Consider the following 244,818-nt stretch of genomic DNA (forward strand, 5'->3'; position numbering starts at 1 on the left):
CTTGGATCACTGTCTGCGCAGAATCAACACATTCTCCCCGTGTCTGCGTGGGTTTCCTCCCACAGTCTGAAAGATGTGCTGGTTAGGGCACATCGGCCGTGCTAAATTTTCCCTCAGTGTACCCGAACAGGCGCCAGAGTGTGGCGGCTAGGGGGATTTTCACAGTTAACTTCATTGCGGTGTTAATGTAAGCCTACTTGTGACACTAACAAATAAAAACTTTACACTTTACATCCCGAGTTAGTTTCAAATGTGCAAATCTGGTACAGCACGGGGTTAGATACAGAGTAAAGCTCCCTCTACACTGTCCCCCATCAAACACTCCCAGGACAGGGACAGCACGGGGTTAGATACAGAGTAAAGCTCCCTCTACACTGTCCCCCCATCAAACACTCCCAGGACAGGTACAGCACGGGGTTAGATACAGAGTAAAGCTCCCTCTACACTGTCCCCCATCAAACACTCCCAGGACAGGGACAGCACGGGGTTAGATACAGAGTAAAGCTCCCTCTACACTGTCCCCCATCAAACACTCCCAGGACAGGTACAGCACGAGGTTAGATACAGAGTAAAACTCCCTCTACACTGTCCTCCATTAAGCATTCTAGATTTTCTGTACTTTGTGTCCCACACTATTCCTTCCTGCTCCTCCTACTCAGATCATTTGAACAAGAAAACTTGATTTTTTTTGCTGCTGGGATGAGATTAGCTAAAGCAATGAGATTGGTGCAAGGTTTGTTTAACTGAGAGGTCGAAACCTTATTTCAACAGCAGTTGCCCAACCCATTGTAAAGGTCACAGAATGATTGTGGAGAAAAAAAAAAGAATCAGCAAGATTAAAGACAGCGCGAGTGTGTGTGTGAGAGAGAGAGAGAGAGAGAGAGAGAGAGACAGAGAGCGCGAGCCATACCTGGTGTACAAACACATCCTCTTTGGTATCGTTTCTGAGAGAGAGAGAGAAAAGGGAGAGAAGTGGGAGGATTAGAGAGGCAAGAAATATCAGCACAGCCATTCTCTCCAAACCCCCTCTTCTCACCCCCCCGCTTACCACACACACAACCCTTCATTTCCCCCCCGCAATACACCCCCCTTCACCACACACACCCCCCTTCATTCCCTCTCCCCCCATTCCCTCTCTCCCCCCCCAACACACACACCCCCCCCATTCCCAACCTACCCTCACACACACACCCCCCTCATTCATTCCCAACCTACCCTCACACACACACCCCCCTCATTCATTCCCAACCTACCCTCACACACACACACCCCCCTCATTCATTCCCAACCTACCCTCACACACACACCCCCCTCATTCATTCCCAACCTACCCTCACACACACACACCCCCCTCATTCATTCCCAACCTACCCTCACACACACACACCCCCCTCATTCATTCCCAACCTACCCTCACACACACACATCCCCCTCATTCATTCCCAACCTACCCTCACACACACCGCCCCCCCCCCCCTCATTCCCAACCTACCCTCACACACACACCCCCCCATTCCCAACCTACCCTCACACACACACCCCCCCATTCCCAACCTACCCTCACACACACACCCCCCCATTCCCAACCTACCCTCACACACACACCCCCCCATTCCCAAACACACACACACACACACACACACACACACACACACACAGCACCACCCCCCCCTCCCCACGTCATCCACAACCTCTTTACATGGCGGCCATATTGCCCACAGTAAGTTCCCACAAACCAGAGTGACGAATCCTGCTTTTTATTTTATATCTGCCCCACGAGCGTTCTTGGGCGAGGGACAAATATTGCTTCAGGATGCGACGGGGCTGCCTCCTGTGAAAGGGGCGGCCCTGGAATTCTCCGCATCCTGCCAGTGGCGTGAAAGGCCAACAGGGGCCTAGCTCCGGGTTGGAGCCTGCACAGGCCCGAGTGATCAGTGCAGGGGGAGAACAGGCAAAAATGGAGACTGCTCTGTGTGGTTGACATCATGCCCACCTCATTCTTTCAGCATTTGTTGGTAAAATGGGAAGTGCGTCCTGCATTCTCCCCACCCCACCGCCCCCCCAACTTTCCCTGGTGGTGCACCTCCCACATTCTCCCCCTGCTCTCCCCGGGGGAGCATGGCCCGCATTTCCTCTCCCCTCCCCCTCATGGGGAGCGCATCCCACATTCCACACACTCACCCCCCCACCTCCAAAACAGCTCTCCCCAGGGGAGCACGTCCCATGTTCTCCCCCTCCTGCATTCCTGCATGTCCTGCATTCTCCAAACCGCGACCCCCACCCCCCTCTTTCTGGTGGAGCGACTCCCACATTCTTCCCCGTGGGAGCCAGTCCTCTTTTGTCTCAAGTCAGCTTACATTAACAACGCAATGAAGTTACTGTGACAACTCCCGCAGTCGCCACCCTCCGGCGCCTGATCGGGTAACACCGAGGGAGAATTTAGCGCGGCCAATGCACCCCCCCCGCTAACCAGCACGTCTTTCGGACTGTGGGAGGAAACTGGAGCACCCGGAGGAAACCCACGCAGACACGGGGAGAACGTGCAGTCTCCACGACAGACAGTGACCCCAGCCGGGAGTCGAACCCGAGTCCCTGGCGCTGCGAGACAGCGGTGCTAACCCGCTGTGCCACCCTGAGGGTTTCAAGACTGCCGCGTGGGTTTGTACTCCGTGGTTACCGGCTAAAACGGCAGGTTATCACAGGCAAATGGCTCAGGAGTTTAATCGCCAAGGAAATGCCAGCAGATTCTGCCAAGTTGCCTGGGGCAGTGTCTTTTACGTGTCGAGCCATGCCCCTGTTTTACAGTGTGGGCATTGAGAACAGAGTGGCAACGCAGAACGCCAAAAACCGATTGACGACGAGAGGTTTTAGCTGTCTGGAAGGAAAGACTGAGTGGGATGTAGACCCTCCCTTTCCCTCACACATAGATAGGAGGCCATTTGGCCCTCGCTGACCATCCAACTCAACAGCCTAACCCTGCTTTCTCCCCCATAACCTTTGACCCCATTCACCCCAAGTGCTATATCCAGCCGCCTTTCAAATACATTTGGCATCAACTACTTCCTGTGGGAATGGATTCCAGACTCACCGGGTGAAGGAATGTCTCCTCACCTCCGTCCCCAAATGGTCTACCCCCGAATCCTCAGACCTGGTTCTGGGCCCCTGTCTAGAATTTTATAAGTCTCTGAGATTTCCCTCCCCCAAACTCCAGGGAAAACAATCCTAACCGAGTCAATCTCTCCTCAGACATCAGTCCCACCCAGTGGCACAGCGGGTTAGCACTGCTGCCTCACAGCGCCAGGGAGCTGGGTTCGATTCCCGGCTCGGGTCACTGTCTGTACATTCTCCCTGTGTCTGCGTGGGTTTCCTCCCGCAGTCCAAAAGACGTGCTGGTTAGGATGCATCGGCCGTGCTAAATTCTCCCTCGGTGTTACCCGAACAGGCGCCGGGAGTGTGACGACTAGGGGAGTTTCACAGTAACTTCATCGCAGTGTTAATGTCAGCCGGCTTCTGACAGTAATAAGTGAGCTCGGAGAAAGTTTAAGCTTCAAAAGCTGACGCGACATTATAGTCAGGTTTCAATAGGGGCGACAGAAGGGATGGTGGGGAGGGGGGTTGGCGGGGGGGGAAAGAGGAGACCAAAACTTGGGGGCATCGATAATCGGACAATCACCAATAAATCAAAATGGGGAATTCAAGAGAAACGGGTTCCTGCCGAGAGTGGACGCAGGAAGTGGGAATGGGCTCCCGTCGGCAGCGAGGGTGATGGGTGGAGGGGGCGTGTAGACAATGCGGGGCTCGCTCCCACCCGCGGCGAGCTGGAGGGGGCGTGTAGACAACGCGGGGCTCGCTCCCACAGCGATCAGTCGAGGTGAATAGTATGGAGACAGTTAAAAGGGGGTTCGGGGTGAAGATGGATACACACGGAGGGAGAAAAGAAAGTTCTGCTGATAGGAGAGCGGGTGGGAGGAGGTTCGTGCGGGACCAGAGTCGCCAGCACGGAGAAGACAAGAACATAAGAACATAAGAAATAGGAGCAGGAGTAGGCCATCTGGCCCTTCGAGCCTGCCCCGCCATTCAATAAGATCATGGCTGATCTGTCGTGGCTCAGTTCCACTTTCCCACCCTCTCCCCATAACCCTTAATCCCCTCGCTTATCAAAAACCCATCAACCCGCTTCTTAAAAATATTTAGCGAGGCAGCCTCCACCACTTCAACGGGCAGAGAATTCCAGAGATTCACCACCCTTTGAGCGAAGAAGTTCCTCCTCAACTCCGATCTAAACCGCCCCCCCTTTATCTTGAGGCTGTGCCCCCTAGTCCTACTGTCTTTTTTGAGCGGGAAGAGTCTCTCCACCTCTATCCTATCCATCCCATTCATCATCTTATACGTCTCAATGAGATCTCCCCTCATTCTTCTAAACTCTAACGAGTACAAGCCTAGTTTATTCAGCCTCTCATAGCTCAACCCCCTCAACTCCGGTATCAGCCTAGTAAACCTCCTCTGCACTCCCTCCAAGGCCAAAATATCTTTGCGCAGGTGCGGCGCCCAAAACTGCACACAGTACTCCAGCTGCGGCCTCACCAATGCCCTATACAGCCGCAGCAAGACCTCCCTACTTTTATATTCAATCCCCCTCGCTATGAAGGCCAGCATCCCATTCGCCTTCCTGACCACCTGCTGCACCTGCAAGCTGGGTTTTTGCGACTCATGCACAAGGACCCCGAGGTCCCTCTGCACCGTCGCCTACTGCAGTTTTTTGCCCCGTAAGTAATAGTCCTACCTACCATTCTTCCTACCAAAGTGGACCACCTCACACTTGCCAACATTAAATTCCATTTGCCATTTCCCGGCCCATTCGCCCAGCCTATCTAGATCCTTCTGCAGACTCTCCACACCCTCCGCACAATTTGCCGTTCCCCCAATCTTGGTGTCATCAGCAAATTTCGACACCCTACACTCGGTTCCCTCCTCCAGATCATCTATATAAATGGTAAATAGCTGAGGCCCCAGCACCGACCCCTGGGGCACTCCACTAGTCACCATCCGCCAATCCGAATAGCACCCGTTGACCCCCCACTCTCTGCCTCCTATTTGACAGCCAATGGGCCGAACAGCCTGTTCCTGTGCTGGAAACATAGGCAGTTGTGTGTATCTGGGCAGCACTGCCCAAAAGGGGATGGAACGGGTGCCTCGGGAATGGGACGTACAGGGAGAGTCCAGCACTCGGCTGCAGGGGTCAGGAAGCAAGCTATACCAGCCCGAGGCCATTTGGCCCCTTGCAGCCTGTTCCGCTACCCAATAAGATGAACTTCAACTTCCATAAGGATCTAGATAGGCTGGGCGAATGGGCCAGGAAATGGCAAATGGAATTTAATGTTGGCAAGTGTGAGGTGGTCCACTTTGGTAGGAAGAATGGTAGGAAGGACTATTACTTACGGGGCGAAAAACTGCAGCAGGCGACGGTGCAGAGGGACCTCGTGGTCCTTGTGCATGAGTCGCAAAAACCCAGCTTGCAGGTGCAGCAGGTGGTCAGGAAGGCGAATGGGATGCTGGCCTTCATAGCGAGGGGGATTGAATATAAAAGTAGGGAGGTCTTGCTGCAGCTGTATAGGGCATTGGTAAGGCCGCAGCTGGAGTACTGTGTGCAGTTTTGGGCGCCGCACCTGCGCAAGGATATTTTGGCCTTGGAGGGAGTGCAGAGGAGGTTTACTAGGCTGATACCGGAGTTGACGGGATTGAGCTATGAGGAGAGGCTGAATAAACTAGGCTTGTACTCGTTAGAGTTTAGAAGGATGAGGGGAGATCTCATTGAGACGTATAAGATGATGAATGGGATGGATAGGATAGAGGTGGAGAGACTCTTCCCGCTCAGAAAGGACAGTAGGACTAGGGGGCACAGCCTCAAGATAAAGGGGGGGCAGTTTAGAACGGAGTTGAGGAGGAACTTCTTCACTCAAAGGGTGGTGAATCTCTGGAATTCTCTGCCCGTTGAAGTGGTGGAGGCTGCCTCGCTAAATATTTTTAAGAAGCGGGTTGATGGGTTTTTGATAAGAGAGGGGATTAAGGGTTATGGAGAAAGCAGGAAAGTGGAACTGAGCAGCGACAGATCAGCCATGATCTTATTGAATGGCGGGGCAGGCTCGAAGGGCTAGATGGCCGACTCCTGCTCCTATTTCTTATGTTCTTATGTTCAAGTGTTCCCCAATTTCACCCACCCGATAGGTCTGGCTCTAACCCTTAAGAGATTGTGTTGGGTGGTACGGTGGCACAGTGGTTAGCACTGCTGCCTCGCAGTGCCAGGGACCCAGGTTCGATTCCCGGGCTCGGGTCACTGTTTGTGGGGAGTCTGCACATTCTCCCCGTGTCTGCGTGGGTTTCCTCCCACAGTCTGAAAAAGACGCGCTGGTTAGGGTGCATTGGCCGTGCTAAATTCCCCCAGACAGACGCTGGAGTGTGGCAACCAGGAGATAAGAACATAAGAAATAGGAGCAGGAGTAGGCCATCCAGCCCTTCGAGCCTGCCCCGCCATTCAATAAGATCATGGCTGATCTGTCGCTGCTCAGTTCCACATTCCCGCCCTCTCCCCATAACCCTTAATCCCCTCTCCTATCAAAAACCCATCAACCCGCGTCTTAAAAATATTTAGCGAGGCAGCCTCCACCACTTCAACGGGCAGAGAATTCCAGAGATTCACCACCCTTTGAGTAAAGTAGTTCCTCCTCAACTCCGTTCTAAACCGCCCCATGAGATATTCGCAGTAACTTCATTGCAGTGTTAATGTAAGCCAACTTGTGACACCAATAAATAAACTTTAAACTTCCTTTCGTCCTGAGCTCACCGACTTGTGGGAGTGCTCTCCCTCACGCAGTTCCTCTTAATATCTTGGAATATGAATAGATGAAAAGTTGATTCATTAGCGTCACGAGGAAGGCTTACATTAACACTGCAATTAAGTTACTGTGAAATTCCCCTCGTCGCCACACTACGGCACTTGTTCAGGTCAGTGCATCCCAACGACTTTCAGACAGCGGGAGAAAACCCACGCCGACATGGGGAGAACGTGCAAACTCCACACAGACAGTGACCTGAGCCGGGAATCGAGCCCAGGTCCCTGATGCTGTGAGGCAGCAGTGCTAACCCTTTGTGCCACCGTAATTCTGACCCAGTCTTCAGGAGGATGAGGATGAGGATGAGGATGAGGATGAGGATGAGGATGAGGATGAGGATGAGGATGAGGATGAGGATGAGGATGAGGATGAGGATGAGGATGAGGATGAGGATGAGGATGAGGATGAGGATGAAAAAGTACCTGTTAATGAATCCATAGCCGTTACGAACATTAAACCACTTCACCGTACCCAGAACACTTGTAGCTATAAAACGAGAGAAAAGAGAGAGTGTGTGAGAATTGCCAAGACTTCAACACCATTCCCAAAGCGCATACCAAAACCTTATTTCCAGCAACACAAACTAGGGCAGGACTTACACAGTTAATGGCAGGGCCTGGAGAGTGTTATCGGACAGAGAGAGAGAGAGACGCTAGGGGTGCAGGTACACAGTTCCTTGAAAGTGGCGTCACAAGTAGACAGGGTGGTGAAGCAGACATTTGACACACTTGCCTCCAGAATCTCGAGTACAGGAGTTGGGACTTTGAGGGCAGTACAGTGGGACACCGAGTTTAAGGATCAGCAAGTCACGTTGCAGCTTTATAGAACCTTAGTTGGAATATAGAGTTCAATTCTGGTCGCCCACACTACCAGAAGGATGCGGAGGCTTTGGAGAGGGTTACAGAAAAGATTTACCAGGATGTTGCCCTGGTCTGGAGGGCATTAGCTATGGAGGAGAGGTTGGAGAAACTTGGTTTGTTCTCACTGGAGTGACAGACGTGGAGGTTGAGAGGTGTACAAGATTATGAAGGGCAGAGTGGACAGTCAGAAGCTTTTTCCCCAGGGTGAAAGAGTCAATTACTGGGGGGGGGGGGGCACGGGTTTAAGGTGCGAGGAGATATACGAGGCAAGTTTTTTTTTAAAAACACAGAGGGTGGTGGGTGCCTGGAACTCGCTGCCGGGGGGGAAGTAGTGGAAGCAGATACGATAGTGACTTTTGCAGGTACAGCAGGTGGTCAGGAAGGCGAATGGGATGCTGGCCTTCATAGCGAGGGGGATTGAATATAAAAGTAGGGAGGTCTTGCTGCAGCTGTATAGGGCATTGGTGAGGCCGCAGCTGGAGTACTGTGTGCAGTTTTGGGCGCCGTACTTACGCAAGGATATTTTGGCCTTGGAGGGAGTGCAGAGGAGGTTTACTAGGCTGATGCCGGAGTTGAGGGGGTTGAGCTATGAGGAGAGGCTGAATAGACTAGGCTTGTACTCGTTAGAGTTTAGAAGAATGAGGGGAGATCTCATTGAGACGTATAAGATGATGAATGGGATGGATAGCATAGAGGTGGAGAGGCTCTTCCCGCTCAGAAAGGACAGTAGGACTAGGGGGCACAGCCTCAAGATAAAGGGGGGGCGGTTTAGAACGGAGTTGAGGAGGAACTTCTCCACTCAAAGGGTGGTGAATCTCTGGAATTCTCTGCCCGTTGAAGTGGTGGAGGCTACCTCGCTAAATATATTTAAGACGCAGGTTGATGGGTTTTTGATAAGAGAGGGGATTAAGGGTTATGGGGAGAGGGCAGGAATGTGGAACTGAGCCACGACAGATCAGCCATGATCTTATTGAATGGCGGGGCAGGCTCGAAGGGCTAGATGGCCTACTCCTGCTCCTATTTCTTATGTTCTTATGTTTAAAGGGGTGTCTTGACAAATACATGAATAGGATGGGGATAGAGGGATATGGTCCCTGGAAGAGTAGGGGGTTTTAGTTCAGTTGGGCAACATGGTTAGTGCAGGCTTGGAGGGCCAAAAGGCCTGTTCCTGTGCTGTAATTTTCTTTGTTCACTGCTACCTCACAGCGCCAGGGACCTGGGTTCAATCCCAGCCTCCGATCACCGTGCAGACGACAGACAGACAGACAGACAGACAGACATTCTCCCCCGTGTCTGCGTGGGTTTCCTCCCACAGTCCAAAGATGTGCAGGTTAGGTGGATTGGCCATGCTAAATTGCCCCTTAGTGTCCAAAGATGTGCAGGTTAGGTGGATTGGCCATGCTAAATTGCCCCTTAGCAACAGGGGGATTAGCAGGGTAAGTGTGTGGGGTTAGGGGAATAGGGCTGGCGTGGGATTATGGGCAGTACAGACTCAATGGGCCAAATGGCCACCTTCTGCACCGTAGGGATTCCATCTACAATGACTAACTGTACACGACATTGATAAGGCCATATCTGGAGCACTGCGTACAATTTTGATCACCCTGTTATAGGAAGGCTGTAAAAAAGAAAGATTTCCAAGGATGTTGCCGGGTCTGGAAGCTTTGAATTACAAGGAGAGGCTGGATAGACGAGTGGTGGAATTTTACCATCCACCCTGCCCCAGGAATCATAGCCGGCAAGGCATGGACAACGCAAAAGGTCCACTGATCTCAGGCAGGATTTTCCAGTCTTGGGGCAAGCGTGACTGGAAACTCCCACCCTGGGGCTGGTTTCCCTGGAGCATAAGATGAGGGGGCGACCTCATAGCAGTTTATAAAAATCACGAGGGGCAGAGATAAGGCGAATAGCCAAGGTCTTTTCCCCCCAGGCTAGGGGAGTCCAATGCCAGAGAAGGGGAGGTTTAAAGGTGAGAGAGAGGCAACTTTTCCCCCCCACACAGAGGGTGGTGCGTGTATGGAATGAACTGCCAGAGGCAGGTACAATAGCAGCATTTCCAGTGGCACAGCAGGTTAGCACTGCTGCCTCACGGCGCCAGGGACCCCGGGTTCGATTCCCGGCTTGGGACACTGTCTGTGCAGAGTTTGCATGTTGTCCCCGTGTCTGCGTGGGTTTCCTCTGGGCACTCCAGTTTCCTCCCACAGTCCAAAAGACATGCTGGTTGGGTGGATTGGCCCTGCTAAACTGCGCCTTAGCGTCAGGGGGACTAGCAGGGTAAATGTGTAGGGTTAGAGGAGTGGGTTTCCACTGCGCACTCAATATATTAGTCTAACAAGCCAAGAAGGGTGGCACGGTAGCACAGTGGTTAGCACTGCTGCTTCACAGCTCCAGGGACATGGGTTCGATTCCTGGCTCGGGTCCCTGTCTGTGTGGAGTTTGCACATTCTCCTCGTGTCTGCGTGGGTTTCCTCCGGGTGCTCCCACAGTCCAAAGATGTGCGGGTTAGGTTGATTGGCCATGCTAAAATTGCCCCTTAGTATCCTGGGATGCGTAGGTTAGAGGGATTAAGGCTAAATGTGTAGAGATATGGGGGTAGGGCCTGTGGTCAGTGCAGACTCGATGGGCCTTTTTCTGCATTGCAGGGTTCTGTGATTGAATACTGCAGGAAATAGTTTCTCCTACTTCCCTGTAGGAAACTTGTGTTTCAACAACGCTTTCAAATTTTCCCTCAACTGCTTCCACTTAAAGCAGAATCCCAACTTCTCCTGTCTCTCCACATTACCGAAATCCCTTATCTCTGGAATCATAGTAAATATTCCCGGGTGCTCCGGTTTCCTCCCACAGTCTGAAAGACGTGCGGGTTAGGGTGCATTGGCCGTGCTAAATTCTCCCTCACGTGTTACCCGAACAGGCGCCTGAGTGTGACAACTAGGGGATTTTCACAGTAACTTCATTGCGGTGTTAATGTAAGCTTATTCAGAGCATAGAAAAACTACAGCACAAACAGGCCCTTCGGCCCACAAGTTGTGCCGATCGTATTGCTACCTACTAGGCTTACTTATAACCCTCAATCCTATTAAGTCCCACGTACTCATCCCATTATTTGTTAGTCACAAGTAAGGCTTACATTAACACCGCAATGAAGTGACTGAAATTTCCCCTAGTCGCCACACTCTGGCGCCTGTCCGGGTCAATGTTTAGCACAGGCCAATCCACCCAACCAGCATGTCTTTTGGACTGTGGGAGGAAACCCACGCAGACACGGGGAGAACATGCAGACTCCGCACAGACAGTGGCCCAAGCATGGGAATCGAACCGGGTCCCTGGTGCCGTGAAGCAGCAGTGCTAACCACTGTGCCGCCCACGTTTAAAAAGACATTGGACAGCTACATGGATAGGGAAGGTTCAGGGGGACAGAGGCCAAACACAGGCAAACGCGACTAGTTCAGTTTAAGAATTCTGATTGGTATGAATAAGTTGGGCCAAAAGGGCCTGTTTCCATGCTGCATATTTGATTTATTATTGTCACATGTATTAACAGTGAAAAGTACTATTTCTTGTACACCATACAAAGCATATCGTTCGTAAAGAAGGAAAGGAGAGAGTGCAGAATGTAGTGTTACAGTCATAGCTAGGGTGTAGAGAAAGATCAACTTAATGCAAGGTAGGTCCATTCAAAAGTCTGACAGCAGCAGGGAAGAAGCTGTTCTTGAGTCGGTCGGTACGTGACCTCAGATTTTGTGTCTTTTTCCCGATGGAAGGAGGTGGAAGAGAGAATGTCCGGGGTGTGTGGGGTCCTTGATTACGCTGGCTGCTTTTTCCCCCCCGAGGCAGCGGGGAGTGTAGACAGAGTCAACGGATGGGAGGCTGGTTTGCGTGATGGATTGGGCTACATTCACGACCTTTTTGTAGTTCTTTACAGTCTTGGGCAGAGCAGGAGCCCATACCAAGCTGTGGTACAACCCAGAAAGAATGTTTTCTATGGTGCATCTGTAAAAGTTGGCGAGAGTCGTAGCAGACATGCCAAATTTCCTATCTGTATGATTCTAGCTCCTTCCAACTGCCCAAACCCTAATTCCCTCTCAGGGAGGGTAGCAGAGGATGTGTCCACGATGATATTGGCACGAGTGACCACCGTACAGTCCTTGCAGAGACAAGAAATCTCGTCCTCACTTGGTCCAACATGTTGCGTGGCAGCATCATCGAACTAATCTAGCAATGGAAGACCGGGCATCCATAAGGCGCTGTGTGCCACCTGAGCAGCACTGTACAATCTGCAACCTCATGGCACAGCACACCCCCCCCTCCACTCTACCATCAAGCCAGTGGGTCAACCCTGGAGAGTGCGGGAAGGCGTGCCAAGGGCCACACCAAATGAGGTGTCAACCCGGTAGAGCTACCAGACAGGACTCCCTGCAGCAAGCGATAAACAATAAGCAACCCCAGCTCTGCAGTCCTGCCACATCCAGTTGTGATGGACAATTAAACTCCACAAATAGCCCCACCCTCAGTGCAGGAGGAGCCCAGCACAAGACTGAGGCATTCGCAACAAATCTTCAGCCGGAGTGGGGGATCCCTCGCGACTTCCTCCAATGGTTCCCCAGCATCTCGGATGCCCGTCTCCAGCCAATTCCATTCACTCCGCGCGATATCGAGGAAAGGGCGGAGGCACTGGATACTGCAAAGGCAATGAGCCCCGATAACCTTCCGGCAATAGCACTGAAGACTTGTGCTCCAGAACTCACCGCTCCCCTTGCCAAGCTCTTCCAGTACAGTTACAACATCTACCCTACAAATGGGGAAAAATTGCCCGGGTACACAAATCCAACCCAGCCAACTTCCACCCAATTTACTCGCGATCATCAGTAAAGTGATGGAAGGGGGGTCATCGACAGTGCTATCGAGAGGCATCTACTCAGCAATAACCTGCTCAGTGACGCCCAGTTTGGGTTTCGCCAGGGTCACTCAGCTCCTGACCTCGTTACAGCCTCGTGGACAAAACAACTGATTCCCAGGAGGTGAGGCGAGAGCGACAGCCCTTGACATCCAGGTCGCATTTGGCATCAAGGAGCCCGAGCGAAACTGGAATCAGCAGACATCAGGGGTCAAACACTCTGCTGGCTGGAGTCATACCTGGTCCTCGTTGAAAGTCAACCCAAATAAACAAACTCATAAGAACATAAGAAATAGGAGCAGGAGTAGGCCATCTAGCCCTTCGAGCCTGCCCCGCCATTCAATAAGATCATGGCTGATCTGTCGTGGCTCAGTTCCACATTCCCGCCCTCTCCCCATAACCCTTAATCCCGTCGCTTATCAAAAACCCATCAACCTGCGTCTTAAAAATATTTAGCGAGGCAGCCTCCACCACTTCAACGGGTAGAGAATTCTAGAGATTCACCACCCTTTGAGTGAAGAAGTTCCTCCTCAACTCCGTTCTAAACCACCCCCCCTTTATCTTGAGGCTGTGCCCCCTAGTCCTACTGTCCTTTCTGTGCGGGAAGAGTCTCTCCACCTCTATCCTATCCATCCCATTCATCATCTTATATGTCTCAATGAGATCTCCCCTCATTCTTCTAAACTCTAACAAGTACAAGCCTAGTTCATTCAGCCTCTCCTCATAGCTCAACCCCCTCAACTCCAGTATCAGCCTAGTAAACCTCCTCTGCACTCCCTCCAAGGCCAAAATATCCTTGCGTAAGTGCGGCGACCAAAACTGCACACAGTACTCCAGCTGCGGCCTCACCAATGCCCTATACAGCCGCAGCAAGACCTCCCTACTTTTATATTCAATCTCCCTTGCTATGAAGTCCAGCATCCCATTTGCCTTCCTGACCACCTGCTGCACCTGCAGGCTGGGTTTTTGCGACTCATGCACAAGGACCCTGAGGTCCCTCTGCACCGTCGCCTGCTGCTTTGCCACAAGTCATCCCGGCTCCAGGAGTCCCTCAGAGAGTGTCCTAGGCCCAACACTCTTCAGCTGCTTCATCAATGACCTTCCTTCCAACATCAGGACAGAAGTGGGGACGTCGGCGCAATGTTCAGCATCATTCGCGACTCCACAGATACTGAAACAGTTCCCGTTCAAATGCAGCAAGACCTGGACAATATCCAGGCTTGGGCTGGCAAGTAACACAAATGCCAGACAACGTCCATCTCCAACAAGAGAGAAAGACTCTAACCATCACCCCTTGGCATTACCATCACTGAATACCCCACGATGGGTGGCACAGTGGGTTAGCACTGCTGCTTCACAGCTCCAGGGTCCTGGGTTCGATTCCCGGCTCGGGTCACCGTCTGCGTGGAGTTTGCACATTCTCCCCGTGTCTGCGTGGGTTTCCTCCGGGTGCTCCGGTTTCCTCCCACAGTCCAAATACGTGCAGGTTTGGTTGATCAGCCGTGATAAAATTGCCCCTTAGTGTCCTGAGATGTGTAGGTTCGAGGGATTAGTGGGTAAAATATGTAGGGATATGGGGGGGGTAGGGCCTGGGTGGGATTGTGGGCTGAAGGGCCTGTTTCTGCACTGTAGGGTTCTATGATCTATGACTATCAGCATCCTGAGGGTTACCGTTGACCAGAAACTGTGTGGAGTTTGCACGTTCTCCTCGTGTCTGCGTGGGTTTCCTCCCACAGTCCAAAGATGTGCAGGTTAGGTTGATTGGCCTTGCTAAGAAATTGCCCCTTAGTGTCCAGGGATGCGTAGGTTAGAGGGATTAGTGGGTATAATATGTAGGGATATGGGGGTAGAGCCCGGGTGGGATAGTGTTCGGTGCAGACTCGATGGGCCGAAGGGCCTCTTTCTGCACAGTAGGGTTCTACGAGTTCTAGAAACTAAACTGGGAGCCAGCCATATAATACTGTGGCTACAAGAGGTCAGGGGCTGGAAATCCTGGGGGCGGTGTAACACACCTCCTGACTCCCGACCCCTCCCTCCTCCTCCTTCCCCCCCCCCCGGCCCCAACAAAGTCTGTCCACCAACAATAATCTCTCCCTCAATATCAACACAACAAAAGGAGATTCTCATTGATTTCAGAAAGCATGAAAGCAAATTTGCCCTTGTCTACATCAATGGGGACAAAGTCGAAAGCTTCAGGTTTTTAGGTGTCCAGACCAACAATCTGTCCCAGTCCTCCCCCGTGCCAGCACTATAGTTAAAAAAGCCCCACCAACACCTCTACTTTCCTCAGAAGACTAAGGAAATTTGGCACGTCCGCTACGACTCACCAACTTCTACAGATGTACCATAGAAAGCATTCTTTCTGGTTGTATCACAGCTCGGTACGGGCTCCTGCTCTGCCCAAGACTGCAAGGAGCTACAAAAGGTCGTGAATGTAGCCCAATCCATCACACAAACCAGCCTCCCATCCATTGACTCTGTCTACACTTCCCGCTGCCTCGGGGAAAAGCAGCCAGCATAATTGAGGGCCCCCACACACTCTCTCTTCCACCTTCTTCCTTCTGGAAAAAGATATAAAAGTCTGAGATCACGTACCAACTGACTCAAGAACAGCTTCTTCCCTGCTGCCATCAGGCTTTTGAATGAACCTACCTTGCATTAAGTTGATCTTTCTCTACACCCTAGCTATGACCGTAACACTACATTCGGCACTCTCTTTATGAGCAGTATGTCTTAATCATAATAGTGCACAAGAAACAATACTTTTCACTGTATCCCAATACATGTGACAATAATAAATCAAATCCTTCTCCACTATGTACTCTATGAACGGTATGCTTTGTCTGTGTAGCATGTAAGAAACAATACTTTTCACTGTATGTTAATAAATGTGACAATAATAAAATCAAACCAAACCAACCATCTACAAGACAAAAGTCAGGAGTGTGATGGGATACTCCCCACTTGCCTGGATGGGCGTAGCTCCAACAACACTCAGAGCTCAACCCCATCCAGGACAAAGCAGCCCCGCTCGATCGACACCCCATCCACTCCCTCCATCACTGACGCACAGTGGCAGCAACGCGTACCTTACGATTTTTTGGTTTAAATTGACATTTACAATTCAATTTGTAATGCTTCCTGCCGAGGGGAGGGACCAGAATGTTGGGGCCTAATTAAGTAGGCCCGGCAGCCATCTTAGAAAAGGATAACGGGAATAGTCACATGACTGGGTCTTTAGGAAAAGGCACAACGGAGGAATTTGGACAAAACTTTCTAAGATGCTTCAAGCAGCAGAGGCGGCCTGGACACACATAATCTGTGTAAAGTAGAAAAAAAAAAGCTGGAAATGATGCCAGCAGGCCGGAAACACTCACTCACTAATGGAAATTAAGAAACAAAGCAAAATAAATTAAGGTGTAACTCAAGATTGCAATCAGCTGACTAATTTCAGAAAAATTCCAGAGTTCGCTACTGAGATTCCACTTCCAATCAATCTCACACAGCAAGACCCAAATCGTACTCACTCCCTCCCTCAATTCGAGATCCCGGCCTCCAGCTCACTCCCTCGATTCGATTCTGAGGGGGCTGGACAACTACTCCAAACCCCTCGATTAGATTCCAGTCTGTAACTCGCTCCCGGGTATCTGTTATTCTATATATAAACCACCCCGAACCACTCGATTAGATTCCAGTCTGTAACTCACTCCCGGGTATCTGTTATTCTATATATAAACCACCCTGAACCCCTCGATTAGATTCCAGTCTGTAACTCACTCCCGGGTATCTGTTATTCTATATATAAACCACCCCGAACCCCTCGATTAGATTCCAGTCTGTAACTCACTCCCGGGTATCTGTTATTCTGTATATAAACCACCCCGAACCCCTCGATCGGATTCCATTCTGTAACTCACTCCCGGGTATCTGTTATTCTATATATAAACCACCCCGAACCCCTCGATTAGATTCCAGTCTGTAACTCACTCCCGGGTATCTGTTATTCTATATATAAACCACCCCGAACCCCTCGATTAGATTCCAGTCTGTAACTCACTCCCGGGTATCTGTTATTCTATATATAAACCACGCCGAACCCCTCGATTAGATTCCAGTCTGTAACTCACTCCCGGGTATCTGTTATTCTATATATAAACCACCCCGAACCCCTCGATTAGATTCCAGTCTGTAACTCACTCCCGGGTATCTGTTATTCTATATATAAACCACCCCGAACCCCTCGATTAGATTCCAGTCTGTAACTCACTCCCGGGTATCTGTTATTCTATATATAAACCACGCCGAACCCCTCGATTAGATTCCAGTCTGTAACTCACTCCCGGGTATCTGTTATTCTATATATAAACCACGCCGAACCCCTCGATTAGATTCCAGTCTGTAACTCACTCCCGGGTATCTGTTATTCTATATATAAACCACCCCGAACCCCTCGATCAGATTCCAGTCTGTAACTCACTCCCGGGTCTCTGTTATTCTATATAATAACCACCCCGAACCCCTCGATTAGATTCCAGTCTGTAACTCGCTCCCGGGTATCTATTATGCGAGATATAAACCACCCCGAACCCCTCGATTAGATTCCAGTCTGTAACTCGCTCCCGGGTATCTATTATTCGAGACATAAACCACCCCGAACCCCTCGATTAGATTCCAGTCTGTAACTCACTCCCGGGTATCTGTTATTCTGTATATAAACCATCCCGAACCCCTCGATTAGATTCCAGTCTGTAACTCGCTCCCGGGTATCTGTTATTCTGTATATAAACCACCCCAAACCCCTCGATTAGATTCCAGTCTGTAACTCGCTCCCGGGTATCTGTTATTCTATATATAAACCACCCCGAACCCCTCGATTAGATTCCAGTCTGTAACTCACTCCTAAATTACATAACCAAGTAAGGTAGCTGTTATCCTACACAGAAGCTACGCCATTCCCTCTGTCAAACTGAATTCTGTAACTCTGTTCAACATCTACTGGATGACGTCTGAAGCACAGGAAACTGAATTTAATTGGAATCAGAGTGTAACCCTGCTCCAAACCACTTGACCAGGGATGGATCACTGTCACCTCAGAGGGGACAAGGTACCAATGAGATTATTGCATCCCCCCTTCAAAAAAAAAAGGCCACAATCTGGTTCCTCACTTTAAAATGAGAGAGATCAAAAGGCTGAGGATAAAAGGATGGAGGGGCAAAGTAGAGACACAAATTAAAAAGCTTCTCTCTCAACCCTCAGTGCCACAGTGGTCAGCACTGCTGCCTCCCAGGGCTACGGACCCGGGTTCGATTCCCAGCTTGGGTCACTGTCTGTGCAGACTCTGCACATTCTCACTGTGTCCGTGTGGGTTTCCTCCCCCCCCCCCAGTCCAAAAGGCCCACCCTTCGACATTCAGTGGTGTTACCAACACTGAGTCGTCCCCCCCCACCACCACAGTCAACTTCCTAGGGGCTACCATTGACCAGAAACTCAACTGGACCCGCCACATAAACACACAGGCTACGAGAGCAGGTTAGAGGCTAGGAATACTGCAGTAACTCCCACTCCCTCCAAAGCCTGTCCACCATCCACAAGGCACACGTCAGGAGCATGACGGAATGCTCCCCACTGGCCTGGATGGGTGCAGCTCCAACACAAGAAGTTTGACACCATCCAGCCTGCTTACTTGGCACCACGTCCACAAAACATTCAGTCCCTCCACCACCGCTCAGTAGCAGCCGTATGTACCATCTACAAGATGCACTGCAGCAACTCACCAAAGATCCATAACAACACCTACCAAACCCACGACCACTTCCATCTAGAAAGGACAAAGGCAGCAGATACATGGGAACACCACCACTGCAAGTTCCTCTCCGAGCCACTCACCATCCTGACTTGGAAATATATCGGCCTTTCCTCTGTAGTCACTGAATCAAAATCCTGGAATTCCTTCCCTAACGGCACTGTGGGTCAAACCCACAGCACGGGCAGTGTTTCAAGAAAGCAGCTCACCACCACCTTCTCAAGGTGAAGTACGGATGGGCAATAAGTGCTGGCCTAGCCAGCGAGTCATGTCCCACAAATGAATTAAAATAAAAAGTGCATTGGCCATACCAAATTGTTCCTTAGTATCCAAAGATATGCAGATTAGGTGGGTTGGCCATGCTAAATTGTCCCTTAGTATCCAAAGATGTGTAGGTTAGGTGGATTGGCCATGCTAAATTGTCCCTTAGTAGCCAAAGATGTGCAGGTTAGGTGGATTGGCCACACTAAATTGTCCCTTAGTATCCAAAGAAGCGCAGGTTAGGGGGATTAGCTGTGCTTGAAAATATTGCCCCATGTTAGGGGATTAACAGGGTAAAGAAGCAGACATATGGAGATAGGGTTCGGGTGTTATCATCAGTGCAGGCTTGATGGGCCAAATGGCCTCCTGTACTGTAGGGATTCTATGATACATGTGATTCCAGATCCACAGCCACATTGTAGACCTTCAGAATACCCAAACAGCTGGTCATCAAATTCCTACAGTCCAGGAAGAGGCCATTTGGGCCTATCTAGCCTGTACCAACCACCATCCCTATCCCCATAACCCCCACGTAAACACCAAGTAGCAACTTAGCACAGGCAATTGGGTGGGGTGGGGTTCACAGTAACTTCACTGCAGTGTCAATGTAAACCTACTTGTGACACTAATGAATAAGCTTTAAAAAAATTAATGCTGCCACCGACCCCCCCCCCCCCCAAAACCCTCATCATCTGTATTTGCAACACCCAGAGAGCTTCCCTCCCCTCAAACAACGGGTCACTTTAAAAATGAGTGCACAATCGGGTGTACGGTCACTTTAAGAGCAGGAGGAGGTGGTGGGGGGGGCTGTACAAGCGTGGCAGCAAATCAAAGTTCACATTTATTAAAACAGTCAGAACTCAGAAGCAGCATAGCCCCTAACGCAATGCTGTTTGCAAGATTAAAAACCGATAACCTAACAGAAGTGAACAAAAACTTAATAAAAAGTCTTTCCAAAACAAAAAGTACTGTTTTTTTTTCCTCTCTGCCCAATAAGTGCTGGAAACTTTTGCTCTTAAAACAGAAACAAGCGTTTAAAACTTTTAGACATTTCTCTTTTCCCCCCTACTCTAAGCAACATTAGGTAACTTTAAACTCTTGTGGGCTTTTTAAAAAATTTCTCATTGCCTTCCCCACCCACCAGCCCCCACCCCCCACCTCCCACCTCCCACCTCCCTCCTCCTCCTTTCCACTGTTTTTTTTAAACACCCCCCTCCCTCCTTACCAAGTATTTTCTTTTCCGCAGTACTGGGAGGGGTTTTTTCGGGCTGTATCTCCGCCTCACTCATTCCTGGAGATGGTCCTGGCCGCCTGCTCGCAATGGGGTGCCTCTTCCTTGGTTCCGCTTGGCCTCCTGCAGCCAAAGTTCCTGGACAAACTTGTCAAACTTTTCTGAAAGTTTTTCTGAAGTCCGCGGCCAGGCGAGGGCGGGGCCAGCCAGCCTAGCTGCTCGCCCATTGGCCGGCCTGAAATTAACATGCTGCCTCCCATTGGCTACAACCCACCGGCTGGGGGGGGGGGGGACTTTTTTTTGAATGAAAATTGAAATTGACACACACACACTCCCGCGGGAAAAAAAAGTTTCTACAACACAGAACTTCTTGGGGGTGTGGTACATGGGCAGCACTTATGGTCCATCCCTAACTGCGCCCTGGGCAGAGTCGACCACCTTCGCTGTGGCTCTGGAGTCACACTTCATCGAATCACAGGATTCCCCACAGTGTAGCAGGAGGAGGCCACTCAGCCCATCCAGTCTGCCCCTCCTCCCACACCACAATCCCGCCCAGGCCCCTATCCCCGTAACCCCAATCATTTACCCCAGCTGGTCCCCCTGATACCAAGGGGCAATCCCGCCCAGGCCCCAATCCCCGTAATCCCAATCATTTACCCCAGCTGGTCCCCCTGATACTAAGGGGCAACCCCGCCCAAGCCCCAATCCCCGTAATCTCGTTCAATCAGCCCAGCTAGTCCCCCTGACAGTAAGGGGCAATCCCACCCAGGCCCCCATCCCTGTAACCCCATTCATTTACCCCAGCTAGTCCCCCTGACACTAAGGGGCAATCTCGCCCAAGCCCCAATCCCCGTAATCTCATTCAATCACCCCAGCTAGTCCCCCTGACAGTAAGGGGCAATCCCACCCAGGCCCCCATCCCTGTAACCCCCTTCATTTACCCCAGCTAGTCCCCCGATACTTAGGGGCAATCCCGCCCAGGCCCCCATCCCTGTATCCCCATTCATTTACCCCAGCTCGTCCCCCTAAGACTGAGGGGCAATCCTGCCCAGGCCCTATCCCCGTAACCCCATTCATTTACCCCAGCTAGCTCCTCCCGATACTTAGGGGCAATCCCACCCAAACCCCTATCCCCATAACCCCATTCATTTACCCCAGCTAGTTCCCCCCGACACTAAGGGGCAATCCCGCCCAGGCCCCCATCCCTGTAATCCCATTCATTTACCCCAGCTAGTCCCCCTGAGACTGAGGGGCAATCCCGCCCAGGCCCCATCCCCATAACCCCATTCATTTACCCCAGCTCGTCCCCCTGACACTAAGAGGCAATCCTGCCCCGGCCTTATCCCCGTAACCCCAATCATTTACCCCCAGCTAGTCCCCCTGACACTGAGGGGCAATCCTGCCCTGACCCTATCCCCGTAACCCCAGGGTAAAGACTCGGAGGTGTGAAGATAGGGTCTGTGTGGGATTGTCGGTGCAGGCTCGTTGGGCCAAATGGCCTCCTGCACTGTCGGGATTCTATGATACACTTCACTCCAGGCCCACAGCAACACTGTAGACCTTCAGAATACCTGAACAGCTGGTCATAGAGTCATAGAATCCCTTTAGTGTAGAAGGAGGCCATTTGGCCCATCAAGCCTACACCGACCACAATCCCTCCCAGGCCCTATCCCCGTGACCCCTACATAGGCACTAAGGGAAGCAATGTGGCCAATCAGGTGTGGAGGCAAGATTTTAACAGTAACTTCACTGCAGTGTCAATGTAAGCCCACACGTGACACTACTAAATTTCTCCGTAACCCCATTCATTTCCCTAGCTAGTCCACCTGATCTGATATGATTTGTTTTAGGCACAGTGACACAGTGGTTAGCGCAGCTGCCTCACAGCGCCAGGGACCCGGATTTGAATCTCGGCATGGGTCACTGTCTGTGCAGAGTCTGCACATTCTCCCCCGTGTCCGTGTGGATTTCCTCCGGGTGCTCCGATTTCCTCCCACAGTCCGAAAGACGTCCGGGTTAGGTGGATTGGCTGTGCTAAATTGACCCTTAGTGTCGGGGGTCTAGCTAGGGTAAATACATGGGGTTGTGGGGATAGGGCCTGGGTGGGATTGTGGTTGGTGCAGACTCAATGGGCCAAATGGCCTCCTTCTGCACTGTAGGGATTCTATGATTATTGTCACATGTATTGGGATACAGTGAAAAGTATTGTTTCTTGTGCACTATACAGACAAAGCATACCGTTCATAGAGTCCATAAGGGAGAAGGATTTGATTTATTATTGTCACATGTACTGGGATACAGTGAGAAGTGTTGTTTTTTGTGCACTATACAGACAAAGCATACCGCTCATAGGGAAGGAATGGAGGGAGTGCAAAATGTAGTGTTACAGTCATAGCTAGGGTGCAGAGAACGATGAACTTAATGCGAGGTAGGTCCATTCAAAAGTCTGACAGCAGCAGGGAAGAAGCTGTTCTTGAGTCGGTTGGTACATGACACTGAGGGGCAATTTAACATGGCCAATTTCCCTAACCCTGACACCAAGGATCACTAACAACCTGTCCTGGTCCCCCCCCATGCCGAAACTATGGTTAAGAAAGCCCCACCAACGCCTCTACTTTCTCAGAAGACTAAGGAAATTTGGCATGTCCGCTACGACTCTCACCAACTTTTACGGATGCCCCATAGAAAGCATTCTTTCTGGTTGTATCACAGCTTGGTATGGGCTCCTGCTCTGCCCAAGACTGCAAAGAGCTACAAAAGGTCGTGAATGTAGCCCAATCCATCACGCAAACCAGCCTCCCATCGACTGATTCTGTCTACACTTCCCGCTGCCTCAGCAAAGCAGTCATGATGTGGGTATGCCGGCGTTGGACTGGCGTAAACACAGTAAAAAGTCTGACAACACCAGGTTTTAGTCCAACCTGGTGTTGTCAGACTTTTTACTCAGCAAAGCAGCCCAGGATATTCAAGGACCCCACGCACCCCGGACATTCTCTCTTCCACCTTCTGTCGGGAAAAAGATACAAAAGTCTGAGGTCACGTACCGACCGACTCAAGGACAGCTTCTTCCCTGCCGCTGTCAGACTTTTGAATGGACCTACTTCGCATTAAGTTGATCTTTCTCTACACCCTAGCTATGACTGTAACACTACATTCTGCACCCTCTCCTTTTCTATGTATAGCGCACAAGAAACAATATTTTTCACTGTATCCCAATACATGTGACATTAATAAATCAAATCAAATCAATTTATCGCAGCCAATCCACTGAACCTGCACATCTTTGGACTGTGGGAGGAAACCGGAGCACCCGGAGGAAACCCACACAGACACGGAGAGAATGTGCAAACTCCAGATAGACAGTGACCCAAGCCAGGAATCGAAACTGCGCCACTGTGCCACCAATCATTTGATTTAATTTGATTTATTATTGTCACATGTATTAGTATATAGTATTGTTTCTTGCACGCTATACAGGGAAAGCATACTGTTTATAGAGAAGGAAACGAGAAAGAGTGCAGAACGTATTATTACACTCTTGGCCAGGGTGTCAAGAACGATCAACTTAATGCAAGTTGGTCCATTCAATGTAGGCCAGACCAGGTAAGGACAGCAGATTTCCTTCCCTGAAGGAACCAGATGGGTTTTTCCGACAATGGGTCATCAGTAGACTCTTAATTCCAGATTCCTTTTATTGAATTCAAATTCCACCATCTGCCGTGGTGGGATTCGAACCTGGGTCCCCAAAGCAAAAGCTGAGTTTCTGGATTAATGGTCAAACGATAATACCACTATGCCATCACCTCCCCTAAACGTGCTTTAATTATTCCCCTATGTCTCCCAATTTGGTTGTTGTTTTATTAAAGTGCATTAAAGTTGTTCCTACCTCCTTACTAACTACTATTTACAAACTTCTGTTTCCCGTTTAAGACCTGTTTCTTGAAATGGATTAATAATACATTTTCTGATTTGGGGATGCCAGCATGGGACTGGGGTAAGCACCATAAGAAATCTCACAACACCAGGTTAAAGTCCGACAGGTTTACTTGGAATCACAAGCTTTTGGAGCGCTGCCCCTTCATTCGTTTCCTCCGAGTGCTCTTGTCCCGCTGGTTAGGGTGCATTGGCCGTGCTAAATTCTCCCTAGTGTCACACGATCAGGCGTCAGAGTGGGGCGACGGGGGGGATTTTCACAGTAACTTCATTGCAGTGTTAATGTAAGCCTACGTGGGGCATGAATAAATAAACCTTAAACTTTAACTCTGTCTCTTTCTCTCTGCCTTGCTCTCTTTGCCTCGCTCTCTCTCTCTCTGCCTCTTTCTTTGCCTCCCTCTCTCTCTCTGCACCTCTATCTCTCTGCCTCTCTCTCTGCCCCTCTCCCTGCCTCACTTTATCTCTCTGCTTTGTTTCTCTCTGCCTCGCTCTCTCTCTCTCTGCCTGTCTCCCTCTCTTTCTCTCAGCCTCTCTCTCTTTCTGCCTGTCTTTGTTTCTCTCTGCCTCTCTCTGTGCCATGCTCTCTCTGCCTCTTTCTCTCTCTGCCTCTCTGTCTACCTCTTTCTCTCTCTGCCTCTCTGTCTACCTCTGTGCCTTGCTCTCTCTCTGCCTCTGCCTCTTTCTCTGCCTGAGTCTCTCTCTCTGCCTCTCCTTGTGCGTTGCTCTCTGTGCCCCTCTCTTTCTCTGCCTCTTTCTCTGCTTCGCTCTCTCTCTGTCTCTGCTCTGGTTTTCTCCCACAGTAAGAAGTCTGACAACACCAGGTTTAAGTCCAACCAATTTATTTGATATTAAAAATTCATTCCTTCCATAGTCCAGGAGACGTGCTGTTTAGGTGCAATGGCCACGCCAAATTCTCCCTCAGTGTTACCTGAACAGGCGCCGGAGTGTGGCAACTAGGAGATTTTAGCAGTAACTTCACTGCAGTGTCAATGGACAAATAAACTTAAACTGGACTAATAAGGAATTGGATTGTAATCAATTTGACAAAGGCAAGAGAGTTGATCATGTTATAATTCTTTAATATTTAATGGTAGCAAAGTGGTTCACACTGCTGCCTCACAGCACCAAGGACCTGGGTTCAATTCCAGCCTAGGGTCACTGTCTGCGCAGAGTCTGCACATTCTCCCCATGTCAGCGTGGGTTTCCTCCCAGTCTGAAAGACGGGCTGATCAGGTGGACTGGTCATGCTAAGTTGATCCTTCGAGCAATGAGATGGCAAGTGGCACAGTGATTAGCACAGCTGCCTCGCTGCGCCAGTATCACTGTGTCGAGTTTGCACATTCTCCCCGTGTCTGCGTGGGTTTCCTCCGGGTGTTCTGGTTCCCTCCCACAGTCCAAAGGTGTGCAGGTTAGGTGGATTGTCCATGCTAAATTGCTCCTTGGCGTTCAAAGATGCGCAGATTAGGTGGATTAGCCATGCTAAATTGCCCCTTAATGTCATAAGATGCACAGGTTAGGTGGATTGGCCATGCTACATTGCCCCTTAGTGTCCAAAGATGCACAGATTAGGTGGATTAACCATGCTAAATTGCCCCTTACTGTCCAAAGATGTGCAGGTTAGGTGGATTAGCCATGCTAAATTGCCCCTTATTGTCCAAAGATGTGTGGGTTAGGTGGATTAACCATGCTAAATTGCCCCTTACTGTCCAAAGATGTGCAGGTTAGGTGGATTGGCCATGCTAAATTGCCCCTTATTGTCCAAAGATGTGTGGGTTAGGTGGATTGGCCATGCTAAATTCCCCTTAGTGTCCAATATGTTCAGGTTAGGTGGATTGCTCATGCTAAATTGCCCCTTAGTGTCCAAAGATGTGCAGGTTAGGTGGATTGGCCATGCTAAATTGCCCCTTATTGTCCAAAGATGTGTGGGTTAGGTGGATTGGCCATGCTAAATTCCCCTTAGTGTCCAATATGTTCAGGTTAGGTGGATTGCTCATGCTAAATTGCCCCTTAGTGTCCAAAGATGTGCAGGTTAGGTGGATTGGCCATGCTAAATTACCGGTTACTGTCCAAAGATGTGCGGGTTAGGTGGATTGGTCATGCTAAATTGCCGGTTACTGTCCAAAGATGTGCGGGTTAGGTGGTTTGGCCATGCTAAATTGCCCCTTAGTGTCTAAAGACGTACAGGTTAGGTGGATTGGCCCTGCTAAATTGTCCCTTGGTACCATTGGGTATTGGTAACGTAAATACACGGGGTCACGGGGATAGGTCCTGGGTTGGATTGTCGTCAGTGCAGGCTTGAAGAGCCGAATAGCCTCTTTCTACACTGTGGGGATTCAATGATTCTATGTTACAATCCTTTAATGTTTAACAGTGGCACAGTGGTTAGCACTGCTGCCTCACAGCGCCAGGGTCCCGGGTTCGATTCCCAGCCTTGGGTCATTGACTGTGCGGAGAACCAAGAGTCTGCGTGGGTTTCCTCCGGGTGCTCTGGTTTCCTCCCACAGTCCAAAAGACGTGCTGGTTAGAGGCCATTGACCGTGCTAAATTCTCCCTCAGTGTTACCCAAACAGGCGCCGGAGCGTGGCGACTAGGGGATTTTCACAGTAACTTCATTGCAGTGTTCATGTAAGCCTAATTGTGACACTAATAAATAAACTTAAACTTACTTCTTGTGACAGCAATGAAAATGAACAATCTTTAGATGATTAAAACAAAATTACTGCGATTTTTGGAATCTGAAACAGAAACAGAAAATGCTGGAAAATCTCAGCAGGTCTGACAGCATCTGTGGAGAGAGAATAGAGCCAACGTTTCGAGTCTGGATTACCCTTCGTCAACACTGAGAATTTCCAGCATTTTCTGTTTTTGACCCCATCAGCATCTATCTGTAAGAACATAAGAAATAGGAGCAGGAGTAGGCCACCTAGCCCTTCGAGCCTGCCCCGCTATTCAATAAGATCATGGCTGATCTGAAGTGGATCAGTTCCACTTTCCCGCCCTCTCCCCATAACCCTTAATTCCCTTGTCTATCAATTCCCTTATCTACCCGTGACTTAGCGAGGTAGCCTCCACCACTTCAACGGGCAGAGAATTCCAGAGACTCACCACCCTTTGAGTGAAGAAGTTCCCCCTCAACCCCCATCTAAACTGCCCCCCCCAACCCCCATCTTGAGGCTGTGCCCTCTAGTCCTGCTATCCTTTCTAAGCGGGGAAGAATCTCTCTACCTCTACCCTATCTATCCCCTTCATTATCTTATACGTCTCTATAAGATCCCCCCTCATCATTCTAAACTCCAACGAGTACAGACCCAGTCTATTTAGTAAGGGCTATTTGCCCTTACTTACAGGCGAGTCATGGGGCTATTTAGTAAGCCCCATGACTTGCCTGGGCTTGCAACATCTCACTTACTATCCTGTCTGGAGACAATGCACACCTCTTTAGCCTGTGCTTAATGCTATCTCCACTCACATTGTCTGCACCTTTAGGACTCGATTAGCTGTAAAGACTCACATTCTAATCAGTATTCTGTAAACTGAGCGTGTGCCTTTATATGCCCTGTTTGTGATCAGAACTCCCCGCTCACCTGACGAAGGAGCAGCCCTCCGAGAGCTGGTGGCGTTTGCTACCAAATAAACCTGCTGGACTTTAACCTGGCGTTGAGAGACTTCTCATTCTGTCATCAAGCCAATTTTGTATCCATTTAGCTACCTTACCTTGGATCCCGTGAGATTTAACCTTATGAAACAAACCTACCATGTGGTACCTTGCCACATGGTACCTTATTTAGTCTCTCTTGCTAGGACAACACTCTCATTCCAGAATTAGCCTAGTGAATCTCCTTTGGACTGCCTCCAATGTAAGTTTCAGTGGTGCAAGGAACAGGGCCCAGCCTCTTGGAAAGTCAGCCGGACTAGCAGCTAGGGTGGGTGCTGGTAATCTACACAGAGTGTCACCAACTTGCGTACAATCAAGACTATTTTTTTTAATTCATTCATGAGGCATGGGTGTCGCTGGCTGGGCCAGCATTTATTCCCCATCTCTAGTTGCCCCTTGGAGGGCAGTTGAGAGTCAACCACATCGCTGTGGCTCTGGACTCACACGGAGGCCAGACCGGGGTAAGGACAGCAGATTTCCTTCCTCAAAGGACACTCTGGCACCAAGGACACTATGACACCAAGAATACACAAGAAGCTTTATTTCTTGTGTGCAAGAAGAACACACATGCAGTGGGATGCACTGCTAGGTGTTTTTCTCGAATCGTAGAGTTAAAGCTCATTACAGCAAATGAAAAACAAGCAACATTTTAATCCTTAATTTACACACATAGTCCACCAGTCATAGCATAGATTTTTGTCCTTTCTTATCCAGTAGAAAACCATCTCCTTCCACTCCATCATTATTCATAGAATCCCTACAGAGTAGAAGTAGTCCATTCAGCCCATCGAGTCTGCACCAACCACCCAGGCCCTATCCCCATGCATTTACCCTAGTATTCCCCCTCACACTAAGGGGCAATTTAGCATGGCCAAGCCATCTAACCCGCACATCTTTGGACACTAAACGACAATTTAGCATGGCCAATCCACCTAACCCACACATCTCTGGACACTAAATGACAATTTAGCATGGCCAATCCACCTAACCCACACATCTCTGGACACTAAATGACAATTTAGCGTGGCCAATCCACTTAACCCGCATGTGTTTGGACATTAAGAGACAAATTTAGCATGGCCAATCACCTAACCCACACATCTTTGGACACTAAACGACAATTTAGCATGGCCAATCCACCTAACCCACACATCTTTGGACACTAAACAACAATTTAGCACGGCCAATCCACCTAACCCGCGCGTCTTTGGACACTAAGGGGCAATTTAGCATGGCCAATCCACTTAACCTGCACATCTTTGGACACTAAACGACAATTTAGCATGGCCAATCCACCCAACCCACACATCTTTGAACACTAAAGGGCAATTTAGCATGGCCAATCCACTTAACTTGCACATCTTTGGAGACTGGGAGGAAACTGGAGCACCCTGAGGAAACCCACACAGACACGGGGAGAATGTGCAAACTCCACACAGAAAGTGACCCAAACGGGAACCAAACTTGGGTCCCTGGCGCTGTGAGGCAGCAGTGCTAACCACTAGCATAATATGTCGCCATTTCTTATTTTTGGTATGAGTTCTTGTACTTTTTGGTTCATCCCCTGGTAACAGCCATGGCCGGAACACAGTGTTTAAGAAAGGTTAGATTAGTTACTCGTCTGAATGTGCAACCGCTGACCTCGCCAAGGCCTTGCCTGCACATAAGCACTTTCCATTCTTGCTGACAGAGCTCTGTGCCACAGTTGTTGTAACTTAATTTCCACAGAAGTGAGAGGAAAGTAACGTAGAGGATTCATAGTAGGCGTCGGAAAGATAAAAAGGACCAAGGGCCAATATCTACATAGATCTAGAGGCCCAACCTCAATATCTCAGAGCACGACCAGTCCCTTATGTCCTATGTGCTAAAGTAGAGGCAGAGTTGGAACAGTTAAAGCAACTGGGGGTAGGGTGGCATGGTGGCACAGTGATTAGCACTGCTGCCTCACTGCGCCAGGGACCCGGTTCAATTCTGGCCTTGGCTGAAAGTCTGTGCGGAGTCTGCACGTTCTCCCCATGTCTGCGTGGGTTTCCTCCGGGTGCTCCAGTTTCAAAGCAAAGAACAAAGAACAGTACAGCACAGGAACAGGCCCTTCGGCCCTCCAAGCCTGCACCCACCATGCTGCCCGTCTAAACTAAAACCCTTCCAGGGACCATATCCCTCTATTCCCATCCTACTTGTCAAGACGCCCCTTAAAAGTCACTGTCGTATCTGCTTCCACTACCTCCCACCGGCAGCGAGTTCCAGGCGCTCACCACCCTCTGTGTAAAAGAATGTGCCCCGTACATCTCCTTTAAAACTTGCCCCTCGCACCTTAAGCCTATGCCTCTTAGTAACTGACTCTTTAAGTTGAGGTTTATTTATTAGTGTCACAAGTAGGCTAACGTCAACGCTGCAATGAAGTTACTGCAAAAATCCCCGAGTCACCACACTCCGGCGTCTGTTCGGGAGGTTCACTGAGGGAGAATTTAGCAAGGCCAAACCGGCACACCTTTCGGACTGCGGGAGGAAACCGGAGCACCCGGAGGAAACCAGCGCAGACACGGGGAGAACGTGCAAACTCCCCACAGACAGTGACCCGAGCCCGGGAGTAGAACCCGGGTCCCTGGCGCTGTGAGACAGCAGTGCTAACCCGCTGTGCCACCAACCCACACTGGGAAAGAGCATCTGACTGTCCACTCTGTCCGTGCCCCTCATGAACGTGTAGACTTCTGTCAGTCCAAAGATGTGCTGGTTAGATTGATTGGCTATGCTAAATTGATACGTAGGGCGGGATGTTTTGGCCACGGTCGCCCCCGCCCCCCACGCCCCCAGAAGTCCCACTGGAGGTCAACAGACCTTTGCATGGTCCCCCCCTTCCCCCACCTCAACCCACTACGATTCCCGCGGCAGGTGGGATTGGAAAAATCTGGTGTTAGTGTTAGGGAACGAGCAGGGTTAAGGTGGGGCCTGGGTGGGACTGTTGTCAGTGAAGGCTCAATAGCCTCTTCCTGCAGTGTAAGGATTCTAACTTGACATGCTACACCCCATACGATTCGCTACGTGGGTCACACCAGTCGTCCCAGTTTTACGACCCGATCTCCATCTCTGTGGGGGCGTCGATAAATTGAATAGGCTGACTCAATTGGACAGATACCCAATGCCACACAGAGAAGACTTGTAGGCAAAATTGGTTGGGGGGGGGGGGGTGGGTGGTCTTATATTCTCCAAATTGGATATGAGCTAAGCCTACCTCCAACTGAAAGCTTGAGACATTCTCCTGGAAATGCATGACTGTTAGTATCCCCCAAAGATCATAAGACCATCAGACATAGGAACAGAATTAGGCCACTCGGCCCATCAAGTCTGCCCCGCCATTCAATCATGGCTAATACTTTTCTCATCCCCATTCTCCTGTCTTCTTCCCATAACCCCTGATCCCCTTATTAATCAAAAACCTATTTATCTCTGCCTTAAAGACACTCAATGACCTGCCTCCACAATCTTCTGCGGCAAAGATTTCCACAGATTCACCACTCTCTGGCTGAAGAAATTCCTCCTCATCCCTGTTTTAAAGGATCGTCCCTTTAGCCTGAAGTTGTGCCCCTCTGGTTCGAGTTTTTCCTCTTCGTGGACACATCCTCTCCGCGTCCACTCTATCCAGGCCTCGCAGCGTTTTGTAAATTTCAATAAGATCTCCCCCACTTATTCTTCTAAACTCCAATGAGTACAGACTCAGAGTCCTCAACCATTCCTCATACAACAAGCTCTTCATTCCAGGGATCATTCTTGTGAACCTCCTCTGGACCCTTTCCAAGGCCAGCACATCCTTCGTTAGATACGGGGCCCAAAACTGCTCACAATCCTCCAAATGGGGTCTGACCAGAGCCTTATACAGCCTCAGAAGTACATCCCTGCTCTTGTATTCTAGCCCTCTCGACATGAATGCTAACATTGCATTTACCTGCCTAACTGCTGACAGAATCTGCGCATTAACCCTTAAGAGAATCTTGAACAATGATTCCTTTTGTGTTCCTGATTTCCTAAGCGTTTTTCCATTTAGAAAATAGTCTATGCCTCCATTCCTCCTTCTAAAGTGCATAACCTCACACTTTTCCACAAAGGACTGTACGAGTACACTGTCTTGTCTTTTGGGGTGTCTTCAGCTGGCGCTGTTTTCCAAAGGGTAATGGTGAACACCCTTCAAGGAGTACCCAGAATTGTGGTCTGACTGGATGGTGTGTTAATTGCAGGAGCCACTTGTGAAGGAACATTTGGAAAGTTTGGACAAAGTTTTAGGGGGTTTCTCTGAGGCTGGGGTCAGGCTAAAAATGGAAAAGTGTGTGTTCCAGGTAAACTAAGTAATGTATCTTGGATACAGTGTCAATAAGGATGGACTACACCCCATTGAGGAGAAGGTGAAGGCCATAAAAGCCCATAGGAGCAGAATTAGACCATTCAGCCCATCGAGTCTGCTCCGGCATTCAATGTTTCTCAAATCCATTCTCCCTCTTTTCTCCCCCCCGTAACCCTTAATCCACTTACCAATCAAGAACCTGTCGATCTCAGTCTGAAATACACTCAATGAGCCTGTGACCATGTATTCCACCATGTATTTCACCCTCTGGCTGAAGAAATTCCTCCTTATCTCAGTTCTAAAGGGTTGTCCCTTCACTCTGAGGCTGTTCCTCGGGTCCCAGTCTCTCCGACTACTGGAAACATCTTCCCTACATCTAATCTATCCAGGCCTTTCAGTGTTCTGTCGGTTTCAATGAGATCCCCCTCCATCACACTAACCAGCCTCCCATCCAGTGACTGTCTACACTTCCTGCTGCCTTGGGAAAAGCAGCCAGCATAATTAAGGACGCCACGCACCCCGGACATTCTCTCTTCCACCTTCTTCTGTCGGGAAGAAGATACAAAAGTCTGAGGTCACATCCCAACCAACTCAAGAACAGCTTCTTCCCTGCTGCCATCAGACTTCTGAATGGACCTATCCTGCATTAAGATAATCTTTCTCTATAACCTAGCTATGACTGTAACACCACATTTTGCATTCTTTCCTTTTCCACTCTATGAACAGTATGCTTTATCTGTATAGTGCGCAAGAAACAATACTTTTCACTGCATCCCAATACATGCGACAATAATAAATCAAGTCAAATCCTTCTCCCTGTGTACTCTATGAACGGTATGCTTTATTTGCATAGCGCACAAGAAACAATACTTTTCACCACATCCCAATACATGTGACAAGAATAAATCAAGTCAAATCCTTCTCCCCACGTACTCTATGAACGGTATGCTTTGTCTGTACAGCGCACAAGAAACAATACTTTTCACTGTATCCCAATAGATGTGACAAGAATAAATCAAATCAAATCCTTCTCCCCTGTGTACCCAATGAAAGTTATGCTTTGTCTGTATAGCGTGCAAGAAACAATACTTTTCACTGTATCCCAATAGATGTGACAAGAATAAATCAAATCAAATCCTTCTCCCCTGTGTACCCAATGAAAGTTATGCTTTGTCTGTATAGCGTGCAAGAAACAATACTTTTCGCTGTATCCCAATAGATTTGACAATAATAAATCAAATAAAATCAAAATCCTTCTAAAGTCCATCGAGTACAGATCCAGAATCCTCAAATGTTCCTCACATGTCAAGCTTTTCAATTGTGGGATCATTCTCGTGAACTTCAAAGAACAAAGAAAATTACAGCACAGGAACAGGCCCTTCAGCCCTCCGAGCCTGCACCGACCATGCTGCCCGACTGAACTAAAACCCCCTACCCTTCCGGGGACCATATCCCTCTATTCCCATCCTATTCATGTATTTGTCCAGCCGCCCCTTAAAAGAAACAATTGTATCCGCTTCCACTACCTCCCCCCGGTAGTGAGTTCCAGGCATCCACCACCCTCTATGTAAAAAACTTGCCTCATACATCTCCTTTAAACTTTGCCCCTCACTCTTTAAACTATGCCCCTTAGTAACTGACTCTTCCACCCTGGGGAAAAAGCTTCTGACTATCCACTCTGTCCATGCCTCTCATAATCTTGTAGACTTCTATCAGGTCACCCCTCTGTCGTTCCAGTGAGAACAAACCAAGTTTCTCCAACCTCTCCTCATAGCTAATGCCATCCATACCAGGCAACATCCTGGCAACCAGAACTGAACACTATATTCCAAGGACGGCACGGTAGCACAGTGGTTAGCACTGCTGCTTCACAGTGCCAGGGACCTGCGTTTGATTCCCGGCTTGGGTCACTGTCAGTGTGGAGTCTGCACATTCTCCTCGTGTCCGCGTGGGTTTCCTCCGGGTGCTCCGGTTTTCTCCCACAGTCCAAAGATGTGCAGGTTAGGTGGATTGGCCATGCTAAATTACCCCTTAGTGCCCAAAGATGTGCAGGTTAGGTGGACTGGCCACGCTAAATTGCCCCTTAGTGTCCAAAGATGTGTAGGTTAGGTGGATTGGCCATGCTAAATTGCTCCTTCGTGTCCAAAGATGTGTAGGTTAGGTGGATTGGCCATGCTAAATTGCCCCTTAGTGTCCAAAGATGTGTAGGTTAGGTGGATTGGCCATGCTGAATTGCCCCTTAGTGCCCAAAGATGTGTAGGTTAGGTGGATTGGCCATGCTAAATTGCTCCTTCGTGTCCAAAGATGTGTAGGTTAGGTGGATTGGCCATGCTAAATTGCTCCTTAGTGTCCAAAGATGTGTAGGTTAGGTGGATTGGCCATGCTAAATTGCTCCTTCGTGTCCAAAGATGTGTAGGTTAGGTGGATTGGCCATGCTGAATTGCCCCTTATAACCCTAAGATGTGCGGGTTAGGTGGATCGGACATGTTAAATTGCCCCTTATTGCCCCAAGATGCGCAGGTTAGGTGGATTGGCCATGTTAAATTGCCCCTTATTGCCCCAAGATGTGCAGGTTAGGTGGATTGGCTGTGCTAAACTGCCCCTTAGAACCCCAAGATGTGCGGGTTTGATGGATTGGCCATGCTAGATTGCCCCTCAGTGTCAGAGGGGATTCGCAGGATAATTACATGGGGTCATGGGGATAGGGCCTGGATTGGATTGTTGCCAGTGCAGGATGCTCGATGGGCTGAAAGGCCTCCTTCTGCACTGTTGGGATCCTACGAATCTATGATACAACCAGGAGGTCCCACCAGCAGCCTCATTACATCCCTGGGAATGGCCGGGGAGACCTTGGGGGTGAGTACAGGCAGGGGCACTTATGGGTTCTCTGTTCCGAATACTGACCGATATGGGTTGACCACTGATAACACCGGGTGACCTCTGCAACCTCTCTTAACGCCACAGGAAAGTTACGGTAGTCTTTCAGCACACTCACGGTATATCAGAGATCCTTATATCAGATAATGAGTCACTGTTTACTAGTGGGGGGTCCTAAACCTTCATAACCACACCACAAACAGAGTGAGGCATGTCCGCAAGGCGCCAGTCTTCAAACAGCCTGGCTGAACGAGCAGGCCAGATCTTTAAGTCTTAGTTTAGCTACTAGTGTCATGAGTCGGCTTACATTAACTGAAGTTACTGTGAAAATCCACCCCCCACCCCAAGTCGCCACACTCCGGCGCCTGTTCGGGTAACACTGAGGGAGAATTTAGCATATTAAAAACAGAAACTAACTAGGGGATCCTGAAGCTGGCTCGTTTCCCTTTCGATGCAGAAACTAGAAGCAGGAGTAGGCCACTCGGCTCTTCGAGCCTGCTCCGCCATTCATTTTGATCAGGGCTGATCATCCAATTCAATACCCTGATCCCCTCCTTCCCCCCAGATCCCTCGATCCCTTTAGCCCCAAGAGCTCTATCTAATTTCTTCTTGAAATCACACAACGTTTTAACATAGAACATAACAGCGCAGAACAGGCCCTTCGGCCCACGATGTTGCACCGACCAATTGAAAAAGCAATGACCCTCTAACCTAAACCAATCCCTTTCCATCCATAAACCTATCCACGGATCTCTTAAACGCCCCCAAACTAGGCGCATCTACAACTGCAGCAGGCAGGGCATTCCAATCCCTCACCACCCTCTGGGTAAAGAACCTACCCCTGACATCCGTCCTATATCTACCACCCCTTAATTTAGAGCTCTGCCCCCTCGTGCTAGCTTTCTCCATCCGAGGAAAAAGGCTATCACTATCCACCCTATCTAAACCTCTAATCATCTTATATGCTTCAATAAGGTCCCCTCTTAGCTGCCTTCTTTCTAACAAAAACAACCTCAAATCCCTCAGTCTCTCCTCGTAGGACCTCCCCTCCATACCAGGCAACATCTTGGTAAACCTCCTCTGCACCCTCTCCAAAGCCTCCACATCCTTTCTATAATGTGGGGACCAGAACTGCACACAGTACTCCAAGTGCGGCCGCACCAGAGTCTCGTACAGTTGCAACATGACGCTGCGGCTCCTAAATTCAATCCCCCTACCAATAAACGCCAAGACAATATGTTTCAATAAGGTCGCCTCTTAGCTGCCTTCTTTCTAACGAAAACAAGCCCAAATCCCTCAGTCTCTCCAACTTTTGGCCCCAACTACTTTCTGTGGGAGTGAATTCCACACATTCACCACCCTCTGGGTGAAGAAATTCCTCCACACCTCAGCCCTAAAAGGTTTACCCCTTATCCTCAAACTAGACCCCTAGTTCTGGACTCCCCCACCATCGAGTACATTCTTTCTGAATCTACCCTGTTCGAACCGTGTTAGAATTTTATAAGTTTCTACGTGATCCCCTCTCAGTCTTCTAAACTCCAGTGAATACAATCCTAACTGAATTAGTCCCTCCTCATATGACAGACCTGCCATCCCAGGAATCAGCCTGGAAAACTTTCATTGTAAGAACATAAGAACATAAGAAATAGGAGCAGGAGTAGGCCATCTGGCCCTTCGAGCCTGCCCCGCCATTCAATAAGATCATGGCTGATCTGTCGTGGCTCAGTTCCACTTTCCGGCCCTCTCCCCATAACCCTTAATCCCCTCTCTTATCAAAAACCCATCAACCCGCTTCTTGAAAATATTTAGCGAGGCAGCCTCCACCACTTCAACGGGTAGAGAATTCCAGAGATTCACCACCCTTTGAGTGAAGAAGTTCCTCCTCAACTCCGTTCTAAAACGCCCCCCCTTTATCTTGAGGCTGTGCCCCCTAGTCCTAGTGTCTTTTTTGAGCGGGAAGAGTCTCTCCACCTCTATCCTATCCATCCCATTCATCATCTTATACGTCTCAATGAGATCTCCCCTCATTCTTCTAAACTCCAACGAGTACAAGCCTAGTTTATTCAGCCTCTCCTCATAGCTCAACTCCCTCAACTCCGGTATCAGCCTAGTAAACCTCCTCTGCACTCCCTCCAAGGCCAAAATATCTTTGCGCAGGTGCGGCGCCCAAAACTGCACACAGTACTCCAGCTGCGGCCTCACCAATGCCCTATACAGCTGCAGCAAGACCTCCCTACTTTTATATTCAATCCCCCTCGCTATGAAGGCCAGCATCCCATTCGCCTTCCTGACCACCTGCTGCACCTGCAAGCTGGGTTTTTGCGACTCATGCACAAGGACCCCGAGGTCCCTCTGCACCGTCACCTGCTGCAGTTTTTCGCCACGTAAGTAATAGTCCTTCCTATCATTCTTCCTACCAAAGTGGACCACCTCACACTTGCCAACATTAAATTCCATTTGCCATTTCCTGGCCCATTCGCCCAGCCTATCTAGATCCTTCTGCAGACTCTCCACACCCTCCGCACAATTTGCCGTTCCCCCAATCTTGGTGTCATCCGCAAATTTCGACACCCTACACTCGGTTCCCTCCTCCAGATCATCTATGTAAATGGTAAAAAGCTGAGGCCCCAGCACCGACCCCTGGGGCACTCCACTAGTCACCATCCGCCAATCCGAATAGCACCCGTTGACCCCCACTCTCTGCCTCCTATTTGACAACCAATCCTCTATCCACGCTAACACCCTACCCCCAACTCCAAGTCCCCTGACCTTCTGCAATAACCTCTTATGAGGTTGTACTCCCTCTTGTACTCCCTCTATAGCAAGGACATCAGATAAGGAGACCAAAACTGTACACAATACTCCAGGTGTGGCCTCACCAACGCCCTGTACAACTGCAGCAAAACATCCCTATCCCGATACTCAAATCCTCTCGCCAAGGAGGCCTTTTTTACTGCCTGCTGTAGCAGCGCTCTTACATCCAGTGACTGATGCACAACAGGGTAGATTCAGAAAGAACGTTCCTGATGGTGGGGGAAGTCCAGAACCAGGGGGTCATAGTTTGAGGATAAAGGGGTAAACCTTTTAGGGCTGAGGTGAGGAGGAATTTTTTCACCCAGAGGGTGGTGAATTCACTCCCACAGAAAGTAGCTGAGGCCAAAACGTTGTGCGATTTTGAGAAGAAATTAGATATCGCTCTTGGGGCTAAAGGGATTAAGGGATATGGGGGGGGATCAGGATATTGAATTCGACGATCGTAATGAATGGCAGAGCAGACTCAAGGGGCCGAATGGCCTACTCCTGCTTCTCGTTTCTGTGTTTCCACCGCGGTCTCGCTGGGTATCCACCTCTCTCAATTTACACCCACATCGGACAACACCACACACGACAACGGGGGGGGGGGGGGGGGTATGGCCTCAGCGGAACTATTGATGGCCCTCTGAGCAGACGTGGCCTCCTCACTCTCCCCCAGGCTGAGTGGGAAAATCCAGAAAAAAAAAACAAGAAGCCCCCAGGAAGGGGCCATGGTGGACATCAGGGTTTTTAAACTGGGAGACATTGTCCAGGTACCAAATTTCAGAGGCGGCGCCCCATGGACTCCAGGAGCCAAAAACTGGACCAGATCTCTGAGGGCGTCAAAAATGGAGACCGTGTCGGCGGAGACACAGTCATAAGTTGTAGGAGCAGAATTAGGCCATGTGGCCCATCGAGCCCGTTCCACCATTCGATCACGGCTAATATACTCCTCGTCCCCATTTTCCCGCCTTCTCCCCATAACCCTTCAACCCATTCCCAATCAAAAAATGTCTAAATCCTCCTGAAATTTACTCACTGTCCCAGCATCCGTTGGGACGGCAAATTCCACAGATTCACAACCCTTTGGGAGAAGTAGTTTCTCCTCAACTCTCTTTCAAATTTGCTACCCCTTATCCTAAGGCTATGACCGCCCTCTTCCTAGTAAGTCCCACAAGAGGATGCATCCGCTCCACGTCCACTTTATCCATACCTTTCATCATCTTGTATACCTCAATTTGATCCCCCCTCCATTCTTCTACATTCCAGAGAGCGTAGGCCCAAACTGTTCAATCTCTCTTCACACAACAAACCCCCTCATCTCCGGAATCAATTTCGTGAACCTCTTCTGAACTGCCTCCAATACATCTTATCTCAAATAAGGGGACCAAAACTGTACGCAGTATTCCAGGCGAGGCCTCACCAATGCCTTGTGTAGTTGCAACAATGCTTCCCTACCTTTATGTTCTATTCCTTTAGCTATCAATGCCAACATTGCATAGGCTTTCTTTATTATCTTCTGTAGCTGCATGTGACTCATGAACAAGGTCACCCAGGTCCCTCTGCACCGTAGCACCCCGAAGTCTCTCCCCATTTAGATAATAAGGCGCCTTATTATGACCTCACACTTATCCACGTTAAACTCCATCTGCCACATTTTGGCCCACTCTCCTGACCTATCTATACCTATTTGTAAGAGGTTGCCATCAAGGTTGAACCACCTCCAGCGACATCCTGACGGATGTTCCTCACACAAGGGACGCTCGCCCAGTTGGTATACACTCCCCTGAGCAGACTGCACACACAACAGAAAGAAGATCGCGGGTCACAGGGCAAAGATGACCCCAACACCATCAGAGCGAGGGGGAACCCTCAGGCGCAGAGGCCTGGTAAACCCCATGAGCTCCACGGGGATTTCCCTGCGGGGCTCGCTGAATACAAGTTCCCGCAGTAACAGGGCGGCACAGTGGTTAGCTCTGCTGCCTCACAGCTCCAGGGACCCGCCTTCGGTCACTGTCTGTGTGGAGTTTGCACCTTCTCCTCCGTATCTGTGTGGGTTTCAAAGATGTGGGTATGCCGGCGTTGGACTGGCGTAAACACAGTAAAAAGTCTGACAACACCAGGTTTTAGTCCAACCTATTTATTTGATAATATACTCACAAGCTTTCGGGGTTAGCCCCTTCGTCAGGTGAATGGAGCTCTGTCTGAGGCCAGAACTCTCCATTCACCTGACGAAGGGGCTAACCCCGAAAGCTTGTGAGTATATTATCAAATAAATAGGTTGGACTAAAACCTGGTGTTGTCAGACTTCTTACTGGGTTTCAAAGAACATAGAACATAGAACACTACAGCACAAACAGGCCCTTCGGCCCACAAGTTACGCCAATCATATCCATACCTATCAGGCCATAGAACTATCTGTAACTCCCAATCCCATTAAATCCCATGTACTCATCCAGAAGTCTTTTAAAAATCCCCAGCAAATTTGCCTCTACCACCACCGACGGCAGCCGATTCCACTCACTCACCACCCTCTGAGTGATAAACTTACCCCTAACATCTCCTCTGTACCTGTACTCTGCAGGTACAGAGGAGTTTTAAACCTGTGTCCTCTCGTAGCGACCGTTTCAGCCCTGGGAAATAGCCTCCAAGAATCCACCCTGTCTATTCCTCTCAACATTTTATAAACCTCTAATCAGGTCGCCTCTCAACCTTCGTCTCTCCAGGGAGAAGAGACCGAGCTCCCTCAACCTATCTTCTCCCAATCCAGGCAACATCCTTGTAAATCTCCTCTGCACCCTCTCAATAGTTCCAGGTGCTCCAGTTTCCTCCCACAGCCCAAAGATGTGCGGGTTAGGATTATTGGCCATGCTAAGTTGACCCTTAGTGATCTAAAATGCGTAGGTTAGAGGGATTAGCAGGGTAAGTACGTGGGGTTACGGGGACAGGGCCTGGGTGGCATTGTAGTTGGTGCAGACTCAATGGGCCGAATGGCCTCCTTCTGCACTGTAGGGAATCCTACGATAATTCCCCTGACACTAAGGGGGTAACCTAGCATGACCAGTGGATCACTGTTCCTTCAGAAACCCAGGCAGACGTGGGGGGAATGTGCAAACTTCACACAGATGGTCACCCGAGGCTGGGATTGAGCCCGGGTCCCTGGCGCAGTGCTAACCCACTGTGCCATCCAACATTGTCAGGGACATTTCCAAATATCTCACAACGGTTGATATTTCAGCCGCCATTCTGTGCCCACCCACAGAAACGAGATAACAATTTTGGCCAAACACTCCAAGGAATTTTGTGAAGATAGCCTACACCCTAAGTTTTACATCCTAGTTTGGGATTGGTAAGTATAATGTGTTTCACCCCATATATAATTCAAGTGACTCACTAGGAAGCTTTTATCGAACAAAGTTTAGTTCGGAACATAGCTAAAATATAGCTTAAACATGGCCCCTTACTATATCCCCTTATACACCTTTGACTCTGCAGCCACATTCCCCTCCAACCCGATTTTCAAGTTTGCTGATGACACCACCGTAGCGGGTCGGATCTCCAACAAGGGTGAGCTGGAGTACAGGAATGAGATAGAGAATCTGGTGAACTGATAATCTCTCCCTCAACGTCAACAAAACAAAGGAGATTGTCATCGACTTCAGGAAGCGTAGTGGAGAACGTGCCCCTGTCTACATCAACGGGGATGAGGTGGGAAAGGTCTAGGTGTCCGGATCACCAACAACCTGTCCTGGTCCCTCCATGTCCACACTGTAGTTAAGAAAGCCCACCAACACCAGAAAAATGAAGTTAAGGCCACAGAGAGGTCAATGAGGAGCAGGATCAATGGACCGAATGGCCTACTGGTGCTATTATTTTATTTATTGGTGTCACGTGTAGACCTATAGGTGGCAGAGTGGTTAGCGCTGCTGCCTCACAGTGCTAGGGACCTGGGTTCGATTCCCGGCTTGGGTCACTGTCTGTGTGGAATCTGCACGTGCTCTCTGCTCCCCTGTGACTGTGCGGGTTTCCTTCGGGTGCTCTGGTTTCCTCCCACAGTCCAAAAGATGTGCTGGCTAAGTGGATTGGGTGTGGTAAATTATCTGTCACTGTTACCTGAACAGGTACCAGAGTGTGCCAACTCAGGGATTTTCACAATAACCTCATTGCAGTGTTAATATAAGTTTACTTGTGACACAACTAATTAACACTGCAGATGCACTACTTTTAAGAAATGTATTTTCATCATGTTAGGATGTTTTGTCGGCACCATGTTGTCTGCAGCCAGTGTCCTTTATTGTTACTGCAGCAGTATAATTGATATGTTGATTTTAATCTGAACTAATGCAGTGTTCTGCGGTTTTAATGTTCCCCTGGGATTGGAGTTTGATTGGGGGAATGATTGACAGGTCATGTCATGTGACTGAAGGACAGTAATTTTTCACAAAGCATTCTAGTTTTTATTTTTAAGAAGCAGCATGAAGCTAAGAGAAACAGCAGTGTTTGTTTCCCCTCTCTGGAGTGTGAAGACTAGAAGTCACCAGAAATTAAGTTTACCTCTCTGAAGTTTGGTCATTTTGCGGTTTTATCCTCTGCAAACAGCAGGCTTGAAGCTGAAGAGCCAGCATCAAGTGGGCATACTTGCTTTCTATGCTAAGTCAAGCCAAGGGTGTATGTCTGTGGGGTGGTATTTAACTTGGAACAAGAGAGATAGCTAGCTGTTAGGAGTTCTACTCTACCATGTTTAAGTCTCTTAATTGGTAACAGTTATGCTAATACTTTTTGTTATATTTTAACTATGTGCCCAACTAAATTTTGTTTGATAAAACCAAAAGAGAAAACGCTGGAAAATCTCAGCAGATCTGGCAGCATCCGTAAGGAGAGAAAAGGGCTGACATTTCGCGTCCAGATGACCCTCTGTCAAAGCTAAAAGTGGGAGATACTTATACTACAAAGTGAGGGAATGAAAGATGAGTCGCAGCCACAGAAACCAGGGGAAAAGACTGCTAATAGCTGTCCACAGAGAGAATAAAGGGCGTGAATGGCCAAATGGCAGAGGAGCTGTAAGCTGTGGCAGATGAAGATGTTGGGTGGGAGGGGAGGAGATGGGATAGAGGTAGAATGTAGAAAAGGGGAAATGGGGGGGGGGGGGGGAGAGGAAAGAAAAATGAAGGAAGACAATCAAGAAATAAAAGGTAGAGAACAGTTAAAAAAAATTAAAATAGAATGAAAATGAAGGGAGCCGAGGTGGGGTAATCATCTGAAGTTGCTGAATGTTTGATAAAAGCTTCCTCCTAGTGGGTCACTTAAATTATTCATGGGGTGAAACACCTCATGCTGACCAATCCCAAAATCAAATGTAAAACTTAGGGTCCTTGGAGTTTTTGGCCTGGGTCTTAACAATATTATTATTCAACCAAAATTGTTATCTCATGACTGTGGGTGGTCGCAGAATGATGGCTGAAACATCAACCACAGCGGAACATTTGGAAATGTCCCTGACAATGTTGGAAGGCACGGTGGCACAGTGGTTAGCACTGCTGCCTCACAGCGCCAGAGACCCGGGTTCGATTCCAGTCTCAGCTGACCATCTGCGTGGAGTCTGCCCATTCTCCCCGTGTCTGCGTAGGTTTCCTCCGGGTGCTCCGAAGGTGATCCACTGGTCATGCTGGGTTGCCCCTTAGTGTCTGGAGAATTATCATGGAATCGTAGGATCCTGACAGTCCATAAGGAGGCCATTCAGCCCATCGAGCCCGCACCAACAACAATACCACCCAGGCCCCATCCCCAATTTAGCATGGCCAGTCCACTTAACCCCATGTATCTACCTTGCTAATCCTCCTGACACTGAGCGACAATTTAGCATGGCCAACCTACGTAACCTGCACATCTTTGGACATTAAGGGGCAATTTAGCATCGGCAGTCCACCTAATCTATACATCTTTGGACACTAAAGGACAATTTAACATGGCCAATCCGCCTAACCTACATATCTCTGGACAGTAAGGGGGAACCTAACATGGCCAATCCATCTAATCTGCACATCTTTGGACACTAAGGGGCAATTTAGCGTGGCCAATCCACCTAACCTGTACATCTTTGGACACTAAAGGACAATTTAACATGGCCAATTCACCTAACGTACACATCTCTGGACAGTAAGGGGGAATCTAACATGGCCAATCCATCTAATCTACACTTCTTTGGACACTAAGGGGCAATTTTGCATGGCCAATCCTCCTAACCTGTACATCTTTGGACACTAAGGGGCAATTTAGAACAGCCAATGCACTTAACCCACATGTCGTTCGGACTGTGGGCAGAAACTACAGCACCCAGAGGAAACCCATGCAGATATGGGGGAAACGTGCAGACTCCGCACAGATAGTGATCCAAGCCAGGAATCAAACCCAGGTTTTTAGGTAATCACTGTATGGACCAGCTAGGGTAAATACATGGGTGTGAGAGCCTTAATGGGATTGTTGCAAGTACGAGCTAAATGGGCTGAAAGGCCTCCCTGTGCACTGTGGGGGATGCTGTGATTTAGATCTCGGATCCCAACAAAGAGGAGGGAGGTCTGACACTCCCTTTCCATCTCAGACTGTTTGACTAAATGCAGCTGACTCACCCTGTAGCTGGTCATGTTGGCTGCTGGGCAATGAGTGATCTTCAGCAGGGGCGCGGTCCCTTTAAGAGCGGCCTCGCCCACTCCCCTCCCCCCAACAGCCAGAGAGGGCAGAATGTTGCGCCTGCGCTGTGGCACTAGGCACAGGGGACGCAGTGCGCAACGGTGCGGCTCGGGGCCCGGGGAGAGAGAGCCGGAGGGAGGGGAAGGACATGCGCAGGCGCAGTATGGGATGGAGACCAAGGCGGGGGTAGGGGACGGGAAAGTCGGCGCGCAGGCGCAGTAAGAAAAGGCAGGCTGAGAGGGGAGGAAAAGCTCACGCGCAGGCGCACTCTGCAATGGTGTCAGAGTGGAGAGGGGAAACCCGCACGCAAGCGCACTGAGGAAAGCTATTCCCACCCCGTCTTTCTCCTCCTCCTCCTCCCTCCCAAAAGCACCAAAGAGGAGAGAGGTGAGCCGGTGTCGGGGAGGGGGGGGACAGACGGGACGCAGGGCGCAAAGGGAAGGGGAAAGCATAGGAAGCGCGCAGCCGCAATGCGCAATGAGGCTGGGGAGAAGGAAAGGGGAGCTGGTGCACTGAGCAAGCCCCTCGCTCCCACCGCCAAGCGCAGGCGCAGTGCGACATGATCGGGGTGGGGGAAGGGAGGAGAACGCGCGCAGGCGTCGTGCGCATTGGTGACGGTTGGGGACGATCGGGCAGCAGGCACGCAGGCGCACTCGAAAGGTGGGGGAAATTGGGACGGAGACGCGCAGGCGCAGTCGAAAGGTGTTGGAGGACGGGACGGAAGTGCGCAGGCGCAAAGTCTCGGTGAGAGAAGGGAGGAGGCGGGCGCACGCGCACTGAGGTAAGTCTGTGTCCTCCCTCCGAAGCCCGCGGACGGGGGGCGGGGGGAGAGAGGCAGGGAGGAGCGCAGGCGCAATGCGGCGGCAGCGGCAGCGGGCCTGCGTCATGGGACGGGGGCGGGGAGAAAGGGGGAGGGCGGCCGCGCATGCGGGGTGGTGGGTGATCAGGTGGACGAGCGCATGCGCAGCACCGCCCTTTCCTGCCAGGCTTCTCGGACGGTGAGTGGCGTCCATGTGGCGACGGCGGCGGCGCTGGAGCGGCTCGGGGCGGTGGGAAGCAGGGGTGAGGGGAGGCAGGCTGGCTGGGTGGGGGCCAGGCAGAGGCACGGGGGAAGACGGGGAAGAGAGAGGGCCAAGAGGGGGTGGAGGCCTGAGGCCTGGGCCTGGGGGGTGGGAACTGGGCCTGGGTAGGCCGCAGGAGGCAGTGAGGCTGAGAGAGAGGAGGCCCAGAGAGAGATGAAGACCAGAGGGAGAGACAGAGAAATAAAACCCCAGAGAGAGAGAGAGACAGAAAAATAAAACCCCAGAGAGAGAGGGAGAGACAAGAAATAAAACCCCAGAGAGAGAGAGAGAGAGAGACAGAAAAATAAAACCCCAGAGAGAGAGAGACAGAGAAATAAAACCCCAGAGAGAGAGAGACAGAGAAATAAAACCCCAGAGAGAGAGAGAGAGAGACAGAGAAATAAAACCCCAGAGAGAGAGAGAGACAGAGAAATAAAACCCCAGAGAGAGACAGAGAAATAAAACCCCAGAGAGAGACAGAGAAATAAAACCCCAGAGAGAGAGAGAAATAGAACCCCAGAGAGAGAGAGACAGAGAAATAGAACCCCAGAGAGAGAGAGAGACAGAGAAATAGAACCCCAGAGAGAGAGAGAGACAGAGAAATAGAACCCCAGAGAGAGAGAGAGACAGAGAAATAAAACCCCAGAGAGAGAGAGAGACAGAGAAATAAAACCCCAGAGAGAGAGAGAGACAGAGAAATAAAACCCCAGAGAGAGAGAGAGACAGAGAAATAAAACCCCAGAGAGAGAGAGAGACAGAGAAATAAAACCCCAGAGAGAGAGAGAGACAGAGAAATAAAACCCCAGAGAGAGAGAGAGACAGAGAAATAAAACCCCAGAGAGAGGCAGAGAAATAAAACCCCAGAGAGAGAGAGAGAGACAGAGAAATAAAACCCCAGAGAGAGAGAGACAGAAAAATAAAACCCCAGAGAGAGGGAGAGACAAGAAATAAAACCCCAGAGAGAGAGAGAGAGAGACAGAAAAATAAAACCCGAGAGAGAGAGAGAGACAGAGAAATAAAACCCCAGAGAGAGAGAGAGAGACAGAGAAATAAAACCCCAGAGAGAGCGACAGAGAAATAAAACCCCAGAGAGAGAGAGAGACAGAGAAATAAAACCCCAGAGAGAGGGACAGAGAAATAAAACCCCAGAGAGAGGGACAGAGAAATAAAACCCCAGAGAGAGAGACAGAGAAATAAAACCCCAGAGAGAGAGACAGAGAAATAAAACCCCAGAGAGAGAGAGAGAGACAGAGAAATAAAACCCCAGAGAGAGAGAGAGAGACAGAGAAATAAAACCCCAGAGAGAGAGACAGAGACAGAGAAATAAAACCCCAGAGAGAGAGAGACAGAAATAAAACCCCAGAGAGAGAGAGAGACAGAGAAATAAAACCCCAGAGAGAGAGAGAGACAGAGAAATAAAACCCCAGAGAGAGAGAGACAGAGAAATAAAACCCCAGAGAGAGAGAGACAGAGAAATAAAACCCCAGAGAGAGAGAGACAGAGAAATAAAACCCCAGAGAGAGAGAGACAGAAATAAAACCCCAGAGAGACAGAAATAAAACCCCAAAGAGAGAGAGAAATAGAACCCCAGAGAGAGATAGAAATAAAACCCCAGAGAGAGAGAGACAGAGAAATAAAACCCCAGAGAGAGAGAGACAGAGAAATAAAACCCCAGAGAGAGAGACAGAGAAATAAAACCCCAGAGAGAGAGACAGAGAAATAAAACCCCAGAGAGAGAGAGACAGAGAAATAAAACCCCAGAGAGAGAGAGAGACAGAGAAATAAAACCCCAGAGAGAGAGAGAGACAGAGAAATAAAACCCCAGAGAGAGAGAGAGAGACAGAGAAATAAAACCCCAGAGAGAGAGACAGACAGAGAAATAAAACCCCAGAGAGAGAGAGACAGAGAAATAAAACCCCAGAGAGAGAGAGACAGAGAAATAAAACCCCAGAGAGAGAGAGACAGAAATAAAACCCCAGAGAGAGACAGAGAAATAAAACCCCAGAGAGAGACAGAGAAATAAAACCCCAGAGAGAGACAGAGAAATAAAACCCCAGAGAGAGACAGAGAAATAAAACCCCAGAGAGAGACAGAGAAATAAAACCCCAGAGAGAGACAGAGAAATAAAACCCCAGAGAGAGAGAGAGAAATAAAACCCCAGAGAGAGAGAGAGACAGAAATAAAACCCCAGAGAGAGAGAGACAGAAATAAAACCCCAGAGAGAGAGACAGAAATAAAACCCCAAAGAGAGAGAGAAATAGAACCCCAGAGAGAGATAGAAATAAAACCCCAGAGAGAGAGAGAGACAGAAATAAAACCCCAGAGAGAGAGAGACAGAGAAATAAAACCCCAGAGAGAGAGAGACAGAGAAATAAAACCCCAGAGAGAGAGAGAGACAGAGAAATAAAACCCCAGAGAGAGAGAGAGACAGAGAAATAAAACCCCAGAGAGAGAGAGACAGAGAAATAAAACCCCAGAGAGAGAGAGAGACAGAGAAATAAAACCCCAGAGAGAGAGAGACAGAGAAATAAAACCCCAGAGAGAGAGAGACAGAGAAATAAAACCCCAGAGAGAGAGAGAGACAGAGAAATAAAACCCCAGAGAGAGAGACAGAAATAAAACCCCAGAGAGAGAGACAGAAATAAAACCCCAGAGAGAGAGACAGAAATAAAACCCCAGAGAGAGAGAGAGACAGAGAAATAAAACCCCAGAGAGAGAGAGACAGAGAAATAAAACCCCAGAGAGAGAGAGACAGAGAAATAAAACCCCAGAGAGAGAGAGACAGAGAAATAAAACCCCAGAGAGAGATAGAAATAAAACCCCAGAGAGAGAGAGAGAGAGACAGAAATAAAACCCCAGAGAGAGAGGGAGGCAGAGAAATAAAACCTCAGAGAGAGGTGGTTGGGGGGGTGGTGCAGAGACAGAGAAATGAACCCCCAGAGGGAGGGAGAGACAGAGAAATAAAACTCCAGGGAGAGACAGAAATAAAACCCCAGGGAGAGACGCAGAGAAATGAACCCCCAGAGAGGTGGTTGGGGGGTGGTGCTGAGTGAGACAAATGAACCCCCAGAAATAGATGGAGGGCGACAGACAAATAAAACCCCAGAGAGTGAGAGAGGCAGAGAAGCAAAACCCCAGGGTGGGAGGCGGAGAAGCAGAACCCCAGGGGGAGAGGCGGATGGGGGGTGGTGCAGGGAGAGACAAATAAACCCCCAGATAGTGATGGAGGGAGACAGAAATAAAACCCCAGAGAGAGAGACAGAAATAAAACCCCAGAGAGAGAGACAGAAATAAAACCCCAGAGAGAGAGAGACAGAGAAATAAAACCCCAGAGAGAGAGAGACAGAGAAATAAAACCCCAGAGAGAGAGAGACAGAGAAATAAAACCCCAGAGAGAGAGAGACAGAGAAATAAAACCCCAGAGAGAGAGAGACAGAGAAATAAAACCCCAGAGAGAGAGAGACAGAGAAATAAAACCCCAGAGAGAGAGCGACAGAGAAATAAAACCCCAGAGAGAGACAGAGAAATAAAACCCCAGAGAGAGACAGAGAAATAAAACCCCAGAGAGAGACAGAGAAATAAAACCCCAGAGAGAGACAGAGAAATAAAACCCCAGAGAGAGAGAGAGACAGAGAAATAAAACCCCAGAGGGAGACAGAGAAATAAAACCCCAGAGAGAGAGACAGAGAAATAAAACCCCAGAGAGAGAGACAGAGAAATAAAACCCCAGAGAGAGAGACAGAGAAATAAAACCCCAGAGAGAGAGACAGAGAAATAAAACCCCAGAGAGAGAGACAGAGAAATAAAACCCCAGGGAGAGAGACAGAGAAATAAAACCCCAGGGAGAGAGACAGAGAAATAAAACCCCAGAGAGAGAGACAGAGAAATAAAACCCCAGAGAGAGAGACAGAGAAATGAGACCCCAGAGAGACAGACAGACAGAGAAATGAGACCCCAGAGAGACAGACAGACAGAGAAATGAGACCCCAGAGAGACAGACAGACAGAGAAATGAGACCCCAGAGAGACAGACAGACAGAGAAATGAGACCCCAGAGAGACAGACAGACAGAGAAATGAGACCCCAGAGAGAGAGAGAGACAGACAGACAGAGAAATGAGACCCCAGAGAGAGAGAGAGACAGACAGAGAAATGAGACCCCAGAGAGAGAGAGAGACAGACAGAGAAATGAGACCCCAGAGAGAGAGTGACTGACAGAGACAGAGAAATGAGACCCCAGAGAGAGAGTGACTGACAGAGACAGAGAAATGAGACCCCAAAGAGAGAGAGAGACAGACAGACAGAGAAATGAGACCCCAGAGAGAGACAGACAGACAGAGAAATGAGACCCCAGAGAGAGACAGACAGACAGAGAAATGAGACCCCAGAGAGAGACAGACAGACAGAGAAATGAGACCCCAGAGAGAGAGAGACAGACAGAGAAATGAGACCCCAGAGAGAGAGACAGAGAAATAAAACCCCAGAGAGAGAGACAGACAGACAGAGAAATGAGACCCCAGAGAGAGAGAGACAGACAGACAGACAGAAATGAGACCCCAGAGAGAGAGAGAGAGAGACAGACAGACAGAGAAATGAGACCCCAGAGAGAGAGACAGACAGAGAAATGAGACCCCAGAGAGAGAGAGAGAGAGACAGACAGACAGAGAAATGAGACCCCAGAGAGAGAGAGAGACAGACAGAGAAATGAGACCCCAGAGAGAGAGAGACAGACAGACAGAGAAATGAGACCCCAGAGAGAGAGAGACAGACACAGAGAAATGAGACCCCAGAGAGAGAGAGAGACAGACAGACAGAGAAATGAGACCCCAGAGAGAGAGAGTGACTGACAGAGAAATGAGACACCAAAGAGAGAGAGAGAGACAGACAGACAGAGAAATGAGACCCCAGAGAGAGAGAGAGACAGACAGACAGAGAAATGAGACCCCAGAGAGAGAGAGAGAGACAGACAGAAATGAGACCCCAGAGTGAGGTGGTTTGGGGGGTGGCGCAGAGAGAGAAATGAACTCCCACAGTGAGTGGAAGATAGGAATGAACCCCCCAGAGGGGGAGAGAAATGAATCCTGAGGGAGAAGTGAACCCCCAAAGAGATGGAGAAATGAGCTTGCAGAGTGAAATCAGTGATTGGGGCTGTTTTGGATTGATGGCAGGCGGTGTTAGTTACTGGGTCTCTCTCTGCCATGATTGACCAGGGGAGCGGGTTTAGTGATTGGGGCTTGTTTATCGGGGGGGAGTGGGGGGAGGGGTGGATGGGTTTAGTGATTGGCGGTGGTTTACGGTGACGGGGGCCGTGGGTTTAGCGATGGGGGCTGGTTTACGGTGATGGGGGCTGGGTTTAGCGATGGCTGGTTTACGGTGACGGGGTGGTGGGTTTAGCGATGGGGGCTGGTTTACGGTGACGGGGGGTGGGGGCGGTGCGTTTAGTGTTTGGGGCTGGTTTAGTGATTGGGGCTGGTTTAGCAATGGGGGCTGGTTTACGGTGACGGGGAGGCGGGTTTAGTGATTGGGGCTGGTTTAGCAATGGGGGCTGGTTTACGGTGACGGGGAGGCGGGTTTAGTGATTGGGGCTGGTTTACGGTGACGGGGGGGTGTGGGTTTAGCGATGGGGGCTGGTTTACGGTGACGTGGACCTCACTCTGCCCTTGCCTGCTCTCTTCCAGCTCCATAAGACCCACGTTGAAAGATGGCAGATCCCGCAGATGTAGATTTTGAGACTGGCCATTCTGGGGCTTCCACCACCTATCCCATGCAATGCTCTGCTCTGCGCAAGAACGGCTTCGTGGTCCTGAAAGGGCGTCCGTGCAAGATTGTGGACATGTCAACTTCCAAGACTGGCAAGCATGGCCATGCCAAGGTAAGGATTGGCGCTGTGGTTCCAAACTCCCTCTGTAAACGCCTGCAAGTCCAGCCTACCTCCCAGGCAGCCTATGGTTGACCTTGGCTTCTGGTCCAGCAACAATGGTGAATGGTTTTGTTCCAAATTCCCTCCCCGCACATGTACAGGCATAGGGATCTGGGCGTACAGGTCCACAGATACCCTGAAAGCGGCAACACCGTCGGATGAGGTGATCAAGAAGCCATACAGCATTGCTTGCCTTCATGGGCCAGGGCATAGAGTATAAAAGTTGGCAAGTTATATTACGGCTCTATAAAACTCTAGTTAGGCTGCATTTGACATATCGCATGCGTGGGGCATGGGTGTCGCTGTCTGGGCCAGCATTTATTGCCCATCCCTAGTTGCCCCTTGGAGGGGCAGTTGGGAGTCAACCACATTGGCTGTGGCTCTGGAGTCACATGTAGGCCAGACCAGGTAAGGACGGCAGATTTCCTTCCCTAAAGGAACCAGGTGGATTTTTCCAGCGGGCCATCAGTAGATTCTTAATTCCAGATTTTTTTAATCGAATTCACGTTCCGCTATCTGCTGTGGCGGGATTCGGACCTGGGTCCCCAGAACTTTAGCTGGCTGAGTTTTCTGGATTAATTGTCTGCTTCGTGCCTGCTTCTCCTCTTCCTCCTCCTCTGCCAGTGCGTCCCAGGCACCCACCACCCTCTGTGTGAAGAAGACTTTCCCCCTCACATCTTCCCTAAATTTATCCCCTTTTACCTTTAAGTCTGTGCACTCTTGTAGTCAAATCTTCTCTGGGGGCAGAAGTCTCTGACTCCCCACCCTATCTAAGTCTCCCTCAATTTTGACAAACTCTTATTAAGTCTCCCCCACCCTCCGCCTTTCCTGTGAAAAGAATCCAAGTTTATCCAATCTCTCATCATACCTGAAACCCTCCAGACCAGGCAACACCTTGGTGAACCACCTTTGCACTCTCTCCAAAGCCCCCATGTTCTTCTGACGGTGCGGTGACCAGAACTGCTGTCACTGTCCTTTAGGGAAGGAAATCTGCTGTCCTTACCCAGTTGGGCCTACAGGCGATTCCAGAGCCACAGCAATGTGGTTGACTCAAATGCCCTCCAAGGGCAATTAGGGAACGGCAATAAATGCTGGCCCAGACAGTGACACCCATGTCCCACAAATGAATTCTTTCTTAAAAATTCCAGTAATCGGTCCACCGTTGGTGGCCATGTCATCAACTGCATGGGCTCCTCAACTCCTGGATTTCCTCCCTATCAACCCGTGTCTCTGCATCCCTTTCTCTCCTCCTCCTGTTCCTCTTTCTTGGCCCACAGTCTGATCCTTAATACGTCCCACTTGACCACATTTGTGGTCATCCATTTCACCCTGATGTGGTTCAGGCTTCCCTAAAGTGCCTCGGGCTAACAGCACTGCAGAAACTACAAGTTAAAAGCAAATTACTGCGGATGCTGGAATCTGAAACCAAAAGAGAGGAACTGCTGGAAAATCTCAGCAGGCCTGGCAGCGTCTGTAAGGAGAGAAAAGAGCTGGCGTTTCGAGTCCAGATGACCCTTTGTCAAAGCTTTGACTCCGAAATGTCAGCCCTCCGTTCAGATGCTGCCAGACCTGCGGAGACTTTCCAGCATTTTCTCTTTAGGTTTCAGGAACTGCAGTGGTGTTTTGCAGCGCTGAGGTGGTCGCTATCCCATAACATTCTGATGTGGAAGGGTGGCACAGTGGGTTAGCACTGTGGCCTCACTGCGTTAGGGACTCGGGTTCAATTCCCAGTTTGGGTTACTGTTTGTGCGGAATCTGCACATTCTCCCCATGTCTGCGTGGGTTTCCTCCCACATTCCGAAAGATGTGCAGGTTAGATGGGCTTAATGGTCTCTTCTGCATCAGGGATTCTACGATGCTGTCTGGTTAGTTTTTAAAACGCGTAGTTAAATTTCTGTGTGGCCACACCCTATCATTATCCGCCTTCTCTCGTTAGGCGAGCCAATGTCCTAGTGGTATTATCGCTAGATTGTTAATCCAGAAACCCGGCTAATGTTCTGGGGGACCCCGGTTCGAATCCCGCCACGGCAGATGGTGGAATTTGAATTCAATTAAATCAATCTGGGATTAAGAATCTACTGATGACCCGTCTGGATCATTTAGGGAAGGAAATCTGCCGTCCTTACCCCGGTCTGGCCTACCTGTGACTCCAGAGCTACACAGCAATGTAGTTGACTCTCAACTGCCCTCCAAGGGGCAACTAGGGATGGGCAATAAATTTTGGCCCAGCCAGCGACACCCATGTCCCACCAATGAATGAAAAAAGTTCCATTTATCAAAATCTTTCGATCGTCACTCGTTCTCGTGTGGAATGCACAAACCCAGTTTCTTTGCTCAGTCCCTGTGGTTGTGGTACCCTGGTGCCCTGTCCCAGTGGATATTTTGGAAACCTGTACCTTGAGAATGTCACAGGGTTTGTCGCCCTTGAACCTCGTTCCGTGTGGCCATGCCAACCCCTTGATCACCGCGTGCGTGTGTGTGTGTGGACATGGGGTTAGACATGTGGGTCTAATTATTGCTCCATTCCTTGCTGTTGTGTCCTCCCAGAAAACAAAGAAAGTTACAGCACAGGATCAGACCCTTCGGCCCTCCACTGACTGTGCTGCCTGTCTGAATTAAAATCCCTAACCTTCCGGGGACTATATCCCTCTATTCCCATCCTATTTGTGTATTTGTGCAGACACCCCCTTAGAGTCACTATCGTATCCGCTTCCACTACCTCCCCCCGGCAGAGAGTTACAGCCATCCACCACCCTCTGTGTAAAAAAAAAAACAACTTGCCTCATACATTTCCTTTAAACCTCGCTTATTTAAAGCTTCTGACTATCCACTCTGTCCGTACTACTCATAATCTTGTAGACTTTTATCAGGTCTCCCCTCAACCTCCGTCATTCCAGTGAGAAAAAAGAGTTTCTCCAACCTCTCCTCATAGCTAATGCCCTCCAGACCAGGCAACATCTTGGTGATCAGAATTGAACACTATATTCCAAGTGCCTTGGATTCCTCTGGACCTTCTTCACGTCCTTCCTTAGGTACGGGGCCCAAAATAGCTCACAGTGGGTGGGACTTTCACCATCATGCCTGCCCCGAGTCAGGACTTCTATCAGGTCGCCCCTTAACATTCATTGCTCCAGAGAGAACAAACCAAGTTTCTCTAACCTCTCCTCATATGTGGTTAGCACCATTGCCTGATAGCTTCAGGAACCCGGGTTTGACTGTGCGGTTTAGGTGCATTGGCCTTGCTAAGTTGCCCCTTGGTGGTGTCCTACGATGTGTAGTTTAGAGGGATTAGCGGGGCAAATTTGTAGGATTATGGGAAGTGGGGTTGTATTTGGTGCAGCTCAATGGGCTGAATGGCCACCTCTTGCACTGTAGGGTGGGTTTCTTACTGCTGACATTGTTTTCTCCCTGTCCAGCCCAAACCTCTAGTCTCTCCCATGCTATCCGCTCTCTGATTAGCAAGAGAGGGGGAAATTAATGGCAGTCGAGACTAAATCTCTGCCCCTTCCTCTCGAGCCCAGTGCCTCCCGTCAGCAGTAGAGCTGACCTGTGGTTTGCGATTCTCCGCTCAGTTTGAAAATGTCTTTCTCCTTGAAGTGCTTGCCATGTCCCTAAGAGTTGAGTAATGAGCTTTGACTTTTAGTTTTACTCCCAGCTGTTAACTGATGCCAGTTGTGGGGTACTGCAGCAGTGTGTGCGTGCGAGGGGGAGGTGGCATCGCCTGATCCCTGTTGGAGATGGTGCAGAGAGTTGGCTTCTACCTTTCTCCTTTATTCTCTTTATCTACCCCTCCCTCTCGCCATTTCCTTCCCTCATATTGAAGGGGAACCCCTTCACTCCAGTGTGTGTCTAGCATTAAGATTCTTCATTGGTACACCCAGTAGTTATCACTGCTGCCTCATAGTGCCAGGGACCCAGGTTCGATTCCTGCCTTGGGCCACTGTCTGTGTGGAGTTTGCACGTTCTCCCCGTGTCTGCATGGGTTTCCTCCCACAGTCCGAAAGACGTGCGGGTTGGGTGCATCAGTGTTACCCGAACAGGTGCTGGAGAGAGGCGACTGGGGGATTTTCACTAACTTCATCGCAGTGTTAATGCGAGCTGACACAAATAAATAAACTTTTAAACTTCAAGTGGGCCAAGGTTCTTCCTCAAAACCGGAGCACCTGGAGGGAACCCCACTCAGACACGGGGGAAGAACGTGCAAACTCTGCACAGACAGTGACTCAAGCCAGTAATTGAACCCGGGCTCCTGATTTATTTATGGATTGGCCGTGCTAAATTCTCCCTCAGCGTTACCCAAACAGGCGCTGGGAGTGTGGCGACAGTGGGGATTTTCACAGTAACTTCATTGCGGTGTTGATGTAAGCTGACTTGCAATACCGATAAATAATTTGGTAACTTCACCGTGCTGATCTTCTGCGTTTATAATGGAAAGTGTAAAGGTTACCCTGTTTGATTTGTAGGTTCACCTGGTGGGTATTGACCTATTCACTGGCAAAAAGTATGAGGATATCTGCCCCTCCACCCATAACATGGACGTGCCTAACATCAGAAGATCTGACTATCAGGTACGTGCTTCAGAGGTCAGGGGTTGAGGGGTTACAGTAGGGGGTGTGGGACTGACGGGCCGTGCTAACACAACTGGCAGGCCGGGCCTTACGAGCCTGGTTGAGTTCTTTGAAAATGTGACTTAATGCATTGACAAAGGAAGAGCGGTGGATGTGGTTTATGTGGACTTCGGCAAGGTGTTTGATAAGGTCCCCCATGCAAGACTTGAGAAAGTGAGAGCATGGGATCCAAGGGGCTGTTGCTTTGTGGATCCAGAACTGGCTTGCCTGCAGAAGGCGGAGAGTGGTTGAGGATGGGTCTTTTTCTGCATGGAGGTCAGTCACCAGTGGAGTGCCCCAGGGATCTGTTCTAGGACCTTTGCTGTTTGTCATTTCCATAACTGACCTGGATGAGGAAGTGGAGGGATGGGTTGATAAGTTTGCCAACGACACGAAGGTTGGTGGTGTTGTGGATAGTCTGGAGGGATGTCAGAAGTTGCAGTCTGACATAGAATACAAGACTGGGCGGAGAAGTGGCAGATGGACTTCAACGCAGATAAATGTGTAGTGGTCCGTTTTGGCAGGTCCAATGGGATGAAGAAGTATAATATCAAAGGTAAGACTCTTAGCAGTGTTGAGGATCAGAAGGACCTTGGGGTCTGGGTCCATAGGACTCTTAAGTCGGCCTCACAGGTGGAGGATGTGGTCAAGAAGGCGTATGGTGTACTAGCCTTCATTATTCGAGGGTTTGAGTTTAGGAGTCGGGAGATAATGCTGCAGCTTTATAAGACCCTAGTCAGCCCCCACTTGGAGTACTGTGTGCAGTTCTGGTCACCTCATTATGAGAAAGATGTGGAAGCTATTGAGAGGGTGCAGAGGAGATTTACAAGGATGTTGCCTGGATTGGGTGGCATGCCTTATGAGGATAGGTTGAGGGAGATCGGTCTTCCTGGAGAGACGAAGGATGAGAGGTGACCTGATAGAGGTTTTATAAGATGTTGAGAGGTATAGGTCAGGTGGATCCTGAAGCTATTTCCCAAGGCTGAAATGGTCACTATGAGAGAACAGAGGTTTAAGGTGCTGGGGAGTAGGTACAGAGGAGATGTCAGGGGTAAGTTTTTCACTCAGGGTGGTGGGTGAGTGGAATTGGCTGCCATCAATGGTGGTGGAGGCGAACTTGTTGGGGCCTTTAAAGAGACTTCTGGATGAGTACGAGATTTAATAGGAATGAGGGTTATAGGTAGGCCTAGTAGGTAGGGATATGATCAGCGCAATTTGTGGGCCGAAGGGCCTGTTTGTGCTGTAGTTTTTCTGTTTTATATTCTAACTTGCTCTGTGCTGCTTCCTTCCTAGCTGATTGGCATTCTGGATGGTTACCTGTCTCTCCTGGGTGACAGCGGGGAGGTGCGTGACGACCTGAAGCTTCCTGATTCAGAGCTGGGCAAGGACATTGAGCAGCGTTACAATGCCGGCGAAGAGACAGTGGTGCGTATCCCTGGTGAAATGCAAACCCCAGCCCCCCCCCCGCCTTTCCTCCTGCCTGTCTTTATTCCTGTCCAGACAGCAGGAAGGAGAACAAGGCGGAGCGGAGAAATGTCTGGGCAGAGAGATTTTTAATTAAAACCAGAACTAGTGATCCGATTTATTATTGTCACATGTATCGGGATACGTTGAGATCTAATATAGATAGGAAATATACAATAAATGGCAGAACCCTTAAGAGTATTGATTGGCAGAGGGATCTGGGTGTACAGGTACGCAGGTCACTGAAAGTAGCAATACATGTGGAGAAGGTAGTCAAGAAGGCATACGGCATGCTTGCCTTAATCGGCCGGGGCACTGAGTTTAAAAATTGGGCAACTCGTGTTGCAGCTTTGTAGACTCTTAGGCTGCACTTGGAGTATAGTGTTCAATTCTGGTCGCCGCACAACCAGAAGGATGTGGAGGCTTTGGAGAGGGTACAGAAAAGATTTACCGGGATGTTGCCTGGTCTGGAGGGCGTTTGCGATGAGGAGAGGTTGGAGAAACTCGGTTTGTTCTCACTGGAGCGACGGAGGTTGAGGGGAGACCTGATAGCAGTCTACAAGATTATAAGAACATAAGAAATAGGAGCAGGAGTAGGCCATCTAGCCCTTCGAGCCTGCCCCGCCATTCAATAAGATCATGGCTGATCTGTCGCTGCTCAGTTCCACTTTCCCGCCCTCTCCCCATAACCCTTAATCCCCTCTCCTATCAAAAACCCATCAACCCGCGTCTTAAAAATATTTAGCGAGGCAGCCTCCACCACTTCAACGGGCAGAGAATTCCAGAGATTCACCACCCTTTGAGTGAAGAAGTTCCTCCTCAACTCCGTTCTAAACCGCCCCCCTTTTACCTTGAGGCTGTGCCCCCTAGTCCTACTGTCTTTTTTGAGCGGGAAGAGTCTCTCCACCTCAATCTTATCCATCCCATTCATCATCATATACGTCTCAATGAGATCTCCCCTCATTCTTCTAAAGTCTAACGAGTACAAGCCCAGTTTATTCAGCCTCTCCTCATAGCTCAACCCCCTCAACTCCGGTATCAGCCTAGTAAACCTCCTCTGCACTCCCTCCAAGGCCAAAATATCTTTGCGCAGGTGCGGTGCCCAAAACTGCACACAGTACTCCAGCTGTGGCCTCACCAATGCCCTATACAGCTGCAGTAAGACCTCCCTACTTTTATATTCAATCCCCCTCGCTATGAAGGCCAGCATCCCATTCGCCTCCCTGACCACCTGCTGCACCTGCAAGCTGGGTTTTTGCGACTCATGCACAAGGACCCCCAGGTCCCTCTGCACCGTCGCCTGCTGCAGTTTTTCGCCCCGTAAGTAATAGTCCTTCCTACCATTATTCCTACCAAAGTGGACCACCTCACACTTGACGAGATTATGACGGGCGTGAACAGAGTGGATAGTCAGGGGCTTTTTCCCCAGGGTGGAAGAGTCAATTACTGGGGGGGGGGGGGGGCACAGATTTAAGGGGCAAGGCTTAAAGGAAATGTATGAGGCAAGTATTTTACACAGGATGGTGGGTGTCTGGAACTTGCTATCAGGGGAGGTAGTGGAAGCAAATACAGTAGTGACTTTTAAGGGGCAACCTTGACGACTATAATGGGGGTAGTCATGGGTGAGAATGATGTACCCAGGTTAGGAAAGAGCCAGTGACCTGTTCCTGGTGATTATAATCCGGAATATGTTGCTAGAAAGTAACTTGATTGCAGTGTTCCCCTGACAATGTCGGGTGGCATTGCAAAGCGCTGTGTGGCGAGAGGGGAGCGATATAAGTTTGGCAGCAGGAACGCCATGTACCCCATGTGCTCCTGCCCATGCTGTAGGATGGATAAAACACTTGGCAGCTGCTTCCTCACGCAGTTGAATAGCTTGTGGCGCTTGGTGCGAATGGTTACTGTGTTGAGGAGCAACAGCTTGTCTGGGCTGCAGCCCAGCAGGTTCCTGTGGAATCACCCTGAATCACAATATAAAGAACCCTCATTCCTCCTGCCGCCCTTAAATGCCGGTCAGCGAGTGGCACTCTGCTGAAGTTCCTCCCCAGAGTGGTTAAGATCAAGGCAGAGGACCCTCATAGCGTGCTGTCGGAGAGTCAGTACTGAGGGGAGTTGTTAGGTGGGGGTGGTGAAAACTGGAGGTGTGAGAGGTGGTGCTGTGGAGAGGAGATACCACTCATGGCACGTGGGTTTGCTGCCATCAGAGATCCCAAGATTCTGCTGTCTGAGCTGATATATCTTTCGAGTGAGATTGGCCGTGCTAAATTGTCCCTTAGTGTCCAAAGATGTGCAGGTTAGGTGGATTGGCCATGCTAAATTGCCCCTTAGTGTCCAAAGATGTGCGGGTTTGGTGGATTGGCCATGCTAAATTGCCCCTTAGTGTCCAAAGATGTGCAGGTTAGGGGGATTGGCCATGCTACATTGCCCCTTAGTGTCCAAAGATGTGCAGGTTAGGTGGGCTGGCCATGCTAAAATGCCCCCTTGGGGATTTAACAGGGTAAATACATAGGGTTACTGGGGTGAGACCTGGGTAAGATTGTTGTCAGTGCAGGCTTGATGAGCCAAATGGCCACCTGCACTGTAGGGATTCTATATTGTAGAAATATAGGGGCTAAAATGGATGCATCTGAATGTAGTTACTGGTTGGAGACTTGAGCAGAGAAGTGGCAGGAGGAGTTTAATCCAGACAAATGTGAGGTAAAGCATTTTGCAATGTATGTAGGAATTATACAGTGAATGGTAGAACCCTTAGGGATCTGGGCGTACATGTCCAGCGACCACAAAGAGGCAACGCAGGTGGATAAGTTGGTTAAGAAGGCGTACGGCATGCTTGCCCTCATCGGTCGGAGCATTGAGTATAAAAATTGGCGAGTCACGCTGCGGCTGTACAGAACCTTGGTTAGGCTGCACTTGGAACGTAGCGTTCAATTCTGGTCGCCACACTGCCAGAAGGATGTGGAGGCTTCGGAGAGGGTTACAGAAGAGGTTTACCAGGATGTTGCCTAGTATGGGTGGGGGGGGGGGTGGCATTAGCTATGAGGGGAGGTTGGAGAAACTCTGTTTGTTCTAGGTGGAGCGACGGAGGTTGAGGGGGCGACCTGATAGAAGACTACAAGATTGAGGGGCAGAGTGGATAGTCAGATGCTCTTTCCTAGGATAGAAAAGTCAAATACCAGGGGACACAGGTTCAAGGTGCGTGGGGGGAAAATTTAAAGATGATGTGCGGGGCGAGTTTTTTTTACACAGCGTGGTGAATGTCTGGAACACACTGCCCGGGAAGGTGATGGGAGCAGATGTGATAGCGGCATTTAAGGGGATTTGAGATGAATAGGATGGGAATGGAAGGATGCGGACTCTTAGTGCGTATGGATTTAGTTTAGGTAGGCAGGCATCGTGATCAGTGCAGGCTTGGAGGGCCTGATCCTGTGCTGTACTGTTCTTTGCTCTCTCGTATCATCCTTATCACTCCAGCTTTTGGACTCCTTCCAGCTGAGGTAGGTTTGCAGCTACCTTGGGCAGTGTAAATACGTCCATTTCCTGCTTTTAACTGGCGTAGGACTGAACGATTTGGGAGGTGTTTAGTGTTTTGCATTATTGAACTGTCTGTGTGTTTGTGTGCTTTTAACTTCCCCTCACTGCTGTTTTTCCCCAGATCACTGTCCTCAGTGCTATGAATGAAGAATCTGCTATTGCTGCTAAGGTCATGAGCAAGTAACTGCACCATAGGTCAGTACCGGGGATGGGGTGGGGGGGGCGGTGTATATCTTACTCTGCAGGCTGCAAAGCCCTCACTTTTCATGTCCCCACTTGGTGTGCACCTTGGATGTGGGATTAACCACTGAGGAAGGGCTTGTTTGGGAGTGGGGAGGGGTGCGGTGGAGAGAGAATGTGGGAATCGCTCCGAATCCCAGGGCAACACGGTAGCACAGAGTGGTTAGCACTACTGCTTCGCAGCTCCAGGGCCCTGGGTTCGATTCCCAGCCCAGGTCACACTCTGTGTGGAGTTAGCACGTTGTCCTCGTGTCTGCGTGGGTTTCCTCCGAGCGCTCCGGTTTCCTCCCACAGTCCAAAGATGTGCGGGTTAGGTTGATTGGCCGTGCTAAGAAATTGCCCCTTAGTGTCCAGGGATGTGTGGGTTAGAGGGGATTAGTGGGTACAATATGTAGGGATATGGGGGTAGGGCCTGGGTGGGATTGTGGTCAGTGCAGATTCGATGGGCCGAAGGGTCTCTTTCTGCACTGTAGGGTTCTATGATTCTAATCCTCCTCGCTTTTGTTAACCCCTAGATAGGGCGCGATGAGGGTTTCCCTCCTGGTGTCAATGTTCACCCCCTCACCCAGCATTGTATTAAGAACGACCCACGTCATTTTGCATAGTCTGTGGGCTCTTAGTGTGCCAGTTAACAGTAAAGATCACTTCGTTGGCACTAAAGTGTTTTGGATGTCCTATAGCTGTGAAAGGTGCAATCGAGATGTAAATCAATGGTAAAGGATGATGGGGAAAGAATGGGGATCATTCAGGAGCAAGTAGGGACCAAGGGGACAATCTGTGGATGCAGCCAGAGGATATTGGTAGAGTGTTAACTCATACTTCACATCATGTTTTCACCCCAAGAGAATGAGGGTGAAGGTGTGGAACTCAGGGAGAGAGAGATTACAAGGTTGTTGAGGAAATTGACCCAAGGAAGGATGGATGAGGATTTGGCAGCCTTGAACAGTGGACAAATCTCCCAGGTACAGATGAATTGTGTCCCACGCGGCTGTGGGAGGCAAGGGAGGAGATACAGGGGCTGTAACCTAAATTTTCAGTTCCCCTCTGGCCACTGGGGAGTTCATGATGTGGAGATGCTGGTGTTGGACTGGGGTAAAAACAGAAAGAAGTCTCTCAACACCAGCTTAAAGTCCAACAGGTTTATTTGTAGCAAATGCCACAAGCTTTTGGAACACGCTGTTCCTTCGTCGGGTGGCTGGGAGTTCTGGTCACAAACAGGGCACAAAGACACAAACTCAATTTACGTGAATAATGATTGGAATGCGAGTCTTTACAGCTAATCAAGTCTTAAGAGGTACAGACAGTGTGAGTGGAGAGAGCATTAAGCTACGGGGAGGTGCCAGATGACTGGAGAACGGCTAATGTGGTCCCACTATTTAAGAAGGGTTGTAGAGACAAGCCAGGGAACAACGGACCTGCGAGCGGCAGGGAAGCTGTTAGAGAAACTTCTGAAGGAGGCAATCGATCTCTCCTCGGGAGAGGCAAGTCTTGATCAGGGACAGACAGCACGGCTTTGTCAAAAGCCTATCAAATTTGATTGAATTTTTTTTTTGAGGGGGTGACCGGGTGGTGTAGATGAGGGTAGTGCAGTTGATGTAGTTTATCTGGATTTCAGCAAAGCCTTTGACAAGGTCCCACGTGGGAGATGTGTAAATTCACACAGGATAGAAGGCAGTTTGATAAAGCGGATTCAAAATTGGCTCAGTTGTGGGAAGCAAGGCTGATTTAGTGACTGGAAACCAGTGGCGTACCACAGGGATCTGTGTGCCCCCTAATATGTTTATTATATAAATGACATTGGTGACTACTTGGGGGTTAAGATTGGTAAGTTTGCCGATGACACGGAGATTGGGTGGTTGTGTGAGGCGGAGTGTCTTGGGCTACAAGATGGAGACAGAATAGGCAGGTGGAATTTAAGCCTGAAACCCTGAGAGGTGATGCACTTTGGAAGCAATAACTTGACGAAGTATTCAATGAATGACAGGACACCAAGAGGTTCTGTGGAACAAAAGGGACCTCGGCGTGTTTGCCCACAGATCTCTGAAGGTGGAAAGGTGGGTTAATAGGGTGATGAAAAAGGGCACGTGGTCACTTGCCTTTATCAATCAGGGTATAGATTACAAACATACTGAAGTTATGATGTTGTACAGAACTTTGGTGAGGCTGGAGTACTGTGTGGTCGCCACCTTATAGGAAGGACGTGATCGCAGTGGAGGGGGTGCAGAGGAGATTCGCCAGGATGCTGCCTGGGATGGAACGTTTTAAGTTATGGAGACAGGGTTGGGTAAGGCTTGGGTTGTCTTCTCTGGAGCAGAGAAGATTTGGGGGGGGGTGACCCGATCGAGGGGTACAAGATTATGGGGGACACGGACAGAGTGGATAAGGAGGAGCTGTTCCCCTTAGTTGAAGGGCCAGTCACGAGGGGGACATAGGTTCAAGGTGGGGGGGGTGGAAGTGTGAGGAAAGGCTTTTTTTACCCAGAGGATCTGGAATGCGCTGCCTGAAGTGGGTGGTAGAGCTGGGATACCTCAATCCTTTTAAAAAGTACCTGGATGAGTACTTGGCACATCACAACATTCAGAGCTATGGTCCGAGTGTTGGCAAGTGGGGTAAGGTGGGAGTTTGGTTGTTTCTCGTGTGTCGGTGCTGACTCGAAGGGCCCCCTTCTGCACTGCGATTCTAAATAGTTCCCCCGGTGAATCATTACAAAGACCTCTTTTCCCCCCTCCCACCCCACGTAAAACTATTTGGGGCAAACCCCAAAAGCTAGTGGCGTTTACTGCCAAATAAACCTGTTGGACTTTAACCTGGTGTTGTGAGACTTCTTACCGTGATAAAACTATCCAGCAGCAGGAAACCTTGAATGCCCTTGGTTTTATTGATGGTGTTTCCCTATGTTTTAACACTGACGGGTGCGTCTTGTGTATTTTTTTTTCAGGATACAGCTTCTGGTTTAAAACGAAAGCCCAGGCCTGTGAGCTGAAGTGCGCTTTGGGATTGAGAGACATTTTATTTCGATGAGCAAACGACAAAAAGTATAATTTAATCAAAAACCAAAAAAAAACCACAAAAAAAATTGCAAGCCAACACTAACTTTATTTCAGAAATCCTGGCAAAAATAAACAAAAGCTCCCCCCCCCACTCCCCCCACCACCACAAGCAAAGGGGTTTTTATTTCCCCTTTTGGATCCCAGACCTTTTCCCCGCCGCTCCTGATAAGATGCGCCGAGATCAGAAGGGCAACAAATTCAGTGATGAACTCTTCCCCCCCCTCACCTCCCCACTGCTCCTCCTCCTGCCCCTCCACCCTTGCTCCACATCCCACCCAGTCACCACCATACCTGAAACCAGGGCGAAACTGCCTTTTGCTTTTCTGTTTTTGTTTCGGGGTTGTCTTTTTTTTTTCCTTTTTGCTTCCTGGTCTAAGCTCTGCCTTTCAGTTCCGTACTGTAGCGTGTGCGTGGCTACGGGAGTTAGTTACCCTTATTTTTCTTTGTGTGTGTGTAAGGATTGTACAAAAGAACGATCCCAGCTCTCACGCTCTTGTCTGTCTGTGTTGTGTGTGTGTGTGTGTGTGTGTCTTTGGCAGGGAGGGACATGGGTCCGTAGAGAACTCTGCTGCCACTGTGCTGCCTGCACCTTCTGATTCATTTTGTCTGGGTGTGTGTGGGGGGGGGGGGTGGTTTAAATTGTAATTGGGCAACAGTGTGGCTGAAATAAAGTTTCTGTTGCTCCTGTGCTATGGAATTCTTGTCTACCTTTTGCCTGAAGCCAGAGGAGAGGTGGGGGGAATAATGGGGGGGGGGAGGGGGAGAGAGAGAGAGAATGTGTGCTAGTGTAGGGGATTGCAGAGTTTCGAAGCTGGATTCCCATCCTTCAGATGGGAGGAGACGGCATAAGAGCAAAACAAAAATAATGTGTGTTCTTACAGGGCACTGCCGCTTCCGAGCACAGCTTAAAAGGTGCTTCTCTCTCTCTCTGTCTCTGGTTGTCCAGCACTGATTTATTTGTACCACTTTTTTTTTTGTTTGAAGGGTAACTTTTCACCTCTGCTGCCTGCCCAGTGCGAAAAGATCGGATTTTGATAGCAGGATGGAAGGAGCGGGGAGGGGGGGAAGGTGGGTGGCAGGAGTTGGACTCGGGCCACCCGAGTTAATTGCGAACCATTTGCCTTTCTAACCTGGGATGAGAGACTGACTGGTGTAAATTTTAAGGCGAGCTTAGATTTGGGTCTCGCTCTCCTCCTCTCCTCCTCCGCTCGTCCACTTCTCTCTGTCGGTAGAAAGGGAAAAGTTTGGTACCCCTCTTTTTTTTTTTGACAAAACACCCCTGGCTCTGCATCCACCTAACCCCATCCTCCCCACCTTCTCTCGGCCGCCACCGTACCTCCCACCCTGTAAACTTCCAACCGCGCGATTGGCAAAGAAACGTGTTTTTTTGGGGATGACGGTGGGCCTCCACACGGTGCTTATGAGCCTTGTCTTAATCGTATTGCTTTGTCGTTTTTTTTTTGCACCAGCCCACCCAAGAAAAGTAGGTTTTGCTTTGCTCTTGATGCGAGTCTCTCCCCCCCTTCCCTTCCCCGCAACCCCCCCCCCCACTCCTGTTTTAAATTTGAGATAATCTTCGCAAACTATTAGGTAACTTGGTATATGTGTGTGCGCGCGCGCGTGTGCGTATACACAGACCCGGCTTGAATCCACTGCGTTTTAAAACAAAAAGAATAAAACACGCGTTTTGTTATGCCTTGGAATTTGATGGTGTTTGCCTGTGAACTGCTTTGTGAGAATGAGTTGTGTGCGCGTGTGTGTGTGTGTGTGGGGAGACGAGGTGAATGACTAGCTTCCTTTCTGTGTTTGTCTGTGCGCGTGTGCTGTATGTATGAAGACGGCTGCAAAAGCGCTCGGGTGCCGGCGCGGCTGCCTAGTTTTCGCTGTAGGTTATGGCTGGCTCCGACCACATTTAAGTAAGTGGCTGAGCGACGGGACGAGACGTGGCGGCTGCCCCCTCTCGGTCGTAAACTTTATGTCACTCGCAGCACCGAATTCCAGCTGTTAAATGTTTGCAGGGTGGGACAGAGAGAGAGGGTCTATCATTACTCTGAATAATTAAAATGCAAACCAGTTCAAAATAAAGTTAACCTTACAAAGAGTTGTTCTCTCCATGTTGCTTCATTTCTGCACGTTTCGTGGTTTCAAGCGCAAAACCCTCCAGAGGTGCATGTCCATCCTCACCTCTTTCCCCCACAGGGCCAATCCCAGCACAAACTGGTATTTTCACAGGAACAGACCCTTTGGCCTCAAGCCTGTGCCAACCATGATGCCCTAGCTAAAACTAAAAACAAACCACCTGCCCTTACTTGGTTTCTATCCCTCTCTGAGGGAGTTGGACTATGAAGAGAGACTAATTAGACTGGGTCTCTACTTGTTGGAGTGTAGAAGGATGAGGGGGGGAATCTTATAGAGACGTATAAGATAATGAAGGGGATGGCTAGGGTAGAGGTAGAGAGATTCTTCTTGCTTAGAAAGGATAGCAGGACTAGAGGGCACAGTCTCAAGATAAGGGGGGAGTGCAGTTTAGATCAGAGTTGAGGAGGAACTTCTTCACTCAAAGGGTGGTAAATCTTTGGAATTCTCTGCCCGTTGAAGTGGTGGAGGCTACCTCGCTAAATATATTTAAGTCATGGGTAGATAGGTTTCTGATAGACAGGGAATTAAGGGTTATTGGGGGGGAAAAGTGGAACTGATCCACTTCAGATCAGCCATGATCTTGTTGAATGGTGGGGCAGGCTTGAAGGCCTACTCCTGCTCCATTCCCTCTTTACTCAGGTACCCATCCAGATGTCTCTTAAATGTTGCTGATGTGCCTGCTTCCACCTCTTCTGGCAGTGCGTTCCCACCATGGTGGGGGTGGGGGACTTCTCCCCTGCACACCTCCTTTAAACTTCCCCACCTTGAATCAGTGCCCCCTTTGTAATTGATACTTCCACCTTGGCAGAAAAAGCTCTGACCATCCACCCTGTCTATGTCTCTCATTGTTTCGCAGTTGAGGTCTCCTCTCAGCCTCTGCCTTTCCAGTGGAAATGATCCTAACCCATTCAACCTCTCCTCATAGGAAACACCCTCAAGAGCAGGCAACATGCCGGTGAACCTTCTTTGCACTATGCTTCCGCACCCTTCTGGTAGTGTGGCAGCCAGAATGGAAGGCGATACTCCAACTGTGGCCTAACCAAACTTTTTAATGGTTGCACCATGATCTGCCAACTCTTGTACTCAATGCCCTCTCTGATGAAGGCAAGCGTGCTGTATGCCACCTTAATCACTTTGGCCATCTGTTCGTATTGTTGGGGAACTGTGGATCTGAATGCTCAGATCCCTCTGTTAATGTTCCTAAGGGTTTTCACTGTAAGAAGTCTGACAACACCAGGTTTAAGTCCAACCGATTTATTTGATAGTAAACTCGCAAGCTTTCAAGGTTAAACTCTTCGTCAGGTGAATTGAGAGTTCTGGCCTCAGACAGAGCATATAAAGCTCAGACAGAGCATATAAAGCACAGACAGTTTACAGATTACTGATTAGAATGCGAATCTTTACACCTAACCTGCTATTCAAGTCTTAGTCACGGGCATTCAGCCTCTGACCTTCAGGTAAGCGTTCTCCAAGGCAGCCTTCATGACAGCGCAGAGTCACCGAGCAGAGACTGATGGCCAAGTTCTGCACGTGTGAGGACGGTCTCAACAGGGATCTTGGGTTCATGTCGCACTATCTGTAACCCCCATGACTTGCTTGGGTTTGCTAAACCTCACTGTACTGTCTGGAGACTACACATATCTCTTCAACCTGTGATCAGTGCTCCTTCCACACACATTGTTGGCCACTTTAAGACTTGAATAGCAGGTTAGGTGTAAAGATTCTCATTCTAATCAGTAATCTGTAAACTGTCTGTGCTTTATATGCTCTGTCTGAGGCCAGAACTCTCCATTCACCTGAAGAAGAGTTTAATCTCGAAAGCTTGTGAGTTTACTATCAAATAAATTGGTTGGACTTAAACCTGGTGTTGTCAGACTTCCTACTGTGTTTACCCCAGTCCAACGCCAGCATCTCCACATCATGACTCCTCAGGGTTTTGCCATTTACTGTGTGATTCACAGCTAAATTTGATCCTCCAAAATGCATCACCTTACATTTGTCCAAATTAAACTCTATCTGCCATATCTGTGCCCAAGTCTCCCAATCTATCTGTATCCCTCTGACACTATCAGCAACTCCACCAATATTTGTATTATCGCAAACTTAGTAACCAAGCCACCCACATTTTCTCCCAACTACAAACAGAAGTGACCCCCAGCACTAATCCCTGTGGAACATCACGAGCTATAGATCTCCATTCTGAAAGACACCCTTCCACCGCTGCTGTCTTGTCTCCTATAACCAAGACGTGGAGATACTGGGGTAAACACAGCAAGTCACGCAACACCAGGTTAAAAGTCCAACAGGTTTCTTCAGTAGTAAACGCCACTAGCTTTCGGGTGAGCCTGACAAAGGGGCAAACCCTGAAAGCTAGTGGTGTTTACTACCAAATAAAGCTGTTGGACTTTAACCTAGTATTGAGAGACTTCCTCCTATAACCAAGCCAGTTCTGTATCCATCTAGCTAGCCAGCCCACCCCAAATGCCATGTGATTTTAGTTTTTGTACCAATCTCATGTCAATAAACCTTCCTAAGGTCCACATAAACTACATCCACAACCCATCCTTCATCAACTATCTTTGTCACCTCTTCAAAAAAAAACCAGTCAAGTTGGTGAGACGTGACCTTCCCTGTACAAAACCACCCCCCCGCCTCCATGCAGCTTCTCTTGGGGCATTGCTCTGGCAGTTCTCAAACTCAGGCCTTTTTTAAAATTACAGAAGGCTCTGCACAAACAGGATGGCCCCACTTCTACAGAAAGCAAAACCAGAGAATATCAATTTCAGATGATCACCAAACCCAATGGGAGAGTGGAGGGGGGGGGGGCTCGCTCGAGTGGGGGCGGGGGAGTGGGGGAGGCTTGCTCCCGTGGTGGGGGCTCGCTCCCGTGGTGGGGGGAGTGGGGGAGAGTTGGGGGAGAGTTGGGGGCTCGCTCCATAGGGAGTGCTTCTGATGAAGAGGCAGTCAGAGGAAGGAGCACTGCTCGTAACACATGGGTGTCTGGCTGGCCAGTATTTATTGCCCACTCCTAGTTGCCCCTTGAGAAGGTGGTGGTGAGCTGCCGTCTTGCATCGCTGCAGCCCGCATGCTGTGGGTTGACCCACAATACGATTCAGGAGGGAATTCCAGGATTTTGACCCGGTGACTGCGAAGGGTCCGGAGGAAACCCATGCAGACACGTGGAGAATGTGCAGACTCCGCACAGGCGGTGACCCAAGCCGGGAATTAAACCCGGGTCCCTGGGACCCACATTCTCTCCGCCACTCCCCGTAGGAGCGAGTCCCACATTCTCCCCCACTCTCTGGGTGAAGAAATTTCTCCTGAATTCCCCGACCGGATTCCTCCGTGATTATCTGATATCGACGATCCTGAATGCTGGTCTCCCCACACAAGTGGAAACAAACTTCTCTATATCTGGCCTACCAAACTTTATAATCTTACAAACTTCGATCGGGGTCACCCATCAGCCTGAGATTTCTCAGAGAAAAGTAGTACTGCTGAGCTGAAAGTCAGGCACTTTCTACCCACCGAACTGGCCCGCATAACCAGCTCCGACAACAACACTGCAGCACAGGAACAGCAAGTTTCATTGCAAAGAAATGAGATTTAATTTCAGAGTATTGCTTCAATGCAAGGCCACCACATTTCAAAACCATTCTTGGTAGAAAACAAACATTCAGTTCAGACTTATCACTTCAATGATTCCAAAAGGCTTGCACTCGGATGGACAGACAAAGCAGATCCGGGAGGGAGTTTGGCAAACGGCTGAAAAGGAGACATTTGCACAGCCGCAGGAGGCAGCAGGGGGGTGAATTGGGTTGGTCTTTCAAGAGCTGGCACAGACAGGATGGGCCGAATAGCCCACATGTTATATCATGGAATCCCTACAGTGCAACTGTTCATGGTCCACTGCGCAGTCATTAGAAAACTTCATCCGGGTCGTAAAAGGACAGGTGCCTTCAGCACAGGGTTAGATACAGAGTAAAGCTCCCTCTACACTGTCACCCCCATCAAACACTCCCAGGACAGGTACAGCACGGGGTTAGATACAGAGTAAAGCTCCCTCTACACTGTCCCCCCATCAAACACTCCCAGGACAGGTACAGCACGGGGTTAGATACAGAGTAAAGCTCCCTCTACACTGTCCCCCCATCAAACACTCCCAGGACAGGTACAGCACGGGGTTAGATACAGAGTAAAGCTCCCTCTACACTGTCCCCCCATCAAACACTCCCAGGACAGGTACAGCACGGGGTTAGATACAGAGTAAAGCTCCCTCTACACTGTCCCCGCATCAAACACTCCCAGGACAGGTACAGCACGGGGTTAGATACAGAGTAAAGCTCCCTCTACACTGTCCCCCCATCAAACACTCCCAGGACAGGTACAGCACGGGGTTACATACAGAGTAAAGCTCCCTCTACACTGTCCCCCCATCAAACACTCCCAGGACAGGTACAGCACGGGGTTAGATACAGAGTAAAGCTCCCTCTACACTGTCCCCCCATCAAACACTCCCAGGACAGGGTTAGATACAGAGTAAAGCTCCCTCTACACTGTCCCCCCCATCAAACACTCCCAGGACAGGTACAGCACGGGGTTAGATACAGAGTAAAGCTCCCTCTACACTGTCCCCGCATCAAACACTCCCAGGACAGGTACAGCACGGGGTTAGATACAGAGTAAAGCTCCCTCTACACTGTCCCCCCATCAAACACTCCCAGGACAAGTACAGCACGGGGTTACATACAGAGTAAAGCTCCCTCTACACTGTCCCCCCATCAAACACTCCCAGGACAGGTACAGCATGGGGTTAGATACAGAGTAAAGCTCCCTCTACACTGTCCCCCCCATCAAACACTCCCAGGACAGGTACAGCACGGGGTTAGATAGAGTGCACCTCTGCCACCTTTTACTCGCAATGAGATTGTTAGTATGGTCCCATATTTGGAGGCAGTTTTGGTGCCTTTGGCCTGTCTGAAGTTCAGGGAATTTTGAAACTTACACGATCTGGATGACCAGTTACATTAGAAATAGATTGAACAAAGAAAATTACAGCACAGGAACAGGCCCTTCGGCCCTCCAAGTCTGTACCAACCGCGCTGCCCGAGTGAACTAAAACCCCCTACCCTTGCGGGGACCATATCCCTCTATCCCATCCTATCCATGTATTTATCAAGACGTCCTTTGAAAGTCACTACCGTATCCGCTTCCACTGCCTCCCCCGGCAACGAGTTCCAGGCACCCACCATCCTCTTAAAAAAAAACTTGCCTCGTACACTCTCAAACTACAACAGACACACACACAATTGCAACATTCCAGAAGCAGCCAGCAATCGACTGGTTAAGAACACTGCATTCTCTCTCTCACAAATAGATATACGTGAGCAGATACCTTCTCCACGTGCATCTCCATCCAAGGGAGACAGTCAGTCATGAGTTCAAAGCTCCACCCAGGGGTTTCAACAGCACGCCCGAGACTTGTCCACAAACCCATGATGTGGAGATGCCGGCGTCAGACTGGGGTGGGCACAGTAAGAAGTCTCTCAAACACCAGGTTAAAGTCCCGACAGGTTTCTTTGGTAGCACGAGCTTTCGGAGCGCTGCACGTGGTGAAGGAGCAAAGCTACGAAAGCCCGGGCTATCAGATCAACCTGTGGGGGCTTTAACCCGGGGTCTGAGAGAGAAATTTGAGGCCAGCTTTCTGGGTGCAGCAGTGTCTGAGCTACCATCTATCCTTGGTTAGAACGTGAACCCCACAACCTCCCCTGTCAGTCTGACTGGGCGAGAGAGATCCCACGGTGAGTATCGGATTGGGGGGGGGGGGGGGGGGGGGCAGATCTCCCCCCATCGATATTTATCCCTCAAACAAACAAGCTTCAGAAGCCGGATGATGGGGGCTGTTCCGCTTACTGCGGGGGGCAGGGGACTCTGGCTGTGTAGCAGCAGAGTTGCTTTTCAGAATGTACCTCCCTCTTCCTGAGGCACATGAGGGAGGGACCGAGGTGTCGATACCACTCAATCTGACACGGTTCAGTCAGACAGACAGTGGCGGAGAGGAGTGGGGAGCGAGCGACACTCTCCGGGAAGAGGTTAGTGCGACGAGTAAAATCAGATACTCGCACACAGTTCAATTCCTGTTTCCTGACACACAAACTACAGCCCCTCCCTCCCCTGACACACACACACACACACAAGCACCAGACAGACATCCCCCCAACACACAGGCAGTAGACAGACATCACCTGACATACACTCCAGACAGGCACCACCTCACCCACCCCCCACCCTACCAAACACACACAGGCAGCAGACAGACATCCCCCCGACACACAGGCGGTGGAGACATCCTCTGACACACACACACCAGACAGGCAACACCACCCCCACCACCACCTCCCCCCTCCAACCCCGGAACACACAGGCAACAGACAAGCAGCACACCCCCCCCCCTCCTTGAAACACAGACAGCAGACAGGCAACACCCCACCCCACCACACACAGACACACACACACAGGCAGCAGACAGGCACCCCCCCCGACACACAGAGCAGACATCTCCAACACACACACACGCACAGACATCTCCTGACACACACACACACAGACATCTCCTGACACACACACACAGGCAGCAGACGGGCACCCCCGACACACCCACACACACACACACAGCAGACATCTCCTGACACACACACACCCCCCCCATACACACAGCAGACAAGACTCCTCCAGCCTTCCCCCCAACATACACACACAGCAGACAGATCTCTTATACACACACACACACACACAATTTACTTCACCAAAAGGCAGGGCTAAAATCCGGAATAACTGTTTATAAACGAAAGCTGAGTGGAAACTTGCAGAGTGACTGTCACAGGAGCTACAGACTGAACTCTGCACAGGAGCCCAGCTACAAGAGTGTTCCAACATCCCAGTTAGAAAAAAATCCCAAAACCTTTGCTCTTCTGGATCCCAGATACACACACACACACACACACACACACACACACACAAAAAAAATCAAACTTTAGCAAAACTTTCACATGGGATCCGACAATTGGGGGTGGGGGCAAAAAATAGCATCAGCACTTGAACTGAAACCCAACCCATCACTGCCAGCTGGTCACTGGGATTACAGACACCAAAACCACCCCCCCCACCTCCACATTTACAATCGGTGCTTAAATGGACACACATTTGCCACAATCTGTATCTGACTTCCAACAAAGCGGACAAAGGGTGCGTCTTGAGTGTGACGGTTCCATCATCTCTTCCTCTTTGCCATTCACTGCCACACGGAGCCGGGATGGGATTTGAGGCGGGGGGGGGGGGGTATGCGTTGAGGGGCTGCCGTGGCTGTTCCAGGAGCAGTTACTGATGGTAGTAACGCTGCCCTTGGCTGTGTGTAAGGTAGGGGTGGCGAGGCGCTGTCTGGCTTGTTGTTTGGAAACCAGCCTGGAAAAGATGCAAGACAAGACCTCCAGTGAGAGAAGATCCAAAGAACAAAGGAAGAGGCCCTTCGGCCCTCTGGCCCTGTGCTAATCACGATGCCCTGATTAAATAAACCTTCTGCCTTTACTCAGTCCAAATCCCTCTATTCCCGTATCCATCCAGACGGCCCTTAAATGTTGCTGATAAGCCTGCTTCCACCTCCTCCTCCAGCAGCACGTTCCAGGCACCCACCACTCTGCGTGACACCACCTCCCCCTCACATCTCAGAGAATCATAGAATCCCTGCAGAGCAGAAGGAGGCCATTCGACCCATTGAGTCTGCACCAGCCACAATTTCACCTGGGTTCTATCCCCATAATCCCATGCATTTGCCCTAGCTAGTCCCCCTGACATTAAAGAGGCAATTTAACATGGCCAATCCACCTAACCTGCACATCTTTGGACACTAAGGGACAATTTAGCATGGCCAATCCACTTAACCTGCACATTTTTGGACACTAAGAGGCATTTTAGCATGGCCAATCCACCTAACCTGCACATCTTTGGACACTAAGAGGCATTTTAGCATGGCCAATCCACCTAACCTGCACATCTTTGGACACTAAGGGACAATTTAGCATGGCCAATCCACCTAACCCGCACATCTTTTGGACTGTGGGAGGAAACACACGCAATCACGAGGAGAATGTGCAAACTCCACACGGACAGTGACCCGAGCTGGGAATCGAACCCGGGTCCCTGGCGCTGTTAGGCTGCAGTGCTAACCACTGTACCACCGTGCCCACCCCACCCTCCGCCGGCCCCCCCCCCCCCCCCCCCAAACCAAAATATCCTCCAAACCTGAAACCAGGTCAGAAGTCAGCCGGCTGAGGACTCCGCGCACAGTGACACTCATGAGGTGGTCACCTCCACGTGCAGGTTAGGTGGATTGGCCATGCTAAATTGCCCCTTAGGTGTCAGGGGGGACCAAGTAGGGTAAATAAGTGGGGTTACGGAGATAGGGCCTGGGTGGGATTGCAGTCAGGGCAGATTCGATGGGCCGAACGGCCCCCCTTCTGCACCACAGGGAATCTCTGATTCGAACAGCACATTCCTGTATCATTCGCCGCCGGAAGAATAATCCCTGATTAACAGTGGCAGGAGCCGTCAGTAAACTCCCAGCGACGTGCTGTAACTGAGCCCTTTACAGAGAGAGAGTTACTCACCGGGAGGGCTTGCTGAGGGGACGTCCCGTGAGGGAAGCCTCCAGGTGACGCTGGTCTTGGTGTGTGGACGTAAGCTAGCCCTGCCTGTAAGAGATGAGAAGAGACCTTGTTAAAAACGGGGCTGCTGGAAATATCACTGAGTCCACAGTCACAGGATTGAGCTCAAACCTTGTCTTCATCGTTGCGAATAACGCTTCCTTGCCAGAAGCTGGCTATGTTGAGGGGGGGGTGGGATCAGAGAGTCGCAGGAGGGCCAGCCAGCTCTCTCTGACCCTGCCCTGCGGCAGGCTGTCGCTCAAAGGGAGCTGGATCCTTACCCGGTTTGGGAATAACAGACCGACAGGAAGGACAGCCAGGCTCACGGCGCTGGAAGGTGTTTTAAAAATCCCAGCCGACAGACAGTGATGCAAAGGGCTGATGAGGTCAGCGAGTCTGAGGACTGAGGAATCTGGGACGTTATTCCCACCGACCACCCAAACAAATCACAGATCGCGGCCTGACCGGGTTTACAGTACAGCTGGCTCGCAATGGAATGTACTGCCAAGCAAGGTGGTTGAGGCAGACACACTAGGGTTGTTTAAGACTTATCTAGGTTGCCACATGAGCGGACTGGGAATAGAGGGATACAAACGAATGGTCTAGTTGGGCTCACGAGCGGCACAGGCTTGGAGGGCCGAAGGGCCTGTTCCTGTGCGGTATTGTTCTTTGTTCAATGTTGCTCCCTCTGGCCCCCATTGGCCCCTGGCAGCACGTACGCGCCAGCCCCCTCCCCCTCCAGTGGCACCCGCCCAGTGGGAGTGAACGGGAAGGGGTTTGGGACCATTGGGATTGTGTGTAGTGGGAGTGAACGGGAAGGGGTTTGGGACCCATTGGGATTCCGTACAACGGGAGCGAATGGGAAGGAGTTTGGGTCCATTTGGATTGTACACAGAGGGTGAACGGGATCCAATGGGATTGTACACATGGGGATTCTCAGGAAGGGGTTTGGGTCCATCAGGATTGCGTACAGTGGGAGTGAATGGGAAGGAGTTTGCTTCTAATGGGATTGCGTCCAATGGGAAGGGGTTTGGGTCCATTGGGATTGTGTACAGTGGGAGTGAATGGGAAGGGGTTTGGATCCATTGGGATTGTGTACAACGGGAGCGAATGGGAAGGGGTTTGGGTCCATTGGGATTGTGTACAGTGGGAGTGAATGGGAAGGGGTTTGGCTCCATTGGGATTGTGTGCAATGGGAGCGAATGGGAAGGGGTTTGGCTCCATTGGGATTATGCAACGTGGGAGTGAATGGGAAGGGGTTTGGGTCCATTGGGATTGTGTACGACGGGAGCGAATGGGAAGGGGTTTGGGTCCATTGGGATTGTGTGCAATGGGAGCGAATGGGAAGGGGTTTGGGTCCATTGGGATTATGTAACGGGAGTGAACGGCAAGGGGTTTGGGTCCATTGGGAATGTGTCCAATGGGAAGGGGTTCGGTGCATTGGGAATGTGTACAGTGGGTGTTGTTTGTCCAAAGCAATGTTGGACTGGGGTGGATGTCTGTTGTCCGAGGCTGAATGGGGATGTGAGAACAAGGCCAGAAGGTGACATACTGAATCAGTGAATCCGGACTGTTGGTTTGCATGTTCCAGCTGCTTCTGTAGTGGAATAGCTGTACTTGGGGGAATGAAGCCTGGAATGGAGAGAGAGAGAAAGATATGGATTAGAATATGGAGTAAGGATATATAAAAAAAGCGCCTTCGGTAGCTCATAGCACCAATAATTGATTGATAAGGGCATCAATCTGGTCAAAATGTCTTTTTTCATTCACTCATGGGACATGGGTGTCGCTGGCTGGACCAGCATTCACTGCCCATTCCTAGTTGCCCCTTGGGGGGCAGTTGAGAGTCAACCACATTGGCTGTGGTTCTGGAGTCACATGTAGGCCAGACAGGGTAAGGACGGCAGATTTCCTTCCCTAAAGGAACTAGATGGGTTTTCCCGACAACGGGTCATCAGTAGGTTCTTAATTCCAGATACTTTTTGCTGAATTCAAATTCCAGCAGCTGCCGTGGCGGGATTCGAGCCCGGGTCCCCAGAGCACGACTGGATTACTATTTCAGCGACTGTACACTACGCCGCTGCCTCCTCCCCCCCACCCCAAAACTGTTTGTGTACACGTACAGCGTGGATCAACACTTCCTCGTCACAGGGAATTAGTGTGGATCAACAAGCAACAGCAGTAAGCACTGCTGCCTCTCAGCGCCAGGGATGTGGTTCGATTCCTGGCTTGGGTCACCATCTGTGCAGAGTCTGCACGTTCTCCCCATGCCTGCGTGGGTTTCCTCCCATACTCCAAAGACATGCGGGTTAGGTGGAGTGGCCGTGCTAAATTGCCCCTTAGTGTCCAAAAGTACGCGGGTTAGGCGGATTGGCCATGTTAAATTGACCCTTAGTATCCAGAGATGTGCAGGTTAAATGCTTGGGTTTAAGGTATTTGGGTGGGTGAGTCTGGAATCGATGCAGACTCGATGGGCAGAACGGCCTGCTTCTGCACTGTAGGGATTCTATGATTCAACATTACCATTGCTGATCCCCCATTTCAATCATCCTGTGGTTTTACTATACTTTAGATCTGGGGACCCACAGCGCCAGGGATCCATGATCGATTCCCGGCTCGGGTCACTGTCTGTGTGCAGTTTGCACGTTCTCCCCATGTCTGCGTGGGTTTCCTGCAGAAGCTCTGGTTTCCTCCCGTAGTCCAAAGACGTGCTGGTTAAGTGGATTGGCCATGCTAAATTGCCCCTTAGCGTCAGGGGGACTAGCTAGGGTAAATGCACGGGGATAGGGCCTGGGTGGGATTGTTGTTGGTGCAGACTCGATAGGCTGAATGGCCTCCTTCAGCACTGTACATAAGAACATAAGAAATAGGAGGAGTAGGCCATCTAGCCCTTCGAGCCTGCCCTGCCATTCAATAAGATCATGGCTGATCTGAAGTGGATCAGTTCCACTTTCCCGCTTTCTCCCCATAACCCTTAATCTCCTTGCCTACCAAAAACCTACATACCCGTGTCTTAAATATATTTAGCGAGGTAGCCTCCACCACTTCAACGGGCAGAGAATTCCAGAGATTCACCACCCTTCGAGTGAAGGAGTTCCTCCTCAACTCCGTTCTAAACTGCACCCCCCCCTTATCTTGAGGCTGTGCCCTCTAGTCCTGCTGTCCTTTCTAAGCAGGAAGAATCTCTCTACCTCTACCCTATCCATCCCCTTCATCATCTTATACGTCTCAATAAGATGCCCCCTCATCCTTCTAAACTCCAACGAGTACAAGCCCAGTCTATCCAGCCTCTCCTCATAGCTCAACCCCCTCAACTCCGGTATCAGCCTAGTGAACCTCCTCTGCACTCCGTCCAAGGCCAAAATATCCTTGCGCAAGTGCGGCGACCAAAACTGCACACAGTACTCCAGTTGCGGCCTCACTAGTACCCTGTACAGTTGCAGCAAGACCTCCCTACTTTTATATTCAATCCCTCTCGCTATGAAGGCCAACATCCCATTCGCCTTCCTGATCACCTGCTGCTCCTGTAGGCTGGGTTTTTGCGACTCATGCACAAGGACCCTCAGATCCCTTTGCACCGTAGCATGCTGCAGCTTTTCACCCTTTAAATAGTAGTCTCTCCTACTATTATTCCTACCAAAGTGGATAACCTCACACTTGCTAACATCATATTCCATCTGCCAGGTCCTCGCCCACTTGCTCAGCCTATCCAGATCCCTCTGCAGACTTTCTACACCCTCCGCACAATTTGCTTTTCCACTTATCAGTACGGATTCTATTCTATTCAAAAACCTATTTCCTTACTAAATATGTTCAGTGATTTTGCATCCACAGCCCTCTGTGGTAGAGTGCTCCGCAGGTTCACCACCCTGAGTGAGGAGCTTTCTTCACATGGCTGTCCAAAATGGCATACCAGTAACCTGAGAACGTGACGCCTTGTTCTACACTCCTTCCAGCCAGAGAAAGCAATGGCCCCCGCCACTGCATCCAGTGCACACAGCCCACCACCCCCGCACTCAGTGTGCACAGACCCCCCCCCCGCATCCAGTGCACACAGACACCTCCCACCCCCCGCATCAAGGGTGACTTCATAGAGGTCCACAAGATTATGAGGGGCACGGACAGAGTGGACAGTCAGATGGTCTCCCCTCGGGTAAAAAAAATCAAGTACTAGGGGACATAGATTTAAGGTGTGGGGCGGGGGAGTTTAGAGGAGATGTGCGAGGCAAGTTTTTTTACACAGAGGGTGGTGAATGTCTGGAACGCGCTGCCCGGGGAGGTGGTGGCAGCGGGTACGATAGTGGCATTTAAGGGGCAACCGGATGAATAGGATGGGAATGGGAGGATAGGGACTCCGTAAGCGCATACGGTTTTACTTTAGACAGGCATCACGGTCACTGCAGGCTTGGAGGGCCTGCTTCTGTGCTGTACTGCTCTTTGCTTTGAAACTGGAGCACCCGGAGGAAGCCCACACAGACACGGGGGGGTGGGGGAGAACATGCAGACTCCGCATAGACGGTGACCCAAGCTGGGAATCGAACCCGGGTCCCTGGCACAGTGAGGCAGCAGTGCTAACCACTGTGCCACCCTTCCCCCAGTTGCTTTAACTGTTCCAACTCTGCCTCTACTTTAGCACATAAGGGGCCGGTCGTGCTTTGGGATATTGAGGTTGGGTCCCACACCCCTGAATTCTTCTAAACTCCGGTGGATACAAGCCCAGCAGACTCAATCTCTCTTCATAAGACAATCCTGCCATCACAAGAATCAGTCGGGCGAACCTTCGCTGCACTCTATGGTAAGTATGTCCTTTCTTAAGTAAGGAGGCCAACTCCTCATATTAGCCAAGTCACACCTACGCAGTTTAACTTATTTGAATTTAAGACCACAGTTTCAGCTCAGGTTTCTTCACTTCCCATCCTAATCACAAACTCTCTCACGTTATGATCACTCTTGCCTAATGTACCCAGCACAACAAAATTATTAATGAACCCTTCTCATTACACACTACCAAATCGAGCACAGCATCTTCCCCATTTGGTTCCGCGACATACTCGTCTTAAAAAAACATCTCGTGCACACTCCGCGAACTCATCCACCACAGTATTATTGCTAATGTGGGACGGCACGGTGGTTAGCAGTGCTGCCTCACAGCGCCAGGGACCTGGGTGCGATTCCCAGCCTCAGGTCACTGTGTAGAGTTCGCACGCTCTCCCCACGTCAGCATGGTTTCCTCCAGATGCTCCAGTTTCCTCCCACTCCAAAGATGTGCAGGTTAGCTGGATTGGCCATGCTAAATTGCCCCTTGGTGTCCAAAGGTGTACAGGTTAGGTGGATTGGCCATGCTAAATTGCCCCTTGGTGTCCAAAGATGTGCAGGTTAGGTGGATTGGCCATGCTAAATTGCCCCCTTAGTGTCCAAAGGTGTATGGGTTAGGTGGATTGGCCATGCTAAATTGCCCCTTGGTGTCCAAAGGTGCATGGGTTAGGTGGATTGGCCATGCTAAATTGTCATCGACTTCAGGGAGTCAAAAGGAGAACATGCCCCTCTACATCAACTGGACGAAGTAGAAAGGGTCAAAGCTTCAAGTTTTTAGGTGTCCAGATCACCAACTTGTCCTGGTCCCCCCATGCCAATACCATAGTCAAGAAAGCCCACCATTTTCTCAGAAGACTAAGGAAATTTGGCACGTCAGCTACGACTCTCAACTTTTACAGATGCACCATAGAAAGCATTCTTTCTGGTTGTATCACAGCTTGGTACGGGCTCCTGCTCTGCCCAAGACCGCAAGGAACAACAAAGGTCGTGAACGTAACCCAAGCCTCCCATCCATTGACTCTGTCGACACTTCCCGCTGCCTTGGGAAAAGCAGCCAGCATAATTAAGGACCCCAGACAGTCTCTCTTCCACCTTCTTCAGTCAGGAAAAGATACAAAAATCTGAGGTCACGTACCAACCGACTCGAGAACAGCTTCTTCCCTGCTGCCGTCAGACTTTTGAACTGACTTACCTCGCGTTAAGTTGATCTTTCTCTACACTCTAGCTATGACTCTCGTTTCGTTCTCTATGAACGGTATGCTTTGCCTGTATAGCGTGCAAGAAACAATACTTTTCACTGCACGTAAATACATGCGATAATAATAAATCGGATCAAATTGCCCCTTAGTGTCAGGGGGACTAGCTAGGATAAATACATTGATTAATTGGGATAGGGTCTGGGTGGGATTATGGTCGGTGCAGACTCGATAGGTCGAATGACCTCCTCCTGCACTATAAGATTCTGTCTTTTGCCAGTCTATATGTAGATTACAGTCATCCACAAATACTGTAGTACTCTTGTTACATGAGTCTCGAATTTCTTGTTTAATGCCATTCCCTACCTCATCACTACATTTGGAAGCCTATAGATAACTCCCACTCATGTTTCCTTGCTGCTCCTGAACTCCGTCCAGACTTTTGAATGGACTTACCTTGCATTTAGTTGCTCTTTCTCTACACCCTGGATATAACACGATATTCTGCGCTCACCGATTCTACATTGAGATTTTCTGAATACCTCTCCCATTTGTCTGTTCTTCCTAAATATTGTGGTGATACAGTAATATTGCTATATAGAGAATCCCTACAGTGCAGAAGAGGTCATTCGGCCCATCAAGTCTGTGCCAGAGCACCTTAACCAGGCCCACTCCCCACTCTTCCACCTTGGTCAATCCATCTAACCCCCACATCATCACATTCTGGGAGGAAACGGAAAACGTGTCCCATGCGGACATGGGGAGAATGTGCAAACTCCACACAGTCACTTGAGGAAAGGATGTGTAGATAGTTTGAGTCATGTTGAGATCAAAAAGGAGAAGGTATTGGGTTCTTGAGAAACATCAAGGTAGACAAGTCTTCAGGGCCTGATGGGATATACCCCAGAATACTGAGAGCGGCAAGAGAGGAAATTGCTGGGACCTTGAGAGAAATCTTTGTACCGTCACTGGCTACTGGGGAGGTCCCCAAGGATTGGAGAATAGCCACTGTTGTTCTTTTATTTAAGGAGGTTAGCAAGAATAATCCAGGTAATTACAGGCCAGTCAGCCTCACATCAGTGGTAGGCCATAAAACATTACAGCGCAGTACAGGCCCTTTGGCCCTCGATATTGCGCCAACAAGTGGAACCAATCTAATAACCCTCTAACCTAAAACATTTCCAATATTATTTGTATGCCTATCCACTGACCATTTGAACGCCCTTAAAGTTGGCGAGTCCACAACTGCTGCAGGCAGGGCATTCCACACCCTTACTACCCTCTGGGTAAAGAACCTACCTCTGACATCCGTCCTATAATTACCACCCCTTAATTTAAAGCTATGTCCCCTCGTGTTAGCCATCACTATCCGAGGAAAAAGGCTCTCACTGTCCACCCTATCTAACCCTCTGATCATCCTGTATGCCTCAATTGGGTCACCTCGTAAACACTCTTAACGAAAATAACCTCAAGTCCCTCAGCCTTTCCTCATAAGACCTTCCCACCATACCAGGCAACATCCTGGTAAACCTCCTCTGCACCCTTTCCAATGCTTCCACACCTTTCTTGTAATGCGGCGACCAGAACTGTACGCAATACTCCAAGTGCGGCCGCATCAGAGTTTTGTATAGTTGCAACATGATCTCAAGGCTTTGAAATTCAATCCCTCTCCCAATAAAAGCTAACACACCATACGCCTTCTTAACAACCTTATCAACCTGGGTGCCAACTTTCAAGGATCTATGCACACGTACACCGAGATCTCTCTGCTCGTCGACACTACCATGAGCCCTATATTCTGCATTCCTGTTACTCTTAAAAGTGAATCACCTCACACTTTTTCGCATTATCCTCCATTTGCCACCTCTCAGCCCAGCTCTGCAGCTTATCTATGTCCCTCTGCAAACTGTAACATCCATCCTCACTGTCTACAACTCCTCCAACTTTGGTGTCGTCAGCAAATTTACTAACCCATCCTTCTACACCCTCATCTAGGTCATTTATGAAAATGACAAACAGCAGTGGCCCCAAAACAGATCCTTGAGGTACACCACTTGTAACTGAACTCCAGGTTGAATATTTCCCATCAACCACCACCCTCTGTCTTCTATCAGCTAGCCAATTCCTGATCCAAACGGCTAAATCACCCTCAATCCCATGCATCTGCATTTTCTGCAGTAGCCTACCATGGGGAACCTTATCAAACGCTTTGCTAAAATCCATATACACCACGTCAACTGCCTGACCCTTATCCACCTCTTTGGTCACCTTCTCAAAGAACTTGATAAGGTTTGTGAGGCACGACCTACCCTTCACAAAACCGTGTTGACTATCTCTAATCAATTTAATTCTCTCTAGATGATTATAAATCCTATCTCTTAAAATTCTTTCCAAAACTTTGCCCACAACAGAAGGAAGGCTTACCAGTCTATGATTCCCAGGACACCCGGAGGAAACCCAAGCAGACAAGGGGAGAACATGCAAATTCCACACCGACGGTGACCCGAGCCGGGAATCAAACCTGGAACCCTGACGCTGTGAGGCAAGTGTTAACCATATATATTTATACAAAGTTTGCAACCTACATATGCAACATGCACACACTTAGTAACCTGTGCAGCCTACAGAAACAAGGGCACCAGATATCTGGGGAACACCACCACTTGGAGGCTCCCCTCTGAGCCTCTCACCATCCTGGCGGAAAGTTTATTTATTAGGCATGAATAAGCCTACGTTAACACTGCAATGAGGTTACTGTGAAATTTCCCTGGTCACCACACTCCGGCGCCTGTCTGGGTTAACGCAGCCTAACCAGCACGTCTTTCAGACTGTGGGAGGAAACCCGCGCAGACACGGGGTGAACGTGCAGACTCCACACAGACAGTGACCCGAGCCAGGAGTCGAACCCGGGTCCCTGGCGCTGTGAAGCAGCAGTGCTAACCACTGTGCTACCTCCCCTTGGAAAAAGACTTGGAAACACATCAGCCTTTCCTCTTCTGTCGCTGGGTCAAAATCCTGGGCCTCCCCCCTCCACACATAGCACGCTGGATGCACCTACACATCAGGCTCCTGGCGCCGTGAGGCAGCAGTGCTAACCACTGTGCCACCAAAGGCCGGAACAGACAGATTTTCAGTCCCTCGGGGAATCAAGGGGTACGGGAAGCAAGCAGGAAATATCAGTCAAGATTGGCAAGAATACTGGGGGAAGGTTCGATGGGCTGAATGGTCTCCCCAGTTCTATTTTTAAGTACAGGCCACTAAGAGTTACGAGTGAGCGCTGCAGCTCCAGAGGTGAGGAGCAGGGCTGAACAGTGATCACCCACACGGTTGAATAGCTAGTGGCTGCTGCTGCCGCCGATCACATCACTGCAACAAGACGGACAGACTGCGATTACCTTGCTGAGGGGTGAAGTGGCCGTGCACAGCGTACGCGGTCTGCTGGTGGGGGAGGTAAGCAGACATTGCCTGGAAAGCAGAAGGTCCTGCTTCAAAACAAAACACAGAGAGGAGAAAGGTTAACAACCGCAACTTACATTCAGAGATTCACCCCCCCACCCCCCCCCCACCCCACCCCCCCCACCCCACCCCCACCCCCCCCACCCCACCCCCCCCCCACCCCACCCCCCCCACCCCACCCCCCCCACCCCCACCCCCACCCCACCCCCCCCCCCCCACCCCCCCCCCACCCCCACCCCCACCCCCACCCCCCCCCCCCCCACCCCCCCCCCCCCCCACCCCCCCCCCCCCACCCCCACCCCCCCGGGAGTCACAGCAGGAGACACTGGATTGAGAGCGGGGGGGGAAAGGGACAGACAGAGGGGCAGAAAAGGGGGGGAAAAGGGACAGAGGGGCAGAAAAGGGGGGGAAGGGACAGAGGGGCAGAAAAGGAGGGAAGGAGGGAGGGAAGTGAGACAGAGAAAAGGAGAAAGGCGTGCCACGAAGTTGGTGGCACTCAGTGTTCCTGGGCACAGTGGGCGTAAGCAGTGACTGACTCACCTCGAAGCTGCTGGCTGCTGGCGTAAGTGACAGCCTGGCCCGGTCCGTACGGGGGTCCGTGCTGGGGCTGGCTGACCGGGTAAGTACTATGTCCTGACTGGCCTGTCTGATACTGAGGGTGATCTGCCTGGGCTGCTGTGTATCCGGCCTGCACTGTGAATGCCCGGCTCTGAATCAAAATAGTGAGAGAGATCGAGTTAGAGAGACAGAACGAGGGAGAGGAAGACAGCGATTGACCAATAAAACAGAGAGAGAGAGAGAGAGAGAGTGAGGGAGGGAAATCCGGCCAGAGAAATTTCTGGGCCTGGGTAAAATGCTCCGTCAGAGTCAGAGCAGACTCGATGGGCCAAACGGCCTCTTCTGCACTGCAGGGGTTGTGAGGTATAAAGTTTATTTAACGCTCACTGCAATAAAGTTACAGTGAAAATCCCCTGGTCGCCAGAATCCAGCATCTGAATTTAGCACGGCCAATCCACCTAACCTGCACATCTTTGGACACTAAGGGGCAATTTAGCATGGCCAATCCACCTAACCTGCACATCTTTGGACACTAAGGGACAATTTAGCATGGCCAATCCACCTAACCTGCACATCTTTGGACACTAATGGACAACTTAGCCTGGCCAATCACCCTAACCCGCACGTCTTCCGAGTGTGGGAGGAAATGGGAGCACCCGGAGGAAACCCATGCAGACACGGGCAGAACGTGCAGACTCCACGTACACAGCGACCCAAGCACGGGAATCGAACACGGGTCCCTGGAGCCGGGAGGCAGCAGTGTCAACCACCATGCAGCCGCCCCCCCCCCCCCCCCCCCCCCACCCCCACCCCCGTGTCTCCTGAACCTCACTCCAAGCTCACCTAGGCCCAACCAGCCCTCAAGGGAAGATTTACCTGCGCGATGGCACCCGACGGGAACATCTGCGATTTCGGCCGATCTCCCAGCAGCCCCCCTGGTCTCCGTGACCTTCTGCAGGATAAGAACAAGGGGAAAGGTCAAGTGCCAACACCTCTTGGTGCCCGTCAGCCTGAAGGTTCAAACGCAGGGGGTGGGTGGGGGGCACCCACTGGTGTCTAATCAGAATGTGTGTGTATTTCAGCTGCTTCCTATGAGCTTGTCACAATGTGTTAGAGAGTCGCAGAGGTTACAGCATGGAAACAAGGCCCTTTGGCCCAACTTGTCCGTGCCACCCTCTTTATTTAACCCCCTAAGCTAGTCCCAATTGCCCGCGTTTGGCCCATATCACTCAATACCCATCGTACCCACGTAACTGCCCAAACACTTTTTAAAAGACAAAATTGTACCTGCCTCTACTACTACCTCTGGCAGCTCATTCTAGACACTCACCACCCTCTGTGTGAAAAAATTGCCCCTCTGGATCCTTTTGTATCTCTCCCCTCTCACCTTCAACCTAAGCCCTCTAGTTTTAGACTCCCCTACCTTTGGGAAAAGATATTGACTATCTAGCTGATCTATGCCCCTCATTATTTTATAGGCCTCTATAAGATCAACCCTCAGCTTCCTACGCTCCAGGGAAAAAAGTCCCAGTCTATCCAGCCCCTCCTTATAACTCAAACCATCAAATCCCGGTAGCGTAATAGTAAATCTTTTCTTCACTCTTTCGTTTAATAAAACCCTCTATAATAGGGTCAGCAGAACTGTACATAGTAAACAGCGGCTAGAGTCAGAGGTAGTTAGTGTGTCTGCCAACATTAGAGCACGCAGACCCACCACGTAGTCAGTGTGTCACAATGCAAAAATGACTCCTTGGATTTGCCACTGAGTATCGTCACAGAATCCCTACAATGCAGAAGGAGGCCATTCAGCCCATCGAGTTTGCACCAAACACAATTCCACCCAGGCCCTTTCCCCATAACCTCACATATTTACCCTGACTCTGGGATCAATTAGCACGGACAATCCACCTGACCTGCACATCTTTGGAGTGAGGGGGAAAACCGGAGCGTCCGGGGGATACCCACGCAGACACGGGGAGAACGTGCAGACTCTGCACAGACAGTGACCCGAGCCAGGAATCGAATCCGTGTCCCTGGTGCTGAGAGGCAGTGGTGCTAACCGCTGCGCCACCATGCCGTCCCTATGTTGTGCACGAATTAGGAGTAGGCCACTCAGCCCCTTGAGCCTGCTGCCCCATTCAATAAGATCATGGCTCAACACTACATTTCATCTGACATCCCATAACCTTTCACCCCTCCACCCTGCTCGTTAATCAATCTAGTTCTGCCTTAAAAATATTCAAAGACTCTGCTTCCGCTGCCTTGTGAGGAAGTGTGTTCCAGGGACCCACCACCCTTTTACGAGCAATAATTTCTCCTCCTCTGTCTTAAACAAGCCACCCCTTATTTTAAAGAGTGACGCCTAGTCCAGACTCTCCCACAAGAGGAAACATCCTCCACACACACACACACCGCCCCCCCCAATCCCTCCCTCCCCAAACCTCCACTCCCCTCAGGATCTTACGAATTTTGATCAAATGGCTTCTCGCTCTTCTCAACTCCTTGTGGACACAAATCGAACCTCTTCAGCCTTCCCTCACGAGAACCCACCCATTCCTGGTATGTTTCTTGTGTTCCGAGAACAGTACAGCACAGGAACAGGCCCTTCAGCCCTCTATGTTGTGCCCAACATGACGCCAAATTAAACTAATCCCTTCTGCTGGCCCTTGGTCCGCATCCTTTAATTCCTTGCATATTCATGAGCTTATCTAAAAGCCCCTTATTTGCCCCTATCGTATCTGCCTCCATCACCACCTCTGGCAGCGCGTTCCAGACACCCACCACTCTGTGTAAAAAAACCTTGCCCCTCACATCTCCTTTGAACTCCCCCCCCCCCCCTCACCTTCAGTGCATGCCGCCCCGCCGCGTATTAGACATTTCAACTCAGGGGAAGAAAGATTCTGACTGTCGACGCTATCTGTACCTCTGATCATTTTATAGACTTCTATCAGGTCTCCCTCAGCCTTTGCCACTCCAGAGAAAACAAGCCTAGTTTGTCCAGCTCTCCTCATAGCTCACCCCCTCTAACCCAGGCAGCATCCTGGTAAACGTCTTCTGCACTCTCTCCAAAGCCTCCACATCCTTCCTGTAGTGTGGTGACCAGAACTGAATGCAATACTCTGTAAGTGCAGCTGAACCAAAGTTTTATAAAGCTGCAACGTGATTTCCTGACTCTTGTACTCAGTGCCCCGACCAACAAAGGCAAGGGTGCCATACGCCTTCTTTACCAGCCTGTCTATTTGTGTGCCAATTTTGGGGAGCTATGGACTTGAACCCCAAGATCTCTTTGTATCTCAATGCCATTAATTGTATACTTACCCTCTACATTTGATCTCCCAAAGTGCACCTCTTCACACTTGCCCAGATTAAACTCCATCTGCCATTTCTCCGCCCATATCTGCAGCTGATCTACTAAATCCCGCTGTATCCTTTGACAGCGATGATTAAAATAACACTGTAGGCCAGACCTGCTGCTCCCAATCCCATTCTTCCCCACCGGAAAGTGGGGTTCAGGCGTGAGCAAGGCTGGACTGTGATGCCCCGACTGCTGGTCAGCCTGTTCTCTGTCATAGCCTGCTGGATGCAATGTATTGAATCACAGAGTCCCTACAACGCAGAAGGAGGCCATTCAGCCCATCGAGTCTGCACTGACAACAATCCCACCCAGGCCCTAGTTTCGTGACCCCACGTATCTAACCCCCTAAGGGGCATTTTAACATGGCCAATTCACCTAACCTGCACATCGTTGGACACTTAAGGGGCAATTTAGCATGGCTAATCCCCTTAACCCGCACATCTTTGACACTAAGGGGCAATTTAGCATGGCTAATCCCCTTAACCCACACATCTTTGGACACTAAGGGGCAATTTAGCATGGCTAATCCCCTTAACCCACACATTCTTGGACACTAAGGGGCAATTTAGCATGGCCAATCCACCTAACCTGCACATCTTTGGACTGTGTGAAGAAACCGGTGCACCCGGAGGAAACCCACGGAGAACGTGCAGACTCCACACAGTCACCCGAGGCTGGAATTGAACCCAGGTCCCTGGCACTGTGGAGGCAGCAGTGCTAACCACCGTGGCATGTAGTTTGGTACACAAGGGACTGCAGTGCCTCCTTTAGGTGAAGGGGGCAAACACAAGATTGATAATATTGGAGGTAAGCCACTGCATGAAATCTTCATGCACATCTGCTACTTTTAGAAGCATTCAGCACCTTTACTCTGTTCCCTCATTGTATTCACGAAAGTCTCTCAACGCCAGGTTAAAGTCCAACAGGATTATCTGGAATCATGAGCTTTCGGAACGCTGCTCTTTCACTCACCTGAGGAAGGAGCAGTGCTCCGCAAGCTCGTGGTTCCAAATAACCTGGTGTTATTCCAATAACTCTAACCTGGTGTTGGGAAACTTCTTACTGTGTCCACCCCAGTCCAACGCTGGCAACTCCACCTCCTGGCAATGATACAAAAAATTGGTCGGGTGCTCCGGTTTCCTCCCCACACCCCAAAGACGTGCTCTTAGGCTGATTGGCGTAACAAATTGTCCCTAAATTAGTCTTCCCTCGATCTGGTTTCCAATGTTGGAGTGCCATTAGCGCAGACAAGGGTCATGGGTGGAAGAGGGGACTCACAATGTTGAAATGGCGGCGCGGGCTCGTTGGGCCGAAGGGCCTGTTTCCCGTGCTGTGTTGTTCTTGAAGAGGATAGCTTTAGATTACAGGAACGTATAGATGGGCTGATGGGGGGGAAATGGACTTCAATCTGGATAAGCGCAAGATGATGGGAAGCACGACGGCACAGTCATTAGCTCTGCTGCCCACATCACCTGGGATCTGGGTTCAATTTCGGCCTTGGGTGACTGTCTGCGCGGACTCTGCACCTTCTCTCTGTGGCTGAGTTTTATTGATCGTCACACGTAGGCTGACATTAACACTGCAATGAAGTTACCGTGAAAATCCCCTAGCTGTCACACTCCGGCGCCTGTACGGGTAACACTGAGGGAGAATTTAGCACGGCCAATGCACCCTAACCAGCACGTCTTTCAGACTGTGGGAGGAAACCAGAGCACTCGGAGGAAATCCACGCAGACCAAGCTGGGAATCGAACACGGGTCCCTGGCGCTGTCGGGCAGCAGTGCTAACCCACTGTGCTGTCACGCAGGTTTCCTCCAGGTGCTCCGGATTCCTCCAAAGATGAATATGTAGGGATATGGGGGGGTAGGGCCTGGGTGGGATTGTGATCGGTGCAGACTCGCCGAATGGCCTCTTTCTGTACTGTAGAGTTTCTATGATTTCTATGAGCAGGTTGGGTTGTAATGATGTGTCGGGTGTGGGGGTCCCAGCAGGGTAAATATGTGGGGTTTATGGGGATAGGATCTGGATGGGATTGTGGTCAGTGCAGACTTGACGGGCCAAATGGCCTCCTTCTGCACCGTTGCGATTCTATAATGCACTCGGGCAGGATAAATAAGTTAAGGGAACAGCTGGAAACTCTGAACGTCAGAGGGAACTTAGTGTACCTGGACTGCGTCCCTTAAGGGTGCGAACAGGCAGATAAAGCAGTTATTTATTAGCCAAGACATTGCTCCTCCCATACCCAAGGGGCAGAGTCTTAAAGTGAGAGGCTGCCTCATCAGGGGTGATGTCAGGAAGCACCTTGAGGGGCTGAATGGCCCCCCCCCCAACCTTGTGCTATGATCTGAAGCGGTGTCACTGAGATGGTTGAAGGTGATCTTACCTTGGATGTTGATGAGGTGCTGGCTGGATTGGACAGCCAGTGCCTGCGGGTAGGTTGCCTGGGTTAGGGTGTTCATATCGCTAGAATGAAGCATACAGGACACAAAAAACAAACTCGGTTAGCTCAGCTGGAGGTTGTGCGCGCGCGTGTATACACACACACGGGTATCTCCCAATCACTGCACTGATCCTCAGAATCACAGGCGGCTGGCAGAGGGGAAAGAGTGACTGTACAATCAATCACTCAGCATTTCCCCCCATTAGATCATTGCTCCACTGGGATGCCAGAGTACGAGTCCTTCCACGTCCAAAACCCGACCCACACAAGGTGACTTGGGCTCAACGGTAAAGGACAGCTGCATCGGTGAGGCCCCCCTCCCCCCACTTCCCCATCCGGACATCAAGGAGGCCTGCCCCAATTCTCCCCCCAACCCCCCCCGGTCCGGACGTCGGGGAGCCCCCCCAACCCCCCCGTCCGGACGTCGGGGAGCCCCCCCACCCGCCCCCCCCGTCCGGACGTCGGGGAGCCCCCCCACCCGCCCCCCCCGTCCGGACGTCGGGGAGCCCCCCCACCCGCCCCCCCCGTCCGGACGTCGGGGAGCCCCCCCACCCGCCCCCCCCGTCCGGACGTCGGGGAGCCCCCCCACCCGCCCCCCCCGTCCGGACGTCGGGGAGCCCCCCCACCCGCCCCCCCCGTCCGGACGTCGGGGAGCCCCCCCACCCGCCCCCCCGTCCGGACGTCGGGGAGCCCCCCCACCCGCCCCCCCGTCCGGACGTCGGGGAGCCCCCCCACCCGCCCCCCCCGTCCGGACGTCGGGGAGCCCCCCCACCCGCCCCCCCCGTCCGGACGTCGGGGAGCCCCCCCACCCGCCCCCCCGTCCGGACGTCGGGGAGCCCCCCCACCCGCCCCCCCCGTCCGGACGTCGGGGAGCCCCCCACCCGCCCCCCCCGTCCGGACGTCGGGGAGCCCCCCCACCCGCCCCCCCCGTCCGGACGTCGGGGAGCCCCCCCACCCGCCCCCCCCGTCCGGACGTCGGGGAGCCCCCCCACCCGCCCCCCCGTCCGGACGTCGGGGAGCCCCCCCACCCGCCCCCCCCGTCCGGACGTCGGGGAGCCCCCCCACCCGCCCCCCCCGTCCGGACGTCGGGGAGCCCCCCCACCCGCCCCCCCGTCCGGACGTCGGGGAGCCCCCCCACCCGCCCCCCCGTCCGGACGTCGGGGAGCCCCCCACCCGCCCCCCCCCGTCCGGACGTCGGGGAGCCCCCCCACCCGCCCCCCCGTCCGGACGTCGGGGAGCCCCCCCACCCGCCCCCCCCGTCCGGACGTCGGGGAGCCCCCCCACCCGCCCCCCCCGTCCGGACGTCGGGGAGCCCCCCCACCCGGACGTCGGGGAGCCCCCCCACCCGGACGTCGGGGAGCCCCCCCACCCGCCCCCGTCCGGACGTCGGGGAGCCCCCCCACCCGCCCCCCCGTCCGGACGTCGGGGAGCCCCCCCACCCGCCCCCCCGTCCGGACGTCGGGGAGCCCCCCCACCCGCCCCCCCGTCGGACGTCGGGGAGGCCCCCAACCCCCCCCGTCCGGACGGCCCCCCACCTCCCCGTCCGGACGTCGGGGAAGCCCCCCCCCACTGCCAATCCGGATGTCGGGGAGGCCTGTCCCCACCTGGAGTCCAGACGTCGGGGAGGTCCCCCGTCTGGAGTCTGGATGTTGGGTTTATCTATTTTCAGTTAATTAGTTAAAGTTGGTGTTTGGTTAACGTGAAAGTTCAGTAACGACTTAATGAGTTGCAATTGTTTATGTGGGAGTTGGTACGAGAAGTGTTAAATAAAGGATTAATTGATTGCTATCTTTCTCTCGTTAGACTGGAATGCTTGGAAGGTGTTTAAATCAAAAGCTGGACAACACCACGTAGCTCCCCCTCCCCCACCGATAAACCGGCCGCCATCCACCAGACGCTCAGCTTGGACGGGGTGCCGAGGAACCACCGGAGACCGTGGTAAACCCCGGCAAACCTGACAGGCTATTCAACCGCAACAAGCTGCACCCAATCTCTCCCCCCACCGCCCCAGGGACTGACAGAGAAAAATCTCTTGTACCTCTGTTCCTTCATCTTCGCCCGCCGCTTCTCCTCTTCGTGAAGAACTTTCTTCAGCTGCAGGAAGAGCTGGTGTTTCTCCTCCTGCAGGCTCTGTAGTTTCGACTCCATCTTGGAAATCTAGGTAACGGAGCAAGGAATGAGGGCAGTGGATCAACGGGGGGCCAGAGCCGGGCACTGTACCCTCTCCACACCTCGTGTCTGCGTGGGCTTCCTCCGGTTTCTTCCCACAGTCCAAAGATGTGTGGGTTGATTGCCCATGCTAAGAAATTGCCCCTTAGTGTCCAAGGATGTGTAGATTAGAGGGATTAGTGGGTATAACATGTAGGAATATGGGGGTAGGGCCTGCGTGGGATTGTGTTCGGCGCAGACTCGATGGGCCGAAGGGCCTCTTTCTGCACTATGATTCACACGGCGTACTAACAAGTCTCCGATCGAGTAGACTCCAGGCATCATACAGACGGAGATACAGACTCTATTCTCAGGGCCCTCTCAGCCCGAGAGGGTAGCAGAGGCTTAAGACACTTGTCCCCACTGGAGGGCGGACACAAGAGCTCGTTTCCTATCCCAAACTTCACTGTGGAGAGATCTACCTCGTCAGCCTGGGCTGCAACCCAGGACCCTGTGGATCCTGAAACAGTCAGACAGCGTCCCCACGCCCGTCCTCACTCTGCCCCCAGTCACACACCAGCAGCCCCCCCCCCTCCACCCTCCCCATCCAGCCCCCGACCCCCTCCTCACCCTACCCCCAGTCATAATGCCCCCCGCCCCCCTCCTCCCTCCTCACTCTGCCCCCAGTCAGACTGCTCCCCCTCATCCAGCCCCCAGTCAGACTCCCACTCCTCACTCTGCCCCCAGTCAGACACACCCCCCCACCCCTGCCCCCGGTCAGACACACCCCCCACCCCCTCCTCACCCTGCCCCCGGTCAGACACACCCCCCCACCCCCTCCTCACCCTGCCCCCCCGGTCAGACACACCGCCCCACCCCCTCCTCACTCTGCCCCCGGTCAGACACACCCCCCCCACCCCCTGCCCCCGGTCAGACACACCCCCCCACCCCCTCCTCATCCTGCCCCCGGTCAGACACACCCCCCCCCCCACCCCCTGCCCCCGGTCAGACACACCGCCCCACCCCCTCCTCACTCTGCCCCCGGTCAGACACACCCCCCCCCACCCCCTGCCCCCGGTCAGACACACCCCCCCACCCCCTCCTCATCCTGCCCCCGGTCAGACACACCCCCACCCCTGGCTCTCACCTGTTCTTTTGTCTCTTCCAGTGACATTCGCTCCTCCATTTCCTTCTTCCTCTTCCGTTCCTGCTCCTCCTTCATCTTCTGTTCCATCATTTTGTCCACCTCCTCCTCCTCTGGAACAGCCACATCATCAGCACTTACAGAGCAACCCCCACTCTGCACAGAGGCAATAACCCCCCCCCACCCCACCAACACGGAGTCAAACCTCCCCTCCACGCTCCATTGGGGCGACCACCAGCACCTACCCCCCCCACCTCCTCCACAGGGGTGACCACCCAACCTTCTACCTCCACAGGGGCAACCACCACGTCAATCACCCCCCTTCCACAGGTGTGACCGCTCCCCTCTGCCTTCAGAGAGGACCACCCCCCCCTCCACAGAGAAGACCACCCGTGCCCCCCACCAACAGTCCACAGAGACGACCACCACCACCACCCCCCTCCACAGGGGCACCCACCACTCTGCTCCACAGGGACGACCACCACTCCGTTCTCACAGGACAATGAATCTCTCCTTTCCAATCTCAGGCTGAACCAAAGCACCTGCAATTAGTCACATACCAACCAATTCAGGATCAGCTTCTTCCCTGCTGCTGTCAGACTTTTGAATGGACCTACCTCGCATTAAGTTGATCTTTCTCTACACCCGAGCTATGACTGTAACACTACATTCTGCACCCTCTCCTTTTCTTCTCTATGAATGGTATGCTTTGTCTGTATAGTGCGCAAGAAACAATGCTTTTCACTGTACCCCAATACATTTGACAATAATAAATCAACTCCTTCTCCCCAATGTACTCTATGAATGGTATGCTTTGTCTGTATAGCACGCAAGAAACAATACTTTTTACTGTATCCCAATACATGTGATGATAATAAATGAAACCCTTCTCCCCTACGTACTCTACAAACGGTATGCTTTGTCTGTACAGCGCGCAAAAGAATACTTTTCACTGTGTCCCAGTATGTCAGAATGTAACCCATGACAAATTTGTATAGGATGTAATGTGACCAATGGGAACAAGATGCAAGGGTCAGCTGACCCAGTAAACAATGGAACCAATCACAGAGTGATGTAATTGTCAGCTGACTCACTATAAATAAGGAACAATGTACAATTGTGGGAGCTTGGAGTGGCCCAGGGTGAGGCCCCATGTTTGGAGTAATGAAGTTTCTTTATTAAATCCTTTCTTCGATTTATAAGTTGGAGTAAATTTTGTTATATTTTTATTGTCGGCATTTTGAAGAGTTCCTTCTGAAGAAAATAATAAATCAAATCCTTCTTCGGTATGTTCTATGAACAGTATGCTTTATCTGTATAGCGTGTAAGAAACAATACTTTTCTCTGTATCCCAATACATGTGACAATAATAAAAATCAAATCCTTCTCCCCTATGTACTCTATGAACGGTATGCATTGTCTGTATAGCGTGCAACAATACTTTTCTCTGTATCCCAATACATGTGACAATAATAAATCAAATCCTTCTTCGGTATGTTCTATGAACGGTATGCTTTATCTGTATAGTGTGCAAGAAACAATACTTTTCTCTGTATCCCAATACATGTGACAATAATAAATCAAATCCAATCCTTCTCCCCTATGTACTCTATGAACAGTGTGCTTTGTCTGTGGCATATGCAAGAAACAATACTTTTCAATTTACCCAATATATGGGACAATAAAAAAATCAAATCAAAACGTCCCCGGGTGTCCTTGAAAGCTCGTTATAAATACAAGTTCTTTCCTGATTTTTTTTTGTTTAAAACCTTTGCCGGATCTCCCCCATTCTGGTTTGCCCACCATGCTGAAAGTTGTTCCCTGCCCCACTCTTGCCACCGCTCAGTCCCCGGGTGCTCACCCACCTTGCCTTTTCCGCGCTCGCTCCTTCATGATGTGCTGGTGAAGAGCCCGCGCCATTGCGCTCGACATCTTGGGGCGTTCCAGTAGGGCTGGCATCGTCTCAGTTTCTCAAGGAGCCAGACACTAGTAGCTGGACCGGAAACAAGAGAGAAACACGGCGGTGAGGTCCGTGGAGGCACTGGCGGGAGGCAGAACAAAGGTGGCATTAAAAAGAGGGCACCCCGGCGTGTCCTCGGACAAGATGGGCTGAAGGGCATCATCTGCAAGGTGGGCGGCACAGTGGTTAGCACTGTTGCCTCACAGCGCCAGGGATCCGGGTTCGATTCCCGGCTTGGGTCACCGTGCACACTTCACACAAACATTCTCCCCGTGTCCGCATGGGTTTCCCCCCCTCAGTCCGAAAGATGTGCTGGTTAGGGTGCATCGGCCGTGCTAAATTCTCCCTCAGTGTTACCCGAACAGGTACCGGAGTGTGGCGACTAGGGGGTGTTCGCAGTAACTTCTTTGCAGCGTTAATGTCAACTGACTTGTGACACTAATAAATAAACTTTAGGGACATTTGAATTTTTCTTCAAGCTTCTTGAGATAGAAGCTTTGGGAGAAAGCTCAAGAGGGAGGGGCGGAGAAAGAGAGAGAGGAATGAGATAGGTGAGGTGGGGGGGGGGGAGCATGGCCATAAGAGCAGTTGTGGGGGTGGAATCCGCGAGGAGAATGGGACATATTTGAAGATACGAACGTCAGATAGAACATCGAAGAGGAAAAAAAACACGTTTTTTCAGTATTTATTTATTAGTGTCACAGGTAGGCTTACATTAACACTGCAATGAAGTTACTGTGAAATCCCCTTAGGCGCCACACTCCGGCGCCTGTTCGGGTAACACTGAGGGAGAATTTAGCACGGCCAATGCACCCTAACCTGCATGTCTTTTGGACTGTGGGAGAAAACCGGGATTCTATGGCATGGATTCTACATACAGTCACGCCTTGTAGAAAAGGCCCTTCGGCCCATTGAGTCCACACCCACAATAAACATCACTCAAGTTGCGCTCATCCTATTTTTTCCAGCACTTGCCCCATGTCCTTGAATGTGATACTTCAAGCGATCATCCAAATACTTTTTTTTAAAGCTTATATTGGTTTCCACTGCCCTCCCAGGCAGTGCATTCCAGATTCCCAACACCCACTGAGCGAAACAGCCAAGTGACCCAAGCCGGGAATCGAACCCAGGTCCCTGGCACCATAAGGCAGCGGTACTAACCCGCCGTGACAAACCTGACGAAAGTGTAAATTGTCTGGGATGGCTGACTATCCACTCTGTCCATGCCCCTCATAATCTTGCAGAAGTTCCATCAGGTCGCTCCCCTCAACTCCCGGTGAGAATAAAACATTCATAAAATTTATTTGTCAATGTCACAAAATATTAACACTGCAATGAAGTTACAGTGAAAATCCCCTAGTTGCCACACTCCAGCACCTGTTTGGGTAACACTGAGGGAGAATTTAGCACGGACAATGCATCCTAACCAGCACGTCTTTTTGGATTGTTGGAGGAAACTGGAGCACCCGGAGGAAACCCACGCAGACACGGGGAGAATGTGTAAACTCTACACAGACAGTGACCCAGGTCTCTGTCCCTCACGCTGAGAGACAGCAGTGCTAACCCACTGTGCCATTGAGGTCCGAAGTGGAACATTTTAGCCTCGGTGTCCCCCTGACTACAAGCTCGTAGTTTAGAACAAAGAACAAAGCAGTGGAGCTTTGCCACCAAGCTCCATGCCCCTCAATCTTGTAAACCTTTATTAGGTCGCCGTTCCAGTGAGAACAAACTCAGTTTTTTCACTCTCAGGTGTAAATCCACCCTCACCTCCTCATGGCGAGTGAGGAGGGTCCCTGCTGGAGGGTGAAGGCAGGTTTAGGACAGGGTTCAGGGTTTGACTGGAATCAGGAGATCTCTATCCTGTTCTAAAACCTCTCCCACATGCTGGCTTCTCCCCACCCCTGCCCCCACAGCTCACAGGGAATATTTCCCCAGAGACCCTCCACCATTACCTCTCTCTCCATTCCATGAACCCCTCTCCCTGATCCCCCTTTCCTCCCCATTATCTCCCTCTACATTCCCCCGCTCCCCAACTAGCTCCCCCTCCGCTCCCTCCCTCCCTCAGTATTCCCCCAACTACCCCCCCGTATTCCCACCTCCCCAACTACCCCCCCGCTCTTCTCTCAACTACCCCACTCCCCACTCTTCTCCCCCTCCCCGCCCCCCCCTCCTCTCTTCTCCCCCTCCCCGCCCCCCCACTCCTCTTCTCCCCCTCCCCGCCCCCCCCTCCTCTCTTCTCCCCCTCCCCGCCCCCCCCTCCTCTCTTCTCCCCCTCCCCGCCCCCCCTCTCTTCTCCCCCTCCCCGCCCCCCCCCTCTCTTCTCCCCCCTCCCCGCCCCCCCTCCTCTCTTCTCCCCCCTCCCCGCCCCCCCCTCCTCTCTTCTCCCCCCTCCCCGCCCCCCCCTCCTCTCTTCTCCCCCCTCCCCGCCCCCCCCCTCCTCCTCTTCTCCCCCCTCCCCGCCCCCCCCCCTCTCTTCTCCCCCCTCCCCGCCCCCCCCCTCCTCTCTTCTCCCCCCTCCCCGCCCCCCCCTCCTCTCTTCTCCCCCCTCCCCGCCCCCCCCTCCTCTCTTCTCCCCCCTCCCCCCCTCCTCTCTTCTCCCCCCTCCCGCCCCCCCCTCCTCTCTTCTCCCCCCTCCCTCCTCTCTTCTCCCCCCCCTCCTCTCTTCTCCCCCCCCCTCCTCTCTTCTCCCCCCTCCCCGCCCCCCCTCCTCTCTTCTCCCCCCTCCCTCCTCTCTTCTCCCCCCTCCCCTCCCTCCCCTCCTCTCCCCCTCCCCGCCCCCCCCTCCTCTCCCCCTCCCCGCCCCCCCCTCCTCTCCCCCTCCCCGCCCCCCCCTCCTCTCCCCCTCCCGCCCCCCCTCCTCTCCCCCTCCCCGCCCCCCCTCCTCTCCCCCTCCCCGCCCCCCCCTCCTCTCCCCTCCCCGCCCCCCCTCCTCTCCCCCCTCCCCGCCCCCCCCTCCTCTCTTCTCCCCCCTCCCCGCCCCCCCCTCCTCTCTTCTTCCCCCTCCCCGCCCCCCCTCCTCTCTTCTTCCCCCTCCCCGCCCCCCCTCCTCTCTTCTTCCCCCTCCCCGCCCCCCCTCCTCTCTTCTTCCCCCTCCCCGCCCCCCCTCCTCTCTTCTCCCCCTCCCCGCCCCCCTCTCTCTCTCTTCTCCCCCCCCCTTCACTCCCTCCCTATTCCCTTCCCTCTGTCTCTCTCACCATTCCCGGGCCTCTCAGGCCTTCTTCTCTTCCACAATTCTTTACTCCTCCGCCGCCATCTCGCACCTTCCCCTTTCGCCCCGCAGCCGTAAAGTAGCGGCCGCTATTCGCCCCGCAGCCGTGAAGTGGGATCGTCGCAAAAGCAGGGGCCGCGCACGACAACGTTGTCTGATGATGAAGGGTGACGTAAGAGCGCCCTGCCCCGCAGCCGTTAAGCAGCAACTTGCCCCGCAGCCGTGAAGTGTAATGGCCGCAAAGCGCAAGGGGCATCGCGTCGCACGACAACATTGTCCGTTGATGGAGAAGGGTGACGTAGTAACGATCTGCCCCGCAGCCGTAAAGTGAGACGGCCGCAAAAAGTGCTCGCCTCGCACGACAACCTTGCCTGGTGACGGGGAAGGGCGACGTCAGAGCGGTGATGGGGAGTGGCGACATGTGAACGGTCTGCCCCGCAGCCGTAAAGTGAAAGCGGCCGCGAAACAGAAGCGTCGCACGACAACCTTGTCTGTTGATGGGGGGAAAGGCTGACGGAGGAGGGATCTGCCCCGCAGCCGTCAAATGGCGGCCTCTCGCCCCGCAGCCCTAAAGTGAAACGGGCCGCAAAAGGCAGAGTCGCCGCATGACAACCTCGTTTTGGGGATGGGGGAAGGCTAACTCAGAGCGATCTGCCCCGCCACCGGAGTGTGAGACGACTGCAAAACACGATGGAAGCGTGATGGTGAAGGGTGACGTAAGAGCGGTCTGCCCCGCAACCGTCAAGCAGTAACTCGCCCCGCAGCCGTAAAGTGTAATGGCCGCAAAAGCACAGGCGTCGCACGACAACCTTGTCTGTTGATGGAGGAAGGCTGACGTAAGAGGGATCTGCCCCGCAGCCGTTTGGAAGAAAGATGACGTAAGAGCGACGCGCCCCGCAGCCGTAAAGTGTAATGGCCGGAAAAGCACAGGCCTCGCATGACAACCTAGTCTGTTGATGGGGGTGGAAGGCTGACGTAAGAGCGACCTGCCCCGCAGCCGTCAAGCAGCAACTCGCCCCGCAGCCGTAAAGTGAAACGGCCGCAAAATCACAGGGTGTCGCACGACAACCTTGTCTGTTGATGGGGGTGGAAGGCTGAGGTGAGAGCGACCTGCCCCGCAGCCGTCAAGCAGCAACTCGCCCCGCAAGCCGTAAAAGCCAAAACGGCTGCAAAAGCACAAGGTGCCGCACGACCACCTTGTCTTGTTGACGCAAGTGGAAGGCTGACGTAAGAGCGGTGATGGAGGGGGGAGTGGGTGACGTAAGAGCGGCGATGGAGGGGGAGTGGGTGACGTAAGAGCGGCGATGGAGGGGGGAGTGGGTGACGTAAGAGCGGTGATGGCGGGGTGGGTGACGTAAGAGCGGTGATGGAGGGGGGAGTGGGTGACGTAAGAGCGGCGATGGGGAAGTGGGTGACGTAAGAGCGGTGATGGAGGGTGTGGGTGACGTCAGAGCGCTCTGCCCCGCAGCCGTCAAGCGGCAACTCGCCCCGCAGCCGTAAAGTGGAAAGCGATGGTCGCAAAGTAGCGGGCGCTTGGCTGTGGGAAGGAGGGGGGGAGGAAAGAAGGGGAGTGTCGCGAAGGGGCGGCGGCGGCGGCGGCGGTCGGGTCGGACCCCCGGGGCTGCTCATCAGGGCAGGATGGCGGCGGCGGCCGAGTTCCACCTGCGGACCGGCAAGCTGGTGGCCCTGCTGAACGGCAACCGCACGGCCAAGCGCAACAAGCCCACCGAGGAGTTCAACCACGGGCTGGCCATGAGCCGGCAGCCGCTGGGCGACGGGCAGCTCTTCCAGGTGCGGATCGACAGGAAGGTGAGTGAGAGATTTCACCCGACCCCCCCGCCCCCTTTCCCCCTCTTTAACCCGCCAGGAAAGACCGGGGATTGAGGCCTAGTCCTGCCTCTGCAAGCCTGCAGCCTCCTCTTACCTCCCCCCCCCCCCCCTCCCCCCCAGCAGCCATGGGGGGGGCGGAGCAGGGCTGGTGGCTAAAAATCAGGGCTTGTCTTATGAATAAAGATCATCACCAAACATTCCCCCACAATGTTATAACATCTGTCAGGTATTAAATTCATCTTTCTCTTCTCTACACCCTACCAATGACTGACTGTGAGACTATATTCTTGCACCCTCCTTTCCTTCTCTATGAATGGTATGCATTGTCTGTATAGCGCGCAAGAAACAATACTTTCACTGTGTCCCCAATACATGTGACAATAATAAATCAAATCCTTCTCCCCATGTACTCTATGAACGGTATGCTTTGTATAGCGCGCAAGAAACAATACTTTTCAGTATCCCAATGCATGTGACAATAATAAATCAAATCCTTCTTCCCTATGTACTCTATGAACGGTATGCTTTGTATAGCGCGCAAGAAACAATACTTTTCACTATCCCAATACATGTGACAATAATAAATCAAATCAAATCCTTCTTCCCTATGTACTCAATGAACGGTATGTTTTGTTTATGTAGTGTGCAAGAAACAATACTTTTCACCGTATCCCAATACATGTGACAATAATAAATCAAATCAAATCTTTCTCCACTTTGTACTTTATGAACAGTATGCTTTTCTTGTATAGCACACAAGAAACAATACTTTTCATGTATCCCAATACATGTGACAATAACAAATCCTTCTGCCCTATGAACGGTATGTTGTCTATATAGTGCGCAAGAAACAATACTTTTCACTGTATCTCAATACATGTGACAATAATAAATCAGATCAAATAAGTGAGTATTGTTTGAAGAACAGACCGAGGGTACTTACAAAGAGAGACTGCCATCTGGGTGCAGGATGTCCCAATACTTGTGGCAATAAGAAATTTATGTACTCTACAGACAAAGCATACTGTTCATATAGTGTGCAAGAAACAATACTTTTCACTGTATCCCAATACATGTAGCAATAATAAATCAAATCAAAGAGTATTGTTTGAAGAACAGACCGAGATTATTTATAAATAGAGATCATCGTCTCGAAGCTGGATGTCATAATGTGTGGCAATAATAAATCTACGTACCTTACAGACAAAGCATACTGTTCATATTGGGTGCAACCCCCTCCCCGGTGTCTGTGTGGGTTTCCGCTCCGGTTTCCTCCCACAGTTCAAATGATATGTACGTTAAGTGGTTTGGCCATGCTAAATTGCCCCTTAGTGCCCAAAGATGCGTACATTAGGTGGATTGGCCATGCTAAATTGCCCCTTAGTGCCCAAAGATGTGTAGATTAGGTGGATTGGCCATGCTAAATTGCTCCTTAGTGCCCAAAGATGTGTAGATGTTAGGTGGATTGGCCATGCTAAATTGCTCCTTTGTGTCAGGGGGCCTTGCCAAGATAAATACTTGAGATTACAGGATAGGGCCTGAGTGAGATTGTGGTTGATGCAGACTTGATAGGCTCAGTGCCCTTTCTGCACTCTTGGGAAATGTTTCTATTACATGCTCCATAACCCAATCCTTTCCCCTGTTTATCTTTACACTCCCCTCCCACCCCAATACTTCCCCTGTTTATATTTACACTCCCCCCCCCACCCCAATCCTTTCCCCTGTTTATATTTACACTCCCCCCGCACCCCGATCCTTTCTCCTGTTTATATTTACACTCCCCCCGCACCCCAATCCTTTCTCCTGTTTATATTTACACTCCCCCCCACACCCCAATCCTTTCTCCTGTTTATATTTACACTCCCCCCCCCACACCCCAATCCTTTCTCCTGTTTATATTTACACTCCCCCCCCACCCCAATCCTTTCCCCTGTTTATATTTACGCTCCCCCCCACCCCAATCCTTTCCCCTGTTTATATTTACATTCCCCTCCCCACCCCAATACTTCCCCTGTTTATATTTACACTCCCCCCTCCCCACCCCAATCCTTTCCCCTGTTTATATTTACACTCCCCCTGCACCCCGATCCTTTCCCCTGTTTATATTTACACTCCCCCCGCACCCCAATCCTTTCCCCTGTTTATATTTACACTCCCCCTGCACCCCGATCCTTTCCCCTGTTTATATTTACATTCCCCTCCCCACCCCAATCCTTTCCCCTGTTTATATTTAAACCCCCCCCACACCCCAATCCTTTCCCCTGTTTATATTTACACTCCCCCCCCCGCACCCCAATCCTTTCCCCTGTTTATATTTACACTCCCCCCCCCGCACCCCGATCCTTTCCCCTGTTTATATTTACACTCCCCCCCCACACCCCAATCCTTTCTCCTGTTTATATTTACACTCCCCCCCCCCCCCCCCACACCCCGATCCTTTCCCCTGTTTATATTTACACTCCCCCCCCCCACCCCAATCCTTTCCCCTGTTTATCTTTACACTCTTCCCTCCCCACCCCAATCCTTTCCCCTGTTTATATTTACAGTCCCCCCACACCCCAATCCTTCCCATTGTCTATATTCACACTCCCCCCTCCTCCCCCCAGGCTCAATCTTTTCCCCTGCATCTACTTATCAACGGATGACCATGAAATCATTGTCGATGGTCATAGAATCAGGGAATGTCTGCAGTGCAGATGTAGGCCATTTGGCCCATTGAGTCTGTGCCAACAACAGTCCCACTTATTGCTGTAACCCCATGAATTTACCCTCACTAGTCTGACACTAAGGGGCAATCAAGCATGGCCAATCCACCTAACCTGCGCATCTTTGGATCCTAAGGGGTAATTTAGCATGGCCAGTCCACCTAACCCGCACATCTTTGGGCACTGAGGGGCAACTTGGCATGGTCAATCCACCTAACCTTCACGTCTTTGGCCGCTAAGGGGCAGATTAGCACACCAGTGCATCCTAACCTGCACATCTTTGGACTGTGGGTGGTAACCCGCACAGACATGGGGAAGAACGTGAGATTTCACACAGAAAGTGAGCCAAGCTGGGAATTGAACCCAGGTGCCTGGCGCTGTGAGGTAGCAGTGCTAACTGACTGTGCCACCCACATATGGTGTGCTTTGTCTGTACAATGCGCAAGAAATAATACTTCTCACTGCATCCCAACACATTTAACAATAAATCAAATCAAAAAATTGCAATGTGCATTAAATGGCTGGAGATTGTCCCCATCTGGGTCTGCTGGGTCACTGTCTGTGTGGAGTCTGCATGGGTTTCCTCCAGTTTCTTCCCACAGTTCAAAAGACGTGCTGGTTAGGGGTGCATTGGCCGTGCTAAATTCACCCGCAGTGTTACCCGAACAGGTGCCGGAGTGTGGTGACTGGGGCATTTTCACAGTAACTTCATTGCGGTGTTGATGTAAGCCTTACTTGTGACAATAATAGATAAACTTGAACGTCTAAAAATCCAGCAGTTATCGATTGCATGAAATATTGAGAGTGGGCTTCCCTCCCTTTGCTGGTGCCCCTACAACAGAGGGTCCCTTGGGGTGGTGGGGGGTGGGGAGGAGAAAAGACTGGAAATATGAAATGGGACTGAGATGGGAGTAGAAGGTTCTGGAAAGTCTCAGCAGGTTGGGCAGCAACGGTAGACAGAGAAACCAAGGCAATGTTTCAGCTTCCTGGCCCACCCCCACCGCTTTGTTAGTGATCTACCACCTGGCCTCAAGGATGCTTCCATCCTTGGGGAGATAGGGACTCCAAACATCACAACAGGTAGCAATGCTAGCAATAACAGGAAGACAGATTATTATTTTAATGGGTGTGAATGAGACCTTGGAGTCCTCGATCATCAGTCGCTGAAAGTAAGCACGCAGGTACAGCAGGCAGTAAAGGAGGCAAATGGTGTGTTGGCCTTCATAGCGAGAGGATTTGAGTATCGGGATAAGGATGTTTTGCTGCAATTGTACAGGGCGTTGGTGAGGCCACATCTGGAGTATTGTGTGCAGTTTTGGTGTCCTTATCTGAGGAAGGATGTCCTTGCTACAGAGGGAGTACAGCCAAGGTTTACCAGGCTGATTCCTGGGTCTGTCATATGAGGAGAGACCAAGTCAGTTAGGATTATATTCACTGGAGTTTAGAAGAGAGGGGATCTGATAAAACTTAAAATTCTAACAGGGTTAGACAGTGTAGATTCAGAAAGAATGTTCCCGATGGTGGGGGGGGCGTCCAGAACTCGGGGGTCATGGTTTGAGGATAAGGGGTAAACCTTTTAGGACTGAGGTGAGGAGAAATTTCTTCACCCAGAGGGTGGTGAATGTGTGGAATTCACTCCCACAGAAAGTAGTTGAGGCCAAAACGTTGTGTGATTTCGAGAAGAAATTAGATACAGATCTTGGGGCGAAAGGGATCAAGGGATATGGGGGGAAAGGGGGGAATCGGGATATTGAATCGGATGATCAGCCCTGATCGAAATGAATAACGGAGCAGGCTCGAAGGGCCGAATGGTCTGCTCCTGCTCCTAGTTTCTATATAACGCTCCCAGGACAGGGGCAGCATGGAGTTAGATACAGATTAAAGCGACCTCTGCACTGTCTGTATCAAACACTCCCAGGACAGACACAGCATGGGATAGACCTGTCCTCCCAGTACTGTACCCCAGTGTTATACAGCGACAGACACGTCCCCACCAGTACTGTACCCCAGTGTTATACAGCGACAGACACGTCCCCACCAGTACTGTACCCCAGTGTTATACAGCGACAGACACGTCCCCACCAGTACTGTACCCCAGTGTTATACAGCGACAGACCTGTCCCCACCAGTACTGTACCCCAGTGTTATACAGCGACAGACCCGTCCCCACCAGTACTGTACCCCAGTGTTATACAGTGACAGACCCGTCCCCACCAGTACTGTACCCCAGTGTTATACAGTGACAGACCCATCCCCACCAGTACTGTACCCCAGTGTTATACAGCGACAGACCTGCCCCCGCCAGTACTGTACCCCAGTGTTATACAGTGACAGACCCGTCCGTCCCCACCAGTACTGTACCCCAGTGTTATACAGCGACAGACCTGTCCCCACCAGTACTATACCCCAGTGTTATACAGTGACAGACCCGTCCCCACCAGTACTGTACCCCAGTGTTATACAGTGACAGACACTTCCACACCAGTACTGTACCCCAGTGTTATACAGTGACAGACCCGTCCCCGCCAGTACTGTACCCCAGTGTTATACAGCGACAGACCTGTCCCCACCAGTACTATACCCCAGTGTTATACAGTGACAGACCCGTCCCCCTGTACCCCAGTGTTATACAGCGACAGTCCTGTCCCCACCAGTACTGTACCCCAGTGTTATACAGCGACAGACCTGTCCCCACCAGTACTATACCCCAGTGTTATACAGTGACAGACCCATCCCCACCAGTACTGTACCCCAGTGTTATACAGTGACAGACACTTCCACACCAGTACTGTACCCCAGTGTTATACAGTGACAGACCCGTCCCCGCCAGTACTGTACCCCAGTGTTATACAGCGACAGACCTGTCCCCACCAGTACTATACCCCAGTGTTATACAGTGACAGACCCGTCCCCCTGTACCCCAGTGTTATACAGCGACAGTCCTGTCCCCACCAGTACTGTACCCCAGTGTTATACAGCGACAGACCTGTCCCCACCAGTACTGTACCCCAGTGTTATACAGCGACAGACCCGTCCCCACCAGTACTGTACCCCAGTGTTATACCACGGCAGACCTGTCCCCACCTGTACTATACCCCAGTGTTAGACAGTGTCGGACCTCTTAATCCTCTTTGTTCCAAAGGGGATAAGCCCCATTTCTTCAATCTTTCCCTGTATCCAAAATTCCTCATGCCTGCTACCATCCTAGTGAGTCTGCTTTGCAGTCTCTCTCTCTGTCTCTTTCTCTTGAAGGCAATGACATCATGCTTTCAATAAGAAGCCTAGCACTGAACACAATACTCCACATGTGGCCTGGCTGACGATGTGTAGAGGTGTAGCATCACTGTCTTGCTTTTAAACAGTCTGCCTCTATTTATAAACTCCGGAATTCTTCTTAATAACTGTTTCACCTTGCCTGGCCAACCTTTAGAGAGTGATGCTCTTAAACCCCTGAGGTCCTTCTGTTCCTGCAGTCCCCTCAGAGTTGTATCATTGAGTCTGGAGTGTCTCCCCATGTTCCTTCCACCAAAGTGCATTACCTCACCTCACGTTTCAAAGAACAAGGAAAATTACAGCACAGGAACAGGCCCTTCGGCCTTCCAGGCCTGCATCGACCATGCTGTCCGTCTGAGCTAAAACCCCCTACCCTTCCGGGGACCATATCCCTCTATTCCCATCCTATTTGCGTATTTGTCCCTGCTATCGTATCTGATTCCAGTTCCTCCCCCCACCCCTGCAGCACAAAGTTCCAGGCACCCACCACCCTCTATGTAAAATAAAAACTTACCTCATATATCTCCTTTAAACCTTGCCCCTTACACCTTAAACCTGTCCCCTCTACTCATTGACTCTTCCACTCTGGGAAAGAAGCTTTTGACGATCCACTTTGTCCACGCTCCTCATAATCTTGTGGACTTCTATCAGATTGCCCCCTCAAAGTCCAGTGAGAACAAACCAAGTTTCTCCTCGTAGCCCTCCATACCAGGCAACATTGCTGCATTGAAATCTGTCTGCCAGGTGTCTGCCCACTTGGCCAACTTATCCAAGTCACTCTCAAGTCGTTCATCATCTGCAAATTTAGAGATTTTGTCCTCAGCACCCTTCTCTCAACCGTAGACATAAATCAGAAAAGGCGGCACTTATCCCTGGTGGCGTCCTCTTTGAACTATCCCCAGTCTGTGAAATGCCCATCTCTACCTCCCCTCTGTTTCCTATCTCTTAGCTAACCTCAAATCCATGCTGCCCATCAATCCCAAACTTTTCTAATTTGCTCACCAACCTGTCACGAGACACCATATCAAATGCTTTTTTCATTTGATTTATTATTGTCACTTGTATTGGGTTACAGTGAACGATATTGTTTCTTGCATGCTATAACTGACAAAGCATACCGTTCATAGAGTACATAGAGGAGAAGGATTTGATTTATTATTAACATGTTGGGATACAGTGAACAGTATTGTTTCTTGCGTGCTATTACAGACAAAGCATATCATTCATTAGAGGAGGAAAGGAGAGAGTGCAGAATGAGTGTTACAGTCATAGCTCAGGTGTAGAGAAAGATCAACTTAGTGTGAGGTAGGCCCATTCAATAAATCTGATGAAAGCAGGGAAGAAGCTCTTCTTGAGTCGGTTGGTACTTTCGTATCGTTTTCCCCGATGGAAGAAGGTGGAAGAGAGAATGCCCTGGGTGTGTGGAGTCCTTAATTATGCTGGCTGCTTTTACCGAGGCAGCGGGAAGTGTAGACAGAGTCAATGGATGGGAGGCTGGTTTGCGTGATGGATTGGGCTATATTCACAACCTTTTGTAGTTCCTTGCGGTCTTGGACAGAGCAGGAGCCCATACCAAGCTGTGATACAACCAGAAAGAATACTTTCTATTGGGCATCTGTAAAAATTGGTGAGAGTCGTAGCTGACATGCCAAATTTCCTTCGTCTTCTGAGAAAATAGAGGCGTTGGTGGGCTTTCTTAACTATAGTGTCGGCATGGGGAGGATCCAGGACAGATTGTTGGTGATCTGGACACCAAGAAAGCTGAAGCTCGCGACCATTTCTGCTTGTCCCCTGTTGGTGCTTTCCAGAAGTCCAAATGGACAACATTTACAGCACTCCCCTCATCTACTGCCTGTGTTGCTTTGTCAAAGAGCTTCAGTAATTCGATCAGATATGACTTGCCCTTGATGAAGCCATGTTATACGGTTGAGCATTAATAAAGGGAATTGTGTTTGTATCAAGGTATCTGATTGCTTCTGTGTTTTTTTTTGCTGGACAGGTTAATTCCTGGAGCGGTTCGATTGAGATTGGGGTGACGGCCTTGGATCCCAATACCTTGGACTTCCCCAGCAGTGCCACAGGGCTGAAGGGTGGCTCGTGGATCATTTCCGGCTGCTCGGTGCTGAGGGACGGCCGTTCCGTGCTGGAGGAATACGGACAAGACCTGGACCAGCTGAGCGAGGGCGACAAAGTGGGCATCCAGCGGACAGCCGGGGGCGAGCTCCACCTCTGGGTGAACGGGCGGGACTGTGGTGTAGCTGCCTCGGGGCTGCCCTCGCAGGTGTGGGGCGTGGTGGACCTGTACGGCAAGTGCACTCAGGTCACGGTGCTGGCCTGTGACAGCGTCCCTCGGAGGGAAGAAACTGGCAGAATTACCACAGCCACTACCAGCAACACTGAGGAAGGTAATGATTCACATTCATAGAATCCCTACAAGTGCTGAAGAAGGCCATTCGGTCCATCGAGTTTACAGCAACCACAATCCCATCCAGGCCCCATTCCTGTAACCCCACACATTTACCCTGCTAAGCCCTTCACACAAGGATCAATTTATCATGGCCAATCAACCTAACCCACACGTCTTTGGACTGTGGGAGGAAACCCACGCAGACACGGGGGAAGAACATGCAAACTCCACACAGACAGTGACCCGAGGCCAGGAATCGAACCCGGGCCCCTGGCGCTGTGAGGCAGCAGTGGTAACCACTGTGCCGCCTCCAAGGACACCAATGTCCTTCCACCGATACGCATCACACACTCACCAAGACCCCTTGCCCACTAACCAATACCCCTCACCTAGGCCCTGGTCCCTTGCGTACCCACCCTGGCCTCTCGCCAACCCTAGGTTCTCACGTATCATCACTCATTATTAGTGTCTTCTACCGTGAAGGCTGAATGAAATATTTACCTAACTCCTGCCATTTCCTGGTTCCCCATTAGTATTTCCCCAAGCTCATTCTCAAAGGGGCCTATGTTTACTTTGGCCCCTCTCTTCCTTTTTAGATATTTGAAGAACATCTTGCTCTCTTTTTATAACATTTGCTAGTTGACCATCATTGTTTATCCTCTTTATGCTTTATTTTTGGTCATCATTTGTTGTTCTTTTACACTTTCCCAATCCTCTGGCTTTCCACCATTATCTTTGCCACACAGTATGTTTCTCTTTCAGTTTAATACTACCCTTGGCTTTCAAGGTTAATCATGGCTGATTTACCCCCCTTCCTAGAATCCTCCTTCTCCAGTGGGATGTGGAATTGTTGTGAGTCAGAAACACTCGTCTCCCAATGCTGAACAAAGAACAGTGCAGCACAGGTACAGGCCCTTCGGCCCTCTAAGCCTGTGCTGACCACAATTTCCTAACTAAACTAAAAAAAAACTTCTGCCCTTACTCAGTCCGTATCCCTCTTAAAAAAAACAAAGAAAAAAGAATTAACAGTCTTTTCTGCTAAACCACTTCCAAGTGCACTTTTTAAAAAATTCATTCGTGGGACATAGGCACTGCTGGCTAAGCCAGCATATATTGCCCATCCTTAGTTGCCCTTGAGAAGGTGGTGGTGAGCTGCCTTCTTGAATCACTGCACAGTAAGATGTCTCGCAACACCACGTTAAAGTTTGGTAGCAAGGCAAATATATGGGGTTGTGGGAATAGGGCCTGGGTGGGATTCTGGTCAGTGCAGACTGGATGGGCAGAGTGGCCTCCTTTTGCACAGTAGGGATTTTATGATTCTAAGACATGGATTCTACATATAGTCATGCGTTGCAGAACAGGCTCTTTGGCCCATTGAGTCCACACCCACAGTAACTACCACTAAAGTCACGCTAATCCCATTTTCCTGCATTTATCCCATATCTTTGAATGTTCTGACATTTCAAGTGCTCATCCAGATTTTTTTGAAGCTTATAAGGTTTCTGGTCTCCACTACCCTCCCAGGCAGCACATTCCTGATTCCCACTACCCTCTGAGTGAAATAGTTTTTTCTTAAATCCCTAGCGCCCCTATATCCCGCTGTCTCTTTGGAGACCTATACAGCCGGCACCCCCCGTCGGACTGCCGGAGGAAACCCACGCAGGCACGGGGAGAACGTGCAGACTCCACAGAGACAGTGACCCCGAGCCGGGAATCGAACCCGGGTCCCTGGCGCTGTGAAGCAGCAGTGCTAACCACCGTGCCGCCCCTGCCCATCCCAAAGTGATTCACGTGTGGCTGTGCCAAAGAAAGCAAATTTGAGGGAGGGGGAGTGTTTTATGGAGAGATAGGGAGGCAAAATGATTCAGACATCGTCAGTTTGTGGGTGAGTACTTCTCAAAAAGGCCTATTTTGAATGAGTGCAGTGTTCCGGTAGAACATCAGAAGCGGAGAAGGTCATGACTACAAGTTCACCTTCATAGCGAGAGGATTTGAGTATAGTAATAGGAATGTTTTGCTGCAATTGTACAGGGCGTTGGTGAGGCCACATCTGGAATATTGTGTGCAGTTTTGTTGTCCTTATCTGAGGAAGGATGTCCTCGCTGTAGAGGGAGTACAGCAAAGGTTTACCAGGCTGATTCCTGGGTCTGTCATATGAGAGACCAAGTCGGTTAGGATTATATTCACTGGAGTTTAGAAGAGTGAGAGGGGATCTCATAGAAACTTATAAAATTCTAACAGGGTAGATTCAGAAAGAATGTTCTTGATGGTGGGAGGAGTCCAGAACTAGGGCGGGGGGGGGTCATAGTTTGAGGATAAGGGGGTAAACCCTTTAGACTGAGGTGAGGAGGAATTTCTTCACCCAGAGGGTGGTGTATGTGTGGAATTCACTCCCACAGAAAGTAGTTGAGGCCAAAACGTTGTGTGACTTCAAGAAGAAATTAGATATCGCTCTTGGGGCTAAAGGGATCGAAGGATATTGGGGGGGGGGGAAACGAGGGAATCAGGATATTGAATTTGATGACCAGCCATGATCAAAATGAATAACGGAGCAGGCTTGAAGGGCCGAATGGTCTGCTCCTGCTTCCAGTTTGTGTGTGTTTCTATTGTAATTGGGAGATTAGTGGGTAAAATATGTAGGGGTAGGACCTGGATGCGATTGTGGTCGGTGTGGGCTCGATGGGCCGAATGGCCTCTTTCTGTACTGTAGGGCGTCTATGATTTCCAGACCTGAAAACCAGTGGGTGCCAGTAGGCCCTGGTGAATTTGGGCTGAGTCAGGGATTAGCTTTGATTTGATTTATTATTGTCACATGTATTCGGAGACAGTGAAAAGTATTGTTTCTTGCGTGCTATACAGACAAAGCATACCATTCATAGAGTACATAGGGGAGAAAGGTTTGATTTTATTTATTATTGTCACATGTATTGGGATACAGTGAAAAGTATTGTTTCTTGCGCACTATACAGACAAAGCATACCGTTCATAGTGAGGAAAGGAGAGAGTGCAGAGTGTAGTGTTACAGTCATAGCTAGGGTGTAGAGAAAGATCAACTTAATGCGAGGTAGATCCATTCAAAAGTCTGACAGCAGCAGGGAAGAAGCTGTTCTTGTGTCGGTCGGTACGTGACCTCAGACTTTTGTATCTTTTTCCCGATGGAAGAAGGTGGAAGAGAGAATGTCCGGGGTGTGTGGGGGTCCTTGATTATGCTGGACGCTTGGGAAGAATTTAGCACAGCCAATCCACCAAACCTGCGCATCTTTCAGACTAGCGAAGGAAACCAGAGCATTCGGAGGAAACCCACGCAGACGGGGGTCGGGGGAGGGGGGGGAGAAGGTGCAGGCTCCACACAAACAGTGACCCATGCCGGGAATCGAAGCCTGGTCCCTGACGCTGCGAGGCAGCAGTGCTCACCCGCTGTGCCACCCTAGCTTGAGGAGTTAGGCAGGCGAGGTTTGATTTGACGGGGAGATCCGGTCCGATTCTCAGGAGGAGTCCGTGTGCCTCTGTCACTGCTGGGAAAGGGGGGGCTGGAGGCTGGAGAAGACCATCGGGAGCAGAGTGGCTGTTCCTCGGACCATCCTGGGTGGTTTTTACAGAACGGAGATCGAGGCTGGTGGGGCCTCGCGCAGTTCAGTCAGATCATACATTCCAGTGGGGGCGAGGGGAGGAGGATGGGCTAGATCAATCCCAAAGTGAAAGGAGACAACTCCTCGCTTGAGGAATGCAGAGTATGTCCCGTTAAACTCCAACTCTGAGCGTAGATCGAGATTAGAATGATAATGACTGCTCAGGGGTAATAATAATCTCTCCATTTCTCTCTCTCTCATTTCTCCTCTCTCTCTCTCTCTCTCTCTCTCTCACTCACCCTCCTCTCCCCCCCTCACTCCCCCACCTCCCTCCCTCTCTCCCCACCTCCCGTCCCCCCCCCCGCCCACCACGTCTCCCTCTCTTCCTCTCTCTCTCTCTCACCCTCTCCCTCTCTCTCTCTTGCCCCCCACTTCGCCCACCACCCCTCTCTCTCCCCTCCTCCACCTCTCTCTCTCTTATTGTCTCTCTCTACCCCCCTCTCCCTCCCTCTCTTCCCCCACTTTCTCGCCCACCACCTCTCTCTCTCTCTCTTCCCCCCCCCCCCCCCACCTCCCCTTCTCTTTCTCTCTCTCTCTTTCTCTCTCTCGCATCCCCCTCCCCCAGGGTTTATGGGGATGGAGCTGTCGGACGTGGTGAACAACGCCATCCTGTCGGCGTACAGCGGCAGCTTGCTGAACGTCAGCCTGGGCAGCCCCCTGGACGGCAGCTGCTCCGTCACCTCCAACGACGCCCTGCTGTTCCACGAGAAGTGCGGCACCCTCATCAAGCTCAGCAACAACAACAAGACGGCGGAGCGGCGGCGCCCGCTGGACGAGTTCAACAACGGCGTGGTCATGACCAACCGGCCGCTGCGGGACAACGAGATGTTCGAGGTGAGGGTCGGTCAGCTCTGAACACCTGCCTGGCGTTGGCTCAGGCCCAGGGTGCTTCTGCCTCAATTACAATCCCTGTCGTCTTCTTCTTCCCACACACCTTCATTGCTGACCCAAAATGGCCCAGCGGTCAGCGCAGCTGCCTCGTGGTGGCAGGGACCTGGGTTTGATTCCTTACCTTGGGTCACTGTCTGTGTGGAGTCTGCACATTCTTCCTGTGTCTGCATGGGTTTCATCCCACATTCCAAAAATGTGCAGGTTAGGTGGATTGGCCACGCTAAATTGTCCTTCACTGTCCAAAGATGTGCAAGTTAGGTGGTTTGGCTGTGCTAAATTTCCCCTTAGTGTGCAGAGATGTGCTGTTTAGGTGGATTGGCCATGCTAAATTGCCCGTTAGTATCCAAAGATGTGCAGGTTAGGTGGATTGGCCATGCTAAATTGCCCCTTAGTGTCCAAAGATGTGTAGGTTAGGTGGATTGGCCATGCTAAATTGCCCCTTAGTATCCAAAGATGCGCAGGTTAGGTGGATTGGCCATGCTAAATTGCCCCTTAGTATCCAAAGATGCGCAGGTTAGGTGGATTGGCCATGCTAAATTGTCCCTTAGTGTGCAGAGATGTACTGTTTAGGTGGATCAGCCATGCTAAATTGCCCCTTGTAGGGAGAGGCCCTGGATGGGATTGTTGTCGGTGCAGACTCAAATGTGTCCGAAGATGTGCAGGTTTAGGTGGATTGGTCTCACAAAACTGACCCTTAGTGTTGGGGGACTAGCTACGGTAATGCTTGGAGATTGGGCCTGGGTGGGATTGTGGTCAGTGTGGACTCGATGGGCCGAACGGTCTTCTGCTACACTGTGCAGATTCTATTCTACGCTTTTCTTCACGTGTATGTTTTAGTCAAAATATTGGATTAACTTAAAGCAGAACGTGTTGGCAAATTTTACTTTGTTCTCTGTTTAAAAATTAATTTCTCCATTTTCCCCCACCCCCGTTCCAAAACAGATCCGGATCGACAAGTTGGTTGACAAGTGGTCGGGTTCGATCGAGATCGGTATCACGATGCACAACCCAAATAACCTGGACTACCCGGCAACAATGACCAATCTCCGATCAGGTAAGGAGCAACCCCTGTGTTGCAAGTCTCTGATGTGCCACCCTCTGTAAGCCGCGGCGTCATCCAAAACTCGGGTCGCGATGAGAAGAGAGACCTGAAGCTTTCCGTTCAGCCCCTCGAGCAGCCTTGAGGGGCTGAATGGCCTACTCCTGCTCCTATATTTGTTCCTTCGGGAAGGCACAGTGGTTACTGTTGCTGCCTCACAGGGCCAGGGACCCAGGTTCGATTCCCGGCTCGTGTCCCTGTCTGTGCGGAATCTGCATGTTCGGTTTCCTCCCATACTCCAAAGATGTGCAGGTTAGGTGGATTGGCCATGCTAAATTGCCCCTTTGTGTCCAAAGATGTGCAGATTAGGTGGATTGACCATGCTGAATTGTCATTCAGTGTCCAAAGATGTGTAGGTTATGTGGATAGGCCATACTAAATTGCCCCTTCATGTCAGGGAACTAACAGGATAAATACGTAGGGGTTGCAGGATAGGTTCTGGGTGGGATTGTTATGGGTGCAGACTCAATGGGCCAATTGGCCTTGTAGGGATTCTGTGTAACTCCCAAAGGGGGAATCGCTGAAGATGTCTGGAGGTGTTCAGTTGAGTTTGGTCCAGAACTGCTCTGTTCAATGTTTTAAATCCCTGAGCTCGTTGCAACGGAGCAGAGACACAGTGGTGTCTGTACACACAGTATATAAGGCGCAGAGAGGCAGTGGCGTGGCACAGAGAGGCAGCGGCATGGCGCAGAGAGATAGCAATGTATTTTTATTCATTGGTGAGACGTGGTCGTCGCTGGCAGGGCCAGCATTTATTGCCCATCCTAGTTGCCCTCGGAGGGCAGTTGAGAGTCAACCACATTGCTGTGGCTCTGGAGTCACATGTAGGCCAGACCGGGGTAAGGACGGCAGATTTCCTTCCCTAAAGGAACCAGATGGGTTTTTCCGACAATGGGTCATCAGTAGATTCTTAATTCCAGATATTTTTATTGAATTCAATTTCCACCATCTGCCATGGACGGGATTCGAACCTGGGTTCCCCAGATCAAGAGCTGGGTTTCTGGATTAATTGTCTAACGATAATACCACAAGGCCATCGCCCTCCTCGCAGTGTTAGAGGAGCATCAGGCAGATAGTGCAGACAGCGTGCGATTGATTCTGCGATCCCGCGTTTGAACTCTTGTCTCTGTCGCAGGGACGATTATGATGAGCGGCTGTGGAATTCTGACCAACGGGAAGGGAACGCGGCGGGAATACTGTGAGTTCAGCCTGGACGAGTTACAGGTAATGGTGATGGGGGGAGCGTCCCGATGGTGGAGGTGGGAGGAGGAACTCCGGTGATGAAGGTTGTTTGGGGGGGGTGGGGGGAGAATCCCGGAGATGGAGCGGAGGTGGGGGATCCTGGTGATGGAGCGGAGGTGGGGGATCCTGGTGATGGAGCGGGGAGGGGATCCTGGTTTGGGTGGGGGTTAGGAAATCCTGGTGTTGGGGGGAGGGGGAATTGTGCTGATGGAAGACGGGAGGAATTGCGGTGTTGGAGATATGGGGTGGGGGGGAGAACGGTGGAGGAGTTAACAGTCAACCACATTGCTATGGCTCTGGGGCCACATGTAGGTCAGGCCGGGTCAGGACAGCAGATTTCCTTCACTGAAGGACGTTTGTGAACCAGATGGGTTTTTCTGACAATCGACGATAGCTTCGTGGTCATCCAGATTTCTTTCTTAGCTGGATTCAGATATCACCATCTGTCCTGATGGGACTTGAATCCACCTCCCCAGAGCAGTGCCCTGGCACTCTGGATTACTCATCCAGTGACAACACCACTGCAGTGGTGGAGGGGTGGGGGGAGACAGAAGGACAGGTGACGCAGAAGGGGAGAATGGAAGGAGACGGCTGGGAGGGGAAGTACTGGACTAGTCAAGATAAGAAGGTTAATAAATATAATGCAGGATCCGGGAGAAACTTCTTCCCCTGGAGATGGGAGAGAATGTGGGACTCGCTCCCACGGGGGGGGCAGTGGGGTAGAATGTGGGACTCGCTCCCACGGGGAGAGTGGGGGACTCGCTCCCACGGGGAGAGTGGGGGACTCGCTCCCACGGGGAGAGTGGGGGACTCGCTCCCACGGGGAGAGTGGGGGACTCGCTCCCACGGGGAGAGTGGGGGACTCGCTCCCACGGGGAGAGTGGGGGACTCGCTCCCACGGGGAGAGTGGGGGACTCGCTCCCACGGGGAGAGTGGGGGACTCGCTCCCACGGGGAGAGTGGGGGACTCGCTCCCACGGGGAGAGTGGGGGACTCGCTCCCACGGGGAGAGTGGGGGACTCGCTCCCACGGGGAGAGTGGGGGACTCGCTCCCACGGGGAGAGTGGGGGACTCGCTCCCACGGGGAGAGTGGGGGACTCGCTCCCACGGGGAGAGTGGGGGACTCGCTCCCACGGGGAGAGTGGGGGACTCGCTCCCACGGGGAGAGTGGGGGACTCGCTCCCACGGGGAGTCCTTGAGGTGAATCCCCAGCATTTATCACCCCCAGGCAGAAATATCATTTCTTATATGGTCCATGTCTCATTCTTATCCTCTCAGCATCCACACTGTCAACACCCCTCAGAAACTCATATTGTTTAGTAAGATTATCTCTCATTCTTTTAATTCAGTATGTAGATGCATATGTATAAAACAATCTGGCCAAGTGACCTTTCTCCGTGCTGTACCTTGTGGCTGTGTGTGCATGTTTGTTCGAAACACAGAAACCTTACAGTGCAGAAGGCGGCCATTCAGCCCATTGAGCCTGCAACAGCAATCCTACCCAGATCGTATTCCTGTAACCCCACATTATTTACCCAAGTAATCCCACCAACCCACACATCCCAGGACACTAAGGGGCAATTGAGCATGACCAATTCACCTAACCTGCACATCTGTGGAATGTGGGAGGAAACCGGAGCACCCGGAGGAAACCCACGCAGACACGGGGAGAAGGCGCAGACAGTGACCCGAGCCAGGAATTGAACCCGGGTCCCTGGTGCTGTGAGGCAGCAGTGCTCACCACTGTGCCTCCCCTGTGACGGGAGTTTGCCCCATGGAGTCAGGGAAATGAGCACCTCGGTTGTCTGGGTCGGAGATCGAAGTGGTGAACCACGTAGATCGTCTGGTGCGCCTTTGCCGATCGTGCAGGTCGGGGACGGGAGTTGTGCGGGCGGGCGGGCGCTCCACAGTGGGGTACAGCACTGGAGGTTAAATGGACTGAAGTTCCTGATGCCACTCAGTTACATGGGTAAGATGGGTTTAGAGGGATATGGGCCAAACGTGGGCAATTGGGACTAGCTCAGTGGTTACTAAAAAGGGATGGCGTGGACACATTGGGCCGGAAGGGACTGTTTCCGTGCTGTGAGTTTCTATGACTCCAGAAAGATATTGAGAATGTGGGACTCGCTGTCATAAGACTGCATTTTATGTATATCTATCTACACACACAAGAGTTTAAAAAAGAGAGATAATCTTAGTACAAGATGTGAGATTCTGAGGGGAGTTGACAGTGTGGATGCTGAGAGGATAAGAATATGACATCAAAGTGCTCGCAATGCTGGTCACCCTATTATAGAAAGGGTATTATTAAACTGGAAAGAGTGCAGGAAAGATTTACTGGGATGCTACGAGGGTTTGATGGATTAAGTTATAAGGAGAGGCTGGATAGACTGGGACTTTTTTTCTCTGGAGTGTAGGAGGCTTAGGGATGATCTTATAGAGATCTAGAAAATAATGAGGGGCACAAATCAGCTAGATAGTCAATATCTTTTCCCAAAGGTAGGGGATTCTAAAACTAGAGGGCATAGTTTTAAGGTGAGAGGGAGAGATACAAAAGTGTCTGGAGGGGTAATTTTTTCACACAGAGGATGGTGAGTATCTGGAGCAAGCAGCCAGAGGTAGTAGTAGAGGTGGGTACAATTTTGTCTTTTAAAAAGCATTTAGATAGTTATATGGGTAAGACGGGTATAGAGGGACAAGGGCCAAATGAGGGCAATTGGGACTAGCTTAGTGGTTAAAAACTGGGCGGCTTGGATAAGTTGGGCCAAATGGCCTGTTTCCATGCTGTAAACTGCTATGACAGACACTCACCAGCTAGAGGCTTTTCCTGTTTTCGGTTACATATTACAATTTGGTATTGTTTCCAACCCTTCCCCCATCTCCTTCCACGTCCCCCAAATGAAAGTTGATTGGTGAAGGAACATGTTGCAGGAAGGGTTGATGTCTTGGATGTGTGGTGATGAGTCATGGAATCATAGAGATTTACAGCATGGAAACAGGCCCTTCGGCCCAACTTGTCCGTGCCGTCCAGTACCTGACGCTTGTGCGGCAAGCCACTCAGCGGCTGACAGCTTCGGGAGGGTGGCTGGGGGGAAATCTTCCTCTGGGCTTTAAGGAGGAGCTTGCAGTGTGCTTGAACATTGTTTTTCTTGTGCTTCCCAGGAAGGGGATCACATCGGATTGATGAGGAAGTCCAGCGGCGCTCTGCACTTCTACATAAATGGCATCGACCAAGGTAAGACCCTCTCTACTGCTGAACCTGAGATTAGTTTAGTCACCTTGCCCTTTGTGAAAGAGGTGAACGTCTAAATTGGGCTGAGGAGCAGACAGATTGTTACGCAGCTTTTAATTTAAACACCTTCCAAGCATTCCTGTTTAATGAGAGAAGCGAGGACAGTCATTCAATTATTTCTTTATTTAACACTGTAGTACCAATTCAAACATAAGCAGTTGCAAATCATTAACTCTTTACTGCGCTTTAACTGAGCATCAATTTTCACAATTTAACTGAAAATAGATACTACCGAGTTGAGGAAAACGTTGGCCAAGAAATAACCTCGATAAAAAATCTATCATCTTCTTCTCTGAAGTTTCCTTCAGGGTACAGGTCTTGTTGTGTTGGGTTATTTTTGGCGTTATTGCTGCCAAACAAAGAAGTTGCATGTCTTTTATCCACCATTCTCCATTCACTTCCGGAAGATTCCCTATCATCCAGCCAATTATGTTACCAGAAACTGATCATGTGGCTCGAACATCCAGTGAAACTAATTTTGAACAAAGTCATCATGATCTTAGTTTGTTTTACGTGTCCCAGACATAGCAGCCATAAATTGGAGCCATGCTACCTCAGTTAACTTCCCTGATCTGACCAATCCAAGAAGCTTCAGGTCACAGCTCCCAGACCAGAGCTTCTTTACCACCTGTATCTGGTTTTAATCTATGCTTAACTCTCAGCCAGAACAGCCATTTTAAAAGCCACTATTGCCGTTATTGTAGTTAAATTATTGTCGCAGCCATTCTTTCTCCATCCACACGGGTAAATCACTGAAAATAGCAGCGCAGGTTAATGCGGCCATTTCAGAAACCCAAACCAAGAGGGATGGAAGAATACATCGAAAATAGAAGCAAGAGTAGGCCATTCGACCCTGCTCCACCTTGTCTGATCATCAAATTCAACATCCTGACTCCCCCTTTCCTCCATACCTCTTGGTCCCATTAGCCCCAAGAGCCATTTCGAATCCCTACAGTGCAGAATGTAGAATGGGGAAATTCCCGCCCACTTGTCTCTTAGCAGCTTGAATTACATAGGTAATAGAGTTCAAAGCTAACTTTCCCATGATCCCTCATTATGTAGGTCATGGAGTTCAAAAGTTCTCACTCTCACTGAGCACGTCTTATGGGTAGAAATTGAATTGTCCCATTCATGTTAGTGTCTGTAAATTTGTAAAAACTGTGCCCTGTGGCTGTATTGTTCTTAAATGTGGTTCCCCACATGTGGAGGGGCGGCACGGTGGTTGGCACTGCAGCCTCACAGTGCCAGGGACCCGGATTCGATTCACAGCCTCAGGTCACTGTCTGTGTGGAGTCTGTACGTTCTCCCTGTGTCTGCGTGTGTTTCCTCCGGGTGCTCCGGTTTCCTCCCACAGTCCAAAGATGAGCAGATTAGATGGATTGGTCATCCTAAATTGTCTTTGGTGTCCAATGATGTGTGGATGAGGGGGTTGGGCCATGCTAAATTGTCCCTTAATATCCAAAGGTCTGCATTAGGTGGATTGGCCATGCTAAATTGTCCCTTAGTGTCCAAAGATGCACGGGTTAGGTGGATTGGCCGTGCTGAATTGCCCTTTAGTGTTGGGGGACTATCTAGGATAAATGCCAGGGATTATGGAGATAGGGCCTATGTGGGATTGTGATTGGTGCAGACTCGATGGGCCAAATGGCCTCCTTCTGCGTCAGCGGATTCTAGGATTCTATGATTCTACGATTACTATCTCACTTAGCTTTCATCCCATTACCCTTAGGGCCGTCTGTATTTGGCCTAGGTGTACAAAAAAAACTTAAAAACCCATATTTAAAATCTCTAACAATGGTTATATATGTTTGTATGCAACTGTACCTCTAATTCCAGGTACTCCACTATATTCATTTCTAAATTAGTCTGTCTCAATTAATTTGTCTTTTAGTACCTGGTTATCCTAATTTCCTCTAACACCATTGAACCTCCACATCTTTGGACAGGGGAATTTAGCATGGCCAATCCACCAAATCTACACAACCGTAGACACTGGAGAGCAATTTAGCGTGGCCAATCCACCTAATCTGCACGTCTTTGGACACGAAGGGACAATTTAGCATGGCTAATCCACCAAATCTGCTCAACCTTAGACACTGGGGGGCAATTTAGCATGGCCAATCCACCTAACCTGCGCATCTTTGGACACTAAGGGGTAATTTACCATGGCCAATCCACCAAATCCACACAACCTTAGAAACTGGGGGGCAACCTACACATCTTTGGATACTAATGGGCAATTTAGCCTGGCCAATCCAACTAACCTACACATCTTTGAATAATAAGGAGCTATTTACCATGGCCAATCCGCCTAACTAGCATTGGGAGCACCCAGAGGAAATTACGCAGACACTGGAGAAGTCTACGCAGTCACTGAGGCTGGAATAGAACCTATCTATAGAAGATAGAACTGAAAAGTGGAGAAGTTGTAAGAAACTTGTCCTGAACCTTTGATGAACCCACAGGTACGATATTGTGTTCAGGTAGCCATGCTGGAGAGGGTGAAGAGGGCTGTCATCCTTGTAGATCTAAACTGCTGGATTATACCCAGTTAAACTGATGAGAGGTGACTGAATGGAGATCTTAAAGATTCTGAAAGGTTTATTTATCGGGTAGACAGAGAGAGAATGCGATAGCAAAATACTGTGGATGCTGGAATTCTGAAATAAAGATAGGAAGTGCTGGAAAATCTCAGCGCATCTGGGAGAAACGGTTAATGTTTCGAGTCCATACAAGTCTTCAGGGATAGCGAGGGAATGCTCAGAGAGATGTTTACTTGTCGGAGAGACCAGAACTTGGGCCATCAATACCAGATAATCGCCAATGAGTCCAATGGGAATCAAGGAGAAACTACCCCAGAGAGTGGGGGAGAATGTGGGACTCGCTGTCCCACGGGGAGTGGGGGAGCCCATCGTGCTTGCGGCAGCTCTTTGAATGAAGTGCCTAATTTAGTCCCACGCTCCAGCTCGTCCCCCGTTGCCCTGAAAATCTTGTCTGTCCGCACGTATCCCAAAACAGAAAGGACCTTGCAGCAGCATCATAACTGCAAAAGAGATCCCAGTGCTTGCCAACGTAATGTTCTCACATCCTCGAGGGAGGCTTAAACCCACAAACTCCTGAGTTGGAAGGAAGATTCGGATCACTTAGCCACGCTGATAGTGACCAGCAAGATCTCGTTTAGTATTTGGAGGCTGAACCTTAATGCACTCTGGCTCTGTGGTTAGCTCTGCTACCTCACGGCGCCAGGGATCCAGGTTCAATTCCCAGCCTCAGGCGACTGTGTGGAGTTTGCATGTTCTCCCCCGTATCTGTGTGGGTTAACACCAGGTGCTCCAGTTTCCTCCCACAGTCCAAAGGTGTGTAGGTTAGGTAGATTGGCCATGCTAAATTGTGCCTTAGTGTCCAGAGATGTGCGGGTTAGGTGGATTGGCCATGCTAAATTGTCCCATAGTGTCAGGGGAATTAGCGGGATAAATACATGGGGTTAACGGTATCGGGTGGGATTGTGGTCAGTAGAAGCTCGATGGGCCACATGGCCTCCTTCTGCACTGTAGAAATTCTACTATTCTATTCTATGGTTCTAGCCTCTCTCAGATTTCCGTCACCAAGTCAAGAGTAAAACACTTAATTGGGTGCAGCTTCCTCTCTGAATCAGTTGCATTTTGTAATCTGCTTTCGAACTCAGTTTAATTTCGGTGCCACCTCATAAATGACCAAATTTCACAGCTTGGGCGTGATGGCAATCAAACTCGCCAACGCTTGGTTTGCCAACCTAGCACCGTGACCACCCGTCTGCCATGCCCATGAAGCAATACTTTAGACAGAAGTGTTTGACTGCGTCACTGGGCATGTTGTTGCTCTCGTTCCAAGGTATGCAAAGATTCACTCTCTGTCTCTTGCTCTCCCCTCTGCCTCACCCCATGAATCTCCCTCAATCTCTCTCTCTCCCTTGCCATCTTTCCCTCTCTTTCTTTGTTGCTTTCTCTCTCTCTCTCTCTCTCTCAGGTGTGGCTGCCACCCAGACGCTGCCGACAGTCTACGGGGTGGTGGACCTCTACGGCATGGCGGTGAAGGTGACCATTGTCCACAACCACAACCACTCCGACCGGCTGCGCCGCAACAACGCCATCATGCGGGCTCTGTCGCCGGATGTGGGCCGGCGGGTTTTTGACTCTGGCATCACCGAGGTGGAACGGCTGCTCTTCCATCCGAACTGTGGGCAGAAGGCAGCAATCGTGTGTGACGGACGGACAGCACTGAGGCCCCAGTAAGTAAGCAAGATGATTCTAATGTGCTGTACCTGTCCTGGGAGTGTTTGATGGGGGACAGTGTAGAGGGAGCTTTACTCTGTATCTAACCCCATGCTGTACCTGTCCTGGGAGTGTTTGATGGGGGACAGTGCAGAGGGAGATTTCCACTCCACTGAAGTAGAAGGTGTTTAGTTTTATGGGTTAGTTGTTTTAGTCAGAGTGTGTGGAAAGCCATTACATAGGTTATAGCGAATTCAGAGCACAGTTTATTCACCTTGGTGGTTTTCTACTGAGTGGACCTTTCACTCAATGTTTGTTTTTCCATGCCTGTTTAACTCCAAGTTGTTGCAATGCTTTCTGTTTCTCTTCTTCACCCTCATTCCTGAGGTTGCCAGAGAATCTTTCCTACACCCCCTTGCCTCTGAACCCAGACGTCAAGGTTTCTATTCCCCATCCAGTGACTCAGAAACAAAATCAACGCCAAAACTCTTGTGGTGATGGAGATCTACTCTGTCAACCTTCAAGTTTCCAGGTCACCTGTCCTGGTTCTCTCTCTCTCTTCCTCTTCTTCTTCTTTTCACACACACACACACACACACACACACCCCCCCCCACACACACACACACACACACACACACACACACACACACACACACACACAATATTCAGAAAGCCCACCAACACCTCTATTTTCTCAGGAGGCAATGACACTTGGCATTTCAGCTACAACTCTCTCAGATGCACCATAGAAAGCATTCTTTCTGGTTGTATCACAGCTTGGTATGGACTCCTGCTCTGCCCAACACCGCGATAAACTACAAAGGGCCCAATCCATCACGCAAACCGGCCTCCCATCCATTGACTCCATTTACACTTCCCACTGTTTTGGGAAAAGCAGCCAGCATGATCAAGGACCCCACGCACCCCGGACATTCTGTCTTCCACCTTCTTCCATCAGGAAAAAGGTACAAAAGTCTGAGGTCAAGTACCAACCGACTCAAGAACAGCTTCTTCCCTGCTGCAGTCAGACTTTTGAATGGACCTTCCTCGCACTAAGTTGATCTTTCTCTATACCCTAGGTATGACTGTAACACTACATTCTGCACCCTCTCCTTTCCTTCTCTATGAACAGTATGCTTTGTATACCTACCAATACATGTGGCAATAATAAATCAAATCAAATTGAGACAAAGTCCTTATCTTCTGTCTGAAGTGGTCTATTTAAAGATGTACGGGGGGGGGGTTCTCCTTACTGTCCTGGGTCAAAATTCATCCCTCAACCAACTTGGCTTTAAAAGCTGCAGCTAATACAATCATGTTGCTCTTTAAGGGATCTTGCTTTGTGTTACTTGGTACAGTGGACAGTGATCCATGCTGTTGCTTCTCAGCTCCAGGGACCTGGGTTCAATTCCCAGTTGGATCACTGTCTGTGCAGAGTTTGCATGTTCTCCCCATGTCTGCGTGGGTTTCCTCCCACAGTCCGAAAGACGTGCTGGTTAGGGTGCATTAGCCATGCTAAATTCTCCCTCAGTGTTACTCAAACAGGCGCCGGAGCGTGGCGACTAGGGGGATTTTCAAAGTAACTTCATCGTAGTGTTAATATAAGCCTTGTGACACTAATCAATAAACTTTAAAAGATCCCAGGCCAGTGTCCTCAAGAACGTGTACTTGTGACACAATCCCAATATGTGTAGGTTAGGTGGATTAACAAGGTCGCTATGTGGGTTGGGTTATGATGCTCTGTCAGAGAGTTGGTGTAGGATGGACTGAATGGCCTGCTTCTGCATTGTTGGGATTCTACGTTCTGTGATTACACCCGCACTTCATGAAGTGTTCTGGGAATTCCTGAAAGGCGCAATGTAAATGCAAGTACTTTCTCCCCTTCACGTTTTTCCCCTCTGTACAGGTGTTTGTGTTTTAGTCGCGTTCGCAGATGTGACAATCTTGTCTTTCTTCCTCTGCAGTGCCACAGATGACTTCAACCATGGAGTGGTGCTTAGCAACCGTGCCCTCCGCAGCAATGAAATCTTTCAAGTCCGTATCGACAAGATGGTGGACAAGTGGGCCGGTTCCATAGAAATCGGTGTGACCACCCACAATCCCGCTTACCTCCAGTTGCCATCGACTATGACCAATCTGCGTTCTGGTACGTTTTTCTCCTGGTCTTTGCCCCTTGCTTGCTGGCTCTCCTTCCTCCGCATCCTCCACCCTCCTGCCCTCACTCACTTCACTTGTGCCTTCTCTCTCTGGTTGGGGTGCATTGGCCGTGCTAAATTCTCCCTCCATGTTAACCGAACAGGCACCGGAGTGTGGCGACCGGGGGATTTTCACAGTAACTTCGTTGCAGCGTTAATGTAAGCCGACTTGTGGCACTAGTACTTTATTCTGAGACTATGTCCTCTGGTCCTGGACTCTCCCATGAGGGGAAACATTCTCTCAGCATCTACCCTGTCAGAATCTTATGTTTCAATGGGATCACCTCTCCTTCTAAATTCTAATGAGTAGAACAAAGAAAATTACAGCACAGAAGCAGACCCTGTTCAGTGGTTAGCACTGCTGCTTCACAGCTCCAGGAACCTGGGTTCGATTCCTGGCTCGGGTCACTGTGCAGAGTTGGCACATTCTCCTCGTATTTGCATGGGTTTCCTCCGGGTGCTCCAGTTTCCTCCCACAGCCCAAAGATGTGCGGGTTAGGTTGATTGGCCATGATAAATTGACCCTAGTGTCAGGGGCAGTTAGCAGGGTAAATGGGTGGGGTCACACGGATAGGGCCAGGGTAGGATTGTGGTCAGGAAAAACTTGATGGGCCAAATGGCCTCCTTCTATACTATAGGGGTTCTATGATTGAGGATGACAGATTTGCTTCCCTAATTTCACAAGTAAGGCTTACATTAACATTTAAGTTACTGTGAAAATCCCCCAGTCGCCACACTCTGGCGCTTGTTCGGGTAACATTGAAGGAGAACTTAGCACGTCCAACCCACCTAGCCTGCACATCTTTGGACTGTGGGAGGAAACTGGAGCATTTAGCATAGCCAGTGTACCTAACTAGCATGTCTTTCGGACTGTGGGAAGAAACCGGAGCACCCGGAGGAAACCCACGCAGACATGAGGAGAAAATGTGCAGACTCTGCACAGATCGTGACCCAAGCCGGGAATCGAACCCGTAGTGCCAACCACTGTGCTGCCCATTACTGCGTGCATTAGTGATGGGTTTTACCAACAATGGGTCATCAGCAGATTCTTAATTCCATATAGTTATTATTGTATTCAAATTCCACCATCTGCCGTGGCGAGATTCGAACCCGGGTCCCCAGAACATTAGTTGAGTTTCTGGATTAACAAATCGAGCAATAATACCACAAGGTCATCACCTCCCCTGATGTTAGATTGGCCATGGTATGAGAACAGGTTGATGTTTGGAAGTTAACCTGCTATGTTGGCACGGTGGCACAGTGGTTAGCATGCTGCCTCAACGCCAGGGACCCGAGTTCGATTCCTGGTTCAGGTCACTGTCTGTGACCTTTTGTCCCGAGTCTACGTGGGTTTCCTCCAGGTGCTCCGGTTTCCTTCCACAGTCCGAAAGATGTGCAAGTTGGGTGCATTGGCCATGCTAAATGGCACCTCAGTGTCCAAAGATGTGCAAGTTAGGTGGATTGGCCATGCTAAGTCGCCCCTTAGTGTCCAAAGAAGTGCAGGTTAGTGGATTGGCCATGCTAAATTGCCCCTTAGTGTCAGGGGGACTAACTGGGGTAAATGCATGGGATTATGGGGATAGGGCCTGGGTGGGATGGTGGTCAGTGCAGATTCGATGGGCCAAATGGCCGCCTCCTGCACTGTAGGAATTCTGTGATATCCGAGGAAGGAGGAAGAAGCAAGTACCTTCTATTGCCAATGCCAGCTTTTGTCACGAGTAATCCCTTGTGTCTGATCTAAATAGGAAAAGTGAAAGTTAAGATGAAATTGTTAGAAATAGGCCTGCAGCATCAGTGGGGAAAGAGTTAACTGTTAATCACTGAAGGTGGAACCTTATCCTTTCCAGGTACTTGGATGATGACTGGAAACGGAGTGATGCATAACGGGACCACGATTCTCGATGAGTATGGCCACAACCTCGATCGATTAAAGGTTAGGTCTTTCAATTTTGACAGTTGTTGCTGACGGTTAAGCTTGGGGGGTGGGGGAAGGGGGTGCAGTGGGAGTGAGCTGGAGGTGGAACATCTCTTTGCTTGTCAGTGGATCTCGATGATGGAACACGCGAGCCACTGTTTGAGTCGCAGTGTCATCCTGTACCAATAGCTGCTCAGATGGTCGCCATTTCTCACTCCACTGCAGACGTTCGACGTCAGAATTCCAGGCGGTCGCTCCCAGGGCCAGTGCTGAGAGACTGCCGCAGGTTCAGACTTGGAAACCCAGGCCCTGTCTCGAACCTCGGGTAACACAGCACAGCAGTACAGTGGTTCGCGCTGCTGCCTCACAGCGCCAGGGACCTGCATTTGATTCTGGGCTTGGGTCACTGTCTGTGCGGAGTTTGCACATTCTCCCTGTGTCTGCATGGGTTTCCTCCGGGTGCTCCGGTTTCCTCCCACGTTCTGCAAGTTAGGGTACATTGGCTGTGCTAAATTCTCCATCAGTGTTACCCAAACAGGTGCCAGGAGGGTGGTAACTCAGGGATTTTCACAGTAACTTCATTGCAGTGTTAATGTGTACGCCTACTTGTGACAGTAATAAATAAACTTTAAGCTTAGAAGCCTCTTCTAAAAGGGCAGCACTCCTTCAGTGCTGCAGTCGGAGTGTCAGCTGAGATTATCTTGCTGGATCTGAACCTGGATCTCCTGAGTGTCGTTGACAATTCCTTATGAATCCTCGCACTCTGAGGATTCGGGGGAGGTTGACCATTTAGGACGGAGATGAGGAGACATTTCTTCACCTGGTGAGCCTGTGGAATTCAGGAAGTAGTTGATGCCAAAACATTGAATGTATTCGAGAGGCGGCTGGATATAGCACTTAGGGTGAATGGGATCAAAGGTTATAGGGAGAAAGCAGGATTAGGCTATTGAGTTGGATGATCAGCCATGATTGCAATGAATGGCAGAGCAGGCTCAAAGGGCCAAATGACCACCTCCTGCTCCTGTCTTCTGTGTTTCTATGAAGAACCTTCAATGGCATGGCCTTTCTTCCCAAGCTTCACAGAGGAGAAAGAAATGCCTTTGATGAACTCCAGGTTTTGCGAAGTGCTTTGGTCAATCTGGAGATGTAGGTTCGGAGGTTAGAACATTGGAGAGGTGCCTGGAAGCTAGGTTGACAAGATAGATGTGATATTTCTGACCATTAACCCCTGCTATTTTCCAAGTCCTTGGTACCTGGTGCAGAGGGGAGGAGGTGAGGAAGGTGGAGGACCTCCTCGTTTACCTGCTCCTGGAATGGCCAAGCTTGCCAGAAACAGAGCTCTGACGAAGGACCATCCAGGCTCGAAACGTTGGCTCTAATTCTCTCTCCACAGAAGCTGTCAGACCTGCTGAGATCTTCCAATGTTTTGAGTTTGTTATAAACAGGTTCAGTAAGAAATCTCTCAACACCAGGTTAAAGCCCAACAGGTTTATTTGGAATCACGAGCTTTCGGAGTGCTGCTCCTTCGTCAGGTGAGTGGAGAGTTGGGTTCACAAACAGGGCATTTATAGACAGAGACACAATTGGTTTTAACCTGTGATTATCCCCCTCTCCACTCGCGCTGTCTGTATCAGTGAAGTCCCACCATTATCTTGTAATTGTGTCTCTGTCTACGTATGCCCTGTTTGTGAACCCAACTCTTCACTCACCTGATGAAGGAGCGGCGCACTAAAGACTCGTGATTCCAAATAAACCTGTTGGACTTTAACCTGGCATTGTGAGGCCCTGGTACTGTGCCCACCCCAGTCCAACACTGGCATCTCCACATCACAAACAGGTCCAGACAGCGGGCAACCAAGGGGGTCATCATGCCCCTGTACTGCAGCTAGATTTGTGGCTGGGTGTCCCTGGAGAGAGAGACAGCATGCGGAGTCCACGGGCTGTGTCGAGGCCTTCCGTGCCTGCCGGGCACCGCAGAGGTTGGGATGTGTTATTGACCCTGTTAATCACATTTTGGCTTGATGTTTTAAACTTCCTTTACTCTTTGTCTTTTGATTTGGGTGGCTCCCTTCTTTGGGGTCTGCCCTTCTTGCTTTGTCCCCAAGTTTGTTTGATTTTAGTTTTATTTGATTTGGCCACAAGGGAGTGCGAGTAACCACACCTGTAACTGAACCCTTGCTTCCGAACACTTGGAGCGTGCTGAACTTATTTATTAGTGTCACAAGTAAGGCTTACGTTAGCGCTGCAATGAAGTTATTGTGAAAATCCCCTAGTCGTCACACTAGAGCGCCTGTTCGGGTACATGGAGGGAGAATTAGCACAGCCGATGCACCCTAACCGGCACATCTTTTGAAGTGTGGGGGGAAGCCAGAGCATCTGGAGGAAACCCACACAGACACGGGGAGAGAATGTGTAGACTCCACGCAGACAATGACTCTAATCGGGAATTGAACCCGGGTCCCTGGCTTTGAGAGGCAACAGTGCTAACTGCTGTGCTTGTTCGGATAACGCAGAGGAAGAATGGCCTAATGTACCTAACTAGTCTTTCGGAGTGTGGGGGGGAAACCGGAGCAGCCGGAGGAAACCCACACAGGCGCAGAGAAGAATGTGCAGACTCCACACAGACAGAGACCCAAGCCGGGAATCGAACCTGGGGTCCCTGGCACTGTGAGGCAGCGGTACTAACCACTGTGCCACCCTGCTGCCAACTTCACGCGTCAATAATATCCGAGCCAGGGACCCGGGTTCGATTCCAACCGGTCTGGCCTACATGTGACTCCAGGGCCACGGCAATGTGGTTGACTCACAACTGCCCTCCAAGGGCAACTAGGGGTTGAGGGAATAGGACCTGGGTGGATCCGTAATTCGTAGGCAGATAACGAGTGGAGTAAATGCTGTGATCATTTTCTTTCCTCCCACCCTGCTTCTCGTACTAACGTCCTATCTCGTTCCTTCCTCCACGATACACTGACACCAGGCTGGTGACACGGTTGGCGTGATGCGCAAGGAAGATGGAAGCCTGCATTTCTTTGTGAACAACGTGGACCAGGGCCTTGCCGCCTCCAACGTGCCATCCAGCGTTTACGCCGTGGTGGACCTCTACGGCCAGGCTGCCCAGGCCACTATCATAGACGACATAGGTGGGTCTGCTGTTTTGTTAGCCTCCCCCGACTTGGAAACACTCTGTTACACCGGCTACAGTACAGCAGTGCTTCCCCCTGTCCTTGACTCTCCTGCTTTGGTGCTTTTGTTCATTCATGGGACATGGGCGTCGCTGGTTGGCCAGCATATGATCATAGAATCAGAGAATAGAATCCCTGTAGTCTAGAAGGAGGCCATTCGGCCCATTGAGTCTGGACCAACTACAATCCCACCCAGGCCCTATTCCTGCAACCCCCACGCATTTACCCTGCTGACCGCCCTGGCACCAGGTTCCATTTATCATGGCCAGTCCACCTGGAGAAAACCTACGCAGACACAGGGAGAACGTGTGCAGTGAGTGACCCGAGCTGGGAACTGAACCTGGGACCCTGGCACCGTGAGGCAGCAGTGCTAACCTCTGTGCCACCACGCCACCCATCCCTAGTTGCCCAAGTTGAGAGTCAACCACATTGCTGTGTCTCATGTAGGCCAGATCGGGTAAGGACGGCAGATTTCCTTCCCTAAAGGAATCAGATGAGTTTTTCCGACAACGGGTCATCAGTAGATTCTTAATCCCAGATTCTTTTTTTTATTGAATTCAAATTCCACCACCTGCCATAGGCAGGATTCGAACACGAGTCCCCGAGAACATTAGCTGAGCTTCTGCATTAATAGTCTGGCGGTGATACCACTAAGCCATCGCTCTCGTGCCCCCCACAGACAAAGCATACCATTCACAGAGAAGGAAAGGAGAGGGTGCAGAATGCAGTGTTACAGTCATAGCTAGGGTGTAGAGAAAGATCAACTTAATGCGAGGTGGGTCCATTCAAAAGTCTGACGGCAGCAGGGAAGAAACTGTTCTTGAGTCGGTCGGTACGTGAGCTCGGACTTTCGTACCTTTTTCCCGACGGAAGAAGGTGGAAGAGAGACTGTCCGGGGTGCGTGGGGTCCTTAATTATGCTGGCTGCTTTGCCGAGGCAGCGGGATGTGTAGACAGAGTCAGTGGATGGGAGGGAGGCTTGTGTGGAGGGCGGGGAGGCTGATGTGCGCGAGCGTCAGCAGCCCAGGGAGGAGGTAGCTCAAGGACTTGCAACCCTGCCTGCGTCCTCTCTCCATTACAATCAAAACTCATTACAACTCCGCCCCTCCCCCCCTCCATCCCCCAAAACGTGAGTAGCACAGTGGAACTCCTCCCTTCCCTCAAAGACCCTCTTTTTCACCTTAATTCCTTTGGTTTCGCAGAGAAATGGTCTCGCACCATCATTCTCCCTGACTTAACCTTCTGGCCTGTCCCCGTTGGCAGGAACTCCTGTTCATTTCCAACTGGTTTATCAGTAGTTCCATGAATGTTCTGGTTTGTAGGCCATGATTAGGGCGTGTGTGTGATTAATCCTGAGCTAGTCTGAAAGGGCTGTGTGTGTGTGTGTGCGCGTGCGTGTGAGAGTGTGTCTCTCCTCTCCCTGATGTGACCTCTTTCCCGTGGTTTTCGTGCCCAGATCTGCCCCCTCTGCCTGACGAGCCCTTGGACGGCAATAACCAGCTCTCCCCCTGCAGCATCTTCTCGCTGACCCCCAGCAACGACCTCCGCTTCCACCACCTCCACGGCAACAACGCCGTCATCACGAACGGCGGCCGCACGGCCTTCCGGCAGAACTGCCGCAGCGAGTTCAACGACGCCATCGTCATGTCCAGCAGGTGAGGCCGCAGCCGCCTGGCCCAGACAGCAGCAGGTTGTTGCACCCCCTCACAGTAATAATATAGCCGCTGACCGGGAGAGGCGTCTTGACGTGGGAAGACCAGAGGGCGCGTGCGCGTGGTCACGCAGTACGAGGGGGGGCGCACGCAGGCGGGGAGTGCAGGAGGGGAAGGGGTGCACATGTGTGGGGAATGATGGGGGGGGCATGGGAGGGAGTTTGCGAGGGGAGAGGAGGGAGGAAGGGTGGCACATGTGGGATGGAGGGAGTGCGTGTGTGGCAGGGGAAGGATTGCGCGCGATGGGGGGGAAGAGAGGGATCACTTGTGGGGAGGGAGGGATTGCGCACGGAGCTGGGGTTGCAGAATGGAGGGAGTGCGCGGGGGGGGGAAGGAAGGAGTGCGCACGGGGAGGGGGGGAGACGGAGGGGGTGCGCGCACACATGCCCGCCTGCTGGAAGGGCGGGACCACGGGCACGTGCGAGCTAGCGTGGCGAAGGAGTGTGTGCAGGGCAGACGGGACAAACAGCAATGTGCGTGTGCGGGCGAGTGAGAATGCAGATGTCCCACTCTGGCTGGAGAATGTGGAGCAGTTTGTAGTGGGGGCATCTACTTGGCCATTTAGGACAGAGATGAGAAACAATTCGTTCCAAGGGTTGAATCTTTGGATATTTCTCCTCCAGAGGGTTGTGAGAGTTCAGGTCGACTGAAGTCAGTCAGTTTGTGAACACCAATGGCCTTGAGGAAGGTTGGGAACCGGCAGTGGCGTTGATCACCCATAATCTTGCTGAACCTTGGAGAAAGCTCGAGGGGGGCAGATCCACTTTCCATCAGCTTGTGCGTCACCCTGTGTCAACTTTTATTCTCACGTGACAGACGGGTGCTTTTGTTGGTTGACTTTCTTTCAGAGCTTTGAGAGAAGGGGAGATGTTTGAGATACTGATTCAGAAGATGGTGGACCGGTGGTCGGGATCCATTGAGGCGGGTGAGTACTGGGACAGGCCGGATTTCTCTGCAGGATTTGGGGCGGGGAGCCGCGCCAGTGTCTGTCGGGTGGGTGTGGGGCTGGGGGGCGGGGGGGGGGGGGGATGGCGGCCAACGGGGTCGGGAGGGGGAGGTGGGCAGGGCTCAAGTCTCAGCCTGAAATCCCATACTTCGGGAAACAGAACATGCTGCCAACACTCAGCAAAACAGGCAGAGAAACAGGGCCAGGCTGCCTGAACTGGGGAAAGGTTTTTGATGCAACAGGGTTTAAAGAAATGCAGAGGCAGTGATGAGGTGTGAGGTCAGGGGAATCATTCCGATTTCTATCAAACCTATGACAGTTCCACACCTTTTCCCCTCTTCTTTTGGGGAAAGGTTGCAGATCCTAAACCTCTGTTTCTCTGTCAGGATGCTTGTACCTGCTGAGTGTTTTCAGCATTATCCATCTAGATTCATGGCCTATTAGGCAGGAGCTGCATGTGTGCGCGTATGTGGGCAATTGTCGTACGTGCCTGTGAACATATGTTCCTGTTGTGTGTGCCTGGATATTTGTGTGTGTGGATGCGTTCTTGTTTTGTGGGCCCATGGGCAGGCTTGCGTTTTGCGGGCGAGTTGGGGTGGGCTTGCGTTTTGCGGGCGAGTTGGGGCGGGCTTTCGTTTTGCGGGCCCATGGGCAGGCTTGCGTTTTGAGGGCGAGTTGGGGCGGGCTTGCGTTTTGAGGGCGAGTTGGGGCGGGCTTGCATTTTGCGGGCCCATGGGCAGGCTTGCGTTTTGCAGGCGCGTGTTAAGGGGACTTGCATTTTACGGGCGTGTTAGGGAGGCTTGCATTTTGCAAGCGCGTTGGGGGGGCTTGCGTTTTGTGGGCGTATGGGCGGGCTTGCGTTTTTGTGGGCAGGCACGAGTTTTGCGGGGTTGGGTGGAGGTGTATTTCTGGATTGTGATGAACCGTTGTGTAACTGGGTAATTTAGGTTAGGAGATTTCATGCGTGTCTGGCTTGAGTATTCCTCAGGGGTCCGCACGTGTCGGTGTTTATTGTCCAAGTTGTGTTGTGTCTTGTACTCAATGCTGCATGTCTTTGCGACTGTGTCCCTGGGTGGTAGAAGCGCATGTCCGGAGTGTGGTGCAGATCAAGCTGCTTGAATTCTGTCGGTTGTGTTGTGTACATTCTGCTGTGTATTTTCCCATATTGTCCACTTTAATGACATTTTTCCTGTCATAGTTAATATTGAGACTCCCCCTTATTTAGGAGTTACAGCAATCCGTCCAGAAGATCTCGAGTTTCCCAGCACTATGACGGATATAGACTATGACACTTGGATGCTGAGGTAATAGCAGAATCAGAACCTGCTTTTGGGATTGGACTGGGGAGGAGGGTGGGCCGAGTTAAAGATATTCCGTGTTATTTGTCAGCGGGCAGGGATGTCAACTTACTCTTCCTTGTCCGGGTAGATTCAGAAAGAATGTTCCCGATGGTGGGGGGTGAGTCCAGAACTAGGGGGTCATAGTTTGAGGATAAGGGGTAAACCTTTTAGGACTGAGGTGAAGAGAAATTTCTTCACCCAGAGGGTGGTGAATGTGTGGAGTTCACTCCCACAGAAAGTAGCTGAGGCCAAAACGTTGCCAGATTTCAAGAAGAAATTGAGATTATTTATCTATTAGTCACAAGTAGGCTTTCATTAACACGCTAACGAAGTTAGTGTGAAAACCCCCCCAGTCGCCACACTCCGGCGCCTGCTCAGGTAACACTGAGGGAGAATTTAGCACGGCCGACGCACCCTAACTAGCACGTCCTTTCAAGCTGTGGGAGGAAACCCATGCAGACCCGGAGGAGAATGCGCACACTCCACACAGACAGTGACCCAAGCCAGGAATCGAACCCGGATCCCTAGTGCTGTGAGGCAGCAGTGCTGGCTACTGTGCCACCTAGATAAAGCTCTCGGGGTTAAAGGGACCAAGTAGTATTGGGTGGGGGGGGCAATCAGGATGTTGAATTTGATGATCGTCATGAGTGGTGGAGCAGGCTCGAAGGGCTGAACGGCCTACTCCTCCTAGATTCTGTGCCCTGGAAAGTTCCTGGTTTGAAGTTCTGCCCAGGAATATGGGGTGACTGGTAAGGCCACACCTTGTGGCCATCCCTGGTTGACTGATTCTCGGTGAATGTGAGGGGGTGGGCTGGAGTTTTGAGAGGCGCGCTGAGACTCTTGGTAAGGCAGCCCTGGCGCAGGAGGAGGTCACCACAGCCGTCATGATGGCACAGTGGGTTAGCACTGCTGTCTCTCAGGCGTGTACGTGAGGTCTGGCGTTGATGCACCTCCTGATGGCTTGGGCATAACTTGTCCAGTCGAGGGCAGCGGCCTTCCGGAGGAATCCAATCGGACTCTTTCCTCTTTGGTTGCTGCGCTGCGGATCTCTCTGTCGGCTGTTCCGGTTCTTCTCTGTTATGCCCTTCTCTGGTCAGAACCTTCCACACACCTGACGAAGGAACAGCATTTCCAAAACCTTGTGGGTTTACTATCAAATAAACTGGTTGGACTTTAACCTGGTGTTGTGAGACTTCTTACTGTGTCTCACAAGCGCCAGGGACCCGGGTTCGATTCCCGGCCTTGGGTCACTGTCTGTGCAGAGTCTGCACGTTCTCCATGTGTCTGCGTGGGTTTCCTCCGGTTTCCTCCCATAGTCCGAAAGCATTGGCCGTGTTAAATTCTCTCTGTGTTACCCGAGCAGGCGCCTGGAGTGTGGCGGCTCGGGGATTTTCACAGTAACTCCATTGCAGTGTTAATGTCAGCCGACTTGCGATACTGATAAATAAACTTAAACAGCAGTCGATCAGAGGAGAGGGAGGGTCATCAGACTCATGGTATGTTGATGCTTTTTGAACTCGGGGTGGAAAAAGAGGAAACTGGATCATTACTTGTTCATAACAGAGTGTGAGAACAGGAGAGAGATAAACAGAGAAGAGGCAAACTTCTTAAAGATTGTATGGGACTGCCAGGAGAACCTTAGAATCTTGACGGTACGGAAGGAGGTCATTTGGCCCATCGAGTCTGTACCGACCACAATCTTATCCGAGCCCCTTTCCTGTAACCCTTCACATTTACCCTGCTTAACCCCCTGACACTAGGGTTAATTTAGCATGGCCAATCCACCTAACTCACACACCAGTTTGTGGGAGGAAACCAGAGCGCCCAGAAGAAACCCACACAGACATGGGAAGAATGTGCAGCCTTCACACAGAGAGTGACCCGAGGCTGGAATTGAACCCGCGTCCCTGGTGCTGTGAAGGAGCAGTGCTAACTACTGTGCCACTGTGTCTCCTTATCTCTGTTATCTCCTGGGAGGTGTCATTGAGCCACTCACACAGGCAATTGGTGGTTCTTGGCAGAATGGCCTCTTCTCTTTGACCTGCCAGATAAAGGGCATGGTGATACAGCGGTTAACAGTGCTGCCTCACAGCACCAGGGATCAGGCTCAATTCCGGGTTCAGGTCACTGTCTGTGTGGAGTTTGCATGTTCTCCCCTGTGTCTGCGTGGGTTTCCTCTGGGTGCTCCGGTTTCCTTCCACAGTCCAAAGATGTGCAGTTTAGGTGGATTGCCCATGCTAAATTGTCCCTAATCCTGGGGGATTAGCAGAATAAATTAGGTTTATGGAGATAGGGCCTGGGTGTCAAAGAGGTTTACAGCATGGAAAAAGGCCCTTCAGCCCAACTTGTCCATGCTGCCCTTCTTTTTAAAAGCCCCTAAGCTAATCCCAATTGCCTGCATTTGGCCCATATCTCTCTATACCCATGTAACTACCTAAATGCTTCTTAAAAGACGAAATTGTGCCCGCCTCTACTACTACCTCCAGCAGCTTGTTCCAGACACTCGCCACCCTCTCTGTGAAAAAATTCCCCCCAAACACTTCTGTATTCTCCCCTCTCACCTATAAACCTATGCCATCTAGTTTTAGACTCCTGTACCTTTGGGAAAAGATGTTGACTATCCAACTCATTGTGCGCCTTGTTATTTTATAGACCCCTCAGCCTCCTATGCTTCAGAGGAAAAAGTCCCAGTTTATCCACCCTCTCCTTATAACTCAAACCATCAAGTCTCCGTAGCATCTGAGTAAACCTTTTCTGCACTCTTTGTAGTTTAATAATATCCTTTCTATAATAGAGTGATCAGAACTGTGCACAGTTTTCCAAGTGTGGCCTTACCAATGTCTTGCGAATTTCAACAAGACGTCCCAACTCCTGTTTCAATGTTCTGACCTATGAAACCAAGCATGCCGAACGCCGCCTTCACCACTCTGTCCACCTGTGACTCCACTTTCAAGGAGCTATGAACCTGTACCCCTAGATCTCTTTGTTCTGTAACTCTCTCCAACGCCCTACCATTGACTGAGTAAGTCTTGCCCTGGTTCAGTCGACCAAAATGCATCACCTTATACTTGTCTAAATTAAACTCCATCTGCCATTTGTCAGCCCACTGGCCCAATTGATCAAGATCCCGTTGCAATTGGAGATAACTTTCTTCACTGACCACTATGCCACCAATCTTAGTTTGGGATTGTGGCCAGTACAAACTCAATGGGCTGAATGGCCGCTTTCTGGACTGTAGGGATTCTGTGATTCTATTCTATGACTTCAGCTTAAACCTGCAAAGAGAATGCTCTGAAGTAGAAAATGTTCTGATGTTCCTCGCAAGAGCTTTTTCACATAAACACTGACACTCCACTGCGATAGAACAGGTGACTAACTTGGTCCAAGAGGCCGATTTTTAAGGAGTGCCCTAAAGGAAGAGAGGAGCAGAGGTGTTTAGGGAGGGAATTCCAGGGTTTCGAGACCCAGGCAGCCGAAGGCACGGGCACTGGTGGTGGAGCGATTTAAAATCAGGGAATTGGGACGATTTAAAACACCGGAGTTGGAGGAGTGCAGAGATCTCTCAGGGTTGTGAGCCTGGAGGTGACAGAGATCGGGAGGGGACCAGACGATGCACAAGGGATTGACCACAAGGGTAAACGACTTGTACGTTGAGGCATTGTCAGGCCGCAAAGCAAGGCCAAACACTGCTGGAATCTGAAACAGATACAGGAAATGCTGGAAAATCTCAGCAGGTTTGACAGCGTCTGCAGAGAGAGGGAGACAATAAAGCCAACAATTTCCACTCTGGCTGACCCTTTCAGCTGACGTGCTGGTTAGGTGCTAAATTCTCCCTCAGTGTTAGTCGAACAGGCGCCAGGAGTGTGGCAACTAGGGGATTTTCATAGTAACTTCATCGCGGTGTTAATGTAAGCCGACACTAATAAATAAAATTTAAACGTTGCTCGGCCAGACTTGAAACGTTGGCTCCGTTCTCTCTCTCTCTCTCTCTCTCTCTCTCTCTCTCTCTCCACAGATGCTGTCAGAGCTGCTGGGGGGTTTTTCCGGCAATTTCCATTCCTTGAGCAATGAGGGTTCATGAGCACAGGAGAACTGTTTCAGCCTGTCCTTTAGATCTCAGCTGATCTGATCACTTGATCCTGTTTGCTCGCAAGAGTGTGCCCAGTGCTTAGCACGGTCGCTTCACAGCGCCAGGGACCTGGGTTCGATTCCGGCCTCGGGTCACTGTCTGTGTGGAGTCTGCACATTCTTCCCCACCGCCGTGTCTGCGTGGGTTTCCTCCGGGTGCTCCGGTTTCCTCCCACAGTCGGAAGGATGTGTAGGTTAATTTTCCCTCGGTGTTACCCGAACAAGACTTTAAACTGAAATTCTCTTTCTGAGTACCCGAACAAGCGCCGGACTGTGGCGACTGGGGGGATTTTCACAGTAGCTTCATTGCTGTGTTAATGTAAGCCGACTCATGATACTAATAAATAAACTTCAGCCTCCAATACACTTCCAGGCAGAACATTCCAGACCCCCAAACCTCTCGCTGTGTAAAACAAAAGGTTTTTCTCTCATCGTATATGCTTCTTTTGCAAGTCACTCTAACCTTGTGCCACCTCATTCTCGATCCTTTTCCAATTGGGAGCAGTTTCTCCCAACCTATTCTGTCCAGCCTTCTCGTGATTTTAAATATCTTCTGTCAAATCTCCTCTTAGCTGTCTTCTCTCCAAGAATAGCCCCAACCTCTCTGTAATATGGGCAGTGCAGTGGTTAGCACTGGTGCCTCACTGTGCCAGGGACCCAGGTTGGATTCCCGGCTTGGGTCACTGTCTGTGTGGAGTCTGCATGTTCTCCCCGTGTCTGCGTGGGTTTCCTCCGGGTGCTCTGGTTTCCTCCCACAGTCTGAAAGACGTGCGGGTTAGGGTGCGTTGGCCGTGCTAAATTCTCCCTCGGTGTTACCCGAACAAGTACTGGAGCGTGGCGACTGGGGGGAATTTTCACAGTAACTCCATTGCAGTGTTAACGTAACCCTTACTAGCGACACTAATAAATAAACTTTAAGCGTTGCTTGGCCAATGGTGATAGGTGCTTGTCCCTGTTGGTTGGCGGTGACCGTTCCTTGTGCGCAGGTGTCTGTTATTGAGTGGCTTGCTGCAAGCGGTTGCGGTTCTTGACATCTTTCTGGTGGTCTTTCCCCCTCCTGCCCGCCATGCTCCCCCCCACCCTCCCCTCCGCAGCGGCACTGCAATTATGCAAGACGGGAACACCATGTGCAACAATTACGGCTGCGATCTGGACTCCTTGACCACTGGCTCACGAATCGGGATGATGCGCAACCTGAACGGCGACCTCCATTACTACATCAACGGGGTGGACCAGGGAGTGGCCTGCTCGGGACTGCCCCCAGGTAAACCAGGGGCCATGGGGGTGGGCAAGGACGGTGTCTGACTGTGCTGGAGGGAGGATCCATCACTTCTAACATTGACTCACTAAACCAATTTGATTTGATTTATTATTGTCACATGTATTGGGATAATGAAAAGTATTGTTTCTTGCGCGCTATACAAACAAAGCATACCATTCATTGAGTACATGGGGAGAGGGATTTGATTTGATTTATTATTGTCACATGTATTGGGATACAGTGAAAAGTATTGTTTCTTGCGTGCTATACAGACAAAACGATACTGTTCATAGAGAAGGAAAGGAAATGTAGTATTACAGTCACAGCTAGGGTGTAGAGAAAAATGAACTTAATGCAGGGTTCAAAATTCTGACGGCTGCAGAGAAGAAGTTGTTCTTGAGTCAGTTGGTCCACGTCCACAGACTTTGGTATCTTTTTCTCGATGGAAGAAGGTGGAAGAGAGAATGTCCAGGGTGCGTGGGGTCCTTGATTATGCTGGCTGCTTTTCCCCGAGGCAGCGGGAAGTGTAGACAGAGTCAGTGATGGGAGGCTGGGTTTGCGTGATGGGACGGGGCTCCGTTCACGACTCTTTGTCATTCCTTGCGGTCTTGGGCACAGCAGGAGCCCGTACCAAGCTGTGATACAACCGGAAAGAATGCTTTCTATGGTGCATCAGTTAAAGTTGATGAGATTCGTAGCAGACATGCCAAATTTCCTTAACCAGCTGAGAAAGTAGAGGCGTTGGTGGGCTTTATGACCTTCACTCATCCCCGCCCTGGTGAGATAATGCCTTTCGGCCAGTTTGAGAGCTCCGGCCCACTCCATTTTCTCCTCTTTCGCACTCTCTCTCTCACTCTGCCTTTCTCTACCACTCTTCCTCTATTCCACTTGCTGTCATTCTCTCTTGTGCGCCTACTCTCTCATACCCACTCCCATGCTCCCATACACTACTGTGTGCTTTTGTCCGCTTTTGAACTGGCGTTGCTTAACTTGCTCAGCGGATGTTGGGGTCACTGGCTAGGCCCAGCATTGAGCGACCATCCCTGACTGCCCTCCATTTCCGGGGGCAACTGAGAGTCAACCACATTGCTGTGGCTCTTGAGTCCCCATGTAGGCCAGACTGAATAAGGACGGCAGATTTCCTTTCAGAACAAAATGGTTTTTTCCAATAATGGGTTATCAGTAGATTCTTAACTCCAGATTTTTTTTTTATTGAATTCAAATTTCACCACCTGCCATGGCAGGATTCGAACCCAGGTCCCCAGAGCTTTGCTCTCTGATGAGGGGTCCCCATTCCGCACTCTTCAGCTCATTCCCAGGCTGAGACTCCCAAGTTGTTCAGGAGATGGCACCTTTCGAAAGATGTGTTCAAACTGCAGCCTCCGTGCCCTGTCTTACCATTGAATCATAGAATGCAGAAAGAGGCCATTTGGCCCATCAAGTCTGCACTGACCACAATCCCTATCTCCATGCATTAAGTTGCCCTTAAGTCCCCCTGAGACTTGAGGACAACTTAGCATGGCAAATCCACCTAACCTGTACATCTTTGGACATTAGGGAGATTGGCCATGCTAAATTGCACCTTAGTATCCAAAGATGTGTAGATTAGGGAGATTGGCAATGCTAAATTGCCCCTTAATCTACACATCTTTGGAAACTAAGGGGCAATGTAGCATGGCCAGTCCGCCCAACCTGCGCATACTTGGACTGTGGGAGGAAACTGCAGCACCCAGAGGAAACCCACGCAGACACGGGCAGAACGTGCAAACTCCACACAGTCACCCAAACTGGCAATCGAACTCAGGTCCCTGGCGATGTTTGCACACATTCTTCCTTTGTCTGCATGGGTTTGCTCTGGTTTCCTCCCACAGTCCAAAAGACGTGCTGGTTAGGGTGCATTGGCTGTGTTAAATTCTCCCTCCGTGTTACCCGAACAGGCGCCGGAGTGTGGCGACTAGTGCGATTTTCACAGTAACTTCATTGCAGTGTTAATGTAAGCCTTACTTGTGACACTAATAAATAAATTTTAAACATGTTTGGATTTTCTAATGTTCGTTTCTACTCCTGATACAGCCCTTCCCACACTCTGGGCTTCCGGTGTTTAGGGTGGGGAAGGGTGTTTGTTTTAATTTGAGCTCAGTTCGAGTACTGTGGCTGCTGTTATTGTCCTCTTTCCTTTCCCTGCAGAGCTGTACGCTGTGGTGGATCTGTACGGACAGTGTGTCCAAGTATCTATAACCAGCGGCTCACCACCCGTGGACAACAGCCTGTCGCTTAGCAATGCCACTGAGAAGTCTTTCCCGATACATTCCCCAGGTAGGCACGGTCCTCCCTGCCTGCTCTTATTTCTCTCTCTCTCTCTCTCTTTCTCTCTCTTTTCGCCCAGCAGATAGCTTGGGTTTCCCCCCCACCATCTGCGTCACTGCACCCCCACCCTCTCTACTCCTGACTATTCAACTACTCGAGGCCACTGGGCTGCCATCAGCAAGCTTGACTGGGGCAGGTGCGGGCTAGTGGCTGGCGTTTAGGGGGCAGCACAGCAGGTTAGCACTGCTGTCTCACAGGGAGCCAGAGACCTGGCTTTGATTCCTGGCTCGGGTCACTGTCTGTGTGGAGTTTGCGCGTTCTCCCCGTGTCTGCGTGGGTTTCCTCCGGGTGCTCTCCAGTTTCCTCCCACAGCCCGAAAGACGTGCTGGTTAAGGGTGCATTGGCCGTGCTAAATTCTCCCTCGGTGTCACCCGAACAGGTGCCGGAGTGTGGCGACTGGGGGATTTTCACAGTAGCTTTGTTGCAGCGTTAATGTAAGCCGAATTGTGACGTTGGTAAAATAAACTTTGAGGGCACAAGGCGAAAGGTGGTAAGTTTAGGGGAGCTGTGCAGGGTGAGGGTTTCGCACAGAGGGTGCCGGGTGCCTGGAGTGCATTGTCAATGGAGGTGGTGGAAGGCAGGCAGGTTAGCAACATTCAAGGTATGTCTTGAACGGGAGGCGAACAGACGGACAGAAACAGCGTGTCAAAGCAGGCTTGGTGGGCCAAAGGGCCTGCTGCAGTGCTGCTTTGCTCTTTGGGGAAAAATGCCTTGGAACATTTTATAGAATTTACAGTGCAGATGGGGGAGTCGTAGAGTTGGCAACACGGGGGCCGGGGGTGGGGGGGAAGGGGGCGTGGTGTGGAGTCAGCAGCGCTGGTGGGGAGCTGTGGGGTCGGCAGTGCGGAGGGAACTGTGGGGTCGGGGGGGGGGCGGGTGGTAAGGGAGCTGTGGGGTCAGCGGGGGGAGGTGGGTGGGGTAAGGGAGCTGTGGGGAGGGGGTCGGTGGGGTAAGGGAGTGGGGGCGGGGGGAGTGGGTGGGGTAAGGGAGCCTTGGGGGGGGTGGGTGGGGTAACGGAACTGTGGGCAGGGGGTGGGTGGGGTAAGGGAGCCATGGGGTCGGGGGGGGCTGGTGGAGGTGGGTGGGTGGGGTAAGGGAGCTGTGGGGAGGGGGTCGGTGGGGTAAGGGAGTGGGGGCGGGGGGAGTGGGTGGGGTAAGGGAGCCGTGGGGTCGGGGGGGGGGGGGCGGTGCTGGTGGAGGTGGGTGGGTGGGGTAAGGGAGCCGTGGGGTCGGGGGGGGCTGGTGGAGGTGGGTGGGTGGGGTAAGGGAGCTGTGGGGAGGGGGTGGGTGGGGTAAGGGAGTCGTGAGGTCGGCGGGGAGGGGGTGGGTGGGGTTCGGGAGCTGTGGGGAGGGGGTGGGTGGGGTAAGGGAGTCGTGGGGAGGGGGTGGGTGGGGTAAGGGAGCCGTGGGGAGGGGGTGGGTGGGGTAAGGGAGCCATGAGGTCGGCAGCGCGGTGAGGGGTAGCCATGAGGTCAGCAGCGCGGTGGTGGGACCGTGGGGTCGGGAGCTGTGGGGGTCGGCGAGGGTGGGGGGGGAGCCGTGGGGTCGGCAGCGTGGGTGGGAGGCCGTTTGGCCCATTGGGCCTGCACCAACAACAATCCTACCCAGGTCCTATCCCCGTAACCATACACATTTATTCCAGCTAGTCCCCCTGACACGAAGGGGCAACTTGTCATGGCCAATCCACCTAACCCGCACACCTTCATCACGTTAAAAGTGCTCCACAAATGCAGGTTCTTGGCACACTGGAGGGAGGTCAGGGTTTGATGTGTTGTGTTTGTCGCCTTTCAGTTCCAGGGATTATGCACCGTTTCCATTCCAACTGCGGCAAGAACGTGGCTCTGCAGAACGATGGCTGCCGGGCAGTTCGAATCCACGGCTTCTCCCACGGGGTCGTCCTCAGCATGAAGGAGCTGAAGTTGGACGAAATCTTTGAGGTAACTCGAGCCATGTTCTTCTCTGAGCAGAGAGGCAAAGAGGTGACCTGATAGCTGTGTTCAGAATCACAAACTGTTTAAACATAGATTCCCATCTATGGAGATTCTATGGATTCCTTCCATAGAATCTCCACGGTGCAGGAGGAGGCCATTTGGCCCATCAAGCCTGCACTGACTCGCCAAAAGGGTATCTTACCCAGGCCCTTCTTTCCAACTAATCATCATACCCCATGCACTTCCCGTGGCCAATCCACGTGACCTGCACAACTTTAGGAACTAAGGGGCAATTTAGCATGGCCAATCCACCTAACCTGCACATCTTTGGACACCAAGGGGCAGTTTAGCATGGCCAATTCCTCCAACCTGCACATCGTGGGGCACTAAGGGGCAACTTAGCACGGCCAATCACCTAACTGGCACATCTTTGGACACTAAGGGGCAACTTGGCATGGCCAATCCACCTAACCTATACATCTTTGGACTCTAAGGGGCAATTTAGCATGGCCAGTCCACCTAACCTGCACATCTTTGGATTGTGGGGGGACAATTTAGCATGGCCAGTCCACCAAATCTGCAGATCTTTGGACATTTGGGGGAGGAGGGCAATTTGGCATGGCCAATCCACTTAACCCACACACCTTTGGAGTGTGAGAGGAAACCGAAGCACGCAGAGGAAACCCACGCAGATGCGGGGTGAATGTGTAAACTCCACACAGGCAGTGACACGAGGCCAGAATCGAACCCGGGTCCTTGGTGCTGTGAGGCAGCTGTGTTAACCGTTGTGCCACCATACCGCCCAGTTGCTGGAGTTTTTTTGAAGAGGCAATCGAGAGGCTCATGTTGTTGGTGTGTACTTTGGAGTTGTGCGCCTGGACTTTGAAAAGACATTGGATACAGCACCATAAAACAGACTTGTGAGGAATGTTATAGCTTGTGGAATAACAGGGGCAGTAGCAACGTGGATACAAAATTGGCTGAATTAACAGGGAGCAGGGGGTCATGATCAGCGGATATTTTTCGGGCTGGAGGGAGGTTTGTGGTGGAGTTTCCCAGAGGTCATAAATGGGGACTCTTGCTTTTCTTGAGATATATTAATGATGTAGATCTTGGTGTGCGGGGGCAATTTCAAAGTTTGCCATTGACACAAAACTTGGAAGTTTTGTAATCTGTGAGGGGGATAGTGTAAAAACTTCACAAGTACATTTGCAAGTTGGTGGAGTGGGCAGATAGCTAGAAGATGCAGTTGAAAGCAGAGAAGTGAGAGGTGATGCATATTGGTAGGAAGGATATGGAGGGACAAAATAAAGTAAAATAAAACAAAAGTAAAGTTTATTTATTAGTCACAAGTAAGGCTTACATAACACTGCAATGAAGTTACTGTGAAAATCCCCTCGTCACCACAGTCTGGCGCCTGTTAGGGTAGAATTTGGAAATTAGAATTGGCTTGAGGGAGAATTTAGCACGGCCAGTGTACCTAACTCCAGAGCCACAGCAATGTAAAGTAAAAGTTAACGTTTATTTATTATAGTGTCACAAGTCAGCTTACATTAACACTGCAATTAAGTTACTGTGAAATTCCCCTCATCGCCACAGTCCGGCACCTGTTAGGGCCAATGCACCTACACAGCGTGCCTTTCAGACTGTGGGAGGAAACCAGAGGAAACCAACGCAGACACGGTGGGGGGGGGAGAATTAGCAGACTCCACACAGACAGTGACCCAAGCCGGGAATCGAACCCGGGTCCCTGGCACTGTGAAGCAGCAATGCTACCCTGCTGTGCCACTGTGCTGCCTGGAATTCTTTAGGATGTGCAGAAGCAGAGAGACTGGGTGCAAATGTACCTAGTTCATTGAAGGTGGCAGGAGATGTGGTGAGAAAAGTTAACACAGTATACAGTTTTGGTAAAACATGTAATTAAGAAAAGCATACTATACGGGGTGACACAGGGGCACTGTGGTTAACCCTGGTGTGGGGGATCTTTAATCTGTACCTAACCGCGTGCTGTCTCAGCCCTGTGAATTCCGCTCCCCCCTCCCCCCACCCCTGCCTTTATTCTTTCACAGGATCAAGGTGTCACTGGCAATGCCAACAGTGTCACAGTGGTTAGCACTGCTACCTCACAGCACCAGGGACCCAGGTTCAATTTCCAGCTCAGGTCACCGTCTGTGCGGGGTTTGCAAGTTCTCTCTCGTCTGCGTGGGTTTCCTCCAGGTGATCCTGTTTCCTCCCACAGTCCGAAAGATGTCCTGGTTAGGTGCATTAGGGAGTAGGGTAGGGGATTTCCAAAGGCGATTTCCAGAAGGCATTTGATAAGGTGCCCCACAAAAGGTTGCTGCAGAAGATTAAGGTACACGGAGTTGGGGGTAAAGTGTTAGCGTGGATTGAGGATTGGCTATCTAACAGGAAGCAGAGAGTTGGAATAAATGGGTGCTTTTCTGGTTGGCAGTTGGTGACTAGTGGCGTGCCGCAGGGATCGGTGCTGGGGCCTCAACTGTTTACCATGTACATAGACGATCTGGAGGAGGGGACTGAGTGTAGGGTAACAAAGTTTGCAGATGACACGAAGATGAATGGGAAAGTGAATTGCGTGGAGGACGCGGAAAGTCCGCAGAGAGATTTGGATAGGCTAAGTGAGTGGACGAAGACCTGGCAGATGGAGTATAACGTTAGCAAGTGTGAGGTTATCCACTTTGGAAGGAATAATAGCAAAATGGACTATTATTTAAATGGTGAAAAATTACAGCATGCTACTGTGCAGAGGGACCTGGGGGTCCTTGTGCATGAATTGCAAAAACCCAGTCTGTCGGTGCAGCAGGTGATCAAGAAGGTGAATGGAATGTTGGCCTTTATAGCGAGGGGGATAGAATATAAAAGCAGGGAGGTCTTGCTGCAATTGTACAAGTTACTGCTGAGGCTGCAACTAGAGCACTGTGTGCAATTTTGGTTCCCTTAATTGCGAAAGGTTATATCGGCCTTGGAGGGAGTGCAGAGAAGGTTCACCAGGTTGATTCTGGAGATGAGGGGGTGAGCTTATGAGGAGAGATTGAGTAGATTGGGCCTGTACTCGTTGGAGTTTAGAAGGCTGAGGGGAGATCTTGCAGAGACATATAAAATAATGAAGGGGCTAGGCAGAGTAGAAGCAGAGAGATTATTTCCACTTAGAAAGGAAACAAGAACTAGTGGGGACAGCCTCAAAATAAGGGGGAGTCAATTTAGAACAGAGTTGAGGAGGAAGGTTTGTGGTGGAGTTTCCCAGAGGCCAGTATTGGGACCCTTGCTTTTAGAACATAGAACACTACAGCACAAACAGGTCCTTTGGCCCACAAGTTGCGCCGATCATATCCCTACCTATCAGGCCATTGAACTATCTATAACTCTTAATCCTGTTAAATCCATGTACTCATCCAGAAGTCTTTTTTAAAAGACCCCAGCGCGTTCGCCTCTACCACCACCGACAGCAGCCGATTCCACTCACTCAGCACCCTCTGAGTGAAAAACTTACCCCTGGCATCCCCCCTGTACCTGCTCCACAGCACCTTAAACCTGTGTCTTCTCGTAGCGACCATTTCCCGTAGCCGTGGGAAATATGACTGTAACACTCCATTCTGCACTCTCTCCTTCTCTATGAACGGTATGCTTTGTCTGTGTAGCAGGCAAGAAACAATACTTTTCACTGGATCCCAATACATGTGACAATAATAAATCAAATCAAATCAAATCATGGAACTTTAATTTTCACAATTGTTTGTAACCTGAATAAACCCAAGAATATTCTTACAGTTTTACTATTGTCACAAGTAGGCTTCCATTAACAATGTAGTTAGTGTGAAAATCCCCCTAGCCGCCACACTCCAGCACCTGTTTGGATAACTGAGGGAGAATTTATTATGGCCAGTGCACCCTAACCCGCACATCTTCGGACTGTGGGAGGAAACCAAAGCATCCGGAGGAAACCCACACAGACACGGGGAGAATGTGCATACTCCACACAGGCAGTGACCCAAGACTCTGATGCTGTGAGGTGGCAGTGCTAACCACTGTGCCGCCATTGTTGTTGCTAGTGACACTCTGATTCTAGGAAAGAATAAAAAGTGGGGGAAAGTGTTCACAGAGTTGGGACAGCACAAGGTTCAATACAGATTAAAGGTCCCACACACCAGCTGGGCTCCAGCACTAGCGTAAAATTGCACATCAGTTTGTGTTTGACCCTTCCTGAGTGAGATTTGCAACTTGAATTGTCAGTGTACCTGAGCTTTTAAAAACTCATTTCGCATCAGAAAGTCTTTGATGCTGTCCGTCAGGTAACTGGAGCCCAGACTTAACCATGCAGAGTGTTCCTGTAAATGGTACGGTTAGTTCTCAGTGTAGAATGTCTTCGTGAGCTCTCCAAAGCTTGTCTTTGTCTCCCTCTCACATCCCCTCTCTTTCTCTCTCTCTCGCCGCTGTAACCCACAGGTCAAAATTGACGAGATTGACGAGCAGTGGTCCGGCTCGCTGCACATGGGGCTGACCACCCTTCAGCCGCTGGACATCTCCTGCACCTCCTCGGGCCTCCCCTCTTCCCTGCTGGAGCTGCGGTCGAAGGTCAGCTGGCTGGTCAGTGGCTCCGAGGTCCGGCGGAATGGGACACTGCAGAAACAGAACTACGGCTTCTCGATGGAACGGCTGACGGTAAGAGGGCAGGAAGGGGGTGTCCGCTCCAAACTGACGGCCACGCACACGGAGCCTGGCAACTGTCTGAGATTGCCTGGGAGAACTGATCTCGTTCTGCTGGGCTTCCCTTCAGGTGCCTTGCCATACTTGGCAACGGTAGCTCACTCGTAACCACTCCTGCCTCTGAGTCAGAAGTTTATTCAAGTACTTGTAGCAACTTTGCCTTTGCAAAACATATCTTTCTAAGAATCCGACTATAATCATCTATATAATGGATCCTGGCCTTTCCCGATAAGACATTAGAGTTATCGTTTATTTATTAGTCACAGGTACATTAACACTGCAGTGAGGTTACTGTGGAAAATCCCCTAGTGGCCACACGCCTGCGCCTGATTGGGTTCACTGAGGGAGAATCTAGCATGGCCAATGCACCCTAACCAGCACCAGTCTTTCGGACTGTGGCAGGAATCCGGAGCACCCGGAGGAAACACTCACAGACACGGGAGAATGTGCAAACTCCACACAGTGACCCAAGCCAGGTCCCTGGTGCTGAGAGACAGCAATGCTAACCACTGTGCCACCGTACATTAGGTTAACCGGCCCAAAGTTTCCTGTGTCCTCTCTCCCTCCTTTACTGAATCAAGGAGCTGCATTGGATATTTTCCAATCCATTGGGACCCTTCCACAATCAAAGGAAGTTTAGAAGATTATAGCCTATGCAGTGCAGAAGAAGGCCATTCAGCCCATCCCATGTTCACTGACCACAATCCCACGCAGGACTTATTCTCGTAATCCCTACCTTGTCCCCCTGACACTATGGGGCAATGTAGCATGGCCAATAAACCTGACCTGCACATCAGGGTGGTATGGTAGCACGGTGGTTAGCACTGCTGCTTCACAGCACCAGGGACTAGTGTTTGATTCCCAGCTTGGATCACTGTCTGTGTGGAGTCTGCACACTCTTCCCATGTCTTCGTGGGTTTCCTCCGGGTGCTCCAGTTTCCTCCCACAGTCTGAAATACGTGCTGGTTGGGGTGCGTTGACCTAAACAGGCACCGGAGTGTGGCGACTTGGGGAATTTCACAGTAACTTCATTGCAGTGTGAATGTAAGCCTTACTTGTGACTAACAAACTTTAAAACTTAATCTTTGGGGTATGGGAGGGAACCAGAGGAAACCCACGCAGACACGGGGAGAACATGCAGACTCCGCGCAGTCACCCAAGCCGGGAATTGAACCCTGGCCCAGTGAGACAGCAATGCAGTGTACTGCTGTTTCTTCAGTCCTGAGGATACCAGCCATCTGGTTCTGGGGACTTATCGGCTTTTCTCTCTGACTGTTTCCTGAGCACCATTTCCTGACTGATGGTGATTGCTTTACGCACCTCCCCCCGCTCCCCCCCAAACACAATCTTCACTATTTGTTTTAAAACCTTCTTCCATCCTAGTTAAATAGCTAACCAACACATAGTCCCAACACAGTTAGGGTGAATACTAACTCCACAGTTCCCACTTTTCCCCAGAATTAGCTCCCCTGAATCAAAATTCTTTTCATAGAATCCCTCCTGCACAGAAGAAGGCCATTCAGCCCATCGAGCCCACACCAACAACAATCTCACCAAGCCCTTATCTCCGTAACACCATGTGTTTACCCTGACACAATTTAGCATGGCCAATCCCCCTAACTTGCACATCTTTGGACGCTAAGGGGCAATTTAGCATGGCCCATCCCCCTAACTTGCACATCTTTGGACGCTAAGGGGCAATTTAGCATGGCCCATCCCCCTAACCTACACATCTTTGGACACTAATGTGCAATCTAGCATGGCCAATCCACCTTTTCTTCTTCACTGATCTTTGGGGCACGCATTCATCCCTCTTGTTCTACTTACCCTCGTCACTCAGGTAATAATCCAGAGATTGTTACCTTCAAAGTTCTGCTTTTTAATTTAGCCCCCAGCTGCTCATAATCCCTAAAACAAACCTCTTTCCTTGTCCTGTGTATACCGTTGGATCCCACTTGGACCACAGGTGAAGGGGTGCAAGGTTGCAGCCAGGGCTGGGCCCGCACTTCTTCCCATGGCTCACTTGTATCTCTGTGGAATATGTGGTCACCCTCCCCCAACTCCAACCCCAACCCCAACCACTGCAGCACCTCACAGCTTTGACCGAGATTGCCATCGTTCTCACTTTGTGCGTCTTTGCCGCAGGTGGGTAACCGGGTTGGTGTGAAGCATGCCAGCGATGACACCATGCATATTTTCGTTGACGGAGAGGACATGGGCGTGGCAGCGGCTGGAATCGCCAAGGTGAGTGGCCACCACTGACGGGGAAGATAGCCGGAGCTGGAAGCAGGCAAACACTGCCAGTTTGACCCTTAATAGCAGACAGTTATATACACGGTGAGAAACTCTTACTGTAAAGAGTGTTGCAGTTATCATGGTCCATCTCCAGAGCTCTGGTCAGTCTCCATCTGGAGCAACTGTGTGCCTTCCTGGGAAAAGTAACTCAAAGCAGGAATTGGCCTTGAGGAGGGCAGGGGGGTGGTGAGGGAGAGAGAAAGGTGGGTGAGAGTGGGAGAATAACCAGGGCATCAAGTCTGCACTGGCTCTCTGACAGTGTGTCTTACCCAGGTCCTCTCCCCTATCTGATTTCCATAACCCCACACGTTTATTATCCATCTAACCTACACATCTTGGGACACTGAAGAGAATTTAGCATGGCCAATCCATCTGTTATAAAGCTTTTAATTTAAACATCTTCCAAGCATTCCCCTTTGTTGAGACAAACAAAGACAGTAATTCAATTTTTTTTTGATTTAACACTTCTAGAACCAACTCAAACAATTAACAGTTGCAACTCATTAACTCTTTATGGAACTTTAACTAACTGAACATTAACTTTCAGCTAAACTTCAGCTCTTCAACCACATCTTATCTTTAACTGAACATCAACTTTAACTATTTAAGTGAAAAATATCTCAATGTAGAATCTATCTTCTCTGAAGCATCCTTTAGGGTACAGGTCTTCTTGCGATGGTTGGTCTCCTCAGGTTATTGCTGGCAAACAAAGACTGCACGTGTCTCTTTATCCACAATTCTCCATTGGCTTCCAGAAGCTCCTGTTATCCAGCCAACTGTGTAATCAGGAACCGCTCACGTGGCTCAAACGTGCAAAGAGATCACTCGCGAACAACACCATTACATTGTGCTCCGTTCATAACAGCCACACTGTCTGGGTCACTGCAAACAACTTCCCTTATCTGGGTAGCTTCAGATCACAGTTCTCAAACCAGAGAAACTTTATGACCTCCATCTGCATTTAATCTAGAAATTAACTACAAAATCACAGCATGCTGAACTCTCAGATAGAAAAGCAATCTTAAAGCCACAATTGCCATTATTGTTGTTAAATCATTGTCATTGCCATTCTTTCTCTGTCCACACATCTACCTTACACGTCTTTGGACAATAAGGGGCCATTTAGCATGGCCAATCCACCTGATTGGCACATCTTTGGACGCTAAGGGGCAATTTAGCATGGCCAATCCACCTAACCTGCACATCTTTGGACGCTAAGGGGCAATTTAGCATGGCCAATCCACCTGATTGGCACATCTTTGGACGCTAAGGGGCAATTTAGCATGGCCAATCCACCTGACCCGCACATCATTGGACACTAAGGGGCAATCCACCTAACCTGCACATCTTTGGAGTGTGGGAGGAAACAGGAACACCTGGAGGAAACCCACGCAGACAAGGGGAGAACGTGCAGACGCCACACAGACAGTGACCCAAGCTGGGAATCGAACCCAGGTCCCTGACGAGGTGAGGCAGCAGTACTAACCCGCTGTGCCACCATGCCCCCCAAAGCAGTGCTGATAGAATTAAGATGAAAGAAGCTTGGTGGTTGGTTCCTGTGGGGCATCAACAAAGGATTAAGCAGTTGGGCCGAATGGCCTGTTTTTGTTTAATGCTGGAATGCTTATTTAATACATTCCATCCTAATCTCGACAGGATCCGACCCTCTCAGTGCCTCGGATTTGAATGTTAACTTTACTAAATTGTTCATTTTCTTTCTCCTCTCTCCCTCATGCTTCCAGAATGTGTTTGCGGTCGTCGATTTGTATGGGAAGGTGGTGTCCGTGTCTATCGTGAGCTCCAGCACCCTGGAGGAGACCGAGAGTACGAAACCGCCCTCGATGTCGTCAGATAGCTGCAGTGAAGAGGAGGAGGAGCTGAGCCCTGTAAGAAAAGGCCGCACGGCTTCTGTTCCCCGCTTCTCTGATTTGATTTATTATTGCCACGCGTATTGGGATACAGTGAAAAGTATTGTTTCTTGTGTGCGATACAGACAAAGCATACCATTCATAGAGTACATAGGGAAGAAGGATTTGATTTATTATTGTCACGTGAATTAGGATAGAGTGAAAAATATTGTTTCTTGCGCACTGTACAGTCAAAGCATACTGCTCATAGAAAAGAAAAGGAGAGGGTGCAGAATGAAGTGTTACAGTCATAGCTCGGGTGTAGAGAAAGATCAACTTAATGTGAGGTAGGTCCATTCAAAAGTCTGACAGCAGCAGGGAAGAAGCTGTTCTTGAGTCAGTTGGTACGTGACCTCAGACTTTTGTATCTTTTTCCCAATGGAAGAAGGTGGAAGAGAGAATGTCCGGGGTGCGTGGGGGGGTCCTTAATTACGCTGGCTGCTTTCCCCAAGGCAGCGGGAAGTGTAGACAGAGTCAATGGATGGGAGGCTGGTTTGCGAGATGGGACTGGTCTATGTTCAGGGTCTTTTGTAGTTTCACGCAGTCTTGGGCAGAGTATGGTGTACCTGTCCTGGGAGTGTTTGATGGGGACAGAGTAACGGGGGCTTTACTCTGTATTTAATCCTGTGCTGTACCTGTCCTGGGGATGTTTAATGGGGTCAGTGTAGAGGGAGCTTTCTTCTATTTTATTTAAAGTTCATTTATTTATTAGTGTTACAAGTGCAATCAAGTCACTGTGAAAATCCCCGAGTCGCCACACTCTGGCACACGTTTGGGTAATAATAAGGGGCAATTTAGTGCGACCAATCCACCTAACCTGCACATCTTTGGATACTAAGGGGCATCTTTGGACTGCGGGAGGAAAGCGGAGCACCCGGAGGAAACCCGCACAGACACCCGGAGAACGTGCAAACTCTGCACAGACAGTGACCCAAGCTGGGAATCGAACCCGGGTCCCTGGTGCTGTGAGACAGCGGTGCTAACAATATGTGCCACCGTGCTATCCCAAGCTGTACCTTTCCTGGAAGTACTGAGCTCCTGCAATGTAATATGGTACAGTCACAGCCACCTTTAGCTTTAGCCCAGCCCCTCCTTACATTGCTGCACATCCCAAACTCACAATTGAAATGGAGAGAAGTTGAGAGTATGACAGGGATTGTATTGGTTTTCAGGGTTGTGTGGTGGGGGGTATGTGAGGAGGAATGAAGGTCTCGGGTTATGTGTTGGGGGGAGAGTCTTGGGGTTGGGTGTGGTGGGGGGGAGAGGGTCTCGGGATTGGGCGGGGGGAGGGGGTTTCAGGGCTGCATGGGGGTGGGCGGGGGGAGAGGGTCTCGGGGCTGCACGGGGGGGAGAGGGTCTCGGGGGTGGGCGGAGGGGAGAGGGTCTCGGGGCTGCGTGGGGGTGGGCGGGGCGGAGAGGGTCTCGGGTCTGTATGGGGGTCCAAGAGGAGAGGGTCTCGGGGCTGCGTGGGGGTGGGGGTCCTGGAGCAGGGGGTCTTGGGGCTGTGTGGGGGTGGGGGTCCTGGGGCAGGGGGTCTCAGGGCTGCGTGGGGGTGGGGGTCCTGGGGCAGGGGGTCTCGGGGCTGTGTGGGGGTGGGGGTCCAGGAGGAGAGGGTCTCGGGGCTGCGTGGGGGTGGGGGTCCTGGGGCAGGGGGTCTCGGGGCTGTGTGGGGGTGGGGGTCCTGGGGCAGGGGGTCTCAGGGCTGCGTGGGGGTGGGGGTCCTGGGGCAGGGGGTCTCGGGGCTGTGTGGGGGTGGGGGTCCTGGGGCAGGGATGTATTTTGACCTCTCTTTCGGCCTGAGCAGCTCAGGGTCTTGCATTAATTGAACGCTGCGTCTCTTTCAGTGCGAGAATGAAGCTTCGGTCTTCCTGGCCACCGTGGAATTCATGGAGAATCACGGCAGGAACATCTTGTTGTCCAACAATGGCCACACCGCCACCAGGGTGGCCAGCTACAACCAAGGTGTGGTGGCATCTGCCCAGCCATTGCCCCGCCAACTACTCTTTCAGGTAACAAGAGTGGAGGGGGTTAGGTGGAGGGTGCTGTCTGACAGATGGGTGACAAGTGGGGCAAGAGTGGGTGCCAAGTAGGGGAAGAGTGAGTGGATGGATGAGGAGGGTGCTGGGTGAGTAATGGATGCATGGTGGATGGGTGGGTGGGAGATGGGGTGGATGCTTGCCAGGTGAGTTGGGTGGGGGATGGTGTTATTGGGTGATGGGTGCCAAGTGATGGATGGGTGGGTGATGAATGCCAGGTGGGGGTGGGATGGATGGTTGAGTGATGGGTTGAGTGGGGGATGGTTGGTGGTGGGTGTGGGATGAGTGGATGATGAGTGCAGGTTGGGGGGGTGGTGGTTGGTAGTGGGTGTAGGATGGGGGATGGATGGATGGCTGGTGCCAGGTGATGAGTGGTGAGTAATGAGTGCCAGGTGGGGAATGTTTGGTAATGGGCGTTGAGTGAGTGGGGGATGGTTGGTGGAGGGTGCAGGATGAGGGATGGATGGGTGCAAGGTGATGGATGGATAGGTAATGAGTGCTAGGTTGGGGGGAATGGTTGATAGTGGGTGATGGGTTGGGTGGGGGCTGATTGGAGGGTGCAGGATGGGGGATGGATGGGTGGTGGGTGCCAGGTGATGGATGGGTGGGTGATGAGTGCCAGGTTGGGGGGATGGTTGGTGGAGGGTGATGGGTTGGGTTCTGCAGAGCCTCAGGCAGACATCAGTCTTTGTGTTGAGCTGTGTGTGGGAAGAATGGGCATGCCAGTTGTGAAGGTTTGCTTTTTCTGACCATCTACAGCCTGCTCAGGAACTAACTACTGAGCGGGGGAGGCCATTCCGCCCATCCTAGCCTGTCGCACACAATTAGAACCCATCCCCCAACATTTCACAGCACTGAACCTGGTATGTGAAACTGGAGAGGCACTCTGAGCTTCTGGTTTGTGCTAATGTCCAGTTCTTCTATGTTACTCTTGGAATCATTTTCAGGCCCTTACTCCTATATGCAATGCCTTGTTTCTCTCTGCAGACATTGCCTTCTCCGCTGTTCCATCATGAGAGCCTGGACTGACTGTTTCCTGTCAGCAGCGGGGTCTGTTTTAACCCTTACCGAAGAGACGCTGTTACTTGGAATACTGTGTACAGTTCTGGTCACCCTGTTGTAGAAAGGATATTACTAAACTAGAAAGAGTGCAGAAAAGATTTACTAGGATGCTACCGGGACTTGATGGATTGAGTTATAAGGAGAGGTTGGATAGACTGGGACTTCTTTCTCTAGAGCGTAGGAGGTTGAGGGGTGATCTTATAGAGGTCTATAAAACAATGAGGGGCACAGATCAGCTAGATAGTCACATCTTTTCCCAAAGGTAGAGGAGTCTAAAATTAGAGGGCATAGGTTTAAGGTGAGAGGGGAGAGTTACAAAAGTGTCCAGAGGGGTAATTTTTTCTCACAGAGGGTGGTGAATGTCTGGAACAAGCTGCCAGAGGCAGGTACGATTTTGTCTCTTAAAAGCGTTTAGACGGTTACATGGATAGGATGGGTATAAAGGGATATGGGCCAAACGCGGGCAATTGGGACTAGCTTTGGGTTTAAAAAGGGGGCGTCATGGACAAGTTGGGCCGAAGGGCCTGTTTCCATGTTGTAAATCTCTATGACTCCACTCCCAATGCAGTGCAGGGCAAATTATAGAACAGAGTCCCTACAGTACCAAAGGGGGCCATTCAGCCCATCAAGCCTGCACCGAGAACAGACCCACCCAGGCCCTATCCCCATAACCCCACGTATGTAGCCTGCTAATCTCCCCCGTCACTAAGAGACAATTTAGCTTGGCCAATTCACCTAACCCACACATCTTTGGAGTGTGGGAGGAAACCGGAGCACCTGGAGGAAACCCATGCAAACATGGGGAGAATATGCAAACTCCGTGCAGACAGTGAGCCGAGCCAGGAATCGAACCTGGGCCCTTGGCGCTGTGAGGCAGGCAGCAGTGCTAACCACAGCAGTGCCACCCCATTCCTTGTCCCGGCACATTGATGTCCTCATTTTAGCTTAGCCTACCGTTTACCTTCTTCCTCCAGCCCAACCTATTTATAACGTTGCCTGCTACTCAAAATCGTAGAGTCCATACGGTGCAGAAGTAGGCCATTTGGCCCACCAAACCTGTACTGCCAACTATCCCACCCAGGCCCTAGCTCTGCCTCTCATCATTTTATAGACTTCTATCAGGTCTCCCCTCAGCTTCCGCCACTCCAGAGAAAACAACCCGAGTTTGTCCAGCCTCTCCTTATAGCTCATACCCGCGAATCCAGGCGGCATCCTGGTAAACCTCTTCTGCAACCCTCTCCAAAGCCTCCACATCCTTCCTGTAAGGTGGAGACCAGAATTAAACACAATACACTTAAGTGCAGCCCAACCAAAGTTTTATAAAGCTGCAATGTGACTTCCTAATTCTTGTACTCCGTGCCCCGACCAATAAAGGCAAGCATGCCATACGCCTTGTTTACCACCCTGCCTATTTGTGTGGCCACTTTCAGGGACTATGGACTTGAACCCCAAGATCCCTCTGTACGTCAATGCTGTTCGGGGCCCTGCCATTAACATTGGATCTCCCAAAGATCCGGTTTCCTCCCAAACTCCGAAGAGGTGCGGGTTAGGTTGATTGGCTTTTGTCTTAGGTAAAATAATACCCCTGAGACTGTTAGTGAGTCCAAATACCGTGGTTTTTATTTCAAAACTCTGGCGTTTATTCCAGAGCTGTAGGAAAAGCAGGGACTACCAGACTTCTCATCAAACACAAACACAGGTGGGCATTTATACAACATGAGCTCCAGCAGGAATCACGATTCAAAGTTCCAATTCCAGCCAGACCTTCAGGACTTCCTTCCTTGGTCGTGATTCAGCCCCAGATTTAATCAGGAATCACAGTCCTGCAGTCACGACACAGTCTTCAATCCGGTCACAATTCAAAACCCTTCTGAAGCAGGACCGGCATCCCTGTCTTTGAAGTTACTTGTGTGATTGCGGCTGTCCCAGCAAGACCCTTCCTGCAAGTTGATCGCATGGCATTGGTTAGTACAAAACCAAGCAATCACAGCCCTTAGCTACCCCCAAGAGCTTAAACTGCTGTGAAGCCATGAGGCCTCCTCATTCTTCTTCAATTTGAACAAATTTAGGTGTCAGTAGTTACTGTCGGTGCACACCCGATGGGCCAAATGGCCTCCTCCTACACTATCGGGTTTCTATCTTGTGGTGGATTCCACCCAATGGAAGATGAGGAGTGCCGATGGCCGCTTGTTCAATCGTTCTTCTCGTTGTGTGTCTCCCCTCAGATTCAGATCGATCGTCTGAACTCGCAGTGGACCTCGTCGTTGTCGCTGGGCGTGATCGGAAACTCTCCCGAGCGGTTTAACTTTCCAGGGACTGCCTCGTCAATCAAACGTTCCGCTTGGCTGATCCAACGGGACTCTGTCTTTCACAATTCGTTAAAGGTGAGAATTCTGAGCTTTGTTCCTTTCGGGGTCCTCCAGGGACTGATTCATCCTCAGTTGTTATAACACGATCGCACTTACAGCGGGGACTGCTGAACAGGATCACCAGGGGGTTATGCATTTTGGATGGCCTGATACAGAAAGGAGATGAAGCTGTTCTTGAGTAGGTTGGCATGTGATCTCAGACTTTTGTTTATGGAAGAAGGTGGAAGAGAGTGTTTCCTGGGTGCGTGGGGCGTTCAATTATGCTGGCTGCTTTTCCAAGTGGCACACTGCTGTCTCACAGCGTCAGAGACCTGGGTTCGATTCCCGGCTTGGGTCACTGTATAGAGTCTGCACATTCTCTCCCTGTCTGCGTGGGTTTCCTCCGGACGCCCCAGTTTCTCCCACAGTCTGAAAGACGTGCTGGTTAGGTACTGGCCGTGCTAAATTCTCCCCCAGTGTCAACCAAGCTGGCGCCAGAGTGTGGCAACTAAAGGATTTTCACAGTGGCTTCATTGCAGTGTTAGTTTAAGCCTACTTGTGACACTAATAAATAAATAAACTTAAATCTAGAGACTCGAGCATAATGATTACGGACTTTGAGTTTGACTTCCTAACCCACGGACAGCAATCAGTAAGGATAGGTAACAATACCTCCTCCACGATCATCCTCAACACCGATGTCGCCCAAGGCTGTATCCTCAAGCCCTGCTATACTCCTTATACACCCATGACTGTGTGGCTAAATTCCCCTCCAACTCGATTTTCAAGTTTGCTGATGACACCACCATTGTGGGTCGGATTTCAAACAAGGAAGAGACGGAGTACAGGAATGAGACAGCAAATCTGGTGAACTGGTGCAGTGATGATCTCTCCCTCAATGTCAACAAAATGAAGGAGATGGTCATCGACTTCAGGAAACGTAACAGAGAACGTGTCCCTGTCCACATCAATGAGGTGAAGTAGGAAGGGTCGAGAGCTTCAGGCTTCTTGGTGTCCAGATCACCAACAACCTGTCCTGATCCCTCCCTACAGATCTTATAGTTAAGAAAGCCCACCAATGCCTCTATTTTATCAGGAGGCTCAGGAAATTCTGCATATCCACTATTTCTCACCAACTTGTACAGATGCACCATAGAAAGCATTCTTTCTGGTTGTATCACAGCTTGGTGTGGCTCCTGCTCTGCCCAAGACTGCAAGGAACTACCAAGGATCTTAAATGAAACCCAATCCATGACACAAATCAGCCTCCCATCCGTTCACTCTTGTGTACACTTGTCGCTGCCTCGAAAAGCAGCCAGCATAATCAAAAACCCCACGCACCCCAGACATTTTCTCTTCCACCTTCTCTGATGGGAAAATGATACAGAAATCTGAGGTCATGTACCAACCGACTCAAGAACAGCTTCTTTCCTGCTGCCATCAGACCTTTGAATGAACCTACCTATATTAAGTTCATCTTTCTTTGCAACCTAGTTATGACTGTAACACTACATTCTGCACTCTCTCTCACAATCATAGAATCCGACAGTGCAGAAGGAGGCCATTCAGCCCATTGAGTCTTCACCGACCAAATCCCATCCAGGCCCTTTCCCCTAACCCCACACATTAACCTTAGCTAGACTCCTTGACACTAAGGGGCAATTTAGCATGACCAATCCACCTAACCCACACATTTGGACTGCAGAAGGAAACCAGAGCCCCAGAGGAAGCCCACGCAGGCACGGGGAAAATGTGACCCAAGCCAGGAATTGAACCTGGGCAGCTGATACTGTGAGGCAGCAGTGCTAACCATTGTGCCATGGTGCCTCTTCTTTTCTTCTCCCCTAACATACTTTATGAACAGTATGCTTTGTATAGCACGCAAGAAACAATGCTTTTCACTGAAGGGGAGGCATGGTATTATTGCTAGACTATTAATCCAGAAATTTAGTTACTGTTGTGGGGACCCGGGTTCGAATCCCACTATCGTAGATGGTGGAATTTAAAATCAAAAAAGAATCTACTGATGACCATGAAACCATTGTCCATTGTCAGAAAAACCCACCTGGTTCACAAATATCCTTTAAAGAAGGAAATCTGCTGTCCTTACCTCATCTGGCCTACCTGTGACTCCAGAGCCACAGCAACTTGGTTGACTCTCAACTGCCCTCTAAGGGCAACTAGAGATGGGCAATAAATGCTGGCCCAGCCAGCGATGCCCATGTCCCATGAAATGAATTTCAAGAAAGCACAGCTTACTTTGACTGGTTTATGTGCACTTCAAGTCAGAAGATGGTGTCTGGAACAAGCTGCCAAAAGCAGTAGTCTAGGCGAGTATAATTTTGTCTCTTAAAAAGCATTTAAACAGTTATTTGGGTAAGATGGGTATGGAGTGATATAAGCCAAACACGGGCAATGGGGTCTAGCTTAGTGGTGAAATAAAAAGGGGCGGTATGGACATGTTGGGCCAAAGGGCCTGTTTCCATGCTGTAAACCTCTCTGATTCTGAATCATGAGCAAAACAATAGTTCGGGATTTTATAGAATCACGGAATCCCTATAGTGCTGAAGAAGGCCATTCAGCCTATTAAGCCTGCACTGACAACCCAGGCCCTATCCATATCCCAAAAATTTACCCTGCTAATCCCCCTGACACTTAGGTGCAATTTAACATGGCCAATCCACCATATTGGCTATGCTAAATTGTCCTTTAGTATCCCAGGAGGTGAGGCTAATCCACCGAACCCTTGCGACACTGAAGGGCAATTTAGCATGGCCAATCCGCCTAACCCCCACGTCGTTGGACTGTGGGAGGAAACCGGAGGAAACCCACACAGACACCAGGGGGAGAATGTGCAGACTCCACCCAGCCAGAGGCCAGGAATCGAACCCGGATCCCTGGCACTGTGAGGCAGCAGTGGTAACCATTGTGCCGCCCTCAATTCTACATGGCGAGTTGTTGCGACCTGCAAGGCGCTGCCTGAAGGAGAGGTGGAAGCAGATTTCACAGGAACTTTGAAAGTCAGGTGTGGCGAAATACTGAACAAGGAAAAATATTAGAGAGAATAGGAGACTGGGTTGTTCTTTCAATACAAGTATAATGGGCTGAATGGCTTTGTCCTACAGTCTGATTCTGTCCCCTCAGGTCATCAGTTGGAATTGAGAAAGACATCCTGATCTGTACAAGCTGGTAGCAAGGGTGGTGATGCAAATATGGAGTGACTGCTCAACGTTCACCATATTATCCATGGTCCCAGAATTGTGTCATTTTTAATTCTCTTCCGACTTCTTGCTGTTAGATCTGTGACAATTATGGTCCCAACCTCGACACGTGCCCAGAGGGGACTGTCCTTGGACTCCTGGTGGACAACACCCACGGGCTGCACCTGTTTGTGAATGGAATGGACCAAGGTGTGGCTGCCCAAGACATTCCCAATCCGTGTTACGTTGTCATTGACCTGTACGGCCAGTGTGAGCAGGTGAGTGACTCTGCTGGGGACAGCGAGGCTGGGGCCCAGGCATCGAATCCTGGCGACTGAACTGAATGTCAGTGGACCACCCCCCCCCACACTCAGAATTATAGAATCCCTACAACGCAGAGGAGCCATTCAGCCCACCAGGTCTGCACCAACTCGCCGACAGACTATCTCACCCAGGCCGCCTTCTCTGTCCTATCCCCATAAACCTGCACGTTTCCCGTGGCCAATTCATCCAATAAGGGGCAATTTAGCACAGCCAATCCACCTAACCTGCACATCTTTGGATACTAAGGAGCAATTTAGCATGGCCGATCCACCTAACCTACACATCTTTGGACTTTGGAAGGAAACCGGAGGAAAGCCACGCAGACATGGGGAGAACGTACAAACTTCACGTAGACAGTGATCCAAGCCAGGAATCGCTGTGAGGCAGCAGTGCTAACCGCTGTGCCACCGTGCTGCCCAACTAATCACACCCAATACATAAAATCTCAGTGCCCAATAACTCCTATTATCTGCAATCTCTGAATCAAACGTCAATCCAATCGCTTCCATTACAAACAGTTCTGATGCCCCAAAACCCATTTCTCTTCACTCCCATTTAAATAAAATCTCAGTGGCCCAAGCCTCCTTTCACATTAGCCCCTGTGGCACGCAGCCCCTGCAACCTTCTTAACGACTTGTTGGACCTGCCTGCCAGCCTCTTGTGATTCACAAAAGCGAGTTAAAATCATTTCCCCTTTCAAAATCCATGCTGGTTCTTCCGAATCAACCCATCTTTTTCCACGTGACTACAAACTCTTGTCCCAAATAATTGGTTCCAGAAGCTTTCCCGCCTCTGAAGTTAAACTGACTAGTCTGTAATTGCAGGGCCTGTCCTTGCAGACTTTTATGAACAACATCGCAATTCTCCAATCCTCTGGCACCTCCCCTGAGTCGTGACAAGACTGGACGATTATAACCCCTTCAATTTCCACTCACGCTTCCTTCAATGTCCTTGGATGCGTCTCATCTGATGCCATAGAATAGAATCCCAAAGTGCAGAAGGAGGCCATCGAGTCTGCATCGACAACTATTCCATCCAGGCCCTATTCCTGTAACCCCACGTATTTACTCTGCTAATCCCCTGACTTGAGGGGCAATTTAGCATGGCCAATCCAACTAACCTGCACATCTTTGGATTGTAGGAACAGCCAGCGGAAACCCACGCAGACTCGCACAGACAGTGACCCAAGCTGGGAATTGAACCCACCACGCCACCCTTTAAATAAAAAAAACTTTATTAACTTCAGCTGCCAATGGTCTATCCAACAGTTGCTCCTTAAGGGCGGCACAGTGGTTAGCACTGCTGCCTCACAGCGCCAGGGACCCAGCCTCGATTCCTGGTTTGGGTCACTGCGCAGAATTTGCACGTTCTCTCCCCTGTGTCTGCGTGGGTTTTCTTCAGGTGCTCGGTTTCCTCCCACAGTCCGAAAGACGTGCTGGTTAGAGTGCGTTGACCATGCTAAATTCTCCCTTGATGCACCTGAACAGGCGCTGGAGTGCGGCGACTAGGGGGATTTTCACAGTAACTTCATTGCAGTGTTCATGTAAGCTGACTTGTGACAGTAACAAATAAATAAATAAACTTATCAGTTTTGAACCCTCCTAGAGACAGTTCTCTCTTCTCTCGCTGGCCTACGTCCTTGGTAAAAACAGATGTGAAGAATTCATTTAGAGTCATGGAGGTTTATAGCAAGGAAACAGGCCCTTGGGCCCAACTTGTCCATGATGCCTTTTTTTTTAAACCCTTAAGTTAGTCCCAATTGCCCGCAGTTGGCCAATATCCATCTTACCCATGTGACTGACTAAATGCTTTTTAAAAGACAAAATTGTACCCGCCTCTACTACTACCTCTGGCCACTCATTCCAGACACTCACCATCCTCTGTTTGAAAAATTGCCCCTCTGGACATTTTAATAGCTCAGCCATGCCCCTAGTCTTCCACATGTAAGTCCCTAATCAAACCTCCTCCTTTTATCACCCAGTACAACATGCCTTTTACTAATTTTAGTCAGGGCTTCCTTCTGACATTTTTCTTTAATAATAGAGTGAAGTGTAATATTTGACAACTAAGTGGAACAGTTCCTGAAGTGTGAAGCTTTTGGAGTTGATTTTGTTTTAAAGTTTATTTATTAGCCACAATTAAGACTTACATTAACACTGCAATGGAGTGACTCTGAAAATCCCCTAGTCGCCACACTCCGGTGCCTGTTCGGGTAACACAGAGAGAATTTAGCACAGTCAGTGTATTTAACCAGCATGTCTTTCGGATTGTGGGAGGAAACCGGAGCACCCGAAGGAAACCCACACAGACACGGGGGAGAACATACAAACTCTGCACAAACAGTGACCCGAGCTGGGAATCGAACCCGGGTCCCTGGCGCTGGAAGGCAGCAGTGTTAGCCATTGTGTCGCCCCCAATTATAGTTAAAATGTTTGCAATCTCCTTGCCCACTTCCTTTAGAAAGCCCTGTCTGTATCTGACTGTATTCAGTGGGCTGAATGGCCTCCTCCTGTGCCATTATGATTTTCTGACTATCACTTGCGACAGTGGGTGTGTTCTGGCTCCTTCCTAACCTTGCTCGTTTTGAGTTCCAAACTGGAAAACTCAAGTGGGTTTGCAGGAAGGGAAATGGAAACTTGGCATTTATTGCAAAGGGTCTAGAGTATAAAAATAGAGAAGCGTTGTGACAGTTGTATCAGGCGTTTGGTGAGACCACATTTGGAGTGTTGTGTTCAGTTTTGGTCACCTTGTTTGAGGAGGGATGTGGTGGCACTGGAGGCGGTTCAGAAGACGTTCATTAGATTGATTCCAGGTTTGAAAGGGCTGTCACGTGAGGCCCAGTTGAGTAGCTTGGGCTGGTAGAAGAATTTTGGGGGGAGGGGGGTTTGATTAAGGTGTATAAAATACTCAAAGGGATTGATTAAGTAGATGATCCCCCCCCCTACTAGAATAGTCCAGGACAATAGGTCACAGTTGTAGAGTAAGAGGGGCGAGCTACAAGACCGAAAAAGAACATAGAACACTACAGCACAAACAGGCTCTTCGGCCCACGAGTTGCACCGATCATTTCCATTACCTACTAGGCCTATCTATAACCCTCAATCCCATTAAATCCCATGTACTCATCCAGAAGTCTCTTAAAAGACCCCAACGAGTTCGCCTCTACCACCACTGATAGCAGCCGATTCCACTCACTCACCACCCTCTGAGTGAAAAACTTACCCCTGACATCTCTGTACCTACTCCCCAGCACCTTAAACCCGTGTCCTCTCGTAGCGACCATTTCAGCCCTGGGGAATAGCCTCCGAGAATCCACCCTGTCTATACCTCTCAGCATCTTACAAACCTCTATCAGGTCGCCTCTCAACCTTCGTCTCTCCAGGGAGAAAAGACCAAGCTCCCTCCACCTATCCTCATAAGGCAACGTCCTTGTAAATCTCCTCTGCACCCTCTCAATAGCTTCCACATCTTCCTTGTAGTGAGGCGACCAGAGCTGCGCACAGTACTCCAAGCGGGTTCTGAGATAAGGAGAAGCTTCTTCTCAGAGGGTTGTGAATCTATGGAACTCAGTGCCGCAGAGTGCAGTGGATACAGAATCAATCAATGGATTCTGGAAGAGATAGATAAATATTTGATCAAAAGTGGGATAAAGGATGATGGGGACAAGGCTGGGAAGTGGAGTTAGGATGCGATGGAGATCAGCCATGATCATACTGAATGGCAAAGCGGGCTCGAGGGGTTGAATTACCAACCCTCACTCTTAATTCCTATGTTCCTAAGTCAAGTAAAGTTTATTTATCAGTCACAAGTGAGGTTTACATTAACACTGCAATGAACGTACTGCGAAGTTCCCCTTATCGCCACATTCGGACATCTGTTCGGGTCAATGCACCCTAACCAGCAGGTCTTTCGGACTGTGGGAGGAAACTGGAGCACAGGGAGGAAACACACGCAGACACGGGCCGGGGGTGGGGGGAGAACCTGCAAAACTCTGCACAGGTAGTGACCCAAGGTCGGGAATCGAATTGGGTCCCTGGCGCCATGAGGCAGCAGTGCTAACCCGCTAGGCAGCAGTGCTAACCCGCTAGGCCACAGTGCTGCCGCCTATGTTTCTAAAGCCAATGTGTTGTCATGTCTTACAGGTTACCATAGTGACAAATGATGTCATGGCTATCGGAGGTGATGGCGGTCATTTACATTGCCAGGGTGACGTGGAGAAAGCTGATGTGGTTGATGGTGAGTGAATGCGGTCGGGCGATCTTTCACTGTGGATGGTGTTTAGACTCGGGCCAGAATCTCCAAGGAGTGCTTTGTGAAGTCAGCCTCAACCCTAAGTTTTACACTTGAATTTGGCATTAGGGTGACCATTGGGTATTTCAGTCCAGGTATGATTCAAATGACCCACCAGGGAGCTTTTACAAAACAAAATTCATGGAATCATAGAATCCTAAGAAAAATCTTTCTTTAAAAAAAACTAAGATTACAGAATATAACAAAGAATTAGCATAACTTTTTGTCCATTACAACACTTAAACAGTATAACTCTTAACAGCTAGCTATCACTGTTGTTCCAATGTAAAGCAATGCCTCATAAACGTATGCCTTCCTCAGAATCGGTGAAATCTCACAGCATGCAGGGTGAGGTATCTAAATGGATATAAAATTGGCTTCTTGACAGAAGCCAGAGGGTAGTTGTAGAGGTTGTTTTTCAAACTGGAGTCCTGTGACCAGTGGGGTGCCTCAGGGATCAGTGCTGTTATTTGTTATTTATATTAATGATTTGGATGAGAATATAGGAGGCATTGTTAGTAAGTTTGCAGATTGGTGGCATAGTGGACAGTGAAGAAAGTTATCTCCAATTGCAACAGGATCTTGATCAACTGGGCCAGTGGGCTGATGAATGGCAGATGGAGATTAATTTAGACAAATGAGAAGTGAATACATTTTGGTAGATTGAACCAGGGCAAGACTTACTCAGTTTATGGTAGGGCATTGGGGAGAGTTACAGAACAAAAAGATCTAGGGGTTACATGTTCATAGCTCCTTGAAAGTGGAGTCACAGGTGGACAGAGTGGTGAAGAAGGCATTCGGCATGCTTGGTTTCATCGGTCAGAACATTGAATACAGGAGTTGGGACGTCCTGTTGAAGTTGTACAAGACCTTGGTAAGGCCACACTTGGAATACTGTGTGCAATTCTGATCACACTATTATAGAAAGGATATGATTAAAATAGGAAGAGTGCTGAAAAGATTTATTGGGATGCTTCCAGGACTTGATGGATTGAGTTATAAGGAGAGGCTGGATAAACTGGGACTTTTTTGGCTGAAGCTGAGGGGTGACCTTATAGAGGTCAATAAAATAATGAGGGGCGTAGACAAGGTAGATAGTCGATATCTTTTCCTAAAGATAAGGGGAGTCTTAAACTCAAGGGCATAAGTTTAAGGTGAGAGGGGACAGACACAAGTGTCCAGGTGGGCAATTCTTTTACACAGAGGGTGGTGAGTGTCTGGAACGAGCTGCCAGAGGTAGTAGTAGAAGTGGGTACAATTTTGTGTTTTAAAAAGCATTCAGACAGTTACATGAGTACAATGCATATAGTGGGATATGGGCCAGATGTGGGCAATTGGAATTAGCTTAGGGATTTTTTTTTAAAAAAAGTGGCATGGACAAGTTGGGCCAAAGGGCCTGTTTCCATGCTGTCAACCTCTGACTCTAGCACCAAAACTCAAGTATGCTCACGTGATACTGGATTTTTGGCTTGTTAACATATCTGGGCAGAGGTCCAGGTAGCAATTTTCAGCACCAGGGATCTGGGTTCAATTCCCAGCTTGGGTCACTGTCTGTGTGGAGTCTACACGTTCTCCCTGCGTCTGCGTGGATTTCCTCCGGGTGCTCCAGTTTCCTCCCACGGTCCAAAGATGTGCAAGTTAGGTGGAATGGCTATGCGGGTTAGGTGCACTGGCCGTGCTAAATTGCCCCTTAGGGTCAAAGATGTGCGGGTTAGGTGGATTGGTCATGCTAAATTGCCCCTTAGTGTTCAAGGACATGCGGGTTAGATGGATTGGCTGTGTTAAATTGCCCCTCGGTGTCCAAAGATGTGTAAGTGAGGTGGATTGGCCATGCTAAATTGCCCCTTAGTGTCAGGGAGATTCGCAGGGTAAATGAGGGGTTACGGGGATGGGGCCTGGCTGGGACTGTGGTTGGTGCAGACTCGATGGGCTGAATGGCCTCCTTCTTCTGCACTGTCTGGATTCTGTGGGGAAAACAATATGTTTCTTAAAGGCAGAGTGGCGTCACAGAACCCGCTGAGCTTCAGCTGAAAGCATCAGCCGGCTCCCAGCCTGATTATTCTGCTCCGGATATCCAACTCGCTGTCTCCCAGTGCTAATCCCACCGAACCGTCTGCCCCTCATTCCACAGGTATCAAGGAAAACTTGTGCTGGACTCCGCCTCCTGAAGTGAATCCTATGAAAACCTGTGAATACCAGGCACTCTGCGCCAGGTTTAAAGAACTACTTCCGCTGCCAGGTGAGTTATTCCTTTTGCGTGTATTGGGACACCTGTTTGAACATTCAGCACCGTCTCAAGTTTATTCATTCATGTTGCAAGTAGTGTCATAATTTGAGTATGGGGGGCGGGGGGGGGTCGCGGGTAGTACATGGCACAGTGGTTAGCACTGTTCCCTCACAGCACCAGGGATCCAGTTCGGTTCCGGCCTCGGGCCACTGTCTGTGCAGAGTCTGCATGTTCCACCCTGCGTCTGCGTGTTCTCCTCGGGGTGCTCCGGTTTCCTCCCGCAGTCCAAAGATGTGCAGGCTAGGTAGACTGGCTGTGCTAAATTGCCCCTTAGTGTCCAAAGATATGCAGATTAGGTGGATTGGCCATGCTAAATTGCCCCCTTAGTGTCCAAAGATGTTCAGGTTAGGTGGATTGGCCATGCTAAATTGCCCCTTAGTGTCCAAAGATGTGCAGGTTAGATGGATTGGCCATGCTAAATTGCCCCCTTAGTGTCCAAAGATGTTCAGGTTAGGTGGATTGGCCATGCTAAATTGCCCCTTAGTGTCCAAAGATGTGCAGGTTAGATGGATTGGCCATGCTAAATTGTCCCTTAGTGTCCAAAGATGTGCAGGTTAGGTGGATTGGCCATGCTAAATTGCCCCTTAGTGTCCAAAAATGTTCAGGTTGGGTGGATTGGCCATGCTAAATTGCCCCTTAGTGTCCAAAAATGTTCAGGTTGGGTGGATTGGCCATGCTAAATTGCCCCTTAGTGTCCAAAGATGTGCAGGTTAGGTGGATTGGCCATGTTAATTTGCCCCTTAGTGTCCAAAGATGTGTGGGTTAGGTGGATTGGCCGTGCTAAATTGACCCTCATGCCAGGGGATTAGAAGGGTAAATATGAGGGGTGACAGGAATGGAGCCGAGGTGGTATTGTGGGCGATGCAAACCCAATGGGCCAAATGGCTTCCTTCTGCACTGTAGGAATTCTGTGTTCTAACTGAGGTGAGGAGAAATTGCTTCACCCAGAGGGTGGTGAATGCGTTGACTTCACTACCACAGAAAGTAGCTGAGGCCAAAACGTTGTGTGATTTTGAGAAGAAATTAGATATCGCTCTTGGGGCTAAAGGGATCAAGGGATATGGGGGGAATCAGGATATTGTATTCGATGATCAGCCATGATTAAACTGAATGGCATAGCAGGATTGAAGGGCCGAGTGGCCTGCTTCTGCTTCTAGATTCTATGTAAGTAGAGTTACATTAACACTGCAGTGAAGTTACCGTGAGAATCCACTGGAAGAAGATGTCGTAGTTTCTCTGCTCCGGGGAAGCACTGGAAGACAAAGGGTGTTCTGTCAGTCTGATGTTACTGTGAAAATCCCCCTAGTCGCCACACTCCAGCGCCTGTTCGGGTAACACTGAGGGAAAATTTAGCACGGCCAATGCACCTTAACCAGCACATCTTTGGGCCTGTGGGAGAAAACCAGGGGAAATCCACACAGACACGGGGGAGAATGTGCAAAGACAGTGACTCAAGGCCAGAATTGAACCTGAGTCATTAGTGCTGTGAGGCAGCAGTGCTAATCACCTTGCCACTGTGCTGCCCTAAACTGGTAGACAATGCGACCTGTGCTTACACAGCAGTTGTGAAAGGTGCTATGTAAGCAGAGTGCGGTTATGTTGCAGCTGTATAAGGTGCTGGTGAGGCCACCTCTGGAGTACTGTATTGGGATACAGTGAAAAGTATTGTTTCTTGTGTGCTACACAGACAAAGCATACCGTTCATAGAGTACATTGGGGAGAAAGAGTTGCTTTGATTTATTATTGTCACGTGTATTGGGATACAGTGAAAAGTATTGTTTCTTGTGTGCTACAAAGACAAAGCATACCTGTCATACAGTACGTAGGGGAGAAGGAAAGGAGAGGGTGCAGAATGTGGTGTTACCGTCATAGCTAGGGTGTAGAGAATGATCAACTTTATGTGAGATGGGTCCAGTCCAAAGTCGAGAAGAAGAGGGTGGAAGAGAGAATGTCTGGGGTACGTGGGGTCCTTGATTATGCTGGCTGCTTTTCCCGAGGCAGCGGGAAGTGTAGACAGAGTCAGTGGATGGGAGGTTGGTTTGCATGATGGGATTGGGCTTTGATCGTGACCCTTTGTATTTCCTTGCGGTCTTGGGCAGAGCAGGATCCCATACCAAGCTGTGATACAAGCAGAAAGGATGCTTTCTATGGTGCATCTGGAAAAGTTGGTGAGAGTCTTAGGGGAAATGCCAAATTTTCTTAGTCTTCTGAGAAAGTAGAGGCATTGGTGGGCTTTCTTCACTGGAGCATCAGCGTGGGGGGGGATTGGGACCGGTTGTTGGCGATCAACAAAGCAGCATCTTTGGGGGCGAAGGAATGAGAGATGATCAGCAATGGAAGTGGAGGTTGGGGGGTGTGGAATGGGGTGGTTGATAAAAATGGTGCTTTGGATGGATGGAATGCATGAGACATTTGACCCTCTGGTATGCTTCCGGGTTCTGTATTATAGACGGTTACTTCGACGATGAGCTGAAGTGTAATCTGTGCTACTGTGAGTCCTGCCACAAGCTGCGTGGGGATGAAGCTTACTACAAACGGGGTGACCCGCCCAAGGACTATGCCCTCCCGTTCGGATGGTGCAGGTTTGCACTCAGGTACGAGGTCGAGATGTCGTGCCTGCCGCACAGTCTATTTTAATCCTTATACAGTGGACAAGGAACTGCAAGTCGACCTCTTGCTAATACAATAGTATCTATTCATACACGCTTGATGATCAAACACACAGTTAATATAACAGAATATTAAAGTTCAATACTCAACCTCGATTTAACTATTGAGTGACTGGCAGGTATCCAGGCAGACATTGGCCTCTATCTGCGTGTCAGAAGCTACAGTCCTCGGTATAGTCTGGTCTGGCACTCTGGCTGTGATCTTCCTTCCATCGTTGGGGTGATGACTCCCCTCATGATGGCACTTGCTGGTGGTGGTCGCCATTCTTCTGCCCCTGTCTTTTTTTTAAGCTATATCTAATCAAATCCATAAGACATAGGAGTAGCATTAGGCCACTCGGCCCATCGAGTCTGCTCCACCATTCAATCGTGGCTGATATTTTTCTCATCCCCATTCTCCTGCCTTTTCTCCGTAACCCCTGATCCCCTTATTAATCAAGAACCTATCTATCTCTGTCTTAAAGACACTCAATGACCCGGCCTCCACAGCCTTCTGCGGCAAAGAGTTTCACAGATTCACCACTCTCTGGCTGAAGAAATTCCTCCTCATCTCTGTTTTAAAGGATTGTCCTTTTAGCCCCTCTGGTTCTAGCTTTTTCCTACTAGCGAAAACATCCTCTCCACATCCACTCTATCCAGACCTCGCAGTATCCTGAAAGTTTCAATAAGATCCCCCTCTCATCCTTCTAAACCCCAATGAGTACAGACCCAGAGTCCTCAACCATTCCTCATACAACAAGCTCTTCATTCCAGAGATCATTCTTGTGAACCTCTTCTGCACCCTTTCCAAGGCCAGCACATCCTTCTTTAGATACGGGGCCCAAAACTGTTCACAAAACTCCAAATGGGGTCTGACTAGAGTCAGACCAAATCCAACCAAAGTCCAATTTCTGAACAAGACTTGGCCCTAGCACACCAGGGGGCAGGAGGGGAGTTAATTGGTTTGAAGGCCAAAGGAGCCTTAATTTAAAGTTTAAACTTTATTTATTAATGTCACAAGCACTGCAATGTGAAAATCACCTAGTCTCCACATTGCTGTTTGGGTACCACAGAGAGAATTTAGCATGGTCAGTCTACCTAACCAGCACGTCTTTCAGACAGTGGGAGGAAACTGGAGTACCCGGAGGAAACCCACGCAGACACGAGGGAGAACGTGCAAACTCCACACAGACAGTGACCCGAGGCCGGGAATCGAACCCGGGTCCCTAGCGCTGTGAGGCAGCAGTGCTAACCCGCTGTTTAAAGTTTAAGTATTACTTCACAAATTGGCTTAGATTAACAATGCAGTGAAGTTACTGTGAAAATCCACGAGTCACCACACTCCGGCACCTGTTTGGGTAACAGGGAGAATTTAGCACGGCCAATCCAGCTCACCGGCATGTCTTTTCGTGGGAGGGAACTGGAGAACCCGAAGGAAATCCACGCAGATATGGGAAGAACGTGCAGACTCCACAAAGACGATGACCCAAGCCGGGAATCGAACCTGGGTCCCTGGTGCTGTGAGGCAGCTGCGCTAACTGTAGTCCTGCAACGAGATGTCTGTACTTTCCTCGTGTGCACCTGCAGGAGTGCCTGGGTTGTGTTGAAGTGTCAGTCACAGGGTATCTGATGGCTCTTGGAGCGCTTTGGTCATAGAACAGTTACATCAGAAATAGATTGAACGAAGAACAAAAAAAATTACAGCACAGCAACGGGCCCTTTGGCCCTCCACACCTGTACCCACCATGCTGCCTGACTAAACTAAAACCCCCTACCCTTTTTGGGGTCCATATCCCTCTATTCCCATCCTATTCATGTATTTGTCAAGATGACCCTTAAGAGCCACTATCATGTCTGCTTCCACTACCACCCCCAGCAATGAGTTCCCACCATGAGATAACAGTCGCGCTTTGAGTGCCGGTGTGTGTTCCCCCTTCCCCCACTGGGTGATGACCTTTATTTGATTGCATTAAACGGGTTTGTGGCTGTAGCTCTTGGCGTGTTTTGTTGGCTGCCAGGTACTTCTGGGTTATCAGGTTGTGAAATAGAGCTGATAAATGTAAGATTGTTGTTAGTGTGTTGCCTGAAACGTGTCAACTGTTGGGTCCTGCAGGCTGAATCCCCGCTGTGAGGTGGCTAACGTCTACAAAAAATGGCACACCGCCTACCACGGGACGTGTGTGGGGTCGCTACGACGGGCCTTGGATCACGGGGAGCTGGTATCAGGTACGTGAAGGGGAGCAAATTGAGACGTTTGGGGAATGTCTGTCGTTAACATGACAGGGGTAGAACTCTCCCATCCCATCTCTCGTAGAGTCAGAGTGGCTTACAGCCCAACTTGTCCATGCCGCCCAGTTTTTAATCACCTTAGCTAGTCCCAATTGACCCATGCTGTCCCATACCCACTTTACCCGTGTAAATGTCTAAACACTTTTTAAAAGACAAAATTGTACCACCTCTAACACTGCCTCTGGCAGCTTGTTCCAGACACTCACCACCCTCTGGAAATAATTGCCCCTCTGGACCCTTTTGTATCTCTCCCCTCTCATCTTAAACCTATGCACGTTCTCCCCATATCTGCGTGGGTCTCTGCCGGGTGCTCCGGTTTCCTCCCACAGTCCAAAGTTTTGCGGGTGAGGTGGATTGGCCTGAAAATGTGCAAAGTATGTCCATTGGCCAAGTTAGATCACCTCTTAGTGTCTGAGGATGTGCAGGTTAGGTGGATTGGCCATGCTAAATTGCCCCTTTCTTCCTAAAGAAGGTTCTAAGGTTGGTGTAGACTCAAAGTGCTGAATGCCATCTTTCTGCATTGTAGGGATTCTGTATGATTCAGGCAAAGTAAAGCTCCCTCTACACTGCATGTCCCAGGCACAGTACAAATGGGTGATTTTTTTAGGGGACAGTGCAATCAAAATTAGTTTGCAGGTAGCAGTATACTTTGGATAAAATAGGTGACTGCTGCTAGGATTGCTGTCGTCTTCAAATTCGTTTAATTATTTGATTTATTATTATCACATGTATTAGTATGCAGTGAAAAGTATTGTTTCTTACACGCTCTGCAGGCAATAGAGTATATGGGGAGAAGGAAAGGAGAGGGTGCAGAATAGTGTTACAGTCAAAGCTAGGGTGTTATTTGATATGATTTATTTTTTTAAGGTGTTAGTATACAGTGAAAAGTATTGATTCTTGCGTGCTCTCATGCAAAGCATACCATTCATAGAGAAGGAAAGGAGAGAGTGCAGAATGTAGTGTTACAGTCATAGCTAGGCTGTAGAGAAAAATCATCTCAATGCGAGGTAGGTCCATTCAAAAGTCTGATGGCAGCAGGGAAGCTGTTCTTGAGTCAGTTGGTATATGACCTCAGACTTTTGTATCCTTTTCCTGACGGAAGAAGGTGGGAGAGAGAATGTCCAGGGTGCCTGGATTCCTTGATTATGCTGGCTGCTTTTCCGAGGCAGCGGGAAGTGTAGACAGAGTCAATGGATGGGAGGCTGGTTTGTGTGATGGATTGGGCTACGTTCACAACCCTTTGTAATTTCTTGCGGCCTAGGACAGAGCAGGAGGCCATACCAAGCTGTGATACATCTAGAAGGTCTGACAACACCAGGTTTAAGTCCAACCGATTTATTGGATAGTAAACTCACTAGCTTTCGGGTTTGTCAGTCATCTGATGAAGGGACAAACCCGAAAGCTAGTGAGTTTACTATCCAATAAATCGGTTGGACTTTAAACCTGGTGTTGTCAGACTTTTTACTGTGTTTACCCCGGTCCAACGCCGGCATATCCACATCATACATCTAGAAAAGATGGTTTCCATGGCGCATCTATAAAAGTCAGTGAAAGTCTACGTATTTAGCATATTTATCCCTTTTATCGTAGCGAATACGCCAACTAGAGGAGTGTGTGTGCATGCGTAAATGTGACGGTGATGTAGTTAAGCTGGGGATAGGTTAATTGAGACAAGTTGTCTGGAAGAGCTGAGAGACAAGGGGGTAAATGTACTAAATACATAGACTTATAACAGGCCATGGTGAAGTGCACTTTTAAGTAAATAGGATAAGTATAGACGTTTCCATTCAGAGAGAGATCGGGACTTGTCTTTTCAGCTGTTAAATTTCAGAGGGGGAGTGGTCAGGGACCTTTGCAACTTAGGAAGCTTTCATAAATAAACTAAAGGTGGTTATCCAACTTTATTTGGTCAATAAGTGGACACTGGAAGAAAAGGTGAAAAATTTTTATATTTTGGAAAGGTTGAGTGCTGGGAGACATGAATAAGGATTGATAGGGAAAAGTGGGAGGGAGATGTTGAGTTTGCAGTTGGCCGTGTGGGGAGGAGATCCTGGAGACAGCTCTGGTGTTTGAGAGAAGGTGCAAAATCGAAAGCAGCCACTCAGAAAGATCCTTGGTTTCAGAAAGCAAATTTTGTTGGATTTCCACAGCGGAATGGAAGTGAGTTTGAGTGGTGTACTTTTAATACAGTGACAGTAATTTTGCCTCAGCTAATTGCACCGAATTCCTTTTATACTTAAACAGAGTACTAGAAAAGGCCCTTGGGCTCATCGAGTCTGCACCGACGGGTTGTTCCATATCCTTGAATGTTCTGATATTTCGAGCACTCGCCCAATGGGCAGCTCAGTGGTTAGCACCGCTGTCTCTCAGCTCCAGGGACCCGGGTTCGATTCCCGGCTTGGGTCACTGTCTGTGCAGAGTCGGCACGTTCTCCCCCCTGTGTCTGCGTGGGTTTCCTCCGGCTGCTCCGGTTTCCTCCCACAGTCCAAAGCTGTGCAGGTTAGGTGGATTGGCCATGCTAAATTGCTCCTTAGTGTCCTGGGATGCGTAGGTTAGAGGGATTGGGGGTCGGTGGGGGGGAGGGGGGTAAATGTGTGGGGTTACACGGGAAGGGCCTAGATGGGATTGCTGTCGGTGCAGACTTGATGGGCCGAAGGGCCTTCTGCACTATGGGGATTCTATAATTCTATGATTAAATACTTTTTAAAGGTTCTAAGGTTTCTGCCCTCTGCCACCACCTTCCCTGGCAGTGCACCCTAGATTCCCTCTCCCGGCTGTTTAAATCCCTTTGATTCAAAGACCTCTTTGAGGTCTCCCAAATGATCTTGCAGGCTAAGTCCTGTTATTAAAACATTATCTAGCATAACACGACTTTGGGAATATCTTGCAGCAAACTTACCCTGGTACGTTGACATATAGCACCCGCAGGAGACTTAGCAAATGGATATATTGACGTGAATCCTTGCAGGATAGGATCATCAAATCCTGCAGTGCTGAAGGAGGCTATTCAGCCCATCGCGTCTGTACCGACCACAATCCCACCCAGGCCCTATCCCCATAACCCCATGTATTTACCCTCGCTAGCACCCCCCCCCCCCCTCCCCGTGACACTAAGGGACAGTTTAGCATGGCCAATCCAACTAACCTGCGCATCTCTGGACTGTGGTAGGAAACTCACGCAGACACAGGGGAAAATGTGCAAACTCCACGCAGACAGCAACCCAAGCTGGGAATCGAACCCAGGTCCCTTGTGCTGTGAGGCAGCAGTGCTAACCACTGTGCTGCCCTATGTTGTATTACTCTACGAATCTGACTCTAAATAACCTGTGGAATAAAGGAACGTATGTACGTAGAACCATAGAAAATTACAGCTCAGAAACAGGTCTTTTGGCCCTTGTCTGTGCCGAACCACTTTTTGCCTAGTGCCACTGACCATATCCCTCCACACCCCTCTTATCCTTGAACCTGCCCAAGTTTTTCTTAAATGTTAAAAGCATTTACCACTTTTATCCGGCAGTTCATTCCACACTCCCACCACTCTCTGCGTGAAGAAGCCCCCCCCCCCCACCCCACCCACTTAATTTTCCCTTTAAACTTTTCTCCTTTCACTCTTAACCCATGCCCTCTGGTTTTTTTTCTCCCCTCGCCTCAGTGGAAAAAGCCTGCTTGCATTCACTTTATCGATACCCATCAAAATCTTATACACCTCTATCAAATCTCCCCTCATTCTTCTACAAACTCCAGGGAATAAAGTCCTAACCTATTCAATCTCTCTCTGTAACTCAGCTTCTCAAGTCCTGGCAACATCCTTGTAAATCTTCTCTGCACTCCTTCAACCTTATTTCCATCCTCCCTGTAATTAGGTGACCAAAACTGTACACAATACTCTAAATTCAGCCTCACCAATGCCTTATATGACCTTAGCATAACACTCCAACTTTTATACTTGATACTCCGATTTATAAAGACCAATGTACCAAAAGCACTCTTTACGACCCTATCCACCTGTGATGTCACTTTTAGAGAATTCTGTACCTGTATTCCCAGATCCCTCTGTTCAACTGCACTCTTCAGAGTCCTACCATTTAGCCCGTACGTTTGACTTTGGTTTGTCCTTCCAAAGTGCAATACCTCACACTTGTCTGTGTTAAATTCCATTTGCCATTTTTCAGCCCATTTTTCTAGTTGGTCCAAGTCCCTCTGCAAGCTTTGAAAACCTTCCTCACTGTCCACCGCGCCTCCAATCTTTGTATCATCAGCAAATTTGCTGACCCAGTTTACCACATTATCATCCAGATCATTGACATACTCTATGTATTTAAAAATAATAAACAGGAATGGGAATAAGCCATTTGCCCATCCAACCTGCCCCACCATTCAATAAGATCGTGCCTGATTTTGATTGTGGCCATTCTTGTGGCCTGTTCCCCCGTAACACCTGACTCCTTCTATCAAAAACCTGTCTCACCAGCCTCGAGTGTTCTTATCGTCGAAGGGTGTTCCAGCACATTGGAATCGTAGAATCCCTACAGTGCAGAAGGAGGCCATTTGGCCCATCGGGTCTGCACCGACCACAATCCCACCTGGGCCCTATCCCCGTGCATTTACCCTAGCGAGTCACCCCTGACACTAAGGGGCAATTTAGCAGTGGCCAATCCACCTAACCTGCACATCTTTTGGACTGTGGGAGGAAACCGGAGCACCCGGAGGAAACCCACACAGACACGGGGAGAATGTGCAGACTCCATGCAGACAGTGACCCGAGCTGGAAATAGAACCACTGGCGTGGTTCTCTTGGGTCACTGGCGTTGTGAGGCAGCAGTGCTAACCACTGTACTGCCTCTCATTCATAATGTTAATTGTTAACAAATTTTCTTAAATCTTGATCCAGTCCTAATTGTTGGTAAGTACGGCTGTTGTCTCGTTTTGTATGTTGGACCTCCTGCTAGCTTGGCATAAAGATTCTCAAATTTAGAGCTTGAATATCTACATCTATAAAGGCGTGTTCCCTAGAAGCCGTTTGCCTGTACATTCTGACCAAGTGGGGTTTTTTGGGGAATGTTTTGTAAAACCGTTCTGTGTAATTTTAATCTTGTGTCCTTGTGTTTCCTTTTGTCCTTGTTAATAAATGTTTTAATTTTCAAAATCCCGTAAGTGTGACTGGAATTCAATGCTTCTGGGATCAGTATATTAGTATGGGTGGCACAGTGGTGCCTCACAGCAGGGACCTTGGCTCAGTTCCGTGTGACTGTGTGTGTATCTGCCAGGGACCTTGGTTCAGTTCTGTGTGTGTGTCCTCCGGGTGCCACGGTTGCCCCCCACAGTCCGAATGATGTGGTGCGTTGACCCGAACAGGCGCCAGAGTGTGGCGACTAGGGGAATTTCACAGTAACTTCATTGCAGTGTTAGTGTAAGCCTTACGTGTGACTAATAAATAAACTTGAACATTTCTTTTGTTCAAGGCTAGGTTAGGGGCATGGCTGAGATATTAAATGAATACTTTACGTCCGTCTTTGCCAAGAAGCTAGAATAGGAGCAAACTCTCTCCCTAGGAAGGTTCAAAATTTTTTATTTATTAGTGTCACCAGTCGGCTTACATTAACACTGCAATGAAGTTGCTGTGAAAATCCCCCTAGTCGCCACACTCCGGCACCTGTGGGTAACACTGAGGGAAATTTTAACACGGCAATGCACCCTAGCCAGCACGTCTTTCAGACTGAGGGTGGAAACCGGAGCACCCGGAGGAAACCCACGCAGACACGGGGTGAGAACGTGTACACTCTGCACGTACAGTGACCCAAGCCGGGAATTGAACCCGGGTCCCTGGCGCTGTGCGCTGGCAGTGCGCACTGCTGTGAGCTGACATTGCTAACCACTCTGAGCTGGCAGTGCGTGCCGCTGTGGGCTAGCAATGCCGTGAGACATTCTGTGTCCACTTGATCAAAAGCTGCTGGAATTCTGAAGACTTCAACAAGACACCACGCTCCACCCCTACCAGTTTCTCTTTCACAAAAAAGACACCCCATCCTGTTCTTATCTTGTTGCTACATGAACTCTGGCTACGAGAACACTGGCAAATCTGTTCTTATCTGGTGCGATAGACGATGATGCATCAACTAAAGGTAATTGTTAACTGATGGTTAATGCTGGATTAGTCCAAATCTCAAAGGGAGACTACAAACAACCACCCTCTGTTATGCTTGCAATGGGAGCAAAGATTTGAATTCCAGAGAATGATGCCCCAGACGTTTTGTGATGACAAATGAAGTGAATGTTCATTAAGCCATGACATGAAACCATATAATAAATGTACAAAGGCAAGAGCTATACACAGTAGCACCGACCTTGCCCTGTTCCAAATTCACAAATTCCTTCTGAACATTTCGCAACATCTTGTCGATTTTTAATAACCTAGAACACAAATCCAGTAACTGTTAGCACTCTAGGCAGTTGTATCTCTTTGGAGTCTGCTTCTGAGGTAAAGCAAGCAACTGGCTTCTCAAGACAGGCTTTCTTCGCAGACTTGGCTTGCTGGGAATTAAACATCTATTCCTGCTATGGCTGAGTTCTGAAGGAGTTACCCTGGCACGGGTTTAATCATCTCCTGATGTGCAGTTTTTTTTTCCCCCTTTTGATCTTCCCTTATCTGAACTAACTTCTTCCGGAGTCGGGCTTAATTGCCTTCATTTTGTGAATCTTACCCTTTTAGGGTGTGAGTGCAAAATTCACACCTCGGCTTGTCCTTTGAGCCGCCAACTCCTTATTCAAAATCCTAAATGCTCTGTTCCCCATTGTTACCAGCTTGCCTTAGGTGAACATCTGTTTGCAATGTTGCTAGCTAGAACTGTACCTGCCTTAAGCTGCTTAACCGGCAGAAAACATTTCAATTTCTATTGGCTTTCCCTGATAGTTTCCTTTTGGGGGAGGCAATGGCCTTAGTAGTATTGTCGCTCGACTGGTAATCCAGAGGCCCAGGGTAATGCTCTGCGGACCTGGGTTCGATTCCCACCATGGCAGATGGTTAAATTTGAATTCAGTTTTAAAAAATCTGGAAATAAAAATCTAAAGATGACCATGAAAGCATTGTCATTCATCAAACACTCCCAGGATAGGCACAGCACAGGATTAGATACAGAGTAAAGCTCCCTCTACACTGTCCCCCCATCAAACACTCCCAGGACAGGTACAGCACGGAGTTAGATACAGAGTTAAGCTCCTTCTACACTGTCCCCCATCAAACACTCCCAGGACAGGTACAGCACAGGGTTAGATACAGAGTAAAGCTCCCTCTACACTGTCCCCCATCAAACACTCCCAGGACAGGTACAGCACAGGGTTAGATACAGAGTAAAGCTCCCTCTACACTGTCCCCCCATCAAACACTCCCAGGACAGGTACAGCACGGGGTTAGATACAGAGTTAAGCTCCTTCTACACTGTCCCCCATCAAACACTCCCAGGACAGGTACAGCACGGGGTTAGATACAGAATAAAGCTCCCTCCGCACTGTCCCCATCAAACACTCCCAGGACAGGTACAGCACAGGGTTAGATACAGAGTAAAGCTCCCTCTACACTGTTCCCCCCCCCATCAAACACTCCCAGGAAAGGTACAGCACGGGGTTAGATGCATAGTAAAGCTCCCTCTACACTGTCCCCCCATCAAACACTCCCAGGAAAGGTACAGCACGGGGTTAGATGCAGAGTAAAGCTCCCTCTACACTGTCCCCCCATCAAACACCCCCAGGACAGGTACAGCACGGGGTTAGATGCAGAGTAAAGCTCCCTCTACACTGTCCCCCCATCAAACACTCCCAGGACAGGTACAGCACGGGGTTAGATACAGAGTAAAGCTCCCTCCACACTGTCCCCCCCATCAAACACTCCCAGGACAGGTACAGCACGGGGTTAGATACAGAGTAAAGCTCCCTCCACACTGTCCCCCATCAAACACACAGGTACAGCAAGGGGTTAGAAAAGACCAATATTTTGAATAATCATTTCCAGCGATGCTGAATCCTGTAACTGTGCATCTGGTGTTGATGGATGATCCTCGCGCAAGAATTAAAATCTTGTCTTCTGTTTCTTCTCGCATTTCTTTTCCCTTTGGCCACTCCACTGTCCCTGCCCTCTTCACCTCTGCCTTTTGACTCCTCCGCCCTCTTTCCTCTCCTCCACCGCCGCCGCCTCCAAACCGAAGCAGGGAGCGCGTCGATATTCTGCACCAAGCAGGCGAAAGCCGAGCTTCAGAACGGGTATAATGACCCCGAGGAGAACAGTGTTCAGGAGAAGGACACGGTGAAAGTCAGCCTCTCGCCAACAATGCGATACGTGGGACAGGACCGATTCTGCCCGAAGATAAGGTAAGCGGGCGCGGTCAAACCAGTGCCGCACCTTCAGGCTGTGTGCAGGGGGAACTCGTAAGAGGATCTCTGATCTACGAGTGACCAGAGTCCGTGTGGGCTGTGCCAACGGTTTGATGGTGTGGTGGTCAGAAGCTCCAGGGTTGCAAGAGGGGGTGTCAGTGACACGAGCTGTGAAAGGTTCCAGGATTCCGACCCAGCGACAGTGAGGGAACGGCCAATGTAATTCCAAGTCGGGATGGTGAGTGGCTCAGAGGGGAACCTCCAGGTGGGGGTGTTCCCAGGTATCTGCTGCCCTTGTCCTTCTGGATGGCAGAGGTCGCGGGTTTGGGAGGTACTGTCCAAGAAGTATTGATCTGATTTATTATTGTCACGTGTATTCTTGCACGCTATATAGGCAAAGCATACCGTTCATAGAGTACATAGGGGAGAAGGATTTGATTTGATTTATTATTGTCACATGTATTGAGATACAGTGAAAAGTATTGTTTCTTGCGCGCTGTACAGACAAAGCATACCATTCATAGAGTACATGGGGGGGAGGATTTGATTTATTATTGTCACATGTATTTGGATACAGTGAATAGTATTGTTTCTTGCGCGCTATACAGGCAAAGCATACTGTTCATAGAGTACATCTGGGGAGATAGATTTGATTTAATTTATCATCGTCGCATGTATGGGGACACAGTGAAAAGTATTGTCTCTTGCTCGTTATACAGACAAAGCATACCATTCATAGAGAAGGAAAGGAGAGGCTGCAGAATGTAGTGTTACAGTCATAGCTCGGGTGCAGAGAAAGATCAACACATCAGCTATGACTGGTAGGTCCGTTCAAAAGTCTGATGGCGGCAGGGAAGAAGCTGTTCTTAAGTCAGTTGGTACACGACCTCAGACTTTTGTGTTTTTTTACTGACGGAAGAAGGTGGAAGAGAGAATGTCCAGGGTGCGTGGGGACTTGGATTATGCTGGCTGCATTTCCCAAGGCAGCGGGAAGTGTAGACAGAGTCAATGGATGGGAGGCTGGTTTGCGTGATGGATAGGGCTACATTCTTGGCCTTTTGTTAGTTCCTTGCGGTCTTGGGCAGAACAGGAGCCCAGACCAAGCTGTGATACAACCAGAAAGAATGCTTTCTGTAAAAGTTGATGAGAGTTGTAGCTGACATGCCAAATTTCCTTAGCCTCCTGAGAAAGTAGAGGCATAGGTGGATCATCTTAACTATAGTGTTGGGTGGAAAGGACCAGGACAGGTTGTTGGTGATCTGGACATCTAACAACTTCAAGCCCTCGACCCTTTCTACTTCGTCCCTCCGTTGGTGAGTTGCTGCATTGCATCTTGTAGACGGTACACACGGCTGCTACTGAGCGTCGGTGATGAAGGGAGTGGAGGTTGAAGCTGATGGATGGGGGGTGCCAATCAAGCACCCCCTACATCCCCTTCCCCATTCCCCACAGGATGTTGATTGTGGGGGATTCAGTGATGGCAATGTCATTGAATGTCAAGGAGCGATGGTTAGATTCTCTCCGGTCGGAGATGGTCATTGCCTGGCATTTGTGTGGCGTGCATGTTTCTTGCCACTTGCCAGCCCGAGCCTGGATATTGTCCAAGTCTTGCTGCATTTGAAGCATGGACTACTTCAGTGTCTGAGGAGTCGCGAGTGGCGCTGAGCATTGCGCCATCATCAGGTTTATAGCGATTCGCCAAAGAAGCAAATGTAATGTGAGGAAAAACTTCCACACCCAGTGAGTGGTTGGGGTCTGGAACCCACTGCCTGGAAGTGTGGTGGAGGCAGGTTCACCAGAGGCAGTCAAGAGGGCATTGGATGATTGTTCCTATTCAAACAATGTGCCGGGGTGACATATGCCCTGTTTGTGAAGAGGCAGTGCTCCGAAAGCTCGTGTCCGGTGCGGAGAGGGGCGGGTTGGGATGGCGACCTCCTTGTGAACCTGATCCTGGGCCTGGCGAGACGTGCCATCAATAGGTCCAGGCAGTGGGTGATTGACGGGGGCTGTCCATCCCAACTGTCTGCCCCCGCTACTGCAGCTACGTTCGCGGCCAGGTGTCCCTGGAGAGGGAACAGGCAGTGTCCACGAGTGCAGTTGACGCCTTCAATGCTCGCTGGGCACCGTAGGGGCTGGAGTGTATTATAGACCCTGACAATCACATTTTGATTTAATGTTTTAAGTTTCCTTTTGACTTTGTTTTTTGTTCGGGCTGTTCCCTTTTGGGGAGCTGCCCCTTTTAATTTGTCCCTAAGTTACTTTGAGTTCATTTATTTGGGTGGTGTCAAAGAGATACCAAATAGACCTGTTGGACTTTAACCTAGTGTTGTGAGACTTCTTATTGGGGGAAAGGCAGGGGAATGGCACTAAGTTATGATGCTTATTTGGAGAGTTGGTGCAGGCATGATGGGCCGAATGGCCACTGACCCTCTGACGATGCGGCGCTCCCTGAGCTCCGACCCTCCAGCAGTGCAGCACTCCGTCTGCGCGGCAATCTCCCTCTGCTCCAGGGTGCGGCACTCCCTCTGCGCCGGCCCTCCGGCGGTGCGGCACTCCCTCTGCGCCGGCCCTCCGGCGGTGCGGCACTCCCTCTGCGCCGGCCCTCCGGCAGTGCGGCACTCCCTCTGCGCCGGCCCTCCGGCAGTACAATTTGGGTTTGATTCCCAGCTTGTGTCACTGTCTGTGTTGGGGTTGTTCTCCCCGTGTCTGCGTGGGTTTCCTCCGGGTGCTCTGGTTTCCTCACACGCTCCAAAGATGTGCAGGTTAGGTGGATTGGCCGTACTAAATTTCTTTAGCCAGAGAGTGGTGAATCTGTGGAACTCTTTGCCACAGAAGGCCGTGGAGACCAGGTCATCGAGCATCTTTAAGACGGAGATAGGTTTTTGATTAGTAAGGGGATCAGGGGATATGGGGAGAAGGCAGGTGACTGAAGGCGGAGCAGACTCGATGGACCGAGTGGCCTAATTTCTGCATTTTATGTCTTATGATCTAAATTGCCCCTTAGTGTCCAAAGATGTGCAGATTAGATGGATTGGCCCATGTTAAGTTTCCCCTTAGTGTCCAAAAGATGTGCAGATTAGGTGGATTGGCCATGCTAAATTGCCCCTTAGTGTCCAAAGATGTGTGGGTTAGGTGGATTGGCCACGCTAAATTGCCCCTTAGTGTCCAAAGATGTGCAGATTAGGTGGATTGGCCATGCTAAATTGCCCCTTAGTGTCCAAAGATGTGTGGGTTAGGTGGATTGGCCACGCTAAATTGCCCCTTAGTGTCCAAAGATGTGCAGATTAGGTGGATTGGCCATGCTAAATTGCCCCTTAGTGTCCAAAGATGTGCAGATTAGGTGGATTGGCCATGCTAAATTGCCCCTTAGTGTCCAAAGATGTGTGGGTTAGGTGGATTGGCCACGCTAAATTGCCCCTTAGTGTCCAAAGATGTGCAGGTTAGGGTGGATTGGCCATGCTAAATTGCCCCTTAGTGTCCAAAGATGTGTGGGTTAGGTGGATTGGCCACGCTAAATTGCCCCTTAGTGTCCAAAGATGTGCAGGTTAGGTGGATTGGCCATGCTAAATTGCCCCTTAGTGTCCAAAGATGTGCAGATTAGGTGGATTGGCCATGCTAAATTGCCCCTTAGTGTCCAAAGATGTGCAGATTAGGTGGATTGGCCATGCTAAATTGCCCCTTAGTGTCCAGAGATGTGGAAGTTAGGTGGATTGGCCCATGTTAAGTTTCCCCTTGGTGTCAGGGGGATTGGCAGCGTAAATATGTGGCGTTATGACAATAAATGTCCATCTAAGCTCAATGGGCCAAATGGCCTCTTCCTGCACTGTAGGGACTCTCTGGGTCAAATGACCATTTCCTGTGCCATAAGATGCTAAGTAACTCTGGCATTGCACTCTGGTTAATGCTGCTGCTTCTTCCCTCAGATTCAAAGACGTGAAGTCCCAGCGACATCACCATGCCCAGGTGGCCTTCCAGGTCTGTGTGCGGCCGGGCTCCTACAAGGTGGGGCCCCAGTCGGTGGGGGCCAGCGAGTCGATCGACCCCAGGTTCAGCAACAACGAGATCGAGTGGATCACCAAGGAGAGGGCCTCGACCGTCCTGTACGGCCTGTTAATTCGCGTGGAGTGAAGGAGTCCCCCCCCCCTCCCCTCCGACCCACCACCCACCCGCCAACCCCCAGCAAAACCTGTGAGGGAGCATGAAGGAAACTGAGGGAGTGGTGGGGAGGGAGAGAGAGAGAGAGACGTGATCCCACTTTGGTGCAACGATCAAAGTGCAACAGTCGGGGTGATGGGAGGGGATGTGGAGGACACATTGAGAGAGCACAGCGTTGGGACAATTTTTGCACAACCCCGCTCTCTCACCAACACTGGAACACTGCACTTTTGACTCTTGTGCTTTCTGGAAGAGAAACACAAAAGAAAATCCTCAAGCTAAAAAAAAAAGTTCACGAGTTTAATCTCATGTTTTGGGGAAGGATACTTGTTGGGGAATGCGGGGGAGGGAAGTGTGTTTGGGGGTGGGGAAATGGCGGGAGGCACAGTTTCCACTGTGACAAACTATTTCCTAGATTTTTGTTTTTAAAAAAAATTTAAATTTGAAAAAAAAAACCTCCTTGGGCATTTGAACTTCCGTGGGCTGGACAACAGAAGCCTGAGGGAGCAGGCCGCACGGTGGAAGCCTGAGGGAGCAGGCCGCGCGGTGGAAGCCTGAGGGAGCAGGCCGCGCGGTGGAAGCCTGAGGGAGCAGGCCGCACGGTGGAAGCCTGAGGGAGCAGGCCGCACGGTGGAAGCCTGAGGGAGCAGGCCGCACGGTGGAAGCCTGAGGGAGCAGGCCGCACGGTGGAAGCCTGAGGGAGCAGGCCGCACGGTGGAAGCCTGAGGGAGCAGGCCGCACGGTGGAAGCCTGAGGAGCGGGCCTGGGCGCCAGAAGCTTGAAAAAACAGGCCGAGCATCAGAAGCCTGGCACAGGCCGCAAAAACACAACACTTCACGCTGGATGTTTCCCTCTTTTACTGGGAGGAGAAAGGGGACATGGGGCACACGACAATGAAATATCGTACATGTGGCCAGCAGAAGCGCACCCATCCAAGGGGCACGCATACAAGCACCACGGCAAGATTTAAAACGACAATTCCTCGGAAATCCTGTGCTCGGGAACGCATGCCAACTGCAGGGAAACTTAAAGCTTGTACGGTGTGTGAATTGCTTTGGGGGTGGGGAGGTGCGGGAATCGTACGTGAAGAGGGTGGGAAGGAAAAGACTGGAATCACTTGAATCTTTTAATATCTGTCTGATCTTGGGCAGAGAAAGAAAACGAGCGCCGCTGAAGTAGGCGAGGGCCTGCATTGGTGGAGGGGGGACGGCAGGTCCAGCACGAGGATCGAAACACCCAAGGAATTGCCCCCTGGACAATTCCAGGCGGTTCGTCAGCCCTTGCGGATTTGTCGCCTGGGGCCAGAGCTCGGGCAAACGATCTGTGTGTGCGTGGCCCCCTCCCCACCTCCCCCCCCCCCCCCAACAACATGTACAACCGGTAACTCACTGCACACCGGCTCACGTCTTTTCTCTGACCACTTGTTCTCCGTTTTCGTTTTCACGCTGCTGCTTGTCGCCTGTGTCTCTTTTTAAAAAAAAAAAATACTTTTTTTTTCTCTCTTTTGTTGCTCCTTGTCACCTCCTTATTAAAATCTGTATTTTAAAAGACGGGGAGTTTTTGAGCTTCCGGCGCGAGCCCAAGTCACCAGCAGGCCGGAATTTGACCGCAGCTGAGACAAGACGCGGTCAGCAGGCCGCAGAAGGCTTCCTTTGACCCAGGCAGCCGTCTGTGACTTCCGGCTTCTGGACGCTTTCGCTCGCTTTACGTGTCTCGCGCTGGAGGGATTTTGTCTTTCCTGTTTCCCCTGAGGCAGATCCGCTCTCCCTTGCAGAGGAAACATCAAACTATCAAAGCATCGAGCCAACAAGAGTGACTGAGCTTGTAACACGCAGGAGGCTCAGGGTTGTGTGGGGATATTGGTTGGGGTCATTTTGGTTGATGAGGCATTTCCCAGACAACGGACAATCCCCACAGTGCTGCAGGAGGCCATTCGGCCTATCGAGTCTGCACTGAACACAATCCCACCCAACCCCTATCCCCACAACTCCATGTATTTACCCTTTACATCTGTGGACACTGAGGGGCAATTTAGCATGGCCAATCCATCTAACCTGCACATCTTTGGACATTAAGGGGCAGTTTAGCATGGCCAATCCACCTAACCTGCACATCTTTGGACACTAAGGGGCAGTTTAGCATGGCCAATCCATCTAACCCGTACATCTTTGGACACTTGGCAATTTAGCATGGCCAATCCACCTAACCTGCACATCTTTGGACATTAAGGGGCAGTTTAGCATGGCCAATCCATCTAAGCTGCACATCTTTGGACACTTGGGGACGATTTAGCATGGCCAATCCATCTAAGCCGCACATCTTTTAACCCACTAATTCCCTCTGATGCTGGAATGTGGCCAGTCAAACCTAACCAGCACATCTTTGTTCTGTGGGAAGAAACTGGAGCACCCAGAGGAAACCCATGCAGACACGAGGAGAACATGCAGACTCCTCACAAATAGATCCAAGCTGGGAATTGAACCCGGGTCCCTGGCACTGTGAGGCTGCAGTGCTAACCACTGTGCCGCCCACGCGTTCCACAGGTAGGCTGAAGCGATGCAGGGTGGGTGAATCACCTGTCCAAACACTCGAGAGCTCTGACCACAAGCCTGCTTGGTTAAATGCCACCAAATAAAGGTCGTCACCCACTGGACAGGGGCGTGGTGGGGACACACAGAGGCGGGACTGTTACAACCAAAGCATTCCACTAGGCATCCGATACCATGTGACTGACATTTGAACTCAACCTGATACCCCTGTTGGTGCACGTGGGATAGAGGCACCCCGACAGGCACGCACAGGGATAGTGCAGACACCTCCTTGTGACGCAGCGGTTAGCACTGCTGCCTGTCAGCACCAGGGACCAAGGTTTGATTCCCATGCCTCTGGTCACTGTCTGTGTGGAATCTTCACCTTCTCCCCCGTGCCTGCGTGAGTTTCCTCCGGGTGCTCCACTTTCCTCCCACGGTCAGAAAGATGTGCGGGTTAAAGTGCATTGGCCGTGCTAAATTCTCCCTCCAGTGTTACCCAAACAGGGGCCGGAACGTGGCAACTCGGGGATTTTCACAATAACTTCATTGCAGCGTTAATGTAAGCCTTACTTGTGACACTAATAAATAAACTTTGAAAACTTGGCTAATTTATCCTTGTGAAGCATCTTGAAAAACCAGAATCCTAACTGGGGACAGCAGTTCAGAGAAAGGGAGTTGGCGTTTACCATAATTGGTATCTGTAGGTGCATTGGAGTTTGAAGCAAATCCGTATTACCCTTCGTTATAAAACGGAGGTGGATTTCCCCCCTCCTAGAACAAACACCTAACCACTCAGAGGAGTACCTCACTCTATAATCTGTTCAAGTGCGTGTGAGAAGGGGTCATCGCTGCTTTTCAGCAGCTTGTAGTGGTTAAATCAAAATAACTGGGACTTGCTCTGTAAAATCAACACTCTATTTATCTAACTAACAGCAAACAAGTTCACTAAACTATTAACAAACCTGATAAAACACGATTCCTTTGAAATGCTGTTCCGATAAATACAATTCCCACCTGCTAACAAAAAAAACACAATTTTAGTTGCTGTCTAAATTGCAACCAGGTTTTGTCTCTTTTCTGGAATACCCTGGGCCTTCTGTTGATTCTTTTTTGCTACCTTCCCTATGGAGATGGTGCTTGCTCTTAAGACTTAAATGAAGTTAAGAGCTGTTACTCATGCAATTGCTTTCTACTTTTTGTCCCATTGCCCCCTTTTATAACTGTGACTACATATCAATATTCCATCACAATAGGGGATTGGCCCTCAGTTGCCAACACCGTCAAATTTAAATTTACTAGGTTCTTGGTGTCTAAGTGTCTAATCCAAATTGGCTGAATTTTTTAAAAATATGGAAAGCCTGTTGCCTTGGTCACACTACTGCTTAGCCTTTTGTACAAATGTTTCAGTCTACATTCAGTTGGAATATAGTGTTCAATTCTGGTCACCACACTACCAGAAGGATGTGGAGGCTTTGGAGAGGGCACAGAAAAGATTAACCTGGATGTTGTCTGGTGTGGAGGGAATTAGCTATGGGGAGGTTGAAGAAACTCGGTTTGTTCTCACTGGAACGATGGAGGCTGAGGGGGCCGACCTAATAGAAGTCTACAAGATTATGAGAGGGGCATGGATAGAGGGGATAGTCAGTAGCTTTTTCCCCAGGGTGCAAGAGCCAATGACTAGGAGGCGCAGGTTTAAGGTGTGAGGGGCAAGGTTTAAAGGAGATGTACGAGGCAAGTCTTTTTTACATAGAGTGGTGGTGGGTGCCTGGAACTTGTTGCCGGGGGGAGGTAGTGGAAGCGGATACGATCGTGACTTTTAAGGGGCATCTTGACAAATTCATGAATAGGTTGGGAATAGAGGGATATGGTCCCAGACGGGTTAGGGGGTTTTAGTTCAGTCGGGCAGCATGGTCAGTGCAGGCTTGGAGGGCCGAAGGGCCTGTTCCTGTGCTGTCATTTTCTTTGTTCTTGTATTTTGTCTGAGTTCTCTATACGTACTTGCATTTGTTTAACTTTCTGAACACAGAAAAAATACCACCTTTCAAAGGGACCATGCTATGTTTCTCCCCAGCATTTCACAATTTTCACAAAGACCAATCTGCAATTACTCTGCTCAACTTTGCAACACCTTTGTGAGGACCATAAGACATTGGAGCAGAATTAGACCACTCAGCCCATCGAGTTTGCTCTTCCATTCAATCATACCTGATATTTTTCTCATCTCCATTCTCCTTTTCCCTGTAATCCCTGATCCCCGTATTGATCAAGAACCTATCCATCTCTGTCTTAAAGACACTCAATGACCTGGCCTCCACAGCCTTTTGCGGCAAAGAGTTCCACAGATTCACCACTCTCTGGCTGAAGAAATTCCTCATCATTTCCATTTTAAAGGATCATCCCTTTAGCCTGAGGTTGTGCCCTCTGGTTCTAGTTTTTCCTACTAGTGGAAACATCCTCTCCACATCCACTCTATCCAGCCCTCAGTATCCTGTAAGTTTCAATAGGATCCCCCCCTCATCCTTCTAAACTCCAACAAATACAGACCCAGAGTCCTCAACCATTCCTCAATACAAACCCTTCATTCCAGGGATCATTCTCGTGAACCTCCTCTGGACTCTTTCCAAGGCCGGCACATCCTTCCTTAGATACGGGGCCCAAAACTGCTCACAATATTCCAAATGGGGGTCTGACCAGAGCCTTATACAGCCTCAGAAGTACGTCCCTGCTCTTGTATTCTAGCCCTCTCGACATGAATGCTAACATTGCATTTGCCTTCCTAACTGCCGACTGAACCTGCACATTAACCTTAAGAGAATCTTGAACAATGACTCCCAAGACCCTTTGTGTTTCTGATTTCCGAAGCATTTCCCCATTTAGAAAATAGTCTATGCCTCCATTTCTCCTTCCAAAGTGCAATAACCTCACACTTTCCCACATTGTATTCCATCTGCCACTTCTTTGCCCACTCTCCTAACCTGTCCGAGTCCATGTGCAGCCCCACCAATGCTTCCTCAATGCTACCTGTTCCTCTGCAGGTGGTCTAGGAAATTTAAGGCAGCAACTTTGAATGATGATGTGAGATTTACCGTCTTTATCGCTTCCACCGTTCTGTGGCACGCTGGCTGCCAAAACAGGTACCTCCCTGCCCCTGTATCACTGAGCACCGTGCACAGCCCAGTCTGCTCACCCCCAATGCGCCACCCTCCATCCAAGTTTATTTTTAAAGATGTTTCTCTCTGCCCCCTCCTCCGTGTCTGCCTTGTCCTGGTGAGCAGTGAGAGGATGGGGGAGCCACGAACGGGGCTCAGACTGGCGGAGCACTGATTTCTTTTCGAAAAAGCAGAACGTTGGAAACACTCATACAGGCTGGTAGCGACTGTGGAGAGAGGAGTGGAGTTAACGTTTCAAATCAAATCGAAAAAAAGCTAAGCTCTGTTTCACCCTCCACAGACAGTGCCAGTCCTGCTCAGCATGTTCTGACGTTTCATAGAATCCCTACTGTGCAGAAAGAGGCCATTCAGCCCATCAAATCTGCGCCACCCACAATCCCACCCAGTCCGTAACCCATGCATTTAACCTAGCTAGTCCCCCTAACATAAAGTGGCAATTTAGCATGGCCAATCCACCTAACCTACACATCTTTGGACACTCAGGTAACTTAGAACAGCCAATCCACCTAACCTACACATCTTTGGACACTCAGGCAACTTAGAACAGCCAATCCACCTAACCTACACATCTTTGGACACTCAGGTAACTTAGAACAGCCAATCCACCTAACCTACACATCTTTGGACACTCGGGCAACTTAGCACGGCTGATCCGTCTAACGTACACATCTTTGGACACTAAGGAGCAACTTAGCATGGCCAACCCACCTAACCTACACATCTTTGGATACTAAGGGGCAATTTAGCATGGCCAATCCATCTAACCACATCTTTGGACAATAAGGGACAATTTAGCATGACCAATCCACCTAACCCATACACCTTTGGATACTAAGGAGCAACTTAGTATGGCCAATCCACCTAACCTGCACATCTTTGGACAGTGGGAGGAAACCCACACAGACACGGGGAGGACGTGCAGATTCCACACAGGAGGTGACCCAAGCTGGGAATCAAACCCGGGTCCCTGGTTCTGTGAGGCAGCAGTGCTAACCGCTGTGCCAACATGCCTCCCATCTATAGTGCTAACCACCAGAATGGTGGAAGAGTGGTTAGCACTGTTGCCTCTCAGCACCACGGACCAGGGTTCAATTATGGCCTCGGGTCACTGTCTGAGTGGAGTTTGTATGTTCTCCCCGTGTCTGTGTGGGTTTCCTCCCATAGTCCAAAGATGTGCAGGTTAAGTGGAATGGCCATGCTAAATTGTCACCTAGCGTCCATAGATGGTGCAGGTTAGGTGGATTGGCCATGCTAAATTGCCCTTAGTGTCCAAAGATGTGCAGGTTAGGTGGATTGGCCATGCTAAATTGCCCCTTGGTATCCAAAGATGTGCAGGTTAGGTGGATTGGCCATGCTAAATTGCCCCTTAGTGTCCAAAGATGTGCAGGTTAGGTGGATTGGCCATGCTAAATTGTCCCTTAGTGTCCAAAGATGTGTAGGTTAGGTGGATTGGCCATGCTACATTGCCCCTTAGTGTCCAAAGATCTGTAGGTGAGGTAGATTAGCCATGCTAAATTGCCCCTTAGTGTCCAAAGATGTGCAGGTTAGGTGGATTGCCCATGCTAAATTGTCCCTTAGTGCCCAAAGATGTGCAGGTTAGGTGGATTGGCCATGCTAAATTGTCCCTTAGTGTCCAAAGATGTGCAGGTTAGGTGGATTGGCCATGCTAAATTGTCCCTTAGTGCCCAAAGATGTGCAGGTTAGGTGGATTGCCCATGCTAAATTGTCCCTTAGTGTCCAAAGATGTGCAGGTTAGGTGGATTGGCTGTGCTAAATTGTCCCTCAGTGTCCAAAGAGATGCAGGTTAGGTGGATTGGCCATGCTAAATTGCCCCTTAGTGTCCAAAGATCTGTAGGTGAGGTGGATTGGCCATGATAAATTGTCCCTCAGTGTCCAAAGAGATGCAGGTTAAGTGGATTGGCCATGCTAAATTGCCCTTTATGTCTAAAGATGTGCAGGTTTGGTGGGATGGCCATGGTAATTTATGGATAGGGCCTGTGTAAGATGCACTGCCACAGAGTTGGTGTAGACTCGATAACCCAAGTGACCTCTTCTGCACTGTAGCGTTCCTATGATTCAATGAAATCTGCTGTCCTTACCCGGTCTAGCCTGCACGGGACACCAGACTCTCAGCAATGTGGTTGAGGATGAAATGCCCTTTGAAATGGCTGAGCGAGACACTCAGCTGTATTCAACCTCTACAAAAGGGCCAAAAAAAGGAATGAAATGGGACCGCAAATCCGGCATCAATCTCGGCACCGGAAATGACAATGGCAAACTCAGCCCTGCAAAGTCCTCCTTACTAACATCAGGGAATTGTATCAAAATTTGGAGAACTGTCTCACAGACACACAGTGAAGCATCTCACAGAATCGTATCTTCCAGCTTCAAGTTTTTAGGTGTCCAAATCACCAACAACTTGTCCTAGGGTGGCACAGTGGTTAGCACTGCTGCCTCACAGCACCAGGAACCCGGGTTCGATCCCTGGCCTCGGGTCACTGTGTGGAGTTTAGAGTTCTCCCACGTGTCTGAGTGGGTTTCCTCCGGGTGCTCCGGTTTCCTCACCCACTCCAAAGATGTGCAAGTCAGTTAGCTTTGCCATGTTGAATTGCCCCTTAGTATCCAAAGATGTGCAGGTTAGGTGGATTGGCCATGCTGAATTGTCCCTTAGAGTCCAAAGATGTGTGGGTTAGGTGGATTGGCCATGCTAAATTGCCCCTTAGTGTCCAAAGATGTGCAGATCAAGTGGATTCGCTATGCTAAATTGCCCCTTAATGTCCAAAGATCTTTAGGTTAGGTGGAATGGCCATGCTAAATTGCCCCTTAGTGTCCAAAGATGTGCAGATCAAGTGGATTCACTATGCTAAATTGCCCCTTAATGTCCAAAGATCTTTAGGTTAGGTGGAATGGCCATGCTAAATTGCCCCTTAGTGTCCAAAGATGTGCAGATCAAGTGGATTCACTATGCTAAATTGCCCCTTAATGTCCAAAGATCTTTAGGTTAGGTGGAATGGCCATGCTAAATTGCCCCTTAGTGTCCAAAGATGTGCAGGTTAGGTGGAATGGCCGTGCTAAATTGCCCCTTAGTGTCCAAAGATGTGCAGGTTAGGTGGATTGGCCATGCTAAATTGCCCCTTAGTGTCCAAAGATGTGCAGGTTAGGTGGATTGGCAATGCTAAATTGTCCCTTAGTGTCCAAAGATGAGCGGGTTAGGTGGATTGGCCATGCTAAATTGTCCCTTAGTATCCAAAGATGTGCGGGTTAGGTGGATTGGCCATGCTAAATTGCCCCTTAGTGTCCAAAAATGTGCCAGTTAGGTGGATTGGCCATGCTAAATTGTCTCTCAGTGTCCCGGAATCTATCGGTTAGAGGGATTAGCGGGATAAATATGCGGGGTTACGGGGATGAGGCCTGGGTGGGATTGTTATGCATGCAGACGTGATGGGCTGAATGGCCTCCTACACAGTAGGGATTTATGATAACGCCCCAGACACGACCATCACCATTCCTGGATATATCCTGTCTCACCGGCAAGACATTCCCAGGAGAGGTGGCGGCACAGCGCTATACAGTCGGGATGGAGTTTCCCTGGAAATCCTTAACATTTATTCTAGACCGCATGAAGTCTCATGGCACCAAGTCACCGTTTCTCGCTCTCTCGGTCTCTCTGTCCCCCTCTCTCGTTCATGCTCTCCCTCTCTCTTTCCCCAGCCCCCGCACTCCCCCCCGACTCCTCCCCATTCCTTACCCGCACCCTCACCCCCACCCCCTGGGGATGAATCTCAATGTTGAACACCACTTGGAGGAAGCAATGAGGGTAGTGAGAGCACTGAATGGACTCTGAGCAGGATGTCTTCAATGTCCATCACCGAGAGTGGCTAGGTAGCATCTAAACTTACTGAGTCCATAAGGTTACAGAAGGTTAGGGGGCATGGAGTTGGGGGTAGGGTGTTAGCGTGGATAGGGGATTGGCTGTCAAATAGGAGGCAGAGAGTGGGGGTCAATGGGTGCTATTCGGTTTGGCGGTTGGTGACTAGTGGAGTGCCCCAGGGATCGGTGCTGGAGCCTCAGCTATTTGCCATTTATATAGATGATCTGGAGGAGGGAGCCGAGTGTAAGGTGTCGAAATTTGCTGATGACACAAAGATAAGTGGTACAGCAAATTGTACGGAGGGTGTGGAAAGTCTGCAGAGGGATCTAGATAGGCTGAGCAAGTGGGCGAGGACCTGGCAGATGGAATACAATGTTGGCAAGTGTGAGGTTATCCACTTTGGTAGGAATAATAGCAGGAAGGATTACTACTTACAGGGCGAAAAGCTGCAGCATGCTACGGTGCAGAGGGACCTGGGGGTCCTTGTGCATGAGTCGCAAAAACCCAGTCTGCAGGTGCAGCAGGTGGTCAGGAAGGCGAATGGGATGCTGGCCTTTATAGCGAGGGGGATTGAATATAAAAGTAGGGAGGTCTTGCTGCAACTGTACAGGGTACTGGTGAGGCCGCAGCTGGAGTACTGTGTGCGGTTTTGGTCGCCGCACTTACGCAAGGATATTTTGGCCTTGGAGGGAGTGCAGAGGAGGTTCACTAGGCTGATACCGGAGTTGAGGGGGCTGAGCTATGAGGAGAGGCTGAATAGACTGGGCTTGTACTCGTTAGAGTTTTGAAGGATGACGGGAGATCTCATTGAGACATATAAGATGATGAAAGGGATGGATAGGGTAGAGGTGGAGAGGTTCTTCCCGCTCAGAAAGGACAGCAGGACTAGAGGGCACAGCCTCAAGATAAGGGGGTGCAGTTTAGAACAGAGTTGAGGAGGAACTTCTTCACTCAAAGGGTGGTGAATCTCTGGAATTCTCTGCCCGTTGAAGTGGTGGAAGCTACCTCGCTAAATATATTTAAGACGCAGGTACATAGGTTTTTGGTAGGCAAGGGGAGAAAGCGGGAAAGTGGAACTGAGCCACAACAGATCAGCCATGATCTTATTGAATGGCGGGGCAGGCTCGAAGGGCTAGATGGCCGACTCCTGCTCCTATTTCTTATGTTCTTAACGTTCGCGCCACACAAGTGCCATCTCCCACAAGAGGGAGTCCAACTATCAGCTATTGGTATTTAATGGCATTACCATCACAGAATGCGTTGAGGCCAAAGCATTGTCTGATTTGATCTTGGGGGTAAAGGGACATGGGGGAAAAAGGGGGGGAAAATCAGGATATTGAATTCGATGAGCAGCCGTGATCAAAATGAATGGCGGAGCAGGCTCGAAGGGCCAAATGGCCTCCTCCTGCTTCTATGAATCCCCCACTATCAACATGCCGGGGGGTTACCATTGACCAGAAACTGAACTGGACAAGTTATGTACGTTTAATGTTTATTTATTAGCGTCACAAGTAAGGCTTACATTAACACTGCAAAGAAGTTACAGTGAAAGTCCCCGAGTCGCCAAATCCTGGCACCTGTTCGGGTGAGGGAGAATTTAGCACGGCCATGCACCTAACCAGTCTATCTTTCGCTCTGGGGGAGGAAACCGGAGCACCCGGAGGAAACCCACGCAGACACGGGGAGAATGTGCAGCCTCTGCACAGGCAGTGACCCAAACCGGGAATCGAATGCGGGTCCCTGGCACCGTGAGACAGCCGTGCTAACCACTGCGCCACACTCAGTTGACCACTGCGCCACACTCAGTTGACATAAGAGCAGGTCAGAGGCTGGGAATCCTGTGGTGAGTAACTCACCACCTGACTCCCCAAAGCCTGCCCTTCATCGACAAGACACAAGTCAGGAGTGCGATGAAAAAAGATCCCCACTTACCTGGACTTCAACAACACGCAAGAAGTTTGACACCATCCAAGATAAAGCTGCCCACTTTATCGCTATCCTTTCCACAAACATCCACTCCCTCCACCACCGACACACAGTGGCAGCCGTGTCCACCGTCTACAAGAGGCACTGCAGGAACTTAACAAGGTTCCTGAGGCAGCACCTTCCAAACATGCAACCATTAGCATCTAAGACTAAGGAGATTTGGCATGTCAGCTACGACTCTCACCAACTTTTACAGATGCACCATAGAAAGCATTCTTTCTGGGTTGTATCACAGCTTGGTATGGGCTCCTACTCTGCCCAAGTCCACAAGAACATAGAACATAGAACATAGAAGGAACTACAAAAGGTCGTGAATGTAGCCCAGTCCATCACACAAACCAGCCTCCCATCCATTGACTCTGTCTACACTTCCCGCTGCCTTGGGAAAAGCAGCCAGCATAATCAAAGACCCCACGCATCAAGGACCCCATGCACCCCGGACATTCTCTCTTCTGTCAGAAAAAAGATACAAAAGTTTGAGGTCAGGTACAAGAACATCTTCTTCCTTGTTGCCATTAGACTTCTGATTGGACCTACGTCGCAGTAAGTTGATTTTTCTCTACACCCTAGCTATGACTGTAACACTACATTCTGCACTCTCTCCTTTCCTTCTCTATGAACGATATGCTTTATCTGTATAGTGCGCAAGAAACAATACTTTTCACTGTGTCCCCAATACATGTGACAATAATAAATCAAATCAAATCCTTCTTCCCTATGTACTCTATGAATGGTATGCTTTGTCTGTATAGTGCACAAGAAACAAGACTTTTCACTGCATCCCAATACACATGACAATAATAAATCAAATCCTTCTCCCCATGTACTCTATGAACAGTATGCTTTGTCTGTATTGCGTGCAAGAAACAATACTTTTCACGGTATCCCAATACATGTGACAATAATAAATCAAATCAAATCCTTCTCCCCTATGTACTCTATGAATGGTATGCTTTATATAGCATGCAAGAAACAATACTTTTCACAGTATGTTAATACATGTGACAAAAATAAATCAAAACAAATCTCGAAGGGCACCAGATACTTGGGAATATCGCCACCTGGAGGTTCCCCTCCAAGTCACTCACCATCCCAACTTGGAAATATATCGGCCGTTCCTTGACTGTCACTGGGTCAAAATCCTGGATCTTCCCTCCCTCATAGCACTGTGGGGGTACGTACATCCCACGGGACTGCAGCGGGTTCAAGAAGGCGGCTCACCCACCACCTCCCGAGGGGCAGCTGGGGATAGGCAATAACTCTGGCCCAGCCCAGCGAAGCCCACAACCCACAAATAAATTTTTAAAAATTCCCTGGAGTCTAGAGGAATGAGAGCCTACAAAATTCTGAAGGGGTTTGACAGGGTGGGCACTGAGAGATTGTTACCCCCTGGCCAGGGAATCTAGAACATGAGGGGGGCACAGTCTCAGGATAATGTGGGGGTGGGGGGGGTCTGATCACTTTGGATTGAGATGAGGAATCATAGAATTTTACAGACCACTCGGCCCATCAAGTCTGCACCAGCCACAATCTCACCCAGGCTCTGTCCTCATAACCCCATGCATTTAACCTAGCTAGTCCCCCTGACACTAAGGGGCAATTTAGCATGGCCAATCCATCTAACCCGCATATCTTTGGACCTTGGGAGGAAACCGGAGCACCCCGAGGGAACTCACGCAGACACGGGGAGAATGTGCAGACTCCACACAGGCAGTCACCCAAACCGGGAATCGAACCCGGGTCCCTGGCACTGTGAGCCAGCGGTGCTAACTCACTGTACCACTATATCGTACTTCAGTCAGGGTCTTGAATTCTTGACAATCTCAACCCCAAAGGTTGGTGGATGCATCATCACTGAACATTTAAGTCTCAGATTGACAGATTTTTGATTTGATTTGACTTTGATTTGATTTATTATTGTCACATGTATTGGGATACAGTGAAAAGTATTGTTTCTTGTGCGCTATACAGACAAAGCATACCGTTCATAGAGTACACAGGGGAGAAGGATTTGATTTGATTTATTATTGTCACATGTATTGGGATACAGAGAAAAGTATTGTTTCTTGTGCACTATACAGATAGAGCATACCATTCATAGAGTACATAGGGGAGAAGGATTTGATTTGATTTATTATTGTCACATGTATTGGGATACAGTGAAAAGTATTGTTTCTTGCGTGCTATACAGACAAAGCATACCATTCATAGAGAAGGAAAGGAGAGGGTGCAGAATGTAGTGTTACAGTCATAACTCGGGTGCAGAGAAAGATCAAAATTAATGCGAGGTGGGTCCATTCAAAAGTCTGACAGCAGCAGGGAAGAAGCTGTTCTTGAGTCGGTCGGTACGTGACCTCAGACTTTTGTATCTTTTTCCCGATGGAAGAAGGTGGAAGAGAGAACGTCCGGGGTGTGTGGGGGTCCTTGATTATGCTGGTTGCTTTTCCCCGAGGCAGCGGGAAGTGTAGACAGAGTCAGTGGATGGGAGGCTGGTTTGTGTGATGGATTGGGCTACGTTCACGACCTTTTGTAGTTCCTTGTGATCTTGGGCAGAGCAGGAGCCCATACCAAGCTGTGATACAACCAGAAAGAATGTTTTCTATGGGGCATCTGTAAACGTTGGTGAGAGTCGTAGCGGACATGCCAAATTTCCTTAGTCTTCTGAGAAAGTAGAGGTGTTGGTGGGATTTCTTAACTATAGTGTCGGGATGGCGGGTGGTACCAGGACAGGTTGTTGGTGATCTGCACTCCGAAAAACTTGAAGCTCTTGACCCTTTCTACTTCATCCCTGTTGATGTAGACAGGGCGTGTTCTCCTCTACGCTTCCTGAAGTTGATGACAATCTCCTTCGTTTTGTTGACATTGAGGGAGAGATTATTGTCGCTTCACCAGTTCACCTTAATCAAAGAGCATGGAAGAACATGTCTTCCACAGAATGTGGGCATCACTGTTTAGACCAGCATTTATTGCCCATCCCTAATTGCCCCTTGAGAAGGTGGTGGGTGAGCCACCGTCTTCAGCCAGCTGCAGTCCCCGTGTGGTGTAGGTACACCCACAGTGCTGTTAGGGAGGGAGTTCCAGGATTCTGACCCAGTGACAGTGAAGCTGATATATTTCCAAGTCAGGATGATGTGTGACTTGGGGTGGGAGCTAGAGTTGAAGCCCAACATTGTAAGGCAACATGGCAACGCAATGGTTAGCACGCTGCCTCACAGCACCAGGGACCCAGGTTCAATACCAGCCCTAGGTGACTGTCTGAGTTGAGTTTGTACATTCTCCCCTTGTCTGCACAGGTTTCCTCCGGGTGCTCCAGTTTCCTCTCTCAGTCAAAAGATATGAAGGGGAGGTGGATTGGCCATGCTAAATTGTCCCTTAGTGTCCAAAGATGTGCAGGTTAGGTGGATTGGCCATGCTAAATTGCTCTTAGTGTCCAAAGATGTGCGGGTTAGGTTGATTGGCCATGCTAAATTGCCCCTTAGTGTCTGAAGATTGTAGGTTAGGTGGATTGGCCATGCTAAATTGCCCTTTAGTGTCCAAAGGTGTGCAGTTTAGGTGGATTGGCTGTGCTAAATTGCTCTTAGTGTCCAAAGATGTGCAGGTTAGGTGGATTGGCCGTGCTAAATTGCCCCTTAGTGTCTGAAGATTGTAGGTTAGGGGGATTGCCATGCTAAATTGCCCCTTAGTGTCCAAAGATGTGCAGGTTAGGTGGATTGGCCGTGCTAAATTGCTCCTTAGTGTCTGAAGATTGTAGGTTAGGTGGATTGGCCATGCTAAATTGCCCCCTAGTGTCCAAAGATGTGTGGGTTAGGTGGATTGGCCATGCTAAATTGCCCCCTAGTGTCCAAAGATGTGCGGGTTAGGTGGATTGGCCATGCTAAATTGCCCCTTAGTGTCAGGGGGATTAGCAGAGTAAATATGTGGGGTTATGAGGATAGGGCTTGGGTGGGATTGTGGTCGGTGCAGGGTCAGTGAGTTGAGTGCACTGTTGGGATTCCATTAGTCCTGATGGTATTGAATGGGAGAGTAGCCTAGATGGGCTGAATGGTCTGCTCCTCCTGTGTGGAACAGTTTCCCTCTCTCTCTGAACAGAACACGTTCAGCCAAAGGCAGCACCTTTTAGTACATTGTTTTAATCAGAGAAATTGCAAAAAGAAACATGAGATCCAGGACAAAGATGACGTTCTGAGCCCTTGGGTTCTGGCTGTTGCCGGAAATCGCCGAAGTCTCTCGTGGGGGAGAGATCGGCCGCCTCCGGAAACTGCCGAAGTCACCCTCGGGGGTTCGGCTGCCTCCGGAAGCTGCGCGCGCACTGCCTTCAAGCCCTTCCCCCCGCCCTTCTCTCTCTCTCTTTCTGTGGGCGCCGGCAAGATGGAGGTGGGGCAGTGAGCGTCTGGGCTTCTCCCCTGAATCCATCGCCATCCTTCACTCCAGAGCCCCGGATTCGGCCGCCAGCAGTTGGAAACGACGGTCAGCACTCGGCTGGGTAAGATTTCGGTTGAAAAAAGAAACGATGTGATGTCCCAAATCTTTTGATTTGATGTGTGTTGCTTCTCACCCGAGTCCTCAGTCCGTCCTGATCTGCCAGCCTCTCTGCGCCCTTAAAGCTGGGCTTTTAACCCAGTGCCTGTCTTATTTTGCATCTTGATCTGAAACATTTATTCGCCAGCAGGCAGCATCGTTGTTTTTAGATAAGTTTAATGACCCTTTATTTCCCCCCCCATCCCCCCAATTCTGATCATAATGACGTTATGATCACTATTTCCCAGTATCACCAATTGTAGGGGTTTACAGCATGGAAACAGGCCCTTCGGCCCAACTTGTCCATGCCGTGCCCCTCTTTTTTTATGGTGTAGAGTTGGACTGGGGTAAGCACAGTTAGAAGTCTCGCAACACCAAGTTAAAAGTCCCAACAGGTTTATTTGGTAGCACGAGCTTTTGGAGCGCTGCCCCTTCGTTAGTTGAGTGAGGACTTGTGTTGACCAACAGGGCATATACAGACACAACTTGTCCATGCTGCCCCCATTTTCTGTGGTATGGAGTTGCCGGTGTTGGACTGGGGTAAGCACAGTAAGAAGTCTCGCAACACCCGCTTAAAGTCCTAAGCATAAGCTTTTGGAGTACTGCAAATACAGAGGCAATAGTAGAGGCGGATACAATTTTTGTCTTTTAAAAAGCGTTTAGACAGTAAGATGGTATAGAGGGAAAACACAGGCAATTGGGACTAGCTTGGTGGCTTAAGAAAAAAGGGGGCAGCATGGACAAGTTGGGCTGAAGGGCCTGTTTCCATTCTGTAAACCTCTATGACTCCATACTCATCTGACCCATGTAAGAACCAGGGGCAGGACTAGGCCATCTGTCTCTTCCAGCTTGCTCTGCCGTTCAATAAGATCATGGCTGAATGAAAGCAAGTTACTGCAGATGCTGGAATCTGAAACCAAAAGAGAAAATGCTGGAAAATCTCAGCAGGTCTGGCAGCACCTGTGAGGAGAGAGAAGAGCTGACGTTACAAGTCCAGACGACCCTTTGTCCAAGCTCAGGGGAAATCTCATGGCTGATCTTCTCATGGACTCAGCTCCACTTACCCACCCACTCGCTCACCATAACCCTGAATTCCTCTACTGTTCAAAAATCTATCTATCCTTGCCTTAAAAAGATTCAGTGAGGTAGCCTCACTGGGCAGGGAATCCCACAGATTCACAACCCTTTGTGTGAAGAAGATCTTCCTCAACTCAGTCCTAAATCTGCTCCCCCTTATTTTGAAGCCATGCCCCCTAGTTCTAGTTTCACCAGCCAGTGCAAACAACCTCCCTGCGTCTATCTTTGTGATTTATTTTTTTGATGTGTATTAGCATATCGTGAAAAGTGTTGTTTCTTGTGTGCTAGGCGAATTTCACAGTAATTTCATTGCAGTTTTAGTGTAAGCCTTGTGACTAATAAATAAAAAAAAGCTACGCAGACAAACATGCTATTCATAGAGAAGGAAAGGAGAGAGTGTAGAATGTAGTGTTACAGTCATAGCCAGGGTGCAGGGAAAGATCAACTTAATGTGAGGTAGGTCCATTCAAAAGTCTGACGGCAGCAGGGAAGAAGCTGTTCTTGAATTGGTTGGTACGTGACCTCAGACTTTTGTATCTTTATCCCGATGGAAGAAGGTGGAAGAGAGAATGTCCTGGGTGCGTGGGGTCCTTGATTACGCTGACTGCTTTTCCCCGAGGCAGTGGGGAGTGCAGACAGAGTCAGTGGGTGGGAGGATGGTTTGTGTGATGGATTGGGCTACATTCACAACCTTTTGTAGATTCCTTGGGCAGAGCAGGAGCCCATACCAAGCTGTGACACAACCAGAAAGAGTGCTTTCAATGGTGCACCTATAAAAGGCTTAGCTATTCCTTTCACAATCTTATGTGTTTCCATAAGATCCGATTTGCTAGTGCATTCCTTTATTTGCACGCTCTGTCTCTTCCTGTCGCAGACTGGTTATTCTTCCCCACACCACCTCTCTGCACTGTGTTGACCACTCCCCTTTTTTTACTCTGCCTGAGGTTAGATTCCTGCCACCTCCTGTACTCTCTTCTATTCCGTGGTCTGGAAACTTTACTAACCTCCCCTGAGCCCTCGGCTCCTTTTAACTAGTTGCACTCCTACCCTCTCCTTTACCTTTGATTTTGTAATTCTCCATACAACTGAACGCTCCCTCCCCTCCCCATTTAGTTTAAAGCCCTATCTACAGCCTTAGTTATACAATTCAAAGAACAACACAGTGCAGGGAACAGGCCCTTCGGCCCAACAAGTCTGCGCCACCATTTTAACATTGTGAGTGCCCTCTTCTACCTGTGACTTTTGTCTATGCTTATTGGATTCCACAATAAAGGAATTATAACCAGATTGAGAGACGCCTAATTTAGGGACAATTTGTTAATACCAATCAGCTGAAGAGCACATCTTTGGGGGCGTGGGAGGAAACCGGAGCACCCAGAGAAAACCCATGCAAGCACGGGGAGAACGTGCAAACTCCCACAGACACCGGCCCAAATCCATGTATCTGCACAGCAAACAGTGATAGTCACTGAGCTGTCATGTTGCCCAGGACTCTGGTCCCAGCACGGTTCAGATGAAGACCATCCTGTCGGAACAGGTCCCATCTTTCCCAATACTGGTGCCAATGTCCCATGAATTCAGACCCATTCCTCCCACACCAATCTTTGTGCCACACATTTTACCTCCTTAATCTTACTGACCCTGTGCCAATTTGCTCGTGGCTCAGGTAGTAATCCAGGGGACCTTTTTGGTCCTGCTTTCTAATTTGGCTCCTAGCTGTTCATGTTCCCTTAGTAGAAACTCTGTTCCTGTTTCACCTGTGTCGTTGGTAGACCGCGACGACTGGATTTTTACCCTCCCTCTCCAAATCCCTCTGCAGCCCAGATGAGAGATCCTGAACCCGAGCACCAGGCAGGCAACACAACCTTCGGGATTCTCGATCCTGGTCACAGAGAACAGTGTCAATGCCCCTAACTCTACTATCCCCAATTACAACTACATCCGTACCACGGTGCTGTGGTCAGTTTGCTCATCCTCCCTGCGGTCCTCGTTCCCATCCACGCAGGGAGCAAGAATCTCGAACCTGTCGTTGGACAGGTTCAGGGACTTGAGGCCCCTGGAACTCTTACCTCCTGGATCCCTCTACCTGCCTCACCTGCAGCCACACCCTCTCGACCCTGACCACTGGCCGAATTCGAGTTAGTTAGTCTAAGGGGTGTGACTGTCTCCTGAAACACAGCGTCCAGGTGACTCTCCCCCTCCCTGATGTGTCACAGCATCCGAAGCTCAGAATCCAGCTCATCAACCCCTGAGCCAGAGTTCCTCAAGCAACCAACACTGAGTGCAGGCATGCTCGCTGGGAAGTGCAGTGGGGGCCACCAGCTCCCACATCACGCAGGAACAACACATCACCTGACCCTCCGTCCTTATTTTGTTTACTTAGTTTTTACGAACGAAGAACTAAACCTACCCTGCCTCACCCGTTTCCACCTAAGCCCGTTGAGTCAAAGCCCTTCAGCTGTCACTCTGCTACCTGTTCACTACGCTGCCCACTGGATAATGCGGCCTGCTTGTTAAACCTCCCGCGCGCTAAACAAAAAATAAAAAATCCTTCCCAGGTCACCCCGCGGTCGGTCGACTTCCGCTTTTCACTGAAACTAGGGGGGAAAAGTCAGTCTCTTACCCTTTTTACACCAGCCACAAATGGTTCCTCCCTGCCTTGCTCCAGTCGAAGTCTGGGTGTGTTTGATGGGGACAGTGGAGAGGGAGCTTTACTCTGTATCTAACCCCGTGCTGTACCTGTCCTGGGAGTGTTTGATGGGGGGGGACAGTGGAGAGGGAGTTTTACTCTGTATCTAATCCCGTGCTGTACCTGTCCTGGGAGTGTTTGATGGGGGGGACAGTATAGAGGGAGCTTTACTCTGTATCTAACCCCGTGCTGTACCTGTCCTGGGAGTGTTTGATGGGGGGGGACAGTGGAGAGGGAGCTTTACTCTGTATCTAACCCCGTGCTGTACCTGTCCTGGGAGTGTTTGATGGGGACAGTGGAGAGGGAGCTTTACTCTGAATCTAACCTCATGCTTTGCCTGTTCTGGGTGTGTTTGATGGGGAACTGTGTGGAGAGAGCTATCCTCTGCATCTCAAAGAAAGTCAATATCTCTCCTCAAAGATCAGGGAGTCTAAAACTAGAGGGCATAGATTTCAGATAATAAGAAGTAGGAGCAGTAGGAGGCCATATAGCCCTTCGAGCCTGCCCCACCATTCAACAAGATCGTGGCTGCTCTGAAGTGGATCAGTTCCACTTTCCTGCTTTCTCCCCATATCCCTTAATCCCTCTGTCCATCAGAAACCTATCTACCCGTGACTTAAATATATTCAGCGAAGTAGCCTCTGCCACTTCAATGGGCAGAGAATTCCAGAGACTCACCACCCTTTGAGTCACCCCCCGCCGTTTTGAGGCTGCGCCCTCGGGCGAGGGGGGAGAGATACAAAAGTGTCCGGAGGGGGACTTTTTTCACACTCGGGGTGGTGAGTGTCTGGAACAAGCAGGCAGAGGTAGAAGTAAGAGGAGGATATTATTTTGTCTTTTAAAAAGCATTTAGACAGTTACATGGTTAAAATTAGTATAGAGAGTTAGGGCCAAATGTGAGCGATGAGGACTAGCTTCAGGGTTTGAAAAAAAAAGGTGGCGTGGACACGTTGGGCCGAAGGGCCTGTTCCCATGCCGTAAACCGAGCTGACTCTATCCTATCCTCTGCCCGCCATAGTAATGTACGGTAGGGATTGTGAAAGGGGCGACTGTTCTTTATCTCATCATTTTTTGTGTGGTTTATTGCAGGTTGGAATCTGGAACAGATGTGAGAATCAACAGACATGCTGACACGATTGCAATGTCACAGGTACAGTTCTGTCCATGTCATCTCTGTGGCTGAGCCCACCGCCATGGTAATACTCTTATCCCATGAGTATTTTGTACCGCCGAGTGCTGGCTGAGAGGAACAGAGTCCAGTCAAGGAAGCCGCCAGTGTCTGACCCGTGACACGGCTGTGCCGAATGTAACTGGGACAAGTTCTGACTTTCTACACGTAATATGGAGGTCGCTGTATCTAACCCTTTGCTGTACCTGTCCTGGGAGTGTTTGATGGGAACAGAATAGAGGGAGTTTTACTCTGTATCTAACCCTGAGAAGTAACGTCGCCTTCGTCTGGAAGCCCTTTTGCCTCTAACCCTCGTACGTAACCTACCTGAATTCGTATCACGTTATTTACTGATGATTACAAATGGAGAAAATCCAATACTCTTAAGCCATCATCACTTGGCCCTCGCACACAACCTGTCTCCTGGCACCTTGCCCCGTTCAATTCATCCTGATCCCTCTCTGTTTTCTTCAACTACACAAAAACTTGATATTTTAGCATCAAGTAAAAGACCAATGTGCTCATTCTGCCTCTATTTGATGTCACATGCTGCATCTCGCCTCTGCCCACCATAGTAGTGTACGTTAGGGATTGTGAAAGGGGTGACTTTTTGTCATCTCATCACTTTTTGTGTGTTTTATTGCAGGTTGGAATCTGGAACAGATGTGAGAAACAACACACATACTGACAGGCTCGCAATGTCACAGGTATGGTCCTGGCCACATGATGGGTCTGTGGCTGAGCCCACCGCCATGGTACGTGCTCTTATCCCATGAGTAGTTTGTACCGCCGAGTGCTGGCTGAGAGGAACAGAGTCCAGTCAAGGAAGCTCTCGGTGTCTGACCCGTGACACGGCTGTGCCGAATGTAACTGGGACAAGTTCTGACTTTCTAAACGTAATGTGGAGGCTTCTGTATCTAACCCCTGCGCTGTACCTCTCCTGGGAGTGTTTGGGAACAGTGTAGAGGGAGCTTTACTCTGTATCTAACCCTGTGCTGTACCTGTCCTGTGAATGTTTGATGGGGGGGTTTGTGTAGAGGGAGCTTTACTCTGTATCTAGCCCCGTGCTGTAGTTGTCCTGCGTATGTTTGATGGGGACAGTGGAACGGGAGCTTTACTCTGAATCTAACCAAACGCTGTGCCTACTCTGGATGTGTTTGGGGGAACTGTGTGTAGAGAGTTATCCTCTGTATCTAAAAGAATGTCAGTACCTTTTCCCAAATGTCAGGGAGTCTAAAACTAGAGGGCATAGGTTTAAGCTGAGAGCAGAAAGATACAAAAGTTTGCAGAGGGGCACTTTTTTCACACAGGGTGGTGAGTGTCTGGAACAAGCAGCCAGAGGTAGAAGTAGAGGCAGGTACAAGTTTGTCTTGTGAAAAGCATTTAGACAGTTACATGGTTAAAATGGATCTAGAGAATCTGTCTAACCCCGTGCTGTACCTGTCCTGGGAGGGTTTGATGGGGGGACAGTGTAGAGGGAGCATTACTCTGTTTCTCACCCTGAGAAACAATGTCTCCTTCATCTGGACACCCTTTTGCCTCTTACCCTTGTAGGTAACCTACCTGAATTCGTATCATATTATTTACTGATGATTACAAATGGAAAAAAATCTAATACTCTTAACCCTTCGTCACTTGGCCCTCGCATACAACCTGTCTCTTGGCACCTTGCCCCGTTCAATTCATCCTGATCCCCCTCTGTTTTCTTCAACTACACAAAAACTTAACAAGGAATGTATTCGTTTTAGCATCAAGTAAAAGACAAATGTGTTCATTCTGCCTCTATTTGATGTCACACGCTGCATCTCGCCTCTGCCCACCGTAGTAATGTACGTTAGGGATTGTGAAAGGGGTGACTTCCTCATCATCTCTTCATTTTTTGTGTGGTTTATTGCAGGTTGGAATCTGGAACAGATGTGAGAATCAACAGACATGCTGACATGATTGCAATGTCACAGGTACAATTCTGTCCATGTGATTTCTGTCGCTGAGCCCACCACCATGGTAATACTCTTATCCCATGAGTAGTTTGTACCGCCGAGTGCTGGCTGAGAGGAACAGAGTCCAGTCAAGGAAGCCGCCAGTGTCTGACCCGTGACACGGCTGTGCCGAATGTAACTGGAACAAGTTCTGACTTTCTAAACATAATTTGGAGGCTTCTGTATCTAACCCTGCGCTATACCTGTCCTGGGAGTGTTTGGGAACAGCGTGGAGGGAACCTTGCTCTGTATCTAACCCCGTGCTGTACCTGTCCTGGGAGTGTTTGATGGGGGACAGTAGAGGGAGCTTTACTCTGTATCTAACCCCGTGCTGTACTTGACCTGGATGTGTTTGATGGGGACAGTGTAGAGGGAGCTTTACTCTATACCTGAAAGAAAGTCAATATCTTTCTCAAAGGCCAGGGAGTCTAAAACTGGAGTGGACAGGTTTAAGGTGAGAGGAGAGAGATATGCAAGTGTCCAGAGGGGAACATTTTTCACACATGGTGTGGTGAGTGTCTGGGACAAGCGGCCAGATGTGGGAGTAGAGGCAGGAACAATTTTCTGCCTTTTAAAATGCATTTAGACAGTTGCATGGTTAAGATGGGTATTGAGAGGTATTTGTCAAACATGGGCAATTGGGGCTAGCTTAGGGGTTTTCAAAAAGGGTGGAGTGGACCAGTTGGGCTGAAGGGCTTGTTTCCATGATGTAAATCTCTCTGACCTGATCCTCCCCTCTGCCCACCATAGCAATGTACGTTGGGGATTGTGAAAGGGGTGACGTGTCCTCTTTATCTCATCATTTTTTTAATGTGGTTTATTACAGGTTGGAATCTGGAACAGATGAGAGCCAACACACATGCTGACAGGATCGCAGTGTCACAGGTATGGTCCTGGCCGCGTGATGGGTCTGTGGCTGAGCCCACCGCCATGGTATGTGCTCTTATCCCATGAGTAGTTTGTACCGCCGAGTGCTGGCTGAGAGGAACAGAGTCCAGTCAAGGAAGCCGCCAGTGTCTGACCTGTGACACGGCTGTGCCGAATGTAACTGGGACAAGTTCTGACTTTCTAAACATAATTTGGAGGCTTCTGTGTCTAACCCTGCGCCATAACTGTCCTGGGAGTGTTTGGGAACAGTGTCAAGGGAGCTTTACTCTGTATCTAATCCTGTGCTGTACCTGTCCTGGGAGTGTTTGATATGGGGACAGTGTAGAGGGAGGTTTACTCTGTATCTAACCCTGTGCTGTACCTGTCCTGGGAGTGTTTGATGGGGGGGACAGTGTAGAGGGAGCTTTACTCTGTATCTAGTCCCGTGCTGTCCCTGTCCTGGGAGTGTTTGATCTGGGGACAGTGGAACGGGAGCTTTACTCTGAATCTAACCAAACGCTGTGCCTTCTCTGGATGTGTTTGGGGGAACTGTGTGCAGAGAGTTATCCCCTGTATCTAAAAGAATGTCAGTACCTTTTCCCAAATGTCAGGGAGTCTAAAACTACAGGGCATAGGTTGACGGTGAGAGCAGAGAGATACAAAAGTTTGCAGAGGGGCACTTTTTTCACAGAGGGTGGTGAGTGTCTGGAACAAGCAGCCAGAGGTAGAAGTAGAGGCAGGTACAAGTTTGTCTTGTGAGAAGCATTTAGACAGTTACATGGTTAAAATGGATCTAGAGAATCTGCCTACCCGGTGCTGTACCTGTCTTGGGATTGTTTGATGGGGGGACAGTGTAGAGGGAGCTTTACTCTGTATCTAACCCCGTGCTGTACCTGTCCTGGGAGGGTTTGATGGGGGGGCAGTGTAGAGGGAGCTTTACTCTGTATCTAACCCCGTGCTATACCTGTCCTGGGAGTGTTTGATGGGGGGGCAGTGTAGAGGGGGCTTTACTCTGTTTCTCACCCTGAGAAACAATGTCTCCTTCATCTGGACACCCTTTTGCCTCTAACCCTTGTAGGTAACCTACCTGAATTCGTATCACATTATTTACTGATGTTTACAAATGGAGAAAATCTAATACTCTTCAGCCATCATCACTTGGCCCTCGCACACAACCTGTCTCCTGGCATCTTGCCCTGTTCAATTCATCCTGATCCCCCTCTGTTTTCTTCAACATAACAAGAACTTAAGAAATAGGAGCAGGAATAGGCCATCTGGCCCCTCGAGCCTGCCCCGCCATTCAATAAGATCATGGCTGATCTGTTGTGGCTCAGCTCCACATTCCCACCCTCTCCCCATAACCCTTAATCCCCTCTCTTATCAAAAACCCATCAACCCGTGTCTTAAAAACATTTAGCGACTTAGCCTCCACCACTTCAACGGGTAGAGAATTCCAGAGATTCCCCACCCTTTGAGTGAAGAAGTTCCTCCTCAACTCCGTTCTAAACTGCCCCCCCTTTATTTTGAGGCTGTGCCCCCTAGTCCTACTGTCCTTTCTGAGTGGGAAGAGTCTCTCCACCTCTATCCTATCCATCCCATTCATCATCTTATACGTCTCAATGAGATCTCCCCTCATTCTTCTAAACTCTAACGAGTACAAGCCTAGTTTATTCAGCCTCTCATAGCTCAACCCCCTCAACTCCGGTATCAGCCTAGTAAACCTCCTCTGCACTCTCTCCAAGGCCAAACTACACAAAAACTTAACAAGGAATGTATTCATTTTAGCATCAAGTAAAAGACCAATGTGTTCATTCTGCCTCTATTTGATGTCACACACTGTATCTCCCCTCTGCCCACCATAGTAATGTACGTTAGGGATTGATTGTGAAAGGGGTGACTTTTCCTCGTCATCTCCATTTTCTGTGTGGTTTATTGCAGGTTGGAATCTGGAACAGATGTGAGAATCAACAGACATGCTGACATGATTGCAATGTCACAGGTACAATTCTGTCCATGTCATCTCTGTGGCTGAGCCCACCACCATGGTAATACTCTTATCCCATGAGTATTTTGTACCGCCGAGTGCTGGCTGAGAGGAACAGAGTCCAGTCAAGGAAGCCGCCAGTGTCTGACCTGTGACACGGCTGTGCCGAATGTAACTGGAACAAGTTCTGACTTTCTAAACATAATTTAGAGGCTTCTGTGTCTAACCCTGCGCTAAACCTGTCCTGGGAGTGTTTGGGAACAGTGTCAAGGGAGCTTTACTCTGTATCTAATCCTGTGCTGTACCTGTCCTGGGAATGTTTGATGGGGGACAGTGTAGGGGGAGCTTTACTCTGTATTTAACCCTGTGCTGTACCTGTCCTGGATGTGTTTGATGGGGACAGTGTAGAGGGAGATTTACTCTGTATCTGAAAGAAAGTCAATATCTTTCTCAAAGGTCAGGGAGTCTAAAACTGGAGTGGACAGGTTTAAGGTGAGAGGAGAGAGCTACACAAGCATCCAGAGGGGCACCTTTTGTCACACACGGGGTGGTGAGTGTCTTGGGACAAGCAGCCAGATGTGGAAATAGAGGCAGGAACAATTTTGCCTTTTAAAATGCGTTTAGACAGTTGCATGGTTCAGATGGGTATCGAGAGGTATTCACCAAACATGGGCAATTGGGGCTAGCTTAGGGGTTTTCAAAAAGGGTGGAGTGGACCAGTTGGGCCTAAGGGCTTGTTTCCATGATGTAAATCTCTCTGACCTGATCCTCCCCTCTGCCCACCATAGCAATGTACGTTGGGGATTGTGAAAGGGGTGACGTGTCCTCTTTATCTCGTCATTTTTTTAATGTGGTTTATTACAGGTTGGAATCTGGAACAGATGAGAGCCAACACACATGCTGACAGGATGGCAATGTCACAGGTATGGTCCAGGCCGCGTGATGGGTCTGTGGCTGAGCCCACCGCCATGGTACGTGCTCTTATCCCATGAGTAGTTTGTACCGCCGAGTGCTGGCTGAGAGGAACAGAGTCCAGTCAAGGAAGCCGCCAGTGTCTGACCCGTGACACGGCTGTGCCGAATGTAACTGGGACAAGTTCTGACTTTCTAAACATAATTTGGAGGCTTCTGTATCTAACCTTGCACTATACCTGTCCTGGGAGTGTTTGATAGGGAACAGTGTAGAGGGAGCTTTACTCTGTATCTCATCCTGTGCTGTACCTCTCCTGGGAGTGTTTGATATGGGGACAGTGTAGAGGGAGCTTTAGTCTGTATCTAATCCTGTGCTGTACCTCTCCTGGGAGTGTTTGATGGGGGGACAGTGTAGAGGGAGCTTTACTCTGTTTCTCACCCTGAGAAACAATGTCTCCTTCGTCTGGACACCCTTTTGCCTCTTACCCTTGTAGGTAACCTACCTGAATTCGTATCACATTATTCACTGATTACAAATGGAGAAAATCTAATACTCTTAAGCCATCATCACTTGGCCCTCGCACACAACCTGTCTCCTGGCACCTTGCCCCGTTCAATTCATCCTGATCCCTCTGTTTTCTTCAAGTACACAAAAACTTATCAAGGAATGTATTCATTTTAGTATCAAGTAAAAGGCAAATGTGTTCATTCTGCCTCTATTTGATGTCACACACTGCATCTCGCCTCTGCCCACCATAGTAATGTACGTTAGGGATTGATTGTGAAAGGGGTGACTTTTCCTTGTCATCTCTTCATTTTTTGTGTGGTTTATTGCAGGTTGGAATCTGGAACAGATGTGAGAATCAACAGACATGCTGACACGATTGCAATGTCACAGGTACAATTCTGTCCATGTCATCTCTGTCGCTGAGCCCACCACCATGGTAATACTCTTATCCCATGAGTACTTTGTACCGCCGAGTGTTGGCTGAGAGGAACAGAGTCCAGTCAAGGAAGCCGCCAGTGTCTGACCTGTGACACGGCTGTGCCGAATGTAACTGGGACAAGTTCTGACTTTCTAAACGTAATTTGGAGGCTTCTGTGTCTAACCCCGTACTGTACATGTCCTGGGAGTGTTTGATGGGGGGACAGTGTAGAGGGAGCTTTACTGTGTATCTAACCCTGTGCTGTACCTGTCCTGGGAGTGTTTGATATGGGGACAGTGTAGAGGGAGCTTTAGTCTGTATCTAACCCCGTGCTGTCCCTGTCCTGGGAGTGTTTGATGGGGGGGGGACAGTGTAGAAGGAGGTTTGCTTTGTATCTAACCCCGTGCTGTACCTGTCCTGTGAATGTTCAATGGGGGGGACAGTGTAGAGGGAGCTTTACTCTGTATCTAACCCCGTGCTGGACTTGTCCTGTGTGTGTTTGATGAGGACAGTGGAACGGGAGCTTTACTCTGAATCTAACCAAACGCTGTGCCTACTCTGGATGTGTTTGGGGGAACTGTGTGTAGCGAGTTATCCTCTATCTAAAAGTATGTCAGTACCTTTTCCCAAATGTCAGGGAGTCTAAAACTAGAGGGCATAGGCTTAAGGTGAGAACAGAGAGATACAAAAGTTTGCAGAGGGGCACTTTTTTCACACAGGGTGGTGAGTGTCTGGAACAAGCAGCCAGAGGTAGAAGTAGAGGCAGGTACAAGTTTGTCTTGTGAGAAGCATTTAGACAGTTACATGGTTAAAATGGATCTAGAGAATCTGTCTAACCCTGTGCTGCACCTGTTCTGGGAGTGTTTGATGGGGGGACAGTGTAGAGGGAGCTTTACTCTGTTTCTCACCCTGAGAAACAATGTCTCCTTCGTCTGGACACCATTTTGCCTCTAACCCTTGTAGGTAACCTACCTGAATTCGTATCATGTTATTTACTGATGTTTACAAATGGAGAAAAACTAATACTCTTAAGCCATCATCACTTGGCCCTCGCACACAACCTGTCTCCTGACACCTTGCCCCGTTCAATTCATCCTGATCCCTCTGTTTTCTTCAAGTACACAAAAACTTAACAAGGAATGTATTCATTTTAGCATCAAGTAAAAGACAAATGTGTTCATTCTGCCTCTATTTGATGTCACATACTGCATCTCACCTCTGCCCACCATAGTAATGTACGTTAGGGATTGATTGTGAAAGGGGTGACTTTTCCTCATCATCTCTTCATTTTTTGTGTGGTTTATTGCAGGTTGGAATCTGGAACAGATGTGAGAATCAACAGACATGCTGACATGATTGCAATGTCACAGGTACAATTCTGTCCATGTCATCTCTGTGGCTGAGCCCACCACCATGGTAATACTCTTATCCCATGAGTATTTTGTACCGCCGAGTGCTGGCTGAGAGGAACAGAGTCCAGTCAAGGAAGCCGCCAGTGTCTGACCCGTGACACGGCTGTGCCGAATGTAACTGGGACAAGTTCTGACTTTCTAAACATAATTTGGAGGCTTCTGTGTCTAACCCTGTGCTATACCTTCCCTGGGAGTGTTTGGGAACAGTGTCAAGGGAGCTTTACTCTGTATCTAATCCTGTGCTGTACCTGTCCTGGGAGTGTTTGATGGGGACAGTGTAGAGGGAGCTTTACTCTGTATCTAACCCTGTGTTGTACCTGTCCTGGGAGTGTTTGATGGGGACAGTGTAGAGGGAGCTTTACTCTGTATCTGAAAGAAAGTCAATATCTTTCTCAAAGGTCAGGGAGTCTAAAACTGGAGTGGACAGGTTTAAGGTGAGAGGAGACAGCTACACAAACATCCAGAGGGGCACCTTTTGTCACACACGGGGTGGTGAGTGTCTTGGGACAAGCAACCAGATGTGGAAGTAGAGGCAGGAACAATTTTGCCTTTTAAAATGCGTTTAGACAGTTGCATGGTTCAGATGGGTATCGAGAGGTATTCACCAAACATGGGCAATTGGGGCTAGCTTAGGGGTTTTCAAAAAGGGTGGAGTGGACCAGTTGGGCCGAAGGGCTTGTTTCCATGATGTAAATCTCTCTGACCTGATCCTCCCCTCTGCCCACCATAGCAATGTATGTTGGGGATTGTGAAAGGGGTGACGTGTCCTCTTTATCTCGTCATTTTTTTAATGTGGTTTATTACAGGTTGGAATCTGGAACAGATGAGAGCCAACACACATGCTGACAGGATGGCAATGTCACAGGTATGGTCCAGGCCGCGTGATGGGTCTGTGGCTGAGCCCACCGCCATGGTACGTGCTCTTATCCCATGAGTAGTTTGTACCGCCGAGTGCTGGCTGAGAGGAACAGAGTCCAGTCAAGGAAGCCGCCAGTGTCTGATCTGTGACACGGCTGTGCCGAATGTAACTGGGACAAGTTCTGACTTTCTAAACGTAATTTGGAGGCTTCTGTGTCTAACCCCGTACTGTACATGTCCTGGGAGTGTTTGATGGGGGGACAGTGTAGAGGGAGCTTTAGTCTGTATCTAACCCTGTGCTGTACCTGTCCTGGGAGTGTTTGATATGGGGACAGTGTAGAGGGAGCTTTAGTCTGTATCTAACCCTGTGCTGTACCTGTCCTGGGAGTGTTTGATGGGAGGGGACTGTGTAGAAGGAGGTTTGCTCTGTATCTAATCCTGTGCTGTAGTTGTCCTGGAGGTGTTTGATTGGGGGACAGTGTAGAAGGAGGTTTGTTTTGTATCTAACCCCGTGCTGGACCTGTCCTGTGTGTGTTTGATGGGGACAGTGGAACGGGAGCTTTACTCTGAATCTAACCAAACGCTGTGCCTACTCTGGATGTGTTTGGGGGAACTGTGTGTAGAGAGTTATCCTCTATCTAAAAGAATGTCAGTACCTTTTCCCAAATGTCAGGGAGTCTAAAACTAGAGGGCATAGGCTTAAGGTGAGAACAGAGAGATACAAAAGTTTGCAGAGGGGCACTTTTTTCACACAGGGTGGTGAGTGTCTGGAACAAGCAGCCAGAGGTAGAAGTAGAGGCAGGTACAAGTTTGTCTTGTGAAAAGCATTTAGACAGTTACATGGTTAAAATGGGTCTAGAGAATCTGTCTAACCCTGTGCTGTACCTGTCCTGGGAGTGTTTGATGGGGGGACAGTGTAGCGGGAGCTTTACTCTGTATCTAACCCCATGCTGTACCTGTCCTGGGAGTGTTTGATGGGGGGACAGTGTAGCGGGAGCTTTACTCTGTTTCTCACCCTGAGAAACAATGTCTCCTTCGTCTGGACACCCTTTTGCCTCTAACCCTTGTAGGTAACCTACCTGAATTCGTATCACATTATTTACTGATGTTTACAAACGGAGAAAATCTAATACTCTTAAGCCATCATCACTTGGCCCTCGCACACAACCTGTCTCCTGACACCTTGCCCCGATCAATTCATCCTGATCCCTCTGTTATCTTCAAGTACACAAAAACTTATCAAGGAATGTATTCATTTTAGTATCAAGTAAAAGACAAATGTGTTCATTCTGCCTCTGTTTGATGTCACATACTGCATCTCGCCTCTGCCCACCATAGTAATGTATGTTAGGGATTGTGAAAGGGGTGACTTTTCCTTGTCATCTCTTCATTTTTTGTGTGGTTATTGCAGGTTGGAATCTCGAACAGATGAGAATCAACAGACATGCTGACACGATTGCAATGTCACAGGTACAATTCTGTCCATGTCATCTCTGTGGCTGAACCCACCACCATGGTAATACTCTTATCCCATGAGTATTTTGTACCGCCGAGTGCTGGCTGAGAGGAACAGAGTCCAGTCAAGGAAGCCGCCAGTGTCTGACCCGTGACACGGCTGTGCCGAATGTAACTGGGACAAGTTCTGACTTTCTAAACATAATTTGGAGGCTTCTGTGTCTAACCCTGTGCTATACCTTCCCTGGGAGTGTTTGGGAACAGTGTCAAGGGAGCTTTACTCTGTATCTAATCCTGTGCTGTACCTGTCCTGGGAATGTTTGATGGGGACAGTGTAGAGGGAGCTTTACTCTGTATCTAACCCTGTGTTGTACCTGTCCTGGATGTGTTTGATGGGGACAGTGTAGAGGGAGATTTACTCTGTATCTGAAAGAAAGTCAATATCTTTCTCAAAGGTCAGGGAGTCTAAAACTTGAGTGGACAGGTTTAAAGTGAGAGGAGAGAGCTACACAAGCATCCAGAGGGGCACCTTTTGTCACACACGGGGTGGTGAGTGTCTTGGGACAAGCAGCCAGATGTGGAAATAGAGGCAGGAACAATTTTGCCTTTTAAAATGCGTTTAGACAGTTGCATGGTTCAGGTGGGTATCGAGAGGTATTCACCAAACATGGGCAATTGGGGCTAGCTTAGGGGTTTTCAAAAAGGGTGGAGTGGACCAGTTGGGCTGAAGGGCTTGTTTCCATGATGTAAATCTCTCTGACCTGATCCTCCCCTCTGCCCACCATAGCAATGTACGTTGGGGATTGTGAAAGGGGTGACGTGTCCTCTTTATCTCGTCATTTTTTAATGTGGTTTATTACAGGTTGGAATCTGGAACAGATGAGAGCCAACACACATGCTGACAGGATGGCAATGTCACAGGTATGGTCCTGGCCGCGTGATGGGTCTGTGGCTGAGCCCACCGCCATGGTACGTGCTCTTATCCCATGAGTATTTTGTACCGCCGAGTGCTGGCTGAGAGGAACAGAGTCCAGTCAAGGAAGCCGCCAGTGTCTGACCCGTGACACGGCTGTGCCGAATGTAACTGGGACAAGTTCTGACTTTCTAAACATAATTTGGAGGCTTCTGTATCTCACCCTGTGCTGTACCTGTCCTGGGAGTGTTTGATAGGGAACAGTGTAGAGGGAGCTTTACTCTGTATCTAACCCTGTGCTGTACCTGTCCTGGGAGTGTTTGATATGGGGACAGTGTAGAGGGAGCTTTACTCTGTTTCTCAGGGTGAGAAACAGTGTCTCCTTCGTCTGGACACCCTTTTGCCTCTAACCCTCGTACGTAACCTACCTGAATTCGTATCACGTTATTTACTGATGTTTACAAATGGAGAAAATCTAATACTCTTAAGCCATCATCACTTGGCCCTCGCACACAACCTGTCTCCTGACACCTTGCCCCGTTCAATTCATCCTGATCCCTCTGTTTTCTTCAAGTACACAAAAACTTATCAAGGAATGTATTCATTTTAGCATCAAGTAAAAGGCAAATGTGTTCATTCTGCCTCTATTTGATCTCACATACTGCATCTCCCCTCTGCCCACCATAGTAATCTATGTTAGGGATTGTGAAAGGGGTGACTTTTCCTCGTCATCTCTTCATTTTTTGTGTGGTTTATTGCAGGTTGGAATCTGGAACAGATGTGAGAATCAACAGACATGCTGACACGATTGCAATGTCACAGGTACAATTCTGTCCATGTCATCTCTGTGGCTGAGCCCACCACCATGGTAATACTCTTATCCCATGAGTATTTTGTACCGCCGAGTGCTGGCTGAGAGGAACAGAGTCCAGTCAAGGAAGCCGCCAGTGTCTGACCCGTGACACGGCTGTGCCGAATGTAACTGGAACAAGTTCTGACTTTCTAAACATAATTTGGAGGCTTCTGTATCTAACCCTGCGCTAAACCTGTCCTAGGAGTGTTTGGGAACAGTGTCAAGGGAGCTTTACTCTGTATCTAACCCTGTGCTGTACCTGTCCTGGGAGTGTTTGATGGGGGGACAGTGTAGAGGGAGATTTACTCTGTATCTAACCCCGTGCTGTACCTGTCCTGGGAGTGTTTGATGGGGGAACAGTGTAGAAGGAGCTTTGCTCTGTATTTAACCCCGTGCTGTATCTGTCCTGGGAGTGTTTGATTGGGGACAGTGTAGAGGGAGCTTTACTCTGTATCTAACCCTGTGCTGTACCTGTCCTGGGAGTGTTTGATGGGGGAGACAGTGTAGAGGGAGCTTTACTCTGTACCTAACTCCATGCTGAACCTGTCCTGTGAGTGTTTGATGGGGGTAGTGTAGAGAGTGTTTTACTCTGTTTCTCAGGGTTAGATACAATGTCTCCTAGGTCTGCAAGCCCTTTTGCCTCTAACCCTTGAATGTAACCTATCTGAATTTGTATTGTATTTCCTGATGTTTGCAAATGGAGAAAATCTACTACTCTTAACCCTTTGTCACTTGGCCATCGCGTACAAGCTGTCTCCTGGCACCTTGCCCTGTTCAATTCATCCTGATCCCTCTGTTTTCTTCAAGTGCACAAAAACTTGACAAGGAAAGTGTTCATTTTAGCATCAAGTAAAAGGCCAATGTGTTCATTCTGCCTCTATTTGATGTCACATACTGCATCTCGCCTCTGCCCACCGTAGTAATGTACGTTAGGGATAGTGAAAGGGGTGACTTTTCCTTGTCATCTCCATTTTTTTGTGTGGTTTATTGCAGGTTGGAATCTGGAACAGATGTGAGAATCAACAGACATGCTGACATGATTGCAGTGTCACAGGTACAATTCTGTCCATGTCATCTCTGTGACTGAGCCCACCGCCATGGTACGTGCTCTTATCCCATGAGTAGTTTGTACCGCCGAGTGTTGGCTGAGAGGAACAGAGTCCAGTCAAGGAAGCCGCCAGTGTCTGACCCGTGACACGGCTGTGCCGAATGTAACTGGGACAAGTTCTGACTTTCTAAACATAATTTGGGGGCTTCTGTATCTAACCCCATGCTGTACCTGTCCTGAGTGTGTTTGGGAACAGTGTAGAGGGAGCTTCACTCTGTATCTGAGCCCGTGCTGTACCTGTCCTAGGAGCGTTTGATGAGGGACAGTGCACAGGAAGCTTTGTATCGAACCCCATGTGTTTTAATTGAGTGCTCACCTCTTAACGTGACTGTGGTTGCTGACTGCGGCATTGGCTGTCAGTACTGTGGGTCTCCTGATGTTCTGAATGGACCTGTATAAATCCAAGTTTTGTTGTGCCCTGCTCTCACAGAAAGCCTTCCCTGACTGGTTGTGGCGTAGCATCTGCACTTCTGGTGGTGGCCTGTGGATGAACTCTGCCTCCCTGGATCGGACGTGGAATCTGTACGTTGTGGCTTCTCCCAGCTTGGTCCGATTTTTAATTAAAATGTGATTGAACCAGGAGTTGTGTGTGTCTTCACTGCAGTATTCCTCCCAGCCTTGAGTGTCTTGAGTATTTTCTGGCTCTTGTGCTCACTCTCTTGCACGCTTTTTACTTCCAGCAGTGGTCACCCTGTTCAGGGGGAAACATGTAATATTAGACAGTAACAATACTCTGAGGTTACAGGTTCCAATCTCCTCGTAGCAATAAATGAAGTAAAGGAAATCTGCCAGCTTTGCCTGGCCTGCCCTAACCTGTGTGTGAATTGGCCGTGCGGTTGTGTTAACTGCCCATCTGCAGCGACCTCACAAGGGCACTCAGTTCAAGCACAGGGAAGGATCTCTGGCCTGGCTGGTAACACCTACGCACCGTGGTAAAACCGGCCCGGGTTTCTCAAAGATGCGGAGCGGCTGTATCCCATCGTTGAAGGGTCAAGTCACAAGAGGACGTGGGTTCCAGGTGAGCAGGGTACCGAGCCATTGTGCCACCCTTGCCAATGGTCTGGTTGTTTCCTGCTCAAAAGTCACCATTTGTTCGGGGGGACCGTTGCTACTCTGGGATCTTGCTGTGTCTGGACTGCTGCCATCACCACCTGCTGGAATCCAGGGCACCAACCAAGAACTAGGCACAACCCAAGGTTCAGAATAAAACTCAAATCATATTTGAAACGTTTCCCCCCACCCCCGCGCTTTCACAGAGCTAGCGATTGATGGATCGAGCTAGCTAGTGAGGTTTAGGAGGGATACGAGGAGGAACTTTTCTTACCCAGAGGGTGGTGACGGTCTGTGTAGCGCTAACTGGAAGGGCGGTGGTGATGGGTTGCCTCACATCCTTTTGAAAAGGGGACCCAGATTCGATTTCTGTTCTTTCGGTCAGTGTCTGTGTTGGAGTTTTGCACATTCTTCCCCCTTGTTAGCGCGAGAATCCTCCAAGTTTCCCGCGGATGTGCAGGTTAGGTGGATTGGCCATATTAAATTGCCCCTTTTGTGCCCAAAGTGTGTATATTGTGGGGGGGGGGGTGGGTAGGCTTGGGTAAGATGCCCCTAGTTTTCAGGTGTGGCGGACCAAGTAACCTCTTCTGCACTGTAGGGATTCTGTGATGATACCAAGTACCTTGGTGAGCACTTGGGACATCACAGACATTCAGGGTTCTGGCCCGACTACTGGTAAATGGGATCAGGTGGGAGTTTGCGTGCTTTTAAGAACATAAGAAATAGGAGCAGGAGTAGGCCATCTAGCCCTTCGAGCCTGCCCCGCCATTCAATAAGATCATGGCTGATCTGTTGTGGCTCAGTTCCACTTTCCTGCCCTCTCCCCATAACCCTTAATCCCCTCTCTTATCAAGAACCCATCAACCCGCTTCTTAAAAATATTTAGCGAGGCAGCCTCCACCACTTCAACGGGCAGAGAATTCCAGAGATTCACCACCCTTTGAGTGAAGAAGTTCCTCCTCAACTCCGTTCTAAACCGCCTCCCCTTTATCTTGAGGCTGTGCCCCCTAGTCCTACTGTCTTTTTTGAGCGGGAAGAGTCTCTCCACCTCTATCCTATCCATCCCATTCATCATCTTATACGTCTCAATGAGATCTCCCCTCATTCTTCTAAACTCTAACGAGTACAAGCCTAGTTTATTCAGCCTCTCCTCATAGCTCAATCCCCTCAACTCCGGTATCAGCCTAGTAAACCTCCTCTGCACTCCCTCCAGGGCCAAAATATCCTTGCGCAGGTGCGGCGCCCAAAACTGCACACAGTACTCCAGCTGCGGCCTCACCAATGCCCTATACAGCTGCAGCAAGACCTCCCTACTTTTTTATTCAATCCCCCTCGCTATGAAGGCCAGCATCCCATTAATTGTGTTGATACGGACTTGAAGGAACTCTTCTTGCACTGAGTTTGTGAAGTTACGGTGACCAGCGTTGCGCATCTGATCTGCTCTGAAACTTCTTAAAAACCCACCTCCTGAAGATTTGGTGTGTTCATGACTCCTGGCTGTTATTTGGTTGTTGTGCTTCTGCTGAATTCGAGTCTGCACTGAGCACAATCCCACTCAGGCCCTATCCATGTAACCCCATGCATTTGTCTTGCTAGCCCTTCAGACGCTGGGTGGCACAGTGGTTAGCACTGCTGCCTCACAGTGCCAGGGACCTGGGTTCGATTCCCGGCTTGGGTCACTGCCTGCGTGGCGTTTGTACATTCTTTCCCCGTGTCTGCGTGGGTTTCCGCCGCGTGCTCCGGTTTCCTCCCACCCTCTGAAAGACGTGATGGTTAGGGTGCATTGGCCGTGCTAAATTCTCCCTTGGTGTTATCCGAACAGGCGCCAGACTGGGGGATTTTCACAGTAACTTCATTGCAGTGTTAATGTAAGCCTTACTTGTAACTAATAAGCTACGTTCGTGCCCATTTAGCGTGGCCAGTCAGCCTAACCTGTGCATCTTTGGGCTGTGGGAGGAAACCTGTGCAGACACGGGAGAATGTGCAGTCTCCACACGGCCAGTGACCCAAGCTGGGAATCAAACCCAGGGTTCTGGTGCTGTGAGGCAGCAACGCTAATGTTCCAAAACATTGATTTATTAATAAACTGATTTTTTTTCTTCTTTGAGATAATTTCTCTCAAACTTGCTTTGGTATTGCCTCTAAGCACAGAAGTACTTAGAGTAATGCTTGAGACATTTGCGTTCCTAGTAATCAAACAGCTAGCTCCATGAAAACGGGGGAAAAAAAAGTTTCAAATAGGATTTGAGTTTTTATTCCTTATTCTTGGTTTGTACCCTTGTATTCTTGGCGACTTTGAGCAGGAAACAACGAGTCCGTTTGCTAGGGTGACGCAGGGGTTAGTACTGCTGCTTCTCAGCACCAGGGAGCTCCTGGCCTGTGTGACATTTGCATGTTCTCCCCGTGTCTGCGTTGGTTTCCTCCCTGTTGCTCCAGTTTCTTCCCACAGTCCAGAGATATGTGGGTTAGGTGGATTGGCCGTGATAAATTGCCCCTTAGTGTCCAAAGATGTGCGGGTTAGGTGGATTGGCCATGCTAAATTGTCCCGTAGTGTCCAAAGATGTGCAGGTTAGATGGATTGGTCATGCTAAGTTGCCCCTTCGTGTTCAAAGATGTGCAGGTTCGGTGGCTTGTCCCTGCTACATTGTCCCAAGATTAGAGGGGGTAAGAACATGAGAAATAGGAGCAGGAGTAGGCTATCTAGCCCTTTGAGCCTGCCCTGCCATTCGATAAGATCATGGCTGATCTGAAGTGGATGAGTTCCACTTTCCCGCTTTCTCCCCATAACCCTTAATTCTCTTGTCTATCAGAAACCTACCTACCCGTGTATCTAGCGAGGTAGCCTCCGCCACTTCAACGGGCAGAGAATTCCAGAGATTCACCACCCTTTGAGTGAAGCAGTTCCTCCTCAACTCTGATCTAAACTGCGCCCCCTTCCCCCTTATCTTGAGGCTGTGTCCTCTAGTCCTGCTACGTGTGTGGGGATGGGGCCGGAGTGGGATGCTCTTGTTGGATGGTCGGCACAGAATCAGTGGGCTGGGTGGCCTCCTTCTGCGCTGTCGGGATTCTACGAAAGGAGTTTTCACCGCCTGACCATTGACCGATTTGGACGATCTTTGGGGTCATTTAGGTGCACTGACCTGAACAGGCGCCAGAGTGGGGCGACTGGGGGATTTTTCACAGTAACTTCATTGCAGTGTTAATGTAAGCCTGACAGGCGGCTACCCAACTTTGACCAGGCGGTGAGTGACCGATAGAACTTTTTTCATTCGAAGAAATAGCCCTTTTCAAAAAAAAGAAGAGTAAATGATGCCAAGAGTGAGCTTGCCCAGGCAGGTCAATGGTCATTCTGCCAGGCCCTCTTCTGGGGGCCTGTCCCTTTAAACTTTTTGTTGCCATTGTTGGCCCAACTGATGACATAACCCCGCCCATTGTATGACGCGGGGAAAGGGGGGGGTGCGGCCAGTGCTGGCCCCGCCTCCTCCCTCAGCAGGGCGGGGCCTGAAGCTCAGAGATGGGCCAGGGGAATGTGCGCTCTGACAAGCCCATGGAAGCCTCTCAGACCCTGGGAAGGACCTGACCCTCCACCACCCCTGAAACTCTTCAGAGTAGAGAGAGCATCTCTTCCTCCCCCTCCCCCACCTCCCCGGACCCTCAGACAATGGACCCCAACAAGCCAGTGAAAGGTATCTTGAAGAAGACCAGTAGCACCGACCTTGCCAAGAAGAAGAGGCCACCAGAGGACGATGGGTGAGTTGGCGCCTGGCACTGGAGCGACCGGACCCCAAACTGCTGCAGGTTCTCTCGCGCCTTGCCCTGTTGCCAGCCTTGGGCACTGCGCTTGGGAACCACCTGTGCTGGGGCAAGGTGGCATGATGGAGTGCCACCGTGGCACAGTATGGGCGGCACAGTGGTTAGCACTGCTGCCCCACAGCGCCACGGACCCGGGGTTCCATTCCAACCTTGGGTGACTGTCGGTGCGGAGTCTGCACGTTCCCCCTCCATTGTCTGCGTGAGTTTCCTGCGGGTGCTCTGGTTTAACCCACACTCCAAAGATGTGCAGGTTAGGTGGATTGGCCATGCTAAATTGACCCTTAGTTTCCAAAGATGTGTTGGTTAGGTGGTTTGGCCATGCTAAATTGTCCCTTAGTGTCCAAAGATGTGCAGGTTAGGTGGATTGACCATGCCAAATTGCCCCTTAGTGACCAAAGATACACACGTTATGTGGATTGGCCATGCTAAATTGTCCCTTAGTGTCCAAAGATGTGCAGGTTAGGTGGATTGGCCATGTTAAATTGTTCCTTAGTGTCCAAAGATGTGCAGGTTAGCTGGATTGGCTATGCCAAATTGTCCCTTAGTGTCCAAAGATACGCACGTTATGTGGATTGGCCATGTTAAATTGTCCCTTAGTGTCCAAAAATTTGTGGGTTAGGTGGATTGGCCGTGCTAAATTGCCCCTTAGTGTTTAAAGATGTTCAGGTTAGGTGGATTGGCCATGCTAAATTGCCTCTTAAGTCTAAGTTTATTTATTTGTTAGTGGTCACAAGCTGACTTACATTAACACTGCAATGAAGTTGCTGTGAAAATCCCTTAGTCGCTACACTCCGGCGCCTGTTTGGGTTACACTGAGGGAGAATTTAGCACAGGCAATGCACCGCAACCAGCACATTTTTCAGACTGTGGGGAGGAAACTGGAGGAAACCAACGCAGACACAGTGAGAATGTACAAACCCCACACAGACAGTGAACCAAGGCTGGAATCGAACCCAGGTCCCTGGCAGCAATGCTAACCACTGTGCCACCCTGTGGCTCTGTTAGTGTCCCTGGATGTGCCAGTTAGACGGATTTAGGATGTTTATGTTTAAAGGCGCTGTTTAAATGTTCTTTCCTCAAGTGTTTTTTATATTGTAATGCCTTTGTAACAAGGTAACTCCCGCTGCAATGTCTTAGTGAACAGAAGGGACAGTATAGTGGTTAGCACAGCTGCATCCCAGCACCAGGGAACCAGGTTCAATTCAAACCGACCTTGGGTGACTGTATGGAGTTTGCGTATTCTCTCTGTATCTGCGTGGATTTCCTCCGGTTGCTCCAGTTTCCTCTTCCAAAGATGTGCAGATTAGGTGGATTAGCCATGCTAAATTGCCCCTTAATGTCCAAAGATGTGCAGGTTAGGTGGATTGGCCATGCTAAATTGCCCCTTAATGTCCAAAGATGTGCAGGTTAGGTGGATTGGCCATGCTAAATTGTCCCTTAGTGTCCAAAGATGTGCAGGTTAGGTGGTATGCTTTGTCTGTATATTGCGCAAGAAACAATACTTTTCACTGTCTCCCAATACATGTGACAATAACAAATCAAATCAAATCCACAGCTTCATAGGTACCTTGACTGATCCAGGTCTGGCCATGGATATGGGATATGGATAAGTAAAATTAGAGGGTAATGTTTGGGCAGCTCCTTCAAAGAGCCAGTCATACTAAATTGCCCCTTAGTGTCCAAAGATGTGCAGGTTAGGTGGATTGGCCATGCTAAATTGTCCCTTAGTGTCCAAAGATGTGCAGGTTAGGTGGATTGACCATGCTAAATTGCCCCTTAGTGTCCAAAGATGTGTAGGTTAGATGGATTAGCCATGCTAAATTGTCCCTTAGTGTCCAAAGATGTGTAGGTTAGGTGGATTGGCCATGCTAAATTGCCCTTAGTGTCCAAAGATGTGCAGGTTAGGTGGATTGACCATGCTAAATTGCCCCTTAGTGTCCAAAGATGTGTAGGTTAGGTGGATTGGCCATGCTAAATTGCCCTTAGTGTCCAAAGGTGTGCAGGTTAGGTGGATTGACCATGCTAAATTGCCCCTTAGTGTCCAAAGATGTGTAGGTTAGGTGGATTGGCCATGCTAAATTGCCCTTAGTGTCCAAAGATGTGCAGGTTAGGTGGATTGACCATGCTAAATTGCCCCTTAGTGTCCAAAGATGTGTAGGCCGTGATCAATGCACAGGGTTACCGGGAGAGAGCCTGGCTCAGTTGCTCTTTTGGAGGGTGGGTGCAGACTGAATGGGCCGAATGGCCTCCTTCTTGCACTGCACTGATTTTATAATTCTGCTGTATGGTTGTAACTGCACTCCTTTAAGGTGAGGTGTGACCCCAGCAGTATATATTTTCATTGTGACACTGTCTCATTAGCCTTTGCAGCTGCTGCATTATAGAATTATTGTACAGCGCAGCCACTCGGCCCATCGGTTATGTGACTGGCTCTTTGTAGGAGCTGCCCAAACATTACCCTCTAATTTTACTTATCCATATCCCATATCCATGGCCAGACCTGGATCAATCAAGGTACCTATGAAGCTGTGGATTTGATTTGATTTGATTTGATTTATTATTGTCACATGTATTGGGATACAGTGAAAAGTATTGTTTCTTGCGCACTATATAGACAAAGCATGCCGTTCATAGGGTACAGAGGGGAGAAGGATTTGATTTATTATTGTCACATGTATTGGGATAGAGTGAAAAGTATTGTTTCTTGCGCAATATACAGACAAAGCATACCGTTCATAGAGTGCATAGGGAGAAGGATTTATTTATTGTTGAGTGCTATCCAGACAAAGCATGCTGTTCATAGAGTACATAGGAGAGAAGGATTTGATTTGATTTATTATTGTCACATGTATTGGGATACAGTGAAAAGTGTTGTTTCTTGCGTGTTATACAGACAAAGCATACCGTTCATAGAGTACGCGGGGAGAAGGATTTGATTTATTATTGTCACATGTATTGGGATACAGTGAAACGTATTGTTTCTTGCACGCCATACAGACAAAGCATACCGTTCATAGAGTACATAGAGGAGAAGGATTTGATTTGATTTATTATTGTCACATGTATTGGGATACAGTGAAAAGTATTGTTTCTTGCGCACTATATAGACAAAGCATGCCGTTCATAGGGTACAGAGGGGAGAAGGATTTGATTTATTATTGTCACATGTATTGGGATAGAGTGAAAAGTATTGTTTCTTGCGCAATATACAGACGAAGCATACCGTTCATAGAGTACATGGGGGAGAAGGATTTATTTATTGTTGAGTGCTACCCAGACAAAGCATGCTGTTCATAGAGTACATAGGAGAGAAGGATTTGATTTGATTTATTATTGTCACATGCATTGGGATACAGTGAAAAGTATTGTTTCTTGCGCGCTGTACAGACAAAGCATACCGTTCACAGAGAAGGAAAGGAGAGAGTGCAGAATGTAGTGTTACAGTCATAGCTAGGGTGTAGAGAAAGATCAGCTTAATGCGAGGTAGGTCCATTCAAAAGTCTGACAGCAGCAGGGAAGAAGCTGTTCTTGAGTCGGTCGGTACGGGACCTCAGACTTTTGTATCTTTTTCCCGTCGGAAGAAGGTGGAAGAGAGAATGTCCGGGGTGTGTGTGGGGGGGGTCCTTGATTATGCTGGCTGCTTTTCCCTGAGGCAGCGGGAAGTGTAGACGGAGTCAATGGATGGGAGGCTGGCATCACGCAGTCATTGAAATTTATCTAACAGATCACTCGTGTGTGTGATAGGCAGAAGCAGACTGCCCTTTTGGCTTGATGGCAGTATTGTTAGTGGTGAGTACCACTTGTGTTGGCACTGCATCGTCACAGTGTGAAACAGTTTGAGATACTTTACTGTTCCAGGGTAATCTGAGGTAGGCTGGGCACGGTTGGGGGTCGAAAAGTGATGGCCAGTTGATGAGTTTGTACGATGTGCAGTGAGCTATCATCCCGAGTATTGCTTTTGCTTGGAAGGACTGTGTCGCTGGACCTTGTAACTGGGTGCCTGATGGTGGAAGGGTCATTGATATGTTGACAGCACCGGCAGCGGTTAGCGCTGCTGCCTCACAGCGCCAGGGACCCGGGTTCGATTCCCGGCTTGGGTCACTGTCTGTGCGGAGTCTGCACATTCTCCCCGTGTCTGCGTGGGTTTTCTCTGGGTGCTCCCTCCTCGAAACCATTTAATGATTTTGGTTCCACCGCGCTTTGGGGCAACGGGTTCCACAAACTCACCCCACCCTCTGCGAGAAGTAATTCCTCCGCATCTGAGTTTTAAATCTACCGCCTCTCAACCTGCGACCTCTTGTTCCAGATTGCCCCACACGGGGGAAATACTTGGTCCACATTCACTCTTTTAGTATTTTAGTATTTTATATCCTTTTAGTATTTTATATCCCTCGATCAGATCCCCTCTCACCCTTCTAAACTCCAGCGAGTGCAAGCCCCAAACTGTTTAATCTCTCCCCCGACGTCAACCCTCCCATCCCCGGAATCAACCTGCTGAACCTCCTCTGAACTGCCTCCAATGCCTCCACATCCTTCTTCAAATAAGGGGACCAAAACTGGACCCAATCCTCCAGATGTGGTCTCACCAACATAACTACAATAACACCTCTCTACTTTTATACCCCAGTTCCTTTGCAATAAATACCAACAACATGGGCAGCACGGTGGTTAGCACCGCTGCCTCACAGCGCCAGGGAGCCGGGTTCGATTCCCGGCTTGGGTCACTGTCTGTGTGGAGTTTGCACGTTCTCCCCGTGTCTGCGTGGGTTTCTCCCGGGTGCTCCGGTTTCCTCCCACAGTCCAAAGATGTGCGGGTTAGGTGGATTGGCCATGCTAAATTGCCCCTTAATGTCCAAAGATGTGCAGGTAAGTTGGATTGGCCATGCTAAATTGCCCCTTAGTGCCCAAAGATGTGCAGGTTAGATGGATTGGCCATGCTAAATTGCCCCTTAGTGTCCAAAGATGTGCGGGTTAGGTGGGTTGGCCATGCTAAATTGCCCCTTAGTGTCCAAAGATGTGCAGGTTAGGTGGATTGGTCATGCTAAATTGCCCCTTAGTGTCCAAAGATGTGCAGGTTAGGTGGATTGGTCATGCTAAATTGCCCCTTAGTGTCCAAAGATGTGCAGGTTAGGTGGATTGGCCATGCTAAATTGCCCCTTAGTGTCCAAAGATGTGCAGGTTAGGTGGATTGGTCATGCTAAATTGCCCCTTAGTGTCCAAAGATGTGCAGGTTAGGTGGATTGGTCATGCTAAATTGCCCCTTAGTGTCCAAAGATGTGCAGGTTAGGTGGATTGGCCATGCTAAATTACCCCTTAGTGTCCAAAGATGTGCAGGTTAGATGGATTGGCCATGCTAAATTGTCCCTTAGTGTCCAAAGATATGCAGGTTAGGGGTATTGGCCATGCTAAATTGCTCCTTAGTATCCAAAGATGTGCAGGTTAGGTGGATTGGCCATGCTAAATTGCCCCTTAGTGTCCAAAGATGTGCAGGTTAGTTGGATTGGCCATGCTAAATTGCCCCTTAGTGTCCAAAGATGTGCAGGTTAGATGGATTGGCCATGCTAAATTACCCCTTAATGTCCAAAGATGCGCAGGTTAGTTGGATTGGCCATGCTAAATTACCCCTTAGTGTCCAAAGATGTGCAGGTTAGGTGGATTGGCCATGTTAAATTGCTCCTTAGTGTCCAAAGATGTGCAGGTTAGGTGGATTGGCCATGTTAAATTGCTCCTTAGTGTCCAAAGATGTGCGGGTTAGGTGGATTGGCCGTGCTAAATTGGCCCTTCGTGTCAGAGGGATTAGTCGGGTAAATATGTGGGGTTGCGGGGATAGGGTGTGATTGTTGTCGGTACAGGCTCAATGGAGCCTCTCTGCAATGTAGGGATTCTATTCTACATTTGTTTTTTTTCCTGTTGCACCTACGTACTGACTTTCTGCGACTCATGCGCACAGACGCCCAGATCCCTCTGCCCGGACACATTCTCAATCTGCTTTCCAGTTAGGAAATAATTTGCCTTTCTAAGTTTACTGCCAAAGCAAAGTTTATTTATCAGTGCCACAAGTAAGGCTTACATTAACACCGCAATGAAGTTACTGTGAGAATCCCCCTAGTCGCCACACTCCGGCGCCTGTTTGGGTAACACTGAGGGAGGATTTAGCGCGTCTTTCGGACTGTGGGAGGAAACCGGAGCACCCGGAGGGAACCCACGCAGACACGGGGAGAATGCGCAGACTCCGCACAGACGCAGTGACCCCGAGCCGGGAATCGAACCCGGGTCCCTGGCGCTGTGGAGCAGCAGCGGATAACTGGACTGGAACTGGCCCATTCCCTCGGCCTATCACGAGTAACGTCTCCCCTGGAACTCTCCCTCGAACCCCTGACTCACCGTTCCTCAGGAGGAAGTCATCTCCGGATTACTTCCTGATCGCCAGCCTCCGACCGGTGTCGACCGGATTTGCCGAAATCCCGAAAATGTCCAGCCGCGCCTCGGTGGAACGCTCCCCACTGGCCGGTCTGGGTGTGGTCGCTGGTTCTCCTTAACCGTGGAGGCTTCGGAGAGTGTTGCCCCGGTCAGGAGGGCGTTGGTGACGAGGAGGAGAGGTCGGAGAAACTCGGTTTGCTCTCTCTCTCTGGAGCGACGGAGGTTGGAGGTTGAGGGGGCCTACAGGATGATGAGGGGCAGAGTGGACAGTCAGAAGCTTTGTCCCCCCCCCAGGGTGGAAGAGTCAATGACTAGGGGGGAGTGGGGGGGGTGGGGGGGTGGGGGGGCACGGGTTTAAGGTGGGAGGGGCAAGGAGATGGACGAGGGAGGTTTTTTTGACACAGAGGGTGCCTGGAACTGGCTTCCCGGGGTGGGGGGAGGGGGAAGGTGGGGGGGAGGGGGGAGGTGGGGGGGGGGAAGGTGGGGGGGAGGGGAGAGGGTGCAGGGGGAGGGAGGGAGGGAGGGGGAGGGGGGAGGGGGAGGGAGTGAGAGAGAGGGGGAGGGAGTGAGTCTGGGGGAGGGAGTGAGGGGGAGGGGGAGGGAGGGGGGAGGGGGAGGGAGTGAGAGAGAGGGGGAGGGAGTGAGTCTGGGGGAGGGAGTGAGGGGGAGGGGGAGGGAGTGAGTCTGGGGGAGGGAGTGAGGGTGTGGGAGGAAGGGAGAGAGGGGAGGAGGGAATGAGTCTGGGGGAGGGAGTGAGAGAGAGGGGGAGGGAGTGAGTCTGGGGGAGGGAGTGAGAGGGAGGGGGGTGAGGGTGTCTGGGGAGGGGGGAGGGGGTGAGTCTGGAGGAGGGTGTCTGGGGAGGGGGGGGTGAGCCTGGGGGAGGGAGTAAAAGGTGAGGGGGTGAGGGTGTCTGGGGGGAGGGCAGGTGTCCGGCGGGGGAGGGGGGGGGAAGGGAGTGAGTCTGGGGGAGAGAGAGAGGGGGGGGGTGGGAGGAGGAAGGGGGTTTGGAGTGTGGTTTTGCTATCAGACAGGGGGAGGGTGGTGGTGGTGGGGGCGGGCGAGGGGAGAGGGTGAGCAGCGGAGGGAGTAGGAAGGGAGGAGAACCGGGGAGGGTGAGGAGGAGGAGGAGGAGGGTACAGATGGAGGGAGCAAGCAGGATGGAGGGGGGAGGGAGAAAGGGTAGGGGGGGGGTGGGTGTGTGGGGCAGGAGAAGGGTGGAGGGAGGCAGAGGGGCACGAGGAGGGGGGGAAGAGGAGAAAGGGGAGGAGGAGGTATCTGTAGAGGGGGAGAGGAGGTTGAGGACTGCGGGTAGGGGGGGGCGGTGGGGGGAGGAGATGGTGGAGATGGGCCCAGTGCTGAGGTTCCTGCCTCGGGCAATTTGATCTGGGCAGACGCTGGGCAGATGCTGAGCAGACACTGGGCAGACGCTGGGCAGACGCACTGACCGTGTTGTGTTTAATTACAGCCACAAGAAGTCCCAGTCGTGGGATGAGATGAATATAATTGCCACGTACAAACCACCCGGAAAGAGCTATGGGCACATACCGATCAATGAACCAAAAACTCCTTATAGGTAATCCTCTACACACACTCACACTCTCTCTCACACACTCTCTCTCTCTCTCACTCACACACACACACACATACACACACACATACACTCATACACGCACTCTCTCTCACACACTCTCTCACACACTCTCTCACACACTCTCTCACACACTCTCTCACACACTCTCTCTCACACACTCTCTCTCTCTCTCACACACACACACACACACACACACACTCATACACGCACTCTCTCTCACACACTCTCTCACACACTCTCTCACACACTCTCTCACACACTCTCTCACACACTCTCTCACACACTCTCTCACACACTCTCTCACTCACACACACTCTCACACATTTTCACACACACACTCTCACACACTTTCACACACACACACGCTCTCTCACACACATTCTCTCACACTCTCTCTCTCTCACACACACTCACACACACTTTCACACACACACACTCTCTCAAACACACACACACACTCACATACACACTCTCTCTCACATACACTCTCTCACACACACACTCTCTCACACACACACTCTCTCACACACACACTCTCTCACACACACACTCTCTCACACACACGCTCTCTCACACACACGCTCTCTCACACACTCTCTCTCACACACACTCACACACACTTTCACACACACACTCTCAAACACACACACACTCTCTCACACACACACTCTCTCACACACACACTCTCTCACACACACACTCTCTCACTCACACACTCTCTCACACACACGCTCTCTCACACACACGCTCTCTCACACACTCTCTCTCACACACACTCACACACACTTTCACACACACACACTCTCAAACACACACATTCTCTCACACACACATTCTCTCACACACACAATCTCACACACACACATACATTGGGGATATGCGTGCAGTTCACTCTCCATTTGGATTGCACAGAGATCAATTCTTCAATATCTGTCAGAAGGATGTGAGATAATGGGGCCATCAGTGAGTGAGAGTGTTTCTTCAGGTATACCGGGGAGAAGATATTCTCGCTTGGACAGTTAGTCCAAACCCAGGGCTGTCAGTGTCAGATAATCACACAGTGGCACAGTGGGTTAGCACTGCAGCCTCACAGCGTCAGGGACCCGGGTTCGATTCCCGGCTCGGGTCACTGTCTGTGCAGAGTCTGCACGTTCTCCCCGTGTCTGCGTGGGCTTCCTCTGGGTGCTCCAGTTTCCACCCCACAGTCTGAAAGATGTGCGGGTTAGGTGGATTGGCCGTGCTAAATTGTCCCTGGTCAGGGAACCTGGCTAGGATAAATGCATGTGGTTATGGGGATAGGACCAGGGTGGGATTGTTGTCAGTGCAGGATCGATGGGCCGAATGACCTCCTTCTACACCGTAGGGATTCTATGAACCTGTCTTTGGACACTAAGGGACAATTTAGCACGGCCAATCCACCTAACCTGAACATCTTTGGACACTAAGGGGCAATTTAGCATGGCCAATCCACGCAACCTACACATCTTTGGACACTAAGGGGCAATTTAGCATGGCCAATCCACCTAACCTGAACATCTTTGGACACTAAGGGGCAATTTAGCATGGCCAATCCACCTAACCTGAACATCTTTGGACACTAAGGGGCAATTTAGCATGGCCAATCCACCTAACCTACACATCTTTGGACACTAAGGGGCAATTTAGCATGGCCAATCCACCTAACCTGAACATTTTTGGACACTAAGGGGCAATTTAGCATGGCCAATCCACCTAACCTGAACATCTTTGGACACTAAGGGACAATTTAGCATGGCCAATCCACCCAACCTACACATCTTTGGACACTAAGGGGCAATTCAGCATGGCCAATCCACCTAACCTGCACATCTTTGGACACTAAGGGGCAATTTAGCATGGCCAATCCACCCAACCTACACATCTTTGGACAGTAAGGGGCAATTTAGCATGGCCAATCCACCTAACCTACACATCTTTGGACACTAAGGGGCAATTTAGCATGGCCAATCCACCTAACCTACACATCTTTGGACACTAAGGGACAATTTAGCACGGCCAATCCACCTAACCTACACATCTTTGGACACTAAGGGGCAATTTAGCATGGCCAATCCACCTAACCTGAACATCTTTGGACACTAAGGGACAATTTAGCATGGCCAATCCACCCAACCTACACATCTTTGGACACTAAGGGGCAATTTAGCATGGCCAATCCACCTAACCTGCACATCTTTGGACAGTAAGGGGCAATTTAGCATGGCCAATCCACCTAACCTACACATCTTTGGACACTAAGGGGCAATTTAGCATGGCCAATCCCCCTAACCTGCGCATCTTTGGACACTAAGGAGCAATTTAGCATGGCCAATCCACCTAACCTGAACATCTTTGGACACTAAGGGCAATTTAGCATGGCCAATCCACCTAACCTACACATCTTTGGACACTAAGGGGCAATTTAGCATGGCCAATCCCCCTAACCTGCGCATCTTTGGACACTAAGGAGCAATTTAGCATGGCCAATCCACCTAACCTGAACATCTTTGGACACTAAGGGACAATTTAGCATGGCCAATCCCCCTAACCTGCGCATCTTTGGACACTAAGGAGCAATTTAGCATGGCCAATCCACCTAACCTGAACATCTTTGGACACTAAGGGGCAATTTAGCATGGCCAATCCCCCTAACCCGCACATCTTTGGTGTGTGGGAGGAAACCCACGCAGGGGAGGGAGAACGTGCAGACTCCAGACAGACAAGCTGGGAATCAAACCCAGGCCCCTGGCGCTGCGAGGCAGCAGTGCTAACCCCCACCACCCCCACCCCACCCCCAACCTTTAATGGAAATCAAATCTCACCACCACCTGCCGTGGTGGGGAATCCAAACCTGGATTGGCCACAGCATCACCCTGGGGCTGTCCGGATTACTGTCTGGGCGGCACGGTAGCACGGTGGGTTAGCGCCGCTGCCTCACAGCTCCAGGGTTCCTGGGTTCGATTCCCGGCTCGGGTCACCGTCTGTGTGGAGTTTGCACATTCTCCCCGTGTCCGCGTGGGTTTTCCTCCAGGCGCTCCGGTCTCGTCCCACGGTCCAAAGATGTGCGGGTTCAGTGGATTGGCTGTGCTAAGAAATTGCCCCTGGGTGTCCCGGGATGTGGAGGTTAGTGGGTATAATATGTAGGGGATACGGCGGGGGGGGTAGGGCCTGGGTGGGATTGTGTTCGGTGCAGACTCGATGGGCCGAAGGGCCTCTTTCTGCACTGTAGGGGTTCTATGGTCCTACTAGCCCGTGGGCGGATTAACCATTGGATGGAGTAGGTTTAAACCTCGGGGCCCAGAGAGAAGCGGGAGCCCAAGAGCAAGAAAAAATTGGTTTGAGGGTAAATAAATTTCCGTAACCGTATCGACTCAATAAAACACGGAATCTTTTTCAAGTGCAAACGTAAAGAAAATGAAAAATAAATGAATGAAAGTTCTCTAATTTGTTCACCTAACTTTATGACGTTATGCACGTAGTATATCATACATAGTTCAACGATATAAGTTGTCTAACGTCGCTTTATTCTGTTCGACAAAGAGAGGGGGGCAGGGGGCCTGACGAGAGCTCAGCCCAGGGGTCTTAATCCCCCACTGGATGGGCTGCCTTTGTGCATGAGTCGCAAAAACCCAGCCTGCAGGTGCAGCAGGTGGTCAGGAAGGCGAATGGGATGCTGGCCTTCATAGCGAGGGGGATTGAATATAAAAGTAGGGAGGTCTTGCTGCAGCTGTATAGGGCATTGGTGAGGCCGCAGCTGGAGTACTGTGTGCAGTTTTGGTCGCCGCGCTTACGCAAGGATATTTTGGCCTTGGAGGGAGTGCAGAGGAGGTTTACTAGGCTGATACCGGAGTTGAGGGGGTTGAGCTATGAGGAGAGGCTGAATAAACTAGGCTTGTACTCGTTAGAGTTTAGAAGAATGAGGGAGATCTCATTGAGACGTATAAGATGATGAATGGGATGGATAGGATAGAGGTGGAGAGACTCTTCCCGCTCAGAAAGGACAGTAGGACTAGGGGGCACAGCCTCAAGATAAAGGGGGGGGCCGGTTTAGAACGGAGTTGAGGAGGAACTTCTTCACTCAAAGGGTGGTGAATCTCTGGAATTCTCTGCCCGTTGAAGTGGTGGAGGCTGCCTCGCTAAATATTTTTAAGACGCGGGTTGATGGGTTTTTGATAAGAGAGGGGATTAAGGGTTATGGGGAGAGGGCGGGAATGTGGAACTGAGCCACGACAGATCAGCCATGATCTTATTGAATGGCGGGGCAGGCTCGAAGGGCTAGATGGCCTACTCCTGCTCCTATTTCTTATGTTCTTATGAGTAACCGCCTGTAGCTGACGGCCAAATTTTCTCTCCCTCAGCTACAATATCGAGGACCAGCCTGGAAGCAGCGCGAACTTCGCACTCTCCATGGAAGACTTGTCGAAGAGGTGAGCTTAGCCACTTGGCCCTGCTCACAGACGCCATGGCCTCGTCGTATCATCACTGGGCTATTCATCCAGAGGCTCAGCTTGTGGTGGTGGTGGTGAGGGTGGGAGAGTGGAACTGATCCACTTCAGATCAGCCATGATCTTATTGAATGGCGGGGCAGGCTCGAAGGGCTAGATGGCCGACTCCTGCTCCTATTTCTTGTGTTATGGAAGAGTGAGAGAGACAGAGAGAGACAGAGAAAGAGTGAGAGAGACAGAGAGGGAGAGAGAGACAGACAGACAGACAGATAGAGACAGAGAGAGTGAGAGAGAGACAAAGAGGCACAGAGAGAGAGAGAGACAGAGAGAGCGAGACGGATAGAAAGAGAGAGACAGACAGATACAGAGAGAGAGAGAGAGACAGAGGGGGAGACAGATACAGGAAGGGGACAGAGAGAGAGAGGGACAGAAAGAGAGGGGGACAATGAGGGAGAGCAACAGACAGAGCCAGACAGTGATAAAGGGACAGACGAAGAGCAACAGGTTGAAAGCGACAGACTGACAGAGAGAGAGATGGAGAGAAAGAGGAAGGAAAGTCCCCCATGAGCCCTTGGTGAGTAGGCCTAGTTGGGGAATGGTGAGACTCAGGGTCCAGGGATGGGATCCAGTGACTGACACGGGAGTGAGCCTTACCCTCATTCCCTTAGTTCCTGGCGGGGGGGGGGGTGGGGGTGGGGGGGAAGTTGGGGCGCGAGGAGGGTGCGGATTTGTGTGTGTGTTTGTGTGTGTGTGGGTGTAAGTGTGTGTTTGTGTGTCTTCGTGTGTGTATGTGTGTGTGTGTGAGTGTGTATGTGTGTCTGTCTGTGTTTGTGGGTGTGTGTGTATTTGTGTGGGTGTGGGTTTGTGTGTGTGTGTTTGTGTGAGTGTGTGCGGGTATGTGTGTTTGCGTTTGTGTGTGTGTGTTTGTGGGTGTGGGTGTGGATGTGTGTGTGTATATGTATGTGTTTGTGTGGATGTGTTTGTGTGAGTGTGTGCGTGTTTGTGTTTGTGTGTGTGTGTATGTATGAGTGTGGGTGTGTTTGTGTGTGTGTGTGTGTTTGTGTGTGTTTGTGATTGTGTGTTTGTGATTGTGTGTGTTTGTGATTGTGTGTTTGTGTGTGTTTGTGATTGTGTGTGTGTGTTTGTGTGTGTTTGTGATTGTGTGTTTGTGTGTGTTTGTGATTGTGTGTGTGTGTTTGTGTGTGTATGTGATTGTGTGTTTGTGTGTGTTTGTGATTGTGTGTGTGTGTTTGTGTGTGTTTGTGATTGTGTGTGTGTGTTTGTGATTGTGTGTTTGTGTGTGTTTGTGATTGTGTGTGTTTGTGTGTGTTTGTGATTGTGTGTGTGTGTTTGTGATTGTGTGTTTGTGTGTGTTTGTGATTGTGTGTGTGTGTTTGTGATTGTGTGTTTGTGTGTGTTTGTGATTGTGTGTGTGTTTGTGTGTGTTTGTGATTGTGTGTGTGTTTGTGATTGTGTTTGTGATTGTGTTTGTGTGTGTTTGTGATTGTGTGTGTGTGTGTGTGTGTGTGTATGCCTGTGATTGTGTGTGTGTGTGTGTGTGTATGCCTGTGATTGTGTGTGTGTGTATGCCTGTGATTGTGTGTGTGTGTGTGTGTATGCCTGTGATTGTGTGTGTGTGTGTGTGTGTGTGTGTGTGTGTGTGTGTGTGTGTGTGGGGCGAGCGGGACGGAGAGGGGGGGAAGCGGGGTGTAGCAGGCGGGACGGTGTTGCTCAGGTATAACTATGTGTTCACCCTTTCAGGATGAGTAGTCTCAGCCAAGCAAGGACAGGCAAATTAAAGAAACCAAAGATTAAAAAGCAGGAATCTGATGAGGAAGATATCCCGATTGCTGAACGCGGTGAGTGCAACGCTGTCCCTGCACGAGGAGGGGGGGGGGGGGCCATTCAGCCCCTCCAGACTGGCCCACCGTACACGCTCTGTGTCCTAGCTCCACGGGGAGGCGATGGCCCCGTGGTATTGGTACTGAGCCACGTCAGTTCAGCCATGATCTTATTGAATGGCGGGGCAGGCTCGAAGGGCTAGGTGGCCGACTCCTGCTCCTATTTTTTATGTTCTTATGTATTATCACGAGACTATTTATCCAGAAACTCAGCTAATGTTCTGGGGGACCCGGGTTCGAATCCCCGCCACGGGGTTCGATGGTGGAACTTGAATTCACTAAAAAAAAATCTGGGATTGTAGCCAGAGATGACGGGGGGTTGGACTCTGAAGAGAGACTGAATAGACTGGGTCTATACTCGAGAGAGTGGGAGGGTTGGGTAAGGCTTGGGTTGTTTTCTCTGGAGCAGAGAAGACTGAGGAGGCGACCTGATCGAGGGGTACAGGATTATGGGGGGCACGGACAGAGTGGATAAGGAGCAGCTGTTCCCCCAGAGTTGAAGGGTCGGTCACGAGGGGGACATAGGTTCAAGGTGAGGGGGCGGGAGGTTTAGGGGGGATGTGAGGCAAATCTTTTTTTGCCCAGAGGGTGGTGAGGGTCTGGAATGCGCTGCCCGGGAGGGTGGTGGAGGCGGGTTGCCTCACATTCTTTATAAAGTACCCGTATAAACATTTGGCACATCATAACATTCCGGGCTATGGCCCAAGTGATGGCAAGGTGGGATTAGGTGGGAGTTCAGGTGTTTCTAATGTTTTAGTGCGGCCTTGATGGGCTGAAGGGCCTCTAATGCGCTGTTTTATTCTATAATTCTATGACTGTATAAGATTAGATGGATTGGCCATGCTAAATTGCCCCTTAGTGTCCAAAGATGTGCGGGTTAGGTGGATTGGCCATGCTAAATTACCCCTTAGTGTCCAAAAATGTACAGGTTAGGTGGATTGGCCATGCTAAATTACCCCTTAGTGTCCAAAAATGTACAGGTTAGGTGGATTGGCCATGCTAAATTGACCCTTAGTGTCCAAAGATGTGTAGGTTAGGTGGATTGGCCACGCTAAATTGTCCCTTAGTGTCCAAAGATGTGTAGGTTAGGTGGATTGGCCATGCTAAATTGTCCCTTAGTGTCCAAAGATACGCAGGTTAGATGGATTGGCCGTGCTAAATTGTCCCTTAGTGCCCAAAGATGCGCAGGTTAGGTGGATTGGCCATGCTAAATTGTCCCTTAGTGTCCAAAGATGTGCAGGTTAGGTGGATTGGCCATGTTAAATTGCCCCTTAGTGTCAGGAGGATTAGTGGGGTAAATATGTGGGGTTACAGGGACGAGGCCTATGTGGGACTGGTGTCAGTGCAGCTCGATGGGCCGAAGAGCCTCTTCTGTGCTGTATGATTCTGGTGCTTTCTCTCTAGATATTGTTACTGTCGTCATTTCCTGTCTGATTTTTGCCCCTTGATTATTTGGTATTTTTGGAATATTGGTGACCGCCAACATGAAGACTGATGCAAAGAAGTTCCTTAACCCCTCTGTCATTTCCTGGTTCCCCGTTATTATTTGCCCAGTCTCATCCTGGAAGGGCCCTGTGTTCACATTGGCTTCTGTCCCCTGTAATGACTTTAATCAGGCCTACGAAGCGGATCTCCTCGAATACGAGCTCCTTGATTAAGGCAGGAATGGCTGGCCCAATCAGGGAGCTCTGCCTGTGCACATAATGTGGCGTTTAAATTTTATGATTCGATCTGATTTGATTTATTATTGTCACATGTATTGGGACACAGTGAAAAGTATTGTTTCTTGCGCGCTATACAGAGCATACCGTTCATAGAGTACACAGGGGAGAAGGATTTAATTTATTATTATCACATATACTGGGATACAGTGAAAACTTTTGTTTCTTGTGTGCTATACAGGCAAAGCATACTGTTCATAGAGTACATGGGGAGAAGGATTTGAGTTATTATTGTCACATGTATTGGGATGCAGTGAAAAGTATTGTTTCTTGCGCCCTATACAGGCAAAGCATACCATTCATAGAGTACATAGGGGAGAAGGATTTGAGTTATTATTGTCACATGTATTGGGAGACAGTGAAAAGTATTGTTTCTTGTGCGCTGTACAGACAAAGCATACCGTTCATAGAGTACATAGGGGAGAAGGATTTGATTTATTATTGTCACATGTATTGGGATACAGTGAAAAGTATTGTTTCTTGCATCCTATACAGGCAAAGCATACCATTCATAGAGTACATAGGGGAGAAGGATTTGATTTGATTTATTATTGTCACATGTATTGGGATACAGTGAAAAGTATTGTTTCTTGCGCCCTATACAGGCAAAGCATACCATTCATAGAGTACATAGGGGAGAAGGATTTGATTTGATTTATTATTGTCACATGTATTGGGACACAGTGAAAAGTATTGTTTCTTGCGCGCTATACAGACAAAGCATACCGTTCACAGAGAAGGAAAAGAGAGGGTGCAGAATGTAGTGTTACAGTCATAGCTAGGGTGTAGAGGAAGATCAACTTCAATGCGAGGTAGGTCCATTCAAAAGTCTGACAGCAGCAGGGAAGAACAGCGCTGGTACAGTGAGGTGACCGTCCTTGACGGAGACGCGCGTTTTTTGTACTTTTTTTTATAGTTGCCGTTTGCCCTGGTTTTCACCCCTCGGGGATTCACGCGCCCTTCTCTTTTCTCTCTCTCTCTCTCTCTTCCCCGCCTCCCCCCCCACCTTGCCGAAAAAAAGAAAAAAAGAGGCAGTTTGAACTGAAAAGGAAACAGATTTACGATGAAGGGAAAAATATCCAGCGCGCTCGCGAGCTGATGGCTGAGGAAGATACAGAGGACCACGATGACTCCGATTGTGAGTAACCTCAACTCATTAGCAAGGGTGGGGCGGGGGGGGTCGCGGGGGCGGGGGGCGGCGCTGGCCTCCCGGTATTATCGATGCGGAGATGCCGGCGTTGGACTGGGGTTGAAACACAGTAAGAAGTCTGACGACACCAGGTTAAAAGTCCAACCGATTTATTTGATAGTAAACCCACAAGCTTTCGGGGTTCGCCTCTTCGTCAGGTGAATGGAGAGTTCTGGCCTCAGGCAGAGCACAGACAGTTTACAGATTACTGATTAGAATGCGAATCCTTACACCTAACCTGCTGTTCAAGTCTCAAAGGTGCAGACAATGCGAGTGGAAGGAGCACTGATCGCAGGTTACAGAGATGTGTATTTGTCTGCGGACAGTACAGTGAGTGAGGTTTTGCAAACCCAGGCAAGTCACGGGGGGGGGGGGGTTACAGATAGTGCGACACGAACCCAAGGTCCCGGTTGAGGCCGTCCTCACGTGAGCTCAACCTCGAAAGCTAGTGAGTTCGCTATCAAATAAATCGGTTGGACTTAAACCTGGCGTTGTCAGACTTTTCCCTGGTGTTACTGCCAGACTGTTAGTCCAGGATTCGAATCCCGCCACAGCAGGTGGTTCTATCAAAATAGTATCCGGAATTAAGAACCTGCCGACGACCCGTTGTCGGAAAAATCCAGCCGCTTCCCTTTTAGGGAGGGAAATCTCACCCCGGTCTGGCCTACATGTGTCTCCAGAGCCAAGGCCAGTGTGGGTGACTCTCCACCGCCCCTCCAAAGGGGGCAACTAGGGATGGGCAATAAATGTTGGCCCAGCCAATGCCACCACATGCCCCACACGTGATTAAAGATAAAGCCACAGCCTAAAACTTTCACAGGATCTTCTCTCCCAGAACATTTCTGGGAGACTAATACTCCCAGAGAGAGAGAGAGAGAGGGAACAGAGAGAGAGAGAGACACCAGTCAGTGTACAGATATCTCCCTGAGAGAGAGAGAGACGTGACTGAGAGACACCAGACAGAGTACAGATATGTCCCTGAGAGAGAGAGAGAGAGGGAACAGAGAGAGGGGACAGAGAGAGAGAGAGACACCAGTCAGTGTGCAGATATCTCCCTGAGAGAGAGAGGGGACTGAGAGACACCAGTCAGTGTACAGATATCTCCCTGAGAGAGAGAGGCACTGAGAGACACCAGTCAGTGTACAGATATCTCCCTGAGAGAGAGAGGGGACTGAGAGACACCAGTCAGTGTACAGATATCTCCCTGAGAGCGAGAGGGGACTGAGAGACACCAGTCAGCGTACAGATATTTCCCTGAGAGAGAGAGAGAGAGGGGACTGAGAGACATCAGTCAGTGTACTGATATCTTCCCTGAGAGAGAGAGAGAGGGACTGAGAGACACCAGTCAGTGTACAGATATCTCCCTGAGAGAGAGAGAGGGGACTGAGAGACACCAGTCAGTGTACAGATATCTCCTTGAGAGAGAGAGAGGGGACTGAGAGACACCAGTCAGTGTACAGATATCTCCCTGAAAGAGAGAGAGGGGACTGAGAGACACCAGTCAGTGTACAGATATCTCCCTGAGAGAGAGTGGGGGGACTGAGAGACACCAGTCAGTGTACAGATATCTCCCTGAGAGAGAGAGGGGGGACTGAGAGACACCAGTCAGTGTACAGATATCTCCCTGAGAGAGAGAGGGGACTGAGAGACACCAGTCAGTGTAC

At 50.0% G+C, this 244,818-nt stretch overlaps 4 protein-coding genes and 1 long non-coding RNA gene across 21 annotated transcripts in view; 3 read left to right on the plus strand and 2 right to left on the minus strand.

Moving 5' to 3' along the window:
- Nucleotides 1–20,134, minus strand: part of LOC145337755 (Y-box-binding protein 2-A-like) — a 48,034-nt gene extending 27,900 nt beyond the window's left edge. For both annotated transcript variants that reach the window (XM_080182601.1, XM_080182600.1), the window contains exons 1-3: nucleotides 19,934–20,134; nucleotides 7,313–7,376; nucleotides 911–944 (exon numbers count right to left, since the gene is read on the minus strand). In XM_080182601.1, the coding sequence (XP_080038727.1) occupies nucleotides 911–944; nucleotides 7,313–7,376; nucleotides 19,934–19,997 (162 nt within the window). In that variant the 5' untranslated portion in view covers nucleotides 19,998–20,134. The remainder of the gene's footprint in view (nucleotides 1–910; nucleotides 945–7,312; nucleotides 7,377–19,933) is intronic.
- A 24,377-nt stretch (nucleotides 20,135–44,511) lies between these two features.
- On the plus strand, nucleotides 44,512–64,169 carry LOC145337756 (eukaryotic translation initiation factor 5A-1-like). 2 transcript variants are annotated; one of them, XM_080182603.1, is made up of 6 exons: nucleotides 44,512–44,607; nucleotides 50,958–51,151; nucleotides 55,663–55,767; nucleotides 57,100–57,231; nucleotides 60,923–60,996; nucleotides 63,980–64,169. In XM_080182603.1, the coding sequence occupies exons 2-5, from the start codon at nucleotides 50,981–50,983 to the stop codon at nucleotides 60,983–60,985; spliced, it is 471 nt and encodes a 156-aa protein (XP_080038729.1). In that variant the 5' UTR covers nucleotides 44,512–44,607; nucleotides 50,958–50,980; the 3' UTR covers nucleotides 60,986–60,996; nucleotides 63,980–64,169. The 2 variants fall into 2 exon arrangements, with proteins under 2 accessions (XP_080038729.1, XP_080038728.1); XM_080182602.1 differs by lacking the exon at nucleotides 44,512–44,607 and adding an exon at nucleotides 45,134–45,218.
- A 9,060-nt stretch (nucleotides 64,170–73,229) lies between these two features.
- Nucleotides 73,230–99,308, minus strand: gps2 (G protein pathway suppressor 2). The gene is made up of 12 exons (XM_080182577.1): nucleotides 99,196–99,308; nucleotides 95,907–96,034; nucleotides 94,045–94,154; nucleotides 92,788–92,906; nucleotides 90,693–90,772; nucleotides 86,328–86,336; nucleotides 85,831–85,898; nucleotides 84,937–85,105; nucleotides 84,336–84,422; nucleotides 76,482–76,561; nucleotides 74,894–74,977; nucleotides 73,230–73,691 (listed from the first exon to the last, which is right to left on the minus strand). Exons 2-12 carry the CDS (start codon nucleotides 95,998–96,000, stop codon nucleotides 73,608–73,610), a joined length of 984 nt encoding a protein of 327 aa, XP_080038703.1. The 5' UTR covers nucleotides 96,001–96,034; nucleotides 99,196–99,308; the 3' UTR covers nucleotides 73,230–73,607.
- Nucleotides 99,309–100,815: 1,507 nt separating this feature from the next.
- neurl4 (neuralized E3 ubiquitin protein ligase 4) lies at nucleotides 100,816–187,062 on the plus strand. Of its 5 annotated transcripts, none has more exons than XM_080182590.1 (28): nucleotides 100,816–101,018; nucleotides 109,017–109,422; nucleotides 113,619–113,887; nucleotides 114,887–114,998; nucleotides 116,179–116,267; nucleotides 119,447–119,519; nucleotides 123,582–123,843; nucleotides 125,792–125,973; nucleotides 127,870–127,955; nucleotides 130,915–131,077; nucleotides 132,575–132,773; nucleotides 133,679–133,755; nucleotides 134,975–135,080; nucleotides 140,339–140,508; nucleotides 142,693–142,821; nucleotides 144,664–144,809; nucleotides 149,265–149,480; nucleotides 151,671–151,769; nucleotides 153,563–153,706; nucleotides 155,572–155,736; nucleotides 159,051–159,209; nucleotides 162,472–162,651; nucleotides 166,840–166,933; nucleotides 169,119–169,226; nucleotides 171,724–171,868; nucleotides 174,036–174,148; nucleotides 182,410–182,572; nucleotides 186,499–187,062. In XM_080182590.1, exons 1-28 carry the CDS (start codon nucleotides 100,848–100,850, stop codon nucleotides 186,701–186,703), a joined length of 4,431 nt encoding a protein of 1,476 aa, XP_080038716.1. In that variant the 5' UTR covers nucleotides 100,816–100,847; the 3' UTR covers nucleotides 186,704–187,062. The 5 variants fall into 5 exon arrangements, with proteins under 5 accessions (XP_080038716.1, XP_080038717.1, XP_080038718.1 ...); XM_080182591.1 differs by having other exon boundaries at nucleotides 182,413–182,572; XM_080182592.1 differs by having other exon boundaries at nucleotides 135,002–135,080.
- A 15,589-nt stretch (nucleotides 187,063–202,651) lies between these two features.
- On the plus strand, nucleotides 202,652–221,588 carry LOC145337752 (uncharacterized). 11 transcript variants are annotated; one of them, XR_013885389.1, is made up of 15 exons: nucleotides 202,652–202,771; nucleotides 207,662–207,722; nucleotides 208,387–208,447; nucleotides 209,638–209,698; nucleotides 210,546–210,604; nucleotides 212,525–212,585; nucleotides 213,435–213,493; nucleotides 214,319–214,379; nucleotides 215,717–215,777; nucleotides 216,626–216,684; nucleotides 218,089–218,147; nucleotides 218,995–219,053; nucleotides 219,807–219,867; nucleotides 220,892–220,952; nucleotides 221,437–221,588. It is a non-coding gene; the product is annotated as an uncharacterized LOC145337752 (long non-coding RNA). The 11 variants fall into 11 exon arrangements; XR_013885392.1 differs by lacking the exon at nucleotides 220,892–220,952; XR_013885390.1 differs by lacking the exon at nucleotides 218,089–218,147.
- Nucleotides 221,589–244,818: the final 23,230 nt, after the last annotated feature.

This window comes from Carcharhinus amblyrhynchos, unplaced genomic scaffold, assembly GCF_965287045.1.
Source record: "Carcharhinus amblyrhynchos unplaced genomic scaffold, sCarAmb.v2.hapA scaffold_69, whole genome shotgun sequence".
Taxonomy (NCBI): Eukaryota; Metazoa; Chordata; class Chondrichthyes; order Carcharhiniformes; family Carcharhinidae; genus Carcharhinus; species Carcharhinus amblyrhynchos.

Coding starts and splice junctions, on each gene's coding strand:
- gps2 (XM_080182577.1), bottom strand. CDS start 96,000: ATGCCAGCCCTACTGGAACGCCCCAAGATGTCGAGCGCAATGGCGCGG. Junction 92,907..94,044: donor TGGAAGAGACAAAAGAACAG/GTGAGAGCCAGG, acceptor TCCGTTACCTAG/ATTTCCAAGATGGAGTCGAA. Junction 73,692..74,893: donor CCCCTCAGCAAGCCCTCCCG/GTGAGTAACTCT, acceptor CATCTTTTCCAG/GCTGGTTTCCAAACAACAAG.
- LOC145337756 (XM_080182603.1), top strand. CDS start 50,981: ATGGCAGATCCCGCAGATGTAGATTTTGAGACTGGCCATTCTGGGGCT. Junction 51,152..55,662: donor GCAAGCATGGCCATGCCAAG/GTAAGGATTGGC, acceptor TTTGATTTGTAG/GTTCACCTGGTGGGTATTGA. Junction 57,232..60,922: donor ATGCCGGCGAAGAGACAGTG/GTGCGTATCCCT, acceptor GTTTTTCCCCAG/ATCACTGTCCTCAGTGCTAT.
- neurl4 (XM_080182590.1), top strand. CDS start 100,848: ATGGCGGCGGCGGCCGAGTTCCACCTGCGGACCGGCAAGCTGGTGGCC. Junction 123,844..125,791: donor CGGACAGCACTGAGGCCCCA/GTAAGTAAGCAA, acceptor CTTCCTCTGCAG/TGCCACAGATGACTTCAACC. Junction 155,737..159,050: donor CCCGCCAACTACTCTTTCAG/GTAACAAGAGTG, acceptor GTCTCCCCTCAG/ATTCAGATCGATCGTCTGAA.